This window comes from Thunnus maccoyii, chromosome 2 (genome assembly GCF_910596095.1).
Source record: "Thunnus maccoyii chromosome 2, fThuMac1.1, whole genome shotgun sequence".
Classification (NCBI taxonomy): Eukaryota; Metazoa; Chordata; class Actinopteri; order Scombriformes; family Scombridae; genus Thunnus; species Thunnus maccoyii.
The window spans coordinates 11603037-11868851 of record NC_056534.1 but is presented as its reverse complement, the minus strand read 5'-3'; the positions used below and the strand labels follow the sequence as shown (position 1 = coordinate 11868851).

Below are 265815 nucleotides of genomic sequence, written 5' to 3'. Positions count from 1 at the left end.
CATTTAAAACCATGTTCAGCCATTTCCAGCAACAGGAGCTGGAATAAACAAGATGCTCAAGACGGAAAATCTTGCATCCCAAAGAGATCCAAACTTTAGTTTTGCCAAGGAATCACATTCAATGAGTGGTATAAAAGATGAGATAGGGGCAAGTTTCAAGAATGGGGTATGAACAGTTATCTAAGTATCTTTGCTTTTTTTATTATACAGTCAAAGTCCATATTCCAGATTTTTAGGGCGTTCCTGGATAACTTTACTCAGCAAAGTTATCCAGATAACTCAGTAAACCTGTTTCTTGAAAGAGTCTCCAATAGGCAATTGTTTATTATTATAAGGCTACCAACTATAGATTATTAATTACATCCATGAATTGTTTAGTCTATAAATTGTTGGAAAAAAAAATTGTGAAAAAAAGCTCTATCAATATTTCCCAGAGCCCAAAACAGCATCTCCAAACTCTTATTTTATCCAACAGACATTCTCAACATAAGCTGGAGCCATTTACTATTTGGCATATTTGCTCAATAAATGAAATAAAGGATTCATTTTCTGTTGGTCAACTAATTGTTTTGGCATTATTTTACTAATATGTTACCCAGAAGCCCTTAATAAGCCATTAATGTGTTAAGACTATGTTGCTGTGATGCCAAACAAAGCTTAAAAATCACTTAAACACAAGCTTAAAAGCAGATTCATGTGGAAAGGCTGTTTTTCTTAAAACTAGTGTAACTTCTTAGTTTTAGTTCATATTATTAACCCCAATATGGAAACAAATATCTTCTGATTAATGCACTAATTAGACTTTTAGACATATGATGGTTTCCGTTGTTCTGTTGTTGTTGCTGTTTGTTTTGTTCATATATGGACCCTGATGAACCATACTTTGCTAAATTAATAACGTCTTTGCATCCTTTGGTAAAAGCATTAAAGTCCTGGCATGCTTTACTGATATAACATTTCATTTGCCAATGTTCAATCAACATTAATCACACATTAAAATTTTCAAATGGCTACAATATGCTTCTGTAATCCTCCAGATGTGAGATGTGATTGAAAAAGCAGCAACAACACAAGTATGAAAAACTTAATACTGCATCATTACAGTTACATATACATCCCAAAAAACAAAAAAACACACTGATATACTGTATCTCATTCAGTAAAGATTATATTACTGTACCAGTTGTTATGACGTTAAACGATACCACTGGTGGTAACAATATCACCAGTGGTCGGTGTTAATTGGTCAGACCTTAGTAAAAAATGTTATTATCAAATATGCCACGTCAAGTGAGCTATTTTTGAATATCATAAAACTACCTAGAGATGAGTCCCCACGTAGAGATGTACACTACAAGAGAATGTACAACATACAAGAGAAAAATACTAACACTTTGACATGGTTGCGAAACTTAATATGGTGGCATGTGACCCCTAAACTGTAAAAACAAAGCATTTAATATTAAACCTGGCTGGAGTTAAGTCCACACTGCTGTGAGAGGCAGTTATGGTTTGGGTTAAGGTTGAAAAAGTTAGACGTGGGCTCTTGTTGAAGGTTTAAAAAATGCAGCAATGATTTAAATAGGCTCTCCGCTTCATTTAACTAAATGAGAGTACTATAAAGGCTTATTCCCTTGCCAGAAAGCTGGAAAGAGGTTGATTGGATATGAACATTTTATTTCTCTAAAGGATGTCACTGCCATCAAAGTCAGAAATTCATCATATTTGTGTGTTTTTTGGGTGCTTGTGAGGTGTTAAATCAGCCATGAAATGGTCTCATGTCCAGAGTGGGGTGTTTTTTGTAGTTGAACCATTTCACATGAGCAGCTGGTTTTGTTATCTCCCTGCACTGCAGGTCTAATACAGTTGGGTTTCCAATCCAAATACTGCAGTGCTGACTTTGACACTGGACCTTAAAAATAATTATAAGTTTTAAAAAAGTGTATAAAATTAGTATTTCCTTAATTCAATATGCAGGAAATAGTAAGGTCAAATATGTCATACACTGACTAAATTATATGCTGATACAGTGTAACATGTTTATACTTCATGTCACATGTGCACTATTGATGTCAAGCTATGGCTCTTCTGTTTGTGCTTCTGTATACTGCTCATCTATGACGGAGGTATAGAAAGAGCCGTATGCAGAGACTTACAGTCACTTATAATGATGTTATGAGGTCATTACTGATTGTATAGGGATATTCATAAATAAATCATTATAAATGTTCCCACATGTTAGGCATTTATACAAAATATTGTGTACTAATACAGAATGGAGAAGGTAGAGAATAACATAATTGATCTTAGATGCGGGAACTCTAGAGCAGGACGCCAGGACATTTTTCTTTTTATTTAATGTGTGTTTGCATTGTTTGATGGTTCTCTAAAATGTTTTTGGTGTTTGAATGATGCTTTTACCGCTAAAGACGATCTTCCAGAATTCAACTGAACGAATCTTGACATATTGGTCTAGTAGTTATGAGAGGAGAAGCAAATTAATGTAAACACCTTCATAGGAAAAAATTTCTTCTTAAATAACAAAATCATAGCTACATACACTCCTACATAAGTGAGTCATGTTATGTTGAATGTCAGCAACATTTGTCAGCAATTACATACAAATACGAGCATTTTTCTTTTTCACTAAAAGAAATCATTGCCAGTTATCATCGTCACGAATGATCGAGCTCCAAAGGTTAAGGTATTTGTGCCTCCAGTTATTTAATACATCAAGAGGAACAGTCTGTAAAAAATCATTACAGCCCATGTAAAACACAGACAAACTGCATCGACAAAGAGGAATAGTGGAAAAGAGGAAATGTGACTCACAAACACATAAGGTTGACACGCATCATTGATTAGAATGACAGCAAGTGTAGCAGTGTTAGTAATCAGTTGACTTACTTTACAGTTGAAGGTGAGTCTTCAACACAAAACCAAATAAAAACTTCACCTTTCCACAAATTATTATTTGTTCACTATCTGTGACTGTGCAGCTCAGACATTTGTTGATTTACCAACTGTACAGACCCTGTCTTCCTCTTTATGTGTCTGTCTGCCTTTGGAGCGTCTCGACCTCAAACTGAAAGGCTGCTGACACTTACATACAGACAAAAACGCCGTCCTGTAGTTGTTATTCATCCACCCATACAGGATGGGATTGACGAATGTCGAGCACATAGCCACAATGTGGAACACAGTGAAAAGCAGCTTAAAGTCCTTCATATACAGAACACTGCTGTCAATGTCGACAGCCAACTGGAATGCGTGGAAAGGCAACCAACTGACAGCGAAGACCACCACCATGGTCAGTAGCATCTTGGTGGTTTTCTTTCTGCGCTGATGGTGGTCGTTTCGGCCTCCAGAAGTCATGTGGTTCTTCAGCTTATTCCAGATGCGGATGTAGGCAACAGAGTTGATGGCCAAAGGTAAACCGTATTGAACCAGAAGCATTGATATACTGTAGATACTTCCGTTCATGCTGCTTCCCGGCCACTTCTCTGTACACACCTGAATAGACTCATCCGGTGAGAGATCGAAGGTCCCGTACTCCCTAAAGATGGCGAGCGGGCTGGCCAGCAGGGCGCTGACGGCCCACGTGATGACAATGACCACAGTGCACATGTCTTTGGACATCTTGGTCTCCATGTGGTAGACGATGCTCCTGTGGCGGTCCAAGGCAATGATGTTCAAAGTGATGGTGGACACATGCACAGCTATGCCTTGAGCGCAGGGCAGCATGAAGCACAGCACCTGACCGAACTTCCACTCGCCGTAGAGAGTGTAGACCAGCGTGAAAGGTAAACACAGAGTGTTCACCAGCAAGTCTGCCACAGCCAAATTTACAATGAAGAAATTGGTAACAGTGCGTAGATTTTTAAACTTGTAGACGACATATATCACTAAGCAGTTTCCGATGACTCCGAACAGTATGATTGTGCTGTAAGCAAGAATGAGAATAACTTGAACTCCAAACAGCTTTGTGCTGTCCTCGAGCTTCAGAAAGTTCCCGTCATTGGTCGGGGTTGTAGATGAGCAGCAGTTGGAAGATTTAACCTCAAGTTGAGACTCTTCCACTTGAGTCATGTTCAGTTCATCTGAAGTATCCATGGCTAACAGCCCCCATAAGTCAATCTGTGAAAAGATGGACATCAATTTGAGCAATGCTTAATCACGCTGTGACCCAGACAAAGTGAGTTTCATTTTCTATGAATCAATAGACAGAAATCTGCCACAAGTTTTTCAATATTTCCTCACTTTGTGTCTATAAAATGAAACACAATTTCAGCAAATGAAAAGCAGCTTTTCAAAGTCAGTGTTTTAAATATACGTTGGGATTCTTATGGCATTTATTTCAATTATGAGTGAAAACTACTAAATAACTTGATTAACTATGACTTACAATATAAATGTCAAATCCACACATACAGAAACATAAGATGAGATGGGTGTATTGAATATATTTTATATATTTCATATTCCGCCAGAAACCAGAACCAACATTGTCACATCTTTAATGTTACAATTTGTAAATTTTACAAGTCTTGTTAAATTGAGCTGAACATCACAGAGACAGACTGCAGATCCTGCCTTCAGGAGACAAATCATGCAACTCCCCCACAGACAGTGAACAATAGCTTTGGACCCTCTCTGACCCTGACAGCATACATTATGATTTTACAACAATATTGGCACATTTTCCTATTCACGGCTGTGTCCATGTAAATGGAGTTGCCTTATGTCACAAAAAACTCTATCAGCAGCTCTAAAACTACAATTACTGCCACCTGATGACAATCATCAATTCATGTCTTGATGCTGTGTTTGCGACACTGCTGTTTGTGTTTTTAGATATTAAGTTCGACCATCACAATACACGTCCTTTTATACATGCACCCTTTAAAAAGCTTTTGGGAAAACACGGTGAATGCATGAACCACAGCCACATTTTCTCCTTGATTGCTAAACGCTGCAGTGATCCTTCGGGTCACACCAATATTTAATTGATTATCAAGAAACAGCAAACGTGCTAGACTTTGAAAATCTTACATTTGTAGCTATGTCTAAACTTAGAACTTAGAAGTTAAAGGCAAATCCTTCAATTCTTTGAACCTTAAATTCAGTTTTCTCTGAGTCCCAGCTTGTGATAATTATCTTATCAAGGATTTAACACATATGCAAGTAAAAAAAAAACATGTCATGGGTCCGTTTTCAGGGTGACAGTGCAACAGCAGGCTGCAGCTTTTTTTTACACACTAGAAAACTGTCCGGTTCAAAAGATCAAATGCAGATCAGCGGATCATGTCAAATTAATTTTCATAAAGCTTATTCCTCAGATTAAGATCCACTCACCTCAATCTGCAGAATGAGATGTTTTAGATTCCTCTCATTGTTTCTTCCTCCAGTAAAAAATTAACCATATATTTTAACGCGCGTCTTCTCGTCCCTGTGATATCCAGAAAAACAAAAGAATATAAATCATAGGATAATCTTTCTCAGGGAGGAACAGCGTGCGCGCAATATCGAAGCGCGCAACATTTGCCAGTGCGCACTGCAGCCTCCTGAGTTTGGCATTAAGGGCGCATTACCTGCCCTGTGAGACTCTGAGAGACCGACAGATGAGGCGGGTTAAGTAACAGGGAGGAAACGCGTCTTTCCCAGACCAACATTCTCAAACAGAGAATTTCTGATGCGCTTCATTCTGAGCGAGTACGCATCTACTCGACATCCACGCGTGCTGGAAAGGCAAATGTCATATTTTCGCCTCCCTGTGCCAACAGTGTTGCAGAAAGATGTGAAGCAAGGCTATATTGAGCATTTGTATTCAAATCTCATGTCCTACTGTGTGGGAACACCCTGCTCTCATGTCAAATTGAGAAATCTTTTCAACATAACCAAAAGTACTGAAATCAAAACAAGTACTAAAATGTTTTCTGTTGTTTTGCTCTGGTGTGCCTCTGCAGACAAATTCATCAGTTAGGAGCGCACAGAGCCTGACCAGTTGGGTCCTTTGTGTGCAGGATCAAGGGTTTGAACACAATTTTCAGCTGATTATAACAACACAAAACAACACAACTTCCTTCACATGTTAGGTTGGAATAAAAAAATGAGCCCAAGATGTTGAAATCACACTCTCATTGTAAGTTTAGCAATCCGCAGTGGACAGAGCAAACACAATGTGATCTGCAGAATACAATTGACTGCAGAGGAGGAGTTAAAAACTGTATACTTGTGTGCTCAAGGTTGCATTTGCTTTTTTACCACTTTTTGAGCACTGACTTGAAAATTACACACTGAAATAAAAACCACATAACTCAGCATACTTATAAGGTCAGCCTATGATATAAAAATTTATCAAAAGTGTGACCTTTAACATACAGGCACAGTAACTCTTACAAGATCTGTAAGAAATGTGCGAGTCTGCCGTCATCAACAATTTACAGCATCATCAATATGAATCAAAAGCAAAAACTGATTACAAGGTTATTCTACAGGAATGGTGAAGCATGATTTTGACACGATGCAGGTAAAATTCAGTCATCACCAACTGGAGCTCAGCAGGTTTAATCCTGATACCCAATGATCTACTCAAATGTCATTACTGGAGACTTTATGAAGTAAGCTAGACATTTTATAATAATGTCAATGACTCTGAGAGTTTGCACTTAAAAATGGTACAGGGTCACTAACCAGTATCAAACTGTTTAGCCTCTGGCTGATAATTGGGGTGATAATTTGATTACCAGTGTTATAAAGCACGACAGCATGTGGCCATTGGAAATTGAGTTACTTGCAGTCTCCTTGGCAAAAACCACTTTGTCCATAGTGCAACTAAACAGATGGTGAAGTAATGAGAAAAACCAGGAAACCCTGAATAGATGCGCATGTTAAGAGTTTCCCCTATAGGAGGTGGAGCAGCCTTTACTGAGATCCTTGTTATAACATGAATGTCAGCACAAGAAAGGTTTTGAGAGTATTTTAAGGTTTCAGCTCTTCCACTACAATGTATGTTTTCAAATGTATACTACATAATTTTTTGATGTATTTCTCCTTCCATTGCAGGCAGCTATTGTTTTGCATTCATGATCTTACCAAAGTATAGTGACTTTAATATAGACTCAACATTCACTGTGATGGATTACACAACTCAACTATGAAGAGTGATAACAGGTTTTCATACCATACCAAAGAAATGAATGGAAATCCAAAGTCTGGAATAGAAAAAGTACATTTTAAAATTCTCTTGTGCTGTCATTGGTATTTCAAGGGAATGTTAATTGTACGGTTTTACTGAGCATTACTGTTCTTTCTTTCTTTTTTCTCCTATTTTGTTGTTTGCATTTTGTTTTTGTTATTGTTGAAAAATGTTAGAGAACAAACGTTTTCATCTCATATATGCACCATCCAATTGTGCTTTGCCTGTATATTCATCAATAAAAAATCATTACAAAAAAATTCTTAACACACTGCAGCACAGTTTGCAAAATGGCTACCTGTGATGTAAAGTTTATGTAATTTGTAGTAAATGGGGTAAAACATTCAACTAGTAGCAACTGGCAACTGGTAGCCGGTGCTTAAAGAGCACAGAAGTCTTTCAACCTGCATTAATTGACTATTTTGGCCACTTAGGGGCAATGGAAACAAGTTGTAAACACAACATTGGCATATAACCACCTTTTAAGTTGATAAAGCGAACTTGTTAGCAAAGAGTCGTATATTTACACATTCATTCATTTGTTTGGAGTCTGTTTCTGCCCAACCTGGCAAATGTAAGTCAAATATTCACTCTCCTCTGTTATGACCTGGTTCAAGTGGCCACAACAAATAGGAGACACACCATATTCAAGAGTTGACAAAATATAATTCATTAAATCAAATTTAAAAAACTGACTAAATATTTACAATATGGGGCTGTGGATGTCACTGGGATCAGTGGTGTATGTGATGCATGGGTGGTGTGTGTGTAGGGGGATGTTGGAAGGTGCATAAAAGCGAAATAAATAACTAAGGCAGCATAACTAAATCAAACCAAAAATGTGGAGGGAAGAGCAGAGAGCTGCAGACAGCAGCAGCAGCAACAAGCAGTCGGAGGAGGGGGAGAGCACAGCCTCAGCTGCAGCCCGGTGTTAATAACCTGGCCACACCGTGGGCCCTCAGATGTGGCCAGCCGTCCTAACGAACACCTGCAGCAACAGAGCAGACAGGTAAATCACAAGGCCAAACAAAGATGACAGCAGGCGTCATCACACACACACAAACACACACACTCCTGGCCCCACGCTTAAGACGGGGTCCCAACAGGATCACCGCAAACCCAACTTAAACTAATCACATAATCACAAAGAAAGAAAGAAAACAAAGAAAAAACACATGACCCCCATCCTGCCCCTGGATTGCTACTTGCCCATCCTCAGCAACCCTGGTACCTGAGAGGAAAAAAAAAAAAAGACAACAGGTGAGGCATGAGCAATCCAAAAAAAAACCCAGGATGAAATGGCAAACTAAATCAAAACCCAAACAAATCACAAAATAAAACAGAAATGATTTACAAAAAAAACAACACTCCCTCATTTAATGCAGTGGGGCCGACTACCCAACCCCAACTGGAACAAAGAGTTTGACCAGCAGCTGGAGGGCCTGAGGCTTTATCAGCCGGTGATAGATCCCATCCTGCAGAGCTAAATAAGAATTGTTTAGCCTATCACATGTAACGGGAACATCAGGATCATTAGGTCCCTCTCACCATCCACACTCCCAACAGGACCCTCAGGATCGGCAAACACAAAGTGCAGGAGAAAGATTTTCCACATCAGCCTGTGTAACTTCCAAGTCTTTTCGTGCCACTTCACAATGAGAGATCCAATGCCCAGACAGCTGGCTAATGGTTGGAATGGGACAAGACAGAGCAGGTTCAATGAGCTGACTCGGTTCTTCAGCGAGCTTGCATGTATGCCACATCCTAGCATACTTGAATACATCACACTTTAACCAAGACCAAAAGAAACAGCACAGGACCACGCTCATCCAGCTCCCCAGACACTAGCGGTTTGGAAATAACCACAGGAGACTATGGCACATTGGTCCACACAGCACTACCAGCCAGGCTGTTGCCCAAAATCATAACATCATCAAGTGGCAACGCAGGGCACAACCTGACAGGAACAACACCCAGTATCAGCTCACAATCCAGCATAATATAATGGCACAGCACAGGAATTAAGCCCAACTCCATACGTCATCAGTTCTGTATTGTATTGTGACTCCACAATAAACAAGTGTTTAGCACTTGTGTCAAGCAACAGCTTAATCTGTACATGCTCCTCACTACCAACCAATGACAGCGTCAGCAATGAAGGGCTCAAAACCAGAACCAGTTTTGGGAAACAGACCTGAACCAGAACCAGTACTTAAATCCACACGAAACGGCCTCTGCTCCAAAACAGTAGAGGATCAAGGTGAAAATTTTGCACCACCACAAGAGTTCCCACCGTTTTCATCTCCACTTTTCCAATAACCCCAAGAGTGCATCTCTGAAGAACAACTCTTGCATCAAAACAAAAACACCAGCTAATTCAGCTGCTTTAAGTGCTGTGGAAGGCTTCTGCTCATTTACATAAGTGGCAATGCGTTGAGGGATAGCGTTTTTAAACTGTTCTAGCACAATCAGCTCACAAAGACTGTCAAGAGTATCAACTTTCGCAGCTGCGCACCAATGGTGAAATGGGATGCCAAATTTGTTTGCTTATCGCCCTTTATACAGCTGACTTCACCATATCATAATCCAAATCATCCTCAGCTGAATATGCATATAGCTGCATATAGCTGAATAAGCCTCCTGAGCTCTCCCAGTGAGGACACACTGAAGCATCAACACTCTGTCCAAATCTGGCCAATTTTTTGCATCTGCAACACATTCAGAAAGAGTGAAAAAAGCGTCAGGGTCTCGCTCATTAAACTTTGGCACCAAACACAGATTAGCAACAACATCAGCAACACCTGCTACAGAACCAACAGAAGCAGAATCCTCTGTACTAGACCCGCCTCCCCGAGGAAGCTTACCCTCTCTGATTAATTGTAACTTGGACTGCTCTCAATTTCGTTTTTCCAATTCTGAATTTTCTCCAATTCAAGCTGCTTTTCCACCTCAAGTTGCTTCTCTTTCTCTTTACCCATCTGCCAAAGTTTCTCCAGCTCAAGTTGCTTCTCCCTGTCCATTTCCTTATCCTCCATGTCCACGTTTAAGTGTAACTTCTCCTGCTCAAACTGCATAGCTAACAACTCTTTTTGCTGGCCAAAAGCCAAACTGCAGACGCAGACACCGGCACGGGCGCTGACTCTGCTGCATCCAGACAAAACTCACTCTTCTGTAACACACCTTGCTCAAACAAAAACAACAAAATCCCTTTTCTAATCTCATCTTTATCACTTTTCTCTACAACAACAATGCCATAATGGTCAGCTAGCTGATCCTTTTCAGCCATTTACAAATGCCACCACAGTTGCCCCAAAAAACCCTGAAGAGGCAATAATTAAATATTACTGGTACAGACTCTTTAGCGGCTAAATTCTCCAGTGTTCCCCAGCTAATTTCTAACTTTGTCCGTTTCAATGACACTGAGGAAAGCAGTGAGAGTGAACCAAAACATTAACATTGCGTCCATAAAACCCAAACAATGAGCTAAAAGACATTTAAACGGTCCATAGAGCAGACAACTGCAGAGTAGGGTGATAACTATCTGTGGATTCATCACTTGTGAGACTCCCTTCACATACAAGTAGTGACTAGTGATTGATTGTTAATAAAATAGAATATTTATCATAGCAGCTTGAAAGAGGATCCTCTAATTATTATGCGCAGTTACAAAGAGGATTCTGTAGATGTTCACACCCATTTTATGACATAGTTTTAGACACTGTGGAGTCTACCGAATTCTAGAGGACTGAATTATTTCAATAAACCTGAACATAAACATAGCTTCCTTTGATGTTTTTCCCGTTGTTAGTTATGTAAATGGTTTAAAGCTACTGATGAAATAGCAGGAGCCTTTAGCATAAATGTAACTTTTATCCAAATTAAAACATTTAGGTTAATTTTAACTTGTATCTCTGTTTTTTAAAAGAAGTTCAGAAATTACAGAACATTTCTGTGTTGTGTTGTGACCAGTTTATCATGATTAACTGATTCATGATTAATGAGAATTTCACCAGATTAACGTAGCAGAAAATGTGACTATCTAAATGTAATGAGAATGAAAAGTCTATTCTTCATAATCATTTCATTCTTGCACAATGTCCTTTTCACTGAAAAGTCAGTGCATGGAAGTCTGAATCTGTTTTCTAGTTTCATGCTTTATTGATCTTAATCATAGCAGGGTTATAGAATTCATTGTCTCAACTCATGTTCTATAAATTACGTAAAACTGCCCAGTCACTGCACTAAACAACAACATGCTCTGCACCCATAACTGAACATGACAGCACAGAGTAGTGACTGATTATTGATCTCCTCGAGCTAAATAGAATCGTTCTCCAGTGATATCTGAAATGACTGGAGCATACCTAAATACCTGCAAGAGTTTTCATGGCTCATACAAAGAGTCTGTAGAGGACGACAGCACATTCATCATTCTGAACAGCAGAGACATTCATATGCTAAGCTGCACAGAGCCCTTATGTCAGGGATACTTAATCATAGCCTATTAAATAAAATTATTGAGCAAATGTCCCCTGTTCTCTACAAAGCTGCAAACCACTGTCCATGTTACAAAGATGTTTACTCTATTTTTCACTGTGCAGTTATACTTTTTCTCCTGAGTTATATTAATCATGCAGATAAACATTCATTGAAAAGGCTTCCACAGGAATTCAGCTAAGGTTGAGGTTTTATTATGTACCTTAACAACATTTTTGGTAAACACTAAGGTGTCACTGCTAGTTTGCATCAGAATGAGGACATAATAACACAGTTGTCCTTAAAAATAATATTACTATACATCAAGACTGTAGAAGCTATTTATTGGTTTGTTTGTTGTTTGCCTTATTATTCTAGATATTTACTTTATTTAGACTCAATTTTGATAGTATTGTATTTTGCTAGTTATTTGTTTAGTTTGACTATTTGCTTGTTTAGCATATTTAGTTTTAGTTTACTAGTATATTTTATATTTTATGTTATTTTGTGAGGATTGGGTAATACTATGGGCACCTCAGGTTATATACAGTAGGTGGGTGGGAAGATATAGGATCAGCATGCATACTGTGAGGATCTGTAGTTTTTTACCAGGGCAATAGAGACAGCAGGAGCCATGATTTCTTCATTCTTTTGTTTGCTTGCTTGCAGTCGATAAATAAACTTCAAGAACAAGGACCTATATTTGCCTGCTGCGTACATCACATCCCATGGTGCATCAATGGTCCTTTGATTCTAAGTTTCATTGACTTTTGATTTAGATTATTGACAAATGGCCTCCACAAACATTTTCCAACAGTCAAATTAAAAACTTACTTACTTAAAGAGGCTTGTCTATTCAGATGTGAAGACATGTAACATCTATCTATGGAGACTGTGTATGGTCAGATCTTTTGCAGGTTTTTAATCAAGACACTAATTAGACCAGTTTCAGATACAATGAAAAGTGAAGGTATTCTCTATTCATATGAATGTGCAGTTTTCACTTAAAGGACGCCTCGTCGAGTGTGTACTTCAGTCTTTATCTGTTTATCTTCAGGGACAAGGAGTCTCTTATGAATGTGAATGAGGTGATCATGATTAAACTTTGGTCACAGCTGACGCAAATTTGCATGCAGATAACGATAAAGCATTGTCCTTCCTTCTCACATGCGCAGGGCTGCCAGTGTGTGTAGTCAAATTAGACGAGTATTACCACACTGCTCTCTCACAGCCAGAGCTAATAGTCTTTCTGCCTGCTGGTTGGCTACTTCTCTGCCTCAGTATTCATCATAATTAGTACAGACGCTGCTGTGCCATATTTATGGTTTGGGTTTAATAAAGCTGTGGAAAACAACTACTACACTTTCTCTGTTTGACATTTTGTAGATAGCTCATCTGCATGTAAGAATAGGCAGTGTTTGAGACAGTTTTTTTTTTCTTATTTTAAAAACATGAAACAACAAAAAGTAAAAATGACTAACTTAAATGCTGGGTAAACTGCTCTAAATACGGTTATGTGTGTATTCATGAAGCTGAATTCAATCTTGTCCCAGAATGCTGCTCAGAGGACTCTTGATTTTGAAAACTTCCTGACTGGTCACAATGACCTGAACATTTAATGTAATGAAGAAGCCTTAATATGAGGAAATATGTTAAGAGAATCATGAAACACATTTATTATATTCAGAACCAATATAGTGCTAATTTGGTTGTAAAGACTAAAGCAAGTTAAGTGTTCAAACATAGTCAATGTTTCAATCATGTATTCAACTTCTAAATTTGAGATTTTGGAGCAGTTTTAAAGGAGACATATCATGCTTTTTGCAATTTTCTGTTATTTTTATTCTCTTATGGTGTCAGATGTCTATGTTAAACATGGTCAAAATTCCAAAACTTGAGGTTAACATATGTAAAAATGCTCCCTGTGAGTCAAAAGCCCAGGCTTCAACCTGCTCAGAACGCTTAAGTTGCAAATTTATCTCTACTTTCTCCTCATGATGACGTCAGATTGTTCGTGCATGCCCACAAACAGCCGTCCAATCTGTAGTCTTTGTTGCTAAGGTTTTTGCTCAGTTTGTTCCACATCGTCCATTCACATATTTCAGATCGCATTTGGGCTCAAACACATACAGATATATTTGAGAAGCTTCCATTTTGAGTGAAGAACAACAAAAAGAAGTGAAATCCTACTACTAGAAGTCTGCTAAGGGGCAGCTTCCCAGATCTGGCCAATCAGAATAAAGTGGGCTCTTTGGGAGGGCGGCCTTAAAGAGACAGGAGCTAAAACTGCCTGTTTCAGCCAGAGGCTGAACTGAGGGGCTGCATAAAGAGCCAGCATAAGATAAATTGGCAATTTTTTGTAAATCAAATGTAAATCATGCAAAGTTATTCCAGTAGAGCTCCAGAATATAAATATAGACCTGGAGATATGAATGATGTGTCCCTTTTCCAGTCTAATTTGTATGTAGATATGAGTGTCATGCATATGCATAAATGAACACCATTGCTATGGAAGATTTTGCCAAAATGCAGCATATATAAATTATACAATCAACATTTTGGACATGATGCTTGTGAAACGTGGTAGTTTATCAGAGAGGACTGAATGAAGGCAGAGCATTTGCACTAAACTTGAACTGGTCATGTGGATTCTAACAATTGGGGGCTTTACACCAATTAGTCATCGCTCCTTCTCACCATGATGTAATGTAGTTTATGACTTGATTTAGAACGAACGGTAAGTATTATGTGACCAACTGCGTTTAACGCTGCCTTCAAAACAGAGAAAGATAACTGAGGGCAAATATTTGCATTGTTTACTATCAGTCACAGCGTGCTAAAAAAAAAAGGCCTGAACCTTGAAATGTTCAAAAGGACTTTTGCAGGGGAGATAATTATTTAACTACTTGCCTTTTAATCATGTGGGAACCATTTCACAGTTGGAATGTTTGGACTGTAATATCCCTCGAGGCTGTGGCGCGGGTGAAAAACCGTTGAAAATATAGACATAGTGACTTACTGCTCTGCTCAAACATCAGACACAAACAAAGTTGCAACTGTCAAATAATGAAATATCTCTCCAACCAGCATGTATTTCATATAATAAACATATATGTCAGGACTATAAGTACAATGATGGGGAAAAGGGGCCCTTAATGACCCTTATGAATGGTGGATATTGTAACCATGGTTATGCTTGCTCTAAGCATAAACATGGTCCCACTTTATCCTTGAGACAGAATGTTTGTTTGTGCTCTCACTATAGATTTCCCCCACTCTTTCCTTTCTACTTACAGAAACAGAAACTTGATTTTTAAACCAGGCATGTGATCCATGTTTGACGTATTCATGTGCAGCTAAATAAGGGAGACCCGTGTGGGAATATAGATATGAAAATCAGATTTCAGTCAGTAAATCCAGCCTAAAAGCTGAAAGCGCATCAATTTTAGAGGTGGCAAAACCTGGTTACTCTTCAATCTCAGTGGGGGCTGTGCACCTGCACTCCACTTAATAGAACTTGTGGGCTTCAGCCCACTACATCAGCCTCTCTTAAATCAATACATAGTGCTTCTCTGCAGGATTAGTGCCTCGATGTAATGGCAAGGCAATTATCGTTTCTTATGGTCTTTACCTGTGTTGCTCAGGTTCAAGGCACCGATAAATTGATGCGGAGTGATCACGGTGACTTATTACATCCTTAACATCTTGGATGTGGAGGGTACAGTTTGATGGAGGACATCCTGACATCAGTTTGATTTATCTGAGCTAAGGGAGAGAAACTCCTGAGAGTTCAATACAAATGTATGTGTTGACCATGTGGTTCACCTGACCTTGGAAATGGTAATTTGACAAAATTATGGTCCACTTATGAGCTTTATCTTCCTTGAGCTTTCAACTGCATCTCACAGTCTTGATCAGTCAATAAAGTGTGCACAGTTGTCATCATGTGACCTAAGTATGGAGCTATGATCACTTGGTAACATGCATCATGTATGGCAGTTATAAACCAGAAGATTGAACACTTGGGCTACAAGTTAAAGACATAGTAATGTGTTTTTAAAGGTGTCTTTACATGATGTGTTGATGTAATATGGTGTTGAGATATTATCATTACTTGTGTTTTCATATTTTAGTGAAACTAGTGAAAATTATTTTGTCAGTTCATAACATTGTATAATAATGTTATTGTATTCTGCTGAACAAACTGAAGTGCTTAAACTTTGATAAATTGTTTTACACCATCAGAGGATCTTCTATTTGTCCATGCTTAAACTGTATATGTTTTTCCTCGTACAAAGGTCTCTCTTGAGAGATTATGATCTCAATAAGACAACTAAGTTGAGGAATTAGAAAAATTGGCATGTTATTAAAGTGGAAAAGGTGAGAAGTGAAGTAGAGTGTGTGAAATGACTGCCTTTACACAAAGCCTTTCTTAACAGCCTATTAAGAGTTTTGCTTGTGATCATAGAACCATAGATACAGTGTCACTTGTAAACTTTTCAACAATTACCTAATGCATGACAGGTTTCACAAAAAAGAATCTAAAATGTATTTATTTGTTTATTTTATTTTATTTTTTCTATGTGGGGCACCATATCCAAAAATCAATATATGCCATGTCTGCAACAAGAGGGTACAGTGAGATCCTGCACAGACATGAGTACAGGACTTATTTTTACTTAACTGAGCAGCATGTTTATCACATCTTTGCCTTTGGCCAGAAGCAGAGTCAATCATTTACAACACTGGTCCTGAAATTTTTCAAATAATTACAAGATTGATAAGAAACCCAGAAATTGAATGTGTTACAGTGATCCCATCTCTGTCCAGCAGTGGCCTCTGTGTTCCTGCCTTTCCATATAACAGTTGTCACCTGCCAGCATACCTGCCGTTCTTTCCTCCAAATTGGCTATAGAATATACAGGATATATAGTACTTGCCCACAAACTAGTCCTCTGCCAGATCATCAAAGCTTTTGTCACTGTACTCCAGCCTGCTTTTCCTTTTCTGTCTGCCTGTTTTTGATTTGTCCCTGCCTGTTTGCCTTTTAGGCCTGTTTGCTCTTGCTGACTAAGAGCCCTTTGCCAACTTGTTTTCTGAACGCTCACTGAGTAAACCTCACTTTTATCTTACTGTGCTGCACAAGTGTTCAACTTTAAAGTCCAAACTGCACCTACCAGAATTGACAAAAGGGTTAATTCTCAACTTTTTAGGTCAGATTAAAGTCCTTTTCTTCCCTTCAAAAAGAAATAATAATAATAGCTTTCTAGACACATACCACCACCATAAAACTATAAAAACGTTTTAGTGATTTATCATTAATGATACCCCTTGCTCACCACTTAGTGTTTTCTCTGGATCATGAAATATTTCCCCTTGAACTAGAAGCAGGATTAATAATTTACAAATCTGACCCTCAGATTCTTGAAATAGTGAATCACCCAGAAATGGACTATTCCTTGGTCACCATTAAGTATCTTCTGTATTCAGTCCATTTATTTGAAAGACTATTTTGCGTGCTTGCTTTGATTTCTCAGGGGAAAAGCTAAAAGAGGGTTTAGGAACATTGTTCGGTGCATAATGCTATTCTTGTCACAATGACAGAGAGTCTGGCCACATTCTCTGCAGTAAAGGGCAAAATAAAATTCATCAGGCACAATCCAAGAATTGAACAAAACCTTTCAGTGCACCACAGAGGATATGATGATGATAGAAGTATTTGAGGTTTCACACAAGAAACACAACAGGAGGCAGGTAGAAATACATGTTTAATTGACTACCAAATACACTTTCATATGACATACGATATATCAGAACTATGTTCCATAACAAGACGAACTTATTGCACTTTGTCCGAGCCATCCGTTAAAGCTAGATCATTATGTCAGTGTAAAATCACACTGATGACCTTTTGCAGTTATCCACTATGACATTACTATAAATTTTGGCTGCATACATCATCACTGTAATATGTTTCAATAGGTCAGTCTCTTCTTTTTAATATCTCTGTTGAGCTTCATCCCAATCTTCAAGAGTTTGTCAGAGTTCATTTATAATCTATGAGCTGCTGTAAGATTAATGTTGAATATCAGTGCCTTGTGAAATTAATGATGAATAGCATACAAAATTAGAGTTCTAACTTAAAATAAAGCAAATAACAGCACCACAACTAGAAGAGCAAATTACTGCAAGATTCAGTTTTGTTCTCCTAAGACAATAAAATTAATAAATCAGGTGACATTTACAAAACAACAATTGCTCAAAGAATGTAAACAGTAAAATACGTACATTTTTATCCTAGTGATATAAACATATTTGGGGAGTGCCTTTAGTCACACAGCTAAAACCACAGGACTTCATTTCAGCAACCACCAGTGTGTTAAATTAGAGTCTTTTCTCACTGGAGCCCGTTAGGCTGCCATCCAGATGGTGAATGAGATGAGCAGGGTTGGTAAAACTGTCATCGGCGTCACACATCCCAAATACAGCATGGTTCCTATACCACACAGGGCGGTCAAATAGGCACTCATCCTGCTGAATACAATCTTCCGTACTGTTGTGCAGAACTGCGAGAGAGAGTGAGTGAGCATTAGACAATGATTCGAGGCGAAGTAAATGATAGATTAGTGGTGTAGTAGAGGTCTATTGTCAAGAGGAAAGTCTTCATTACCTCCAGAATGACAGTAATTTGGACAAAAAGTAACACTAGATGGAGCTAGTCACCTCATGAATAAGAGAAGTTAATTTTCAGCTCAGTGGACTGAAGCAAACAGCCCTTTGCAGTGACAATATCCTCCATATCACCACATGTCATTAAGTCTGAATTTCAGCAGTAAGGAAGCCAGTCATTGTGGAAAAAAAGAGTCTTTTCCTCAGTCACACACCTCCATAAGAACATTTAGATTAACACCATCTTACAGAGAGTGTTGCACGCAAACAATCCAATAATCTGTTTTTCTCTAAATCCTTGAAAGTAACTGAGAGCATCTCAAATGCCAACACGTGGAATGACCCTTAAACCTTTTTGCTTATACATGTGACCTTCCTCATGTGCCGAGATGCAGAGACAGAAACACTCGTGAGGATTTAAAAAGTTTAAAGAATTAAAGATGACTATAGAAAAACAAATCAGCCTTTCCATAAATCTGGCACTCATTGTTCAAAATAAATCATGCAAAGTAGTTTTTTGTAGAAAATCCATTCAACTGTGACATAAATATCCAGGAAACAGTTTGTAAACCACACCTCATAGACTAATTCAATCCTACAAGATGATCAGATATTAATATTTTAGCCAGTAACCCTACCTGGTATGTCTGGTAGCTGATAGCCATGCCGTATCTGCAGTACATGACATAGTGTTCACAGTTGTACCACAGTAAACTGTAGGTGACAGATCCCAGGAGTTTCTCAGCCCTTCTAGCCACTTCGTCCCCATCCAAGGGGTTCTGGCTGCACACTTTGTCCATGTTGTTGATCAGAATCTCTGAGCCGTATGCAAAATCTACCACAGAGTCCACTCTTACACTGGCAACCTTTGTGATAACCCCTAGAAGCAGACGGTTATTTGTCACCATCTTGGCGATTGCAGATTTATTCTTGGAGATCACGGGCAGGATGTCCGGAATGAGATGAGCCACCCGATTGTCACCCAAGTAAATACCAAAGTGGGTGAATAACGTCCTGGGGACTTCTAAAAGGTCACCACGCTTGTACAGAGACAGATCATATTTAGAGTCCTCCTCTTTGTTGGACGCTACAAAGAAAAAGTTGAATAGTTGGTAAAGAAACATGATTGTAGTGCGCAGCACAATGCTCGACACCTGAGCGTTTTATTTGTGTTGGAACTGGGAAGGACAGGCGTGGTTAGTAGGATTAGATATTGGTCAATATTTCAGTATGATTTTGAAAGAAACAAAGGAGCTTTCTCTAAGAACTCTACTGTGTGGTTGGATTTTGAAACTTGGGCCTTGTTTCTGGGATATTAAGGTCAAGGATCCTCATTAAAAAGGCTGACTTGGCAACAAGTTAAATCCTCATCTCAAAGGTCACAGATCTTGAACAATCACATCCAAATAAACAGCTTTTGTTTTTTTTAATAATACCACTGAAACTGTTTGTTTTTTTTGTTTCATCATTATTCAGCACTTTCTTTTATATTTGTAAATTCATAAAAATGGTCATATATCGCACAGTTGTAGAAATGTATGAAATGAAATGTCAAGTTAGCTAAATAAATCATAATATATTGCAAAATTCACACATAATCAAGTGGAAGGGAAATGAAAAGACAGTTTGATGGCACTGCTTTGATGCAATCTGAAATTGTGTCATTATTACTCAGCAATTTTTTTAGTGTATCTACACTGTACAGTAAAAACACCTTATTACTGATTTAATTCCTTAATAACAAAATTTATCATGACAAATCCCCCGAATTTAGTGCTCTGCTTTCTCTTTCATGTAGGTGGAGATGTTTGGAGTGTCACTCACACAAGGCACGCAAATAAAAATAAAATGTTTATTAAACATTTGTCATATTTACAACATTATATTAAGTATGCTACTATAAAATATCAACTTTACATACATGATAATACTCAAGATATAGTCAGTTATTGTCATTTCGCCACAGTATATTCACTTTTGTGGTAAGCATGAATGTTAGGAAAAATGAATCACAAACTATATTCTTATATAAAGAATTAACATATTTACCTCCAGTTTTATGAGCACACACTTATAAGGCACGTAGTAAACTATTAGTACATGTAACAAGACAAAACAGACAACATTCTCTACATAATAAAATGAAAGTACCAAGTATTTTCATAAGGCATCATAGACATGGAGTGCAGAGGAAACGCTATTCTGAGGAGGTTTCCGGTCAGTCTTTGCCGAGTAAAAGTACAATTCAGTTTGTTTGCAGGTCTTTGTGCTGAGCTCCTTTTTAACCAGCCATCCAGAGCGTGAAGGGAATAAGAACTGTGGGTAATGTAGTTGAAGGTGCCATGCCGAAACAGACAATGGAGATCATTCCGAGCAGTCCTGTAGCAATGACGCTGCGCTGGTCTCTGATGATTGATTTTAGGCACTCGCAAAACTGCAAGGAAAGAAAAACACTTATTACTTTATACTTGTTTAACATTTTCTGTGAAATAGCTCAATAAAGTTTAAAATTTTACATCAAAGCTGCAGAAAATGTATGATTGGCTGGAACCTGGCAAGAATTCATTTTGGGCTGCAAGGATTCATCGATTAGTCGATCAACAGAAAATTAATCAACAATTGTTTTGATAATCGATTAATCGTTTTGAGCCATTTTTAAAGAAAAAATATTGAAATCATCTCGAACTGAATATCTTTGGGTTGTGAACTGTTGCACCTTGGGCTCTGGGTAACAGTGACCGACAATCTTCACCGTTTTCTGACATTTTATAGACTAAACCACTAATTGATTAGTCAAGAAAATAATCAACAGATTAATTGATAATGAAAATAATTGTTAGTTGCAGCCCTATATTCCCTAAAACCAAACCAGTTACTATCAACAATACTTCTCAGTTAACCCTGAAGATGAAACAAAAACTAATCTGGCAAACTAGAGTGAATAAATAGCTTATTTGTTTCTGTGCTGATTAAGTATAAGCATGAGTTGAACTACACTGAGGGTTGTATCAACCAATCAGGACACCAAGGACAACAGTTAAATGAACATACAAAATGCAGAGAAATTAATTTTGCAGAGAAATTAATTTTAAGAAAACAGAAGGGGACCAGACAGCCTGAATTACTGTTTATCTATCCAGGGCTGTAACTACTGAGGACACTTAAGTCATGTCAAAAATAGATAAAAATAGATACAGAAATTTAACTACAGTACCAGAAGGACATGCAGTCTGAAAAATGCTTTGAAACTTTCAGTTGGAATATAAAACAGCTGCATAAATATGAAAAATCATCCAAGCTTTATTTCAAGGGTTTGGTCAAAATGTCTGAGGGAGGTAATGTGCTGTAGGGGCCTCATGGTCCCAGTATTTCTAAAATCCTTGCTACGTCCCTGCACCTATTGTAGGAATGCAGTAGGTTAAATGTGCAGATAGCCTATAACTAATAGCATACAGACATGCCATTTACAGAATCAGTCACTTAAATGACATTGGGTAGGCTACGCATTTATTCCAGCACTAGTTTAATCAAGAGTATGGTGCTACCTTCTCTGTTTGCCGACTCGCTGCAGATCCGTATCTGCAGTATGTCACAAAGTGTTCGCAGTTATTCCACAGCAGACTGTAGCGGATGGCACCGATGAGTTTCTCAGCTCTCTTGGCGACATCTTCATTGTTTAATGCTGGCTTCTTCATCATTTTGTCCACATGGTTAACCAGTATGTTGGAACCATAAGCAAAGTCCTCCAATGTGTCCACGCGCACTGTGGCGCACCTGTAGATGCAGCCGAGGATGAGTCTCTTGTTGGTTATGACAGAACTGATCAGCTTCGTGTCGTTTGTGAACACAGGGAGGATGTCTGGGATCAGGTGTGCGACTTTATTGTCACCTAAATAAATGCCGTAGTGGGTGAAAAGGGTTCTGGGGACCTCCAGCAGGTCTCCTCTCTGGAGGGGCCGCGGGGGGCCACGCTGCGCCGGGCACTCCTTCTCCTCAGCGTCCGACCAACTGGACTCAAAAAGTTTGAAGTTGGAGAGAAGAGAGAGCTTCTCCACCAGGAATGCCAACAGCTGCAGCATCGTGAGAGTTTCCCCGTGGAAAATATCCTAAAGTGCTTCAGTGAACGTGAGGTTTTTATCCTGACTGGCACGAGGAGGAGAAAACTGAGGAAATCCCGAGGACACGATTGGCCATGAGTGATCTTGTGCACGTGTGCATTCTCCTTCTTTCACCTCCTCAGCATCTTGCATTTTTTCTGCTGCGTGTTTTTCCAACTCTCAGAGATGTTTTGATCTCTACTAACACCAGATTAAACCCTTTCATTGGGTTCTCACCAGCTGCAGTAAAGCAGAGAAATAGCTGTATAGTCTTATTTAAAAGAAACATTTCTAGAGAAATAAAAGATAATAAAGGACAATAAAGCTGATACGGAGATAATTAATCAATCAGTGGCATAGATTTGAAAGCAAGGGTTGCATATAAAATTATCCAAAAGTTGGTCAGCTGTGTGCAGTATAGTTGCCAAATGCTGTTGTACTGTGTGTGTTTTGACTCTAGCTGCCATTCTTGAAGAAAATGGGCATAAAAGCATATTTTGGTGATATTTATATTATAGCAGCAGCATTTTATTGAAGAATTGAAAAAAAAAAAAGATTTAAAGAAAGACTGATGCAGTCACATCAAGAAGCTGTCACTTCACAACACCCCATATTCACTGTTGGTACTTTAAAGCTGCACTTATCAATATTTTCATATAAGTAATGACTATGTGTAATGTGAAAGGCATCGCTGATGAACTCATAGAGCATTACCACTCAACTCTTTGTACAACTTTAGCTTCTCTCAGTTCATTGTTTTGGTTTTGTGACCCACATCTTTACTGTTTTGGTTCATTCTTACAGCTCTCATCAGTATCATTTCCAGCCACAGTTGGCAGTTGTTTTCAGAGAAAAAACTCCATACAATTATCAGCACAATTTTTCAAGTCTGTCTTAAAACATCAGGTGCCCATATGAACATTTAAACAGGTTTTGCTCATTGTAATCATTCCTCCTGTACATACTGGACATTAGAGGATCTCCTCCAAATGTGCTTTCAGTGCATGTGATGTGATTTCTTAATGGTCAATATGAACAGAAAAAATGATTACAGCAAGAAAAACATGTGTCAGTGTTCATTGTGGCACCTGAATATTGTTTTAGAACAGACTTGAAAAGTTATGACCCTATCCTTTAAATGGAGCGTGTCAGGAGACAAGTACATGACTGATAACATGTCAACTTATCACTTAGAAAAAATGAAAAATGTTAGTCATTAAACTTACATTAGCTAGAGGGGAATACATTCGGTGTTTTTTGAGAAGCAGATGGAATTTGTGGATTTCTCTTTATCTTTACAGACTCAAAGCATATAGACTTCAAATTTGGGTTCAAATATGCAGCAGAGTGTGGAAAGTGCCAAATTGTTTGCTCATGTATGTCATTTACAAAGTGAAATGTCATTGGGGTCATGAAAAATTAAATACAATAAAAATATATCCTTTCAATCAAACTGTCATTTGAACATCTGTTTTGTTGAGAATCTTACAACCTTTGCTTATTGCCGTGTTGTTTGACTACCACTATAAAAATTCTAATTAGACTATTAAACTGATTACCCTCCAGACAATAAATGTGCAGGGGAGCTGGTGGGCGGTGGACTTTGTTGTCTCACAGTGGCCACTCTGTTCTGTCCCATCATCAACCCAGGATCAGACTTGGAGGGAAAAAAGCAGGCTGCGCTCGACGGCCTGCGCTTTCTCAGAGGAGGCATATGATGAGATAAAACATTCCTTTGACCAGATTACCTTAATCCTGTAGGCTTCAGTTACACGCTCATCTTCTAACCTAGAAAAAACCTTGAGAACTGCTTCACCCTTTTTGATCTTTTGTCCTTGAATTATTTGTTAGAGTACATGTGCTGACCTAGATACTATAAAATCCTTGCAAAAAGGGATAAATGATGGCTGGTATTTAACTTAGACCAGCCGCTTTTCCAGTCTTGGAGAAAGCTAATTTGACCCACAAAGCATGCCCTACTTTTGAGGAAGTGTGTGTGATTAATGAGTATACAGTACAACACTACAGTACAGCTCGAATCTTAAACTTCTTACCTGGAGAATTTACAAGTCAGAATTGATATAGTTACGTTCACTAATTATAAGCAAAAGCAGAGGTTCAACTCCCACTCTGTTTGTGTAGTGGTGCACTATCAACACTACCACTCAAACCTTAAATGATTTCACTTAAATAATATTCAAAGTCATTCAACAATGAATCCAATTTATGCTGTTCTGTTATTTTTATGACCAGTCAGTGATAAATTCAAACTTAACACAAATTCATCATCAGTTAAGCTTGTTTGTGAACATCTAAATTCTGACTATTTAGTTTGAAACAGGTTTGGTTTTTTTTACACACAAAGAACTATTTTTACTGCTACCTGTATGTAAATGTACAGGATTTAGTTTAGCAGTCCTTTAAACAAAATGAGCATTCATATCAGCGCCTAAAATAAAGATGTATTTTGTTTATATGTCCTTCACATACACTCCCCTCAATTCAGAGTCCTTTAGTTACTTAGTTGGTTGGTTGGTTGGTTGGCTCTATAAGTATAATTAAATTTAAACATATTGATTCTAAAAAATACCTGAATTAGCCTAAAAGGAAAATATGGTATAGCTATATGGTATAGCAGCTACAAGATGAAACATTAAAAATGCATGGACTTAATAAAAAGACTGCTGTGTTTTCATTGTAGAAGCTTCTTGAATTCCTCAAGAAAGCGTAATTTCAGAGCCTAAAATAAAGATGTTCACACATCATTCATGTGCATGTCTACTTCTAGACTCATAGAAATCTCAAAAAACCACTATAGTGAATAAAAACTCCAAATATGGGCTATCTGTATTCAGCCCAAAACAGCCATCAAACATCTACCTGAGGAATGAGACAATTTGGGGGGCCTAAGACATTAAATGCATCTGATATTTTTGTAGTCTTTAATCATTTGTTATCTTTGACAGGTTGGTTTGGAAGAAATTGTAATTTCTTTGATGGAACACCAAACGAAAACAACGTAAATCAACCAGGGCAAGGAGTAACAAGGTTAACATGAAAGGTAGGTCCCACATGATTGCATTGTAGCAGAACAAAATGAACCCACTCCAATCAGCTAACAGCAAATTAAACATGGAAGCAGAGCACAATATAATAAATCCATGCGTCAGTGATAATATTAGGAGTAACATAAGTCAACTCAGCAGATGCTCAGGGATACAAATATTGATTCTAATACAGTCACTGTCAAGACTGCAGCATCATATGGACGATGTTTCAAAGATTAACATTATCTATTTATTACACCAGTCATATACTGTATGTTGTATGGACAACAAAGTGTCAACCAGCTGCATGTTTTACCTTGGATCATACCATACTCAGCTGAGTCGACTTACCGTCTGTGACCACAGGTTGAACCCTGAGGTGGCATTACAACAAACCTTTGCCCTCTGTCCTGGGGAGATTTACACCATGGTCAAAAGGCTCCAGACTTATAGTTGTGGCCAATGGGGGACTCTAACAAGGCTCTTTAAATTTAATTCCTGGTCAGACCACCTGTGGACTATGCTCACTTTTAAGTTGATTACCGACGGATACATTTCTTATGTTTTCAGGAAAAAACAATGATTCAGCACTATGCTTGATTTACAGGGTAAACATTTGGCAGCAGCTAATAACTTTGTACTGCTTTTCTGTTGCTTTGCATCCAGTTAAAAGAACACATAATGTAAGCATGTCAGCTTGGCATCAGTGTCTGAATACATCAATAAAAACAACACTCCAAAACACATCTTAACATCCAGGACACAGTATTCAGAGAGAGTGCCCATGTGTTCATGGCACTTAGAGAAAGAAAGAGACACTTTCCATCTGGTGTTCCTACACAAAGAGGCCAGTTCAGCAAAAGTTCAGCACTGTTTAGGTTCATGGGCCTGGCAGTTCATTCTCAGGTCAGCGAGGCTTTATATCCGTCTTGGGCCTGTTTTTTCCCACATAATAAAACCAGGTCACACAGAGGTAGTTAAGGTAAGATTTATCATCTAATGTCAACAGGAGGCCCACAGATGAAGCTTTATTAAGCTCTATTTTGTCACATGTATCTTCACTGTTTGTTCTGATGTAATAAAAAAGAGGTGTGTTTGCCATGAGCGCCCTGAAGAATATCTAATCTGTATCAACAACTACTTCAATTTCCTACTGTACGTACAACATTCATACAACATATTGGAGCCCAGTGTAAAGTGCCTTGAACGGTATGAAGCTAACTGCAAACATTCCTCAGTCAAAAAGAAACATATGGTACTATACTCAGAGATATCACCATAACTCACCTTCCCCAGGCAGGGGTAAAACTTGCATATACAGTAATTTGTAATGTTGAAGTAATGGATCCATTACCCCACTGACTTTCTAACCTTAAAATCCACAGTGGGCAATTTTTTTTGAATGTGGGATTCTTGCCAAAAGAAGAGGCCTCAAAACTCATCTATCACATGAGAAGAGGTGTATTTCCATTAACTGTGACTCAAACAAGCAGCAACCACATGAAACCAGAGCAATGAGGCGAGATAAACATGACTGAAATAAGATGTGATCAGGCATTTTTAATATCCTGGAAATGTGAAATGAGATATGTAAATCTACCTTAATTTCCATACAATTTCTTGTCTTTACACATAGAACAGATCAGTATAGAGTGTTTTTTCCCTCTACATCAAAATGTAAAATTCTGAACATCACGGTGGTAATCACTCATATCATATTTGAAGGTCAACAACATCCGCCCTCTGAGGTCCAGCTCTTCCTCTCTGCCTCCTCCAGTCATCGACCCTCTGTCTGGGAGCTCACTGTCTCTACTGCGTTTAACTGGCATCAAGCAGAGCCACATTGAGGAAATCCTCAGATGAAACCCTGTACTTATGCCCTGGACCCCATTCCCACAGCTCTGCTCAATCATACTTACCTATTCTCACCCTAATTGTCAACCTCTCCCTTCAAACTGGTAGTGTCCCATCTGTTCTCAAGGTCGCAGTCGTCTGTACCCTCCTCAAGAAGCCTACCCTGGACCAAGAAGTTCTTGCCAGCTACAGACCTATCTCCAACCTCCCTTTCCTGTCCAAGGTGTTGGAGAAAGTGGTTGCTTCTGGGCTTCAGGACCACCTTAAACACAACAACCTATTTGAAAAATTTCAGTCAGGTTTTCATTCAGCACACAGCTCTGAAACAGCTCTGCTCAGGGTTGTGAATGACCTTCTGAGGGCAGCTGAGGCAGGGTTCTCTTCTCTCCTGATTCTCCTTGACCTGAGCGCTGCATTTGACACTGTTTATCACACTTTCCTCTTAGAGCACCTTCACACCACCATTGGACTGTCGGACTCTGCACTTAAGTGGTTTCAGTCCTGCCTTTCCAGTAGGACTGAGTAATTCTCACTGGGAGCATGCAGGTCTAGATCGCTCCTTGCCATCTGTGGTGTTCCACAAGGATCTGTTCTCGGTCTCATCCTGTTTACTCTCTACATGCTCCACCTTGGATGTGTCATCAGCAGATATGGGGTGTCTTTTTATTGTTATACTGATGATACCCAGCTGTACATCAAAACTGCCCAAGCCCTTCTACAGCTATGTCATGCCTCAGCAACTGTCTAAAGGAGATAAAGCACAAATTTCCTCCAGTTTGTGCTCAACCAGGCCTGGACTACTGCAATGCGCTCTTCACAGGGATCCCTGGCAGAACAGCACTGCCAGGATCCTGATGAAAGTGTAAAAACACGAACATATGCTACTCATATATAAGTCCATCCACGGACATGCACCTCTCTATCTACAGGAACTGATCACACCACAAATCTCCATCCGCACTCTCAGAGCTGCCAGCAGCTTGCTCCCCTGGGTGCCCAGTACTAAGCTCCGCACCATCATGGGGGATCAAGCCTTCTGCTCTGCTGCACCACACTTGTAGAACAGCCCTCCTGATTATCTGAGCTGCTTTTTTGTCACTGTATTGTGTGTCAGTGCAATCAGATTCAGGCAAATAATGCCTTTTGTATTCAGCTCTTTGTTAACAATTGATACTTGATTGTGTGTCTACTGATTCCCTGACCCTGGCCGCAGTCTGTGTCTCAGAAAAACTGAGGTTGTGAGTCCAGAGCCCCCCTAGAGTGGCTAAAAATTGTTAGCAACAATTGTTAGCCACTTGTTGCTGACAATTATATTGTGCCAAACATCTGTTAATTGGCACTAAACACAACGTACAGCTGACACTGATAGGATTGTTATTAGTTTTGCAGATATTTGCTTATAAACTAAACTATTGGACAAACTGACATTTTGACCTGATGATGGCGCCAGATAAAATGTTAAAGAATCACCATAATTATTACAATTCATGCTGACAGGGACATGAATGTTCATGGCAACGACTCTACCTCCATCACCACCATGTCGTTGAAAGTAATCATCATCATCATCATCATCATCATCATCATCCAGAGTAAGTTCATAAGTCGTATATAATTTTATATTGTCTAATACTTTGGGAAACCAATAACATTCACATCAACCTGGGCTGTGGTTTGTGTTTAGTCCTAATTATCAAGTGTTAGTATGCTAACATGATAAACTAAGGATCTAGAAAGGCTGTACTCACTTATTCTTGTTAATCTAAGGTCCATAATACTGTACTTTGTACTGTATGTGAGTGCAACGAGTAGTACAAAGTATGTATTGAGCTCTTTGTTGTCCTTAATTTAATGTTTTATTTTGACTTTATTGTTTCACTTTGACTGCTTGATTTTGAATGATTGATGGGCAACATTGCCAGGATTTTAGAAATAGTCCAAATAGTGATAAATCAAGTAAATTATTTGTATTTATTTATTCAACAGTTCAGTTATACTTTTTGTAAAAGGTATTCTTAATGGAAAATACTGAATCTTTTATTTATTTATTGACCTAAAAGTGGTCAAATTTAAATATATCTATTCAAAAACTCCAAGAATCAGCCTAAAAGTACACACCATAACTTATTTTTTAAATACTGTAGGATGTAAAATCTACAAAAAGTTACTAAAGCCCCAAAGTCCAACAAAAACACAGAGAGGATCTCCTCTGTGTTCAGTGTCCTCAGAGAGTTGTTGTGTTTAATTTTCCACTTCAGAGGCTTCTTGAATTTTGGCAAATATCATAAACCCTTGGAGAAAAATGCATTTGTAAGTACTGCTGATTAACATAATCCGCCTAATTAGATTATTGAGAGAGATGGATTGAGTGGAACAAAATGCTCATCTACATAAAAACACTAAAATACCACTTGGAATATAAACCACCATCAATTACAAACAAGGTGCTTGCCTGTTGTTAGTTGGTTGGGTTTCCACATATTTGAAATATAGAAACATGGATTTATTCAATTTTTCATCCAGCATGTTTAGGAGCTGATGAAGAAGATCATAATCAGGCATCATTGTCTGATATGTTTTTCATGTAAAATGGGGGAACACTGATGAAAATTCACTTTCTGTACTCTCTTTTATTGATCAACTGTCTTGCACCAGTGTGTTTGGCTCCAGTTCAGTCAACACTAGCTCAGCTGCACGTGTGCTCCTTACAAATTAAGCCTGAGAAAAAGCTGCTTTGTTTTCTCGGAAAAGTAAATCAGAAGATTTTTTTTTCCCAGAATATAAGAGGTAAATCATTAATGCTCCTCTGTTTATGAAATACAGAACTGCCCATTAACAGCAATTTTATAAAGGTGTAATATATTTATTTGAGACTACAAAGTCCGGTCCATCAGTGACATACTCTGTACTTTATGTTCCACAACAGCAACAGAGACACATCTACACACTTTTCTTACTTTATCAGTAATCAGTTGCAATCCAATTATGTTTCAGTATAGTTAAAAGTCAGATTTAGCTTCTTGAAGACACTTCTGGAAATATATTTTCCCACAGCATCTCACAGAAAATGTCATGGAAAACATTCAAGTTTATCTCAATTATTTTTCCTCATAATTGCACTAAAGTTTTCCCTCAACCAGAACTACAGTGTCGGAGAGGTAGCCTACAAACTTCTTTAGTAAATTAAATGCATTATTCTTAAAGTTTGTCATCTGAAGGTGTGCTCACTGATCACATAGTATGTTTGGTTTGTTGTGGTTCCACTCCCACTAGTGGTCTTACCTTCCAGTGCAGAGGTCAACACCTAGTGGTAGTCTAGTGCAGTGGTTCTCAAAGTAGGGTCCGGGGACCCCTAGGGGTCCTTAAAGGGGTTCCAGGGGGTCCCCAGCAAAAAGGGGAATAATTTATTTTCTCTGTAATTCTATCCATAAGTAAGACAATGACAGAATGTTTGACTATTTGGATCATGGGCACTTTCTGTAATAAAACATCTAAAAGCAAAAATCTTATCAGATGGGGACCCTGAAACAAAATCTTATCAAATTGGGGTCTGTGGTCTAATTTATGTCAGTTTAGGGGTCCTTGACATGAAAAAGTTTGAGAACCACTTGTGTAGTAGACACTTCAGGGAAAAAGTAAGAAAGTGTGAATAATATTGTATTTTATTTTTAGCTGAACTGTTGTGTCCTGTAAAGCCTGTTTCTTGACCTGAGTCAAGTTATTTTAATTTAATTTAAGTTAATTTAATATACACCTTTGAATTGCATGGTGATGGCCAATCCTCAAAGACAGGCTGTTAAAAAGCCTTTTTTAAAGTTTGTCTGTTGCCAGTTTCACCCATGGCTGGGTCCGTTTCACCAGCGACATCTTAATTAGTGGGTAATGTTGCTATGGTTACCTGCAGTTTGATATACTGTACTGTGCACTTTTATTTAGAATTGTATGTTGTATGGAGGCGCAATTCTGCCAGAGCAGATAAAAAACAGAGTTGGGAATGATAAAAAATAAAAATACTCGCGGTAACTCAAAGTTATGAGTCAAAACTGTCATTCACTTTATTATTATTAATAATAATACATTTTATGCATGGTTCCTAGATTTTCATCTTTTTTTCTCTTTTTTTCCTGGCGTAAACAGGCTTAAGTACAAACATACCAACATGTTCTCCAAATTAAACAACAAAATATATAATCTGTGATTGCTCTCCACATAGCCACACATAGAAGCGCTTTCTGATCTCAAGTCCCTATCAGCAGGACAGCTTCATTTGTTGGTGCCATCCAAATCATTGCTGCTAAAATAGTATTTCAAAAAGTAAAATGGCTGACTTAGAACATCATTGTATTGACTACCTCATATTTTTGATTTAACAAGTCAAACAAAATGACGTCATATATCATGTTTTGACTTCTATGACTATTTTTATTTTTGTCATTCTTGACATCTTCTGTTTTTTTTCACATTGGCATAAATGTTTGAGATGTCCTCTTAAAAGATTTTAACTAACACCTGCTAACTAATCCAAAACAAGTATTTTACATGGCTACTTTGTGTTGTGAACAATGTTAATATTTTACAGGGACATGTTATAATTACATTTTGTCTTTAAGGAATGACTCATACTGTCATTTGTCTTTGATTTTTATCTCATGGTGACCCAAGTCAATGTCATCAAGCACTGAATCATCATTTCTCTCAACTCTCTTTGTCATACTTACCGTCACTGAGTTAAATGCAAATATGGAGTGCATGGGAAAGTCACAAACAGCAGCCAGTTACTGACCCCCTCAAATCCCGGCAATGACCATTATTGGACATTTGAGTCACAGTTTTGTCTCAACACGGTGAGTGGGATGTTTGCATATGAACCTCTTATCAAATAGTGAACTGAGGACCTTGTTCAGATAAATATCCAACAAAGTCGAGCAGATCATCATTCTCCAAGAAGACAAGACCACAACTGGTGGCAAAAGCAACATGGCTTCATCACTTCTGGCAACGGCAGGAGGACTTCTGTTACTTTTCTCCTTCTCATCAGCAGTAAGTCACCAACTTTAGCTGAATATTATACTGATGCAGTTACGCTGAACAACAACCAACCAATAAGTTTTGTGTTGTTTTTTGTGCAGCAACCCAGAGGAGACAGCATTGCAGTATGCAACCCAAACGACGGCTTTGTAAGTATGCAGTTATAAACAGTGACCTGACATCTTTTTGCTGTGTGTACATCAGAGAAAACACTATAATTGATGTTTTTCATATGCTCTGTCTGTATTCAGGGAAAGTACTGTCCAACTACATGTGGAGTGGCTGATTACATGCAGAGATATATACCAGGAGTGAGTCGAGATTTGGACAAGATGCAAAAGGATTTGGAAACAATTGCCAATCTGACACAGGGGACAGAAGAAACAGTTACCTACATGAAAGATTCTACTACTTCAGCTCAAAAGAGTACCCAGCCAGGTAACAAATTCAATTTGATTTGATTGTGTTTTACTCATTATTAATATGGCTAGATAACTGCTTTAATTTTGTCTGTTAATTATTTACCAATTTATTTTTCTTTTAATGATCTGTAAAGCACTTTGATCAAAGTGCGTTGTTTTTAAATGTGCTCATGAATAAATTGACATAAGCACAGACTTTTGTTGCTATATTGAAAGTATTGTTAAACCAGGGGAAGTAACTTTGAAAACAACAAGTCCACCACTGAAACTGACTTTTTATTTCAGACCCGTACTTCAAAAGGTCATCGGGTATGCTGGAAGATGTCCTTCGATTTGAAAAGACCATCATTACACAGGAGCAGCAAATATTGTAAGTTACCATTAGCACTGAAATTATGCCGTTATAATGATTTGATTTTCATGACTTGGCCCCTTCATGTCCAGTGGTGGAAAGAAAATAAGCATATTTATTTAAGTATACTTGTGTAAGGTTTTGAGCTACAGGAGTATTTGCATTTTATGTTCTACTCTACATTTATTTGACAACTATAGTTACTAGTTGCTTTGCAGATTATATTTTCCACCCACAACATATGAACATTTTATAATTTGTGATAAATTGTTTTGGATTAGTGTGTAAAATATAAACTTGGCTCCACTTTGTCCAGCCTTAATGTGAAACATACTAAAATTATTCTTAATATAATATATAAAATAGCACTCTAAAAGAGGACAGTGAGTAATTTTACTTTTGATACTTCTTCCACCACTGTTCATATTTCTCTTTGCTCCTCCAACTGGCAACAGCCACCTACACCCTCAGATCAATGCACACCGCCATCTTCGCCTACACAGTTAGGACTGAACACAGATTATGGTGCTATTTGCCACCCACATATGTTTCCAGGACATTTCTTTTTTTTCTATTTTCTGTTTCTTTTTTTCCCCATCTCATTTTGTAAAATATCTCTGAGCTTTAGTATTTTGTGTAAAAAAAAATAAAACTAAAAATGAATGATAGGATACAGCTCATAATAATTTCCCTCTTTCCAGTGAACTTCAGAATTTAATTTCATCCAACGAGAGGCGAATGGCAGATTTGAAACAACTCTCCATTCAGCTGCAGCAGAGATGTAGTGAGCCCTGCAAAGACTCTGTTGAGATTCAGCCCACCAAAGGAGCAGGTAAAAAAAAAAAAAAAAAAAAAGCTGTGACCCTCAGGCCATTCCCTTTTCACAAGAAGTTTCTCAATCATGCCTCATCTGAACAACATTTGTCCTCGTTCAGTGTTTAGTTAGAGCCTAAAATCGATAGGCTGCAGCAACGAAAAGTAAACAGATTTATTCCAGCTGTAATTTGCTGTGACCTCATTTCACATGACTCTTTCCTAAACTTACCTTTTTCTTAAACTTTACAATTAAAAAAAAAGTGAACATAATTAAAAGAAACATAAATAAAACTAAAATCAGAAATATATCTGGTGATTTTTGTCAGAATTCATATAATATGAAATATTTTAATATTGTTGTACTTACCCTTTTCTTTTTCTCCTCTTTTTTTATTAGATTGCCAGGATATTGCTAACAAAGGTGCCACCGTCAGTGGTCTTTACTATGTGAAACCAGCGAAAGCTACTGAAGAGTTCCTGGTGTACTGTGAGATTGACAACTTTGGACGTGGTTTCACAGTAATACAGAGGGTATGCATCATTTTAACTGCCTGTTTAATGTTTTCATCTTACACTCATTGATTCCTGCAAAGTGTTTGTGTAAGAAGTAGATCACCATTCCTGAAAGCAAATAACTGGTAATACTGATTAGGGACTGTTCAAAAAAGATTACCTGATAAATTTGACAAAGGAAAGTTGACATAAAATATAGTCAGAGAAATGTAAAATACCCTCTCCTGCCCTGCTATCCCCCCCAAAAAACTCAGACTACCCTCCCTTCGATTAAAATAAAAAGACATGATTTCTGACCACCGTCCCCTACTAACAATTTTCATACAGTCCCTTAGCGAGCAACTCTTAAAATTGGAATTAAAATCTATTAGGATTTAAGAAATGTTTTGTTGACTAACGAACTGTTGAAAGAAGAATCAATCTCATTCTCTGCCTTGAGAAATTATGACTCTGATCACTTTTTCTGTGTCCACAGAGACGTGACGGCAGTGTGGACTTCCACAAGGACTGGACCCAGTACAAGGAGGGCTTTGGTTATCTCTCCCCAGATGACACCACAGAGTTCTGGCTCGGCAATGAGAAAATGCATCTGCTGACCACTGGTTCGACCATCCCGACTGTGCTGAGGATAGAGCTTGTTGACTGGGAAGGCAACAAAAGGTACAAACTTGCAGACACGATAACAGTTTATGTAAGCGCTGAGCAAAGGGACTCACTGACAAGGCAAACATGGCCCTGATGATGAGGTTACCTTTGAAGAAGAAAAAGATGACTCAGCAAAACTAACTCTAAATCCTCCTCTGTGGCCCCCTCTCTCCAGATATGCTGACTACACCATGTTCAGAGTCGGGCCAGAGGCCGACCAGTACCGTCTGACCTACGGCTACTACTTTGGCGGTGATGCTGGAGATGCTTTTGATGGTTTTGACTTTGGAGACGACCCCAGTGACAAGTTCTACACATCTCACAATGGCATGCAGTTCAGTACCCATGACAAGGACAACGACAAGTATGACGGCAACTGTGCAAGGCAGGATGGCTCCGGCTGGTGGATGAACAGATGTCATGCTGCCCACTTGAATGGCAAATACTACCAGGGTAAGACTTGACTAAAACTGGGGTTAAGCCCTTTAACTAATGTTTATTTGTATGATTGGTGCAAAATTAGCTCAGTTTAAAGTACCAAAATCATTGTCTTTATTAACTTATTACCATCAACCCACAAACCTAAAGAAAAAAGTGTTATTCATGCATGTACACATTAGTAAATATTTTCTGTTTTTGCTTCATCCAGGTGGAAGGTACACAGAGAAGGACGCTGGTGAATATGGCTTTGACAACGGCATCATTTGGGTCACATGGCACAACCGCTGGTACTCCTTGAAAGAAACCACAATGAAGCTCATTCCCCTGAGCCGCATCACAGCCGGTGGACAGCAGACTGGGGTGAAACAGTTTGGTGGACTTGGAGATGCTTAAAGAGTAACATGCTTGTGGTCTGTTTAGACTGCTGATGTCTGACTTCATGGTGTGTCTTGGTGTGATGTGAGCATGCTTTGCTAGTCCTTTTCTTCTTCAGTGTTGTTTTGACCACTAAAGAAATATTTTTTCTTTGCCAAATATGGTTTGTCAAACTTAATTGGCCGGTATTATTTTGCACCCAAAGGATATTAGCAACATGCTCTGGTACTTCCTCTAATGCGATATGGCCAGAATTTTTTTTTTTTTTTTTTTGTAATGTGCAGATGAAACAAAAGCACTTGGTACAAAGAAAAATATCAAGAAAGTAAATATGTGTATGAAAAAACTAGCGCTGAAATATTTTGTCACTGACACTGAGTGTCCAGAAATATAGAAAAACCTGTCTGTCCTTCAATAAATACTATGAAGTTCACTTTTAGTCGCCATTTCTACTGTGGTTGTTTGTGTGTTGACTCAATTACATAATATTGTGGTGGTGGTGTATACTGGATTGCATCATACTGAAAGGTTTTTCTACTATTTTGTCCACCTTATTTGAATATATGTAATATATTTAACATCTCAGTGACTCAATGTCAGCACTCATCAAAAATCATTAGTTCCAGTTTCACAAAGGTAGCATTTATTACAAAACAGTTATATTGGAATACATTGCAATCCATACAGGGTGTCTAGTTTGACTTATCACGTAACGTAATTTCTAGGACAGAACGTTATATTCTTATGGAGACACCCACAAATGTTTGCCTTTCTATAGATGTGAGGACACTCATTGACGCAATGCATTCCCTAGCCCCTTATCGTAACCTGAACCATCATAACTAAATGCCTAACCCTTACCCCTAACCCTAGCCTAAACCAAATTCTAACCTTAACCTTAAAAGTAAGTGTGAACCCTCAAACAGGTCTTTGAAGTTGTGAGGGATGGCGAAAATGTCCTCACAAGGCAGGAATGTCCTAACTACAGTGGTTTTGAACTAAAATTTGTCCACACAAAGATAGAGAGACAGGGTCACACACACACACACACACACACACACACACACATACACACACGTATTTACTTTATATTAAAATGAACAGCTTCTAGATTAATCTGTGATTTGGCTACACAGTGGACCTTTTAAACAAATTAAATGCCAGCATGGCAAACATTAATTTGTTTTATAAGCAACAAAGTGCAGTCCATCAATATTCTCTCCATAAAGTGACTACCAGTAATTGAACAATATGGTGATCCTCTACGCACTTCTAAAAGGCACTTGAACACATTCCAGTATGCATAAAAGAGTATGTTAATAAATAATAAAACTAAAAATTCTTTTCTTATAGACTCTTTTTTATTCAGTACCTTCATCTGGTGTAGAAAAAAAATACACTCTTCATTAAAGAAAGTACATGCTTTCCCTCAGGCCTTGATTGACCTCTGTCATTTATTTTTCAAACATTTGATTTAAATATCTCTTTTACACAAATGACCTTGACTGTAGCTGTAGTTGTTTGGTGATTTGTCAAGAGGGATTTGCAGTTAAAATATGTTTTTATTTTATTTTCCTCACCAATATCTCAGGGTTACACTGTATAGTTATACTTATTATATATTTAATAGAAAAGTTATTCACATTTAATAGACTGGCCCTGTGCCTGCTTTTGCAGAGATGACCAAGATTAAATGATCTCAGGTGGAGCTGTATTTTCTGACATCAAAACAGAGTTATCGTGGCAGAGTTCTTATCAGACCTTCACATTTATGTTTATTTTGATCCACATGTGGACAATTTATTTACTCCGTATCGTGCACTGGCACTAGTACTTGTCCCCATTTGTCTTTTCACTCACCTTGATAGCTGAGCCAAAATTACTGATGCCTGTGTATTGCCTAATATGAACCAATTGTGCAAGAGGCTGATCTCTAAAGTCCCTAAAGTCAATAAGTGTTTTTGGAACAAATAAGACTCAATAATTACAACAAAACATACAGGGAGAATGTTTGACCTGACCAGGATTATTGTTACAGGTTACTGTGCTACAGAATAGCAAACCAAACAACCCTTTTTTACTAGATAGACCACATCTTTTTGGCATTGAAGGATTGGATAACCATTAATCAATGTACTCCGTTAGTCAAACATGGTCTGGTACATGAGGCAGGAAACTTTGGCCTATGCTCAATGTTTAGCTCTAACAATACAATATTTTGCTACAATACAGAAGGCCACAATTGCAGCATAATTATTTATAATTATGTTCTTTGTATCAAAATACTGGGAATTATTATCTGTTAAAACAACAACAACAACAACAAAAAGATGTTAGATATTTTTGGAATCGCTTATCTTGCACATAAAGTTTTCAGGGGTTATAGGACAATTGTACAGAAGCCAAGGACAGCTGTGTTTGCAGTTATTTTTTTAGATGCTGTTATCTCAAGATCACATGTTAATTATTTAGTTATAAAAACAAGCTGTTATCTCAAGATAACGAGATAATCATCCCATTATCACAAGAAAACAAAAGGTTGTTTTCTCTCATTACTTATAATGTTTATCAGGGATCAGGGGTGCCATGTCAGCATTAGGGATGTGCAGAGAGTCCAGTATTTGTATTGGTATCTGTATTTGTTGAGGCAGCAAAATTATTTGTATTTGTGTTTGTATTCAAATAAAAGTGGAAAGAGGCTTAAAAATCCTGTTTTTGTTATTATGCATTTAATTTTAGAAAATTAAAGTGTTACAGTAAGTGTTCATGAATAAACTACATTACAAAGGAGGTCCCCACACCAGGTCTTGAACTGGAGTCTCCCAGATCATAGACGACTACACTGACTACTGAGCTAAAACTTGAATCATCGCCTCATTGCAGACAGACCTCTACCTATTTATACACCAATAACACAGAGAAAGCACACTGTGTAACGTGTAGGGAAGAATTTCAAAGGTGACTATTGCTTTGCACTTTTCATTTATTGCCTATTTTTACAATCTAACTTTGTGGAAAGGAAAAGGGGAACAGTCAGTAGCTCAGCTTTATCTCTGGGGATGTCCAAATTAGGAATGTGCGTCATGTAGCAGGTGGATGTGACTCCCCTCATTGAGACCTGCTGATAGACGTAACAGCAGAGCAGAGGAGAGAGACTGAGATAGCGATGTATTTGACATGTTTTTTTTTCTTCCTGAAAACAAATAATTTTAAAAATACTTTTATGAAATAAATATGCGTAAAAAATACACTATTTGTGCTTTGCCGAATAACGTATTTGTATTCAGGCACATCCCTAGCCAGCATGCATAGGTGGCATCTTGACAACCGTAACAACTGATTTAAGCTAAAAATGTCAGATCAAGGAGTACCCATTTTTATTAACAGCACCTTTATTAATGACATCTGTGTCACGGCCAAATGGTAGTTTGATTAACTCCTGGTCATAATATGATGATATGTTTCATGTAGAAGAAGTACCAAACAATACCTTTCAAGCATTTTCATTTCATTAGACTTAACGAGAAAAAGGACAGTGGGGTGGAGAGAGGGAATAAGAATCAACATATGACAGATTTGAACCCAAATCTGTCTTTAAGAGCCACCTGAAGGTGTCTTGTGCTTGATCTAAATAGTTGAGCTATCCATGTGAGGGAGACGTGGAGAGGAGAAGACAGGAAGGAACAAATGAGAATGATTTTGTTATAAATTATCTCATTTTCTCAAGAAATGGGCCTTTTGTTTTCTCGAGATAACGAGCTAAATTAGCTCATGATCTTGAGATAACAGCATAAAAAAAAATTAAAAATTGCAAACATGGCTGTTCTCGGCTTCCGTAGATTTGTATTATCTTATTCTTGATTTACTTTCTCAGAGGGTAAAATCATAGTTTGGAGGGAAATAATCAAACAATGGCAATAGCATTGGGATAGTGCAACAAACGGAAGACACTTACATGAAACACAAAATAAAAGAGTGGTAAGAAATAGTGTAATCAACAGGAAAGAACAAGTAATTATACATAGATTAAGTAATGGTCACAGCAACCTGAATTATACACTTTTTTATCACAGGAAAACACCCAACTGACCATTGTACTCAGTGTAGAGGACGCCCTGATTTCATGCGGGAAATAGGAAGAGGAAAGAAGGGCAATGCTTACAGGGCTACAGAGGCTAGGACGAGTGGAGGCCAGGGTTAAAGATCTGCTCAAGTGTGGAGACACGGTGGAGGGAAAAAAATGATATATAGATTTAGACTCTAGCAGATTTGGACAACAGTGGACGATTAAATCCAGAGGGAGGCAGTAATGCAACATAAAGGAAGCCAACTGCCGTAAAAACACAAAGAAGAGGAAGAAGAAACGCTCCGGGCCGATTTTTTTTTTCCTAGGATGGCGAAGTCATGACCCGCCGTACTCTGCCTCTGATTGGCTAGTACTCGTTCCCTCCGTTGGTTGGGAGGAGTGAGATTGGTTAGGATTAGGGTAAGAATATCAGGGTAAGCCAATCAGAGGTAGAGTAGGGCTGGTCATGACTTCGCCCTCCTAGGAAAAATAACCCAGCGCGGCCGGTAGGTGGCGCTGACAAAAAATCCAGCTACTTTTTAGTGTTGTTTACTTCCGAGGTGTCGGTTTGTCGCGGTGGTGGTCATGTTTCTAGACTTGTGATATATTTTCAAGTGCGACCAAGTTTTAATCGCTGTAGTTTCTTCATCTGCGGTGTTACATCAGTATATTTATCACCACAATGACGGAGGTAAGCCGAGATTTGACGTCTTTTCGTGGCTTCTCCTTTGCTCCCGCTCTCCTGCACTGTCGGGCCCGGCTAATTGCTGGAACGTCACGTTAACAATACTATTTTTCTTGTTCGTTAAGAGTAAACATAGAAAGCTTTGAGATGTGTGAGTTAGCTTGTAATTGTAGACACCACACAGGTTAAATACATTATCTGAAATATGTTTTGTTTTCTCAAGCAGGATGTGCAGAAACACTCAGTCCACACGCTGGTCTTCAGGTCTCTGAAAAGGACTCATGATATGTTTGTGTCCGACCATGCGAAATCTGTCCCACTGGATGAGCAAAGGTAAACTCTGATACTTTATTCACCTTGTTCTTATTTTACAAGTACTTTAAATGAGTTTTTCGGGCTATAATATTAATGATAATCTGGTTCAGGGTTGGCCTGTATAAGTACAGCAGTTTTATGGACAGTGAAATCGCCCTTTTTATTTGTTTCTACGATGATAACAAATGTTTCGCAAATCTTACTAAAGATCCCCTCCAGACATGTTTAAAGACGTATATAACATACTCTACTTTGAATAATAATTTGTGCCTGATATGTTTCCCTCCCCCAAAAAATTCAATTATCATGTTCAAGTCCTCAAAATTGCAGCTTTTCCTTCTTCCTCAGTAAAAATCTATGAATATGCAAATATATTTCATTTTAGAAGTTTAACTGCTGGACACATGATGTCTCCTAGTTCACTGTAAAGTAAATTCTCAATATTTGTGCACTGGAGGCTTCAAGTTTCCACATCACACTTGTGTAAGTTGAATATTGGACCAGGATTGACTTTTAAACTATTTGTGATGTCTCAAATCCGGCTAGGCCCACTTCTTAAAATCTGATTTTCAATTAGAACAGAGAAACTTTCCCTCTTCAGCAGATAAATGTGAAAACAGCCGTCTAGTATCAAACTCTGTATCAAACATCCAACTGAAAGAACAAGAAGAAAAGCACATTTTTCAGCGGAGATGGACTTTGAGCAGCTGTTTGATCATTTTGTGTAGCAAGCAAGTTAACTTCAGCCCTTGGCCTTTCCAAAAAAAGTTCTGTAGGTTTGCATCGATGTGATGAAGTACTTTGCACAACCCTAGTAAAATAATCTATCTATTGTTCAATTCTGTTAACTGTGTTTCATTGTTTTGCATTATATCAGACAAAACTCTTCGTATGTGAAACAACAACAACAAAAACTAATGTTTTGGCTAGTAAAATAATAACATGTAAATATCATATCATTAGTTTTTTTAAGTGTAAAATGATGCATCATTGTCCTCCTGTGTTTGCAGTCACAATGTGAAGATGACTGTGAAACTGAAAACGGAGTATGGTGCGGTGTTACACATGCCCGTCTTGAAAGAAGGGAAAGATCGAGTCTCAGTGCTTCCTGGCAGCATGCAAGGCCACCAGAGCTACACACAACCAGGTAATGATAAAATGAACACAACATGTTATCCTCAATGTGATAACAGTGGATTAATAGAAAGCATGAAGCGAAACATCCATGCAGAAATCTTATTTTTATGTCTCTAAAAAAGTCAAGTATTTAAGAATGTGTTGTAGTTTATTTGGACAAATTTTAACATCATTTCCTTGTTGTTTTTATGAGCACTGATGCTCTAAAACTAGCTCATTGAGTTTTTTTTCTCTGATGTGTTTCAGGAGATGACCCAGATTACCTGATCACCGGGACACATGCTTACCCCTCTGGACCTGGTAAATTATATGATATTAATTTAACTGAGCTGCATGCTTGTAATTCAGGGTATCTTCAAAAAAGGCCTTAGAATGTATTAAAAAGTCTTAAATTTAATTTACAAAAGCCTTAAATATTTCCTCTTGCCTGCTGTAGGCTGTAATGATAGTTATAATGTCAGAGGATTGTGTTGGTGGAGTTTCAGTCAGCACCATCAGACCTGAAGCAAACGCTGACACTCCTGCATCATTTTATATTCGTCAAGTGTCAATATTAGCAAAAGACTTAAATAATTCAGTATCGGTTCATCTTTCTGTCCATTTTCTGCCTCTAATCAGGGTCCAGGTTATGTTGATTGAATTAATTCAGGATTGAATTGCAGAAAATGTGATATTATAATAACAATAAATAATTCAAGGCCATATTGTCCCTACTGGTTTTCCATCATGCTCTCATACTTTGACCAGTACGATGGTGAAACAGGTATTTAAATTGTATTTTATGATATTAAAAAGGTCTGAAAAAGTCTTAAATTAACTCTGTGAACCCTGCAGAAACCCAATTGTTCACAGCCCATTTACTGTACTCTTACTCCAGTGTTTACACTTGTGATCTTCACTCAACAGGAGTCGCTTTGACTGCTGACACGAAGGTGCACAGGAATCCCAGTGAGGGAGGAATCCACTCCATGGCGCTGGCTTTGCCACCCTCACAAGCCAGGTGACGTTTCCCCCTTACAGTGTATAAATTATGGGTAATTGAGTTGAATCCATATTTTTCTGCTTTTCACACAAATTAATATGTAAACAATGTTCGCTTTTGTTGACCTTTAGGCAGGACATCAGCCGCACTGCAGCCAGTGTCGGTGACATCCATCGACATGCAGGCGGAGCAGAAAGATCTCAACCTCCATCGAGTGCTTTGGTATGTCGCAGTGTATTTCCACATTCACTAAATCGAATATCTTGTTTACCTTTGCCATAAAAACACCTAAAAGAAGTGCAGAACTGATGATGAATGTATTCGCTACAGTCGCTGATGGAAGGAGGCGGCACCAGAAATTCTGCCCTCATGAGGAAAGCACCAACGATGCCCAAACCTCAGTGGCATCCACCGTGGAAACTGTTTCGGGTGACTACAAATCATTTTAACTTCTCTCGTTTAGGCTGCTCTTCCTCTTGATTTGGGATATGTGCGTCGGTTTTATTTCTAACAGTAGCTTGTTTCTATGTGACAGGTCATCAGTGGTCATCTTGGCTGGGTGAGGTCCATCGCTGTGGAGCCTGGGAATCAGTGGTTTGTCACAGGATCAGCTGATAGAACCATAAAGGTGAGTTATGTTGCAAATAACGATAATTTTCTCTGTCAGTTATTTCTTTGATTAATTATTTTGTGTATAAAATGTCAAAAATAATAACAAATGTTAACCAGATGTTTATCCTTTGATTACCTTTATGTATAAATTAATACTTAAATATAAAAGAAAACTAATCTTAGTATTTTTGATTCAGTAGCTGCAATAATAAATAATAAATAAATAAATATTCTTCTAGTTCTTTGTTGTTCAGTATCTACGACCGCAGCTTTCATGACATCATCCCTCCTGCCAGCTCAAGGTGGCACATTGGAGACACTTGAATTGAATTTTCTATAATAAATGTTGTTTTTCTCGACAGATCTGGGATCTGGCCAGTGGGAAGCTGAAACTTTCTCTTACTGGACACATCAGTACAGTTCGTGGTGTGGCGGTCAGCAGTCGCAGCCCCTACCTCTTCTCCTGTGGAGAAGACAAGCAAGTCAAGTGTTGGGATCTGGAGTACAACAAGGTACGCTGTTACAATGAGAAGACGTTACTTTAAAAAAATTTTAAGTTTTAAAGGCCATAAAAAGACTTTTTATTTGTCTTGTGGTGTTTCTGAATTTTCTTTACATCATCAATCTTGTGCATTAGGTCATCAGACACTACCACGGACACCTGAGTGCTGTGTATGATTTGGATCTACATCCAACCATTGATGTGCTGGTGACGTGCAGCAGAGACGCCACAGCAAGGGTAAGCTCTTACTCGGAGAGAGTTTTGGGAACTTTTCGTGACATGAGACTCTCGCAAGGATTTACAAAAAACTGACGATTTAACCTCTGTGGACCCGAGCATGAGTCACTGCAGGCCATCAGATATCCACATCTCACCTTACACCTGTACAGCCCTTCATGGAACGATGGCTGAAGTCAAAAGAAACTTGATTGCTTCCAAAACATGAAGTTACTGAAAACATCAAATGCTGCTACGAGAGATTTAAGTGTATCTCTTACCCTTGTCTACTTGCACGTTCCATCACTTGGTTTTTCTATTTGTACTACTGCTTTCATCTGTATATACTCCATATTCATAACATCTAATATTTCTACTCTAACGCCTACCATTTAGCTATTTATTTATACACTTTATCTACTGTAAATTCCTTCTCTGTAGTAGTTCTTGTCTTTTTTTGAGCATTATTGGTGTTGACAGATTTTTCATTCAGACATATAAACCACACAGAAATCAATCCCCGAAACCCAACTTGACATGTGGGGTTTTCCTCTTGTTTTTGGGATTGTGTGCTGTTTGTAGGAAATGCAGTACTCACTGTAAACTGAACCTGTGTCTGATGTTTATTGAACAATTATGAATGTGGGAAAGTTCAGTCCTCCATATTTTATCAGGCAACACAGGATTTATTTCCCTTTCCAAAGCCTTCTTTATACAACTGACAGATACTGAATCCTTAGAAAAGAAATTCACAAATTTGGCAATAAGTTTCTTTCTCTCTGGAGAAAGAGAAAGCAACAAAACAGTGTGTCTCCCCTACAAGTGGACTCAAAATGGGGGATGTTTTCCCCTCACAAAGTGTCTAAGTTAGAAACAATGAGTGTGAGTTATGTTGTACTTAAAACATAATTGACTAAAAGATGTAAACTTGTCTTTGACGCACTGAAGCAAATGTATCATCCAGCAACACTGGAACAAAAGCGTGATTGTAGCAAAATGGCGTATATGTTGAAATAGCAGTGACTCTGTAGATATGATAAATTTGAGATTAGTGTTTCTTGTCTTTATTTTTGATGCTATTGTTGTTGTGTGGAATTACTTTATGTTACTGTCTTGAAACGAATTTTTAGCATTTTGTCGTACGGATGTTATTCAGCAAAAATTAGTTGAAGTTTTTGGTGTGCGAGTAATTAGGGTCTTTTTTTTTGTTGTTGTTGTTGTTGTTGTTGTTGTTAATTAATTGCACTGATTTGATTTGCTGGCTGTCTTTGCAGGTTTGGGACATCAGGACAAAAGCCAACGTGCACACACTAACCGGCCACACCAACACCGTGGCTACAGTCAGATGCCAGGCTGCAGAGCCACAAATCATCACCGGTAAATAAATATTTTGATTTCATTTAATTTTAACTTAATATGTGTCGGTGTAATCCCTCAGTGTCACTGTGTCTAGGTATAAGTGATTGGTTTGCTTTTCAGTATTGATCCCAGACTGATATATGATTGTTTTCTTGCAGGCAGCCACGATTCAACCATCAGACTGTGGGATTTGATTGCCGGGAAAACCAGAGCAACACTGACCAACCACAAGAAATCAGTCCGAACCATAGTGCTGCATCCCAGACAGTAAGCAAACACGCGCTGTTAAATAAATCAGTGCTGAGTGTAGAACTAAAACCACGAGTCAGTCAATCTATTAGCCAATCAAAAGAACATTTATCAACAATATTTATGATTTTAAGTCATTTATCAAGACAAAATGCCAAACCAAACCCGTTTGGTTTGGCATTTTGGTTTGCTTTTCTCAGTTTCTGAGGTTTTTTAAAATGTTTTTTCAAACAAAATAAGCAAATATAAGACTTTATATTGGAACATTGTGATGTTATATTTAAAATAATCAATAGTTTAACCTGTAATGAAATAATCATTAATTACAGCCCTTGTTGGACACCGTGGGACTTTTTACCTTTGTGATTATGATGTGCCAATAATTACCTGGCAAAATGCTTTAAAGCAGCTTTGATATGTTTATAATAACAACACATAAAATGACAGCTTTATGGTGCTTTAAAGTAAAATTTAGCTCATTGTTTAGCCGTCCAGCCACATCTTTTCTGTTTTGGTTCAATCTCGGCGCTTCCATTGTTTCGTTTTTGGCCACAGCAGGCAGCTGCACACTCTCTGCTCAGCACCAAACGGCAAATAGAGGCAGTCGCCAACTAGCTGGTGAAGATAATGGAGCATTTAGCAGCTAAAGAGCTAAATGAGAGATCAAAGTTAGAGCTCAAAGAGAATGAATATTGAGCTTAAATTCAACAGGTAGACAGAAACACAACTTCAGATTAATGTTAAAATGACCGTAACAAATTAAAAAGTGATGATATGTCATTGATGTGTTCACAGTTTGTTTCTGTTGCCCCCAAGTGGCCTAAAAAAATATTGCAGGTTTAAGAATTTGTAATTTGCTCATATCGTTGTCTTATTTCCTGTGTTTTACAGATACACCTTTGCCTCTGGTTCTGCTGATAACATCAAACAGTGGATGTTCCCAGATGGCAAATTCATCCAGAACCTGTCCGGCCACAACGCCATCATCAACACTCTGGCTGTTAACTCTGACGGCGTGTTGGTGTCTGGAGGTATTTTCTGTTTTTCATCTACAGATATTGTTTGACTTTTGATGCGTTTTTAGAAGTTAGCATTTTATTGGTACAGGCGATTACAAGTATCGCATGAGAAATACATAAATCTCAGACTCATCGTACACATTTCTGTTCTCTCTCTGTAGCCGACAACGGGACCATCCACATGTGGGATTGGAGGACAGGCTACAACTTCCAGCGGATCCACGCAGCTGTGCAGCCTGGATCTCTGGACAGCGAGTCGGGCATCTTTTCTTGCGTGTTCGACCACTCAGAAAGCAGACTGATCACCGCCGAGGCCGACAAGACCATTAAAGTGTACAAAGAGGACGACACCGCTGTAAGTTTTACAGTCATGTTTAAAGTCAGTTTCAGTTCTCAGTCAACAGTTATATAATTTGACAACTCTGTTTTCTTTCCTTCAGACGGAAGAAAGCCATCCGATCAACTGGAAACCAGAAATCCTCAAGAGAAAAAGATTCTAATGTTTTGTTTTGTTTTTTTATTTGATCTCGCCACTGTAACCATCTTGAAATGTATTACTACCAGACTTCCTGTTGTAGGTACACCCTTCAGTTTAGCTTGTTTGTGCTTTTTCATCAGGCAAACTTTTTCATAAACCAGAGCGACCAAATACGATTGTGTCCTGCATCATTCTAAAAACCATTTGCAGTCCTCGTTGTATGATGTTAGTCCAGTAAAGCGTCCATTTTGGACTGCCAGGAACCTCCCGGAGTGTTTGTTCTTGATGATGATAGCTCTCTGATGGCTCTGGTCTGTCTGGTCCACCAACAGCAGCCACTCTTCAGACACAGAAGGACTGGCCTCAGAGTGGACCTCGTCCCTGCTGGGGTCAAACCCTGTAGAGGGAAAGACGGTGTGTCCATCGTTTGAAAAAGATAATTTTGTATTGACTCAACAGAATTGCCGGTTGTACAGACGTGGAAACAAACAGTTCCCTTTTTCTAGCCTGCATTACGATGTTTATTTTGCTCCATTAATAATAAAAAACACATTTTTCACAGACTTGTTGTTGTTGTTATTCAGTAAAGCAGAGCCTCTGTACTCACCGAGGTATCTTTTGGTGACAACATTCCTGTAGTACTTACAGCCGTTGCCCTTAATCTCCTCCCAGTAACAATGATCACCAGGTGTCTGGTGGAGCTCCACTGTATGTCTGGTGTCACTATCAGGGTGGATTATCTGCTCACCTGTGAAATCAAGTCATTGTGCCAAAGAATGCATCACATTGTTTTCAACACAGATTTTTAAAAAGTCTTCATTGTTAACTCAGTTTAAGTTTACAAAGCTCAGGGTGCTACTCAGATTAAAGGTTAGATTCACCACAATGACAAAAAATATTTTGTATTAAGCGTTATACAGCCATGAAGATAGAAGATATCCTTTTAAGCATTCAACAGTAATTATGTCTTTCTACAAATAATATCACAATGAATCCGGATGATCCACAGACCTCACTGAACAGTTATCATGAGAACTTCTTCCTGCTACAAACAGTCCCTACAAAAACTGTTGACAATGTTAAAACAATGGGTTATCAATAGTAATTGGGACATTGTGTCTAAATGCTTGCTGTTGAATTTTTCAAATGTCAGTTTTCTGTACTTTGGACACCACAGATGAAATTACATTCACTTCCCTTGTATTTGGGTGGAGGCAGAAATGTAAGAGAAGGATCAGATCTCTTAAAACCTGAGCAATAAAACCAAACATGTCTGCATGACTAAATACCATCAGGCGCAGCGTCTGAGAACAGAAAGTCATGTCCTGGGTATTTTTTGGGGGACTTTACAGGTTTTAGGAACTTTGCTGGAGTTTACCTTTTATAGTTAAAAAAAGATATGCATAGTGTTATTATTGTCATTATTGAAACGGCTCAGCCAACCAGTTAAAGTCAAAGGATGTGTGTTTATCCTCCAGAGGACTTTTAAGCAGCAGTTAAACCTTTATTTTACTGTCTGTAGTTTCCAAAATATTTCTTAGAAAAACTAAAAAAGTAAAACCTCACACAACCTTTCAACCACTATGGGTCTGTCGAAATGTTGTCCATGCGAATTTAGGAACAATTTAGCAGTGTGTGGGTACTTTTTTATTCTTTTGTGTAGCTTTTGTGACCCAGCACCTGCAAAAATATTTTCTAATTATTTCTTAAATAACCTCCTGAAAAGAACTTCATAGTCTAGTTAAAGGGAACTAGTCAAAGCCCTGAGACTGTTTAGTAAGTTGAGTTCCTAAGCAGTTGTTAATTTCCGGAGGAAATGTTGTATTTGTGGACACCTGCTGTATATAAATACAACTTGCAGAAAACTATTACTGAACGGCTAACTCAATGAATGAAACAGAAACAGAAAGTTTTGGTGTCTGGTGGACCTCAGCATTTCTGGTAAGTGAGAGGTTTTGTTTGTTTCATATCCATTTCTACCTGACTCGTGGATGTAGAGATCGGAGACGGCATGACAAAAACGTCGGCCTCGTTTCTTCTTCAGGAAGTGTTTCGGGTTCTCTGGCTGATCCACCACCTCACTTTGATGTTCCTCTTCTGCCAGGAGGTGACCGGCGTTAAACATGATCTCCTCCTCCAGAGACCTGAGACACATCTCAAAGTGCTCCTCATCCTTTTCTGCATTTCTAGAGGACGAGAGCATTGACAGATGTAATTTAATGGTTGTTAGATGTTTGCATGATTGATTGAACTCAATTTTCAGCCTCTCAAATCTTTTAAAGTGGTGTTAAATGTGTCGCCTCTCCCCCCTGAAAGATCTCCTCACCTGAAGTCCACCCACAGCAGGCCTGCAGTGATCAGTCCCAGCCACTCACTGGCCTCCCAGTTATTGGCCAGCATGACCGGCACGATGATTACCTCCCTGGTGTCCGCGTAGTTGAGCTCCTTCTTACAGCTGCGGGACGCCTGGTAAGCTGGAGTCATGAAGGGACAAATCACCACAGCCTCCTCCACGCCTGCTGCCATCCTGAAAACACACACAGCTTCTGCTTAAAGAGACCAAATATATCCCAATTTCTGTAAAAACAACATGTGTCAAACAGTAATTTATCTTATCTGTGAGTGCCATGAAATTCCTTTATACTCACGCATCGTTAATGTTCCCCGTGACCCCTCCTTCAATATCCATCCACACTGGCAGCCCATCATCTTTGAGGCGGTCGTATATCTTTTTCACAAGAGCCTGGTCATCCCACTGGTAGGAGAGCATAATATGAGATGGCATTTTCTCCTTTATTCCACAAAAATGAGATGAGAAAAAACAATCCTGTATGAAGCTTCTGAGCTGGAGTTTTCACAGTTTTTCACACTTGTTGAACAACCTGTTGATCCAGACAAAGGGAGACTCGGTAGCTACGCAGCTTGTTTACTCAGGTATACAGCTCAGGTTACATCTGTTGCTTAGTTACAGCACTTGCTTGCGCCAGTGGGAGGCTGCATGCTGGGTACTGTACCCTGCAGGAGCCATGAAGAGTCCACAAGGTGATAATAGAGCTGTGACCCAACAGTGACTGTAAAGTGTTTCTCTATGGAGGCCTGGATTCTGTACAACTAACATGTTTTATTGTTCTGTGTTGGTAGTTTATTATCTTCTCTAACTGCCTACTTAAAAAAGTTTTTAAAAGTTAAGAGGATGCACACAGAAGAAAGAAGTAAATAAAATGATATATAAATGGGCAAAAAAAATGAAAATAAAGAAGTTTAAAGTAAAACTGTACAATAAAAGTCCAATCATGTCAAAATAATTTCATGGAGGATAAAATAGCATAAAATAACAACACTATGAAACAGTCACTAGAGGCACTGTAGCTGTAAGATAACAACAAGTAGATATCACACCAATCTCAGCTCCGTCCTAATATACAGCCATTTAAATCACTCTGTGTTTGTTCACATCTCCCCTCTCACAGATTTTAGAAATACATAAGTACAAATTCATCCTAAACTCCTCAGAAATGTTTCATACACACACGTGAAAAATATATGTAAATATATTCATTGAGGCGTTCAGTTAGATTTTCTGTAGATGTTATCTGCCTCCCTACATGACGGTCTACATGTTGTGTCAAAGATTTCTCCAAACTATCAGGAATATAATTCTGACAAAGAAACATTTTTCATTTTTAAGGACATTATATTTGATTCTTAATTTAATCAGAATAAATGTCTCCTTAAATTGTTAAAATCCCAGTTTTCCAGAAAGAATAGCGAGGACCTGACCTCTGTGTCTTCTTTACCTCTGAGGTCATCCAAACAAAACATGATGATGTGAGTCAGGCTCTGACCACCTTTAAACCGTGATTAATGTTCTCTGTGGCTTTAATTAATTTAACAATCTGCACTCTGCTTTATTTATTTGACTGTTTTAATCTTTATATGTTTGTTTGTCTTTATTTTCGTTTATACTTTTATCTATTATTCAGTACCTTTATGGCTCATATAAAGGAAATTATTTTGCATTCTTTTTTGCAGGATGTTTTGTTTTTTAATTTCATTTCATTTATTAATTATTTTTATCATTGTTTTGTGCAGAGTTGATTGCTCTCTGTCCCAGTTTTATTGTCTTTGGGCTCAAATAAGTGTCAGTAAGACTTTGAGCTTGTGAAATAATGTTCAGAAATAATTTCAAAGCCTGTGGTTGTGTATCACCTGTGGAGAAACTTAACAAATTCAAGTTTGTGAATGTGTTGGTAGTTGTAGAAAAAAAAAAAGATTTGTGCATCAGGTGCATCAGGTGCAGTAAACAGTCTCATAGTTTTTTTTCTCTTCCACTGTTAAAGTGCTTGTTTTTACCGATAGAGGGAGCCACTCACACACAACTAGGGACTTTGCTAAGACTGAAAGAGGACCTCGTTATATTCACTTTTCAACCTATTTACCAAATCGTGCGCACTAAATGAATTTATTTAAAGTCAACTTTATGACTGCAGTTCATTCTCCGTGCGTTTTATCTTTATTTCTTCTACTTTACAGCTCACTCTGTCACTTTCAACAGGTCAAATTTACTACATGTCTGCATGCGGCATGGTAAGTAATCTCTTGGCCTAATTAAATCTTAAGCAATCAGGGCCACAGATGGAGCCGATCAGATAGGGACGCGCCGCCTGGCAGGAGGGAGTGCTCAGTTCGCACAGTTGGTTCACCGTGGCCAGTCAGTGCCGTGATGTGTGGAGGATCCTAAAGGATTTCTATTCTCCAAAATCCCGCAAGAAGCTGCTGAATTATTGTAATGGAGAATAACTGTTTGCTGTTTTCTTGCGCGTAAAAATGCACCATGCGTTTACGCGTTTTTATTTGGAGAGGTGCTCTAAAACGTGAGTGAGGAGAGTGTTTTGATACGGAAATATGTAGCCTTCTTTTCACAACGTTAAAAAAAAATAATGTGTCAAGGAGGAATGGGTCGCCAAAATGTCTCAACTTTGCTCCTTCAGACTCTCGTCCTGTCGCTGCTTTGCGCGCAGTCGCTCGGACAGGTTTTCAACCTGACGCTCTCTGTTAAAGAGGGTTTGCCCGCTAAAACCATCGTTGGAGACCTGGGAGCGTTGTTAAGCAGGCCAAGCACTGGATTTTTCATCTCAGAGAGCAGAGACTCGTATGTGTTCAGAGACTTGGAAATAGACGCAGACACGGGGATCATCTCCACAGCTGTGATCCTGGACAGAGAGAGCAGAGATAAGTATGAATTTGTGGCCGCAACTCTTACAGGTGAGATGATCAGAGTGAAAATAGAGGTGAAAGATGTCAACGACCATTCACCCGTGTTTCCCTCCAAGGTGGTTCACTTGGAAATATCAGAACTGAGCCCCCCAGGGAGACGGTTTCAGCTTGAAGGAGCTAAAGACCAGGATGAGGGTGAGTTTGGTACCCAGGGATACAGAATCACAGAGAGCGAGATGGGGGAGTTGTTCCATCTGGAGTATCGTAGTGGATCTGAGAACCACCTCAGCCTGGATCTCATCCTCACAAGCAAACTAGACAGGGAATCACAGGACTTCTACTCCCTGACCATCGAGGCCTTCGATGGTGGGATCCCAGCCAGAACGGGGAGGTTTCAGGTGAACATCAACGTCCTGGATGAGAATGACAACCCTCCCGTGTTCAACCAGACTGAATATCACGCCTCGGTGCCTGAGAACGCTCCACTTATGTCTGCTGTGTGTCAGGTGCACGCCACAGACCTGGACCTAGGTGACAACAGCAGAATCACTTATGAGATCAACAGACGGCAGAGTGACCCAAATGAGGTTTTCTCCATCAACGAAACCACTGGTTTAGTCTACCTGAACAAGCCGCTTGATTTTGAGACTCAAGCTTTTCATGAGTTGATCATCAGCGCGAGAGACAACGGGGCTCAGCCGGAGTACAGCAGCACTTTTGTGGGTGTGAAGGTGCTCAATATCAACGATAACAGCCCCACCATCAGTGTGCTGTTCCTCAGTGAGACAGGAGATGCAGTGGTGTCAGAGGCAGCAGGGATCGGGGACTACGTTGCCCGAATTTCAGTGTCAGACCCCGATCTTGAGGAGGAGAGGATTACAGTCACCCTCGAGGGTGGTGATGGGAAATTCACCTTGAAGCAGACTGATGATTTCCTGTATGCTTTGTGTGTCAACGCAGAGCTCAACAGGGAAGAGAAGGATCTTTATGAGTTAAAGGTGCAAGCATCAGATTTCGGGAGCCCCCCTTTGAGCAGTGAGATGGTCCTTCTCATAAAGGTGTCCGACACTAATGACTGCCACCCAGTCTTTCAGAGGGACGTGTACATCATCAACATCACTGAGGATGCTCCTGTGGGGAGTTCCCTCATCCAGATGAAGGCCCAAGACGCGGATGAGGGCGTCAACTCAGATGTCAGGTTCTCCATCCTCAAGTCCAGCCACCAGGACGGCCTGATCAGCATCGACCCTGAGTCAGGGATGGTCACCACAGCCGCCGAGCTGGACAGAGAAAGACAGATGGAGGTGTGGTTCCTGGTGGTGGCGGTGGATGGAGGGGAGCCGGCTCTGTCGTCCACGGCTACAGTCACTGTGCTGGTGGAGGATGTCAATGACAACGAGCCGGTGTTCCAGCAGCAGCTGTACAACGTGTCCATCCCAGAGCACAGTGACATTGGAAGCTGCTTTTTACAAGTATGTTGGAGAATATTTAGCTTGAAAGGCCACAGATCAGCACATTTTCTCATTTTCTTGCCATGCAGGCAGTTTTGTTTAATTGTCAAGGTTCTGAGATATCCACCTCTGAGATTTGTGCCTCCACCTCAATGCAATTTAGGTTGATGGAATTTCAATTGTGGTGATCAAACCACTGAAAAAATACATTTTAGATGTTAAGCAGCAGCGTGTCTTTCCAGAAACTTTGTCCTGTTTGCTGTAAACTGTTTTCCTTGTGAATATTTCTTAAAAAGTCCCAATGAAAACTGTTGGCAGTGAGTTTTGTGGATTATCAAAAGAAACCAGGACAAAGTTTTTGGAAATAGATGTTGCTGTTGAATGTTTCATAATGTAACTTTCAACGCTGTGAGCATCTGCATGGAGGCAGATATCTCAAAACCTGAACAAAATGAATGAGTTAAATTGAATATTTCTTTTATTTAAGTGTCATACACCCAAAGGTCCCCAGCCCTCTTGGGCTTACAAGACACTACTTAACATTACCTATAGAGGCAAGAAGAACAGAACAAAAAGAAATCAAGCTAATACACGGTAGTACACATACATACATATGTATCAACACATTATATCAACTATAACTTAACAAATTAAACATACAACGCTCTCGTACATTGATAGTAAGCATCCAACAAAAGTAGAGCTAAGTCAAAGATCATGATCACTCTAAGATCAAAATAATAAGAAAATGAAATGCATTTCATTCTCAACCTCGTCCAAATCACATAAGTGACATTTTGTGTCCTCCTCTGGGACTAAACTATCTGCGTAGCTAGATACCACTAGAGGTAAATGTGTCATTGTTAATTAGATGAACCAAGCTCGATTCTGCAGATTCAACTCATTCATCTTAACAGTAAAATGTCAAGTCAATATTAAAATATCCTCTGCAAAAGTGGTTCTGAACCTGGGGGTCAGGAGCCCTTCAAGGGGCCAAGGGGTCATAAGATAAAGCTGAGGGGTCTTTAGGTGATCAACATTATCATAAGTTCAGCACAAAATTATATTAATTTTTTCTCCCCAACATTTCTCCTTTTTTCATGTGAAATGCTCTAAAAATTATTTAAATGAAACAATCCCAGAAAGGAAAATCATTCAGTGGAATTGCTCATAACTCATAAACATATGCAGTGTTACAGTTTTAAGGGTTTGAAGGTCAAAAAGGTTGGAAACTACTATACAACACAGTCCAGTGGATAGATTAGACGTGACAATGCTGTGTTATATGTAAATTAACTTTGGTTTTACAAAAAAAACAAAAAATGGACAGGGTAGTGTAACAGTCTCCTCTGTGGACTAGATATTTTATTCTCTGTCTTGCTGTCTCTTTCTTACGTCTCATAAGACAAAAGTAGCCTTCAGTCTGTATGCACAAAGGCATCAGTGTTCTTCCTAAACACACACAACACTCACACTTTTACCATTTCAGCACTGTGGCTTTGATATGACAAAAGCGATGCCTGGTACCACACTCCTGTAGCCTGACACAAGCTGAAGCCCATTACAAAAGAGGCCTTATTTACCAGAGTATTTGCTGTAAACATAAGCGATATATTGCATTCAATTCAATTAAATAGGTGCTAATAGGGTTTTTCATTGCAGTCTTTTTGCTGAACAGTGGTCTATCACCAGGCTTATAGCTTTAAGTGTGTGCTGTTTTGCTATGCTAATACCTCCATCTGTCGCTCTCTAACTATGTTAATGCAAAATACCTTCAAAAAAGTGAAGAAGACTGAGTGAAAATGCTAATATGAGAGAATCAAGAAGAAGGAAAAACTATTAAATTCACTGGTTATGATTCAGCATCTTATCACACAGGTGTTTGTTTATCAGTCAGAATCAGTTGCTCCATATACACGAATACTATGCAAAAAATGTGGATCTTAAGCAGGTCTGAGAATGTGAATTCCTCAGAAACTACTTGGCAGAGAAGTGAGATAAAAACAAGAAGCAAAAAGTGCTGCTTTCATTATCAATTAGTCTAAATGTTTTAATTTTTATAAGTTTAAATTTGTCAGATTAGGCATTTATTCTATAAAAGGTCAAAAAATAGCAACAGATGCCAAGGTAGTGTCTTCCATTGCTTGTTTTGTTTAAGGTCCAAAACCAAAAGATACGCAGTTTACAACAGAGTAAATCAGTAAATCCCAACAGCTGAGAAGAAGAAAACAGAGAACCACAGAGCTGCAACGATTAGCCTAATCAATAGTCAGAAAATTAATCGGCAACTGTTTTGATAATCGAATAATTGTTTTAGTCATTTTTCTAAGTAAAAATGACAAAAATGTGTTAGTTTCAACTTCTCAAACAAGATGAGTTCATGCTTTTCTTTTTCATATGTGATTGTAAACTGAATATCATCTGGTTATGGACTATTGGTCAGATGTTGTTCATTTTCTGACACGTTATAGACAAAATAATCGATTAATCAAGAAGATAATCGTCAGATTAATCGATAATCAAAATAATTATTTGCAACCCTAACCAACTAGCAATAGCAATAACAACTTAGCAATAACAACTGTATATTTATGACTTCCTCATATATTTTAACAGTATACAACTCGTTTATGGCTCACTTCTGCATGTGCAGTATTTAGCAGTTCACACTCAGTGGTTATATGTTAACTGTGTAACACAAATACAACAAGAAAACAGATGGAAAACATTTGACTGTGCATATTATTTTTCAAATATGTATCTCAATATAATATAAATGTATGGTGCACAGTATGTATGAGCACATCATGGACGTTCCCAGATCTAATGTTAGCTCAATGTTAGCACATCGGGTGTGTTACATATCTAAACAGACCTTGACCCATGTTCTTTAAACTTCCTGTGATCAGAGCTCATAAAGTCTGAGATGATATCACCTTTATGGCTGGAAAGTGAGAACTGCCTTTGTAAAATGTGTCTCTCTTGTCATGGGTACATTGAGATATGAAAGGAGCTCAGTGGATCAAAGACGTGTCCTTTGCACCGTCTGTTGTTTCCACTGCAGTGATACACCTCACCCTTTGATTGTGGGTGTTTTTTATGCTTTTATTATATTGACTGTCTTTAGCTGAACAAAGCCACTGTTATGATTCACGACTACTGCAGAGGTTCAATCTAAACACTGACAGATGACACTGATACTACACTTCTTTTAATGATAGATGTAGAGCTCAAGGTCTGCAGTACACATCAGTACAGCAAACTGTATAATATAGAATGAACTAGTGACAATGAGTGTGTAGAGTGTGCTGAAGAAGGCCATGAGATACACTCAAAAGCTCTAGAAAAGCTTCAGAATATTTCATCACAAAGACTTTTATAAACTTGGTCATTACTTTGAACTTGAAGAGATACCCTACATTACATTATTACACTACACACACCTGCTGCATATTTCATTACTGCCCCTCTGCTGTTAATACCTGCATCTCTCTTCTTTTTAGGTTGTTGCCACAGATGCAGACGGCCCCGAGTTCAGTACACTGTACTATTCTCTGTCTGATGGCTTTGACAAGCAGGACAAACACCCCCTCTTCCAAATCCACCCAGAGACCGGAGAGCTGTGTGTCTCCCAGGATATCGATCGAGATACAGGACAAACAGTTCACGACATCCTGGTCAAAGCTGAAGATCCAGTGAGTGGGCTTCATTTATGATTAATTAGTTTTGTATAACACCTATCATTTAATGAAGCAGATATAACTGACTCCAACGAACAGAAGAAGATCCAGGTGTATTTGACTTTTGAAGTAACTTCCTCTTTTCTTACTTTTCATTTGTCAGGGAGGTCTGAGCGCTCAAACCTACGTGCACATTGAGCTAGAAGACCTCAATGACAACACTCCAGTGTTCAACCCTGAAGAATACACCATGAGCATTAGCAGCCATGCACAGCCTGGCACAGAAATCCTCAATGTAATCGCTACTGACCGAGATTCTGGCAGGTTTGGTCAGGTCACCTACAATATCCTGCCAGGTGACCTGTCCAGCTTGTTTTCACTGGATAAACAAACAGGTAGGCAGGAATAACACACTGTATCTCTGTGTAACTTGTTTAATTCTCAAAGAAAGAACCTCTGTAAGATTGTGACACAACACAGATTTTTGTTGTGTTTTCAAGCAGAATGTTGTGAAAAAAGAAAATGCGCTGACCAAAGATATCAGACAGATGACAATTCATAAATCTGCAGTGCGTAGTGTCATCAATCTTTGAATAATTTGTGGGTCAAGAAACTTTTCGAGATTCATTTGTTCCCTTTATTTCTCCGTAACTCATCTAAGGCACTTCCTGTTTTGACTTGACTTGTTATGTTCAACAGCCAACAAACCTGTTGTACTCAAATCAGCTTCACACAGTATTAACACAAAGTAACACAATACTTAAACAGCATTTTGCTATTTAAGTAATTATACAGTTTAAGTGAGTTTTTAAACTGTATCTGAATGACTCCTCAAGCTTCAGTGACTTGTCAGCTACTACACATCCACTCACTAGTCTTTAAGTAACTGGTGTGACTGGCAGTCTCAGTATTCAGGGATAAACATCGACTTACTTTGTGTAAGTCCTGATGATATGATTGCCAGTGTCACCACACAGCGGGAGTGGAGCAGAAACCCAAAAGCTTTATATCCCAACATGGCTGAGTGTGAGATAGAACTTAAACTCAGCCACAATGTAGGACCAGATACAATGTTAAATAAGTAGAATATATTAACTATTTTTAAATGAGTGTGTTTGAAGTAGTTTTACCTGCACTTGAGTGATTTTCCAAACTGAATACAGTATCAGTAGTAGTGTTGATTATCTGGGGTTTCCAGAATAATGGTTGCTCATATGGATGGGATTAAAAGGTACATTTAGATGACAGAAATTAGTCCCGTTTCTGACCAATCTGTCATCATTAAATCGTCTGCCTACAAATGCAGTAAACAAAATGTTGACAAATGAGATTTATTAGCCCTGTTTAAACTTTGGCAATGAACAAAATCAGTTTAAAATAATTTGAAGAATATAACTCTCAGTCGTTGTTTTAGATTTATTTTGATTATTTCTGAAAATTCAAATACCTGTATGTGCATCTTAACTGGATATTGTTTGTGCAGCGTGTGCAGTCTATATTGTGTTTTTGCAAAATTGTTTTTACTGCTGCCTTCATGGCCACGTCTCTCTTGAAAACTATTTTTTAATCTCAATTATGGATGCAGCCAACAATCATTTTAATAATTAATCAGATTATTTTTGCAATCAATTGATTGTTTTGTTTATAAAATGTCAGAAATTAGTGAAAAATGCCTTGTAGCCTGGTTCAAGAAGTAGAGCAGATCATCCACTAACAGCAGGGTTGACGGTTTGATCCCCTGCTCTCCCTGTTCATGTGTCCAAGTGTCCTCGAGCAAGACACTGAACCCCAAGTTGTTCCTGATAGTCAGGCCAGCGCCTTGCATGGTGGCTCTGTTGCCCTCGGTGTGTGAGTGTGGGTGTGAATGGGTGAATGAGTGGCAAAAATTGTAAAGTGCTTTTTTCCGTTAATGTAGAAAAGCGTTATATAAGTGCCGTTCATTGACCATAACAGCCCAGAGCCCAACTTGACGCATTCAAATTACTTTTCAGTTCAGTTCAATTGTATGTATATAATGCCAAATCATAACAAAAGTTATCCCAGGGCACTTTTCTCATAGAGCAGGTCAAGACTCTTTAATTTACAGAGACCCAACTATTCCCCCATGAGCAAGCATTTGGTAACTTATTTTGTCTGACAGTCCAAAACCTTTTAATTTATAATGATATGAAACAGAAAATCAGCAAATTCTCACGTCTGGAACCAAAGAAAATTTGACATTTTTGCTTTCAAAATGATTTAAATGATTCATTGATTATCAAAATATTTGCAGATTTATTTTTTTGTCTCAACTTTAATCTCAATATGACTTCTATTTAGTTAAATAAAGGCAAAGTAAGAAATTACCTTAAATTAAAATGAAATAATAAATACTAAAATAATGCTCCAAAACAAGCTCTGTATTTATTATGTGATTTAACTGTGAAAGCCGACAGAACAAAACTTCACTTTATATTTGTGTCCCTGCAGGAATGCTCTACCTGACCTCCACTCTGACCCACCTGGGTGCAGCCAGTGTCAAACTCTTTATAACAGCGCAGGACGGTGAGGGCCTGACCGCAGTCAGACCCGCAGAGGTCACCATCAACGTTTTACGCAGCGCCCAGGCTCCAGCTGTGTTCCAGAGGTCACGCTACACCTTCACAGTGCCTGAGGACGCACCTCCAGGCACATCTGTGGGGACTGTGGAGGCCATCAGTCCAGCTGGTGAGTGTACAACTGCCCACATCATTTGTTTTTTAAACTGGTCTGAGAGCCGCTGGGTGAGAGGTGGGGGTTTATGAGAAGGTTAATTTTACCACTGTTGGGTAGGAGAGTAGGCAGATTACTGAACACAATTTTTAAAAACAGTAAAATGGTTAATCTCTCTGCAATTTCTACAGATAGTGATAATTACTGATAAAAGCAATAAAGGCAGAAATAAAGGCAAAGAAAGAAATTACCTTTAATTAATACATGATCCATAGTTCCACAATCGCCACGTTACGGAAATAAACCACCATTATCCTTTAAATACTGCTTCTTAGTCACTGTCTGTGTCCTTCACTTGTTCATTCATTCACTGCTTTCTATATAATGGACACACAAAAGTTAATAATAAGCAGTAAATTTAGATTTCAGACACTTAAAAATTGTTCATCATCCGTGACAGGTGTAGAATCGAACAACAGTAATGTTGCATCTTGTGGAAGTTTTTGAGAACATTATAGTTTATTTAGTTAGATTTAGTGCATAAAGTTGACACAAAATTCAAATAAAATGGCTGATGGAGTGATTTTTGGCAACTGTCATTGTAAAATTGTAACAATATTTAAATCCACTCACAAAATATAATTAAATTTTGCACAAGCCTGCAGAGAATATTTGGTGTATGAACGTCTCCACTTGTAGTTAAAAATTACAGCCTCATGTTACCTTAAACATAAAGAATTATATAATCAGTTCTACACAGTGAGATGTACGGATTTTAATTTAAAAATAAAAAAGAGCACATGTGTCAGATTTATACTCTATGAACTGATACCCAACTCACTTTGGAGAGAAAAAGTACAATCTATGCATCCCAAGACACTGTGCTACTAATTTAAAAAAGCAAGTTTAGTAATACGGATTAAAATTAAATTGGTTTGTTGCTTAAAAACAACTTCAAGGAAAGTTTAACAGTCTTTGAATGTGATGGTGACACAGCTGTAATCACTGTCACCTCTCCTGCACCGGTTTCCTTTCACAATCAAATTAAATGCAAGTTGGGTAACTTTGAAACTTTAAATTGTATGTTTGGATCAGCTCCAGCTAAGCGGTCGTAGAAAATGAAGCTAAAAGACAATTCTTAACACACCCAACACAGAAGAAGCTTGCTGATTTACATATATATATTTATGAGGAAGCAAACATACACTGGTTATTCGTTCTTGATCAGGACTAACACTGTAATGTACATTGTACCCTTTAAACAAAGGATTAGTCACTGGATTAGTCCTGACACATGATTGTGACAAAAACAACTGAGCGATCTTTGTTACTGCTCAAATCTGAGGTGTGAAGAGGCAAAAGGGAGGGCTGCAGTTTAATCTTTAATCCTCTTTAGCCACATGAACAGATGACAGATGATTAACAGTCAGTGGCAACTGCACACTATACTGTATCTATATTGTCAGGGGTTAAAGATAATGCTGTCATAAATGTACACCTATCATGGTGTAGGACTTTTTCTGTCACTGTTATTGGGATTGTAAATTAAAATATATCTGTTTAGTGTGGGCTCATTTAAAGGAAGTAGATAAATAAGGTTGAGTAGCGTATATTATAACCACAATTAATATTCTGAGAAGAGAAGATACTGCAGCAGTAAACAATATAATATTTAACATAGACTGGAGCCTCCTCTCTGTTGAGGGTTTTTGAGTTCCCCAGTTTTCCTGGATTATCCCTTCATAGTCCACTTGTTTTACATGCCACTAACCCCACTGAGTCCCTTCAACAACTAAACCACTCGACAACACTAGACAGTCATTTAAGGTTGTCTAATTAATTAACAGATTAACGCTTCAATTTAAAGTGGAAACAACAGAATTGGGCCTGTTTGACGGGGGTCGGCCAGCGTTAAGCTCCACCCTGAAGCTTAACTGTTTCCTGCTTGTTTCAGAGGTTTGTAGTTACTGTTGTTGTGCAACAAACACTTAAAGGGGATTAATGGGATCTCCTGAACTGTATTGTAATTACTTAACGTTGCTTACTGTGTGTGTGTGTGTGTGTGTGTGTGTGTGTGTGTGTGTGTGTGTGTGTGTGTGTGTGTGTGTGTGTGTGTGTGCTCTGCATTCATGTTCTTGTGCATGTCAAGCATGTTTGCATTACATAAAGTATGTTTTTTCACCATGTGGCCACATATTTATACCAAAACACACCAGAAACACTGTGCATGAAACCATTTATACTGTATATAAGGTTGGTTGGAGTCACTTGACCTGCACACTGAGGAATTCAACAGTAGCATCTTTTTCTAGAAATTGTGTCCCTGTTTGTCTGATTAATTCACATATCTTATTGTAAACAACTTTTATAGGAGCTACTTACTATCGTAAAAATGTTTCCTATGAAAGGAGTTTACTATGACCTGTGGATTATCCAGTGTAATGGAGGCACTTTTTCTAAAGAGAGATATTTACTGTGACCACCACATATGAAATCCCAGTAACATCTGTTTTACTGAGATGTAGGCAGATACCTCAAAATCTGGACAAATAAACCAAGTTTTACATGGCTTCTCCCAGTAAAGGTAAACAAGGGGAAAAAAGATTTCTATTTTTGCAAATAAATAATGTTTTTCTTTCAATAAAATAATCTTTGTCTTCACAGACTCTATGGAATCTGTATCGTACCGAATCTCTTCTGGCGACCCTCAGGGTTTGTTCTCAGTCCATCCAAAGTCCGGCCTGATCAGTAACATCAGACCTCTGGACCATGAGTCACAGCCGTATGCCCTGCTGGTTCTTCAGTCCTTCACTGACACTTCCCCTGTTTACAGCACCACACAAGTCAACATTACTATAGCTGATATTAACGACAACACCCCTCTCTTCCCGAAACTCACTGACACCATCACAGTGTCCCAAAACACTCTCCCAGGAACGGTGTTGTTCATCACTCATGCACATGACTATGACAGTGGAGCCAACGGGAGGGTGCATTATTACCGAAAAAGTAGCAGAAATGGTACGTTTGTTGTTGACCCCAACCTTGGGACAGTGACGTTAAATCAGAGCTTACAGGTGGATCATCAGCAGAGGTACAGTCTGGAAATTGTGGCAGAAGACGAAGGAGAACCCTCCCTGAGCTCCACACTGATCCTCACAGTCAATGTAGACCGAACAGCTGCCGAAGACAGTCTTGCCTTCGAGACATTAGTCTACCAGGTGGAGATAGGCGAGGGCTACCGGAAGGATTCACGGGTTATCCAGGTGAGGGCACACAGGAGCCGTGGAGCTCACACATCAAACTCAGGTCTCACTTACTCCTTGGAGGCAGAAGCGGGGTTTCCACCCGCTCCGTTTCGGGTTCACCCAAAGACGGGATGGTTGTATCTCTCTCACAACCTCGACTACGAGACAGAATCCATGTTTCGTTTCCGGGTGCTGGCCACGGCGAAGGAGGCCTCGCTGGCTAACACCACAGCTACAGCCTCGGTGATCGTACTGGTGCTGGACATCAATGACAACGCTCCAGTGTTCAGCAGTGAGGTGTACTACTTCACCGTGTCAGAGGGGTCGTCACCTCAAGGACTGGTGGGAACAGTTAAAGCTGTGGATGAGGATTCTGGGAAAAACGCCCAGCTGTCCTACATCCTCCTCTCAGATGGAAAGTTCTTCCGTATCAACGCTAAAACAGGTAGAACTTTTACACTAATAACTAATCATTTTTTGCTTTACCGTGCAGCCGTACAGTCCTCGCCCTTTATCTGTCTTCTCTGCGCGCTTCCAGGTGAAATCATCAACTGGGTGGCGTTGGACCGCGAGCAGCACAGCCAGCACAGTCTGAAGGTGATGGTGACAGACCAGGGCCACCCTCGTCTCAACGCCACCGCCACCGTTCACATCCTGGTCACTGACGTCAATGACAACGCACCACTGTTTACACACCTGCCTGCCAGCAAGGAGCTTAACGTTCAGGTAAACATGTTTGGATTTTACGTCCACATTGGACTTAGAGAGTCCGTCAGATCCAGGCAGAGTGAATCCTTCTTCAGATGCAAAGTTTTTTACAGAGATCTAAACCAAATTTCATACTAAGAATAACAAAATTATTTCCTTATAGATTATAGCACTTTTTAAGCACTTTTTAAAAACTTATTTTAGTGTTGAACAACACAGAAAACACTAATACAGATTTTTATGTCTTCCTCTGCTTTTACTTTTTCTTGGATATAAGTCTGACATTTAAAATTGCAGTCTTTTATTTTAGTGAGAGCAAAATGCTTAATATAATATTTATTTTTCTGTAGCATTGTTTATTTTTACTGAGGCAACTGCTCTATTGATATTTTGTATAATAACATTAATTATCTATAACAGGAGCTCCCTGTGGGCCTCCCCTTAGATAAAGCTTGGAAAAAGGCGCCCCCCTCAACCCCCCTTAGTTTACTTGCTTAATTTCACTCAATTGCTGAATGCCTGTGGGATCATGATTATGTTATTTGATCCCATAGAAACTCAACAATTTAGCCAAGATAGCCTAAAATTGCTGTTTGACATAACATCAGACTACACCGAATATATAAAAAAGTCTGTCCCAAGGCATTTATTACTTTCTGACTTCGGGTAAATAGGAAAAACAGTAAAATTCCCCCAAACCACTGTATCTCTGAACTATCTATTTAATCAAATCACACACATTTAAGCTATTCTATGTGATCTCCTTTTAATGTAATATTTTTTCACTTCCATTCACTGAGCCTCCCCTGGGGACGCCTGCCTCCCACTTTGAAAATCTCTGATCTATAATATTATATATTTGACTTCACTTTCTTAAAACAGTGTGTGAGCCTTTATGACTCATCCAGAGCATTAGGAATAATATTTCTGTTTAATTATATTATTCCAGTGGTTTTCTTAAGGCACTTTTTAAGACGATGTGTCATAAATCACTTGACTAAAACAGCAAAACCACAGAAGTGTGCAGTTTGGTTGATATGGTCACATATTGATATTCAACCTAATTCACACTGTACATCCTAATCTGTACATTGCAGATATGGGCTGGTCTACCAACAGGATCCTTGGTGACAAACATGTTTGCCAAAGACTTGGATGCAGGAGAAAATGGAACAGTTACCCTCTCGCTGGTCACAGGTGAGTTGTGAATGTCATGTACTGTTATTGTGTGTCTCTTTTATTCATGAGTTCCTCAGTATCACCACCTTGTGTTTCTCTCAGTTGATCTAGAAGATGAGGCTTTTAGACACTTTGAGATTGATGGTGAAACTGGAGACATCAGGACAACAGAGCTTTTCAACCAGAACGCTGAACGATATTACACTCTGCAAGTAACAGCCAGGGACGGCGGAGCCACACCTCTGGAAGACACCGCAGTCATTCATGTACAGGTACAGACTTTCCTCTGCTGAATACTGTGATTTATGTTTTTTTAAGTGAACTTCCTGCTACATTAATCTACTTTGTATATAGTTCATTCTAATTCAATTTCTGATCAGAGTCTTGAAGCATTGAATTAAGTAATGATTATATGATTCACCCTTTTATTGTATGTTACTGCATTACAGCTTAGCCAGAAACACTCCATTGAAAAAATGCAGTAAAATTATCAATTATTATCAGTTATAAAACATGAGGACCACACAAAAGTTTTCCAGATCAACAAAGTGTGGTTTGATCAGTTTGTATGTTTTGTTTCAAAGCATTCTGCCTTCTGTCTTTAATTATTTAAGCATAATCAGCAGATTATTTCTATCTGCTAGTGTCCATTCATTGTGAATTTACACTGATAACAGTTACTGTACAACTGAGTTTGTAGAGATGAGGCTGTGATTGTTGTTTATACCTCAAAGGGAAAAAGAGAGTCGACACATTGAATATTGCTGGCTCCAAAACATTCACATCCAGACCATCACAAACAGTATATACATGCAAAAAATTACAGCTCCACCAATGATGAGATCACATGATACAAAAAAAAAAACATGATCCCAAAATTGATCCGTTGTGTAGATAAAACTACACAGCAACTGTCATGAATCAGGCTGTAGCCTCTACAGGAGATGTGCAGAGAGAAAAGATATTTGGAAAAAAATCCATAACTAAGTTTGGCAGCAGAGGGAGACATTTATATATTTATAAGCACTCATGTAGACCATGAGGCGTTCAGCATGTAGATCCAGAAAGTTTCCCGTTTTTTTTTTTCCTTCAAATCTCCTCCCCCGGTAAATTTTACAACTCTTCAAAGGGGTCCAAACGATAAATCTCTCTCTCTTTTGGCCTCTTCCAGCACATCTGTTTGAAATATATGATTCTTTCTGTTTTTGCTATTTATAATTCTACTGCTTTTTACATTTTCTTTTCTTTTTTTGCAAATAAACAAATTACCAGTGTAATACTGTATGTATTTCACCTGCAGGTTCATGGAGTGGAGGCTCAGTTTGTCCACTCTGACCACCAAACAGTGAGACGTTTTTCGGTGAGAGAGGACATGGAGCCGGCGACTGTTATCGGCTCTGCCAGTGTTTCAGGTAAAGGGAAATTCCACTATTCTATCACTGAGGGCGACGGGAGTGTTCACTTCGGCATCGACAGCTCCTCTGGTGACATATACATAAACCAGCCACTGGACTATGAGTCTGCCATGCAGTACTTCCTCGTGGTTTGTGCTGAGGATGTAGGACTCGATCCTGCAGCGAACGTGTCAGTGCTGGTCAGCGTGATAGTGGAGGATGTAAACGACCACACGCCCTGGTTCCCTGATAAACTGGTGATGTTCGGTCTGCGGGAGGATGCTGCAGTTGGATCACTGGCGTTTGCTTTTCATGCCAGGGACGCTGATGGGACCTTTCCGAACAGCGCCCTCCGCTACTCCCTGACCTTTGACCCTGGACGCAGTGGGTTGTCTTCACGCTTCCCCTTTCAGATGAACCCTTACACAGGGAGCTTGACTGTAGTGGCACCTTTAGACCGTGAGACGACCCCCAGCTATGCCTTCACTGTAACAGCCACCGACCAGGCGAAGAGGAGGGACGAGCGTAAACAGACGTCAGTGACGGCTCAGGTCTTCCTGCTGGATGTGAACGATAACCGGCCGGTGTTTGTATCAGCGGACACAGTTCAGGTGATGGAGGACACAGATGTGGGGAGTCTGCTGCATCATTTTGTGGCCATAGATGGAGATCAAGGTGAAAATGGCGTTGTATCCTACGTCATCATGAGTGGAAACAAAAAAGAATTCTTCACACTGGAGGAGAAAACAGGTAATGGACAACTTTTGATTACATTTTCCAGTCAATTAAAAACTGAAAACTTTATTAAAGACGCAACAATCAAGGTTAAAGTAATACAAGCAAACATGGTTATAAATTAATAAACACTCAAACACTTATATCAGCAATATATCAGCAGTGTGACCAGATTTCCCGACCACATAAGAAAACAACAGAACAATATGAGCATGGAAATTCATTCTTGACCTTGGGATTAGTATGTGATAAAATAATCTCAACTCAAGGTCCATTTACTAGTTTTTTCAGAGCTTCAACCACACTACACAGTACTCATTAGCAAATGGCTCAGGTGTCATCATGCGACCTAAGTGTGGCATTGAACACATGATAGCAAGTGAGATGCAGTTTAAAGCTGTGACAAAGCAAGTGGAAGGCTTTCATTTCATAATAATGCCACTGCTACGCCTTGATTTTTAGAACTACTTTGTTTTTGCTAAGTACAGACTCCCCTTTTTTAGTAAAGGTATCGGTAGGGTGTAATAGGACATTAGCAGCAACTTGTCAGACAAAACTTTTACACCCCTGACGGTAGTATTTTTAAGAGATCTAGTTTGTTTGTTCAGTAAAATCACTAAAAAAGCAGTGAATATGCTAGCAAATACATGAAATCTTGATCCTCATGTGGACTTTGGTTTATTTTAGCAACCATAATAGGATGCAGACAGAATTAGTAAAAAAAAATATTAAATTTAACATCATTATGCTAATATTTAATTCCTGATGGCTAGAAATAATTCTCATTCTGTTAAATATTTTCCAGATTATGTAGATCAAAGAGGAGGGTATTTTTTGGGAGTGGTTTATCAAACCACATTGTACAGTTTTGAAGTGATTATTTTGAGAGGTATAACTGATGCATGATACGTGAGGTTTCACGACATTCCTGATATTAAATTGGAAAAAAGTCTCTGCATGCAAATAGAAAAAAAACTCCAGCACACACTCTCACTTACTGCTGGAATATTTACTCGTTTACGATGTTTCGCTATGTCCGAATTATTTCAGGTGTACCTGATGAAGGTCAGACAGACCAAAACATTGTAAACTAATAAACTTTTTCTCATTTTTATTCAAGATTGCTACATTAAAAAAATGATTCCTCCTTTTGTGTCCATCTTGGTTCATCTTCTCTAGGCCTCTTGTTTCTCTCCGCCCCTTTGGACTATGAGACACAGCGTTCCCACCGTCTGACTGTCCGTGTGGTGGATCACGGTCTACCCGTGCTTTCCTCGACCCAGACTCTGACAGTAGAGGTGGGGGATGTGAATGACCAGCTGCCCGTCTTCGATCAAGACATCTACAACGCCAGTGTGGCAGAGAACAGAGACCCTGGTGAACCGGTCACCAGGGTTTCTGCCACTGATAAGGATTCAGGTAATAATTATTAGCATTTTATATCCTCTTGTGAGTTTGATTATTTGTTAGTCATGACTAAGCTGCTTTTGTCAAATAACACTCTTCAACAAGATTATTTATAATCAAATATTGCAAACCATATTTGTGACAGAAAATTTCAACAGTGAATGGATTTTATTCTTAAGAAGTGCATCCAAATTCAGTTATTTCTAATCCAATGATTGCCCAAATATAAAAATATAGAACCAGGATGACCCAGCAGCATCAAAGCTATTTGTCTCTGAAGGCAGATTTGATCAGAGTGTGATGGATGCTTTAGTCCAGAGACAAACACAGAAGCATCTGCTCTGTACTTCTAGTCACTAACTCTGTCTACTCACCTGTCCTCTGTTGTTTGTACTGAGGGATTTCCCTTTTTTTTGGAGTGTTTTCTCATCTAAATTAAGGATCTGTGGATAGAGGGTGACATTTTTCATACAGATTGTAAAGCTCTCAGAGACAAGGTTTTTGGCTATTATAAATAAAAATGACAACAGAGGCCGTTAAGAAATAAATTTGCTGGACTGACTGGTCTCTAAAAATGTTTTGATGAGCTGCAGTTCTGATCTTGTATCATTCAGTTTAACCTGAAATAATCATCCTGTGGAAGAAATGGCAGTTTGCTTCCATGGTGCCTAGATGGCAGCACTAGCATGCGTCCATGAAGCCAAGCAGCCTCAAACGTATGCATTAAACCAAACAGTGACACATAAAAATGGAATAAAACTGAAGATATTAAAACATTCATGTAGGAGTTTTTTTCTTTTTCCGTGTCACTTCAACCTGTTATTACTTCATGAGTTAAATATTGAAAATAGGAAATTCCCCCACAGCTTTTCCTCTGTTTTTCTTCTGTTTAAAAGGTAACATAAAGCAAAGCACCACATGACAAAATCCAGTTGAGCAGCAGCTCACCCTTCCATGTTTTGGTTTAACTTCAGCAGCACAGTGAATCAAGGTTATCGTCTGTTTAGTTTCACTCCATTAGCCGTTTAATTGAAACCAACCTCTGCCCCTTTCCCTCATGTGTTGCTCCATTTGTGTCTTTTTCATATGCTACATACACTGTACATCCCACCAAATCTCATTCATCTGACCCCTAATCATATTCGCAAATCTACACATCAGCCCTGTTTATTTTAACACGTTGTGTGCGGGGCCTCCTAAATCCCATTTCGTCTCCTCGTGTTGACAGTACGAGTCCTTTTAAATACTGCTGGCACCCGGAGGTGGAGGGCATGTGGCAGGAGGATCTGTACAGGAGGGGTTTTGATGTGAACTAACATTCTTGGGGGTGAGAATTGTCCAAGAACAGCAAGCACACAGCTCCTCTGGGAGATTTGAAAGGTCCTCTCTCATGATGATTTCCATAATCCAAGCCATCTGTGCCAATAGGCCCCGTGTTTTCATCTGTCTCCTCAAATCGCCCCGTCTGGCAGCTCAGCCCGCTCTCCCACCAGTCTTATTTGATTATCATTTGTGCTGCTTTTTTCCTCAGCGCTCCCCAAAAATGACCATTGTTTTGTGCCTGTGTTGGTCTCTGTATCCAGTTTCGAGTGTGACAGCTAACCTGTGTAACGCTCTGCATGTCCTGGATTTCACTTTGTTCAGTAAATGTTTAAACGTTTGGAGGGAATAACTGTTCTGTCTTTGGGGTCACAAGGAGACAAATTTATTATTCATGGAGATGAATGTGATCCAATCGTACTTTTATGGTAAGATTTGATCACCACATCAGACTTACCGTGTACACATTCATTTGCATCAAGGAGTGCTAATTAACTCTTTGACTTTTTGACTCTTAACCCTCATAATTGTTTTCTAAATATAATCAAAAGTATGAAGAAATTGCGGTTTATGTTATGAACTCAGTCAACTGTGGCAGGAAAATCTGGTGAATGTTGAGCATAATCTTTTGTTCTGAGTAAAAATGAAGCCACACAGAAAGCTTAGATTAGGCGGCTTTATTAATCCCTTTTGTTATTTGTGTCTCTTTTGTTTTTTGCAATGACAAATAACAAAAGAATCATAGCAGATATTACGTATATATGCCTGTTTTGTCCGACCAACAAAAAACACAAAGAGATTCAATTTTCAATTACTTAAAACAGGAAAACACATGTGAGAAGCTGGAACCAGAAAATGTTTGATGTTTTTGCTTGAAGAAAAATTGAAACGATTAAATGACTATCAGAATAGTTGCCAATTAATTTTATATTGATCATTTAATCAAGTAATTGTTTCATCTCTATTCTATTAAGAGGAGTTAGTGTAATTAGTAATAAGTTCAGCTCCGAATCCTGCCGTTAACTATAAAAATGATGTAAGAAGTATTGCTCAATTAATAAAAAATAAATAAATAAAAGGCCAATCATTAAGCAATATATATGTAATTACTGTAAAAATGAAAAGTAAAGGAAAAAAATACAACCCATATCTCAGAAAACAAGCATCTTGGCATTCATAAATGGTCACTCATCACATTTTTTAAGACAGCTTTTTAAACACCTTTTCTAATGAATCAGGAGTCAGTCTGGTTATAGAAACATTGGCAGTAAAGTTATTACTCCAACCTACAAGAGCATGAACGCTTTGGTTTACTCAAATTACAAAGATAACAGATTTTCTCATTTAGCTCCAGTTGTATCCAGCCATGCAGATAGTTTTGGTTTTATTTGTCCAGATTCTGTCTTTGAGATTTCTGAGGTGAATAAACTATTGTTTGTGCTGAGAATTTAAAAGTGAGATACACTAAAATTCAAGCAACATCTCTGAGCTGAAACAGTGTCTGTGTTACTCTGAATAATCCACAGAACAAACTGTGACCAGTTTTTATAGTGACTAACTTGTACTGACAGTTTCTGCAGAGATCCTCCGAAACCGACACAATATAAAAAATACACCTTCTGTAGCTGCTACTGGACGCTGATAAGCTTCACTAACAGAGTTTGTGTGTAACTTAAATGCTAACTTTTATTCTTTTGGTTGATGTTTTGCTGCCAATAGAAGAACGTTCAAGAAACAGGGTCAGACTAGAGCAGCACAGTGTTCAGATAAGTCAGGTTTTTTGCCCACATTATGTTGTGTGATGCTTCTGTTTTCAATTTGGTGATCAGATAAGGCCTTCTTGAAATAGAAGCAGTCATAAATATAAACTCACCTGATGAGCTGCTAAACTGAATCTCTGGTTCGAAGAAAAATAAAACTATTTTATCGGTACTGATGGAAAACATGAATATCATAGGAAGGTAGGAGCTTGTTTTAGACTTGGAAAATTGATGATTTCACTAGTGTTTGCATTTCTTGTATTGATCGTTCCAAGGCTGAATATATTTGTAAGATATTTGGAATAAAAAGAAGATTAGACATTACATTCACACTTAAAATTATTTTTACACAGAACCATAAATGAAATATAATTTACAGAGAAGGCAGATCTTATCAACTGAGGTAGGCAGATGTTCAGTTAAAGTAGGATTTGATTTGCTTGTTTGAAGGTGATATGTTGTTGGCTTTTTAATGAGGAGATTTCTGTTTTAGCAGCTAATAGAGAGTACCTTGTATCTTTCATGATAGCACATTTCTGTCATGTAAATCTTCTGAGATGTTTTCTCTTTAAATTTATGGATTTGTACGGTATGTATGTATGTACCAGTTGCCCTTGATTCATCTCTTCTGGCTGTACAGTAAGATCTGCCATGTGCATCTGCTTTCTAGTGTCTAAGCTCACAGTCTGGGCACAGAAGGACTCAATTCAGTCACCATAACATTAATAACAGGACCTTAATTTTTCTTTTTTTTTTGTTTAGTTTAAGTAGTTTTCCTCACACTTTTTAAAATGAAGCTACATCAAGGCCCATAACAGTGTTTAGCCCAGCAGAGCATGTAAAACATTTGTATTTACCGCCTGTTTCTGTCCCTCAGAGGAGAACGCTGTGGTGTGGTACAGTCTGTTGCCGGGCCCCGGCTACGAGCTCTTCAGCATCAACCCTTACACCGGTCTGATCACCACTACCTCCTACCTGGACAGAGAGCAGCAGCAACATTTCACTCTCAGAGGTAGGACATTTGAGCAAGCACATGCTGCCAGATACACACATAAACACACACTGTTAAAACCTGCTACGCCAGAAGTGACAGAAATGTAAGCAGATGTAGGGCTCTGAAAAACCTCAAACTCTTGTTGTCAAGTAGTGACTCCAGTTTGGGTGATTTTCATGTTTCGTTTTCAGTTTGCTGCTTGTTTTTTTGGTAATTTAACAAAATTCTGAAACCTTTGTGCTTATGACGCCCTTTCTAAAACCCTGCTGGAGATAAAGTCAAAAACATATTGATGATATTAATGAAATAACACGGTTTCCCGTAGCATTTTATAGTGGAAGCAACCTGCCTCTCCTGCAAAAAAAAGCACATCCACCAGTGTCAGAAGAAATTCTTACACTTGACTTTTTGAGCTTTAGGAAAAAGGAGCAGTGACGCTACATCACATAGCAAAGACTACACATTTAATAAGTGAGGCGGTTGTTTAAACTGTGTTAGTAACTATATTGATAAGATGTAGCGAGATCTGATTCATCTCAGCAGGTGATAGTGATGGATTAATCTCATCATATATTCACTGCGACATATTTAATCAGAGCAGCATGTTGCAATGTTGGAAAAAACCCTCCAAGTTTCCAAGTTGGGAAACTAGTGACAAACAACTCAATCAGTCCCAGTTCGATGTTGATTTATGGGGAAAGAATTCACCCCTACAGTGACCAGTTGGACTGCATCAAGTTGAAGGTCAAGTTAGTACTGTAGACTCGTATCATCGATGGCTGCAATCAGATGGTGCAGTGGTGTGGGGGTTGGCAGCACTATCCTGCAAGAAATCCTGGATAAAATGGTATTTCAAAGATATCGCCTGACATTACCGTATGTGACCCTGAGGATATACACACATCCACAATCCGACTGTTTGAAAGACTGTGATTCTGTTGTTTGCTCAGTGTTCCTTTTTGGCATTTGAATCAATACTTGGCTTAAATCTTCCTCCTGAAGGGTTATAAAAACATCTAATGTCAATATTAAAACAAAAAAGAAAGTACATAAAGACATTTTCTCATTCCTTACGCCTCTCTGTTTCTCATTCTCTACTTTCTCTCTTGTCATGCTTCACAGCCAAAGTCATAAAGAACTTCAAGGTCCACCCCCACGTTATTCAGCAGATTGATTTATAAACAGTAGACGTTTAAAGAGATGTGGTACTGTACGTATATCTAACCTCTGCTGACTGCTGCTGCACCCTCAACCTTTTTGAAGTGTTTGCTTTCACTCTCTCATGGGGATACTCAGTAATTACATTTAAACTATTCAGCAGTGTTTAGTGATAAACTGCTTTCAGATGTTTTATCATAATATTTGTACAGTCAGCAGTATGGCGAACAATTACATCTAATAACGAAATATAATAACAGGAAAGTCTGAATGTCTTGAAGTTGTGCCAGAATCACACAGGGCTTATTGGGAAATACCGAAATATGCAGAGACAATTTTTTCTGGCTGCAGATGAATTTTGGAAAGAAATGAAATACCAAGTTCTTTTCAGCAAGTATTAAAATCTGTCGCAGTGCATTTTATGTTGACAGGATTTTTTTTCTCTTTCTAAGAGTCAGTGCTGCTATTAAAAATGTAATCTGGCTTCAGTCTTAGGTCAGCAGAAGTGATGCCAATAAGATTGTCTCATCGCTGTGCTTTTAGATTGAGAGTGTTGAGCAAAATTGTATATTTCCATACAATCTATTACATTTAACACTTGTCCCTTTCAGTTATTTACCAATAGCTATATTTATTCCTGTACATTTGGTTTGGAAGCACAACTTGTCTGTAGGTGGAGATTCTGTGTGGATTTAAGTCCAGAAAGTAAATAAGAACAATAAATCAGGGGACGTCATGGTGTTCTCACAACGTCCCCGCTTGAGTCATAGCCAGAGATATTTGTTGCATGTCATACCACTTTCTCTCTCTTACCTACTGTTTCCTGTATATCCACTGCAGCCTACTAATAAGGGCAAAATGTTAAATAATAGTAATAGAAACCACTAAAATGGGAACCCTGATGTTTTTTTCAAGCAGTAAAAATCAGTTGCTAAAAAAAAAATTCTAAATGTTGTGAAGCTTTAGGGGGGAAAAAATTGGATTACTGATTTTACATGACAGTCAAATTAAGTTTAAGTATCAAAATGACTTTAAAGATTTCTGCTGAAATATGTTGGAGAAGAGTCAGAGTTTGAATTCCTTTCGATTCCTGTCCTCAGTCCAGGCTCGCGACAGCAGCACGCGGCCTCTTTCAGGCACCGCTACAGTGTTGTGCTCCGTGCTGGATGACAATGACAACCCTCCAGAGTTCATGCAGTCATCCTTCCAGATCAGCCTGCCAGAAAACCTGTCCCCCGGGGTCATCCACACTGCTCAGGCCTCCGACCCAGACCACGGAGAGAATGGAACTATACACTACTCCATACTAGGTAAGGAACACAGATTATATACAGATCTCTAGGTTACCCAAAATTATTTGGAAGATAAAACAAAGACTAATGGTAAAATGATTATCCAAACTCTCTGTTTTAAGTCTCCATCGCAGTTTTAAGACCAACTTTCTGGTTTAATTTGGAGCTATCGTACATTTTACTGTACAATAAAGGATTATTAGCAACATTTCAGGTGCACTCAATTTCGGTTTTACCTTTAAAATACAGAGCTTTAAATTATCTGCTCATTTACAACCTCTCTGACTGCTCATGTCAAACTTTTTCACAGCTATCTTGTTGAATTTTTGAGATCTCAGCAATTACAGTGTGAACATAAGCAATAGACATAATTGCCAAATCCACCAAAATAAAACCCAAGTTGTAATAAACCAAAACTATCCTTTTATTTCTGTCCACTGTTGGTTGTGACTACAACTCTGATTGTCTTTAGGTGAGGACTACAGAGGTCGCTTCACTATCAACAGTCACACAGGTGCTGTCAGCACCACGCAGGTCCTTGACCGTGAAGAAAGTCAGAATTACACGCTCACCATACAGGCCCGCGACTATGGCCCCACTCCACTCAGCTCCTCTACCCAGCTCCAGCTGGTGCTGCTGGACCAGAACGATAACATCCCCTCCTTCACCCGTAAGAGCTACCACGCCTCCATCACGGAGGGCCTACCTGCCGGAGCTGAGGTCCTGCGTGTTATCGCCCTAGATCCTGACGAGGGGTCCAACGGGGACATAACCTACTCGCTGACAGAGGACAGCAGCCAGGGGGCCTTCTCAGTCGACGCCTCCACAGGTGTGATCCGCACCACCAGGTCTCTGGACAGGGAGAGCAGGGCCCAGTACACCCTCAGAGCTGTGGCTACTGACGGCTGCACTCAAGGACCGCTGAGCTCTGTGGCATCAGTGACCATACAGGTGGAGGATGTGAATGACAACGTGCCAGTTTGTGTCCAGAATCCCATCAGCGCCTGGGTTACCATGAGGACTCTTCCAAACCAGATAGTTACCACAGTGACAGCAACAGACAGTGACCAGGGTGACAATGGCACAGTGCAGTTTTTTTTGTCTGATGAGGAAAATCTGTTTGACGTCAACGGTGAGACAGGCGAGATTTCACTGAGGAGACGAGTGAGAGCAGGTTTCTCTGGGAGGAAGCTGCAGGTTGTGGTTTCAGACAGAGGACAACCTGCTTTAACCTCCACCTGCCTGGTGTTTATCCACCTGAAAGGAGAACATGAAGGTTTACAGTTCACAAACAAAGTGTACAACGGCACCGTCAAGGAGAACAGTAGAGCTGGTAGGTTGGACCACTTCTATTTCTGTTGTTTCTACTGATGACATTAAATACCTCATTAACATATTCACTCTGTGTTTGTAAAGGCACTTGGATTGCAAAAGTTGAGGCCAATGACCAAACCAACAGCAGACAAAGGATCACATACACCATATTTAGTGGCAACGAGAATCACGTTTTCTCCATTAACCGTCACACAGGTAAGAAACATGAGATTTTGCAAACAAAAACGTTTTTTTTGTTCTTTTTTTCTGTCCTTCCAAAGTTGTCGCAGTTCACGGTTATCACTCACAGATGGCATTCTAGTTACATTATGTATTTTGAAGGAAAGTCATGCATGCTTTTATCTTCATTTGAATTATGTAATAGCACAATTTCTCATTCACTCATCCATTTTATTTTTCCACTACGGTATCCAGAAAATATCTTTAATATCCAGTTTCCATTTTGCTTTGTTTCTTACCAGTGAACGTTAACAATCCAACCTCACTATTTTTAGTATCTTTCTACAAAATGCCCCTTCAACTTATCTTGTACATCTTGTTGTTTATATACAAGTACTTCCTAAAGAAGTATGATTGTTGCCAGCCTGATTTTATCATGTTCTAGCCCATGTCTGCAATTGCATAGATACAGTTGCACAACATTCAAATAACACCATTCTGTGTCAGAGAAGGATTGAATACTTTTGGCTTCTACAAAAACATGAACCTATGTTCAGTTGTGTTTTTCTTTCCTTTACTTCCTCTTTATTTTTCCCTGATCTGATTAAAAAATATATATAGGCATTACAATGCCAAAGTAGAAATATTATTATATATTATTCAGTTTTACATTTTATAATTTTGAATGTTTTATATTTTAAAATAAACTTTCCACTTTCACCTTGAATTAAAATGGGCTATAACACTCCTGAATGATGTTGTTTTATGCCGTTTTTTACCCTATTTTTAGGCGAGATCCGTGTTCAGAAAGATAACTCTCTGGACTTTGAGGTGAGCCCTCAGATTGAGCTGGTGGTGCTGGCTGACAACGGGCTGCAGACAGCTCACTGCAGGGTCTCCATCAGCCTACTGGACATCAATGACAACGCACCAGTGTTTGAATACAGCAGCTACAGAACAGCTGTCTGGGAGGGACAAGTGCACAATACCTACATTACGCAGGTAAAACTATGAATATTCAAGCCCTATGGTATATATTTTATTGTGTTAACTAGTGAGATGATCCATTTTAAGACTTATCTCCTCCCATATTTTCTCCAGGTGTTTGCGTCTGATGCTGACAGCGGGATAAACGGGCAGATTGAGTTTGCAATTGTGTCTGGTAACCATAACAACGCATTCATCTTGGACTCTGTTCGCGGGATCCTTGCCACTAATGTTTTACTGGACCGAGAGATCACCCCTTCATACAAGTACGCTGATGTAACACATTAAATAGTATTTCTGTACCCATTCGTAGCATGTATCATAGTCAAGACAAGATTTATATGCTTCTACTTAGGAAATAGAGAACAAAAGTCACATTTTCTGTCCTGGCGAGCCTCTGTACCACTAGCATCTGTGGGTTCTTTCATTGAAAGTGTCTTTCATTGGTTGTCTAAAAAGCTAAAACATGATACAGGAATTTATTGTCCATCTTCACAGTTAAATGTGTATCTACTACTGTACTGGAATTAAAAACTTGGTTTCAGCAACCACACATCCATCTAAAGACACATCCAGTCTTTGCCATGAGCACACTGTCAGAGACTCAGGCTCAGGAAAGATGCAGTTGTTGAATGTTAAAATAATCAGTTTTATCTTTGTTAGGAGAGGGGAATAAGACTTCTTTAAAGTAGTTTAAAAGGGAAAATAAACTCCTTTTGTGTGTGGTCTCAGTGAGTCAGTCAGTTTGTTACACTGCTCACATGCAGATTGTAAACAGTGGCAGCATTATAGTTCACTAATGAGTCACTTGCAAATTCCAGATACATATTTGAGTCCTACAAGCTCATGCACGGGTTACTATTTTAATAAGCGAAACGTCTCTACTGTAAATGAGCGAGAGGAAATTATCTCTGTATCTAATGCAAATCGCAGCTTGCATCTTGCAAATTTTATGAGACGGGGCCCTGATCATAATTTCGTTATGACTGTGCACTGCCTGTCTTTTCTTCATAAGACAGTTATCTGACAGATTTACTGACAAGGCAAAAGAGTTTCAAATCACACTGAAATGGAATATCCTCCTGATTCAGCGATAACAGCATAACTGAAAAATGTCACTCAGTACAAGAGTCAGAATCTGCTCAAGTGAAAGTAGAATGATTGATGTTAGAAGTACCTAATACCTAAAATAACTGCTCAGTTTTTCATTTTCAGCACCATACTTAATACATAAATTTCCAGCCTAGCGTTATACATCAATACGCTATACGCTTAAGTGCCATCATTTGTTTACTTCTCTTATTATATTGCAGGCTGGTTCTGCAGGCAGCAGACAGGGGGAACCCTCCGCTCAGCAGCACCGCCACCATCAGGGTGAAAGTTGTGGACGTCAATGACAACAGCCCTGCCATCCCCCCCATGGAGCCTGTGGTTATAGCAGAGAGTAAGACCTTCTCCCACTGCCCTGCTCTCTGACTTGATGTTGAGTGTTTGAAGTTATGATCTATATCCACTTATCCTCACATCTTTGGTTCTACTGCAGATCTGCCAGCAGGTCACATGGTTACCAAGGTGATCGCAAATGATGTGGACCTCAGCTCAACCATCACCTACAACTTTTCAGACAACAGTAGCACCAACAGCCCCTTTATTATCGACCGATACACTGGTGTGGTTACTCTGACTCGAGCCCTGGACTACGAGGAGCAGACAGAATACACTCTCACAGTCTGGGCGTCCGACTCCCTCCACCAGACCACCGGAGAGGTCAAAGTTCAAGTGCTTGATGTCAATGACAACGCTCCAGTCTTCAGCCAGGTCTCCTACCAGGTACAGATGATTTGTATCCATCAATGAAAAGATAAAGGTCACACATACAGCTGATTTGGGTCACCAAGCCATCAATAAGAAAGAAAATGCATACAATCACCACTGTAGCATAACTATAATCAACTTTTTAACAAGGCATGCTTTATTAAGGATTTATTACTTGTAATTAATATTATGCTTTCAATAAGGACAACTTGTAGGCAACCCTGTCGTCATTACCCTTTATTAATGACTTATTCATATTTGTGAGTGCAGACTTGACAGCGTATTACAAAGTCATTATTAATAAAGAGTCACAAGGTTCTCATTTTTATTAACCAATAATAAAGTCATTAGTTACAACTTGAAAACCCTTTATAAAGTATGGCTTATTAGAAAGTGTTATCTGACGAGCTATGCAGTATACATAATGATCTTGCTGGAGATATGACTCATTAGTTGTTCTTTCTTTAAGGTGGAGTTGTCAGAGTTGGTCTCAGCGGACACATTCGTTCTGTCTGTATCTGCTACTGACAGAGACTCTGGAGTCAATGGCGAGATCACCTACAGACTGCTCTCATCTCCTTTACAAGGCTTTTATATCCATCCAGACAATGGTAAGAACAGCTCAACTGATGGAAAAGACATCCTGCAATGACTCTGATATAAATGTCTCACTGACAATAAACTGTTACTGTGTGTATATATATATATATATATGTATAATATATAGAAAAAAGAGAGAGGTTAAGAAGTCACCAAAAGAAAAAAACCATTGAAATGTACTGCAGTTCTTCTGTAAAAGACATTACTTCATGGTGACAAGTTTCATGACTGTCTGGGTGTCTGATTTTCATATTTTCATATTCATATTCTTGTTCCCTCCATTAAAATAATTTTTTTCTGGCATAGTTAAAGGGGCACACTCCACAAGAGAGGGCACAGAGAAAGTCTTAACCTGGTTATGAGGAGCTCAGCAAACACTATCAGAGGTTACTGAGAGTTTAAACTGTGCCAGTAGCAGTATACTTCTCCACTGTTTTATATTTTTATAGTCTTGGATGTACAGTTAAGTTTCATGGACAGGGAAAGAGAGAGAGAGAGAACGGGTTGAGATTTAGCAGCAGTGAAGGCAATTAGAAGTCATTGAGATAAAGTGCTTCAGAGGAGCCATGCCTATCCCATTATCTCCCTTTTAGAAATCCTTAAACCCAAGAAAGAAGATAAATCCTACATAGCTGAAAGCAAACCAGCACTCCTCAGTGCTGGCTAGTCTTTTCCACTCAAGAGTGATTTATGGGCTTCTATCATGTTTAAACCCCAAAGTTTAATATCAGAGAAATGTATTTGCCCTGTTTTGCGGTGAGGAGCACTAATGGAAAGTGAAATTTGCATCAGTGTTGACTAAAGCTCTCTAAAACAAATCCAAAAAATTTAATATGGTTCTTTTTGTGGTAAAGTGCCTCTCAGTTTTTCCATGCTTATATATTTAGCAAACAATGAATGGTACCGCTTTAGAGGAGAGCTTCAGAATTAATAAAGTCATCCTGGAGAGAAGTTTAAGTGGCAGTGAAGTGGAATAATACAGTAAATTGGATGGGCAAACACTTCATTGTCATCCAAGAAGAAAATTTGGTCTTATAGTCTGCACATGGAATTCATAAAATAATAGTCACACAGGAAATCATGTTGCATTGCTGTATCTAATGACAAGGGCAATTATGATTTAACTTGCAATACATTGTCATCCAAGCAGACAGACTTTATAGATCTTATTCTGGAGAGAAACAAATGCAGGGACAATTTGTGTATTTGTTAAACCATCTGTTCAACCAACTGAAAAGAGTTTTATAGTTTTGTTGAGACCAGATGTCAGGTCATTCTTATAGTTTCTCTACTTTGCTTGTAAGATGAAATTGACATTATAGTATGTTTGAATGAGTGCTGGATGTCTGTCTGACTGACTGAAACACATTGTTTTGATACAGGTGTTAAATTTATTCTGCCTTTTACATTCCCAACATAAAGACCCAAACATCTGAATTTAATTTTAACAGAGAGCAATACTTTAAGGAAATGTATTTCGAAAGCATTTTAAGCTGTATTGATTGATTTCTTTTTTGGCCATTTGGGGGCAGCAGAACAAGCTTAAATCTATTATGTTGTCACCTTATTGAGTTGTTATGGCAAAGCAGTTGCCAATTTAGTGTCAACACAAGCATTCATTTAGAGTCGTGTTTCTGACCACCTAAAGAATGTAAGTCAAAAATGAAAAATTCTTCTTTTATATATCTCTGGTATCTGAGAAACATATGTGGCTCTTCTGCTAGCTAAATACTGCATTATGAGCTTTCTGGCTGAAAACAACCTCTTGCTACATCTGGAAGTGAAGTTCATGAGAGAGTAGTTTGCAGACCAGAAAACCAAAAGAGGGTGCTGAAAGATGCTAAAATGCTCTGTAGGGGAACTGAGTTGGGTGATGATTCTCTGTGGGCTCATCATGTTTCTGTCCACCTGCTGAATCAAAGTCTAATATTCACTCTCCTCTAGCTCTGTCTCTCAAATCCTGAGGGAAATCTGTCCCTTTAGCTGCTAAATACTCCACTATGCTCACCAGGTAGTTGCTAACTGTGTCTGTTTGCCGTTTGATGCTAGTGTCCAGTGAGATTTTTTGCCGAAAACAGCTGCCTGCTTTATAAATCTATCTCCTTAAAGCTGAGAGGAACTGCAATTCTCTGTAGGTTAATCACTATAAGCAGCGCCTCTGACATTATACATTATCATTTGATACACTGTTGTTATAAAAAATATCAATTATAGTAGTTTTAAAGAAATTAATTTACTCTTGAACACATTTTTTGTTTTGCAGGGTCTGTTTTCACTAACAAGCCCATAAAGGCCATCACAAACAGCAACCCAATCCATATTCTCGTTGAGGCCAGAGACGGAGGAGATCCAGTACGCTCCACTATCACCTCCATAGACGTGCTGATTCTGGACACCAACGACCATGCACCTTTGTTCCACCAGGACATCTACACTCTTACCATCCCAGAGGACACACCCACAGATACCACCCTACTGACACTCTCTGCAGAAGACCAAGACTGGAGCCCCGAAAATACCAATTTGGACTATGCCATCATCAGGGGAAATGAGGAGAAGCAATTTTGTCTGGAAGTAAAAAAGATTCAGGTTGAGAATCAGATGAAAAATGTAGGAAAACTTGTTCTGTGTAACCCTTTAGACCGCGAGACCACAGAGAGCTACGCGCTAACAGTGAGTGTGTCTGATCGAGGAATGCCTCCATTGAACAACTCTGCTGTCATTATGGTGACTGTGACAGACTGCAATGACAATGCGCCAATCTTTTCCAGCACAGAATACCATGCACAGGTGAGTGAAAACACCCAAGTCGGTACCAGTCTGATCCAGGTCAGCGCTCAGGATCCTGACTTGGGAACCAACGGCCTGCTGCATTATGACATTATCTCTGGGAACAGCAAAGGTCACCTCAAGCTGGACCCTCAGTCTGGCCTTTTGGTGGTGAACCACTCGCTCGACTATGAGGAAGACTCAAAATATACCCTCACCATCCAAGCAGCTGATGGCATTGAATCATCTGAAGACCGTAAAGTGGCTTTTACAGTCATCTTTATCACAGTGTTGGATGAGAATGACAACACTCCTTACTTCATGTTCCCTACTGTTAACTGTTCTGTACTGGAAAACCTACCAGCGTTTACCCACGCCTGTTCAGTCCACGCTGTTGACAACGACTTAGGCCCCTACGGGCAGCTTACGTACTCGATTCTGTCCTCCTGCTTCATGGACTATGGCAGTGGCAACCCTGAGAGAAAGGAGGCATTTGCCATTGACCCCTTCACAGGTGATATTCATACCAGACAGACTTTTGATTATGAACGTGAGAATGAGTACTGCTTTGTAGTGGAAGCCAGGGACAAAGGCGACAAAGCAGCTACAGTGAGAGTGCAGGTGGCCATCAAGGGAGTGGACGAGTTCAGTCCAGTCTTCACCCAGAAGCAGTACCGCTTCCTCCTGCCGGAAAACGCCAAGCTGGGAGAAACAGTCGGCTTTGTAATGGCGATGGACCATGATGGAGGAGTGGATGGGCTGGTGGAGTACTCCCTGGTGAACTCATCACCATTCTTCTCAATAAACAAAACAATTGGTTCTATCTATGTGTCAGGTCCTGTATTTCGTGGACGAGGCAGTCATGCCAATGATAATATGGTGGTGCTGGTTGTGTCTGCAAGTAGTCCCAGATTGGGCTCCAGGACCACCGCCTCCCTGGTTTCCATTGACATCTCCAGCTCAGCAGAGGCACTCACTGGGATGCCTCTCAATGCGCACATGCTTGCTCTGAGTGGCTCATTAATCATGTTCCTCCTTGTCCTCGTCATTTTTGTGAGCTTGGTTCTCAGGTTTAAAATCAAAGAAGCCGCCATCAAAAAGGCTGCTGCCATTGCCTCAAATTTGAACCATGACACAGGTTCATTTGGCAGAACCTGTGTCCAGTCACAGAGTGCCATCTCTTTGCAGGAGATGACACAGCCCAGCATCTTAATGAACAAGAGTGACATATCAAACCCTTATACTCAGTCAGACTCAAGCGGACGTGGATCAGCAGAGGGTGAGACAGCTGAGGACCAGGAGATCAAGTGGATCAATGAGTATCCTTGCCGTAAAAGAGTTGAACCTGTGCAAGGGAACCAGGCCTTGGAGATCTCAGACTCTGCCGTACCTGGGGACAATATTTCCTGCCACTCTATTGATGTAGGGCCGGAGCAACTTTTAACAGTTAGTAAATGTTTAATCTCAGGGATGGCCAGTACAGAAAGCCTCCACCACTTCAAAGAGGAGGGAGGAGGTGAGGGGCTACTTCCTGCAATACTTAGGGTGAGAGATTTGGAGGAGAGCCTGGAGTCAAAAGGGTACGCTCCCCTATCTGAAGCCCAGGCGTCTGCGGATTCTCTGTCGTCACTGTTGTGTCTAGACGAGCAGATGCAGGGCAGCTACAGCTGGGACTACCTCCTGGACTGGGAGCCACAATTCCAGGCTCTGGCCTCCGTCTTCACCGATATCGGGATGCTCCCTGATGAGGAGCTCCAAGGCGGCCGTGAGGACTTAGCAACAGAGTTGAACTGTCTCATATATCCACCGCCTCTTATAACAGGAGTGGCTCAGCCTGGCATTAGGACTGTGCCTCCACGAAACCCGGCTCGCATGCCAACCCTGAGCAGGAGGCCCTCTTACCCCAAATATGCCTATTCCCCTTTAGCCAGGAACACAGGACTCACCCCTTCAGCCATGACTCCCTCTTTCTCTCCATCGCTGTCCTCACTGACCATGAGGACCCCCAGTGCTTCACCAGTTGTGTCAGAGACAGGGGTTGGGGGTATCAGACTTGACTCAGGGCCCCTCACTGCAAGCCTATTGGAGGCAGAAATACAGGTGTAGACATGAACATTGACCAAACTGGTCTCTGACATTCAGTTCACTCTTTCTCCATCTGAAGGTATTTGATCCCCATGATCACCTCAGTATTTTAAGAGACTTCAAGGAATGCCTCACTGTTCAATTTTGATTTTGGTTTATTATCAACATTCTTCAATATTTATGAAATACAACATATAAAACTTTGTCAGGGATAAAATGATAAAGCCCTGGATTTATTTCAGTCGTTGTCCCCATTTTCTGGTTTTGGTTTTAGACTCATGGGTTTCATTACTTTAGACTCAAGAGGGGCGTGACCAGGCAAAGATGTCATGTGAACATAATATAGTAGTTTCATTACTTAGATTAAGGTTGATTTCATAACTCGCTTCTGTAATAAAAACTAATATTAGTGAAAGCCAGAATTCAGTTTTGCATTATATCCTTATATTGCAGCACTTTGAATAAGAGCAGATGTTTCAGTCAGCAATTAATTATTGAATGTTTTATTGTAAACATGTTTATATGTGCACAAAATGAAACACTTGCAGTTGGTTCCAGCTTTTAAATGGAAACTTTTTCATGGTTGATTTAACTTTAATAACCAAAGAAAGGCAACATTGTTATGTGGTTATGTCTATCTTCCTGGAATAATAAAAACCAGGGTTTTGAATTCAGACCCATTTTTTGCCTCATTCATCTTAAACATATTCTGCCAATAAAATCCTGTGACGAACAGAACTTATTTTATTAGTTCAATATAAGACAGTCCATAATTTCAATATTCAGCCTTTCAAAGCTGGAAAAGAATCAAGGTTTATTCAAGCATTATCCAATTATTCAAAAAAAAATCTGAGCATGCATTTTGTATGGATTCAGGATATAGGATTATATTGTCTTGCTGTCACTGGACAGTATGATGGCTGATTTTCATAAACCAGTCCAATGTTGTGGCTGTTACTTTTCTCCATGAATACAAATGGTCTGTTGTCTTTATCACTGTTTTGTGTGTGGTGACTGTAGACTATGGACACCATATTAATAAACAGCACATTATTGTATGACATGTATAATTTCCAAGGAATTGTATTGAGTTTTTAGATTAATATATTTACAAACAAATTTGCAACAAAAAAACTTTGTTCGGTATTTTGTTGGGTTTGGCATTTAAAACGTATGCTAGTGTGGTGCTGATTTTCTTTCATGGTGATTTTATATACATCATCAATGTTAAGTGTATAATGTTACAATATATTCAAAAACATGATCTCTTACTGTAAATGAGAATAAGTAAACATCTAATTTAAAATTAAGCTGTGCATCCCTAATAAAGACAATCTTCTTGTGGTGGGGATAACAAGGAAAATAATCAAATAAAACAAGGACAGTGTTTATCAGCTGTATTTTTACCACGCAGTACCTCAACAAGCATCTGAGGTGAAGCAAGAGTTACAATAAATTCTCTTTCACTATGTTAAAAGCACTATCTTAACCTCTTGAACCATGTTTCCCTTAAAAAGCTCCCGAAGTAGTTTTATGTGTTTTATGTGTACTGCCACATAAAAGAACTATACTTAATGCTTATATTGAGTGTATTAAGTATTAAGTATTAATTTTGAAGTCATATTCATTTTATAAATTTTCATTAACTGGACACTATTATGTATTTCCCTGTATCCATGTGCCAATGCAGCCAATTTTAATGTGAACTGTTTGATGCAGTGTGTGCTCCCCTCTACTTTCAGCTGCACTGGTGCTTGGGCAGTGTCTGTCCCAGCTTGTACAATTAAAAAGCTCTTACTGAATTTTTCAGTGCTTTGTTTGGCTTTAGACGAATCTCAATACTGATTAACTGTCTCCTGAAATTGGTCACACTATTGGAATCAAATCATCAATTGGCCTATGATGGAAAACAATGTCATATTCAAAGATTTTGTCCAGTTTACATACTACATTTTTTCAATAACCCAAAATTATTAAATTGTTTCTGCTCAGTGGTAAATCATTATTCATTAAATGTTCATCCAGCATTTACCTATTCATATATTTTCATCTTATTGACAAAAAGCTGAATATAGTCACAACAGCTTTAAGACGTTTGGAGCCAATTTCCCTTTCTTTGTCTACAACAGTGATCTGAACATCTCTGAATTTTGCTTCTCCAAGAAAAGCAAAGAAATACAAAGTAATTCAACATGGCTCCACTTGGTCTGCTGTTGAACCAAATGTGCTGCCCCTCAGGGAACATATGAGCTGAGGAAGCTGAGGAGCTAAAGTCTTTATCAGATAGTTTCATGAAAGATAATAAACAGTCAGGCCCCAAACCGTACCAGCCGAGTGTGTTCTGCATGTAGTCACTGATAGGTGCATAATTATTTATTGACTCAGTTCAGTCTCTCCTCCGCACCTCAGTGGGTTTTGACAAGCTCCATACTCTTCTGTATTTGTGATTTCAGCAGGTCCTTGGCCTCAGGATCACGGCGATGGAAGAGACCTCTCGCCATATCAGGTGATCTGGCCAAACAAGCTTCTGTGTCTCAGCACATAGCTCAACAGTCCCTACAACTGGAGTAAAGAGCTATTCAGTGGATCTTTATCAAAAACCACCTGTCACTCAGTCCTTAGAAAAGTGGCAAGACGCCTTGTCGCAATTTCTTTGCACATAAAGACAAATACCTTTGTGGATACACCTTTACATGTACAATATATGCTTGAGATATTTCACATTTTTATAAAGAAGACAACAAGAAACTGATGTTATCCCCAGCATGGTCAGATTAACCTGCTCGGAGGCCCCTGGGGCAAAAATGAGCTGCCGGGCCCCCATTAACCCCTTAATCCTCCCCCTCTCTGTCCAGTGTGTACGGTATTTATATGTTTGCCCCAGGTTTGCTCTACTGTAATTTGAATAAACCTAAATTAGAGTTAACACAAATTAGTTTAGAAAAGAGCAATGTGAAAGCACAATACTGAAATAATAAAGGTCTTAAAACTAGTTTTTGACACTGATAATCTGACTGAATTGCCATTTCAATTTCACTTATACACACATAATTACACATAATTGTTTTCTGTTTGGGTGGAGGGTTTATTTTGCCCTGACCAATCAGCAGAAACTAACTTGATTATTTTTCCAACCAAGAAAACAGCCACCAATGAGCATAACACCAGACTTGACTCACTGAAAAGACCAGCTGTTAGGCAGCAATTCAGAGGTCCGTAAACAACAATTTAGAGGTCTGGAAGCAGTGTAAGGCTGTGTTTAGACATTAACACCGCATGAAAAAATGCTGCCTCCTCATTCATTTCAATGAGGCCACTGAATTAATGCAGTACTGGTGCCATAGCAGAGGAATCCAAACACGAAATCAAAAACACAGGTTTGTCCTTAAAAAAAAGTTGAACCTTGCTCAACTTTTGCACCAAAGATGTTGCATTGCCTCAATGAAGGATATCATTATTGCTGCTCTTATAACTTTACAGAGTTGTGAAATTCATCCAAGTAGCCTTATAAACCACTGTGCACTTTTTTGGTGTCTGATAAGTCTTAAAACCTGACTGCATAAAAAAGATGGACATAGCGAGGTGTGACATCACCCTTTGGTTTACTTCGGAGTCGGTTTGAAGCCCAGAGTTGCAGCTTATGGTTGGGGCCGTCTTTTACGCTTGGAGCCAGGACCTTCCAAATCTGCTACCTGGACCGAAGCAAATGCTAGTTACTGGGAACACCAAACAGCGAACACTTTGGCTAACGTTAGCTACTTTAGCTAAATTGTGCTAATATTATTAAAATATTGCAGGGCAGCATCCATTGAGGGTCTTGTTAGTCTAACTCCTTAACCACAAACACAGCAGAACTACGTTTCTGGAGAAGAATCACTTTTAATTCTTTAAACAGAAGCTCCAAATGTCCAAGACAGCTCAAATCCAGGAGCCGAGGAGAGCAGCAGGTGAGCAAACTGTCAATCATCACCCACACAGCAGACATCAAAGTCTTCAAATCTGGATGATTCAAATCTGGATTAATGGAGCAATAATTTCCAAAATGACCACCAGCATACTGAGTAGAGGGCACAAAGTTTGAGACCATAATGACTTGATGAAAAAAACAATTAACTTAGTATTTAGAGAGAAGTTGACGCGTTTTGAATGGGAGTCAATTGGAGCCAGAGATTTTGATGAGTCAGCATTTAGCGGCCATCGGTGGCATTGCACTTTAAGGTACTTCAGCATTGGCTTCAGCCTCAAGCTGTTCCTTTGGCTTCAAACTCACAGTTCTATTAGGCAAACAGGCCTGTGCCTTGATGTCTGTTGATGTTTAATTTTCAGTTGCCCAAATTACCAGATAACATAGTGAAGCAGGGGCTCTTGGGAGCCCTTCAGAGGTGTGGTGCCTGAGAGCCTACTTTGCCAGGTTGATAATCCAGCCTTTGGTGGACACAGCGACATCAAAAAGAAACAGCCCAATCAAGACAAATAATGATCTCTTAAGTCTGAAATAATGCATAGTCATTTGTAATAGATCATCACTTGTCAGATCTAATCATGGGAGAGCTCACAACTCCATCCCCTCCCCCCAAACCCTCTTTCCAGCAGAACAAGAAGAAAAGAAAAGCATCTGATAGTCCAGTCTGATACTCACTTGGAAGAGGAGGCATGGTGACAAATAAAACCCAGCTGTGTTCTCATCCTGGCTTGGATTTCATATTTATCTCTATTTGCATTCTATTGAGATATGTACTGGCCTCTAAACAAGTTCTGCATTGTGGTTTCTGGCTTGTATCTCAGGGGACTTGAGGCTGTATGATGCTTTGTAGGAATTTAGGTTATATTCACTTGGCAGAGAAGCAGCGGGAAAGTGAAGTCAGGCAGCTGACAGCTGATTTTGTAATGAATTGTTGTTAAATTGTTTTCATATCCAGTGTTAAAGGTTTTGATGGATTGCTAAATGTTCCATTTGGCTCAACTGATGTACTGGAAGACGTAAAGAATGCACAATACGTAGACATATTTTTTGTGTTTGCTGAGTGTTACCTCACATAGACATTTATGTTTAGCTAAACTTGAAGTTTTAGCATCGACAAAAGTAAAATCTAATTAAATGTAATTGCAGCAGTCTGATCCTGGTCTGTAATGTTTGGTGCCAGAAGTACAGTGGTTTGTTAGACCTTTACCTAGCTAACAGTAAAAAAACAACCCTTGCTTATGTAGGTAATACAGATTTGTAGCATAAGATTTTCATTACAAATCCCACCTGTTGCAAGTAAAGCTAAAACAAGAGTGTCTATCGGACTTCTTCTGAAGTTCTTTTACATGAAAGATGGTGTAGATTATACTGACTGACCTCAGACTGGAAAATGAAAACAGCATAAGCATCTCATTCCAGCATACGCAACTGGCTCTCTGTGTTCAAAGACATTTTAATTGTGCTTTTTTATATATATACTGTATATGTTGGGGTTTTTCAAGTAAAAACATCCCATACCTACTTCCCTACAAACTGCTGCCTACTCTTTTAACATTTAATTTTATGACTTTTGCTCTGCAGGCATGAAGTACGCTGAGTATCAACCTAAATGCCTCATACCAGCCAAAATGTGTCCCTGGCACCAAGTATTGAAAACTGTATTGAGAAGTGTCAAAATCTGGCATCAAATGTCTGATCAGATTCAATCTTTTTCTTTGATCAGATAGTTCCTGATTTAAATAAAAAATATTGCCAATTTTAGATTATACTTTATAATAGTAAAGTCATTGTATGATTGATTGTGTCTAGACAACATTTAACATTTAAGAACATTTGCTTCTTTTGATAAATGAAAAAAAGATTTTGCAGAACAAAACTGGTAAATGCTAACATCAGCATGCTTACATGGTCACGATGGCGTGCTGTTTTTCAGCAGGTATTGGCTTTTACCTGATGATGGCAGTAGATGAAAAATCAGGAGATCACTAAAGTTTTTAAAATTCATCCTGAGGGCAACATAAATGTATGTGCAAATTTTCACATCAATCCATCCTATATACATATATATATATATATATATATAGTAATTATACGAGACTTCAGTCTGGACCAGAGTAATGGACCAACTGACTTTATATACTTTGACATTACCATCCATAAAGCCATGCAACAATAGCATGGTTAAAAACATATTTATATTTTTCAAAGTATGGTATCAAAAAAAATGTATTGTTTCTGCACTGTATTGAAAAATTACAGTTCAATACAATTAGAAGACCTACACCATGAAGTAATCAAGTCCATATTGTATTAATTTCTCAAATTTTTTATCCTTCATTCTGTCAATAACTTGCAGCTGGAAGACCTTGATCAGGAGATCATTACAGAATCTATGCCAATTTGTGTTTATGGAAGCAAATATCCAAGGATACTACTATAATTTGGATAATCTTGATTATAGAAGAAAAACTCTGAGTGGGGAGTAACTTTTATTGGACAGAGTTAAGTGACAAGAATGAATTTGGTTGGACAGCAGTTGGACCTGCTGTAAAACACAGATCACTAAACAGCTTTTATACGTGAGGACCGATGAAAGTTTAAATGAAATCATCCATGTTTTATTTATAAAATGAACACAGTTTTGTTTTTATCAGCGTGTAGAGTAAGTAGTGTCAGTGTTACAGGAGAATTATACTTGCACTGATGAAGCTTTCTCTATACGTTCTTGGTTTAGACAAAACCTCAGAATCTGTTTATGGTCTATCAGCAGGATTGTGGCAAAAACATAAATCATCATCTTCAGTATCATAAATCACCACTGGGCCCTTTGACTCCAGCATCAGCGTATGTGCAGAGTCTTGATATTTTTTCATAAATCTGTAAGTTCATCTACGCTGTGTCGCTGAAAGATTATATAAACATTGTCACACTGAAAGCATGCCTTATGCTTCATTTGCGAGCTGGAAACAATCCAAATGTTTTCTGTTTTCTCTTCCACCCATTTTCCCCCAAAACCAAAGGGGCACTTTTGACAACAGAATAAAGAAATGTTAACTATCATGATTTATTAATAATGGGGAACAATTTTAGTATTTATTTATAATACAGCCATTTTTCCCACAGACATTTGTGATCTTCAGAAATGGCTCACAATGCAGTTTACATAAAGAATTAATCACAGAACGGGAACGAGTAAACTGTGCTCGGTGACCATAGCTTACCTCTGTTTTTATCAGAACCATGTGGAACATCCTTTCTATGCTTTTCAGATGTTTGACAAGTGTGTGGGACGATATATGCCAGAGTGGGTTGCTGTGCCTGGACCTGATGGAAATTAATACAGACATGATGTGGGATAGCAGAGCAGAGCTGGGAACAAGGTTTGAAGTGGGGATGGTAACATGCAGCGTGTAAGAGCTGGCTTGTTGCTCAGAAGATTTTTTCCAGACTCTTATCGAGGCTCGTTTTTTATATCTTAAGCAACTGTGGACTTTCATTTCAAAATAATATGCAGGACTATTTCAGGGAAACAAACCTTCCATACCTCTTAAATATACATACATACGTCTATAGAAATTATTAACAGCAAGTAGTGGTGGAAACAAAGTTCTTTCTACTCAATACCATACTATTAGGAAATATTGTCTTCTTTGCTCCACTACATTTATTTGACAGCTAAAGTTACTAAGCACATTCATATTTTATCACCAAAACCTACATTTTTAAAATATGATGCACTGTTATAGATCAAATCACTTAAAGGTGCTGTGTGTAGAATTTAGTGGCATCTAGCTGTGAGTTTGCAGATTGCAACCAAATGAATATCGCGCTCCTCCCCTCCCTCTCCCCTTTCAAGCGTCTAGGAAAACCTGTGGTGGCCACGAAACTCGTAAAAAACGAACATGAAAGGCCCTCTCTACAGCCAGTGTTTGGTTTGTCCGTTCTGGGCTACTGTAGAAACATGGTGCAACATGGTGGCCTCCATGGAAGAGGACCCGCTCTCTATGTAGATATAAAGAGCTCATTCTAAGGTAACAAAAACACAACAATTATTATTTTCATGGGATTATACACTAATTAAAACATACTTATGAATATTATATTCCATTTCTGCCAAGTCTGTTCTGCTAGATGCCACTAAATTATACAAACTGCACCTTTAACAGTATGTAAAGTATTTAAAATTAGCTTAATTACTACTACATCTACAACTACCCTCTACAGGTTTTAAATGCTACTTACACATTAATGCATCAGTAATAATAAGCCAATAATAATATGTATAAAAATATAACACTGTGAAAGGGGTCATTCTGCATGATGAGATAATAAAAACACTTTTACTGTTGGTACTTAAGTACATTTTGATTTTAAAATTTCTGTACGTCTGTGACCCCAAGTGGCAATTAAGGGATAATGGTAAATGCTAAAACGTAGTGTAACAATGGACATTTAGAGTGAAAAATTCAGGGAACTAGAGAGACATTACATACCAATATCTACCATCTGTCTAAGGTTTGCTAACTATGGCTAGTATTAGCCACCATGAGCTACTGGACATATCAAAACAAGTTAGACAGTACCTGCAGAACACCTGAGTGTATTAAACTGAGCAAGGGTGTCTTTTATTGATCATGAATTCAACAAGAATGTGTTAGATGTGTTATATTTTCTTTCAAAAATTACATAGTCTTGTTTTAAAGCAGTTATAATCAACATTTTTATGTTAGAGCTCAAAGATTAGTCGATTAATCTATTTTGATAAAAAAACAATTGCCAGTCATTTCAGTCACTTTTCAAGCAAAAAAGCCAAATATTCTTTGGTATCATCTCCATAAATCTGAGGCGTTGCTGCTTTTATTTGTCATATAGGACAGTTATACAAATATTGTTGGGTTTTGGACTGTTGTTTGGAAAAAAAATAACAAATTTGAATGTCACCTTATACTCTGGTAAATTAAAAAAAGCATTTTTCCATTTTTTCTGACATCTTATAGACTAAGTGACTAATTGGTTAATTGAGAAAATAATCAGTAGATTAATCAATAATGAAAATAATAATATAATAGTATAAGAATAATAGTTGCAGCTCTATTTTATATTAACAATGGATCACGTGACTACTTATAGGTGAAAGAGAATTATCACAGGACTCCAAAGTTCCCTTCATCTCTTCAAATGTTTTAGTGTCTTTCGGCATATTGTTTTGGTTTTATGACCTGCACCTTTACTGTTTTGGTTCTCTCTCACCGCTCTCATTTCCAACAGCAGCAGACAGCTGTTCTCTGACAGACAAAGTTAGCGACTCACTGGTGAACATAGTGGAGCATTTTGCAGCTAAAGAGGCTTCAACCCTCTGGAGTTGGATAAGACCATAACAGAGTGGGAAAAAATTCAATAAATGCAGCTTTAAGATGCTTCATCGATTTATGTCCACCCTCTAATTACCAATTATATTTAAGTTTAATAACTTATTTTAGTATTATTATATCAATCAAAATGCATTACCAACAGACATGAGTGGAGGTCAATCTTTTCGATTTAAGAATGAACTGCTAAAAGTTGTTCAACAGGTGGACAGATGTGATACTAAATGTATTCTTTCACAGTTTGAAGTAGAATCCACCTAACAGCCTTAACATTATGGTAGAGACTTTAGCTCGGAGCCCAATAAGCTGAGACAAGACTCAACATTCCCACACACATATACACATGTAGTCGGGCCTGGAGTCCCTTGAACAGGACCAGTGGGAAGAGGGAAAAGGAGCTTTGTTGGTGGAGGGCAGGAGAAGGAGGGTCAAACAGGCTTTGGATGTATGAAGGAGCCTCAAGCATCACATTTGGGTCCAATCAAATCAGTAATGTTTTTTGGCCACAATATATAAAACAGATGGACCAAAAATGGGAGGAGTACAATTCTTTTGTATAAAAGCTGTTCAGAGTGGAAATGTAGCATTCTTCTTTTTATGGCGATCTTTGCAGCTCTCTTGTTTATTTTCTGAAATGTTGTTTGTTCATACTGTGGCATTTCTATAAACTTCTTATTTCTTTAAAACATTGTTTTGGTTGTTATTCTTAGCATATAATGTGTTTGCTCTGAAGCTTGTGTGGCCTTCTCAATCTTTGACCTGCCTGTAATATGAGATCAAATGGATTTAACCACTGACTTGAGTGTGAATGTCACCTTAAAAGAGTGTCTCTGAACATGCAAAGTTGTCTGACACCCTCAAGTGACCTCTAACCCCTCAGGAAAGCAGTGGGGGATGAAGTGGGCTCCGGGGTGTGGGGTTAGGGTTGGGGTTGTTTTAGCCACAAGGTGAAAACACGAGGGCAGGTGCTCACTAATGGGGCCTCCGCTCCCGGTATAAGGGGCCTGATTCGGCTGTGATGGATGGGTCTGGCTGAGATGCCAGGCCCCTTTGGGGCAGAGTCCACAGCAGGGGGGGCACCATCTGGGAACAGAATGTCAAGACCGGCCCAGGGTGTAGATTTATGTCCCAACCTCAGGTTCAAATGGCTGCGTCTGACACAGCGTAGATGAGGTGGCAATGACAGCTTTCCTCCCTTCTAGTCCAAAAAGAGTCCATCCATTTTTGTCTTTGACGACATCAGTTGGATGAGGGGGATCAGACAACTTTAGGGTCAAGTTTTTCCAACCTAACAGTCTTCCTTTTTTTCCTGGGTGTCCCTGAGTGTGTGTCATGAAGATAAACTTCAAGCATTACAGGTTGCAAATGACAGACACAAGTGTCAATCTCTCTGGTGCTGCCAGCATTGAGTTCTTTACCCTGCTCAACAAAGAAGAGCTGCTGTTGTGTATAGACAATTAAGTACAGACTGACTGAAAAAAATCAGACAGAGATATCCAAAACACTTTTTTTCTCCTTGTTTTCCTCAGGCCCCAGAAGAAGTAATTTTCTTTTCTTAACCACTCTACCATCCTCTTTGCACACACGCAATTCAGATACATCAACCATGTGCAGTAAACACAGGTGGCGAACGACATAAATTCATCCACTGACCAGTGAAATCTCCATCAGTTAGCTCACGGTAATAAGAATAGGAGGCCCCAGCAGCTTTTTGATGGGCCTATTAGTGCCTCGGCTGCACAGGGAGGTTGGAAGGGGAAAGGTATTAAATTAGGGCCATAGACACAGATGTGGAAGACAGAAGGAAAGGCTCAGTGTGTGTGTGTGTGTGTGTGTATGTTGGGGGTTCCCATGCCTATGAAAGTGGTCGTGCAGGACTATGCACAGTGTCCCATGTGGAGCTCATTTTATCCCTTCTCTTTGAGGATAATATGTGGAGTGTAGAAGCATAAAGCATGTGTGCATTTAAATTATTTAGTTTACTTGCATATAAAAGGAATGTGACTTTGTCTGTGCTTCTTAATGTACCTATATACAACTCAAAAACATAAAACATTTTATAGATGTTATATACAAAGAAAACCAGTATAGAAAAAGGCAGTGTAAAACAAACAGCCAAATAGACAGGACAAGTAGTTTTTATATTTTATATGTACAGGAGTGTATATATGGCAGTTTGGTCACCAGTTGTGGTGAATAAGTTCATTTAAAAAGACTGCAGCAGAGAAGTGAGTACATTTTAGTGTCAGGCACGTTATGTGTACCTACCACCCACAAGAAGTGATATATGAAAAGATATAATTTTACATCATGGGAAATAAATGTGTCTTCTTTCTTTTCAGGAATTGGATAATGAGATTGATACTATTGACCATGTCTATCTGTTAAGTTTTGACTGAGCTTATTAGCCTAGGTTAGCATAAAGTGTGGACGCAGGGGGAAACATCTAGCCTGGCTCTCTCCAAAGTTAAAAAACATCCCCCTACTACAGCCTCTTGGGGTAATGTAAAAATGAAATTTATGGTTTCACGGGGAGTTACATGCTGTAACTCTTTCTTGCTCGGGTGCAGTGACTTCCCTGACTCTTGTCGTCATGGTGACGTTGCCAGGCAACCAGTGGATGCACAGAAGCATTGGGCAGATGGATAAACTATTGTTCATTAAAAAAAAAAAATAGTTAGACCAGCTTTAGAGCTCTAGAGGCATATTGTTGAACTTTGGACAGAGGTAACTGTTTCCCCTGTTGATCTTTTCCTTTAAAGCAACAGTTCAACATTTTGGTGAACATTTACTTTCTTGCAGGGAGTTCCATGAAAAGATTGATACCAATCTCATGACTGTACAACATGTTGTATCTCATTTGTTTAATCCTTACAAAACCAAAGCATATAACGGCAAATTACATTTTACAGGGGGGTTACGTACCTTGAATTTTGGAGCACACCTACTGGAATAATTGATCACCAAGGCTTTTACTACAACAGGAATTTTAATTATTGTACATTATGCATTATACACTCATGACACCAATCCTAAAATATTTTTATATTTAAGGTCATCTAGAGGCAAGCATGATTTTTTCAGAATACAAAGCAGCTTTTAGTTTTATTATTTCTTATAAGCTGTGGGATATTTCATTGTTCTGCTCCTTCAGCAGAAGAACAGAAGCCAACATTTTTGTTCAAAAAATGAGGCAAACGAAACAGTCTCGTAATCTTGATGCTAAGTAAGTTTGTCACTTCATGCTTACAATTTCAGTTGTAATAGCAGGCTTAAAACCCAGACATCATGCATGGAATGGATTAGAATAAATATTATATTCAAGCTTGTATACACTGGATGTGTCATCTGATAGGGGATACGTAACTTCTGGCAGTACGAGGCAGAGCCAGGGCAACGTTTTGGTTGGAACGCTCTAACTCGATTTTGTGCCATCACCATTATTTTACCACGACTGTCAAGCAAAGATTTGGAGAATATTTAATTAAGCACCAGAGTGAAAGATAAGCATGGTCGTGTTTACTCTCTGGTGATGAGCAAAATTACCTTGTGGTGCAGTGATGATGCTCTAAAACACTTCCGCGTGCTTCTGTTTCATCTGTCTGCGACAAATACAACCAGGATGTCAAATGATTACAGCGGAGGCATTTCGGAGGAGGTCGTTTTGTCGGATGTTTGAGGTTGGAAAAGCCCTCGGCATTAAAGGGGAGCCATCATTTAGTTAAGGTGAGGCCAGTTTTTACGTGTGTGTGCAGTGATGTGTCTCCTGAATGAGTTTAGGGTAACTCTGGGTCTTTTCCTCCTCTTCTCAGCAGGACTCTGCAGGTTTAATATGCACCGCCTCAGGCTTGTTCCATCTGCCTCCACACACCATTAGCCAGAAACACACACACACACACACACACAAGGTAGTAACGCTACTGTAAGTCGGTGCAAATGTGCTCTCTTCTGGGTGTGTGAAAGAAAATAATAAACGGCTTGGTGATTCCTACTGACTGCATTCAGGCTACTTTCCCCAGTTACCACAGTAGGGGAAAAAGGTGCTTGGGGTTTTAATGTTGCTTTCTCCAAATGAAAACAACAGGAAAGTAATGATGACATGTTGGTGGGTCCATTAGACCACTGAATGTTAGTACTTGGCACTTTTACAAAAGTATTTCTTTACTGAGGAGAAAATGTGTACTTTTGGAAACTGGCTATAAAATAAACTCGCAGCCTAGTGAAACAAGAATGCCAGACATAATATGATGGAAAAGTTTTACTAGAATGAAAAGATGAAGCAGGACAGAGCACAGTTTCAGCAGTCGTAAGAAATACATCAGTGTGCTTAAAGCTGCTACAAGGAGTTTTTAACCGGTTGTGAAACAGTTTCAATTCAATACTGATGCCTCTAAATGACCTACATAAGCAAACAAGACCTCCATTGAGAAGACTGGCTATTTCTATATAGTTATAGATGACGCATATAGTTACAGATTTAGTTAAAATGATGCAGACCAGAAGAGCAGAGAAGAGAGAACCACGGAGGCAATGGTACTGCCAAATGGTTAGATTACCTTTTTTTTTTTTGTAATTAACGAAGCTAGTTATTTTTATATCTAAATGTGCTCAGGAGGTCACATAAATAAAAAACGTCAAATTAAAATGCACAATTTCAATAACCGGTTACATTTTAACATCACCACACTGATCAAACGACACATCATCAGGTAGAGACAAACGTGTTTTGCCACTGTTAGCTAGCTAGCTTTCTCTGTGGATCCTGCTTCAGGAAACATGGCTCTGTCCACTGGGTTGGAAAATGACCTGATTGAACTATCAGCAGACAGCAGCCTGAAGCTTCAGCTCACACAAGTTGACCTTGCGTCATTCTGGATACTGGCTGCCAGTCAATATCCCTCTTTGTCAAAACGGGCAATTAAATTTCTGTTGCCTTTCACCACCACCTATTTATGTGAGTCAGGGTTTTCCATTGTGACTGTCAAAAAATCAAAGGCAAGGAACAAACTGAAAGCAACTTTGAATGCTATTCTGCGTGTCAGCTTCTCACCCGTCCCTCCACGACTTGATCTCATTATTTCCCAGAAGCAAGTCCAAGTGTCTCAGCGAGGGTAAGCAGAGTATTTATTCTGGTCATTACAGCTGACAGTGGCATGACACATATTTACAGCCCAGTTTATTTTTTCTCCTTTTTTTTGCCATGTTATGTTTTTTTTCTCATTTATTTGGGAAATGATCCTTGGAATTTTTTTTTTACAATCAGAAGTAAGCCTTGAGTTACAAAAGGTTAAGAACCCCTGGTCTATGAAATAATGGCAGATAATTGTTAGCCAATTTAGTTTGTAAGGTTGAAATGAATGAATTAAAAATAAAAAGGAACCCCTATGCCTGCGGCTGATAGATTGCACCTTAGCATATAATGCACATGGCCGTGTACAGTCCATGGAGGTATAGGTCACAGTGGACATTACTGTAATACAACTGGCTCATAACGTAACATTTAATGGGGGCCTTGCTACCGAGCTATAGCTTGCTGTTGGCTTATTATTATGGAGACAAATGTAGGGAATGTTGATAACTTTAGCTTTCTCGACAAAAATACTATTACTGAGCAACCCAATCTATTAGTTGTAGGCTTACATGTAACCTAGGTGTATGAATGGTACTAAAACAAAGTTTACTTTGTTTCATCATGATTATATTACAATTATTAATCTTATATAGCCACAAGTAGATACATTACCTCATTGCTATGCATCCTGCAAAGTGTGTTTAAGAAAAATAATATTAAATAAGTTGTGTCTTTATTTCACTAGCTTCTAAAACAAATGCATGTGCTAGTCAAGATCTAGTGGTACAACAATCAACATAAATGAAAGCTCCTTGTAGTTGCTTTAAGGGCGCAGTATACTCCATCAGTACTGCTTGTCAGACGGTCAAATAGGTTTGGAAACCCCCTCCCCCCACACATTTCCCACGTCAGATTGGAGGGAGCTGTGTAAAGCCATTTCTGTAACTTTCCAAAATCGACAATCCAACGTTATTGATTGGTCAGCTCAGCGGAAGTGAGAAAGGAGCCGGGTTTTTCCCTTCTCTCTCTTTTGCTCTCTTTTTTCATTTCTGACAAAACTATTTCTGTCACTTTTCATGTGAACAACTGAGTGCAACACCATGAAAGCCGTCCAGGAAAGACTGTCTGAAAATGAGTGCCGTTATTCCCGTATTTAAACAATATCAACGTCTCCCCATCTCTATAACGGCTGACTTTTCATTACGCCTTCAAGTGCAGTCATTTGGAAATAATTATGAACACACATTGAGCATAAACCGACCCTTACAAAGAGCTGATGAGCTATTTCTCTAATACATCTTCTCCCAGATCAAGACTTCAGATCATTTGAGGCTAATTTTGTTATCTCGTCCAGCTTTTTTGAGTGGAGCTCCTTATCAAATGACTGGACTCAAGAAAAAACAGCAAAAAAGTATTAAACTGTCTAGAAACATCTGAAGGTCCCATTCTATAATCATATTTTAATTTTTTGTTGTTTGTTGCTGGCACAGTTAGCAGTTAAGCTTTGATGTACATCTAGGTTTGTTACACTGGTTGTTAACAACTGTTTAAATGCTAGCAATAAGCAGTGTAAGTTGCCATATTTTGGCAAAAAGATGTACTTGGAGGGGTGTCAAGTGTCAAGGTATTGTTGGGGTTTTAAAGCACATATTACATAAATGCAATGTCCCAGGTCGAGTCAGGCCAATGACGTGTTCTGTTATCAGAAGATTGGTGAACATACAAGTTCTGTCAGACGGTATTGACCATGATTCATTAGAAAGACGATGAGACAAAGAAAAAGAAACTCGATTGGAAACATACATTAGATGCCTTTCACTCTATGGCTTTTAATGTTCATATTTTATTAGCATTATGGTATAGATGGAGTGATAACATTTGAGGGTTGTGGGTACTTCACTTTATAATGGTTGTCCTGATTTCCGTGCAACAATTTCTTCCCTTCCGCATTTTGTATTTCTGTTATCTTGCTAATCTTGTTGGTCTGCTTGCTTGATTTATGCTCATGTCAGGTAATACGTGCTTTTTCCAGGCCTATATGTATTTTGAGCTAAATGTGTTTCTGTGTTTATCAGCATGACATAGAACAGATGTGCTTTTGGTCCCATTATGAGGTGTTGGATTCTCAAACATTTGCCCCGGTGACGTTAAAGACTGCGCATTTTGTTTTGCTGTAATAAGACCTAAGCGTGCAGAACCTTCTTCTCTTTTTATTTACTTTGCAAGATTAAGCGGTAAAATTTAATTCAAATATTATGAAGGTAAAAAAAAAGAAAGATTTAAAACAAACATAATTTAATGCACTGTTTCCCTTTTGTTCTTATCTAGTTGACTTGCATTCCACAGCACATTCAGATTTCCTTGAAAACTCTGTTTACTCATACATGCCTGTAGTTTTTGGCAGGTCAGCGGTATCTGGATGAAATTACCCTTAATTGCATTTACTTAAGTTGAATGGAGTTATCGGCATTACATGCTAACAGAAAATAAAACATTTTACAGTAAAGGAACAAAAAATCATATCACAGACATCTGGAAATTTTTAAAAAATGTCTTGGAGACCTGCTTTTTGTACTATGCAGGTTTTGTATGAGATAATTATATTTTGATGGTTTGATCTTCTCTTGAAACTGTAGAGAGTGACTACGGGTGAAATCTTGTTTCATGGTTCAGAGTGGCTGTTTTGAAGTTTCGAGGTTGAATCTGTGAACAGAGGTTGTTGAAAGTTTGTGTCGACGTGGTGCAAAGTCTGTTTCTGTTCAGTGGACTCACTGCTTCTAAACTTCTCCCTCCAAACAAAACGTGTCCTTGTTGTGGTGTCACAACTGTGAATGAATACCAAATCTTTATTTACACTTGAGCCTGTGTCTGGTATTCCAGGGGTCACTGTGGGTCACTTGCTAACCCGCTGCTACACTAAAATTAAGAGGGGGGGAGGAGGGGGTCTTCGTTTTTTTTTCCTTTCCAACCCCCAAATTCCTGTGATGAAGGTATGTGAGATTATATTTCACAACATAAACTGTCAAAAGGCAAATGATCCGTGACTTCTGGCAGAGTGGTAATTTGTTTGTGTCGCAGAGAACTTGTCTTTATGAAGTGAATGAATTTAAAGAGTTGACACTTTTTTATCTGCATTTACATTCTATAAACATGTAATTTCTTATTTTAAAATATTGTATATTTAAAAACTCATTTATATCTGTATGAAAACTAAAAAATACACTTTATTAAATCAACCTCATCAAATTCCAATAGAACCATAGTATTAAAAATGCAATATTTTTTTCCTTATACTTATTTAACACCCATTCACCTCCAGAAGATAAAGAGGAAAAAGAAAAACAGCTCAAACCTCGGCTGTAAATGTAACATAAATGTACGTTTATCCACCTGTTTTGGTCATGTGATCACATCCAGAAATTTTGGAAAGAGGTTCACTCTGTCATCCAAGATGTTTCTAGTAAACAGTTTTATCTATTAAACTGTATTTCACACCAAATCTCTGTTAACAATTATTTTATTTCCGGCTAAAAACATTTTTTTTCACTTTTATTTGAGCTCTTATTTGAGCTCTTAAGCTCTTACATTTTTTTAAGTCAGAAGAAATTGGATACATAAGTTTAATTCTTAAATTTGCAAGGACAAAAAAAGTGAAAAGTCTTGAAGAAATTGAACTGAAACCTCCCTAACAGAGCAGGAAACTCCCCTCACTGAAATAAAGGCATCTTTTAAAATTATGCATACTCTTTTTCTGATTTTCAATCACATATGATTCAGTATTGAGGAGAAAACAGCAACATCCCTTTTGTGAGGAATGTGTGAATGTGGAGAGGGGCAAGACTGTGGGTGCCCTTCTCCCTATGGGGCGGAGATCAGGTACAGGTCACTCAGAAAACACTTCTCTGACAGCAGAGCTGCTTGTACTTTGGTCTAAGTTGTAAAATATCCCCGAGAGCCATTCGCAGTGTGAGTCTTCCAGTTTCAGTATCGGTCAGGGGTTAAAGAGCAGGGCCCTACAGAAGGATCTGCTTGTCACAAAGACCCATGGACATCCTGCGAACATAAAACTGCCTGGCTCAGTGCTTTGTTTTATGGCACAATGACATTGTTTTCAGATCATCTAACTGCTATCTGGCTGAGGTTTTAAACAGCCTTCAAATATTGAAAAGTGCCTTGATTGTTCCTGAATACATATTCATCACATGGCGGCATGGTAGTCATCATCAGCCATGAAATGACTCATAAATGTCTGATCAATTAACATGAAATATCACTATTTGTGCTTTGTGACTGTTACATTGACTGATTACATTTTAATACAGAAAATATGTCCACTGCTATGTACAGCGCACGCATCTCTAATATGCATCTGGTGGTGCCAAAGCAACACATCCTCATAATGAAACAACCACATAGGTTCATTGTGCCCTCCAGAACAACTCATAAGAGCATTTCCAGAACGACCCATAGTTTTCTAATATGCCGCCTCTATTGGCAGTAATCGTAAAAAATAATTATGTTTTATGGTGTGACAACGCTGTGGTTAAGGTCTGGTTTGGTTTAGGCACAAAAACCACTTGGTTAGGGTTATTGAAAGATCATGGTTTGGGTGAAAATCATCACTTGGCCCGTTGTGTGGGTTTAAGTTACTACTTCCTTAAAGTTACGCAACCTTCGTCATCATGGCAACAGTGAACACCACGACAACAGCTGGAAACAGGTGGAAGGGGGAAGTGAAAAGCAGTCTCTTGCAGCTAAGTCCACTTTTAGCCACCTAATATGAAAATTTGTCACCTTATGTTGACGTCATCTGATCTGCGTCACTTCCCTGGCCGCTAAATGGCGTAAACGTAACTATAGCTCGTTTTTGCCGGCTGAATTTTCAACCTATACCATCGTTTTTCCTGTTAGGACGAGCTGGCTAAAGTCTGGTAGAGTCGTCCCACGGCTGCTCTAAAACCCCATACTGAGTCAATTAGACCTGTACAATAGGGACATCAATTACGCCAAGCAGGCATAATCTATATGACTCTGGAGCTCTAATGAGATTAATTCCTCTTGGATGGGATAAATTCTTTCCCAAATGTCAATGGAGAAGCAGTGATTGAAGTTAACAAGCTCATTAGTGCACTTCAGGACAATGTTCAGAGCTGTATAGTTGATTCTCAGTTGGCAGTCAAGGAGTTGTGGAAAGACTAGTGGATAGTGAAGCCTTGTGGATCTTTGTTATTGGAGGCTACTTAATGGCTACAAATTGATCTGTAACAATCCTTATTTCTAAAGGCAAATTAACAGATAACATCATTTTTGTTGTAGATCAAAACTAAGTCCAAAAGAAGTATTTTAATGCTGTTCACTAAAAATGGCAGTGACTCAGCACAGTTAAGTGCTGAGGATTTTAGACAAATTAAGTTACTGTAAAATATAATTTTCCTCTTCAAAGAATAGTTCTAAATTAAAATATTCTTACACACTTTTTTAGTAGCTGAGAAGATTATCACCACTCTCATTTCAGTATGATAAATATAAAGCTAATGATAGCGGCCGGTTTGTTTACCTTTACACAAAGACTGGAAACAAGAGGAAACAGCTAGCTTGGCTCTGTCCAAGGGAAACAAAATCTGCCTAACAACACTACTAAAGCTCACTAATTAAAACTTTATATCTTGTTCATTTAAATTTTACAAAAAGATAAATGCAAAAACAACAAGTTGCGGTTTTACAGGAATTATGTCACTGGGTCATATCTTGCCAGACAGCGTTGACTCCAGGAACATACTCCCCATAACACTATAAAATGTTGTTTTAACACTTCGTTTTTTATATGGTTTAAACTAACAAGATATAACGTGTTAATTAGTAGGCTTTAGAGGTGCTGGTAGACGGATTTTGTTACCTTTGGACGGGGCCAGGCTAACTGTCTCCAGACTGTGTGCTAAGCTAATCACACCAGCTGCTGGTGAGTGCTTAAAATAACATACAGACAAGAGAGTGGTATTAATTTTCTCATCTAATTTTCTTTCAGAATGCGAATAAGTGTACTTCCCAAAATGTTGAATTATTCCTTTAAATATAAGGCTGGCATTATTGGTTATTTTTCTTGCCAATAAATTCCATGAAAAGACAAAAAAAAACAAAACAAAAAACAAAAAAAAACAATCAATGCATTGGTCCATCTCTCAGTACTTTCTGACTTCCTTACTCTATCCGTGGCTCTCAGCCCCAAAACCATTTGTTCCTGCTGAAGACATAAATCTTTAAAAATAGATCACAAACTTTTTTTTTTTTTTTTTCATTTTTAAAGCATGTAAGTCATTTCCCAATATAACTTGGCATCATAGTTTTTCAAATTTTTCACAAACATTACTCATACAGGAGTAAATAGTACATTTGTTGGGGACTACTGTCAGCACCATTGTTCATCATGTTGAAGGAACATGTCCCCCAGTGCAGCAGTGTGTCTCATTCATGTGTTTTAGTTTTTGCACAACAATTGAGCTCTAATAATCTATGTCAGTTTTTGGCTACACAGACAGTACTAAATAATAGTTAACAGGATCAATTAATTGTTGGTTCTAGTCTTTTTATAGGATTTGTTGACAGTAACAAAACATATAGAGTAGCATCAGCCTTATATTCTAAACTATTCAGATCAGTTGTAATTTCATAATAAGGTTTGTGTAAAGCAAAGAAACTTAGCCCGAATCCCAAGATCCTACATGCGTTTGTGTGTATTAAAAATGGACTACTGGCAATCTGCTGAGAAACAGGACTTAAAAACAGGGCCTTGGTTTACATTACAGCATTGCTTTGATGCTCCTCACACTCAGCAGAGTCCTCATGAACATTCAATAAATTGATTCCTCAAACATTTCCACTGGGGTTTGGCGTTCTTTTGAACCTGCACCATACATTCTCTAATTGTTTTTGACAGTAGTCTAGCCCTTGGTTCTTTATTTTTTCAAAAAAGGAAGGAAAAGGGTGGAGTGTTGTGAAAAAAGAGAAAGAATGAAGGGTTACTGGGCTACAGATGGACCAGTAGGTCAGACAAGCTGTGTCTCATTTCCACACAGAGTTGTAATGAGAACCCGCTGGGGTCCCTTTAAGCACAGGCCTAGGATCAGCTTACCTCTATCCCGAGCCTCTAACCTTAACTGTCTGTGAAACGGTATTGTTAACAGAGACTGCATGGTATCTGTGTTTGGAATTGCAGTCTGTTCATCTTCTTTTGGTTCCTTTCCATCATATACAGCCTTTGTTTCTTTTCAACTCAAAAGGTGAACTTAAGTATCCAGGATGTATCACTTTGGATACTTTATCACATGTTTTACAGTCTGAGAGTGCATCATGAGTCTGTCAGCAGCTGATCATATTTAGTTGCTTAAGAAAGGTTAGCATGTGACCTGCCACACCACAGGTACAGTTTAGCAGGCTGACCTACTGCTTTTCTTATAGACTGCTCAGCTAAAGGGAGTCCAGTTGCAAGTTAACAGGGGGCTCTAGCACTTAAATGCCTGTATAAGTGTTTCTACAGAGACCCGAATAGAATTAACACACTTTGAAGGAAAGAAGATGAGGGAGGGAGAGTTGCCCTATAAAAGCAAGTTAAACTTTTGACACAGCCTGAAGAACCACTTAGGTCCCAGCTCTTGTGTTCTTAATCTTGATAGGCTTGGAAGACATTTTTGCTCTTTAAAACAGCTATAACCAATGTTTTTACAATAACAAAGGATCAAATGACTGAGTGTAATGTGAAATGTGTCACTCATACTGGCAAACTCACAGAGAATTATCAGCCAACTCTTCTGTTCCCCTAAGCGGTACAGATCTTTTTAGCACCTTTCAGCTAATTGTTTTGGTTTTTCGTCCCGCAACTTTTCTGTTTTCATTCACTCTAACGGCATCTCATAGCATCTTTTTCGACTGCAGCAGGCAGCTGTTTTCAAACATCTAAAAGTAGATTGTACCCTACCTGCCCAGCACCAAACAGCAGACAGAAAAGTTACAAACAGTTGGTGGAGAACAAAAACAGAGCTAAAAGGAGAATTAATATAGGACTTGCATTCTTCATTTGGGCAGGAACACGACTCAAAATGAATGATAATGTTGCTCTGTGTCTGCCAGATGTCTAAATAGGCAATGATTTACTAACAAGATCACCATATCAATTTAAAAGGTCTTTTTGCTGCAAGTTGGTAAGGGGCCAAAAAATCACATCATGCAGATTTAAAGAGTCAGTTCATCCAAATTACAGACATCCCTGTGGATATTCTTCATTCAAACTCATATGAGAAAACAGTCCTGAAATTGTTCATAGTACGTTCTGTGGATTACCCATTTCTGGTGTAACAATGACACGGTCTCTGGATAGATGAATATAGATGTTGGCATTGCTTTAAGCACCACAAATTCAATTAACCTCAAATTTAACTTTTATGGAGATATATGTCATAACCTCTGCAAACAAAATAAAACTATCTGCATGGCTAGATACAACCAAAGATAAATAAGAAAACCTTTTTTTTTATTTGAGTGAACTGACTTTAAATATAAAGAAAAATATTCAAGGTCATACTGGAGAGAAGTATCACTGTAGTACATCAGTCAACATGTGCCCACATTACTGTAGCTTTGCTCTAATTCGTTTCTGGAAATGGGCAATACATTCATCAATGTCACTAGTCAATAATGTGAATTCATGCATCACTATAAGGTATCTAATTCCATTCAGACTCCTTTGTTCAGGAGTTGGGAAACACTTATTATACCTTCAGAACCAAAATCCAACACCTAATTTACGGGAGCAGCACTTTATTCATAATATACTATTTACACATGTCAGGTTCACCAAATCATTTATAGGTTCTGTCTTGTTTTCATAGGGAAAGAAAAACAAGTGAAATGGGACCTCTTGCCAAAATATTGTCTTTGTTCAGTTCTGCTAAAAATTTTGGCACATGTAGAGCTATAAACTTTAATGACAGGTTTCATTCAGAGCAAATAATCTACAACTGTGTTTTCAGTTCAAATACTTAGTTAAAACAAGCGACTCATAACCTTTCTGAATGATTGAAGAAGCTGCTAAATGGGGAAGGTAGGAGGCTCTGACAGACTCAACAGTGACAATGCAGGAATCAGCATGTGGTATTTTGTTCACAAGATGAGTTTTGGGATGGATTAACACGCAACAATTCATAGCCTCTGGCAAAATATGCTGCTGCTGAGTTTTTCAAATTTTAGTTTTTGATGCTTTGAACATCACAAGCAGAAGGATGTCTCTGATATCTTAAAACTCTTAGTAAGTAAAACCAAAAATGCATGACTAGACACCACAAAGGGTAAGTGGGAAAATATGTCTTAGTCATTTGGGTGAACTGACCCTTTAAGCAAGAAACCCTAAAAGCATCACTTATTTCAACTTCTTCTGAAGAGAGGAAGAGGAAGGTCAAACCTGAGCAGAACCATTCTGCTGTGTGCAGACCAGACTGTAGCTCAAGGATGGGGGGTCTGAGAGTGGATAGGAGCCAGAGCTGCAGGGCAGGAGGAGTCAGATTTGGTTTCACCCCTGGGTGTGCTGAGTAGAGGTCTGCTTCTCACACCAGGGCAAACAGTATTTCACCATGTGGTATGAACCTGCAGACCTGCCCAGAGGATTTCACCACCATACTCCTAATGATGGAAAATTAACGCTCCACTGACCTGAGTTAAATGCCCCTACTGACATTTCCAAACTATTTACAGCATGAGTCTAAAAACAGCAAGTTAAGGGATCACTCAGGATATATTTCTGTTGATTCGGCGCGTAATGAGGAGAACCTGTCAGACAAGTTTTGTTATGATTTCCATGTAGGGAATGAGATGAAATAGAGGGGGAAATTGTTAAGAAAACGACTGGTGATAAAATACCGTGGGCTAAAATTAGAAATCAAACATGTCGGTCAGACCCAGAGGAGCAACAAGTGAGAATTCTTTGACCAAGGAGACAAATTTATCCACAAGGTTCACCTGATACAAGGAAACCAAGTGTGCTGAATGGAGAAGAAGTCTTTACGCACAATATACATAGACTCCTCCCAGACATGCCTGGAAGAAAACCTCTTGTTACAGTAGGAGCTGGCCACTGACAGAGGCTCCATCCACGCTGACTGATGCTCCAAAACATCTGAGTAACAGTCTATGTTCATATTTTGCGAGCTTTACGCATATCCAAAATGAGAGCCTTTATTTCGACAGTGACAGTGTTATGGGTGATAATACTACCCTGCATGGAAGCTATTCACGGATTGTACAGTTTTGGCCAGCATGAATTTTTCTACAAAAAGAATAACTGCAAACCCATTCCTGCAAACCTCCTATTGTGCCACGATATAGAGTACACGGAGATGCGCCTCCCGAACCTGCTCGGACACGAAACCATGAATGAAGTTCTGCAGCAAGCTTCGTCTTGGATCCCGCTGGTTCAGAAGCAATGTCATCCCGACACAAGAAAGTTCCTGTGCTCCCTTTTCGCTCCTGTCTGTCTGGACGATTTGGACGAGCCCATACAGCCGTGCAGGTCCCTGTGCGAAAGCGTTAAATACGGCTGCGCGCCCGTGATGTCCGCTTTCGGCTTTCCATGGCCAAAGATGTTAGACTGCGATCGTTTTCCACTCGACAATGACCTGTGCATACCACCTGCAGGCATCGATAACTTTGCACTAGTCACCAAAGAGGGTAAGATTTAATTGAACTGTATTTTAGTGGCAAATTTACCAAGAGTTGTGCGCAAATGCCAAATTCAGTTAGTGGCGCCTTAATTATAATAGAACATGTTTACTGCTTTATATGACATGCACATGTAAACAGCATGAATTTCTGATTCTGTTTAGAAACTTTGTGCATATGTATTATGTGCATATTTAGCACTGCACATATCATTTTGTAAAGTAGTCTATTATGGCAGAGCATGTATTATTTACAACATGTACATTATGTGTTCAGTCTGACAGGTTTCATCACTAGTATTCACTGTTTTGTTAACTGAGTCTTATTTCTGTTTCAGTGCCCAGAGTGTGTGATGCTTGCAAGGAAACGGATGAAAATGACAATGAAATTGTCGACAACTTGTGTAAAAATGACTTTGGTAAGTCTGCCCATTTATTTTATTAGACTAGGAGTGCCCAAGGTGAAGCTCAGGGCCCCAAAAGGTCATGAAGGGAGGTTCCAGGACATTTCAGGCAACATAAGGGGAAATTTCACTGTTAGATGTGTTTCTTTCACCAGAAAGTGCAATGAAAGAATGAGGATTGTGACCAGGATCACTCTCCTCACTTTTATCTTGCTTATTGAATGGGTTTTAGCATCAAAACATATGTAAATACATAAGCCTTAGGCTTCTAACATGGCTTTCATTAGGACAGCACTACGTCAAAAAGAAGGATCTGTATCCAGTATAATGTTTGCAACAACAATGCCATTTTCCATCCCTTACTCTCTCTTCTGCATGCAATAAGCTCTGAAGATCAAAGTCAAGGAGATCTCCTACATCAACGGTGACACCAAGATAGTGCCAGAGACCAAGAGCAAGACCATTTACAAGCTGAACGGTGTGACGGAGCGTGACCTGAGGAAGACGGTGCTGTGGCTGAAGGACGGCCTGCAGTGCATCTGTGAGGAGATGAATGACATCAATGCTGCCTACCTGGTCATGGGCCAGAAGATGGACGGCCATCTGGTCATCACCTCGCTGAGGCGTTGGCAGAAGGGACAGCGCGAGTTTAAGAGGATTTCCCGCAGTATCCGCAAGCTGCAGTGCTAGGAAGAAAGAAAAAGAAAAAGAAAAACTGCATGTGTGACTGTTGAAGTTTAGTCAAGCCCTTCCCTGTTGACATTTTCATAATCGGGTTTCACTAATAGATTCCTCTCTAGATTCTAGCAAAGTTTTCCTGGTCTTAGACACACATCTCCAGTTTGTCAATGGTTTATCAATACAAAAAAATGCCAAATATCCTAAAAAAAATTACACAAGATAGGCCATACATGAGGTTACAGAACAAAAAAAACTTACATTTATTTTATCTACAGCTGCAATTTTTATGGATTTTCAATTTCTGGAAGGTGCCAGGCCCCAATACACTCAAGCTACATTAATCAGTATTTTTAAAAGCCAACTTTGGGTAGCTAAAAAACACTAATTGGCCATGTCTTTTGAGCAGAACAGCCACAATTTTATCTGCTACAGACACAGAGACAAGTAAAAACAGAATGACAAGTCCTTATATTTCTGAGATTTTGTGCAGTTCATCTATTGACTCACCTTCATTTTGCACTTATGAGGCATTGAACTCCCCCTAGTGGCCACTTTTCATGTGGTTCGTCTTCTTGCAGGGGGGCCGTCTTTGCTGTCACCTCACTAATTGCAGTTAATTACACTCAGCTGGTGTGCCAGGTGTAGAGGAATTATTAATTACACGGTTGGAGCAAAAACTAACTCGGCATTAAATCAGGATTAAAAATGATTCACTCTAATAATCATTGGCAGATGTGGCCTAACTGTTAAATCCAGCAATGGAGGGAGAGATTATCACACTTTAAAACATCATTAAAATGAAAACTTTTTACTTTTATTAAAAACTTTAAACTTTTACAACATCCTTTTTTCTTCTGGTGTCACTAAAATATTCCTTGGGATGTACAGTACCAGTCAAAAGTTTGGACTCATCTTACCATTCCTTTGAATGAGAAAGTGTGTCCAAACTTTTGACTGGTACTGTACATCTGCTCAGATCTGTATCATAACCTAAAAATTAAAAAAAAAATCACGTGGGGGGGCTTCAAACAGGATTCAATCATCAGCATTTTGTTTAGTTGTGTCTGGACTCTATTCAAAACTCTCATAGGAGCAAATTACATTAGAGGAGTCAAAGGTCTTGACACCTTGAGATCAATACCCATGATTGAAGTATTAAGGTTAAATAAAAAGAGACATTTTTAGAGGTTAAAAGTCTTCCTAATAAGGTGTTTGCATCTGATAGACTGTCACTTCTGTCATAGTTCAACAGACACCATGACTTGACTTGACCTGACTGGACTTGACTCGACTTGACACCATCACAAAAGTGGATTAATAATGTTTGGTGCATATTGAGTGAAGCTGTGATCCCCGTGTGCGCTTGTGTGACGTTCAAAGACAAAATAATGTTTGTGCTTTTGTATTCCTCCCGTTTTCTCAAACAAAAATGAGAGATAGCTGGCTATATTCTCTTCCTGTTCAACATTTATTCTTAGCAGTCTTTTTATACTTGAGCCACTGCATACTTTTCTACCACAGTATGATAAAACTAATATTTTTCTACTCCAGACTTTCATATTTCATTTGAACTTTTATGTTAAGCTTTGGTTTGCATCTTCATCCTGTTGTTTGATGAGCTTCCTGCTTTTACTCATTAACTGTTTTTAATTACCTGGCTTTTAGGTATTAATATCTGAGTTTTGGCTGATATAGTGTTGATTTGATGAGCAGTACTTTTAACAAATAATCATGTGGTTGTGTGTATGTGCAATGTAAAGTATTTTTTTTTTGGAAGTATTACTTTGTAAATATCAAATAACGTCCTTTATTCTTGTATAAAGTTTTCAGCCATTAAAAGCTGCCAGCGACATGTTTGAAATGACTCAGCTTATTGTTGTTCCAACAGTCCATTAAAAGTAAAGGTCAAATATGACTGCATTCAGAAAACTGATACACTGAGGAATAACAGAGGGGTGTCAAAGTGCCATGTTATATGGTGGAAAGTAAACCCATGTTATGTACTATTGATCACACAGCACCATCTAGTGGAATTATCTAACAAATTCTTATCATAGGTCAAAGCTAGAATCATGAGAGACATTTGATGTTGTGTCTATCAATATAAGACATTTGTATTTAATTAGAGCAATGATTAGTTGATTCATCAATTAGTTAATTGACAGAAAATTAATTGCCTACTATTTTGATAATCAATTGATCATTCTGAGTCTTTTTTTTGTAAGAAAAAATGTCCAAGTTGAATATTTGGTCCTCTATGACTGTAAACTGAATATCTTTAGGCTGTGGACTGTCGGTCAGGACAAAAGAGAACATTCGAAGACGTCAAGTTGGGCTTTGGGAAACATTTTCTGACATCTTATGGACCAAACAACTAATGGATTAATCTAGAAAATAATCGATACATTAATATTTAACCAAATGAAACATTCTTCACTAACATGTTGCAACACTTCATTTTTTTCCCTATAAAATATTTGCACCAATAAATTTAGGTTTATGATGCAAAACTCATTTTGAGCTGTAAGTTATGTGACTGAAGCCAATCAAATGGGGAATTTCATTGAGGAAAAAGATACCAAAAAGCACACTTTGCTTGCTTTTGCTTTTGTCTTCAGTTATTCCACATTTATTTTTATTATGTTGTTTTTATGCCTGTTTGTTACTATCCTGCCTGTGAAGTGAAGCACTTTGTAATTTTTATTTTGACGAGTGCTCTATGAAATAATTCTTCACCATTTTATTTACTTAATACTGAAAGGCACCCTGTATCCCCAAACAATGACAGATTTGAAAACAAATGTGAGCTGCAAGTAAAAATTACATGTCTCTTTAGATTATTTTTTTAATTAACTGATAGCTCGATTCATCTATAAAATGTCAAAATAGTGAAAAATGTCCATCAGTTACCCAGATCCAAAGGTGAGGCCCTCACATTGCTTGTTTTATCCGACCAACAGTCTAAGACCCAAATGCATTCAAATGATTATGATGCAAAACAGAGAAAAGCAGAAAAAAGAGGAGAAGATGGAAAAAAGAGAAGACGGAGCCAGCAAATGTTTGCAGTTTTTGCTTGATAAATAACTTTTTAAACGGTGATTGAGTTGAATTTTAAGTCAATACGTTAATCAACTAATTGTTTCATGACTACATCAAAGTATTGTGCCTGGTTCTGTACAAGCTGGATGAAGGCCGTTGTACTGTCAGGCCAAAATAAAACTATCCACTGGACTGTAGGAGAAGAATTAAAGACGTTTCACAATGCGTTTAGTAGACTTGATCAGTTCTGCTCATTGGTGGGGAGTCCCAGACATTTCCACATCTCTGGGCTTATCACTCCGTGATGTCACATGGGCTGCAGACAGTTATCGTAGTCGCACGAATCAAGGTGTGAATTAGTGTGAAACCAAATGAGAGGGGGGTGTCAGGGCAGCTCTGTAGCCTACAGCCTAAAAGATTTACATAGTGTCCCATAAGGAAGGAACATCACACTCAGGCACATCACTGTCTTCTGAATGGCACCAAAAGTGAACTATAGCTATACCAACCTAAAGGATTTAACTAACAATCACTTACTTACTTAAAATGCCATGTTAACACCCCCTCCCACAAGGTTTTTACACTACTTCACACCTTGATTCATGTGACTGTCACATGACTCCCATGTGAACTTAATGACTCACCTTCACAACTCTCATGTGATATTATGGTGGGATTGACCCAGAAAGGCTTAAATATCTGGGACTCCCCGCAGGCCAGTTGAGATGATGAAGCCTCCTGAATGAGCGGCTTCAAGTCTTCTGTTCTACTCCCACAGTCTAGACAATAGTTTCATTTTGAACTAATAATGCATAAAAGTGCTCTGTTCTAGTAGTCCAGAGTCCAACCTGAAAGGAAATGGAGTTTTGCCAGGGTTTTAGTATATTAATTATTCATTTGTGGTCTATGCTTAGGGACTGGGCTGCAAATGATCTTCAGTTATACACCTGTTGCATTTTCCCTATGTAACCAGGTTTACCTTGTAAACTACAAATTGCAACATTGCCCTTACACAGTGGAGGAAGAAGTATTTAAATATTTTACTTAAGTATAAGTAGCAATACCACAGTGCAGAAATACTGTTACAAATAAAAGTTCTGTATTCAAAATGTTATTTAAGTAGAAGTACACAAGTATTGGCATCAAAGTGTGCTTACAGTACCAAAATTAAAAGTACTCATTATGCAGAAACGCCAATTTCAGAATACTACATATTATATGATTGGACTCTAATTATTGATAAATTATTGTGTGTGCATAATGCTGCAGCTAGTAAAGGTGGGGCTAATATCATAATTTATTAGTTGATTGTATTTGTTAATAACCTGAATCTGTAAAGTAACTAAAGCTGTCAAATAAATGGAGTTAAAAGTGCATCAAAATTGTACTTGAGTACAGTTCTTGAGTAAACATAGTTTTTTACATTCCACCACTGACCTCACACATGTTCGAATGATAATACTTTCCACAGTTAAATGCTTGCTTTGGATTGTATGTGGATTCATTTTTCAAATTAACATTTTATGATATGATATTTCAATAACTGTTTATTTCCCTTGTGAAACAATCTTCAAGGATACATACTTGCTTGCATTATGAGATGTACAAGCGGGTGTCAAATTGAAGGAAAAACCAACATAAAGTGTCTTAGTAAGGTGTTGGGCCTCCATGTGCTGCCAGAACAGCTTCAATGCACCTTGGCATTGATGTCTACAAGTCTCTGAACTCTTCTGGAGGGATTAACACTATTCTTCCAAAAGATATTCCCTTGTTTGGTGTTTTGATGATGGTGGTGGAGAGCGCTGTCGAACACGTCAGTCCAAAATCTTCCATAGGCGTTCAATCAGATTAAGATCTGGTGACTGTGAAGGCCATAGCATATGATGCACATCATTTTCATACTTATCAAACCATTCAGTGACCCCTCATGCCCTATGGATGGGGGAATTGTCATCCTGGAAGAGACCGCTCCCATCAGGATAGAAATGTTTCATCATAGGATAAAGGTGATGACTCAGAACAACTTTGTATTAATTTGCAGTGACCCTTCCCTCTAAGGGGACAAGTGGACCCAAACCATGTCAGCAAAATGCCCCCCTACAGCACAACACTGAATCCCCTCACTGTAGGGGTCAGATATTCAGACCTGTGCCAGTTTTTCCTTTAATTTGTGGCCCGTCTGTTTTACAAAATACATTAAAGTGGGAATAGCCTATGTGATGAAATTTAAGTATTGGTCAAGAGCAAAGTTTTTGTTCATTTATCTGTCAACTACTTTCTTTATTATGCGATACAAAACTAAAGAAATTAGTAAAAATGTCCATCATAGTAATCCATGAAATGTTTTTGTTTTGTTTGTTCAAGAGAAAGCAGTAAATTCTCACATTTAACAGGCCGGAGGCATTTTTGCATGAAAATTGGTTATTAAAAGAGTCGCCAATTGTTGCAGCTTAGTGTCCTGTTTCCAACATTTCGGAAAGCAAAAATACCCCACAGATCATTAAGACCCACTCAGTGGTCAGTCATGTATGAATCATGGAGCTTGAAGCTACAATATACAATATCTCTCTCACTCACTCACTCACTCACACACTCACACACACACACACACACACACACACACACACACACACACACACACACGGGTTTGGCCATAACTGCGCAATTCAGGCTACTTAACAGAGGAATTAAACATCATAATGAGAGAAACTCTCAATTATGATGCCTTCACAGTTATGGGAAAAATAATCTTTTTGGGGGAGATTAACAAACCAAATATGATGACTGTGGATTTATGGGGATTTTGCTATGACACTCCGACTTGCCTTTATATGACGTTTGGGGGGCGGGAAACGTAGATACCCAGTAAACTACCGTTGGGAAAATTAATACTTTTTGAATGTGTATTGTCTGTTACTCCATGCATAATATTAGCTAATACTGTGGGGAACTTTGTGTGATAGTTCTACATGTCATGCTAACTACTTCCTGTTATGTCTACAATGGCAACTTTTGGGTTGGATAAATAAAAGGTCAATTAGATGTATGATAGGGATGTTTTCTTCTTATTCACACTCCAGCTATGTGGCCTAATTTGTAAAACATAATAATACAAAAATACCTTTTTTACTGGAACACTTTTTGTTTGCTATTGCTAAGTATTTAGTGCATTGAAAATCGCACTTCTCGCCTAGAGGCTGAGTTTACGACGGCCGTGAAGGCAGCACCGGTATTTCTTTTTCAGCCGTTGGTGAGACCTAGCTTAAAATTTTTTAGCCTGTACCTAAGATTTGTGTGTCTGTGTTTCTTTACTTTTTGTGCCAAGAGGCTATAAAAACTTTACCTCCCAATGACGAGCGAGGGTGAATCTTTGAAAGCAGACAGGCTCAGTTTGACGAAGCACAAAAAAGTCCGAGGGGAAGTTCCCTAGGAAATCCCCTGTTCGGGGATATTATTGTCGACACTGATGCGCCAAAGCTCCGACACAATTGACCTCCCCAGTCCATTTCGAAAAACTCAAGGCTAGAAGCAGATGTGTCAAATACTGGATTATTATTAAGACTGCTCCTTCTGTCAAATCTACGAATCTTGCAATGGATAGCGTGAGTATGAACACGGATAACGACATGCTGAAAGACAAAAACAGGAGTTACAGCACGTTGAATACTCTGTATCATGAGACGCGGCAGGAGATCGACCTTCTCAACAAACAGATCTTCGTGAAGGACAACATCATAGCAGATTTAAAAACGAGGCTGGGGAGATATGAGAGGATTTATATGACTGTAGGAGATAAGGAGTCTGTGGTCATCGGGCCGTCCAAGTCCTTGTTGGAGAGTTTATGTAAAGAAGTATGCAAACTGAAACAGAAGAGGAATGAAGTAGAGTTCAAAGCGGCCAAACTAGCAGAGGTAAAATATGTTGGAAATTGTTTTTTTTAATAATTTTGCAGATGTCCTTTGTAGGTACATTAACCACAGATCTATTGGTACAGACATTAAAGCTGAAGAATATTTATAAAGTCCATATATTCATAAAGTGTGTTTTTATCATTACTCCCACAATGTTGTATTAGTTTTAAATTATTTCCTGAACCTCATAGATGCACATAGACCTGTGACCAAATGCATAAGATCTTAAAAGAAAATTGAAAACCTACAGTTATAATAATGAACTTTATTTATGTGGCACCTTTCACACGTAAAATGCAGCTCACTGCTTTACATAATAGCCAAAAAAATACAAATTAACATTGTACTAATTGATGTGATCATGCAATTAATCTCTCTGTCTTGTCCCCGCCCCCTGCACCCCCCCCCACCCCCCACCCCCTCCAGGAAATCAAGAGGTTGAATGGGCAGCTCAGAGAGAAGGAGCTGGAGCTGGAGAGCATCAGGTGTCAGCCGGACCACGAGAAGGACCAGGAGATCCAGAGGCTGCGGTTAGCCTTGGAGGACAGGGAGCGGTCAGAGGCCACCAGGGCCGTGCTGTGCAATTCCCTGGCGGAGGAGGCCGACCAGCTGCGCAACCAGCTAGGCGCGACCGTGAAGGTGTGCCAGGAGCTGCTGGCCAGGCTGGAGAAAGAGAAGAAAGGGGGAGGAGAAGTGGAGGAGATGGCTCAGCAGCAAAAGGCAAAGGAGGTGTGTGACGCCCCAGCTGTGTTGAAGTGTTTGTGTTAACTTTGGGCTTCATGGGGGCAACTGGTGCCTGTTACTCACTTGTGCATTGGACCATATGCTCAAAGTACCAGAAAGTGTTTCTATATGGCTCTCAAAATGCAAACTGCTTTTTTATTTTGATTTGAAGAGCCTGGTTGTAACTCTCCTTCCTCTATTTTCTACAGTTGACAGACTGCTCTGACAGGAGTAGTGTTAACACCCAAATCTGTCAACTTAAGGAGGAGAATCAGCAGCTAAAGCAGCGAGTGGCATATGTAAGTCTCAACTATAACAAGTTCACTAGTTATGCTCAATGATAATACTTTTATTTTTGACAAAACTTAAGTGTTATACAGAGCATAGTGCATGATTAGAGGGTCTAACCTTTGTTGTACTTGTTCCTTTTAGGTACAAGGTCTGAATTCTCAGTGGCAGAAGTATGATTCCAGCAGGGAGGATTATATCAGAGGCTTGTGTCAGAGGCTGAAGGAGACCACTGGGCAGGGCTTGATGCCTGGGCTGGGCTCTGTCAACACTGGATTGCTTCATCAGGAGATTTCCAGGCTCAACGGCTTACTGGAGGACAAAATGAGCGAGTGTGCGAGGCTGGGAAGAGAAGTGGAGGAAATAAGGAGACATGACCAAGAGCGCATCCAGACACTGGAGCAGCAGGTTGGTGCAACATTGTGGTCTCAGAGTGTTGAGTGGCATCTGATGTTTTTTCATACAATCATAAAAAAATTGATTTATAACAAAGCAGTAGAAATAGAGAGTAAAGGTTATTTCTTTCACTTCCTCAGGTCCTCATCTATACAGACGACTTTAAGTCGGAGCGTGCTGACAGAGAGCGAGCACAGAGCCAGATCCAAGACCTGAAAGATCAAGTTTATCAGTTGAAGCAGCAGCTACACAAACAGGTGAGACAACAAGGAGGATAAGTGCATCTAGCGGCGCATTCACTTCCTTTTTTTGGTGTTGGCTTGTGCTTGTGCAGTACTAACAGTGTGTGTACATCACTGTCTTTAGCAGGGAGCAAGTCGAGAGAGCAGAGAGGTGGTTCCCATGTGTCGCGTGCACATTGGACACAGGATCTCCTCGAGGCGACACAAGGACTCTGCAGAGCATCTGCTGAGGACAAACACTGAAGCGCAACAACAGCCTGCAGCTGCAACAGTGGCACCGAACCCTGTCTGGAATGAATACCCAGGCCTGTCAGAGTTACAATGCCCGCGCTGCCTCACCAAGTTCGATGACATGGATGCAGCAGAGTACCTGAACCATTGTGAAGAGTGTGCCAAACTATAAACGGAACAACACTCATTTGGAAAAGACACTTATCTCTTGCTGACAGTTACTGAACACTGAAAAGCAGCACTACATGGCTGAAAATAACCCGAGTGGAGTTTCCAATTCGGAAAGGCTTGACTACAAACGAAACAAGTGATTTAAGATGTTTTGTACATATTGAAGCAAAACTGTACAAACCAGAGTTCCCCTGTCACAAGAGAAATTAGTTCAAGTCTTTTTAAGCCTGCATGTAGTTTTGTAAAATCCAGGTTTTAAGTGTTCTCCTATGGGTGGGCAAGGGGTTATCGTGGTAGGGAAGTGGATTTATCAAATATCATATACCTCAACATGTCAAATTACAAACTTGTTGCACTTTCTTGACATTTAGCCAAAATAAATAATCGTTGGACCGTACGATTAAGAGATTTGTGATACATAAGCTTCTAATGTTAGATCTAGACATCTAGTTGATAATGTGGTGCTATATAAGTTGTTTATTTTTGATGGAACTTTACATATTTCTGTTCTGTAAATTATATATTCTTAACAGATTTAAAATATATAACTATTATATTTATATTTATTCTCTTTGCATAAATAATTGGAGGAGGCAAATCAATCTAGTGCAATGTTTTTAAAACAAAACAAAACATCATTTTGCCTTTTTTCCACCAAAGCCATGAGAGATTTTTTTCTGGTAAGTTTTTGGGATCAAAAATCTTAAAACACATTACAACTGGAAAAAAATGTTTAAGATCCAACTTCTTGTAAAGACCGAATCCCGACTGACAACTTTTTTTTTTTTTTTTTTTTTTTTTTTTTTTTAGAAATGGTGCTGTTTTTTCTTTGAGCTGGCACATTATTTTTGTAATAAAAGATTGTTTACCCACACTTTATCTTATGGTGATTTATATAGCTTTAAATATGTCTCATTATTGCGTGGTGTATTTTAATTCTTGACTGTCTGCAGCCTCGAGCTGTAACCACAGATCATAGCCCAACCACGAAAATGTTGGCGCTACTTAATCTAAGTGTGTGTGCATGTCTTTTAGTGTGTGTTTCCATCAGTGTCACGTGTGTGTGTGTGTGTGTGTATGTGTTTGTGTGCGGTGGAAAACCCCTTCCCAGTGTTGCCTGAATGGGCACGCTGTACTGTGACAGCCAGATTCCCAGCTGTTGTGTGGCTGAAGCAAACACTACAGGGGTACTGAGAAGACCAGTGGAGATGGTATCTCAAATTACATCCAAACCTTCAACAACTGCCTGCGGATCAGTTAGTGACTAAAACATGCAGTCAGTCGCTCTGAAGTATCATTTTGACACAAACAAGCCAGCAGTGCTATTTGGTGAATCAGTTGTCATGGGTTTGGTGCAGTAAGCACAGGAAGCTGGACATCCCCTCTTTAAAAAAGGAAGTAGGCTGTTGCAGAGTATAGAACATATGAAGCCAAACAACCCCTGTAGTTTTTGTTTGATTTTTGACTAGATATTAAATACAAAATCCAGACAATTGAACTGTAAGAAGACAAAACACACCCTTAAAACTGAAAAGCTGAATCCATGAACAATAAAACTCAATTCAGTACACTCAGGTTTTGTTTGTTACAGCCTCACTGGGTCTGGTATGACTAGTAGACTATAGTATGTTGGCTAATGTTACCAAACCTTGGATAGACAAGACAGGTTGATGACTCTTCATTGACCGGATAATGAGGAATGTGGAAGCAAAAGTTAAACAGTCTTGCTTTAAATGTGCAACATATTACCTTTTTAGGTCAAATAGAAACAAGGTAATTCTGGGTTTCTTATTACATTTTTAGTCCATCCTTTAAAGGAAAAGTTTGACATTTTGGAAAATACACTTGTTCGCCTTCTTACCAAGAGTTAGATGACAACATTGATATCACGCTCATGTCTGTATGATAAATATGAAGCTGCTGTGAGCAGCAAGTTAGCTTAGCTTAGCACGGACTGGAAAGAAGGGGAAACAGCTAGCCTGGCTTTGACCAATTTGCCAGGTAACCAGCTGAGATATTAACAGTCCAAGACAATAAATAATCCAGAATATAGCCTCTAATAAAACCGCTTTTGAGTTTTTGTACGGTTTAAACACATGAGATATGTGTTAATAAGTAAGTTTTGTATTTTGTAATTGTTGGACTGAGTAAGGCTAGCTGTTCCCACCTTTTTTATGCTAAGTTAAGCTAACCAGCCACTATCAGTAGTTTCATATTCACAATAGAGACATAAGTGGTATCAATCTTCTCATCTACAGACGGGTGACAAATTAAAGGAAAAACTAGTACAGGTCTGAATGCTTGACCCCTACAGTGAGGGGGTCTGGTGTTATGCTGTAGGGGGCATTTTGCTGATATGGTTCGGGTCCACTTGTCCCATTAGAGGGAAGGCTCACTGCAAATCAATACAAAATTGTTCTGAGGGTTAGGATCCATTGATGAAACATGTCTATCCTGATGGGAGTGGTCTCTGAATGGTTTGATGACTATGAAAACGATGTGACTCATATGCTATGCCCTTCGCAGTCACCAGATCTTAATCCAATTGAACACCTATGGAAGATTTTGGACTGACGTGTTAGACAGCGCTCTCCACCACAATTATCAAAACACCAAATGAGGGAATATCTTCTAGAAGAATGGTGTTCATCCCTCCAGAAGAGTTCAGAGATTTGTTCAGAGATCAATGCCAAGGCGCATTGATTCACCTTAGTATTACCAACACCTTTGTAACACCAACATAAACACCAATATAAAGTGTCTTAGTAAGGTGTTGGGCGCACATGGTGGCCCAACACCTTACTAAGACACTTTATATTGGTGTTTCCTTTAATTTGACACCCATCTGTAAGTCTCTGTCAAAAAACCTCAAAATACAAAAACTATTGCTTTAATACAAATTCAAAAAAATATAGAAATCTTTTTTACCAATAGTAGAATTAAGGTTATATTATGCCTTATTTAAGAATTAAGGCATAAAATAAGACTTGAAAAGGACTACTTCTAAAAATAAAACGAAAAAGTTTGAAAGTTGGTACATCACCAAAGTCCCTAAGTGATTAAATGACACTAAGCAGCATCACATGCTAACTTACTCATCAGCCAACTGGGGACGATATATGTGGCTGAATTACTTTCCAACACACTTATTTAATTTACATAACACATCAGCCTGGCTCCAGTTTATATACCCACAAAGAGATTGGTTACAATTTTGGTTTTTAAAGGGCAACTTTTAGTATCTCTATAAGTCAACCACATGCACGCTGGCAGAAAATACACACAGGCCCAAAAAGGCCACAACTGTCTTCTGGGGATTCTCCCCCGCCAGCACACACCTACGCGTTTTCAGTAGGGTCTATGAGTGACTGCACTTCCTCACACACAACCGCTCTACCCACCAATTTGAGAGTGGAAGAAAATAGGTCACAAGTCCCCACCTGAGTGTCTGGGAACTTTTCTAAGAAACAGAAGAATTAATAAGAAAAATCAGGTGACAGTGGTAGATCAATTCCTGTTGGAAACACGTTTCAAAGCACCAGGATGTGCGGGTGTAGCTGTCGTATACTTTTAACAGATAGGGAAAACTTCAGCCTGACACTTATCCAGACAAACACAGAATGGATAGATTCAGCCTTTAATCTTGTGTGTATCCTAAAAGAATGGGAATTTCCCGCCATCACGAGGGAATTCCCAAAAAAGCAGAGAAGTTTATTTGAAAAGCGGAGCACTGTCGACTTGAGCGGATCATTTTAAATTTCACATATGTTAGTTGAGGTAGCTGGTATTAATGCTGACCTGGGTATTTTTAGGTCTTTTTGGTTAGGAATTTCAAGGTTTTGGCCGTCAAAAGCAGCACTGTGGCAGATTGTAGCCAGGAAAGAAGGGGGGATTCCCTCTTTGGAAGTGCGGCCTGGTGTTCCAGGCAGTTGACAATGAAAAAAAAAAATCAGCATTCTGATTACAAGCTACAAGGCAGCTTTTGATCCCTTTTAATAATCCTTCTGGCGCTCGCCCCCGTCATTGTCAGACTGCTCTGAGTGCTCTTACAACTCTCTGGAACCATTGTTTTTCCTTCATCAACAAGGTCACTTTTTACAGCAGAGGATATACTTTTAAAAGAACACAATGTACAGTAAAATTCTTTTAAGTTATCATTGAAATCTCTTATTTCAAAACAGAGGAAAGGCTGAACTGAGTTGCAGTTATCTAGGCATCTATCAGAAAAAAAAAACAAATCTGTGCCATTTTAATATTTTATTTAGATCACTGCCTACACTATCCTCTCACATTTCACCTGGTGTTTTTGACTCGTCTACATTTGCGTAGTTTTGTGGGGCATTTGCCTCAACGTGGTACATCCAGTCCTTACATCATCAGTGACTGAGAGCAAAGCAGCCTCTACAGAACAGCCAGACACTCATTCATACCTGAAATAAATTATGAGTCATATCTGCTCTGTCTCATTCATCAAATTGTAACAGTGGTAATTTCTGACAGTGAAATCCCTTAGTTTTAAGAAATTGCTGCTCTTGGAAAAAGTAAGAGGAAGCAGTCATCGTGTAGCTCACTTCCTCTTCCACTTTATCCTTTTAGTTCTCTAAAGGGATTATACTTACATAATGTACTTTTACGACATTTATACATTTTTTAAAAAACAGTTCTGGTGTTCATTTTAAAGTAAGAATGAAAATATATGAATATTTGGCATCCTACAGGAAATGTTAGGTAACTCTTTACCCTTATGTCTTTATGAGGTTTTAGCAAATAAAATGAACTGAAATTGAAAGTCAGGTTCAGTTCCTTAGTATTCTTAAAACACCCAGCTACACATTAAGGTAAGTACATTTTCAACACTATATAGCATAAAGGGGAAAAGGACTACAAAAAGTTTACAAAAATGTCCTTATGCCCCTCTTTAATTTTAAATTTGAATCTTTTCACTGGTGGAAAAACACCAAGCAAGAGCTTTTACTACCTGACAGTAGTGATCAGTGAAAGGTATGTATTAACTCATCTACATCTAGATAAGCCAAAGCATGACCTCATTTCACGCTTACTTTACCCTGTGGGAATGTACTTGATTTCATAACTGCCTCAGACTAATTTTCCCTCAAGTTTCATAAGCATATATGAAAAAGAGCTGTGTAAATACCTGAAGTAGCCCAATGCCCGCTCCCCCCCCCCCCCCCCCCCCCCTCCCCCTCCCCCATTTTTTTTGTTTTAATGTACTTCACAAATGAAAATGAACCTTGGGATCTACTTGACTCATTTACAGTGGCCCTCTAGATGGACTATGACTGTCAATTTCTATGGCTGTTCATTTCCCAAAAGGAGCACGTATCTGAGGGTGTGACTCACATCGCAACCTTGTGTAGCTGCAGACATGCAGAGCAGCGACGATGATCAAATTCCTGCCATTGTAGAAGAAATATATTTGATTACCAGTCCCATATGGGCATGGTCACACTGACGAGAAGTGACCTTAAAAGGAACGATGATTTTCTCACTTAGGCTTGATTTTAATGTAAGTTATTTAAATGTATGTGTAGTTTTAAGTGTCCATGTCCTTTATTGACAATTTCCACTGCATGTAGGAAATAAGATTTGACACAAGACACATAATCCTGCCATACTACTGTATTCCATCTTTCAAAAAAGAAAGACAAGATTTAATATTACTTAACAATATGTTAAAAGTAGCCAGTTTGGCTTCAGTGTTAATACAATATACACTCTATAACAGACTGATAGTGTGAGTATTGTTCTTTTTCAATTTCATTCTGAAAGTATTCTGATACAAGCTGGCTACAGGTCAAAAAGAAAGAAAACAAAAACTGTAACTGGTACACTTTTACTCAACAGTTTGTTAAACAGAACCTAAAAACCAAAAAAAGAACATTGTCAAGTATTACGCCTTCCTCCTTTCTGTGAAACGGGGTGGAAAAGGGGGGGTTGGAGGGGGGAGCAGGGAGTGGAGACCAGCTGACCAAGCCCCCTTGTCAATCGTGGATGAGATGCCGTGCTAGGAGAACGGGAAACGATAGGATAGTAAGCCACAATATCTCAAATACAGCTTTTAATTCATTACATTTTTCATTTTTTTGTTGTTTCCATGTGTCTTTTTTTTTCAGAGGTAAACCATCCAGACATAGCAAGCATCTTTTGACTACAGGTAAGCCAATATAAGAAAATAATTTCAGACCATGGCTTCTTCAGTCAAGAGAAATGCCCAACTCAGACTAAAAGCACACAAGCACGCAAGGAAAATTAATCAGATGTGAAGTAGCATTTTGTGATTCTTTTTCATTTCATTTTTGTTTTAGTTCTGCGGGTGGATCAGTCCAGATGGGTCTGTGTTGGAACCACACAGCGACAAGAACAAAGCAAGGCAGCGTGGGTGTGATTTGGGCACAGCAGGAGAGAAGTTCTGGGAGGACAACAGTTGGATGGTGGTAAAGGGACAGAAGGGGTGGGGGGGGGGCGGGGGGGGGGAGACGTGTGGGTTGGTATAGCTGTTAAGGTACTGATTGTGTCCTGACAGTCACTCACTAACACCTTCAATGTGCAGCAAACGTAGCTTTCTTCAAACTAAAGTTTGACCAGTTGATGGAAAGCCGTTGACGGGTCTGCCGGGCAGAATCCAAGCAAAACCTGCAGAGACAAAAAATAAAAGAAAACACATTAAAAATATGTTTTAAATAGTAGTCATCTGTGACTGATATGGTTTTTTTAGAAAAGTTCAGTCGACTAGTTGCATAATTCACCATGATCGAATGTTCCAAATTAGTTGTGATGTCACAGAATCATGCTCGTAAGTGCACACCCTAAACTGAGGTTTGGGAAAAGGAGCGTAAAGAAACTTCCTCCTTCAGTAGATGAATGTGAAAACAAGCTTCTAGGGTCAAACTCAGTTCAGTGAATCTCAAAACATCCAAGTTAAGTATCAATAAGCAAAACACATTTTTCAGTGGGAGGGGACTTTAACCCTTTCAATTATTTTAGTTTTAAAAGTTAAAGGACAACAAGAGAGAAAGGATTTCAGAAACATCCAGTCGGTCATCCGAGTTTAATAAACACACCTTTTGAAATATTCCACCTCCCTCTCCGTCTCATCCATTTCAGTGCTATCCAGATCGATGTCTTTGGGCAGGAATACATCATCTAAAAAAGGAAAAAAAACATGTGATATTAGCTCCTACTTCAAATATATTTATTAAGTCATTTGCTTTTAATTATATTTATAGGTTTATTCAACATTGTCATGGCCTGAGCAGCACTCGTCCCAACCTGTCAGGACATCATACATTTCTAAAGTGATCCCGCCCACCTCAGACAACGTTTATCATTTGAGGTTACAGTTATTATATATAGTTATAGTATATCTTAATAAATCCAGGTCTTGATTATTCATTTGACTGATATCAGCAGTATATCTGTTGCCACACTCACGTAGTCTGCATATGCAAAATCAAATAAGACCCTTATATAAATGAATTGCCGTTATGAAAAAAAAAAACGGACGCATTACTGTACGTCCTTTCTGGTAATTTTCTTAAGATTCAACAACTACGCTTCCCATGACGTTTTAATACTCGTTATATTGTTAAAATGTCATGGTATTTAGATATTTTGGGCAAACATGGTAGGAGTTACCTATTTACATACAATGTACTGGTATCGATGATTTACATACACGATTTCCCCTTTAATGCTACCACCGGGGGGGGGGGGGGCACCGAAGTTGCACATTTTCAAATTCTACAAATATTGGCTTTAAAATTGTTGAAACTCAAACCTAAACAGATTAAGCAAGGATTTCAAAGAATATGATAATGGATTCTGATTGTATAAGATGTTATGAGGCACCGACCCTAATGACATCTCAGATCTCTCAGTTCTGGTCGAGCAAGTTAAAGAGACCAGCTGAGAAGTTGAGAAGAAGTGAAAGTGTTCAGAAGAGTATGAGATTTGGTTTTGGAACTGGTTCTGTTGCTGCAACTCGTCAGCAAAAATCACTTGTATGTAGCTACACTGTCAGAAAACAGGGCTGTAAAGGCGCAAGTGCAACACCAATTAAAGATTGATTACCTTAAGCGAACCTTGTACTGGCTGCTTATAGAAGTAAATGACAGCAGCAATCAGCAAACATTCACTAACTGCACTATGATGCCGTGTTCATACCAAAGAATACCAGCAAGACAAGTAAGGAAATAAATGTAAAGTTGGAAAGTGAAGCTGATCCTGGTCAGAGTGTTAGAGCACAGTTGGTATTTCTGTCACGTAAGAGAGGGTTATATTTCCCTCACTGAGCATGACGTCTGTAAAGCCACACCAGTAATTTAGACAACCTAATGGATGTGTACCATTTTTTTTTTTTTTTATAGTTGACATACAACTGAATCTTGAAATTGTAAACATCGTCGATCACAGAATACCAACCTATTGAGTTGTTCATCTTGTCCCCCTTCTTCTTCTTGTTCTTCTTGGTCTTGCCTTTGGGCTGTGGGGACTCTGCACTGGGAGGTTTACCGTTCTGCTGGGTCTGCTCAGACTGGGAAGTTGGAGGGGGAGACGGGGAGGGGTTTGACACAGGTGGACTTCTCCTGTCTTCCTTTATTTGGGTCAGGGGTTGCTGCTGCTGCGGCTGCTGCCTTTTTCCACTAGCACTTCTGTTGTTACACCTCTCCTCCCTCCTGGGTTCGGTAGTTGGGAGAGGAGACAAGGCCTCAACAGGCCTGATTCGCGTTGCTTTGGTGTCTGTTGTAGTGGTAGGAGCGATGCCATTAGCTAGCTTTGCTGGCACATCTGAGCTCTTGGGTAACTCTGGGGCCTTCTTAACGGGGGCCTCGCACATGAACACCTTAGCGGACTGCTTTGCTTTAACTTTACTGTTGACCTCAAGCTGAGATGTAGAAGTGCCGTTGTGGAGGGTGACTGGAGTGTGGGGGATGTTGGCCTTCTCACTGGTGCATTTTGGGCTGTGCTGTGTGTTGGGCTGGGGTACGGGGTCATATCTGGGTTCCTTCTGGTCGGGGAGTCGGATGAGGGTTTGAAGCAGCTGCGATTTTCCATTCTGAAGATTATCTAGGACGTTCTGAGCTGTCTGTTTAAGGGGCTGTGGGTTGTTTTGAGGGGGTGCGGTGTTTTCCTTTGCTTTCTCTTTCTTTTTCTTCTTGGCGGCGCGATGTTGCTGCAGTTCCTGCAGCCGAAGCAGTTCCTTTTGAAGAGCAGCCTCTTCCTCTTCCTGCCGCTGTCGTCGTTGCTGCTCCTCCAACAGCTGCTGCTCTTCCCTTTCACGGGCCTCTGCCTCCAGACGGGCCTTCTCCTCCATCTGAAACACATAAACATACACTATGAGCATTATGAAAAGCACCAAAAGGATTGGATTATTTAGTATCAGGGGTTCTGTATTTCCAATGGGTTTAGAGACCGCATGGATAGACAATTTTTAAATGAATTCTTTGTGACAGACAGTTACCTTCTTTTGTTTATGCCTGGCCCGTTTGGCTGCCTTAGAACTAGAAGCAGGTTTATTGTCAGCACTGTTGATGAACTGCAGCAGGTCCTCGACACGCCTGTGGTCCTCCACCCCTCCATCCCGTTCTATCACCGGCTGCTGTTCCTCACGCTTCGGCTGCTCCTCCTTACGTTTTGTCAGACGCAAGCGCAGCTTCTCCCGCATCTCTGCATAGTTTCGACTGGTAGGAGCTGCTGGGGGCTGGGAATAAAATACAAGATACAAGGGATAAGAATAGTCTTTGAAAAAAGTATTAACTCTAATAAACACTATTTTCCATTAGACTACATCTGTCATACGTCAGAACGTCATATGCTTTTTTTTTTTGCTTTATAATGCTTACAAACATTTTAGTTTGAAACTAACTACAGGCAGAACTGAAATTCAAGATTGTTTGAGAACATTCAAATAAGTACTTGTAATTAGCATCCTTGGAAATTTGTAAGAAAACAGGAACATGTTAATTTGAGGTGAACATGTTAATTTCAGTGAGTAATAACCATTTTGTGTCTTACCCCGCCATGCCCAAAGAACTCGCAGTAGCAGCAGTCACAGTACTTTCCTTCTTTCTGGTTGGTGGATGTGGAGGTGGAGGAGCTATGCTCAGAGCAGCTGTCCTCGTCCTGACTCTCCTCTCCATCATACGGCTGGTGCTCGTATGCCCCATTCCCCTCACAGCGATGGCCTTCACAGTCAGGATCACTGAAAAGGATGATGAATAAAACCAAATCCTATAAATACCTGCCTTCAATTTAGGGTATTTTCTTCTGCATCACTAACAACAACATCACCTTCCCCTTCATATGAGTCTCAGTTGGCTTACCTGCAGACACTGGGCGGGGCGCTGACGGGACCATCTGCTGAGGAGGCTGGAGGCTCGGCAGGCGGGAGGCACAAACCCTGGTGGGCCTCCACAAAGTCTGGGGCTGGAGCGGCCATCTTTGGAAAGGGCTGCGATCCCATTGTGGGAAGATGCGTGGTGGGTGCTGGGGGCAGGGCGGGACCAGAGAGCGGAGGGAGGGAGGTCAGTACTCCTGCGGAGCCGTTTCTAGGGGTGGCTGGAGCGGGTTGCCTATGGTCCTCTTTACCTAGATTGTGAAATACATCATCTAGAGGAGACAAAGATACACTGGATGAGAACACAGTTTTGTTCTCCAAACCAACGTGTTAAAGCATGCAGTTATTCACAGAGCTCCCATACAATGGAACAAGTTAATGACTAACAAAAAATTCAAGAAAATTAACTGGAACGCACATTTTCAGAAAAGAAAGAAATAACAAAAGCCACAGAAAATTTTGTCATACTTTTTTTGACTTGTATACTTATGTGGTCAAAGCTATAATTACCAAAAAGAGGAAGTTTAAGTTTTATACATATATGTTCTTTAGGTGTGTGCAGTTTTGGTTCCCCCTCCTTTCTATAATTCAGGACGAACACAACACTGAGTGTGTGAGAGCTGTCAATGCCTCAGCGGGTACTGAAATAACATGAACCAAAAGTATGATCCGTTGGGAATCAGTGTTAACATTAACATCCTATGCACTCAGAAAGTGGAAGCTAGTTAGCCTAGCTTGCTCGTTTCAACTTTCCAAGTGGAATACAAACTTTAAAACATGATCGTGTTCCCAAATTTTTTATCATTGTAAAAAGGACGAGCGTCTTAAACGGTACATGACCAATGCTTTATGTGCTTCTTGAAAAAGGGGAAAGAATACCAGTATTCAAAGGATTTACTGGGATAAAACGTGCTACAGTCAGTAGCACACCACAGAAGTTGACAGTTCATCTCCTAGCAACGCATGCCAACTCTCACTCTCAAATGTCAGTCAACCACTGTCAAAGGAAATACCCCCCACCCCACAGGCTTGAAGCTTTGACACTGTTACCACTGTACCACAGTTTTAACTTCTTTTGAAAAATGGAAAATTGTGTAAAATTGCTGCAGTGTCATTGAGAATTTCCAAATAGTGAGGAGCATTACAATTTCAGTTTGATTGTTGAGCAAGACTATGACTAACTACGCTTAGATCATTGCTTAATGTTGACTGTTATTTATGTAGTTTGATTATTGTGAATTGTGTTTTATTAATAGTATTGTTCATACTCAGTGGGATGAAACACAGTAGTCGTGGGCGCATCCACAAAACCTCAGTGGGGTAGGTGCTAGATACAAAAAACACCTTAGTTTACTCTGGTACTCGGTGGGCACACCAATAGTTCAATACCTTTAAATATATTTGGTATTTTTTCAAGGTTGTGCATTGTAATTAACTTGTGTTACAGCAATTATTAATGATTTATTTTTACCAAATTGATGTATTTTTCTTTAGTTTTGATTTGATTTAATTTGATTTTCATTTCTTTTCTTTTTCTTTTCTTTTTTTTTTACAGTGTCATCAGATGATTGTGAATTAATTATTAACTGTATGGATCCCAGGAAGATTTGCAACCACTACAGTGGCTGCTAATATGAAGTCTTGCATTCAAATCTACATACAGTAGCATCAAGTGCCCTATAAATGTAATTCTTTTTCCAAAGATACAGAAGCATCCCTCTCACATCCGATCCATATTTGGATTGAAAGGCTGTGGTGATCAATACTTAATAAGTTCTTATAAACTATTATCACAAAGATATTGACTGAATACCCTCGTGAGGCCTGTGAATAGCTAATAATGACCAGGTTCCTTGTTCCAGTGTGGGTGTGCATTCAATTTTTTAACGGACTAAGAAAAGCTAAAAAGCAAAACATTTTCCTTGACTGGTAAACAATCTCTGTCACCAGCAAGCTCTCTTACGAGTACTAACCTAACCACTGCTCCTACCTCCTATATTACCTAAAGAGTTGGGTCTTTTAGATGCTAGGTGGATAGGTGGGTTATTACTTGACTGGACAGTGGTGGCAGTGCAGGACACAGAGGACGTGGAGGCGGAGGTGGCCATCACTACTCGGTTGGTCTCCATGAAGGCATCCTGGAAATTGTAGAGACACTTCTTCTTGGCGCCACTCTTCTTCTGCTCTTTGGCTTCCGAAGAGGAGCATGACGACGAGGATGATGATGAGGACGAGGACGATGATGAGGAAGAGTTAGAGGAAGGGGGTAGAGGAGTGGGCAGCGAGGGGTGTTCCCCTTGGGGGCCGATAGATGTTGGGGGGAGGGGGACGTCAGCGAGGGGTGGTCCAAGCATGTCACCTGTTGATACATAATGTGAGAGGAGGCGTGATTTTGACTTGCTGAGTTCGTCCATTCACTCAATTTTTGATCATTTCTGTTTTGCCCGAGTGGCTCACCTGGTAGGGACTCAGGCAACAGCATAGAAGGATTCCAGCTCTTCATCACAGCGGCATCCCACAGGTTCTCAAACTTGAGCGAGAGGCACTGCAGTGAGCTGTTCCAGTCACCTGCTCCGCCCGCACCACCAAAGCAGTTCTGGTAGACGTGCTCTGGTAATGACGGGCTGAAGGCTGGCTGCTTGGCCGCTGAGTGGTTTGATGTAGGGTTTGGGGGCAGAGGCTTGAAAAAGAACAGAGAGGTCGAGTTAAGGTACAAGACAAATTGTCTCATTAGTTTGGGATTATGAGATGAACTGATTTGAGCAGACATACAATTCAGTTTTGGATCAGTTCCACTGTGACTGGGTACACTCTGACCCCTTGTGGTAGACAATTAAAATGACAGTGAAATTAAGTGAAACTAGAGTACAACTAAGCTTAGTATTGTTCCTGGAACCTTAAAAAAATCCCCAGTGATAAGGAAATGAATCAGTTTTCCCTGAAAGAAACTATCAGAGCTACAACTTAACACATCGAAACAAAAAAAGAAAAGAAAATAGTTTCTGTCAATCCTTATGGAACCTGCGGGGTCAAGAGTAATCCTCACCTTGTTGTGTGTGAGAGGAGGACTGGGAGGGTAGAGTGTAGGGTGCAGTAGGGGCCGGGAGAAGTTGTGTAGGGGCAGGTGGCCGTGGATGTGGGGGTAGAGGTGGAGGGCGGGGTGGGCAGGGGGAGCCTTGCTGTCTGTGAAGAACTGGTGTCCAACAGCGGGGGGAGGCGCGGCGTGGAGCCGACTAGGGGGCAGGCATGTGGCAGGGCCCAGGTTGGAGGAGCTGGGGTCCTGGTTGCACACGTGGCACTCGCAGGCATGCTGGACCTGTTCTACCTGAGGTGGTAACACAAATTCAAAACAGGTTGTCTACTTTTATTCTGGAGTGTGTTCCTCAACATAAGACAATTGCCCATGTGGGGGGAAAAGGTCTGGGTATTGTTTGAAAATGTTGTGCCAATAAAATACCTAAGTTTTGGTATCAGTGACAAATGATACTTTTTTCAGTACATTATTTTTGGGGAATACACGGTTTATCATTTAACAAAATTGGCGGAATTTCTTTGTGGCCGTCTAAAATTGGCAAAATTATGATTCAAATCAGTAAATATGTGATTTAAGCTTTCTATACTAAACAGTAGGATACTCTTATGCTACCGAAACATTTTGGTCAGTAACACACACACAAAAGAAAAGAACTGAAGTAAAACAGAAACAAAAAACCCAAGTCGAAAGAGCAACTCATCCCTAAACCAAAACCCTTTGTCTCCACTATGAAAAACAATCCTGTGAAATACCGTGATTGTCCTTCCTTCTTCTGTGTCTAAACACGTTTAAAAGTAATGACTGTATGTGCATCAGCTTCCCAGCATTCCCAAGCAATTATGATAAAGATGTCTCATTAGAAGTGTGGTAATACCTGCTGGTGGTTGTAAGAAGGTGGAGGACTGTTAGTCTTTCCTGAGGAAAGTTCCTCCTGTTGCCCTGGGGGCTCCCCACTGCCATCAGCTTCCTCCTCGTCACCCTCTGATGAGCTACTGCTGCTGGTAATGTGAGGAGACTGAGGTGGAAATGTGCAAATGGGACAAATGAAGATTCTATTAGGAAATGAGTGAGGAGCAGTACACAAAACACTTCCCGAACTACTGGTAACTCACTCATAATGAATATCAGTTTCATCATCCAGAAACTCAGCAGGGAAATTCACAACTAATCTTAGGCATTGTTCAAAGTATCAAATCAGTGTAGAGCTCACCCCTGCCTTCAGCGCCACGTTTTCACCCTCCCCATTGATCTCACTGTGGAGGCCGTTCACAGCAGCGCTCACAACACTGTTGTCCTCATAACCACTCATGGGGTAGATGTCCCCAAACTTACTGGACAACGGAGGCACTTCGTCATCATCACTAATACTAGAAGAAAGAGAAGTGAGAATCAAGAGAAATGAGTAGTCAGGTTAGGGGAAAGTGAAAGAGGGGGAAATGGCAGCTTCTTGGAAGAGGTGTGCAATTACTATATGATATAGACAAATGATGCCACACCACCTTTAATTAAAGTTTTCATTTTAAAATTGAATTTAAGGACAATATTAATCTTTAGGGTGAGTGAACAATGTACCACACACTCTAACCTGTGCCTATGACATGAACAACTATTTGACTGGGACTGGGACTAGCACTGGGATTGGTTGGTTGACTTACAAAGTGTTGGTGTCCCCTTCAGGCATAATAAGTCTTGGATGCTGCTGAATGGTGATGGGAGAACTAGAGTTGGAGCCGGACGCTGAACTGCCGGAGGAGAGGCTGGGAGGGTGCACCTCTGCCAGGTAGTCCCGTGGAGGTTCCCCTTGCAGAGGCAGTTTGATGTGGAGGTCCTCAGCAATGGGAGAGTCCATGATGCCACATGTCAAGATGTGGGAGAGACTGCAGTCATCACATGTGCACCTGTTGGGGTGTGCAATACGGACAAAATTAATCCGTATCACAGCATTATGTCAATAGTGATTTACTACTATATTCAACTTCTTATTGTATAAACTACAATTCATGTTCATCTCAGTAAGTTAAATGGTTTTCAGTGTTTTACTAAGAAAAAAAAAACTAATTTTGACAATAAATAAAGTCATGTTTAGGACTTAATGAAATGATGGATCTTGGTAAAATTTACCAACCATTCATTTTGACAGGATGACGTATGAGACTTTTGTCACTGTATGATTACTAAGCAATTATACTAAATCACTGCCAAGCCCCAAATGTTTGGGAATAACAGTCAAAAACTAATTCTCTGTTGCTGAAATCAAAGCCTCTAGCAGGTTTAGATAATATTCATTTTAATATAAATGAGAAATTCAACCATACATGTTGTGCAGATCAGATTCAAAATCTCACACTTTAGCTCACTCATTAGATGAAACAGGGGCGTACACTTTCAGAGTGGGAACAATTCCCTGACAACTCAAAGTCAGGGAATTAAATCTTTCATAAACTGACACGACAAGATGATAAATTGTTGAAAGATTAATAGGAAAATAAGAATAGATTTTCTTTCATTTGAAAATAAAGCTAGTCTCAACTATGTTTCACATCTACTGCAAGGCAGTGAATTGATCCCACGCCAGATAATGACATAACAGCTAATCCTCTAAACTCACCTTCTCCGATAATTACAGTTTGGACAGTCTGGAATACTCAGACGAGATGAGAGCATTCTCATAGTGTCTGTGAAGTTGTTGTCTCCGGTGGGCGACTTCTTACTGTTAGGTAACTAGAACAAAAAGAGAGGTAAAGAGAACAAAATAAAGAACTGCTCTGATTCAGAGAAATGCACATTATAATCTGCCATGATGGCTCCATATTCTTGTATCATACCTGTTCTTCTATATATCTTCTCTGCTTAAAGAACTCCCAGTCCTCCTTCAGCATTCGCTGCTTAGTCTTCAAAGTCTGGAAATTGGCAAATCATGAAAGAAACATAAACTTCTATACATCAAAGACTGGAAAAAAACATCTGTCTGTGTTCAGATATAATTTTAAAACGTCTTACATTTTTGCTAATCAAGGACTTGTGTGGCTCTGTTCTTTGGTTGGTGAGACTCTGACCCTCCACCTTAAAAAGCAGCTGCAAAAGAATCACATACAGTATTTAAACCATTAATAATTATTATCTTTATCCACCTTAAGTGCCACCTTTATATAAAAGTACTGTTACTTTCTGCATCAAATGCATTTGTGTTGTCTTGGATGTGTTTACCTGTTCATCTACATAGTCATCAATCCTCTTCTCACACTCCTGCCATTCAGCAGCCACTGAAGCCATCTCCTGCTGCAGCTGCTGGTAGCTCTCTAACAAGGTCCTGTACATATCTTCATTGTATGAATCATGGGAGGCTGTGCCATGTCTGAATGAGGGATGAAAAATAAGACATGTAATTTGTAGACACTTGCTGAATGGCTCAGGAAAGAAAGATGCAAAATTTAACAAGACTAAGAAGACTGGGAAGATGGGCATTAATTTATTTGGTCATAAACCAAAGTATTGGACAAATTATCATTTTGACCTGATGATGGTGCTAGATGAAAAGTCAGGGGATCAACAAGGATACATCCTCTGGGGACCATGAACGCCTGTACAAAACTTAATCTCAATCTGCCCAGTAGTTGTTGAGACATTTCCATCTGGGCCAAAATGGCAGACCCATTAACATAGCCAGTGTTTCCCCTAGGATGAGTGATTTGGCCTGCGAGGGGGGTGTTGTCGATTGGTTTTTTTGGGGGGGGGGGGTTAGTAGGCAGCTACACATTTCTCCGTTTTCTATTTATCTGTTTAGTGTCGTCAGACTAGACTAACCCATTGTTGCTAACTTTGGAGCTAACCCCTTCACAAACAACAGATGTGACTTTTCATGGTCTTGACAAGCTGCGGCATTTATTAACTGACACACTGTAGTCTGTACTGTACATTTACTGGCAGAATGACAACTTACTGCTAACCTTTTCCTCTGCTCCACTCGCAATCACCATTATTTTTCTGCCGCTCACTCTCTTGCTTAACCACTCACTCGCTTACGCTTTGCCCTATTCCTTAAAAGGAGACTGCTACCTGCAGTTTCCCAGGCAACAACATAGATGTTAACTCACGTTTCGAGACAGCGCTGCTCAGAGGCTCCCAAACGCTATTGATTTGCGAATGAATGGATATTTGGCGTTACTTTTGACATTTAAAAAAATATTTTTTGGCCTGGCGGGGGTTCTCGTTGACGGCCCGCCAGGCCTGTACTATTATAGTGGAAACACTGATAGCCATGCACAAGCATGGCTAAAAACATTTGTATGTGTGGAACAATAGTTTGGATCTGAAGTAGCAGATAAGTGATGAGTAACTTCTATCTTTCTTTAAACTAGTAAAACTATATCTTACTTCAGCTGTGCAACCAGTGCAGGTAAACTGCTGTGCAAGATGGGTTCAGAGAACACCAGATTCTCAAAAAGGTGCTTGTTGTGCAGCTCCCACGTCACCTGGAATTTCTGGAGGTGCTCATTCTCCTGAGGAAAAAACAGCTTGGATTATTGTTGATTCAAAAACAGTAACACCAGCTATGTCAAAACATAGCACTACATGCTGGATTCATTGTTGAAAAGGTAAAAACGTTGCCTTTGGTGCCACCTGCAGGACAGCTAACACAGTATCTCTAGCTTCACAAAGAGCAAACTGACCAGGGTGAGCAGGAAGCTGCTGATGGTGCGTGCAGCTTGACAGAGGGCGTTGTACTCCTCCAGCAGCAGGGAGATGAACTGGTGGGCTTGAGGAGGACCCTGGGCTGCAGCCACGGTCCCCACTGGTCCTGTAGTCTTGGAGCCTGCAGACAGGTGCTTCAGTAGCCGCACCTTCATTTCCAAGACATATTCACGGGCCTGCTGCTCCAACCGCTGGTACAGCTGGTAGGGGTCCTTCTCACAGAGTCTAAAAGAGGAAAATAGATCCTTTAACAATCAAAGAAACCAATACATTGAGACTGGACAAGTGGGTTTAAATAAAAACTCCCAACAAAAGACTTGTTGACCCTTCTATAGAATCAAACCGGGTTTCCCTACCAGCACATCATCGTGATTCAACAGGAATCAGTCATGTGAAGGAAGTAAAGATGCCATTTTATGCTGCCTTTAACCTGACCAATTACAGCAGAGAAGGAAATAGTTTCAGCTTGTTGACATCATTTCTTTCAAAGGCCTCTGATTGTTTTTACAGAAGCTTGTTTCCTGCATCCACAGAGACTTTGACAGTTCAATAGAGACCTCTAGTGGACACACACCCTAAAATAAAGACATATGACAGAAAGCAGTGAAACGGAGCTCTGCTTGCAGTTATTATACCTGTCCACCAGCTCCTTCATGCCCTCCTTGTCTCTCTCTAGGGGCTGGTCATGGTCATCTGCCAGTGGTGTTCCCGTCTGACGGTAGATACAACGCACCAGGTAGCGAACCTCCGACCAGTGGTTCTGCAGCTGCTGAGATTCCCTCTCTGACTCGGCGGAGATCTCCCTGTAATTCAAGGCACAAAATCATGAAGATCGCATCAACTTTTGAATAAAGATAATCGGTTGAAATTAAGATCACTTCAGAGGCAGTCGTTCCGAACTGACCGTCGCTCATTGCAGGCTTCACAGCTGCACACTGTATCAGCAGGCATTGGTGCGGTGAGGTCCGGGGCAGGGAGCATGGGTAGTGTAGGCGCAGCAGTGGTCAGTCTGTCCCCTGGGGCTGCTTCCTGGCCCAGGTTTCCATTACCCACAGGCATGTGCAAAAGAAAGTCCTGGCTCTGTGGGAAATACGAAAAATAACATACTTAGATACAGAACAATATTTAAACATTTCTCAAGACACAATTGCAATGTTTTAAAGACAATTCTAAATTATTGTGTTGTTTGCTGAATCATAAATACTATACAATAACGTGATGTTTATGATGTTTTGATGTCTAAAGTCCAAAAGACGCTGCAATGGCAAATCATATGACTAGCACACATTGGGAATGTCAACAGGAAAGTACAATAAGCCTGAAATAATGCATATAATGTGAATGTGGAGCAATTCTCTGTATTTAGGAGTATTTTATGTTTTTCAACAGTCATCGCACATAGCCTCAAAACACCACAAAATATTATATTTATAAAGCCAGAACCGTGGGTCACAGAGGTCTGAACACTGTTATGTCTCAGCGATACAGTTCTCCTTCCTTGTCCACTGTGGCAGCTACAAGGCCAAGGAAGAAGACATGCTATGACCTGCCAACAAAGGAAGTCAAGGTACAGCAGCTGGGATCAGCTAATTAAAGGAGCAAGTCTTGTGTCTGTGTCAGGACCTGATAATTGGGCACAATACCAACCATGTATCATACAGCAGGAATTGCATGGGACAGATGTTACTTACTCAGTAACTGTCTCCTGCAGATCCCAACAAATTCACCAACAGCTGCATCTTTTCATCCATTCCTCCCTTGCAATTTTAAAAAATTATAAACACGCACAATGTGCTGAAATAAGTAAGAATCTACATTTAGTAACAATTTCTAATCGAACCAATTTAGATAACAGAGTTAGACTAACCTCCCTAACCTCGGTGGCTAGGATAGGGGCCTCACTGATCTAATCGGTGCCAAACTGCTGGATTTACAGTATAATTATGTGTTAAAATTTCGTTAATGCAAATTTAACAATTTCTGCAGCTGCTTCACAGGAAAAGCTTCTCAGTGGTTTGGCTCTATAAGCCCATAATAATGTGAATCAGCATAGTAAGGCCCTGCTGTGAGGATGCAATGGAACAATACATTTATGAGGAAACCAAACCCAAGCTCAGCAGCCAAAGCCAAAGCACCCACACACACATACACAAAACTGAGGAGAGCAAATACCCCTGACATACAGTACCAGTCAAAAGTAAATTAAATAAAAGAAATTGTGTCCAAACTTCTGACTGGTTCTGTACCTGACAAGCTTTATTATAAAGCATGACCAAAAATATATGAACCAGCTCTTCTACGTAACCACGCACGACTACTAGAGGTAACAAAGAGGATTTTGAGTTATATTGTAATAGAGCTGCAACTAATCTCTTGATTATTTTCTTGATTAGTCGCTTGGTCTTTAAAATATCAGAAAATGGTGAAAATGTTGGTCACCGTTTCCCAAAGCCTAAGATACAACCTCAAATGTCTTGTTTCATGCCGACCAACAGTCCACAACCCAAAAATATTCAGTTAACTGTCATAGAAGACTAAAGAAACCAGAAAATATTCACACTTGAGAAGCTGGAACAAGAGCGAATTTTTGTGTTTTTATTTCTGACCATGCAACTTTGAATCATGGGGTCAGTAAGGCAGTGTGTCTCTGAGATCATGTCTTACTGTAGAAAATAAATCTCGCAGAAGTGGACACATCTAACTCATGTGAGTAATGCAATTTAAAAATTCTGCTACAATATGCAGATTTAGTAAGTTTCTGGGTTTGAATTTCCTAATCCAATAGCTGAGTAATGACAGGAATTTCCCTTAATTCAGATCTCCAATGTGCAAATAGCCAAATTAGCTAGAACTGTCTCTGTGTTAAAACATTAATGTGATTAGCAGAGGGGACTACACATTACTTCTAATTTAAAAGGAATGGTAGAAGATGAAACTACTTCTTGCAGTCTATATTACAAATAACAGATTTTCCTGCTAATTACGCCGCATTCTCACTCACTCTCCAGCAAAGTAGGCACAGGTAAAAAAAAACAACGCCCTGTAAAAAAATAAGGTTGAGTCGTTTCCTTTTTAAATTTTGTATGTGGTCAAAATTTGTTAATAGCCAATAGCCTTACAAATTACAACCAATAATAATCACACCCTTATAAACACAACCCAGACGAAGAAAAGTGACATTGTACTCCAGTGAAGAAAACGCTGGGTGGAATCACAAGATTTTCCCACTACTAAATTAGTGCTGTCCTTGCAAAGACACAAGCTGGGTGCATAGCATGGGCTGTCTAACATAAAGGGGCTCTTTATATGAAGAGGTATTAGCTTTAGACATCATGGCATCTATACAGCACAGGCCTGAGAGGATAATTGCAGTCACGCTCTGATGTGTAAAAGAAAAAGAAACATCTGACAGTGAGGAATATACTTCAGACGTACTGAAATCTTATCTTCATGTATGCATTATAGTTTAATGCATTGTAAGTATTTGATCCACTGCATTGTTCTTTGTTCGAAGAGCGTGACAGAGAATTTGCATATTTAAGCTAGATATTATTATCTAGCCATAGTTTAAGCCAAGTCGAAAAATTAAATGATAACATGTCCTTTATTTCATTCTCTACAGCAACAGCTGCTGCTTCTGACCACTGCATCTGTTTTAGCCTTTTTGGCAAAGAAGCAGAGGTCTCTGGTGAACACCCAGAGGCTACACCATGCACTGAAAGAATGACCACAGCTGTGCGAGTTAAATTGCAGATATCTGGCATCGGTGCAGAAACATAACATTCGGAAATGGTGAATCATGCAAAGAACTGGGGGACATGTAATACATTTTTTTCACTATATCCATAAACTTTTAGTGTCTGTCGTTTCTTTTTTATCCTCAGCAACATCCCACGACTTCAAATCATTTTCCTGTGATGTCATTCATACCCAGGTGACTTACCCCTAACGACTGCTCCAGAGCAGTGTGCCGGTCCTCCTTCTCCACTGTGCGCCTGCAGTCTGAGCACACCCACAGAGGCAGCTGGAGGGCACTGGGTGTCTTGGTGGGCTGCGCTGTACCGTTCTGGCCCGGGATCCCTGCCTCCGAAGGCACGGCGCTGTCTTTACGCTCACATCGGCATAAGAGGCAGCGGTCGCCAGCCGTGTAGGGAGCCCGCTGGTTCAAGCCGAACGTGAATGGGGTCTGTGAGAGAAGGTATGTAGTTACTGTCAGCGTGAGCGTTGTGGGTCACTCATCGTCTCCCGTTACTCCAGTAGTAATCTGACTGAACTGTTGCTGCACTCAAAGGCAGAGCAGTAAAACAATAATCGTGCCAAGTGCTTAAAGCTTTTTTCTTAATCGTTTGCCTCCATCAAAAACTTTATAGTTTCATTCAATCCAATATGACGGTGTCAAAATCCAAAATTACGCAAATAATCTATGAAAATAAACAAATAATGTATGATTCTTATATTTACAGTTTCAATGTAATGCAACATTCAATTCTGTATTTTTGAGACGTCGTAATGAAACAACTGAGTTTTGCCTGACCCATTTAGACCAATTTCTCAGCATCATAAACAATCAGTGTTTACAGTATAACAAATACAACAGAAAGTAGCTCGGCTAAACACACACATTTTGAACAAGCCTGGAGTGGACTGTTTGATTCATCATGTGTATTAAATCAAAAGGTGTGTGCTGAACAATATACAAAACAAGACACTGTTACAGCCATATTGATTATTTACGATGGTGTATGTAAACAGGACAATATGTTGCATCATATTCCATGGTGCACTAATGAATACTTTTGTGGGAATCATCAGTCAGATCAATTTCGTTAGAGGGGAAACTTTGCCGGATGCAACTGTAGCTTAGACACTATAGCAAGATCCATAATGATGCTACTGGGATACTTTTCTTACTTTTTCTTTTCTTATTCAGAGCAGTAAGATCTACATTCCTATAAAACGTGTTTGTAAAATAATAATTCGAACAAAGGTTATTTGAGCCGAGAAATTCAGTCAGAGCGAATGGACCAGCTCCAAATGTGACATGTGATGACATCATCGATGTCTTGGTGATGTGCTTTCCAGTTTAGCCGGTTGTCTGTGGTTGTAGATATTGATTTTACTGCCCAAACTCATTAGAATAGCAAAATATTCCAAAATTCAAGGCAGATCTTTCCTCTAAAGAAACGCTTTGATTAGAGTCCCTTGAAATGTGGATAAATGCCAACACAAGGCTGCTTCTGAGGTGTCAGCACTATGACACTGGTGTAAAAAAAAGTGCTGCAAAACAGAAATTAGTGTTGTAATTGTTCATTCGAGGTGGAGAGTCACAACACAACTGGACTGGCGCCCATCACTGGTCCTAGTGTGTAGTCCGAACACAAATGTTGGAGCATCTTGACGCCCTGCTGTGGCTGAGCACACAAGTGTGTTTGGAGAATCAAATATGCTTTATATTTATGATAATTTGGCCATTGTGTCACTTTGGATATGTTTTGATTTTTGTATGTAAAGGCTATTAAAAAAAAGGTGTCAGATAAAAAATCTTCAGCCGATGGACTTCTGATGTAAATAGTTACATTAAATGGAAACATCTCATGTGAATTTACCTGAAGGACTCCGGAGAAGTCAGCATTCACTGGTCCTTCCGTAAACTGTGGTGTAACACTGTTGTTCACTTTGACCTGAGGAATAAAAACAACCCCATGTTTACATACAGCCACCCACTTAATAGCGACAAGCACATGATTAATTCTTTCTGTGGAAAGTTTTCTTAACACAGCCTAGAAGAGTGAATCACTTTTAGTGGGACGCTTATTGTAACATCACATTTTAAAATCAATGTTTAGAGTAGAGAACTGAAGTAGAGACATTTCTCCAAGTCTCCAAGCTAGCTGTGTGTGTGGTGCACATGCAAGGCAGAAAATTGTCAAGCAATGTAGTCAGGTCTTCTGAAGTTTCTAGGCAGGTATACTACTATATACATACTATATAAACATAAATGTGTGCACAAATGATAATCAGACATATATCATGAAGTGCCAGATCTCAATGGAAAGATGGCTGGTGCCCACGACAGAGATAATTGATAGATAATGTGTAATTAATAGATAACGTGAAGCAGCAGCACCTGTGTGTGTGTGTATTATAAACATATACATATTTGCTACATGAAGGATTTGTTTTAACTATGCTGCTACATCAGTACATTAAATATACCTCAAGAAACAGAACATAATTTGTGAGTTGAACTACCAAATATAAGTCAGGTGTAATGAAACTAAAATTTTCTTTATGAAGTCAATGCAACACTTACTTACCGTTTTAGTGCCAATTTAAGCCAACCTGAATAGCTACAATAAGTTTGATGGTTTAGCTCATGTCCTGGCAGGTATAACCCAGTTAAACTCAGGAAAAAAAACTTTATAAGCCGGAAAGATTGGAAGGTCAGCTTGTAAAAACACATCCAAGGCCCGACGGGACTCAAGTTGTTAGCATTAGCTAGCATTCATGTTTATCTGTGTAAAAGCAGTCTGTGTTTAACCTAATGTTACTCTTGAATAATCGTGTCTTCGCCAGTGTAAGCTCAACCTACCTGCACTGTATTAGCTCAAAATAAAGCTTTGAGGTGTTTAAATTGTTGTCGATTCTGCTACGGTCTCTGAACTTCAGCTAACGATGGTAGTCACAGCCTTAACAGATAAGTAGCCTGATGTTTACGGCAGTTTGTAACAACATAATAAGGCCACTTTAACAATATGGTTATAACTTACGGCTTGTTAGCTGGCACGGTAGTCCACATAGCATAACAACAAGCATTAGCGTTAATTAAGCCAATTTATATCTAGATTTGTTGCATAGGTTAGTCAGCTAGCTGCCTTCCTCGCATCAGTGTCGGGCCCTGATCAGATTTGTGTCGTTGATAACGCTGCTAGCTAGTCGCCCCCGTTTTGACATCCACCGGTTAACATTGTGTGTCACTCTTACCTCTCCGTTTATGCCCGTGATGGACCCCATATTCCCATTGCCTGCGCTGCCAGGTGTTAAAAAGCTGACGACAGAGGCAGGTGTTGCTGTTCCCGCACAGCCTAGGGCCGAGGCAACCCCGGCCTTGCCACCGCTGGTGTTGCAGACAGCACTGCAGCTACTGCCACCGCCCCGCTTGTTCTTCCTGCGTTTAGCCCCTCGTTTAGCATCGGTTGGACTCATTTTTTTCCACAAAAGAAGCGAGACAACTTGCCGTCCAGTCTTGGCAGGGTCTCAAGTGGAATGCCTGGCACAATCACTCGGGTATAAATCCGGGATAGCGATTTAGATACTCCCAAAACGACAGACACTCAGTTCCATCAAAGTGCAAGGCGACTTCATAGATTCCAATATGGCTTCTGACTGGACTGCCTCAGCCTGGCTTCAGATTGCGTTGCAACGTAACTACGCGTCCCGCATCCCGGGGCTGATGGGAAATGGAGTTGTTGTCGTGTAATATCAAGTCGTGAGCAAACTGGGGAGAAAGTAGTTGCGATAAACATTAACGATGTAAGGCTAGACCAGCACATTAACCTGTACACTGTCGCGTTTTACATAAAAATTGGTTTATATGTTTTAAATTGGTTTAAAAATGAAATTAACTAATTTTAGACACTGGATACAAACTGCAGGCGGCAGATTTTAACAGCAGGGGGAGAGCGCATTCAACAGATGATGTGTTCTGCTCCAGATGACAGCCGAGGGCCCGCACAGCCGATCAGTCTTTCCGGGGTTCAAACAGCAAGTCGGGTGTGCTTGCTGAGAGTCAAGGGACGCCGATGATAATTTGATAGTTACTATATATCTGTGCAGCGTTTGCATCAACAGCAGGCAACACTGCCTTTCAAGAAAACGCCCGGCGCGGCACGACACCAAGGATTTCATTTAAGTAACGTTACTAACTTACAACGGCTAACCGTTAACAGCTAAATAGTTAGCCACGGCCGCAGACAGGTAATGTTAACTAGTTTTCATTATCGCCATTCCCTTAGGGCGTTGAGGTGCATATCTAGCAAATTAGTTATGGTAACGTGAACTATTTTGACGTGCTTTCACTGAAGTTTATTGTGCGCTATCTGTCAGGTTAGCTAGGTGTAGCTAACAACACGTCAACGAGTCTGATACATTCAAGTTTATTCAGCTTAGTAGACAGCTGCATGCTAACTAAAGCTACAGGAAGGTCTTAACATTGCATTTACAGCATGTCTGCATAGCCTTATTCATGCAATTTAACAAGTACACTATATAATGTAAATGTGTCGTTTTTAGCACTAAAAAGTTTTTTTAATCACTTTTGGACACCGTACCTAGTCACGTGACTGTATGCTATACAGATTGTTGCAACAGGTAGTTAATCTCACTCGGCCAAAAGTTACAGCCAGTTCCGGTTTGTGATGTTATATGCAGAGAAAGAGCCTATTTAACTTTGTAACAACAGCTGTAATGTTTAGAGATCAAATGCAGAAGGAAGGAATAATCTTATTACTGGTTTTATAATGTTATTTCCCCTGGTGTGTCACAAAGTATCAAACCTGATTTGGATACCATGATATAAATAGGGTGTAACTTCCTGCAGAGCTGAAAACCTGGAAATGCACAACTTAATATTGTCTCTCCAGCAGTTAGCACACATCTGGTCATCTGTATACAAGGCAAGGATTGCTCTAGTGTTTTATGCGACTGCTGATATTTACTTTCTTTTTTCTGTGTTATTGATAAAGGCTTGAAATCATCACGTTTAGGTAATAGAACAGTATGCAGCTCAAGCTTGAATTTGGTCTGGATAATGCACACAGAGAGGAAACAAAAGTCCAACTTGGGGACAATAAAGTCTGACTATAAAAAAGTTTATTGATTTAGATGTTCATACACAACAACGCTTTTATGTTTTTCTTGTGGTGTAAAAAATGAGCACATGATGTGAGATGTTTCTGCTGTCGTAAAAAAGGTTATAAAATAATTTTGTCCTGCAGCGCAAATATTCTTTATCCAAATGGTTAGAAGAGTCTGGGGATTCTGGAAAATGCCTTCAAAACCACAGAAAGTGTTCGAAACAACCTTGTGGGATTTACAAATATCGTCAGGAGTTTATTTTTGAGAAAAACTGATGTATGATTCTGTGACGAAGTGAGGCTTGGTTAGTCATGCACTGCACTAGTGCAATATGAGCAGTCAGCCAGCTCGGTAGGACCTATTCATACCCTTCTATATGTCTGTTTTCAGGTATGTCTGAAGTTAGTCTTGAGGCTGAATCGGGGAAGACCTCAGCCGAGGACCCTCAGATGGATTATAAGGAGGCTGACGAAGCAGAGGAGAGTTTGAGTGAGGGTGTGAAACAGGAGAGTGTAGACACAAGTAGGGGAAAGGATGATAGAGATGAGGTGCTGTACGACATTGATATTAACAGTGCTGAAGAACATTCAGAAAACAGTGACAAGGATGTTCAGAAAGAAGATGAGGGCATTCAGAGTGAGAGTGTGGTGACGTGCAGTGACGGCGCTGCTGCTGCACACGTGTCTGGCAGTGTAGACAATGGGGGACACGAGACAAATCATCATGTTGAAACAGCTGAAACGCCAGAGGAGAGTGGAGATTCTCACACTGAAACAAAGGTGATATTTACCTTCACTTTGGGCAATCAACCTCTTCTAGTACTTCCTTACTGTGCTCCTGCTCATGTTGCTGTTTTGATCTTGATTTGCTGTGGTGGTGGTGGTGGTGGTGGTTGTCTCTTTCCTATCATTACATTTTCAATTTTAGATCAAATTTATCGGTAATCAACAACATGAACATGAGTTATAGCTTTCAATTGATTGGGTTTGTTCCTCCCTTTTACGATAGTATGTTGTGTTTCAGATTTCATTCTGCTTTGCTGGAGGTTTTAGAAATATAGCTGGTGTAAGTGTTGCTTTTGGTGCACTTTGTGGCTTTCTTGCTAATTATAGGTGTGATGTCTCTGTCTGTGTAGTGTCTCTGCTTTGTATGAATACTGACTGATCTCAAGGTGATTGTTGAGATGGATTCAACTTTGGTGTTTTATTATTATGTAATATATGTGTATATTATGATATATTTTAGTATTCATGCTCCATCCTGTCAGTAAGTACACTTCTCTACGCCTATTTTTACCTTCTTCGGTTCAACGCTGACTCTGTGAGTGAACGTGTGCATGATGTGTAAATTACAGAGTTTCCTCACAATGTTTCCCTGTACGTAAGTTGGGTAAAGCAGAGCTCTTGAATTCTACACGCTGTCAGTCACATGGCTGGGTAAGTGAGACGGATTTGGACTCCTGACTGCACATTCTCAGGCAGTCCCACTTTTCTAGTGGAATGTGCAACTCCTCGGGCTGTTGAATCACGTTCTGCTTTGGGCCGACTGCCAGTGTTACATGTCAGATTCCATGAATTTGAAAGCAAAAATCCTTCCTCATTAAGTCCCCCCCCGAACGCGTCACAGTCGTCACCCAGAATTTTGACTATGAGGAACATTTTCCATCCTTTTGCAGCTTGAACGCGACATTGTGCAGCACGATTGTGTCACGTTGTAGTTTGAGAGGCAAGACCGTGACTCTTTCCTCCTCGGCTGACGCAGCTAATTGAACAATTAGTTCATTGTTGTTATCCATCCCTCCCACATCATGTTAGCTTGTATCCTGGATACTGAACTGTTGGAAACAGCAAACCATGACTTGCCATACCTTGTCCCTTGGCATGCCTAATTAATTCCCAGCCACTATTTTACTATCTCTAGTTCAGTAGGGTGACACTATTAGCAAGTCTTCCTGTAAAATGTTTGCAGATGGTGGGTGGGATCATTTTGGCTCTTAGACCTCTGATCCATTGTTAAATTAGTCCCAGTACATTTTGCAATATAGTAAGAAGACTATTAAATCAGGATTCATGGATAGTTCTGGTACAACTGCAGCTAAATGGGGGGAAAAAAAAGAAACAAAACACTGCTGGTCAGCAAATTTTGTTACAATCACTCCTCATTTACACCCTCTTTTTAAATACATGTAATCAGAGACATGCCCTTGCCAGACAGCCAGTTGGAACTTTGTGTCAGAGAGGATTATCAGACAGGAGTCACTCTTATCTGCAGAAGGTGGTTAGACAGGCCTACCAGTGCATATTTCTGCTGCCCGCCTGCCTGCCTGCCTGCCTGCCTGCATGCGTGCGGGCGGGCATCATATGGCCTTTAAGTATTTATGTGTGTGTCACATGAGTGACACAACACTCAAAGTGATTCACTTTAGTCTTTTTTTAAATATGTTATATTCTGGTTGAGCATATCAAATCTATGGTTACGGGTTTTTGCTTTAAAGGAAGATGTTTTGACTCCCAGAGAGCCAAACAGCTTCTTTACATCCAGCCTTCCTTGCTGGGACATGTTTTAACCCTTTATACTCCTTTATAAACACCCAGACAGTACGGTATGAGATGTGTGATTAAATCCAAAAAACATGTCCACATATATGCAAAGTATTTGAGTATGTTATGAAATAAATGACCCACCCTTTTAGTATCTTAAGACTATAGTTAATACTAGTTTTGTAGAAGCTATTATTATGTTTATATTATTTAATCTATTTTTGCTATCCATATATTTGGGGTCACTAAATCTTCTTAAGGGCTTTGTGCTGCTTATCATTGTTGGGACAAGCTGCAGTCCCCACATACAGGTTGTGTTTTGTGTTTGTTTATTTGTTGGTGAGGTTTTAAGTGTACTAACAGTATTTCTTTAATTCACTAAATTGTACTAAAATCAGATTCTGTATGTTTACTCAGTACTGCAAGTAGTTGTACCTGGTGGTCAGTAAAAACATAACTTACTAAATGAATTAAAACTGCACATGCTTGCTTTGATATTATAAAGTATTGTTCATATAAACCTCAGGATTTAAACTCACTTTTTGCTCACACAGTGAAACCAGTCAGTCCGATTAGAGCTGACCCAGATCTTGTTACCTGGTGATCTGGTAGCCATTTGCATTATTTAGACACTGATCAAGGTCCACAGTTGAAGGATCATCTCTAAGAGGTCAATTGAGATTTATTGATTGCAATTTATTTCAGTGCTGATGCACTTGATCAGGTGTATAGCTAATCCACATTTATCAGCTTTACACTGTTAGGCCTCACAGAGCCACTATGCAGAGCTTTATAGTCGTTAGGTAAGTGTCCTAGTTCCCAAGTCCACAGTGTTTAGGCCACAAAAAATTGTACCAAAACTAGTGCAGATGTATCTTAAGCCTGCAACTAAGGGCAGTCAGTTCATTGTAGCCTAAACAAAACTGATGTTGCCACAAACTGTTGTCTCCACCCTTTGGTTTGCTATGAGCCAACAGAAAATTTACTGCTAAGCAAGGCACTGTGTCACTGTGTCATTTTAACCCACAGGCACATGCGTTTAAGATGAACAGTGATTTGTATGTTTTCATAAAGATCATAACAGGTCTTTCCATGTGATTAATTATGTTAATTATGTTTAAGGATAAGGAAAAATTTTGTTCCATGGATGTTCCTGCATCACAAGACTTTCCAAGTTGGACCACAAAATGACTAGTTATAAATGTGGTCTGAAATAGTGAATGTCAGTATGAAACAAAGTCTTGTATTTCCTAGGATACACTAACAGGAACGTACACAGCGAATGTTGTCTGTCACTGCCATAGAGAACAACAGATCTTACAGATAACTGGTCCCATTTTTTGCATAGCTTGATGGGTGGGAGCATTTAGCACTAAACATTTACAACACACGTAATATAAGACAGCCTTCACAATATAACCAGTGATTTATAACCAGTAATTTATGTATGTAAAGAGTGAGGGTAGTGACATCCTCTTACAAATATATTACATCCTGGTTTGTTAAGTTATTGAATAGAAACAGTTTTGCAAAATAGGAGAGTGTTGAAATAGGTGTCAGTGGTTGCACAAGAGTGTCGTATCCTGGTGATGACTGTAATGCTGCAACATAACTGACTTAAAGTTCACAAAGCTCTTCATCCTGTCCAGGAATTAGTGAAAGGAATCATAGAAGGACGGCAGATTGACCAGTATTAAGGCATATTTTTGCAGTAATTTGCTTGAATTGGACATGAATTGGGTGAAATCAGTGTTACATATACATTTTTTAATATATACATCTTAATCTGTAACCCATTTTAATTATCAGTTAATCTCTCAATCATTTTCTTGATTAATCGATTAGATGTTTGGTCTATAAAATGTCAGAAAATAGAGGAAACGGTTGATTACTGTTTCCAGAAGCCTAAGATGCAACTTCAAATATCTTGTTTTTTTCCCGTCCAACAGTCCAGAATCTAAAGATATTTAGTTTACTGTCATAGAGGACTAAAGAAACCACAACATATTCACATATAAGAAGCTGGAACCAGAGAGGTTGTTTGTTTTTTTCTTTAAAAAACGACTCAAAATGAATCATTGATTATCAATATAATTGGCATTTAATTTTCTGTCAATCAACTAATCATTGCAGCTCTACAGTGCATATTACATAATGTTTTGGGTATTCTCATGCTGAGTAATCAAAATTGGGTTAATTGGATCATGTGAAACGTTCAAATTGTTCCCATTAATGTACTGTCTAGGTCAGAGTTGTTCATGTCATCACTTTGATTCCACTGAGCAGCTACAGTATCATTATCAGTATTGAACCCTGGCACAGGCCGATAATTCACATATGTAGCAGCGTCCACAAGATGGCAGCCCACAACTACTGTGTCCTCCAAGTAAATCCTGAATCCTCTTTCTCTTTATTAAGTTGGCAAGGAAAGCTTTAAGCAATAACCTGCTTCATTCACCTTCCTCATTATAGGAAAGCACAATGGCTGAGGAGTCCCAGAGAAGCTCAGCCGCTGAGATCCCAGTCACCAGCAACGGAGAACTGGATCAGAGCCCGGAGACAGTATTCCAGAGGGTAAGGGTTTGTTTAAAGAGGGAGAGAGAGATAAAAATGCCTCTCAAAACTGTATAATTGTCTGAGACAGTGCATAGTTACTGGCTTCTAAATCAAAACCTTGACTAGGTCGTCAAGGTCGTTCATTTGAAAGATGGCATCCTAAACAACAACACTACCCACCTGTTTATGTATTTCACTGATACATCAAGCATAATATATTTCATCAAATTGACTCAGCATTAAAAAATTCCTCTCCTGGATGAGAGGAATTGTTTGTACAAAGAGGAAATGTACACAAAATAGGTTTAATTTTCCGTAGCAATGACGTACTCAGGCGAGGCGAGATCCTGCTGCAGTGAAGTCATTCTGATGGAGACCTCAGGGTGCCCTCTCTTTCTCATCCGTCTGACTGTGAGTTGGCAGAGCTTCCAGATGGCCTGCTGATTACTCCTCATAGCTCACAGTCACACTGTCAGTCTGTAGCAGGGACAACGTGGCAACAATAAGCGTGTATGCAGCTTTAAAAGGTTTAATCTTAATAAAATTGGATCGGACGGGGACTGATTTTGTTCACAATCGGTGAACCTTACTTTGAACGTTACAGTGACTTAAATCTTATGAAATGTTTTCCTCTATAAAATCATCCATCCTCCTCAATCAACAGTTCATAACAATACACCAGCACAGCCCACTCCATTCGTATGACTCAGTTATTTAAATTTAGTCACATCTTCTCTACTCGGTATCCTGGTGATCTGCGTCTCTCCTCTCTGCTCTATCATTTTTCTGCCCATCTCAACCTTCAGTTTAAGATGTTGAAGGGAAATTAACACACAAGTGCTCCTTAATAACAGCAGAAAGCAGGTGTGTGGAGAGAAATAGCATGTTTTATATAAAACTTAAGTTTGCATTTCATGTAGCTTAAATTTTATTTTTTTATTGTCAAGCAACTTCAGGACGGATTGACCTAAGCAGTCACTGATTGTCACTGGGGTAGTTTAGCTTAGCTTAAAACTTAACAAAAGTTAAAACTTGGTCTGAATTCATATTTCTATATTTTTTAGTTTTTATGTAGGTGGATCACTTTCACCAGGCGAGCTGGTTAGATATAGATTTGTGGGTTTCTGTGCGTCCATGGCGTCTGCAGCTGTCCGTGTAAACGTCCGCTCAGTAGTATATCTGTGGCTTTATGGGTTTACCTGTCATTCTGCCTGTCTGTTAGGTACCACTAAACCTGTTAATATAATTTCTGTTTGATTTTTTTTTTTCCATAGGACCCTTACTCTGGTGGACCTGGGGCCCTAAACCTCTCAGAGTCTTGTGTAACCTCCAGCAACTTTGCCTCAACAACAGAGGGCATTATTGAATCAGGACCATACAAAGGTAAAACACTCCTCTCCCATTTTCTGCTGTTGTTCTCTTTTTTTAATGTTTCTACTTATTCCTAACTGATCACAGAGTTCGGTGATGCAGCAGCTTATTAGGATTTATCAGAACTTTAAAAACAAACTTTGTCCAGCTCGTTGCATTATTTAATTTTTTTTTTTTTGCATCCTGTTGTGTTTACAAATCGTTTTTCTCTCCATGTATTCTCAGAGGTCCACTTCTGGGTTGTAATCTCTGTGAAATATGAAAAGCAGACATTTGAATTTGTAAAGGTGGACATCCAATTGAATTTAATTAGTTTCTTCTGATCTCCACGCGGTAACCCTCCTTTCCTTTTCATCATCATGCCCATGTTACAAATGCAAATAAAAATCTCCCCATGGAGGGACGAGCTGATGTTGCCATGGCTATTTTTCATGTTATTTACTCTGGATGAGGTAGGCTTTTGTTCAGTAACACATTCATCCTTCAACATGGGGAGAGCCACCCTAATTAAAAATACACACAGGAAATCAGCATAAATGAGAAATTCCCCCTTGCACTCCTGTAGGTGGGGCGGTGACATACTAATGAATCATAACTCTGAATATCTCCCAGGGTCAGCAAGCCTGCCCACATCTCCCGTGACACCTGTAGCTCCCAGCTCAGCTGTTGCTAGCCGCCTGGCGCGCTCTTCCAGCGATAGTCAGGCCGAGAAAGGTACCAGCTGTGATGGAGTATGAACAAGATGATACTGAATCGTCATCATTTACAGTCTACACAAAATTAACCACAATCTACTGTACCTTTTCTTCGTCTTAATTACTTTCTTACCCTCTCCTCGTTCCCACAGGCTGTGCTCCATTCAGAATCAAACCTTTCTTCTTCTCCTCTCTCAACTTGCAGAACTGTTTATTGGTTCTCCACCCTTTACCTCTGCACAAGTCTGGGCTTAATGAAGTAGTGATCTGCTTTGCAATGGTTAATGATGAGCCTTTCCTCCGTAGGGTAATTTTCCTAAGATCTAGATCTGAAGATTTCTAGATCTCATGCAACCTCTTGATGCCGAAAGCATTTGCTTGGCTTGGAAAGAAAACTGCTTTCACATTTAATCTCAGTGGGTTTTTTCCTGCTTGCAACCTTTGTCCTTGCAAAAGTTGGCACCCATAGTCTCTCTTTATGGAGTCCCGAAACTAACAAAATGTAGTAAAAGATTATCAGACAAGTCAAAAGTAAATAAATTAATACATCAATAAATAATATTGTCAGTTAGATAATATAGTAGTATATAGTGTAAAAAGAAATATACTTTTCTTTTAACCTCCAATCAGTTGGTGAAAAAAGTAAAAAAAGATCCCCCAGCAAAATTGAATATCTCATTTAAGACAACGTAAACAAACTGCTGTAAGTACAAGTCATGGACAGACAGCGTGTCACTAACAGAGATTTTGAAGAGCGACCACCAAACCAGAATCTAACGAGTCCGTAGTGACATCTGCAAGTATGTTTACATGCTGTTTACTGTGAGCAGCTAATTAAAAATATTTAAAAATATGTAGCTGCTAACTGACATTAGCAGTGCACTTTTCCCTGGTGAATATATATATATGTATATGTATATATATGTATATATGTGTGTGTGTGTGTGTATGTGTATGTGTATGTGTATATACACATACACACACACACACATATATATATATATATATATATATATATATATATATATATATATATATATATATATATATATATATACACATATACATATACACATATATGTTTTTGGTTTTTTTTATTTTTTTGCTGATGCGGAAAATGATCAGATCAGTGACTCAAATCCGTGATACGATCGAACCATGAGATTTGTGATCCTTTGCACCCCTAATCTCAGACAGATACTGTAGCATCTGGGTATAAACTTGTGATATTAAGCATTTTAGCTGGCAAGCAAACACTAAGAAAGTTAGCTAGCTAATGCTACTTAGAAGTTTTTGTTTAGTTTGTTTGACATTTTAAGAAAATTACATTAAATCACATCTTCATAATATTGAGGATGACACAATAAAGTCCAAGACCTATTTCTACTGTGGTCCTTAATGGAGACAAGAGTTATAAAGATGGAAGCATGTTGCCTGTGAACTTTCAAGTAGCTTTAGCTAGCTAGCTTTGTTAGCATTAGCTTGTTGGCTAAAATTTTAAAGCTTTATATTTCTTTTTTACACTCTATTTTAAGTATTTAACTAACAGTATTAATTTCTTGGTGTATTCAGCTATTTTCGTCACTTGTCTGGTCCACTTAAACTACATTTTGTCACTTTTGGGGCTCCATATGTTTCAGCATTTCCCCTCTATGCCCAAAACACAATGAAGCACTTCACATCGCTTTTACTGTGACTGTTAGCATTTTAAAAGTGATACATCATGACTAATTGTATTTTAATGTTCATTTTGATTTGAATAATCATAGATGTCATCAGCTTCCCCTAATGCCTTCAATTTAGTATTTGGTCTGTAGAGAAGCTTCAATGTTGACAATGTCATTACACTGTTTGATAATTATTACACTTGAATTGTACCTCCCTAATTTTCACCATAGCTCTATAGACTGCAAATCCAATAACTCAATCACTCACTAAGTGAATGACTTTTAATTGTCCAGGCGCTATGAACGCACAACCAAAGAGTGGAGCAGTGGTCCTTTCAGATGACTTAAAGAACCCAGCCATGGAAAAACTGGACCTAGTGAGAAAGTGGAGCATCAACACATATAAAGTAATCCTCTCTGTCCTTGATTTATTATGTCTCCCTCTACTCTGCTACTTCTCTGAGCCTTAGTCCAACTCGTTAATTAGGATTTTGGAAGAAAAGAGAACTATATCCCAAACTGACAACCACAATAACTGGTATCTTTTCTTTCTTTAGACTTTTTATTTTGGCTCCTCTCTTTCTCTCTGTCTTTTTCATAATTTCTCTCCTCTTTGTCCTCTTACACAAGTGTCAGCCTCAGTATTTTAAAATGCACTTTTAACTCTTATCAGTATGCGCTGTTATTAAGCTAGCTGTTCTCTGCAGTGCACCAGACAGATCCTGTCAGAGAAGCTGGGTCGGGGCTCAAGGACTGTGGACCTAGAGCTGGAGGCCCAAATCGAAGTCCTCCGTGACAACAAGAGGAAGTACCAGAATGTGATCAAGCTGGCTCAGACGCTGGCCAGTCAACTGTCCCAGATGATGCAGACACAGAGGCAGCTGGGCGACGCCTTTGCCGACCTCAGCCTCAAGTCACCAGAGCTCCATGTGAGTCTATATATTTAGACACATTGAAATCAATCAGATTAGGTCATGTTTTTATCTTTACTTAGTGTCCTAGCAGAGAGTCATAAAATAATGCAGAGTATGTATTGGTTTGAGGGCCACCTGCTGGGAAGTTTCATGTTTCCTCACACTCTCTTATCCTTTAGATTACAGTTTATTGTTGCTGTTGTTTGCTGTGTATGTTTATTTAATTTTATGGAAGCATTACATGACATTACATGATGTGCACATTCTGTAAACTAGGAAGTTGATAGCTTACAAGGCAGCTCCTTTACTTCCTGTTAATCCTCCAGCTGTGTTAATAAGTTCCTTTTTTTTGCGTGAGTAAATAAATATACTGTACAGTTATATCATGAAAATAAATGTAGCATTTTATATCTCAGATGTGAATGTTCTTTAGTGAATGCTGTGCTGTAAATATATTGTTGTACTTGATCCTTTATTATGTCTTACATGGTCTGCCAATTTAGTATTGCACTTCCAAAAAGTCGAGGAACACAAGAGACAGATTTTAAAAAATAAATTATAAATAATGTTTTCTTTTTGTTCCAAATGTGGGTCTTGCTAAAAAAAAAACACTGGATCCTACATTTCCCATAATGCAACTAGATAATGTCTTTTTATAGACCTTCCCTGCCTTGTAAATGCCCACGCCATTTAAACTCCAAGCCCCCAGTTTACTTTCTGTTAAAAATTTGTTTTCTATGAAAAAAGTAACACCTCCACACTTACTCTAAGCCGCACAATGTAATCAGGTCAACAAGAATGTTTGTAAAAATGAGAAACACACCCATATTCATACATCTATACACACACTGTCACAATTTCGATTCTAAATCGAAAATCGATCGAAATGAGCATTTGGTTTCGACCTTCGAAATCAAAAGTAGGTTTCTTTTTTTTTTCTCCACCCTCGCCTACTTGGACGTGTTCAGCGCAAGTCCGAAGGAAACAAAATAACGTTTCAAAGACACCACAGCGTAGCTTACCGGTAGCCTGCAGCTGCATTACTTTTCGGGACACCATGGCCACTTTCAGAGTCGGAGAGCCACCAGGATTAATTCAAGCTGTTGTTGTAAAGTACCCTTCTGCCATCTAGTGGCTCTTCTTTTTGTATTTAACAGTTTGTTCCCAATTGACTGGTGAAATAAGCTATTGTTATTACATTTTAACTGAATTATTTAAATTTGACCATATGGTCCAAGTGTGGTACACTGGCGGCTATATCCCACTTGACACCCTGTAGCCTATCTTTTAAAAGAGGAATTTTAAAAGGTAAATGACAGTTGTCAGGGCATAAAATCAATGATCTGTTGATCTTTACAAATCAAGACTCGGTTTAGCAATGGCATAGCCGTCAGTGCTGAAAATAAAATGTTTAAATCGAAAGTCAAATCAAATCGTGGATTTGGAAAATCATGACACCCATAACGACAGGTGTGGTCAACCATCCAACCCGCCCAGGGTGATAAACATCTCAAAGCAATTAATAATTCATAAAACACATCAAAAAGAACAGGAATACAAAGGCCATACTTCAAAAACAATATGTCAAAAATATCACAAATATCAAAACATATACAGTATCTATATATAAACATTACGTCAGATTCATCATCACATATGTTCAAAAATATATAAGTAGTAAGCTAGAGTAAAGGAAACCTTGAATTCTTGTATAAAAGGGGGGCTTAACACCCTTCCATAAAATATTAACTAGATCAAATAACATTAAGGAAACTGACATTATATTTACAAATTTTAACATTTTCAAATGTGTGTGTCGGGATCTAGAAATATTAAGCCATCAAAAAGCTGCAAACATTTTTTATACTTTTTAGAGAAAATGTTTAATTTCGTAATCTTGATTCTGACCTCGAAGTGTAAAAGTCTGAAGAGTGAAAATATAAAAACCTACTCTTTGGAGTAGGAGGGTATTTAAATCACCTCCTCTTCTCAGAGATCTAACGTGTTCAATCCGAGTTGGGCAGAGAGTTAGAGGAATTTACGTTAATAACACTAGGGTCAGTATGCTTACAAGGTGCATTTATTGAGCTTCCACTACAAACATTATCGCATGAAAAATAAACTGTCTTAAGTTTCAGAGGGGTCACAGTGTGTGGGGGGGACAGATGTAAGACCCTTAAATAAGACAGATTCTAATTCTGGGGATATTTGTTTGTCTGATAAATTCACAAAGCTAATGAAAGTGCCCCTTTTTAAGATGTATTGAACATGTTGTTTTATTTATACAGTCTTAATAACTATTAATACTCCTTTATACTGTAGCTGATGAATCCTCAACAGTACCTAATGAGATCACTGAAATTTGTTTAACTCTGTTCTTCAGGAGGAGTTTGGTTACAACGCTGACACCCAAAAGCTGTTGTCCAAAAATGGAGAGACTCTGCTGGGTGCCATCAACTTCTTCATCTCCAGTGTGAACACGCTTGTGGACAAAACAATCGAAGACACCATGCTCAATATAAAACAGTATGAAATCGCCAGGTAATGCGTAAAATATGTGTTTGTCCTCTTTGCACGACAACTCAAATCTTCAATCCACACTTTTTTTTTTTTAACCATTTAGAGAAAACATTCGGCTGGATCTTTGTCACATCAACACCTCCAAAGAAACTCTGCTGTCATCGTCTAAATGTCTTCCTGCAAATTACTTTTTTATTTTAATCAGTTTAAATGCCTCACAAATTCCCAATTGTTTTGGTCCAAATTGCTTGTTTTTGTCTGAACAGCAAAGATATTCAATGGACAACAGTAAACAAGCATCAAATCAACACATTTGAGTAGGTGAAAGCAACAAATGTTTGGCATTTCTGTATAAAAACCTCTTAAATGAATACTTGATTAATTAATAATAATTGTTTTTCTGGCCGAATGATCGACAAATTGTTTCAGCACTAATGTCTTCTATTGGTGGTTCAATTAAACATGGATTTGGAGTTCAGGGTCACTATCATCACACTTTGCATGAATGTATAATGACACTCCTCTGCTACGTGTCACATATCGTAGTGCTTGCACACATATTACATATTTCTGATGCTTTTTCGTTAATAACACACTCGTAGGGTTGAGTATGATGCGTACCGTACGGATTTGGAGGAGTTGAATCTGGGTCCACGCGACGCCGTCACCATGCCCAAGATCGAGCAGTCACAGCAGCAGTTCCAGATCCACCGTGAGAAGTTCGAGAGGATGCGAAACGACGTCTCCGTCAAGCTGAAGTTCCTGGAAGAGAACAAGGTTGGCTCTTCCACATACCAGCGCCGACGTACTGTATTGACTCTCAGTTCAAGCGTTCTCATCATCTCTCTATTTTTCCTTTTGTTTGCTCCCAAACAGGTGAAGGTATTGCATAACCAGCTCATCCTGTTCCACAATGCCATAGCTGCCTACTACGCTGGAAACCAACAGCAGCTGGAAGAGACTCTCAAGCAGTTCCACATCAAGTTGAAAATGCCAGGTGGGAACAGTCCATCTTGGCTGGAAGAGCACTAATCAATCCTTTCTTTCCTTTTCACTCATTTAGTGGCTCAGTTTGTTTTGACAGGAAATGTCAAATTCTACAGAAACTACAGGAACCTCCCTCCTCCCTTCAACTCCGCTGTTAACTACTTTTCAAACTTTCAGAACTGTAAATCTTTTAAGGAAATACAAGAAAAGGAAAAAAAAAAACGCCCACAATCCGTTTTACTCTTGCTGTTATACTTAATCATTCTTTTCATCTCTGCAGTTGTTTGAAATCATAGGAAATGCACTTTTGTACTGTTTGACCAGTCCGTTAAACAGGTGCTGCAGTAAACACATTTGGAAACTGTAAATGGCCTTTTGTACTCCAGCATATGAATGTTGTATCCCAGCACGGCAGACATGTCGGGCTCTGTGAGGGCAACTACGGGGGATCAAAAACGACTGCCAGTTTTTCACCTTATTTGCATTTCTGTTATCAGCTGACTGAAATTGAGATGAACTTTGCTTTATGAGAGTCTGATCACGAAGAGACCGGAGACGGCTTTTAACATTCAACATGATTCTCTCATGATTTGACTTTGACACCTGTGGTGATGAACGAGGCCAGTGTTTCCCTGAGGCTGTCTGCTCTGGGGCGGTGCTGGGAGGCGGGGCTTGAGGGGGTTGCTGAGCCATACACGGGAGAGACTCAGCAGGCCAGGCATTTCTCCGCTGTATGTTTAGGAGCGGCTGAGTTTGACACTAAAATGAGAATAGCTGGTCCACTTTAAAGGTCAGTCCACCTTAAGTGAGCCTGGTCAGGTTAGGGCTAACCCGTTGCCGTTAATTTTGGGCTAGCCTTCACTTTTCCAGCAGTTGGGGAAACAACAGACAAAACTTTTCTTTCTCTTGAGAAGCTGCAGCATTTGTTAACTTACACACTGTAGCCTGTACTGTATATTTACTGCCAGATTGACAACTTACTGCTAACCTTTTCCTCTGCTCCGCTCGCATTCACCGCTCGCTCTGTCCACTTGCTCAACCACACACTCGCTGCGTACACACACATTACACACTGCCCTAAAGGAGCTACGCTACTCTTATAACAGTACCTTTCATGTAGAGATCCTTTGAAGAACGAGGAAAGGAAGGATTCTGGGATTTGATGCACTAGTCGATGACTCAAAACAATTCCACGATAACGTAGGGTGTTATTGTGCTCGCACAGTGTGCGAATGAAAATCATAATAGCCCATTGATATTAATGATTGTGTGAAATTTTAGCAGCAGGGATCATAAGAATGAATATGGGAGAAACACTGGGGGCAAAACAGCATTCAGATTTCTGGATCATGCAAATGCAAATTGACCTCTGATTTAAAGAGTCGTATTGAATTGACTTTTTTTGCTGAGACTTAGATGAGAAGGTGGATACCTCTCTCATGTCTGTCGGTCTGTTAAATATGAAGCTACAGCCAGTTAGTTCATGTCAGTATAAAGACCAGAAACAGCTAGCATGGTTCTGTCCAAAGCTAACAAAATCTACCCACCAGCACCTGTAAAGCTCATTAATTAACACTTTATATTTTGTTTCTTTAATCTGTACAGCAACCAAAGTGTAAAAATAACAATATGTGGTGTTACAGGAGATGAATGTGCCTTTGGACAGAGTTATACTAGATGTTTCCCCCTGATTCCAGTCTTTATGCTAAGCTAAGCTAACTAGCTTCTGGCTCCAGCTTCATATTGAACAGACAGACATGAGAATGGTATTGCTTTTCTCATCGAATTCACAAGAAATTTAATAAGATTATATCCCAAAATGTCAAAACTATCCCTTTAAATAGATATTTAAAAGTCATATTGATTGCTGTTCACAACAAATTCCACATGTTGTGATGCAGTAACGTTGACTTAACGTTACTTTAATCAATATTACCCTCAGTTTTTCATTAGAATTTCCCTATTTTGTCTACATTCATGGCATGTGACTGAATGGGTTTAAGTGTTGATTCTCTTCAATTCCAGAGAAAATGAAGGACCAGCCTTATGTGACTAAATGTGCCTTGATTTCTTGAATTAGTTCTTCTCTTCCCCTTCGTGCTACCTGGTCTTTTTATCGAAAACAGGCGCTCTCACTACCAATTTTTGGGATCAACTCTTAATGAAGAGAACGGACCAAACACACCACACATACACATACATGCACACACACACCCAGAGGAAGTACGGTTAAAGCCTGTACCATGTTATAACACTCCACACGACACCGCAAAGGAAACTCCAGTAACTTCAGAAAGTCTGTTTGAAGACATGCTGTTCTCAAAGATATTTATCCATATTGCACATAAGCACATTTATGCATTTGAGACTAATTACAAAAAACTTGTAAGAACTGTATGATATGTAAGGTGTAAACCAAAATGCGATTAACTTGACAAACTTTTTTTTTTTGTAAATTTAAAAGACCAGCATCCTCTGCCTCAGCTGCTAACAGTTTCTTTCACTGAGCTATATAAAAGTATATTTTTCAAAGAGGACATACTGGACACTAGTTTGTATAACCAGCTGTCATGTCCTCAGTTTGTTGATTTGTACTTTTCCTATGGCTTACTACAGCGGTTTGAGAGTGTGAATCTTGTAAAACAATCTATTGTTTTCTTGAAATAGATGGATATATATTTGTAATTTTCTCTATTTTACCCTGAGTATGTAGTTTATGACCAATGCTGCCGTTTGGCTTTGTGTTTTTCCTGAAGACCTAAAGAATGATATGCTAGTACCAGCATGTACTAGTGCATCTATACCTTTGTAATAATGAAACATTAACAAATGTTGAGTTGAAAAGGATTACGGATGTTGTGTAACCTCTTTGGGGGAAAATAAACGTTTCTTTTCTTTAAGTGTGTACAGAGATTTTTTTTTGGATCAGGATTTGTGGTTGAAACATGTTTGAAAAGTCACCACCAGGGGCCAACAAAGAAATATGAAGCACAGTAAAACCATAGAGTTCATTTGGCTGATTGCTTCCAAAGGGCTGCAGCAAAAAAAACATGTCCTACGAGAATTTACACCTGATCTGTCGTCCTGTTTTTTTCTAGTTCCTTTTGAGATAGACAGCAGTGATTTATTGCATAGTCTCTTATATTCTGTTTACATATGGATTCAAATTGCTGTAGTCGACTGAGGGACTCTTCTTTACTCGAGTCCAGGTGCTTTTGGGGTTTTCATAATCATAAAGCCACCACACCCGCAGGTATACATTTTACAGGATCAGGTTAATCTTCAGAAAAGCCTCGAGGATGTTAATCACAGCCTCAGTGATGCCTTTTATCTGTAGGTACATTGTCAGTTAAATGTCGCGCTTAAGAACACGACACTGAAGGAAAAACTTATCATATGTATAGCGGCAGGTTTATGGTTTTTCAGTGGAAAGGAGTGAAGACGAATTTGGTTCCGACATGACAAGGTAAGTTTATATAGCACAATATACACGCTTATCAAAGCTTCTTACATACCTGAAATTATTTAAAAAGAATTAAAAACTAAAAAATGCAGATAGATGCACTAAGACAATTAAAAATGAAGAGAAATTATGGTGCAATTTAATTTTGTAACTCAGCAGTTTTTCCAAAAATTGTAGAGATGTATGAACATTCTCATAACTGAGAATTTTCATATAAATTGGATGTGAGGAAAATACATCCAAATACAGTTTAAAGTTTTATTTGTCACACTGTAGACCTAAATGTGCAAGTGAGTGCAATAAAAAGCTAATTGTCTTTTGCACTTTCAATCTAGTTTGTGTTATACCCTCACAGTGGTGATAGAAATAGTTTAATCTTAAAGTAGCAAAGGGCAACAAACAATAGCACAGTGTGAAAAGTAAAAGTCCTGCATCCAGATTTTACTACAGCAGAAGTTGTAAGTTTATTTTTTGCTGTTTTATCTCCAGTTTTCTGGATTTTCACAATTTCTAAACAGTTAAAGACAGAGGACAGGATGAAATTAATGATTAAATGAAAAGAAAGGACAGAATTTAGGAAAATGGTAAGAAAGCATGGCTAGAGGAAGACTGAGAGGAAAAGAAAAGGAAAAAAATGTAAACCTCTTATAATAATGAAATGCATTATGTCATCAAGCTGCAACAACGCTGTTTTTAACATTTATTTTATGTAATACAAAGTCATTGCAAAACATGACAGAAAAGATCAGGAAGCAGATGTAACACAATACATGTGGCACAATCATTCTAATATCCTGAATAAAAAAAGAATACATTCAAAAGTAATGTATCTAAAAGACAGGAAGTAAGCAGAGATAAAAGAAAAAGAAATGGCCAGAGGTGTGTTTTGATGCGGCCAACAATGAATCTGGTCTATAAAGAAATGTCATTCTGACTTTCTCTGCCAGATAGTTTTATAAATCTTTCCAGAAGTTCTCATGATGTGAGCAGTTAAAGGACGGGTTTACAATCAGGTGCTCAAATTGAAACAGATTTTTCTTGGAATCATTCCTCCTGTTCATACTGACCATTAGAAAATCTCTTCATAATGCACATATATTGTAAGTGGTGGGGGGCAAAATCCACAAGCCTCCTTCTGTGCACAAATTTAAAAGTTTATCTGAAGCTAATACGAAGCTTCAGCAGTCCATGAGTCAAATCAAGTAGATATCTTTCAATTTTACAGTCTTTTTAGTGCCAAAATCCCACTTTTTGTTGCTATACTTCCAGCGCAGCTCAACAAGGAAACACAAAGAGCAAATTTTATGCTAAAAAGACTGTAAATGTGGCAGATATCCACTTGATATGACTGACTCAGACTGCTGAAGCCTCATATAAGCTTCACATCAACTTTTAAATGCATTTTTGCACAAAATGACTGTGTGGACACACTGTGGATTTTGGCCCCCATCACTTACATTGAAAGCACATTTAAAGGGGATCTTTTTAACAACCAGTATGAAGAGGAGGAATGACTACAGCAAGAAAACCCTCTTTTAGTTTTAATATGAGCACCTGACTGTTGTACCTAATCGTGAACCTATCCTGTTATATGAACTCCGTTTCAATATTACAAAAAAGCTACAAAATACCTGAAAAACCGATTAAATAGTTACATGAAGCCACCTGACTGAGCCACCTCATCACTGGTTGCAGCCTTGTGATTGCACCAGTGGTCACAAGCTGGGTGGAGGGCGCGCGCAAGAGAGAGGCGTGAACGCGCCTGCTCCACCTGGCCCAATCACGTACGAGGAAGCTCACAACACCGCCGTCTGCCGCTGCTGCTGCTGGTGCAGCTGTGTGTCTCTGCTCTGCGCTGCTGGTGCTGCGGCTCACCTGAGCGGCTCCTAACCTGACACACAACACAGATTTTCTCCTCTGAAAAGTATCTCCTACTAACTCCAACGGTGTCGGAGCGGATTACGTGTCCCGACGAGCCCTCTCATCCCTCCGGTAAGTCAGGCAGGACGCCGCATCATGGTGTGTGTGTATGTGTGTGTGTGGATGGATGTGTGTGTGTGCGCGCGTGCAATATGTAACGACCTGTACTGTAACTCTGCTGTGAAAAGTCACCGTACCGTGAGAGTGGAGGCTTTATGCACATTTTAGCAAAGCAGAGAGCGTTTAACCTTCCTCCTGCTTTTTTTTTTTCTTTTTCTCTTTGAGCCTTAAGGTGACAACAGAAGGTGTCCTGCAATGCAGTTAAGGTCCGAAATTACATCATTATAAAGATTTAATGTAGTTTGAGGCCTGAATCTGTTGCTCTGCTGTATGTTGGCATTGTAAACACCATGGCAACATCGGGCTTGTCCTCAGTGTTTTAATGGTCCCCCTGCAGAACATGACTATCAATTGAATGTTGTTACTAGAGAGCTCAAAATGTAAGTTATTACACATTAATTAAGGATTTTGTGCGCTAAGGTGCCAAAATATATTAAAGCTTCAGAGACTTACATTTCATTCAAGTAATCAGTTTATACTCATGTGAGAGATGTCAACATTGCAATAGTTATTTCATGTTGGAGTTCATTTGTGTCATACATACTAGCTTTATTGTCACCTCCAAACAAGAATCTCCTCAATTGTATGAGTTTAGATCAGTTTGTAGTTTACCTACTTGCAGGATCCATAAATATTGCATTAGGGCTGCGTATCTTTAAACATTTTCAATGCTCGTACTGAATCTTGGCTATCTATTCAAATAGTAGATACTTACTTTTAGAAACCAATTTTTCTGCAATACTCTTCTTTCGTTTAACAAAGTTCTCATATTACAAGCAGCCGCACAAAAACTTTGGCTAAATAGTTAGAACTGGCAAACTCTAGTTTTAAATCAATAACTGACTGATTATATAAACAAAACTATGAATCTGAGCAGGCATTTGATGCCAACTTTCAGTACTTGACAGTTTTCGATGTTTGGTGTGCTGAGTAAATAAGGACATATTTTGTGTTTTGGTGGATTATACTGGACATTTTTATTAACATCAGTCTCCTGTTTCTTGGAGTGATTACTGCAGTAAGAAGCAATGTTTTGGTGGTTGTTGTGGATTCCTAACAGAATTTACCGCCCCAACAGCAACACTTTGGTTTAGCATGTATAGATTTATAACTCCGGTCCCTGTTGGTTTTGTTCTGAACGTCGGACCCCGGCTTCCTTGGCTTTTGTACACTATCACACATGCTGAGATGAATTAGAGGGCGATCCATTCAAGTGTGAGGAACAATACCCCCGTGGAAAAAAAGAGTTTCTCCCCGGGTCAGGTCAAGGGGGAGGGTGGTGTCACCCCTGGTTGCTGTGGAGGCCGAGAGTAACATGGAAAACTCAATTCTCTGACGTCATCCAGAGGAGGAAGATATTAGGGTGGGTGGAGGGGGGGGTGGGGGGCTTGATTTATTTGTGTGGGAGCAGGGAGGGGCTGAATAGTCGTTGCCAACTCGGGTCAACTCAAGTGTTCTTTATTGCCTGAAAATCTGTCCTTGTCTTATAAAATCAATTTTAGTCTGCAGTGAAAAACGGTTAAAAAAAAAAAAAGTAGGAACAAAAGAAGAAAGAAAGAAAGCGTCCTCGGATGCATGTCTTTCTCTTATGTCTCCCCTCAAAGCCCACCCACCCCTGTTACCACCCAAATCTCTCAGCAATAAACTGTCTTATAAAGAAAAGAAGCCCCCCCCACTCCCTACGAAACCTCTACGAAAAGACGAGGCAAAGCTGGTTGACTAAGCAGTACCTGACAACTTACACCACTTCTTTTAGTGTTATTTTAATGGGGTTTTTTGCAAGAAAAAAAAGAAGATTCATGACAAATGTAGATCAATATTGTTTGGGGGATTTATGAACATTTCTCAGTGGCTACTGTTGTGTTTTAGTCTGTAATGTGATCCGTATGCATGCGCTGCCTGTAAGTAGTGTTTCGCTGGTATTAAAATATATTCCAGTGAAGCCTGCTGTGTCTCTGTGCCCTTGGGCAAACACTTTTCCCCACTGCCATGTAAACATGTTTGCATTCCCTCCCCGTTTCCCTGCTGTTGTCTCTATGGTGACCTGGACACCTGCTTTATTTGCCAGCTTTTGAATATCATCATAATAACCCGCAGCTCATTCAGCTTCTGTTTGTTTAAGCCAGTTGTTAAGCCACTGAATCATACAGTACATTTGTTATTTTACTCAAAATGCTGTGTTTAATCTGTAGGCTTCTGTGGCTAACACTGCTTTAAAACCACACAAGGCGAGACTGTGAAGCCAAGAGGTACAGCGTGATTTGCCTGAAGCTAATCTTGGCACCGGGCTCAGATTGCTGAAGCAACAATTGGAGCCCAGAGCCAGAGGTGGAACAGACGCAGTGGTCTGCTGCAGGCCAGACACTGATCACCTGTCAACAAAAGAACAAACAGGAGAAGATTCAAAGCTCCGTTTTGATCCGTAGCCTCGCAGACGGTGTAGCCTGTCCCATCTCATCCCTCCTTCTTGTCATTACCTTGCCTGAGTGGGTTTCGTTACACCTTTGTATTTTTTATCAGGAGATTCAGTGTGTGTTTTGCAATCTGATGTGTAATGTGTGTGTGTGTGTGTGTGTGTGTGGGATTGTATCATTCCTATTAGAAGTGGACAACGTGGATAAAATTCTCCATGACACATGTACGCAGTTTTATAGTTGTAATATCAATAAATATAGTGATGTACTGTGCAAGTCTTTGGAAAATCAGAGGAGAAATTGATAAATTACTCAGTAACGTCTGTTTTCATAAATCAAAGTACGTCATCACAGTGATAAAAAATACAATATGGCCATAAAAATGCTCCTCTTCATTGATTTGCTGCATTACATAATACCTAATGCAACCAGAGATATTAAGATATACACAGCTGCTTGTTTTATTAGGTCTATATAGCTAAAACTAGTTCAGTCTATTACAACTTCCCTGTAATAACTTATGACCTTCATTAAAAAAAAAGGTGTTCAACAGGTATTGACATTTATGGTCATTTTGGAAGCTATAGTTTGTGGTGCTGTTGAATTATTATACTGCCAGGTGTTTCTAGTCTACCTTTGTTGATATGAATAAGGTGGAGAAAATATTAGAAACACCTCTCAGTATTACACAAGTATAACTTATAAACTGGCTACTGAGTGTAAAAACCCTGATATAGCAAAATGTCTGCCCACTGACACATTTATGCCATCTCATTGTATATATTATCATGCCAAAATCCCATGCCAGTTTCTTTTTAGGGTTGCAACTAGATGATTATTTCATTATCAATTAACTTTTTTCGCATTATTTTTGATTCGTTGATTGATTGTTTAGTGTTATCAAATAACTTGCTGGTCTCGTGCTTGTCTCAATGTGTTACAGGAGCGTTGGAAGGCAGCACATCTTAAAGGACAGGTTCACAATTTTTCAAGTTTGTCTTAAAACAACAGTCAGGTGTCCATAAGAACAATGAAAGAGGTTTTCCTCGCTGTAATCATTCCTTCTGTTCATACTGGTTTTCAATGTAAGTGATGAGGACCAAAATCATTTGAGCAAAAATGGGTTTAAAAGTTGATCTGAAGCTTATATGAGGCTCCAGCAGTCTGAGTTAGTCATATCAAGTGGATATCTGCCACATTTAGAGTCGTTTTAGCAACAAATTCCCTCTTTGTGTTTCCTTGTTGAGCTGTGGTAGAAGTATAATAACAAAAAGAGGGACTTTGGTACTATAAAGACTGTAATGTTGAAAGACATTTACTTGATTTAACTCATTTGTATGGCAGAAGCTTCATATTAGCTTCAGATAAACTTTTAAATATGTTTTTGCCCAGAAGGAGGCTTGTGGATTTTTTCCCCCATCACTTACATTGAAAGTGCATTATGAAGGGATCTTCTAATGGTCAGTATGAACAGGAAGAATGATTATAGCAAGATAAACCTGTTTTAATGTTCACGTGGGCTCCTGACTGTTGTTTTAAGACAGACTTTGAACAAGTGTTACTCACCAAAACACATTATGAGGTCTAACAAAAGTACTAAATGCATTTTCTTCCTCATAAAACATCTGCAGAGCTGATTTTAATTATTAGTATTTTAAAATCCTGCGTTGTTTACATCCCTGTTTACTAGCTTTCAGTCTTCTTCTTCTCTGCCTTTGCTGACAAATTGATAAGTTTCTTGGTGCATTACAGCCACCTGTAGATCATTGGAATAGTGTGAAACCACTGGCAGAACTGTGTATCACCTCACTTGTGTGCACGTGCATGTGCGTCCTCTTGCATATGCACAAGACAAACAAAACAAGGACCCACTCATAAAAAAACTGCTCCATAGCGCTATTAGAGGTCAGAATACCCACATGGTACCTTTAAATAAAAGTGAAAAATCTCTTGTGCACAGTCTCACTTACTGCTGGTAAATTTATACACACACATTTTAGTCTAATGAAGTTTGTGTAGACTGAAGTGAGACACTGTGTGTGAGAGTTTGTTTAAAATGAGCTGAAGATGAGATCAAGATTTGAGAAGATGGAACCAGCAAATGTTTAGCCTCTTTGACTAATAAATGGCAAAAATGATCCATCAATTATATAAATATAGTATCATTCATATCTCCTATATAATATATAGTTCTAAATTATCTGCTGCTCATGAACATGATCTTAACATGTGAGGCGTTAAAGGTATACTATGCAGGATTTTCCTTAAAAAAACACTGTATTGACTGATACAAAAATAATCCCAGTCAATCATCACTTATGACCCACTAGAAATGTGTGGCGGTGTCTGTATCTGCAGAGACTCTGCCCTCTGCCTGTATTTTCTTATTATTTTGCTGTGTTCGGGATGTTTCTGGGCATCAACCTTCGGACAGTGGGTGTGTAGCCAATAAGAACACCCAAGGTGTGAGGGTGGGACTCTATAAATAAGTAGGAAGCTACAAAAATGGCGGACACATCGTGGATGTTCTGCTTGTGCAACTGTTGATTGATAAATCGCTCGTACTGTTTCCCTTACTGCTGGAATTTGTTGCACTTATGGCAGCGTGTATGTGTGTGTGTGTGTGTGTGTGTGTGTACTTCAGCCCCGCCCTCACACATACAGGCGGAGGGCAGAGGAGAGTCGGGCAGGAGGGGCCAACTTTGAATGTTGTGTTTACAAACAGCAACCGACAAATCCTGCATAGTATACCTTTAAAAACAGTTTCTGCTTCGTCAGCTGTTAAGAGGATAATCACAGATTCCATGAATCAGATTTGCGGAGGTTTTGCTGTCGGTTGTATGATTAGAAGAATTCCTCCTCAGTTACAGGTTAGCTGACGCGCATGATATAACCTGTGTTACAGGTGAAATAGTCATTCATATTAGTCTTAGCTGAACCCGTCTGAAGTTTGTTTAAACAGTCATTGACAGAGCAGGCTCGCGTGCTCTGCAAACTGGCAGCTTTAATCTTTAAAATCTGAAAACCTCATTTCAGACACAGGCTGTTATTAGCAGATTTATGCTAAGCTTGGGGGATATGTGGTGTTGGGGGCTACTGTATCTGCACACAGTCTTTACAAAATCCTCAGTTCTCTGACTCTGCAGGTGTTTGTGTCACAGTGAGAAGCACATGAACAGAGAAGTTTTGGAGTTTGAAAGATTTTTTTAGTTTAGTTTAATTTTTGAGAAGCTGCATCTACAATACATTGTTGTCCAGGTAGTTCTTGCTAATATGAGAACAGTATTTATTATATGCTGTTATTCTCTAACCCTATGATTTAGAGCTGATGTAAGCTATAATATGATTCACGGCAATGTTGGCAATCCTTGTGTTTTGGCAATCTCCAGCTTTTAAATCTGTATGTCCCATATCATCAATAATTTCCTCATACTGTCAGCAGAAAGTAATGATGTGCTTGCAAGGCTACCTACAAGAAATGCCTGGTTAGACATAATTTCTGCCTCAGCAGTCTGAAGGATGTCTTGCCCTGTTTCTGTGTGCGAAACAGAGTTTTAATGTGCTGCGGTTGGAATGACAGATCCTTTTTGTATAGATTTCTATGATAGATCTGTTTGAGATAAATGTGTTAATAATTACACAGGAGATTTTCTCATTAACTGTTGCTGTTGGTAACGTAAATAAAATATTAGTCAGACAAGGACAGTTAGAAGAGCACATTCACTGCATATCTTAAAACTACTATAATCAATGTTATTATATAAACAATGAATCAGATGACTACATGTATTGTGACCCACAGGGAATTCTTATCCAACTCTGCAGCTCACCTCAGCGCTATGCAGCATTTTAGCATCTTTTAACTGTTTTGGTTTTATAGCCCACAAACTGAACTGTTTGGTTCAGTCTCATCACTCTCATCAGGGTCGTTTTTGGCCGCAGCAGGCAGCTGTTGTCAGCAAAAAGGAAAAAAGGCTCTAAAAACACACTTTATGCTACCTGCCCAGCACCAAACAGCAGACAGACAAAGTTAGCGACTGGCTGGTGAACAGAGTGGAGCATTTAGCAGCTTGGTGGAGACCAAAACAAAGATAAAAGAGTTGTTGGACTTATATTGGTGGCCAGAAACATGACACTAAATGAATGCTAATGTTGCTCAGTATGTGCTTGATATGTAAATTAGCAACTGTTTGCTAACACATTTGCTATATCATTTATATAAGGTGATAGATAAAAGGTTGGTGTTGGTGTCTCTCCATCATACACTCTGTATCACCATTATTCCACCTCCAAGATTCTCATGTAAATATATAAAATTTACTTTTATAATTTTGGTAATATATAATTGATAGTATTATTCCCAGAGAAAGAGTCTCACTCATTGGTTAATAGCATCTAATGCTATCATTGAATGAGTAGGCGAATCATTTTCATGACTCATTAAACAGGACTGAAAGTACAGCAATAGAAAACAATGCCATAATTATTTGATGTAATCCTTGATCAGAATTTTAAAAGCCCCAAATAGCCTACTTAGTGTTTTGTCCTTTCCAGACAGCACTACATAACCCAGAAACCCACATTTTTTTATCAGAAGTACTTAAGGATAAATCTCTGGTTCAGTCACACGGATGTCACAAGCTAACCACAGACACTTCTCTTTTTTCCAACTGAAGTTTTCACAGTTTCTGCCAACTTGTTAAAAAAAATATACCCAATAATCCAAGACCTACTGAGTAATAGTAACTTACTTTAAACACTATTAATAAGTGTAGAGAATGAAAATGTGACACATGAATCCTCCGGTATGCCTCGCTCAACTACAGAAAAATAGATAATTGGGGTGGGGAGGCTAATAATTGAGCTGCTTACAGAGTTTATGAATCAGGCACTAATGTCACATCCAGCTGACAGCTTTCCTCTCACACTGAATGGGACTTTGATGCAAAGAGATGGGAGAGAGAGACTGACTATTTATAGTAACGTTTATGAATCGTGGGCCCATTTTAAGTCACAGCAGAGCAACACTGGGGACAGTTTTTAGGTAAATTGCCATGCTCGAGATCCCTAAAGAATGGAGAGAGACACTGAAATGAGTCGAGCAGGACTTTGTTTTTTAGATTTCTTTATACTGAGAGGACTTAAAAAAGATGCTTTTTGCAGCAGCTTTTGAAGAAGTCAGAAAATGTAAATCAAAACGTAACATCTTAATGTATCTATATATCATGATAAGAAACATACTGTACGTTTGTTTCCTGCTTTTTACTTTCTGCAAAGTTGCACAACTGGACGTTGAGAAGGTGCAATGAGAAGATTAACCTATGGTGACCGGCAAGGCAGACGATCCTCAGCTAACCTTTTGAAGATAACCCTGTGATGCAAAGATCCATGTTTGTCAGTACCGAAGGTTTAGTTTCACATGGCATGAGGTGCCGTGTACTGTACCTTGGCCTCCTGAGGAATCCATTCCTCGCTCCCAGACGAATAACACCATGTAATAATCTCCTCAAAACCGATTTTGCAGATTTGAGAGTGAAGAAACTGTTGAGTTCTATTAGAGCCACGTTAATCCTCCACGCAGAACTTACTGTAGCACACATGGCTGTTTGTTTGGAGGTTGTTCGTCTGTTCGTGCAGCAGTAAATTCACTGTAAATTCAGATGTAACCTAACTCCTTTTTCAATATAATTTCAAAGTTACATGTCAAATACAGCACTGTTTTAATCAGAATTCCCTCTTCTTGCTGTCATGATGGATTGGATCAGAGATAGTTAAGATAAAAAAGCCTGAGAGGAGCATTACTATGTCTTCAGACAACCTTTGAACAATAGTTTAAAGACAGGAAGAGAGGTTGGAGTGAGTAGAGGAAATAAATGAGACTCATATGATGAGGATTATCTGATTTGACAGCTTGTGGACAGAGTACTGACATGTTCATTGATTTGCTCGCTCACCCAGAGTCCACATCTTGATCGCTTTGTGTCAAGGGAGTGAGGCTGGAAGCTTGAGCGTTTTTACTCATTGATCCTGCAAAGGTGATTATCACAGGAGCTAATTTAGCAAGATTAAAGTGCAAAACTAAGAGCTAATTTAATTGTTTTGTCTGAAATATTCACGTAGCAGACAAGCTGCCAACTTTCTAGAGATAAAGTACGTAAGTCAAGACCATTTTTTTTTTTCTGTGCTTTCTGAATATTTCACTAAACCATAAGTTTCCACAGGTGAATTGCCTCTGGGTTGGCATCACTGAGCTCAGGACAGCAGCAGTTGGGTTTGAAGAGAGGTTACTTTATTCATGGGGACATGAATAATTTACTCAGTCAGGTTCTGCAAGGGGTCACTCAGAAAATACAGACATGAAGGTACCAAGTGCTTAATCTTTCAAAATATTTGATAAATCCTGGATTTCCTGGATAATGGGTTTCTTGTTCCTTGTCCTTGGTAGTTAATTTGTGTGTTACACAACCAGCATTATGAGATGATAAGTGGACTGCAGTTCAGCACATATTTAGTTTGTAACTTAAGCACATGTTGTCTGGTGTCAAAAGATATTGTCAGCAAACTTTTTACATTGAGGTTTTGACATGCACTTTATTTGACTAAGGTGCATTTTGTTTTAGGATGAGGGTGGAGGCTTAATGTGATTTATGAGGCAGACCAGATTTATACAGCTTGAATACATTAGTGATCCTGCTGCAGTCTGTCACCTTCTGCGACATCTGAATGATGAACTGCAGTCTCTCTGCTGTCGCCAAGGACGGCTGTACTGTAAACGTTTGTCTCTGTTTGCTACACGCTCCTAAAAGATGTCATTTCATATCCTCTTTTATGTGAAAAGAGAATTTCTGGCGACACAACTCTTTTGTCTGTGTGTCTGTCTGTGTGTCTGTGTGTGTGTTTGTGTTGTGTTGTTGGTGAGAATATGCTCAACTCAAAGTCTATTGTTTGTCTTCTCCATTGTAAAGGGTGCTGTTTTTTTTTCATCCACACTGAGCTGCCGAACAATACAGAAACAGATGATCCAAGTGGTGAGCAACAGACAGTGTGTGCATATTTTATACAGTTATAGTTTAATCAATTCAATTAATTTATAAGTGTAAAACCCTTTAAATAGTAGCCCTTTGGAAATCCCCTTCGGGAGTTGTAAAGAGGGCCTTGACATTGGTGTTGGTGGGGTGAAGCAGCATTTTGACTGCAATGACATAAGAGACAAAACAGGTAGTTTAGGTATCCTTCAGCCTGGATTATCATTGGTTGATAGGAAAGTCCTCAAACAAGTCTCAAGAGGTGGAGCCTCAGTTTGATGACAAAATTTGAGTAATACCTGTTTTCTACTTGAACTTGAGCTAAAAGCTTTAGTTCATTGACAGAAAATGTCAGATGTCATACAGTTCTTTGTACCTGGAAAGAGGACATACACATACACACAAGAGTATGCTGTACAGACTCTAAAGCCTCTTGAGGCAAATTTGTGAAAAGTGATTTGGGCTACATAAATAAATTTGACTCGACTTGAGGCAAAACTCAAGGACATTATTCACACAGTAGGAGACAAACTGCTTTTTCGGTTTTGGGCTGTTTTCACATTGGGCTCGACTTGAGATGGACATTTCTTTACCCCTTTTGATATATTTAGACTAAATGATTGACAAAAATAATGTGTAGATTGATCAACAATAAAATGACCATTAGTTGTAGTCTTAGCTTGCAGAATTTGTTTTACAGACATGAGTATAAAAAATAGTCCTCAGTGCCACTAAAATCCCGTCATGGCCTGCCCTCTCACCACCGTTTGGGCAAGCAGAGATCAAGGTGGTCGAACGGATCAAAAACAAACAGGTCCGACAGCGACACCCCACTGAGCTCTACGCAGAACTGCTCTCTGCTAACGAGCGTTCCCATGGTGATGTTGATGGAGCAGGATTGGCCAAACCCCTTGTGAACGCGCCTCTTTGCCCCTACAGTGTGAGTGAAAGACCTCAGCTCTGCAGGGGGCTCACTGACCCTCAGGAAATTGAACTGGAAGTTAGCAACAGGGGATTATTATAGCAGGCAGCGGTGCCTTGACCTTCAGCATCACACTTCTGTGAGTGAGAGCAGATTTTATTTGTTTTGGACTTGGCGGTTCCCTGGATTCCTGTTGACAGTCACGACAAGTTAAAAACCTTTTCAGTTGTGCAGGTTGGGTTTTTATGGAACAGGAAAGCAGTCAGAGGTCTCTGCATCACTTTTTGTATATTATGAAACTACAGGTGGGTGACAAATTAAACAAAGAACCAACATAAAGTGTCTTAATCAAGTGCTGGGCAAGATTCTCCAAGTCTGCTGAAAAGATAAACACCATTCTTCCAAAATTTGGTGTTTTGATGGTGGTGGTGGAGAGCTCTGTTTAACATGTCCCTCTATAATCTCCAATAGGTGTTTAACTGGGTTGAGATCTGGTGACTTTGAAGGTCATAGCGCATGATTCACATCATTTTCATAGTCGTAAAACCAGCGATACCTTTGTTTCCTGCATGGAAGCATCTGCATTCATTTCTCTCACTCATTTGTTTCCAGGTTCAATAAGAGTGATTTTTTTCCCTTCCGATTGTTTTAATGATTTAGTCATTTTCCCAGATTCAGGTTGTGTATTCCAGTTTTGAGCAGGTCTGTTACAGGTCTGTTTCAAGTCAGTCCAAAATTTTGCAGGGATGCACCGATCCGACTCACTGGATCAATATTGGCACTGATACTGACCTGATTAAGCATATCAGATATCAGCCATAATATGACTGATCCACTTTCAACCGTCAGTTTCTCTGTTGATGTCATTTAGTGGTCAGTGTTTCGGCTATCCATTACATTCATTCAGTCATAGCAGGCCGCCAACTCAGTTTTTTAGTGCCACAGCACCCCTGACCTCATGTTACCTTTCATAAAAATCATTCCAATAAATCTATGCAGTGAGGGATCCAGATTTTGCAGTGAGAGATCTAGGAAAAATTGGCAAAATGACAGAATAGGTATAGGATCAGTTCTTGGTATCAGCAGATATCTTGAGTTGTTGGAATTAATACAAGTCGAGTCATTTTTAAAACAAGTGACCGCATCTGAAAGGGCCCCAAGAGATGAAAGGATAATTAAACCTGATAAACAATGTGGCTAACCTGAACAACTCCAGCTCTTTTCTCATCTTTATCAGCAATTTGTATAAAAGATGAAGAAAGAAGAGCTGTTGTTACATTTGGTTTCACCTACTTTGTGCTCTTTTCTGTCCCTTTTCTGTCAACTTCTTCCTCAAGATGTCAAAGAAACCCTCCATTTTCCTGCACTTCACAGTTCACAGTCTCCATCTCACCTCAAAAAAACACATTTTTCTCTTGCAATGATTATTACGCACCAGTATCAGGTATTAGACATATTGACACACAGACTCGAGACCCGTGGAGATAGAACGGGACCCCACACAATTAGACTGAATATAATTTGTACTCAGGGCATCTTGAGCTTCTTGCGACCTCTTGGGAGGGGCCCACTTCTTTCTTCATGTTAACTTTGACCTCTGTTGTGTTACCCATCAGACACTAATGATAGAGGGTGGGGTGTTCCTTGTCACTAATAAAGACTGATAGCAGTGGGAATGCCTCGGGGTCGACAACAGGTGTACCCACAATCTGTCACGGCAACAGGTGGATGATGTGTGAAATCTGGAAACGGTCTCTCTGCTTTCTCTCCCCCAGGGCTCCTCTGTATAGTGTTACTGACAGGTGTGTTTCCTCCTCAGTAAATCATGTTAGGCAAATGATGTCGGTTACAGCCTTGTTGGCTGGTTGTTGTCTCATCATGCAGTTTGAGATGTAATGTAATGAGAAGGAAATACCACTTATCAATCACAGTCACAGAGCTGATTTCTTTGGAGAGGCAGGATTAATGTACCGCATGTAACACAACTCAGATGTCTGTTTCACTAGAGTTAGAGAGCAGACCGGAAAACTGCAGGGTGTCTCCAAGTGTGTGTTCAGCTTTAAAGGAACAGTTTGACATTTTGGGAATGTTATGTTTCTTTAGTTTAATTCATACATAAACTCAGGCATTAAAACAACAATTTGCAGTTTTAGGCATTTCCCCCTGCTTCCAGTCTTTATGCTAAGCTAACTGTCTTCTGGTTGTATCTTCATGTTTAAAGGAATAGTTGGACCTTTCTCCTTTTGGGGGGGAGAAAAAGGCTTATTGCTTTTTTGCTGAGAGTTAGATAAGAAGATTGATCTCATGTTTGTCTATCAAATCTAAAGTTAGAGCCAGGACATGGTTAGCTTAGCTGAACCACAAAGACTATGGGGCAAGCTAGCTTAGCTTTGTCCAAAGTTAAAACGTCCACTTTCCAGCACCTCTAAACCTCACTTATTAACATTATAATGTATATCTGGTTTAATCTGTACAAACTTATTATCTAAAAACAACTACTTGTGGTTTTGTGGGGGCTATGTGCTAGACTTGCTGGTTGGGAGCAGTGACTTCCTGGAGTCCCAAGATGCCAGTTTTTGAACAGATTAAGCAAACGAGATATAACCTTTTAGTTAATTGCTGAATTTAGGTGTTGGTGAACAGATTTCTTTGACCTTTGACAGAGACAGGCAAGCTGTTTTTATCTGTTTCTAGTCTTTATGCTAAGTTAAACATCTCGTGGCTCCAGCTGCATATTTATTGAACAAACATGAGGGATCAATATTCTCATCTAAATCTCAGCAAGAAAGCGAATAAATGTATTTCCCAAAATGTTGAACTCTGCTTTTATAGCAGCTGACTGTAGCAAAGATGACAATGTGCAGAATAAACAATAAAGTACAATAAAAACATTAATCAAGGTGGCAGACAGTTTAACCCTTCCCGTTCCCTTTCTGTTTTCCATTGCATCTTTTAGTACAGCCATGTTTTTAGCTCCACATAAGGAGATGACTCGGTGTGAGGTCAGTTGTTCTCACAGTCTCATGAATTAGACATGAGTGATGCTGTGGTCCGGCTCTGAAGAAGGGACAGCTGAGCACGCCGGCTGATGTTGGCAACATGAGGCCATTTGTGACGTCTGCTTTATTAATTAGTAAAGATCCCTCTGGTATCAGGTGGACAAGGCTGCTGACTAATGGGAGATTACCCCTAAGATGTACTTGAAAGGTTGTATAAGAGGCAGCAAGTAGATTATAGAAATCACCAGAAAGTAGCCACGTGTTTGATAACAATTATTTATTATTATGTTTATGAGCAAATGCAAAAGATAGAAAACGTGCTGACTTATCTTGGTTCCAATTGTTTGCCTTGAAATCAAATTCTTTCTGTTAAGTCAATTTTAAGGTGCTGAAAGCAACACACTATCACCCCCATCACCACTGTGCCTCCGATTCATCTCCTGTTTTTGTCAGAACTTCTATTCATTTCTTAGTTTAGACCGAGAGGAGAGTATCAGATCACTGTAGCCATGTCAACTGTGAGTGATGTGTTGTCCTGAAACAGGACCAGTTTCCCTCCAACTGAGAGCAACAGTGCAGCTGATAATTTGAATAAGAAGCAAGGAGGGAGGGGGGGGGGCTCAAGTACTTCCCTCCTTTCTGGTCTATGAGGTGGTTGAGTTTTCCAGTACTCCTTTACCACTCAATGACCACTTCCTGTCTTCAGTAAATTCTCTTCTGAAACACTGTGCTGTTTCTAGAGGTTGTTTCAAATTGTAATAGTCTATGTTTAAATAATGTTTTCCATGACCTGTAAATTTTATTAATTTAAAATCATCTTTCTCTACTGTATGTGCATGTTTTACCTTATGCTGCTGTAACCTTTACATTAATGTGACAGCATTCAATTCAGTGCCGTTTTACAATACACAGTATTACTAAGGAAATGTGACTTTTATGTAAAAGACATGAGACCGACATGCTATTTACATAACAAGGTGCATGTTTGCAATGGGGGGCTTAGACTCAACACAACTGTGTGTTTTTTCAACAGTGATTGTGTGGAATAGAAGCAAATTCCCACTGTGTTAACCAGTAACCACCCCTTTAATTTGATAGCGCTCTCTTACAGGCCAAGGAGCTCGAATAAAACTCAGTGTCATGTTGTTTTATGGTTCCAGTTAGAGCTGCAACTAACGATTTTTTTCATTATCAATTATTCTGATGATTATTTTCTCGATTAATTGTATGCTCTCTAAATGTCAGAAAATAATGAAAAATGTCCATCACAGTTCCCTGAATCCCAAGGTGACTTCTTCAAACTAGCAATCCAGAATCCAAAGATATTCAGTTTATTATCACAGCAAATCCTCACAAATAAGAAGCTGAAACTTGAGACTATCTGACATCTTTGCTTCCGATTTTAGTTTTACATCATCATCATAATTTTGTTGTATTACCTGTAGATAATCACTGTATGAGAATCCTATTAGCCGCAGGCGTGCAGAGGAAAACGGAAGCTGGGGAGACGACATGTCCACATTGCTGTGGGAGAGAGACCGTGCAAACTCACACACACACACACACACACACAAACTCTCACACACACACACGCTTTCACACACACACAGATCCTATTAGCTCAGGGTCCCTGACTCATGTTCTCCCACAGTGAGCTGTCAGCTGAGGTGGAAATTTAGAGTTTTTCAGGTGTTATAATGCAATGGAAGAGTTTTCCTTCAAATCTACTATATGATTAAATTTAAAGTCCTCACAGGTGTAATGCAGTTTCTAGACTGAGATAAAAAAAACTAAAAAAATAACTATTATTAGACTATTCTGCAAGTTTGTGGATGTGTCTGTTTTTGGGCCTAATAACATGGAATAAATGTCTTCTTCAGTTGTTTCAGTTAAAATTTTTTGTTGTTGCAGGGTGAACCTACAAATTGATCTGACCAAATTCGCTTTTTTATGGCACACTGTGCTGTTTTGTGATTGTTCGTTGCTATGCGACAGGCTCTTCCCTATGGCAACAGATGATGCTGATTGGAATACATGAGAGACCGCCGGTTGTTTTCCATAAAGCTACTATCAGTACTGGATGCTGATTGGCCACCAACCTGAGGAAGTTTGTCTGACTGGATTTTAGTAATTGTTGCTTTTCATTTTACCAGAGTTCATCCCATACCGTCTTTTTAAGTAATTAATTAAAGGAATGGAATTAATTAGATTAAAACTGAAGAGTCAACAGCAATAAATAATTGACAGGTACAGCAGTTTTAGTGAGAATTAATTCAAGGCATCGAGGTGTCGCTTTGAGGTCAAACCAGATCATCACACTACCACAAGACATGACTTTATTAAAAGGAAATTATTTGTGGAAATCACATTATTGCGTTAACCTGCAATTACTTTAGTTATCTTTAGCGGCCCGCTACATGAGAGCTGTTTTAGAATGAAAATGACACCAAACTGTGTTACAGAAGCTAAGCTTTGTGTGTAATGTCTCTGACCATTTTACACCCCAGAGCCTGACTTCAAAGCCCTTCAAAAATAGAAAAAATAGGATTTGCCATTTCCCTCATTGTGAGCCCCTTTGACTGAGTACCCCTTCCCTTTTGATCTGTCGCACCCCTTAATTTCCCCTAATTTCAGATTGCCCATGACAACATGCATGACTACCTCTGTATAATCCTGTCCTATGTTGTTTTTGTTGCCTCTGTAGCTCCATGGCTGTTGCCGCCCTCCGCCCTCTTCCCCTGGGAGGTAACGTTCAAAGGCTCTGCTCAGCTCGATGGATGACCAGCTGAATGATGGAGATGGACACAATCAAAGGACATACTCCCTTCATTGTGACTAGATGAAGGGACAGCTACCTTCCTCCACCACTGAGGGGACGTACACTGCAGCATTTTGATGTTCCTCAGGGTGAACTGAAGCTCCTCAAAGAATTAGTTGTTTACAAAGAGAAAATACAGATTTTTTTTTCAGTTTGCGAAAGACACTCAGAGCATCGAGCTCATATGTTGACAGTTTATCCCTGTGATGCTTGTTATGAGTTGTCCAACCTCAACCAATGAGCCAGAGAGCTGCAGCAGCGAGGGCAGCAGCTGCATCACTTCCTCCATCACCACCTCTGAGCCATCCTCTATGTCTGGACACACTCACTCCACCCTACCTTCCCTCAGTGACACCCGGAACACCCAGCATGAAGCTCCCCCTCCACCTCCCCTGCCACCCCCGCCTCCCGGGGCTCCTCCGCCTCTGCCGCCCCCGGCGACCACGTCCACCAGCCACAACACGAGGAAGAAGCGCCGTGTACGCAGCTTCTTCTGGAAGCCGATCCCGGAGGAGAAGGTCCGCGGGAAGCCCAACATCTGGACGCTGGCAGTGCGGCAGCAGCAGTACCAGATCGACGTCCGCTCTGTGGAGGAGCTGTTCGGGCAGCAGGAGGAGGCAATGACAGGCATACGTGGGGGGACGCCGGCCACTGGAACATCAGCCCGTATCTCCCGGACCCGGTCCTTCAAAGAGAGCAGCAAAGATGAGGTGAGTGTTCATCAGTGTGTCCAAACACGATGATGTAGTTTCTGATTGAGGGTAATATATTCAACCCATCGGACCTGCATAAATTGCCATCTTTTAAATCCAATCTTATATGTTCTACTATAAGGAATGAGATCATTTCTACTATTGATTGATTGTTTATAAGATCCAAAAGTTATTCACATTGTATGTCACTGTTTTCGCAGCTTTTTAAATGTTTTACCTCAAGAAAAAGTTTGGACAAATTTAGAGTTCATCGGTATATTTTTTAGATTTTACTTTAAAAATCTATTCTGGCCTTTGTTAGACCAAAAACTTTATAAACTGAGAAGAAACCTGAAATCCGGCACACTGTTGGTCGCTAATCAATCAAGATTCAGGCCTGAATCTTATCTGATGAACTATGAAAGTGAGTACAAATGATTGACAGTGGAAAGGATTTCTGGTTTCTTCTGAAGGTGCGGACAAACCAGTGGTAAGTAAGCGGTTAGTGGTGAAAAGCAGACAGAACTAACATGTTGTACAAAGTTGTAAATTATACCACTTATCATCGAATACTAAAATGTCATTAACCTCCATCACAGTCCTTGCTCTCACTGCAGTCAAGCGGCATCCCTCCTTCTCTGCGTTTTAGATTATTTTTGCCATGCAGATATAAAACAAGAATATAAACAATCAATATTTTATGTAGCAGAAGTCAGTGTCACTGCCTCTATCAAACTGGCTGAACATTTAAGAGTCTTGTGATTTCATGATCAAACTCTGAGCCAAGCAAATGAAGCGAGTAAATTAAAATATGCTGCTGCTCTCGTTACAAAGCTCAGTTTCAGAAAATACACAGTGGAGTCATGTCACTTACAAATTCTTACATCCACAACCACCACCCTTGTTTTTGCAAACATGTGCAAGACATGCTGGTTACCTCAAGTCCTAAACACACCACCGATGGGATTAGAGAGTCCCAGATTCATAACCATACAAAGCTTCAGTCCATAACTCTACACTGCTCCTTCTGTATTAAGATATCCCTGCAGGGACAAGTTAGGTAATGGTGCTAAGTTACAGCTTTTCTTTAAGTGTAGAAAATGATTTGTGTTCATAATCAGCACAAAAGCGGGCTTGCGTCATTGTGGACTCCTGGAAAGTATGTAACAGGTGAACTGTAAAATAAAACCCACGTGAGGCGTAAGGAGATGTCACAGATAATTCCCCTCTGTGTCCCCACAATGAACTGAGCGCAGCTGGACAAACCTCAAAGTGTGAGCAGTTTGCAGGGAACAGTTGTTACTCAACACTCCTTCGGGAGTTTCAAATAAAGCCACAGTCAGTGCACATAGACGCATATCTCTAATGCTGTCTATTAGCTAGTCTATCATATATTATTATTGACTAATTGATTAATCAATTCAGCATAGTTTGTGGAAGGAAACTTTAAATGTTTTTTTTTTACTTTTCTGCCTCTGTCTTTAACTGAAGCCACAGATGTGTCTAACTGCTGTTTAAAAGCTTTAATTAGGCCTTGTGAGGGAGACTTTTTAAAAATGTACATACTGTACAGTCACCTGTTAAAGGAAGGCAGTACAAGCTATTGTTAATGGAGGAGGTGTGAACCACACGTGTGGCCCGGTGGAATTTCAGTGTCCCATAGGGAGAGTAAGGGTGGTGGTGGGGGGATGCAAGTAACACGAGCAGCAACTATAAGGAGTAGTTGGGAGTAGGCAGGGGTATATATGTGTATTTCTGTTTCATTGTTCAACTGTTTAAAGGCTGCTTCTGACTAAAACTACAACATCTTTTTCAGATCAGTATCCTTGACTCCAAGAGGGGGATGAATGTGGGCATTTTCCTCAAGCAGTTCAAAAAGTAAGTCTTCCACCTGCTTCACCGCCTGAGGGAAGATCAGCTTATATAAAGACCAGGGGAGCATGAATATCGTGACAAATTAAAGGATCCTGATGGAGAGCGCTGCCTAACATCTTCCATAGTGTTCAGCTGGGTTGAGATCTGGTGACTATGAAGGCAAAAGCATATGATTCTCATCATTTACACACTCATCAAACCTTTCAGTGACCCCTCATGACCTGTATATAAGCATCTGAATTTGTTATGTTTCTCCCCTCGATATGTCACTCCTCTGATTGTGTAACATGTTGTGATATTCCTGTGGGAGAAATGTAATGAAATCCAGGATGGATGCGTCACAGGTTTAGAAATGTTGGTCGTAAAAGTCCAGAACATGAAGCCATAACTAAGACATACAGGTACAGAGTGTATAGAGGGAAGGAGGATGATGAATTTATATACAATTTGGCCGGCGCTTCAGTGCCACAAGCTAACTGCACGAGTACTGAGAAAAGAAAGATATTTTGGCCATTACAAGGAGGCAGTGAGCTATCTGGAGACTTTTTTTATCCTTCTTCAAATCCCATATTTGAGTATAATGTGTTTACCTGTTCACACTGTTTTCCAAGAGATACACTGAGTCCAAACACTGATGGTATCTTAAGACCACAGACATGCTAGCGGCTTTGTACTTTGGCACAGTGGTACTTTGAGCTAAATGCTAACATTGACATGCTAACATGCTCAAAATGACAATGCTAACATGCTGAGCTGATGTTTAGCAGTTATAATGTTTACCATGTCCAACATCTTAGTTTAGCGTGTTAGCATGCAGACATTTGCTAAGAAGCACACAACACAAAGTAAAGCTGAAGCTGATGGGAATGTCACTAGTTTTGCAGGTATTTGGTCATAAATCAAAGTGACTTGATGGTGGCAATAAAGGAAAAGTCAGGGGATCATTAGTCATTAGGATTCATCATGTGGGAACCATGAACGTGTAAATTTGGTAGCAATCCATCAAGCAGGTGTTGAGATATTTCACTGGATAAGGGAAAACTTTGACCTGCTGATGGCGCTAGAGGAAGGTTTAGGCAATCCATCCAATTGTTGTCAAGATATTTCACTAAAAGCCAAAACAGTCAGCCTGCTGGGAGCGCTAGAGAAAAAGCAGAGGATTCAAAATCATTAGGATTTATCCTCTGGGGACCATGAATGTCTTCACAAAGTTTCATGACAATCCATCCAGTAGTTGTTGAGATATTTCAGTCTCAACCTGGATCAAAGTGATGGACAGACAGACCGACATGCCCATCCCCAGAGCCATATGCCGCTAGCATGGCAACATTGTCAGTTTCAGTTTGTGTTTGAGGGTTGAACAGAGGAAAAATCCATTATAAACCTTTATAAACGTGGAAGATTAGGGTCAAAATCTGTGTCAGTTATTTTAATAGGCTTTCTTTGCGCTCCATTGTTTATAATTAATTGGATCAGGAAATCTCGAGGTGTGTTTGACCAGACTCAGCGTTGTACTTCGTGTTTGGAGTAGAGTACAAAAAGTGTGTCAGGTGTCTGTTTGCATGACAGTGTATTTGCATGGCTCCCCACTATATTTTAATGACATTTGACTGTCCTAGGAGCCATGCTGCACTCTGTCTGAGTGTGGCCAATGACCTCATCGCTGTCAATGTTTATTCTTGTTTGTTCATTTTACTTCAACACAAGTATGTGTTTATCTTTTATCCGCTATGTACAGTTGACTCAGAAAGAGTTCAGACTCCTTCACTTTTTGAACAATTTATTTTATTTTTGCCAATCAGTCTACACTCAACAACCCATAATGACAAAGCGAAAACATGTTTTCAGAATCTTTTGCAAATCTATTAAAAATCAAAAACATTTACACAAGTTTAAAAAGTAAAAGTGGACTTTCTGAATCTGAATCTTTCTGAATATTGAAGATGTTGAAACAGTTACCAATTTTGGCAGTTTACTGTGTATTGATAGCTGTTTCAACAATATCTTCAATGTTCCTCAATATAGAAATGCTACTCTCTCAGACCCACCAATCAGAGTGTTTTGCAGATTCACGTTTTTATCAAAAACTGCACCATAGTTGCTAAATTTAATCTAAAACTGACTCTGAATCAGAAAGTGAACTGTTTCTTTTAAAATCATAATTTGCAAAATAAATACAAGCAATAGAAGGAGCAGGATACCAAACAGAGCAAACACCCAGAAAAACAGGGAAGAGAAAAGAGAATGGAAAAAACGTTCCCTAATTTTAACACAGAGGTTGTGTGAAGTGGACAAATTCAGTTAAACTACTGAATGTATTATCAAGTTTATACAAAGTGTGATATTTAACTTTCCTTCACTCTTAACAATGCAGGCAACAGAATTTTAATCTTGGAGATCGGATGTTTCTCACTAAAATTATGCTTGAAAGTTGCAGTTGATTTCTCTCATCACATTTTTATATATAAAGGCTCGTACCTTTTATGTTTTCTATCAAAGAACCAGATATGTTCAAACACAGTTGTTCATCTTTTGTGCTAATAATTCAACCAAGAGAGTTTTATGTCTTTTCAAGCCTTGAAAGTGCTCCATCTGTAAGTCAACTGAGATTGCCTCTGCAGAAAACAAACAGAAGTAAAAGTCATGTTCACTTTCTTCATGAACGATGTTGGGTGACCGGCAGTTAGAGCACTTCTGAGGCTGCGATCGGCGTGAAACTCTCCAAACAAATATCATATAACATAATATAATATAAACTTTATTCATTCAGCACTTTTCAAAACTAAGTTACAAACTGTTCTAAACTGTTGAACCAGGATGGAAACATTTCAGGACTGCAATAAGGCAAATAAAATCAGATAGTTAAAAATAATACAAAATACTGTAAAATACCCAACAATGTAAAATAATCTTCTCCTCCATCATCCAGGAGCAGAACTCGTCATGTAGCAACACACAAATTTAAGCTCAAAAATCAGGTAGAGCACAAAACTTATGTTACTGTTACCATGACCATGACCAGGGCTCCTCACAATACATTTTGATCCAAGAGTTGAGTAAACATGTAACTGACACCGTCTCAGCAAAAGTGGAATATTATGAGCTTCATAAAAGTGGCATTTATTGCAGCGTGCATGTATCAGGTTGCATCATATTGTAAGGTATCTGCTTACTGGAAATCATCCATGAAGGATATCTAATAGTCTTTTATATAGCAGTGATGTAATTAGAGTAGATATTGTGTTGCAGCGCCACAGACCAGGATGATGTCATGAATGAATTTTACTAGAAGTAACCAGACATGATTGAGAATACACGTTGAACTGGTGAAGTGAATTTAACTGCACGTTTAATACTCACATGTACAGTCAAGGGTACAAAAATGCATCCAAGCACGTTGATACTCAGTTGTGAAAGCTGGACAAAGCAGCAAACTTTAAAAAGATCTGGATCCCCTAGAAAAGCATTTTATCTTTATCAACAGAGCAAATCCTTTAATTGTTGGTGCCATTATTCTGTTTTACATGTCAATAAAGCTCCACCAGACCATGACAACTTTCTGTCTGAGGAAAAGTTTGATCAAGTCCCTTTGTAATCATCGAGGGAGCATTTAAACTGAGCACCTGTGCTATTTATTGACCTTAACTGAAATGAGATCTTTGACTTCCAGGTCCAACCGCTCCATTGTGGAAGACATACGACAAGGAGAAGGAAAGATTTACGGAGCAGAGCTGCTCAAAGACCTGCTGAAGCTCCTGCCTGACATAGAGGAGGTGTGTGTTTATGCATGTCTGTGTGGCTTTTAACTAATTATGAATAGCATAAAGTATTTGAATTAAAGACCAAAACTGATGATAAAAGACAGTAGAACCCGCTGAACTTCTTCCTTCTCTATTTTCTCCACAGATCAAGAAGCTGCAGGCGTTTAAAGGAGATCCAGACAAGCTGACGCTCGTTGATTCCTTTATGTACCTCTTGATCCAGGTGCCACGGTACGTTGATTTCAATGGCTGAGTGCGTAGTTTATTCAGTCAAAGAGAAATGTGTTATTTGTTTGACATTCAGTGAAAGGAGAAAAGGATTACACTGTTCAGACTTTAATACATTTGTGAGGATAGATTTGTATTTTGTGGGGACTTTCCAACTAACTCGTACTGCTCTCCTGATTTATACGTGTTCTTATAAAGTTGTTGCATTCGTTTGTATTTATTTTTCAGGGACAGTGCACATAAAATGACAATTTAAAATGTAACAGTTAGCCAAGATTGAAGAATTGTTATCTGCAGTCTCTTCCAAAAGTGTAAATAATCAATTTGAAAGTAAAAGTTAAAGGTTTTTTTAAATAATCGATTAATCTGCTAATTACAGGTATTTCTTTTGATGAATCGATTAATTGATATGTCTATAAAATGTTGAAAAATAGTGAAAAATTTCCCAGAGTCAAGGAAACGTCTTCATATGTCTTGTTTTGTCCAATCAAAACCCAAATATAATCAGTTTACTATCATGTATGACAAAGAAAAGCATTAAATCATCACGTTTGAGGATCTCAGACCAGCTACAATTCTGCTTATAAAATCATTGAAATGATTATTTGATTATTGATTGAATAGCCGATTGACTAATAATTGCAGCTCTAAATAATTGCCCTACCAGCAAAGTCTCAGATATTGTGGACATTTTCTGGAAAATGTTCTTATCTTTTTTCCAAAGTTTCTTCTCTGCAACAACACTGGGTGATATCACATTACAGTAGTATTAGTGTAATGGAGATGGTGTGTGGGGGGAGCAGATGTAAAACAATGTTTGGAAAAAAAAAATTCTACTCTCTGTGAGTATTAAATGAAGTACCATTAATTTTTAAATGAGTATTGAGCATCTGGAGGCACTAAAAGCTCTATTAGCTCGCATGGCCACTCAAGATAGAGATACTGTATGTTCAGTTATGTCCCACTAACTGTAATGTAAGAAAAAAAAAAAACTATCCCTCCTGTTTCCTCATATCTCATCCTGACCATTTGAAAATAATGTTTATGCTTCACCACACCCATGTCTACATTAATCTCCTGTCGTTCACTACACATCACAGATTCAATCCCTCTATGTGTTGCACTCTGACAGGTTCGAGGTTCGGATCGAGGCCATGGTCCTACGGGAAGAGTTCTTCCCTTCCTGTGCGTTGATGAGCCATGAGATCGATGTCGTCCGCGTCGCCACTAAAGGTAATGACACATCCTTCTCGTACACACAGTCACAGGCGCTCAGACAGGTGACCCAGATATTTGAGCTGTCAGCAGCGGCGTACAAAAAGGTTAGAATGTGTCATCTGTTATACAGCGGTGTGGAAAGACAAGACTGTTTCATCTTTTTCCTTTTTAAAAGTATTGTATTTTAGATTTTTCATATGTAAATTTATACATTTTATGAATCATAAAATGCATTTTTAATGATTGCAAAAAATTCCACCATAGCTGTATATAGTTGCTGGGCATTTTAAGGGGTAAAAAAAACCTTAAAATGGACCAAAACCCATGAGTACCACCCCCGAAGTGTAACAAGACTGAGGGTCTACAGCCATGCTAGCAGCTCTGTGAGGCTGCATTAGGCACAGTGGTGCTAAATGCTAAATGCTTCTGTCTGCATGCTCATATTAACAATGTTAACATGCTATTGTATACTATGTTCACCATCTAATGTGTGTTAGCATGTTAACATTTGCTAATTAGCACTAAACACAAAGTACAGGTAATGCTGAAAGGGAATGTCATTAGTTTTGCAGGTATTTGGACATAAACCAAGTATTAGACAAATTAAAAGCTTAATGATGGTGCCGGATTAAAAGTCAGGGGATCACTAAACTTCACACAGTTCATCCTGAGGGAGACATATATGTGTCTACCAAATTTCATGGCAATTCATCCAAGATATTTCAGTCTGGACTGACCAACAGATATTGCCATCCGTACAGCCACGTCGCTAGAATGGCTAAAAAATGCCATGTGCTACTGAATTTGACATATTCTTGGGATTATAAACTGACCAAGACCTTGTGAGCAATATTAAACAGTGATTACTGCGCATCTTTTGAGCCTCTGTGTCATTTTAGCTGAGTCACACTGTCTTGCCTCTCTGTGCCTTATTGGATTTTTCTTAAAACCCTCCTCTACAGTACAGTGACCTTTCCACCGCATTGCAGGGCTATCAGTTAAACACTGCATGGGACAAATTAAGTCTAACTTTTATGACACCATTTAATTAAAACTATCTGCAGTACCCTTATTTACTCTTACTATTACTATTATTATATACCGATGGTCAAAATGCAAAAAAGAGATGTAATTTAAGCACTACTACGTTTGAAACAGATCATTATTACTGCTGCAAGTTGTCCTGACTGATGCTGGTAAATCAAAGTGGAATAAGTGTGTAATGGGTTGCTGTGATCTGCTCTGGATTCACTAATTGCGTTTGTATTGATCCTTTCCTATAGAGCTGATGAACTGCGAGGAGCTTCATGCCATTCTGCATCTGGTGTTGCAGGCCGGAAACATTATGAATGCTGTAAGTCTGCAAGTCATGTTCACTTTATATTACACAGACACTACACTCCAGTCTGTCTGATTTACTAAAGCGAGTGTTATTCTATGTTCTTCTTATTGTCAACAAATCCCATGAAAAAACAAAAAGCCTATAATGTGTCAGTCCATCTCTATACTTTGTGACTTCCTTTCCTTATGTCGTACTCAAGACATAAATCTTTTAAATGGGTGAAAATATATAATAGAAGACTTAAAAAGGCTTACAAAATTTCATAAAATGGCTGGACACTGTCGGTTTTACCAAAAGTAATTCAAACAAGAGTAAATATGTGTAAAGTGCATTTGTTGGGGATTATTTTCAGCTGTGAATTAATCCTCATTTGGTACTTGGTAGTGAGTATTTACAACAGTATGTGAGATTGACTCCAAATGAACTTAAGTGTCTGTGTTCATGGTGATAAAGGAACATGTCAGCCAGTGCAACAGTGAAAATATGCTTATTTGCTTTCTTGCCAAGAGTTAGATGAGAAAATTGCTACCACTCCCATATCTGTCCATTAAATATGAAGAGCCAGGAGACGGTTAGCTTAGTTTTGCATAAAGACTGGAAGCAGGAGGAAGCAGCTAGCCTGGTATAAAGACTTTTCTTAAAAAAATCAGCCTAGACTGGACTTTACTGGTTGGTCCTCTCTCCCCCTGTCTCTTACAGATCGCATTAACTCGGTAAAAAAGAATGTATTGCCCAAGTTTCTCTTTCAATCTTCCCTCCCAAGTCCTTTTTCAAAACCTTAGACCAAGCCATTCTTCCTTTATATGGAATAAAGGCCCTGTTAGGATACAAAAGATGCTCTTACAGATGCCAAAAGCATCAGGGGGTCTTGCCCTTCCAAACTTCCAAGTATATTATTGGGCAGCAAATATACAAAGCATCCTGCACTGGTCCCATTGTCATTACTGCCTTAGCGACTGGGTCCCTACCTGGGTCAGGACGTGTCATGCAGACCAATGTCTTTTACGGCACTGGCTTGCGCCCCACTATCTAAGTCTCCCTCTAATCTAAATTATAGCCCTGTAGTGAGTCAATCACTGCAAATATTGACTCTATTTCTAAAGTATTAAAAACAACCACCGACCCTTCCCCACTCCTCGCTCTCCTCGGCCTCTCATCCAAATATACTCCTCTCTAAAATCCCCAGAAGGATGCCCTGGTCTTCCCGTAGATCAATTCATTGTTGGTTTTAGTCTTTTAATGGGATTTGTGGACAGTAAGAAAATTATATAATATTGCCAGCTGTGTCTTTTAACATCTCTCTACGTTGCTGTGAGATCATTCTTTTGTTCCTCCGTGGTTCTTCAGGGAGGCTACGCAGGCAACGCCGTGGGCTTCAAGCTGTCATCCCTCCTCTCATTGGCTGACACCAAGGCCAACAAGCCCGGGATGAACCTGCTGCATTTTGTCGCCATGGTGAGTGACGGCTTCAGTTATACAATATCAGGGACACTATTGAAACCTGTAGTAGCTTATGTAATTCAATACAGCACTGTAACATAATTACCATGGCGTCAAATCCTTTGATGTCAACAAAAACTGAATGTTAACAGCAGTGCAGTTTGTTGCAGGGCTACATATTTGGGTTACCTCAGATCAGTGGTAGGCAAATAGCGGCCCATGGGCCAAATCTGGCCCTCCAGCAAAAACATCTGGCCCCTGAAGAAAGCTGAACTTTTCACTTTGATAGTTTACAGCAAAACTTTTTTTTTTCACATTTTAACTATGAGTAGATAGCAAATCTACTACAGTGTAGTGTAGTGCAACACAGAGGAAACATTTTCATATTCAAGTCATTTTTGCCAAATTTATATTAATGTACGTTGCTCTTATTCTGTTGTTCCTTAGGTACTAATGGAAAAAAATACATTTGCTGTTGGATATAGTCCTAAAAAACAGTTTCATCTATCAATTATATTCTTAAATTAATTAATAGGAATAAAAAAACAAAATATTGGAAAAATGCAGCGTCCCCCTTACATAGTTTCATACAATAAATAAGAATGATATAAGGTTCTCTTCTGTTTTTGAAGCCATTAATGTGGATGTTAAGCAATGTGTTTCACCCAGATAAAGTTCATTTATTGAACATGCTCATCTAAGAAAAACACAATTTGAAGTATTTTACTACAATATGGTAACTATGGTAACTATTTTAGAAGACAATGCATTTCATCCAGTTCATTTTTCATATAGGAAAATCTCTTGTCTATGCTGATTTGTGCAGTTAACCCACATAAAACTTCATATGTGTAAAATTAAATTCAAAATAGTATGGTCCAGTGTGCAGTTAGAGACAGTTATTTGTCAGCCGGAAAGAATTAGTTTTATGTAAATCTTTCACAGCAAACAGCGTCCAAACACCATGATTACAAGAGGGCGGCAGGTGGACAGCAGATGGTGACAGGAAACAGAAAAGAGCCAAGTGTGGCTGGCCAAGCACTTACGTAACCAAACAAAGGCTACAAGCACAGTAGTCCATCACACAGCAGTGATGCCTCTTTATCATGTACAATAACAAACATTTCATGATGTGTCTCTACATGTAGGAGGCAAAGAAGAAAGATGAGAAGCTGCTCAAGTTTCCAGATAAACTTCACGATGTCCAGAGTGCAGCCAGGTAAACAGAGAGATTGTTTCCTTTTTTGACAATGTTGTTATAATTAATACCTTCCAGTAAGTTTGATACCTGACAAGCCTGTTCTCAACATTGCATCAATGAAAAAGTCATACCTGCATACAGACTCCAAACCACAAATTTATTTTAAGTTCATATAATCAATATTTTTATATCAACAATGAATCAAATGACCTGCAGAGAATTATCACCCGACTCTGCAGTTTCCCTCAGCTCTATGTTTTTCCGGCCCCCAACTTAACTGTTCTGGTTCACTCTCACTGCTCTCATCAGCCTCGTTTCCTGATGCAGCAGGCAGCTGTTTTCAGCTAAAAAGCTCTAAAACCCCCACTGTACACTTCCTGCTCGCCACTTAACGGCAGACAGACAAAGATAGTGACCAGCTGATGAAGAAATTGCAGCATTTAGCAGCTAAAGAGCCGGAGAGCCAAACGAAGCTTAAAGGAGAGTCAATATTGGACACAAACAAACATGACTTCAAATGAATGCTAATGTTGCTTAGTGTCCGTCTGATGTGTAAATAGGTAACTATTTGCTAACATGTTTGCTTTATCAACTCTCTAAGGTGGTAATGTGTCAATGTTGTGCTTAGCTTGTTGTGCTGCCCCTATGTGGCCAAAAAAGTCCAATTAATTAAGACTTACATAGACAGCATTTTAGTCTCAATCACATCTTAAAGGATGGGTTCACAATTTTTCAAGTCTGTCTTAAAACAACAGTCAGGTGCCCAAATGAACACTGAAAGAGGTTTTCCTTGCTGCAATCATTCCTCATGTTCATACTCGCCATTAAAAGATCCCCTTTAAATGTGCCTTCAATGTAAATGATGGGGGCCAAAATCCACAGTGTGTCCACACACACAACAATGCATTTAAAAGTTTATCTGAAGTTTATATGAGGCTTCAGCAGTCTGAGTTAGTCATATCAAGTGGATATCTGTCACAATTACAGTCTTTTTAGCATTAAATTCCCTCTTTGTGTTTCCTTGTTGAGCTGTGGTGGAAGTATAATAACAAAAAAAGGGACTTTGGCACTAAAAAGACTGTAACGCTGAAAAATATCTACTTGATTTGACTCATTTGGACGAAGCTCCATATTAGTTTCAGATAAACTTTTAAATACATTTGTGTATAGGAGGAGGACTGTGGACTTTGTCACTTGAAAGTGCATTATGCAGGGATCTAATGGCCAGTATGAACAGGATGAATGATTACGGCGAGAAAAACCTGTTTCAGTGTTCATTTGGGTACCTGACTGTTGTTTTATGACAGACTTGAAAAACTGTGAACCCATCCTTTTATTAAAACAATGACAAATTATGCCTCCTGAAGATGATCTGATTGGGACTGAAGCATTGTCTGTTTAGATACATTTGTGGTTTTGAGTCAGTGTGCAGCCAGAACATCATTCAGACATGTAGTGTCAATGGTGAATAGTGTCTCATGAATTATGGCTGCTGATAAACTACACAGGCATAAATTGATTCCCAGAATGTGTCATTCAACAATTTGAACAAAACAGACGTTTTTACATTTTTATTTATCGCTGAATTGAAAACCAAGTCCAGCCTCATCACTCAAGCTGACATCTAACTTAAGAGCAGTACTTTGAGAGTCCTGTTCAGAACGCCGTGTGATGCTGGTGGCTGTCAGGCTCTGTCAGCTTCACAAGGTCATCTCTTTGTGGCAACAAGCCCAGATTACTCCTCCCTCCCGCGGGATATGCGAACACATTTCTCCCTGTCTTCACCTTTACTGTATGACAGTCTGACAGTGCACTCAGTAAAATGTTGTCAAATATTGTCACGCTATCAACTTTAAGGAGAATTTTCAGTCAGCCGTGTGATTATAATACATGTAAAACAAACCAAAATTGTCTATAAGGAGGAAATTTCCTGATCTTCATGCTGTAATTTTTCTCATATAGAATATCAGTGGAGAACATCGAGGTGGAGTTCTCCTCCTTATATGTCCGGATCAAATCCCTGGAGGAAAAGGTTCAAGGAGACCCGGAGCTACTGCAGCAGCTGGAGCCCTTCCTGCAGGTGGGGCAGGAGTAGTTACATAATACATTATATACACAGACACATGTACAGAAAGCCACTCTACATTTCTGGTGCTATAGATAATGACATCCATGAAAGTGTATAACATTTTATGAATTAAAAATGTGTGCATGTTTGATGTCCTGTCTCAGAGTTCAGCACGGACACTTCAGGACCTGAAGAGACGCAGGCTGGATCTGCGTAAAGAGGGAAACACTCTCATTGATTTCTTTTGTGAAGACAAGGACACCTTCAAGCTGGACGAGTGCTTCCGCATCTTTCAAGACTTCTGCATCAAGTTCAAGAAAGCTGTTAAGGTCGGTGTGCTTTAAAGAATACTTTGAGTTTTTCCAACTTTTTGTAGTTTTGGACATGATTCTCATTGGTTATGAGATCTGGGAACATGGCGACATTGCTGAAAAGAACACAAGCCGTCAAACGACTATGCAGGTTTTAAACGAACTTCCAGGTTAAATCGCTGGCTAGTTTACAACCTGTTTGTTTTTCTTGCCAAGTCGGACTTCATTGTAACACCATGTTCCAAATCTTCAGCCATTAGTTTGGTGAGTCTCTATATTGTGTTCCTGTCTACCTGCCTCTCAACGTTTCTCCTCCTTCTGCTTTCTCTCAGGACAACATGGACCGCGAGTTGAAGGAGGCGGCGAGGCAGCGTCGGCTCAGAGAATTGGAGGAAAAGCGCTTTGCGTGGTCCAGTGCAGATCAGAGCGGGGGATTCGGTCGGAGCAGCAGCGAGAACGACGTGGAGATGCTTACCAAGGAAGGCCTACTAGACTTCTTCCAGCAGAGGTCTCAGAGTCCACACAGTCCGCTGGGACGTTCTGCCAGTGCTCGCCGTCACCGTCACACCATGACCTCGATAGCAGACCGCGAACTCCAAGGGTACCTGGAGCTATTTGGAGGCACTGGGAATCCCACTGACTATTCCAAGTTTAACAGTCTACCTCGGTCGGGTCGCCCCATCCAGCGGAAGACGACCCCCTGGATCTTAGCCCAGGACGACAATCGTGAGCTGGGGTGCGACAGACAGGTGACATCTCCGCGTGCAGAAACTGAACCTATCAGCCCGCTGGCCCGGTTTTCCTCCTCTGGGTTTAACGCTAACGAGGACCCATACAACAACAATAATTACTCATCTGTGTCCGAGGGCAGCGTTCTGCCTCATTCCTTTTATGTCTTTCAGAAGTCCAACCCAACAATTACCAGCCACATGAATTTTAGTGTGGAGAAGCATACTTTAGTTAGAGGTCCTCAAGCCTTTGAACTACCTAGTCCAAACAATAACAGCAATCATATGCACTTTGTCAACCAGGGGGATGTTGTGGTGACTGATATGGAAAAGGAGAGACGGTCACCTCCCAAGACTCTGGACAATCTTCCAGGAGTTTTAGAAAGAAGGCTGGATCTCAAGTCAGCGTGGCAAGGGAAAATAGATCCTCCAACACAGACTGGGATCTCTCCTGAGGGAGAGAAAGAAGAAGAAGAGAACAGCACAGTTTCATCAACAACCTGTGATACTCCCCTCCCGTTAGATACCTCTGTATCCAATAAGAAGCCAGTGTTTTATATACTAGACTGCACAGAAACAGACTGCTCCGTTACCCTGGATTACTCTGAGGGTGAAAGTTCATCTCTAACGAAAGAGGGACTTAATTTCAGAACGAGCGACTGCAGCAAAGATCAGGAGAGCCAGCAAGATCCGAGCTCCCTGTCCTCTAATCTGGAGTCCCTGTCTCCCAATGACCAGTCGGTTTCAACCAATGAGCTCTCAGCACCAAAATCTGTGGACGCAGCTTCCATGACTCCGTCTGCTACCACAGAGGAATGGGACACAGAGAGCTGTGACACTGCTGAGGGAAAACAAAGTGTGGAGAAAGATGCACAGAGTAGCAGCAGAAAACCAGTGCATGCAAAGAGCAAAGCTATCAAAGCGACCAAGGGCAGCGGAGGACGTGGCGTGCGAACGCTGACCAGCAGCGAGACCCAGGGCATGCGGAAAGTCGTGCCCATTAGCAAGCTTGCCAGAGCAGGTAGCAGCAAGCGAGCAGAGAGAACCTTGGCGCATGAGGGTGGAGAATCACGTCGGCCTCTGCGTGACCAGAGCACACCAGCCAGAGGACAGAGCGAGAAGACAACGAGACCGCCTCGACACTCCAGTCTGCCTCCAGATGACTCCAAAGCTCAGAGGAGCCTCACAGGCAGCCTTTCCAGATGGGCGCGTGATTCTACCCCAAGAAAGGCCTCCATTCACAAGCCGAGCGCCAAACCTCTGAGGAACATCCCCAAGCCTGCACCCGAGGAGAAGATGTGCCGCTCCACCATGAGAGCCCTCGCACAGGCTCAAGCTCAAGCTCAAGCTCAAGCTCAAGCTCAAGCTCAAGCCCAGTGTGCAGCTTCCTCTGAGAACAGCAGCTCACACACACTAGGCCCCAAGAACAGCTCCGATGTTCCCAGCTTTGCCCGCAACACCGTAGCGTCGACTTCCAGGACCAAGAAAGAGATGGCCACCCCGTCCGTCCCCTCCACCCCATCTCGCAGCGCCTCGCTCACGGGTCGACAAACCTCTGTGAAGCAGAACAGGTTATCACCCACAGTTCACGCCAGCGAGGAGCGGCCGCAAGGGACAAACCTGCGACGGGTGCAAAGCATGAAGGCGGCCAGTCGCAGTGCGTACCGCAGCGAGACTCCCCCTCCACCTCCAACACGTGAAGATATTCGGAAGACTAACAGCTTTTCTGAAAAGTCTGTCCAGTCTCGAGACTCGGCCACATCCAGCAGAAGCTTGAAGCCAAGCTGGAAATAAAACTGAAAGCAGAGGAAAGTGACTGAATAAAGACAAGTAGATAGAGGCAACTTTTCCCCCCTGTTTGATGTAAATTGATATTTGCTCTCCGTCCCCATTTACAGACTTTAAAACTCCGATCATATCATGCAAAAGACAGGAATCTGAAAACAAAAAAACCTTAAGCTTTCTCACCTTGTAAGATTCCTTCAGTAGCTGACATCAGGGTTATAAATTGCAAAGAGCAAGATGCAATGAACTCCACGTGTTTTTGTTTTGTTTGTACAAAGACTGTTTTCACAGGTTCCTTTTTTGGGGGAGGGGGGGGGGCCATTAACTAAACTGACAAACGGCGAATTAGTGTTTTTTCACCGGAGCCTTTTTGCCTGCTTAGCTGCGTATGTACCATATGTGCTGGTGTCTGTGATGATGTTGATGTACAGTAAGTAAACACTACTGACTATATAATGCTGCTAATTAGCTCTGACAATTTGAGACTGAGTTTCAGTGTCTTTTTCATTCAGGGTCACAAGATTTGTTGTACCTTACCTTGCTGCTGTTATAGTGTCTTCTAGTTGTGTTGCATCCTCCTGTAGAGCACCGCTCTGTTTGCTTTTCGGTTCTTTTGCTTGATACCTCAGAAAGATCGCAGTGGCCTTTTACCAGCAGAAGAAATAGAATATGTTCATTTGGTTCTGCATGACAAAGATGTAGACGAGATCTGATCAGTTACTGCAATGTCACTTTTTACAAAAGCCCTGATATATTAATATTACTACAATATATAAAGTCACAGATTATACACCAGTATATCCAAACTGTGGTACTTCTCGTACCTTGTGTATGTATTTGTCAGTAGTTTGTAAATGTTTTAGAACTCCTCCATAATATCATGGAGTAGATGTGCATGTAGGAAATGTTTCCTATGTACAGTAGGCTAGTACACGATCAACACTAATGCTGTGAAAGAAAAGCATTGAACGCACCTGAAACAACACTGAAAATATCACCTTCTACATGTGATTATTTTGACAGTCTGATCTAATTTTTTCTACTGTGAATGTAGTCATCTCATATCAAAGGCCTGCACCTTTCTTGACAAGGTTAAATTGCAACAAAAACCCAAACTTGTCATAATCCAGCCTGGTTCCAGTTTGTGCCTCTCATGTATTGCTATTACATTCAAAGCACAGAGATGAACATCTGTTTTTCCATAAATACCTGGTGATCTTTGAAAGACCCAGAAGGTCATTACACAGCAGTTACTGATGCTCTGAAGTGAAGTAGGGCTGCAACTAACAATTATTTTCATTATTAACTAATCTGCTGATTATTTTCTAGATTAATCGATTAGTCGTTTGGTCTATAAAATGTCAAAAGATCGCTGTTTCCCAGAGAGACAAGCTGATGTCCTCAAATGTCTTCATTTGTCCCAAAGAACAGCCCTAAACCCAAAGTCTTAGAGGACCAAAGACATCAGAAAATATTCACAGAGAAAATTTGAGAGATTTTTTCTTATCAATTCTAATCAATTAATTGGTAGTTAATTGGTGGTTGCAGCTCTACTCCAAAGGTATTTCCAAGATCCTCAAAGACTTTTCTAACTATCTGGATGAAAAAATATTCCTCCAGCTACATAAAAAAAGAAAAATATTTAACCCATCTCTCAAGTTGTGCTTCTTTTCTCTAATCCAAACAAAGACTGTCTGTGCTCAGTTTATACGATGTGGAACAAAATGAAAAAAGTTTTATTATCAGTTTTAGTGTATTTGTCCATATTGATGTTACATTGTATTATTTTGTATATTCATACAAATGACATGTTGATATATTTCTTGTGTCATACAAAATGAGCAAGAAGATTTGTATCTTTAGTTTACCTGGATAGGTTATAATTTCAAAAAGGTTCTTGCACATCATTAAGTCTTAATAGGATCAAAAACTCTTGACTCTTTGAAAAGAATCCTGCACACTGTCCATCACTTGAACTCACTCGATTAACACAATGTTTTGGTCCTCATACAGACAAACGTCTGTCTGTATGTGTTTGTATTTGATGAAGGTCTCAAGAGTGAAACGTTGAGTTCAAGTGATAGACAGTGCGTGGGATTCTTTGGTTTTCTTTTCGAGTTTAACTGAATAAGAAAAGTAGCCACAAGAATCTTTATTATTGTGCATTAGACAGAACATTTATCCATCCAGATGATAAGAAACATCTTTAAATATTGTGTGAATGCCTTCAGATCAGCAGTAAGTGTTGTTTAATGACATTCTGTGCTTTTCAAAGACCGTCTGTTATCTAATTTTTTAAAGGATGCTTAGCTCTGTGACTGGACTCTAATAGTTATACATGAGAGGCACAGATTCATCCCTGTTGACCATTTCACACCACTTGCCTTTCAAACTGCATTGTGCCTCGATGGCAACTACACACATAACAGTGCATTGCCTTAAAGCTTAATGTAGCCGATCCATCACCAGTAGAAGCTCCTTGATTGTAAAACAAGAGTAGAAATCTTTCCTACATTCCATCACGCTGAACTGAAACAGTGACTCAACTGGTTAGTGATTCACTTTGTAAATAATGTAAAGACATAGTATTTTTCTGACTATCAACATGTTTACATAGCATTGAAAAAAAAAGGAGGGTAAAAGAGTGAAGTATATGTTTGAGCACAGATATTTAAAAAACGGTCAAAGCGTCCATATCTTCCGTCAGATGTTGAGAGCCCTGGCCTGCAGTGTGTTGACATGCTGTGCGTGTCTTCCTGTTCCCTGTGATGCAAATGAAGTTGATGATCCGATGACACAAAAGGCCCCAGTATGACATGTGACTGTGTGTGTGTGGCCTGCATGTAGCCTAAATTTAGATCCACTTTCACATAGTAAAGTAATGTAGAACTGGAAGTAATGATTACTTTCATGAATGATTGATCTGACTTATTTTCTTGATCGTTTGGTCTATAAAATTTCAGAAATTTGTGAAAAATGCTCATTACAAAGCCCATCCTAAAGCCCCCAACTTTTCTTTTCTTTTTTTTTTTGTCTGTCCAACTGTCCGTACCCAAAGATATTCAGTTGCCATTCACAGAAGATTTTTGTTGGTTATAAAACATTTGAGAAGCTGGAAACAAAGAATTTTTGTCATTTTTGCTTAAAAAAAATTACTCGCATGATTATTCAATTAACCACTTTGTTGCTGATTATTTTTCTGGCGATCGATTAATCAACTAATTGTTTCAGCTCTAAAGAAATTACATTTCAAATTAGTAATGAGCTTGTGCCTGGGTGTGCCGCAGCTCGTCAGCTTCCACTGCCATTCAGCCTTAGATTAAGATATCTTAAACTGAGCGACTTTGATTTTGACTTTGGAAACAGCAGCCTGACGTGGTTGAAAGCTCTGGAAAAAGCTCTCAATGGATATTGTGTTAGTATTTGTCAAACCTACTCCAGATCTTTTAAAGTACAACCTCTTGTAAACGCCGGTCAAAAATCACAGATTGTTGAATATAATCTACAATTTTAACAATTTATAACTTTTACACCTAACAGCAACAAATTTGTTCATCTGAATTAAGTTTTGTGTACATTTGGATTATGGATCAGGCGGTTTTAAAAAGAGGACACACCAACTATTATTCTACTTCCAGAGCTGTGGAGCTGCTGTTCTCCTCACATGGACACAATTTACACAATAAGTCGCAGTCTTCAGCCTTTTATCGTCCTCCTTTGTGTATCCCACAATGCACCCTGGTGACACCTTTTTAACAGCCCCGGGCATTACAATGGGTGCCCTTTACATTACATCTGACTGGCTTACAGCAGCAGAGCTGGTGTGGAATTTGCATACTTACTTACCCTTTTCATCACTTCCTTGTTACAGGGATGGTTACCATAGTAACTCACCCCAAACATTAATTACCATTGCTGACTAAAAGCCCCGCAAGAAGGTCAGAAATGTTGTTATAAATCCCCAGAAAAGACAAAATTGCATTGTCTAATATCATTTTACGTAAAGCTGCTCACAAATGGGACTTTATATTATTTAGAGTGAATCTTTATTTGGCTCTTAAATAATTTCCTGCACAATTGCTGATTCTGTAGTTGTACTATCGTATTCCCTGATGATTAAATGTGTCTTGTTTTTGGCATAAATTTCCCCAAGGATGTCTTTAGTACACTGGAAAGGAATGACTAGTTACAATAGGGTGTTTTTTTTTACTCTGATGTGATTCTTTGTGATGAGAGTCTTGACGCGTCGGCTGTAGTTTTCACTCCTGAGTCAAATAAATGCTCTGCTGTTCTGCTTGGTCTGTTACAATCTCACGATGACAAAGAAAAGATTGATCACAACATGGAGCAAATGATGATATCTGATCACTGTAGACCACAGGGCTGCAAATTGTGATGTTACTCTACTGCAGTTTCTATTTTCTGATGATGACATCAAAGAAATAAATAAAATCACATGTTGCTGTGTAAACTGATCACTTGTTGGGTGTCTTTTTTTAAAACTGGGAAAAAACAGCTGAGCAAGCTGACTAACTGGAAGAATCTTCTTTATTTCACCAACATGTTTTGGTGCAGGGCATCCATCAAGGTGATTTACAGAATGTCTAAAAAAAACTTTACTTACTTAACTTACTTAAAGCCTGTAGCTCTACTTTGAGCATAGGCCACCAACAGAGGCTCTCCAGGCATCCCGGTCCTCGGCCAATTTCTCCAGCTGTCCAAAGTCGACAAGATGACTGAATCTTTATCAATTATCCAATGAGAGCAGGACACACTGACGGCCAGCCTTTAAATTATATTACACCTCTACACAGTAAACAGCATATTGAAACATAAACAGTAAAAAAAAAAACATCCTGAAATATCATCACACAAATAAGGACAGAATTTAAAACCTGCATGAATTTTTTAAAATTGTCAATACAGCTGAAAACAACAAAACCATATCAAATAATTGTGAAAAAGATGATAAAAACTAAAATTATTGTCTCATTGATCATAAATCCAGAAAACTTTCCCTTTGATGTCTGACCCCCCCCCCCCCCCCCCCCCCCCCCAGAATACCAAATTAATCTTATCAATACCAATATAAATAATTTTATCAATGACTCTATCAACAGCTGAACAGTCTTTCTATTTGAGAATAGACCCTGCTGTGAATCATGAACTTAGTTTCACTGTTTTAAAATAACTGGTTTACTGAGCAGTTTTGAAGTAAATCATAAGTTGTTTACATTGTATAAATTCAAATCCTTGCCGATTAAACACACATATTGGTTTTGACATGCATAAATATTTACCTCAGCTGTGATTTAAAATAAAACACATCTGTTTGAAACACATCTGTGGTTTAGAGGCAGAGGTGCCGTTTAACCACTAGAGTGCAGCAGAGTATCTTAAGTTTCAGCAGCAAGTGTCAAGACATCCATCCGTTACCTCATCTTACCATAACACTAAAATCACAGCATCCTCTGCCTTCATTGTTTCAGTATCATTACAACTTCTCAGAAGAGTTCCACAACATTAGAAAATCTACAACAAAACTACACAACATTGTATAAAGATGTATTCTCCAGAAAAATAGAGAGAGAACAGGTTGATGATCACAGTATTACTTCACTAAACCTTGCACACACAAAAAAAACAGTTCATCCAATCTGAACAGCCAACAGTGTGAGAGGATGAACTCTGGAGTTTTACATTAACTGTATTTTTGGTCAAATAAAAATCTTTTCAGGCAGCTTTGTTACAGTAACTCAAAGGAGAGTTAACAACTGAACGAAGAATACTGGAAAAAATCAGTTTAGAAATATAGACTACTCTAACATCCATTATGATTTCTGATATTTCAGCCCCTGTGGTTCTTCATAATATTGCAGGTAGATGCACAATTTATCAGTATTTTGGTGTTTTCTATTGTCAACTATATTATGTGCTCAAGGGCCAGTGAGTGATTTAATTTAGTCTTTATTTTTTTAGAGGGAGCAACAGCACCAAAAACACTCCTGTAGATGCTATAATATATATTTGATGTTATAAAAGGTTATTAAGCTCCTTCAGGTACTGAAACAGTGCTTGAAGTGAAATTTATAAAAGTAGCAGTAGCAGAGTTACAGTTGCCAGTGTCGACAGATAATAGAAGCCATGAGAAAGAAAAAGTCAGAGAATGTAAACAACAATGGTTTTGTAGTCAAAAAAAGGCTTTTATAATAATTTCAGTCCACAATAATGAACATTTGATCACTCAGAGAATAAATGTCCATTTTTGTTCACTCAACTGATTATAAAAGCAATTATATTATGAAAGTTTGATACAATAATATATACTAACTTTTGAAATAATGAACATTTGATCACTCAGTAGAGTAATAGATTCACAGCTTCAGATACCACAGACACATAGTATGATATGTAGTACAGGAGTGACTGCTCAACACAACGTACTGCAGTATACGCAGTATAGCATGAGATGTCAAACAGCTCGTGACTTGGCACGTTTATCTTTAGATCAAAGTTGCTGTAGCCATGTGCGAGGGATTATGCTCCTCTCAATCCCTCCTTATCCCTCCCAGCTCAACCTAACACCGGGAAGAGTGGGATCCTTACTTTCACCCAGGTGCTGCTGGAGGTAGAGATAGGTCCTCTCACTATTACATGTCAGCCACGGATACTGAGGAGTTTTTGCACTTCTGGTGGATAAGGCGGAAGTTTAACTGGTTTTTAATCATGGATGTTCTTTGCTGGTCAAGTAAGACATGAAGCAGATGATTGGGATCAGAAACAACAACAACAACAACAACAATGTTCCTACAGGAAGAAGGTCGTAGCAATGATCCCTAGAAAGAGTGAGTCGCACTTTATGTCTGTTTTCTCACCACATCTTCACTATAGAAGTGGTTTCTAGAGGTTATAAAGTTAGAAATTCTTGTGATTTTCATATCTTCCATCCCTAAATGATTGGAGACATGCAGCCAATTTTCACTCACATGAAGCATCCATAAAATTGTGGAATAATAATACCCCCAAACTGATGCTGTGTGACCTTTTCACCATGTAGTTTTGGGTTCATAAAGGCTCATTCTTCAGAGATCCTTTGCTTTTTAACACCAGGTGACAGTCTATGCAGAATTGTACTACAGTGTCCCTGTCATGACCTTACTCCCTGTCACTTTAAAGGACACAGTGTCGCTGCTGATTCTTCTCAGAGCATCATTTTAACCTTTAACAAACGTACGCACATAAATGTTTGCGACACACCTCCACAACTGCATTAACATTAACGTGACAGGATTTCCTGGACTCATTCTACTACAGTCACAGGGATTATCAGTGAGATATCAACAGCAGACCGCTGAGATTAGCAGCCGATCTGAATGCAACAGCTGTCCAAGTATCAGTAAAAGACTACAGTGAAAAAAAAAAAAATTCAACATAAAAGCACCCAGGATGTCTTTTGATGTCAGTTCAAGGACTTAAAATGTCATTACCTGTCAGTGTGTGAGAGAGGAGCTTTTGAGTGACAGCATGGCTGATGACGTCCACTTCTTCCTTCTGTCTCCAGATCTGTACGACAGGAACACGCGGTGAGAGTCGAGCGCCTGAACTGACCCCACAGAGGCAGAGAGACGACCCTGCAGAGAAAACTGGTGGAAACAGACATGGGGTGAGGCTCATATTTTAATAATAATGGGAGAAACGTTAGACATTGCGTTTCATGATTTGAGTTACAGTTGAATGTTGTGAACTGTCCTTCTGTCTTCATTTAGCTTTGTTATGTACTCCACATATGGCTCAAGATGGTTTCTTTTTTTTGAGGGGGGGGGGATTCAAGTTGCACTAACTGCATCAAAAGTGGTTTCTGCAAGCACTTTATTGTACTGACATCCAAGCTCAACCCCTGCTGAGAGCCGGCACTGAGTCTGAATGTTTTCTGCTAAATTTATACAGTTCATTTCATGCAGCTGTTTTTTTTTCATAGAAAACATATAAAGCCCTTGTGTTGAATTCTTATCCTTAAAGGGGAGGAAAGCTCTATATTAGGCAATTTAGTTGATAAAATTATGGAAAATAGTGAAAAATGTTCATCACAATCTCCCAGAGCCCAATATAGCATGTTCAAATCTGATTTTCAACAGTCGAAAAGACAAAAATATTTAGTTTACAAGACAGAAATGCAGCAAATCTTCACACAGAAGCCCTACTCTGATAGATAGATAGATAGATAGATAGATAGATAGATAGATAGATAGATAGATAGATAGATAGCCACTTAACATAAATCACAAAAACAATGAGGTAGGTAATAAACTAATGCAATTAAATGCTGTCAAAAGTCAAAAGTATATACAATAACTAACTGTATATATTAGTGCATTCAAGGATTTCTCCCTATTTTCCCTTCTGCTTCTGAAATCCAGCATCAGTGACTAGAGAAGTTCATACAGTAGATCATACAATATATTCAGCAACAGACTTCACTTAAGAAAAAAAACTCATAATTACCATTTTCACATCAAATTTTTATTACAGTTTGGTCCTCAACACATGTTCAATCAAAACAGCATGAAAGAGACAAAAGAAGTTGTTAAATTATTCAGCAGCCATTCACAGAGCGTTCTGCTAATCCCGCCATGCTCTACTGAACTAATGACAGCAGGTGCGGGCGGCTGTAGGACGAGAGGAAATTATGGTCATTGTTCGGGTACATATTCTGGTTTTATCATTAAATATGTGGGGTAGATTTCCAAAAAAGAAACAGCTTGGTTGACAAGAGACATATTGACTGTTTACATGCAGCTTGTTTGATGCCTCACTCTTGATCTGCATCCCTCAAAGCAAAAAGACATGATTGATTTTTTTTCCCCCAGATATTAAAAGTTTCATAATGAGCATTGGGTTTTTACAGCCAGTTTCATTCTTTTGTGTTTCACTCATAAAACTATTACACACCTCTATTGTGCATCTGTACTGTGTGCTGCTCTTAATGGAATAACAGGAATTACTGTAGGCCTACTTAGTTACCAGAAAAAAAGAGGTGAGATGCTCAAATTAACTGAAATCTTTGCACTGAGGCAGCGATTGTGCACTGAATGCTAAGCAGGTGTCTTTTGATTGTGACATACACACACACTAACACACACACACACACACACACACACACTTAAACACAGTGCATTAGTTTTCTAAAATAGTTGTGAGGCCTTCAGATGCATCAAGATCAACCCCTCCCCCACCTCCTCCTCCTCGTCAGATATACACACTACACAATAAACCTCATACCGCCTTTTTTTCTATCACACAAAATCATTAATGGAAAAGGAATGCAAATAACTTGTTTCTGTCTTTCTTTCTTTCTTTCTTTCTTTCTTTTTTAATCTGAAAAGAGTCTTTCATGGGCTGCTGCATAATGTAGTGTTGCCATGGTGACAGCCTCCCTTATATAAGAAGGGAGGGGTTTGCATGGAAACCACAGTTGCAACTGGTGCTGGGATGTCCCACCAGAAGAGGGTCTGCTGTTGGTTACACACCTAAAAACCACAAGTGATTTTAAACACATTTTTTATTTTATGCGTGTCACATTGTTCATAATATATGCTCCTGATGTAACTTAATTGTAGTTTTCAAGGTTACCGTATCTGTTCTTGTACTACTTTTTCTGGTGTAACACTTCAGTTTTCTTGTGTGGGATCAATACATTTTATCTTCTCTGTAAGGAATGGTTTGACATTTTGGGAAATAAGCTTGTTCTTTCTTGCTGTGAGTGATGAGAAGATAAAAACCACTTTAATGTCTGTCAGTTAAATATGAAGCTACAGTCAGGAGAGCATTAGCTTAGCTTGGCTTACAGTATATATACACCATACACTTTTGTGACTTTGTTTATTAAAAAAAAACCACAGTATGTAGTGTGTTCTTAAATTAATGGTTTGATATGTTGGGAATTATAAGCTCACTCACTTTCTTGCTAAGAGTTAGCTAAGAAGATCAATATCACTTTCACAGCTCAACGTTAAATATAAGCTACAGCCAGCAGCTAGTTAGCTTAGCTTAGAATGAAGACTGGAAACAGGTGGAAACAGCTAGCCTGGCTCTGACCAAAAGTACAAAAATCCACATACCAGTGCAGAGAATATGCTTATTTGCTTTCTAGATGAATGTTAGATGAGAAGCTAAATACCACTCTCAAGCTAAAGCCAATAGCTTGTAAGCTTAGCTTAGCATAAAGACTTGAAACAGGGGGAAATAGTTAGCCAGGCTCTGTCTTTAAAAGTAAAAAGAAAACACACCTCTAGAGCTCACTAATAAACACATTATATCTTGTTTATTTAAAAATGTACAAAAACCAGAGTGTAAAACAGTTTGTGGTTTTCTTGGCTGGATTGAGTGACTTTGCGGAGTTTTCGCTGGTTGCCTGGCAACCTCAAAGTCATGACAAGGCTTCAGGAAGTCACTGCACCAGGCCAAAAAATAGCTAATAAACTCTGCAAAACCACAACTTGTCATTTTTACACTTTGGTTTGTGTTGGATTTCAACAAATATAGATGTGTTCATTAGTGAGCTTTAGAGGTGATGGTAGGCAGATTTTTGTACTTTTGGACAGAGCCGGGCTAGCTGTTTCCCCTTGTTTCCAGTCTTCGTGCTAAGCTAACCTGCTGCTGGCTGTAGCTTCATATTTAACTACAACCATTAAGGTGATATTAATATTCTCATCTAAGTTTTGGCAAGAAAGCAAAATAAGATTAAATATTATTACTTTATTTTTGATTTAAGAACATGTTTGCTAGTTTGCTAAAAAAAAAAAAAAAAAAAAAATACACTTCTCACCAGGAGACAAGCGTGTATAGTTTATTTAAAATGCAATTTTAAAAGCCATTAAATGGTTAAATATTAAAAAAGAAGAAAAAAGCTACATAAAGGATGTCGTCAACTATACATATAAATATTTTTCCTCGGTAAATCACACATGACACACAAAATGCCTGAGTAACTATCACAGAGAAAAACAGAAATAATACATGGGGGCTATTTTTACACGTGAATGCAATATTAATGAACTTTTTTTCTTAGTGGATTAACCCTAACTGCATCCGGCTGCGATCGCCTTTCCCTTTTATTGTCGGCGGATCCCTTTAATAAGTGAGGTGGAAGTGAAGTGAAGCAGCTTTCAGCTCAGCTGTAGTTTGTTCGTGCAGAGCTGCAGACAGGACGGTGGATGCAGAGCGACCATCTGACCGGTTGAACAGGGAAAAAGTCCAGTAAGGATCATCGCTTGTCGTCATCTGATACATCCTCATGCGTCATTGTAGTTTTCACACCGGCAGATAAGATAACCTTTAGGTGAGTGAAACGGAACTTTCTGTACGGATTTCTTCTGGAAAACAAGCTGGGATTGAATGAATATCCTCTTTCTTCCTCTTGTCTAACCGTCGATTATATTTGAGACTTTTGCTTTGATGCAACACTCAGAATAAGCTTTAAGATGCAGAATTATATTTAATTGCAGCTTGAACATTACGCACGCATCTAATCATTTAAAGTGCAAGTGTCCAGACGGTTATAGCAATACTGCCTGCCTGTGTCCTCAGGGTGCTGTATATATTTAATATGTTTGAGTGTGGACCACTTAAGTAATCCATTTACAGCAGACGAACGTGCAGCAGGCTGATGTTTGTGTCAGCATCTTAAATCTGTAAAAACATGAATGAACCTCTGTGGCTGCTGATGCAAAAACTGAGTGATGAGTCATACCAGATCTTATGTATCACATGGCTGGTTTTATATTTTTTATTTACACAGTTTTATGTGGATAGACCCCAGATTAATGTTTAGGTTTACTTTGAGATGCAGAAAGAAGCTGCTGAATGCTTTTAGTTCTTTTTGAGTGTTTTTTAAATATTATTTTGAGTTGAATTTGACCTGTACAAGTGATAGCAGTGAGACTGCTGGAGTAAAATTAAATAGACTTTCAGTCATAATCTCAAAGATTTTCATTGAAATAAATGTCTGTTAAGTCTTTATCTATCGCCAGATGAGGTAACACAATGGTGATTGAGCTTATGGTCCACTGATGAAAGCTCTTGCATTTGCAGTATTACGAACTGGGTGCCGGTGGCGACATTCCCGCGAAAAATCACAAGCGGCGCACAATTGGTGACACGTTTTTCATCACCCAGCAGTGGTTGGTCCACCAGAGAGGGTAGCCAGTGCTAACGCAACAGACTTGCTCTTCAACCGAGCCTCCAGGAAGTGCGCCAGACTTTGATGCCAATTTGACATAGTGGCCAAACCATGTAATTACAGCTTCCAGGTCCATCACCTGATGCCATTGGGCTATTGGGTCTGCACACAATAACGGGAAAAGGAGCAGCTCTAAAATGGTGGATAAATTTTTTTGAGCGTCACAACCCCTTCGAAATGACAGTATTTGGTCCATTTGGTCCGATAACATTCTTAAAGTCTAGAAGAGCCACAGAGTGCTAAACTGAAAGTTAGCCGGCTCAGCTGGTGGAAGTCTAGTTGTTATGTGGTTGAGAGGCGGTGTTCAAGGAAACGCTAGTGTGTTTCCTTTAACATAATTTTTCCTAGTTTCCTTTAACTATCCCCCTAAAGGGATAGTTTGGATTTTTTGAAGTGGGGTTGTCGAGGTGCTTATCCATAGTCAGTTTATTACCTGCAGTAGATTTGGGCTGGCAAGCTCCCAGTTTGGAGAAGCAGACAGGAGCACTGGCACAGAAACTAAGCAATGTACTGCTGTGGATGGGGAAGGCAGCAAAACTTGTTTTAGCCACCTAAAAGTGCCGACCCAAATCTACTGCGGATAATACACTGACTATGGATAATTACCTCATACAACCACACTTCAAAAAATCTGAACTATCCCTTTTTAATACATCCACGTGTGTTGAAAAACACACCTGCAGTTACTGCTTGTCACCATAGGTGTCGCCAAAGAGAACGAAACAAAGCTCTTTGAGATTGTTACTTTAAGCACAGGTGAAACTATTAAGATCTTAAATTGCTGTGCTGCATTTCCGTAATTGTGGAACAGAGGCTTCATTAATGCCATTGGGTATCTGTGCTTTTCCTGCTGAAATGCGTGTGAATCTGATTTATTTTGGGGAAAGATGGCGAAGCAAGAGTGCTCTGACGCTAACAGGTCAGTTGTTGCTAAACAAGAAAGCAACATGACAAGTAAAGTATAAGATGAACAGATTTTTGACAGAGATCAAAAGAAAAACAGGAGAAGTATGAAACCAAACAAGTCAGTTAAATGCAAAAATATAGAAAAGCCAATCTTGCTCTTGAGTTTACTGTCAAAGTAGCAGGAGAGTCTTGGATTTGTTGTTTGTAAAAAAATCTGGCAGTTAAACTTTCATTTTTCTTTCAAACATCAGAAAGTAATGAAAAACATTCATAACATTCAGAGGTTAAAATGCAATTTGCGCATGAAGGAGGGATGGAAATGTTTTTGCATTTTTATATTTCTTTCTTTTTTTTTTTTCTTTTTTGTTTGGCAGACAGAAAAATGAACCAGAGCTTTACAAACTGTTTAAATGAAGCAGACATTTTGGGAGATATACAAATTCACTTTCTTGCCAAGAGTAACACGAGAATATTGATACCACACTAGTCTGTTTGTCAAGAAACCACAAATTGTCATTTTTACGTAATGTTTGTGTACAGATTGAACAAATGAGATATAAAGTGTTGTTTAGTGAACATCAGAGGTGCTAGTAGGTGGATTTAGTTACCTCTGGACAGAGTCAGGCTAGATGTTCCCTCTTGATTTCAGTCTTTATGCTAAGCTAAGCTAAGCTAAGCTAAGCTAATCAACTCCTGAGTCTAGCTCTGTACTTAATGCACAGACATGAGAGTAGTATCAATCTGCTCATCTAACTCTCAACAAGAAAGTGAATAAACATATTCCCCAAAATGTCAATGTATTTCTTTACTTTTATACTTGAACACTATTCTACTTGAATACTATAATTGATCAAATAACTGTTGAAATTATTTCAGTAAAAATGCCAAACATTTCACTGGTTCCAGCTTCCCAAATATGAATATTTTATGGTTTTCATACTCCTCTATAAACGGATTGGTCAGATGAAACAAGATATTTTGAAGAGAAACTGGCCTCTGGGAACTTGGGATGGACATTTTTCACCATTTCAACATTTTACGGACCGCACAAATAACCAATTAATTGAGAAAATAATCGGTAGATAAATCAATAATGAAAATAATGTTAGTTGCAACCTTCAACATGAACAGATCTAGCAAAGACAAAACCAAATAGTTTGGGACTTTTTAAAGTGTATTATTATTGATATAATAAGTGATACATTCAATAAGAATGATGTTTAATTGCAGTATTTAGTACTATCATGTTGTCTTTACATAACACTGAGAATAGTATAGGCCCATCACTAAGCCACATTCATGTCATTAGACAACTCCATTCTTCTTCATAGATAAACTAAGTGGAGTAAAGACTCATCACATTTGCTTCCTCTCTCTGTCAGCCTCCCTCTATCTCTCTCTTTCACTCTCCTCTCTCTCTTCTGTGTGTGTGAAAGTGTGAGAGTGTCTTTTATGTCTGACGTGTAGTTGTTCTACTAGCAGCTGTTGTTTCAGTCATTGTGACATTAGAGGTGCTTGAATGCAGTAAGTGATTCTGGGAACAGGAAGCGGAGAGTGATGCAGTGAAGGCTGCATAAACTCTCCCACCACTGCAGTACAGCGTGCTGCAGCTGTAGCAGTGGATCTGTGGCAGTGTTTTCATGCTCATCACGGAATAAATAAACCAGCCAAAAAGATGACTCAGAGTACGGAGGTACACGCAAAAGTACGCTTAACCTCACTGAAACTTAAAATAGTTGGACAACTTGTCAGAGGGAATTAAACATCATGCGTCAAGGCTGCTCTTTGATGAGGACGGACTGCTTTTACAGTAATTCCTCACTGATGCATATCAGTTTATTAGGTACACAAAATACAACGCAAAACAAAAGCCAATAAATCTATGATACTTTCCTAAATATTAGAAACACCTTTCCAGTTTAATATAACATCACCAGTTGGAATTATATCAAGACTTTACTGAAGAACAGTCGTGTCAACAAACTCTACACGTTATAAATGTCACAAAGGTCAGATTAGAGCTGCTATTGAACCAAACTGTCAAGTACCATTACTGTCAGTTTAAGTCATAATTTTGCCAATTACGGGAGATCAAATGTATAAATGAATAAGTATAAAAATTTGAAAAACTGTAATAATAATAATTTTACTGTATCTCCTGGAATTCAGCAGATATTTTGTGGTGTTTGTACAGTAAGTTGAGCATCTTTAAGATAACGACTGATCTTTTTCCATGACATGTTTGACTGGTGGTATTGATGTATGTTGTTCAGCTTGTACACTGTCACGAAAGGCCCTGAAGGCTTAATTTTCTGAACTGTCGCCCAGTGACATTTGACCCCCCCCAGGATCAATGGGCCCGGTGCTGTGAGCTCTGCACAGCGACGTCTGTCTGATTAAAGCTAATTGAGTAACATTGGACACCGGCCAGCTCAGTGACTCTCAACCGAGTTGTAGTTCTGAGTGTCTGAGTGTGAAGGTTTATAACTTCTACTGTAAACCAACTTAAACGAGAGCTACTGGGTCTGTATCACTAACTGCTACGTAGCATTCATGTGAGAAGGAGCTAGCATTGTATTTCCCATAATAAGGTTTATTTTCTTGTTTTAATTTTGTGTTTTTTGCGATTTCATGCTGCTTGAAATATAAACACTACAGCTTCAAGTGATGATTATTTTCATTATCAATTGATCTGTGCATTATAGTTTGATTTATTCATTTTCTTTTAAAGAAGTAGATCAGATAGTGGCCGAGGGGTTAAAGGTCTGACCATGAACTGCGACATTCCCATTTTGACTGTGGTTTGGGAATTTTTGTTGCATTTCATTCTCTATTTTCTCTCTCTACCCTTCATTTCCTGTCATCTGTCTGAAGTTTTGGCATTTTATCCCTTTATTAGATGCCAAAGTATATATATATTATTTTAAAAAAAGAAATAGTTCAGAATGTTTGTTTCTATACACAAACACAAATGTTGCTGTATTTGCTGTTCCTTTATTCTAAAAAAAAAAAAGTAAAAACAAATACTGGAAAATGCCCATCACAAGTTTCCAGGGCCCATAATAACATTTTCCAATAGCCCCAAAACCAAAAATATAAAACAAACAATGATATAAAACAGAGAAAAGCAGCAAGTTTTCTCTGATAACTTAAAGGCCTCTGCTCACTCATACAAGTGTTTTCAGTTATCAGGATGATGGGAATTAAAATCTCCATGGAGCAGTTAGAATAACAGCAGCTGTCCCTCGCTAACAGACGCAACAAAGCGAACAGGAGAGTCGGGGAAACGTCAATCAAACTCGCATCAAATCTGCAGACTTACAAAAAGTCCTGAGAGGAGCTCTTCTCAGGTTGATTAAGTAAAAACACCTGTGTGTGTGTGTGTGTGTGTGTGTGTGTGTGTGTGTGTGTGTGTGTGTGTGTGTGTGTGTGTGTGTGTGTGTGTGTGTGTGTGTGTGTGTGTGTGTGTGTGTGTGTGTGTGTGTGTGTGTGTGTGTGTGTGGACCATCACCTTGTAGAGCCTTTAAACAGTTTGGCAATCATCAAAATTGTTGTAAAATTCATTTTCTGCTAATAAATGAATGAATCAATCAAATAATTATTTCAGCACTAGCTAATGCTGTAAAATCCAGCTATCACCATTAATCAATTAAAAAATTCATTCCCAACTATTTTGATAATCGATGAATCAATTTGAGTAATGTTCTAAGAAAAAATATCCAAATTCTCTGATTCCAGCCTCTCAAATGTGAATATTTTCTATTTTTTGTAGTCTTCTCTGATAGTAAATTGAATAAATTTGGGTTGTGGAAAGTTTGTCGGGACAAAACAAGATATTTGAAGACGTCACCTTAGGCTTTGTCAAGCAGTGATCGACATTATTCACCATATTCTGACTAAACAACTAATCGATTTATCAAGAAAATCATCAGCAGATTCAATAATGAAAATAATCATGAGTTGCAGCCCTAATATAATGTCTGGGACTGAGTTCTAATAAATCAGAATAAAATAAATAAATAATAAATCCAACCTCCATTGTCTGTAGCTGCAAATACTTCCTGTGCTCACCAACATGTACAGGATTCAGATCCGTATTGTTATTGTGAGTCACGCTGCAGCCAGCAGGGGATATCAGTGTTGCACAAATAGAGCATGACTCACCCAAAAAAATTACCATAAACATAACAATGGACTGATGATGTTTCTGGAAGTCATTCAGTCACCCATCAGCACTGTTAGTCAAGCAATTCCAATCTGTTCTATGTTAAATGAAGGAAATGCCACATATACAGTAAATTGTACATTAGTCCATAATTATGTCGTTATTTGATGTCTCAGCTCATTGGTCTCATTCGACAGTGATGAGGAGGTAGAAGTAAAGACATAATTAAAGAAGGTAGTTCAGAGAAAGCATAACTGTATGTACTTGGTGATTGTGTGTCCCACAATCACCTCTCTTTGTCATTCAAGCCGACTGTTTGCGTTTCAGATTATCCGTGTTTTCTCTCTTGCTTTCTGTTCTTTTACATCTAGGTCGAGTCATTTGTCTTTGTTTTCTTTGCTCAAGGGAAAGAAGGAGGTAACATTCAAAATCTGATATTCCTGTTTTACCTTTTCTGGGTCTCATTTGCGACACAGGGCGCTGCAGTTAATCATTAGACTCCCTTTAATTATCTTTTGACACATGAGAGCCAAATTGGTACTTAGCCAGCCAAGGTACACCGTGTCCTCCTGATCAACTGGTTTGTTAGTTTCAGTATCAAATGTCATCAGCAACTGTAGAAATGATGAAACACGGGTGGAAATTTTCTCATCTTCCTCTTTTTTGTCCATCTTTTCATGCTCCTACAAACACACAGAGATGACAGTCGTACTTTAAGTTTAGTTTAACACTAAACACTAATCATATTCTGCTTTACTCAGAAGGTAGTTTTATTTTATTATTTAAGACATACAGTGTTTTAAGCTGATTTTTATATAAATGAGACCACCGCATTATATCGAGCTAAGATAAAAAATAATTAAATTTAAGTATTCCTGTTTCCGTATGGATCCATTTTCTATGAAATAAGTAATCCGGTTAAGTGGGGGTGGATGCACAGGAGGAAAACAGATGCATTTGTGTAATTACTTCAAACATTGTTTGAGGCCTGCCAATAAGATTAAAGCTCTCACGAAATGGGGAAAGCTCAGAGGCCCACATGTCTGTGTGATGTGCTGTGTTTGTGTGTGGTCTGTACAGACAGTATGAGTGATTCTGTTATTGTGGAAAGGCCGATGTCTCTCTGCCAAGATGGAAGTATGAAATATGCGGTAACAATGAGGGGAAGGCTGCCCTCTTGGCAGCAGACAAGCCAAGTCTGAACAGGATGGTCGTTAGTTTTAATAGCAAGGTCTACAAAATGTTTGTAAAGTAATGCTAAACACCGCACACACACACATAGAGACAAAGATGTACAGTACAGACTGCAAATAAGGCCAAGACCTCAATATTTTTTGGTATAAAACAAAATACTGTACGTTTGTAGTATCAAGTAACAAAAGCTGACATCAAATGATGGATCAGATTTGTAATTTTATTTACTTTTTCCTTGATGAGATGCTGTGGTTCCAGCTTTGAATCATTATTTTGCAAGTTGAGAAAACAATTTCACCATGAAGTCCATTTTGCTGTTCTGGAGCTGTTGATCATATCACATGATCTTCATCACTAGGTGGAGTTTGCCCAGTCATCACAGAATCGTAGATGTTCAAATTTCCATATTTTTGTGCACTTTTTTCCTCTTTTTACTTTCAGAAGTCTTCTAAAGTGATCAAAAGAAAAAAGGAAATTTGAACATCTTATGTTACAACTCCAAAATCTACCGATGGAGATCATGTAATATGACTGAAAGCTCCAGAACAGCTACTAAATGGACCTTGCAGTGGTCAAAATGACAAAATAAAACAACAGAAAACTGGAAAGACTTTGAGGTTTAAAGGTTCAACGTTCTTGTGCAGCTGACTTTTAGACAACATTTAAAATTTGAGAACTTTTGTGTCTTTTGTTAAATTTTTAAAAAGGGTTTTATTGGAAAAACATGTTGTATTTCTCAGAGTAAGATATCAAAAAGATATCATTACCCAAACTCAAACTTTTAAAACAAAACCCAAAAATACTGCAAATCTTGAAAATGAAATGTTCTCAATCTCAAATTGTGTTTATTAGAATTACAACACAAACCGAGGAGACACATTTCATACACAAGGAAATACAAAGTGATTTACATAATGCAAAAGAATATAAGAACAGGAATAAGATAAAAAACCAGACTAAATGATAAGAATCACGAAGTTAATTAAAAGCCATGCAGAACCAATCTGATGATGTTTTCGCTGGTTCGGTTGCATCATCTCTCTCTTGTTTACCAGCTTTGGTTCAGTGCACTGAGTCCCCCGCGGGCAAACATGGACAGATAGTAACGTGCTTGTGTGGCTGGTGAATAACTGCAGTGTCACCCTTTTCAACTGTCATGTACTGTTTTGACTGCACTGCGATCATTATTCAGAGGATTGTTACGGCCATTGTGACTATTTCGTTTCTATTACTGCGGCCTCGGCCAGCTGTCACTAAAAAAAACTGTATTGGTTTTAAAAGCACAGATAGATGTTCAACTCATGAGACGTTATGTTTCTGACCCTGAACTTATATCCAGCTTACTGAAGAGACAAGTGGAGCTTGAGTGAACTTGGGGCCTTTCTGGGAAATGGAGATAAGTTTCTGCACAGGGAAGCAGGGTTCAACTTTACCCACTTAGATGATACTAATGTAATATTTCCAGGTAAAAAACAAAACAAAACGTCATCTTATTCCGAGATATACAACATTTTGCAGTACCTGTTTTACTGGGGAAAGAGCCTGGGCAATAATTTTGCTTCTGTTGACATGTTTGGTTTCTCTTTCTGTCAGATCCTCCATCCTCTGTCACTCCTTATCTTGCCTTTTTTTTCTCTCTGTCATGCCTCTGGCCCTCGCTGAAGTTAAAGAACAACACAAGCTTGAAGCCCAACCCCCTCCCAGCTTCACTAAACCCTCTGATTGGTCCCTGCTTTCCCTCTACACCAGCGGCAGCCACCCCACCCCCCCACCACCCCCCACCTCCGTCTCCGCTCGCCCTGTAGCTCCCTGTCAGTCTGTTTGGATTATTGTAACAGCAGCTCAGGCCTTTCGCATGTGTTCCCCTCTCTACCCGCTGCGCACACTACAGTATATTAGAGATGAGAAGGATTAGGTGACAGAGAGCGGCGTTTGTTTTCACCCCGGAGGAGAGGAGAGAGGAGAGCAGCCATGGAGTTGAAGTAAGTGGGGGTGTTTTGGTATTTAAAGATGGAGAGGAGGACTGGAAAGAGTGAGTAACAGCTGGAAGAAGGAGAATAGGAAATATTTCTAATTCAAGGAAGGAAGGGAGAAACTGTAACACAACGCTGCTTTGGCAAAGTCATTATGCATATACTGCGTGACTATCAGTTTGTCTGTCTGCAGATTTGTTTGGCTTCTGTAACAGGAAAAGATTATCATGAAAACATACTTCTGTAGCTCCAGGTTATTACCCTGGAAGTCTAGATAGTCTAGATACTAGAAATACAGGTTCCCGCTACAGTTCTCAGGTGTTTACATGCTGTAGTGGTTTACGTAGTGTTTACTCTCAGCAGATGTGTCTTTAAGTGGCTTTTCTGTGCAGGTAAACACTGTAAACTCACCAGAGAATTATTACTGTACTCTCATTTCCTTTTCCTGTTTGTCATGCTCAGTGGTTTCAACTCGTCTGTTTTGATGTCATGCAGGTGCACTCAGTCTGTTTGTTGAGAAAAAGTCTATTTATTTATTTATTTATTTATATAGCTCACAGTCATTTGTCTGTCTCAGATGGCTTCATAATCTGTGAAACATGTTACTGTCTATCTTTGCACCCTCAATTTGGATCAAAAGTACTTATTTGAGCCATTATATTGAATCAAAAGTGTTAGTTTAAGTTTAGTCTGCTGCATGATTATATCCACAGATAGTAAATAATACTTAGGCAAGCTGCTGTGGTGATGAAATACGATCATCATTAACATCATCATCATCATCATCATCATCATGAAACTCTGTCTTGGCATTAAGTTCAGTTGCAGCTATCATACTGTAACACTGCTTTCTCTTTAAGTCTAACTAGTTAATGCATCACAGCTGCAGTATTGAAGCTGTGATGCAGCTTCTCTAGAGCTCGGTCCACTTTAATGACAGCAGCAAAAGTTGGATAACAGCAGTCTGACAACAAACGCAGCGCATCACTTCTCACTCACGTCATACAGTATCACTCCACCAGGCTAAACAGTTACTAACACTATAGTCATTCAGTGTTTTGTTGTGCAGCTCCCACCCAAACACAACAATAAGGACATTTTAAACTCTAGGTAATCTGCCAAACAAGGAAGTTAATCTTTATATGACATGTTGTTTGTTTTTTATGGTTGGTTTAATAGTCAATCTAACATCTGGCCAAAGGACAACAGTTGAAAATGAGCTTTTTGACTAATAATGGCACATTTACAGTTGATTAATGTGCATTGTTCCTGTCAAAAACTATATATACATAACTAATATCCACAAAAATCAAACTCATCTTACAGTATGATACAGCATATTGCATCGCACATGCTTTATCAGTTTTGCAAATTGCAATTTATCGGTTAAAATATGATCTGTACATAGATTTCATACACTTTTGTCAACGTCCTCTGCTGATATGACTTTGTTAAATGCTACGCAAGGGGATTTAAGGATAACACTTTCCTCTTTTACCAGAGAGGTACATTTTGTCCAGACAGTGAGCCACAATGTTTTAGCTTCATTTAATTCTGGCTGACAGATTTGCAGCATGGACAGTTTCCAATGGCCCTACGCTAGCACATCTGTGGGCCTTTAATTTAGGGTCAGTAGATAACAAACATGCATTTACACACACAGACACACAACATTGTCTTATCTTGTGTCCCCAGACTGCATGGCTGGTTGATATAAAGCTTTGTGACGCACTGACATGAGGTTTCCTTATTCACTCAGAGCGCAGCCTTTTTCTCCGAAGCATGTAAATGAGATCTGAGGAGCCTTTGTATTTTTCTACAGGAATGGTGTACAAGTTAAAAACAGGAAATCACATGTTGACAGACAGCCAAAAAATGTAATTTTCCTTTTACAGTTAATTATCCAAATATTTTCAAACTGGTGTTAACTAGAATGTTATAAAATATTTTTTTACTTCCAAGGTTTGAAACGCCAGTACACTTTGATCAGTGGTTTTGAAAGATGCTGCTGCTGCTGGTTAGACCGTTCAAAAGGGGGAGGGTGGACGTACAGTTGGACGAGGGGATGTTGAGGCTGAAGGCGTGCTCTGTCGTTGTAATCTCTCATCATCCTGTCCTCAGTGGATGCTTTAGATTAGCATGAGAGTGTTCTTATAATTCAGGGGTGGGGCCTTTTCATTCAAGGCATGCAAAGGCCCCGATTCCACTCAAACAGAAAGCTGGACAGGTTATATAAAAGGTTCAGTTTTTAATTATTTTGGAGCAACTTCCCAGAGCCTCTGCCAAATAATTATAGCAGCTGGAGTCTCTTAATTTAAGTATTTTATTATGAAACTGAAAAAGGCAAATAAACAAACAAAAAAGATTTTTAAAAAAAGATGTTACAATTTTAAAACAGACTCTGAGAAGCACGAAGAGCACATTTAATTTCATTGAACTGTGTTGTGATTCGATCTGTTGCAGCATTACCAGGGTCACTATGGATATAAGCCTTAAAGGCAGACCATCTGGCTTTAGGTGCTGACAGGATTTAAAATTCAATAAAAACAAACTCTCAGCTTAAACATGATCATCAGCAATAATGATAATAAAGTGTTTTATCGTCTGTAAAGTCAACACAGCGAGTATGTTATTCAGTCCATGTTGTTCTCTCCTGATCATGGTGATTTTAGGCGTATTGATCATGTGAGAGCTGTTGCGTGATAGCTAAGTGGGTGGCTATTTGTGGCTTTTCTACCAGTATCAGTCGTTATGGTCATGTAAGGCCATGATGGATGAGGTGATGTGAGTCTGCAGTCTGTCGAAACTGTCAGGTCTCTTTTTTTATTCTGAAAGGTTTATGTGACTGTGATGTGGATGTGTTTTTATATGTCCATCCTAGCTTGGAGTTCACGCAAATGACTGGAAAAGTCATTTGTGTCCACTGAATGCAGATATACAGCCAAGTGACACATTGACATGGGGTTTCCTTATTCACTTAAGAGTACAGCCCTTTTCTCCGAAGCATGTAAATGTGATTAGACAAACCTTAAACAATGGTAGAATATTTTTTTAGCTGTGTGACTTAAAACTTAATTTTAATTCAGTCTGTTAATTGACATTGGAGAATAATGAAATCAAAATTGTGCAAATAACCTTTTTTTTGGGTTCTAAGTAGACCTCAGTGCACCTGCAGTGTAGATGAAACACTGAATGTGAAAAACTGCAGCTATTTCTTCATTATGTCTGATGTGATACATTTTTACTATCTTGTTGTTTGGTTAACTTGTGTGATTTGTTACGTACGTGAAACAGTGTACGCCTTGGGAGGTAAAACACATTTAGAAAAAATATTCTAAATATAAAGTGAAATCAAATCAAATTTTTGACCTTTGCAGAATTGAGAACCAATTTATGTAGCTGTAGATGCTTCACCACAGTACTGTACTGCAAGAGCATTAGCATATAAGGAATAATTTGACAGAATGGGGAAAAGTAGTTATTTTGCTTTCTTCCCGAGAGTTGGCAGAGAAGATTGTTACCACTCTCGTCCATTAAGTATGGAACTACAGCCATGAGGTAAATTAGCCTAGCTTAGCATAAAGACTGGAAGCAGAGGGAAACGGCGCGTAACTCTCCGTAAACCACAAATTGTATTTTTTTTTATCATTACTGTTTGTATGTATTAACACATGTTAATTCATGAGCTTTAGAGGAATTGGTATGCTGACTTTTAACTTCTGAGAGTGCCAGGCTAGCTGTTTCTCCCTACTTCCAGTGTCTTCGTGTTAAACTAAGCTAATCTGCTTCTGGGCCTTTCTTTGTATTTAAAGCACAGACATGAGAACGGTATGGATCTTCCCATCTATCTTGAATAAACATATTTCCCAAAAAGTCAAACTATTGTTTTAGGTGTATCATTCTTTGTCTGTAACCAGTATCGTGGTACCTTTACATCGCAGTTAACATGACAAACATAGCAACTCTCCGATCTGAGAATATTCCTCTCTTCAAGACATTTAAGATAGTTTATCATTCATGAAACTTGTGCAAAGGAGAACAAAATATTTACTCTGGTACTCAGGTGTGTGCAACATAACAATATCTATAAAAATGCAATAAAACGATACAAAAAGCACATACACAATAATAAAACCTGACGTCAGAAGTGTTAAAGAGCAACAATAAACTGTCCTGTGGCTCTACTCACACAGTTAGCCCAACATGCTAACATAACAGTGAACCTGCATGTGACGGAACTGTTTGACTTCTGACCTAACAAACTAATGAGTCTTACATCATAAAACATAATAAAACCATCAATAATGTGCAGGTAAAGTGAGAAACAAAATCAGTGCTGTCCAACAGAAACACCTCAGTATCTAAATGAACACTAAAAGAGAGCTTTGTACTGTACGTCTCCCTGTACAAATTCACCCGTTTGTCTTCACCCTGGTTGTTTACATTTTGAAAGTGGTCATTGTGCACAATGACATGGCATTTAGTGTGTTTAGAAACAGAGAGAGATGGTGAAAACAGCTGAGGTCAGTGCTCTAGAAAGAGCTGTGGGATGGAGACCCGAGGGGAAACCCAGAGTAACATGTCAGACCACTGCAGCCAGCATTCAAACCTAAACCTACAAAAATACTTCAAAGAACTGCATGAAAACAGTCTCCTCTTCATACTGGTGAGTGGATATGAGCTGGTTTAAAATTACAGCTTGGCCTAGATTCTCACTGTATAAAAGTTAAACTTATTTTTTGGACAAAGAGCTAGTAGAAAAAAAAACAAGAACTGCTGCTAAGTCAGCTGGAAATGCTGTTTTTGTCTTTACTTCTGTCTAAATGCATCGAGGGTGATGATGTGGGTGTGACCAGTGAAGCAACTGAAACAGGTTAAGTGATGTGTTTACTCCTCTGTGCGTGTTATGTGTCTGTGTCCCTGAGCTGTTAGTGTCTCTACTTTATGTTGGCTTACAGGCTCTCCAGTGATGTAATGGTCATGCTGACTTCTTTGAAAGCGACAGACTTAAAGCCCCAACCTGTCATTTTTTTTTAGTACATTTATATACATAATTGAAGACTTTGACTTGCAGATGATAAATCAGGAGTTTACTACTACTCTAATCAAATTTTAAAGAGGACATATTAATGCACATTTCCAGGTCTATATTTATATTCTGCGGCTCTACTGGAACATCTTTGCATCATTTACAGTTCAAAAAACTGCTTATTTATTTTATATTGACCCTGTATGCAGCCTCTCAGTTCAGCCTTTTTAGCCGTTTTAGCTCCTGTCTCTTTAAGGCCCCCCCTCCTGTTGAGCCCACTCTGTTCTGATTGGTCAGCTTCTGGAAACTGCGTCTCCAGCAGACTTCCCCCAGCTCCAAAAGCTACGTAAACAAACAGTAGTAGTTGGATTTCATTTTCTCATTCAAGTGACTGAGTGTACCCAAAAGTGGATCCAAACTTTTGACTGGTACTGTACATCAGTATCGTACAGTACCAGTACAATTCAAACCTTTATCAAAAGTTTTAAGTTAGTCAATTTTTGTTGATATGTTCCTTTAAATTCAGTTCTAAAGTTTAACCTTTTTCTATCTTATTTACTAATTCAAAATTTCCTAAAGGGCCCACTCACTCAAACATACTCTCTCTGCAACCATATAAATAAAATAGTGTCCTTTTAACCAAAAACAAAATGAGGCAGGCCTGAGTCGTTGCTTGGGGGGGTGTAGTGACCTAAAACAAACGGCCATTTCACTTGCTAGTGCAAGCTACTGGGCGATGCATGACGAGGGGAAGGATGAGTGGGGTTACAGGCTGGCTTGCGGCAACAGTCACTTTACTCATCCCAAAGCTTCTTTACTTCTCATGCCAAATTTGTTTTAGCTTTAGACTAGCCGAAAACATTAACACATACTAGCAACATACAGTAACATTAGCTGTCTATTTGTCGTGTCACGTCTCACTAGTTTGTGACTTCACTCTACGGGGTTGGCTTTACATCCCACCCTTCTTCCTTTCTGATTGGGCTGACAAGTTGGTGACAACCAATCATGGATGTATAATAAGACATCAGAGGCAGAGTAGAGCAGGTGTCTCTGATTGGCAGGTACAGGTGGGGAAAAAAAAAAAGTGCGCTAACCACGCTATCCTGCATTATTTTATTCCCACCCGCATCCCGCAAAGAACCGCCCTACTCTGCCTCTGATTGGATGCTATGTGTGCAGTGGCAAATGCACAATCCTAAAATAAACTGCTACGCTCGCCTGCCGTATGCTAACACACATTACATGAATGCTGCGCAGTAGATAACCTTACTGGTGATAAGAGTTGCCTATGAAAAGTATTTTTTTTTATTAATCTCTTCATTAAAGTGTCTTCAAATTAAACATTTAACCTGCTCCAATGTAGAGCAGCACTCTAACTGATCACTAATTCTGTGATAGAAATTAAAGCTAGAATGATGATGAGGATGCTGAGATTTTATTCATTCAGTGTTTATTTGGAGACCTCCAAGCACTTCACATAGAATGATTTAAACAAACTTCTATATTAAGACACAGAAGTAGTCTTGAAAATTAAAAAATATTGGAAAAGGCAAGTCTATAAAAACATGTCTTCAGTTGAGATGTTAACTACAACAGCATTCACTTTGTGTAGGTTTGTAAGGGGAACTGTAGACATTAATGACGGATTTGTACAAACAATCATAGGCAACAACATTGCCGCTGTGTATAGGTTTGTAAAAGGAACTATATACAATTAATTATATACAACAACTATGGAAAAGGGGAAGGTGAGGGGCACGGTGGTGGAGTGTCCAGCCTCTTTGGAGAGAGGAAAAGGGGGACGGTGTGGGGTGCAGTGGTGGAGCATTAATTATTTTGGATTGCTGTGACACACCTCTACTGTTTGGGACAAGGTGTGAGTGCCAGACTTCACTCCTTTTGGATAGCTGTAGCGATGGTCCATGGTTGCAACATTTTTCGTCAGCCTCCCCGCAGCAGGTCGGCGTCTACCCCCGACCTTGACCTTTCGGCGGGCAACAGAGTTGGGCTGTGAGGTGATACCTGGCCCAGCACGGTTAGCGGCCCGCTGGAGAGCTTGTGCTCGCTGTGATGCCAGGCTGTTGGTATCATAGCGGCCAAACATGTGCATTGCTGACTGCAGCATGGAGGGGTTCCCCTTCAGTCTGTGGAAGGCCTTCATGAAGGCTGATGCTGCTCCTTGAAATCCTTCATTATTCTGCACCATGGCCGAAAACTCCTTGATCATGGAGTCCCACTCCTCACTGTCTTGAACAGCTGAAAAAAAAGAAGAGCTTTGATGTCCTTAAAAGGCAATGGATTATCTTGTATTTAGTCAGTAGTGTATATATTTATATGCATCATGAACACATGTCCTTATACTTAAACTGACCCTCAGGTGTTTCAGTATCATCAAGCTCCTCAATGGCTGCAATAGTTGATCTGGACCATGATTGATCAGCTGTGGAGTGAGAAAAAGAATAACGCTTACCTTGTATTTAATCAGTACTGTACATCTTTATATGCATCATTATGAAAACATGTTCTGATTAAACTGACCCTCTTGTGCTTCAGCACCCTCAAGCACAGCATCAGCCACATGTATGTTGTGATTGTGAATATTACTGATATCCACAAGTGTCGGGTAGTCCGGTATGTGAGGATCAGTGCTCCTGGAGGGAAAAGGGGAAAAAGGGTAGAGTTAAACAGATATGTATAGACATACATTAAAACAAGAATTGCTTTGGAAATGAAGTGGGGTTTGTGTGTTAGACCTGCTCCGTTGCCCATGGGAGACCTCAGTGCGCACAAGGGTGACTTTAAGTTTAGCAGGACAATCTGTATTTTTGGACACCCTGCCAGCCTTTGGTACTGTTTCCCTGGGCTTGGTGTTATGCTGGCACCGGTAGTCTGCCTGCAGTATTAGGACAAAGAAAACATTATTTATTATAGAGGTCATTTATTATAGATGTTGCTTTGTCATGAACACAAGTGACCATCATCCATGGCTTCATCCATTAGTCTGAAAACAAAATGATCAAAATGTTATCCATAATTACAACAAAGAATTGTGCAATGGCTTTCTATATTTGGAAATATGAAATAAAAGAGTCAAATATGATCTCTGTGTCAGGAGTCATGAGTAGCCACCATAACTGTTGGAGACTACGGATACAGAGTTTTAAGGAGTCATAAATAACCTTTCAACTAAACATATTGGAAATTAAATCACTACCCGGGAATGATGCCACAATACCAACTCTGTAAAAAAACAACCTACTTTGAAGATGATCTTCTGGCCTTTAGTGGGCCTGGTGTAGGCCACTCTCCATGTGACTGCCATGGACTTCAGCCACACCAGGATGTCCTCTTTGGATTGAAGGGACATCCGTACTGTGGCCTCAAAACTGATATGGTCACTGCCGGATTGGTTCACAGCTTTGTACCTACATACATGGTACTGATAATCCTTCGGTAAGAAGTCCTTCAACACAAAGGCAACAAAATGTTATTTTAAAAGACCAAACGAAATATACTGTCTTCTCGTTGAATACTAACATTTAAGAGTTTGTATAGATGGTAACCACTATGGATAATGGGACAATATTTTGTTTTCAGATGAGCCGCAGCTTAAAGCTAGGAAAAAAGTAAACAAGCTTAGTGAATTTGAAGCAAGACATTGATGTATTGGGGTTTATTGTAGGACAACCCAAAGCACTTACCATCAATTCACGGTGTTGGTCCATATTTATGGATGGGGCGGTGCAGGGAAACCGCTCAGCATTGCTGAGGCGCGTTTTCAGATTTCCTGATCTGTTTGAAATTAAATGATAAATGGTAAATGGACTGCACTTATATAGCACTTTTCTACCTTACTGGACAAAACACTTTACAATTTTTGCCTCTCATTCACCCATTGACACACTCACACCGATGGCGGCAAAGCCGCCATGCAAGGCGCTGGCCTGGTGATCGGGAGCAACTTTGGGTTCAGTGTCTTGCTCAAGGGCACTTGGGGGCACACCTTTGTTTCTCCATATCAGCAATAATGTTATCTATTAGGCTAATCACTAATGTTAAGGGCGAAACGCTTTACAGCTTGACAGCTTTAATGAAAAAACTAATAAAAAGATGCAACGTTTACCTGTCTTTCTCCATATCAACAATAAGATTATCTATTAATCACTTAAGCAGCTGCTGTGTGTGTAATATTAATGCCAATTTACCTCAGGATTGCGCATTTTCATGCTGCACACATAGCATCCAATCACAAGACGCCTGGAAGGCAACGAGTACTAGCCAATCAGAGGCAGAGTAGGGCGGGTCTTTGCCGAATGTGGGTGGGGAAAAAAAAAAAACGCTGCCACTCTTATGTGTACAGTAAACAAACTATTTGAATTTCCATAAACTTTATTAACACAATGACAAAGATTTGTGTATCAGCCTACAGCAATTCACTATGAGTGACAGTTAAGCCTATTTATTCGTCTCCATTTATTTACATGTTTATTTGTCTGAAATGAAATATTTCTTATATAACAAAAATATAGAATAACACTGGCCTTTAAAGTGTTGAATCCAAGTCAGTGCTTGGGAAAGTGAATGTGTCTTGCATGTTAATGCTACACACACACACACACACACACACACAGTCTTTGAAAATAACAGAGAGAGTTACAGAAGTTTTTCTCTCTCTGAAACACCTCTAAATGACCGACTGAGCTCATGAATTTGGCAGAAGCTGAGATGAGATCATTGGAACAGCCTTGGAGCTGCCAGGAATAATGAAATGTGTGAAAAAGCCTTGTCACGATTAACTGATGTGATTTTGAACGACTGAAACGGTACAAACTCTAAAGAGGAATTTAAGACCCCCCCTGATGTTATTCTGTTATATAATTTACCGACAATGGAAGGCAGGAATATCCACAAACGGAGAAGCTCCTTTAAAAAAAATAAGCAACAAATCCTGACCCAGAAACTAGATACGTCTTGGAAGATATGGACAAAATTCCTATTTAATGCCATTATTTTAAAATGTCAAGATTAAGATACATTTTTTGGCATTAGGGAGTCACCGATGAAGGATAAACTGCAGTAAAGTGGAAATCAGCTGTGCAGTGGAATGTTTTGATCACCTTTCCTCAAGCAGACAGATTGATCTTGCACTGACTTCAAAGAATTTTTGTTTTTATTTGAAGATAACAGAGATCACATTTTCATTCTCAGCAGAGCAATTTCTTGAATGCTGTGGCGTCTTCCATAAAAGGAATTACTCCAACATGATTGCTGTTATTAGTCTTTGGAGCCCTTTCTAAACAAACTACTGTAAGTTCGGGGCGAAGTTAAATGTCACCCAGTGCAACAGTACGGCTCATTAACGTGTTTTTAATAGTTTTTGAACAACAACAGAGGTCTAAGGCACAGAGGAATACAAAATATCAGGGTTTGGATACACATACAATACTTCTAAGTAGGGTCATCATTCATTGTTTGGCTCTGCACATGAGATTTCTGGACAATTTAAGAAAAATATAAAGAATTTCCAGCCTTATCCTTTTAAAGCTTTGCTTCACATCCAGAAGAGATAAGTCAAGGACACCTGGACATTCTTGAGATGCTTCGCTTCTCATCAAAAAGGTTTCTTAGAACTCAATTTCTTGTTGGATATACCATGACCTGGATATCTGAGAATCTTCACAAAAACTTTGCTTCATGATTTAGGCTTTACAGAGTCCAGCTGATCACACAAACAGCAGATCAGTGCAGTGACTGAAGTCTCTGCCTCTGAAATCACATTTGTCCTATTGGTGGCCTTTTCATCTTATGTAAAAAAAAAAAAAAACATAAATTGTTTCCACATCTTTATGTCAAAAGACTTTAATATACAACAAACACACAATATGAAGTGTGAAGTGAAGTATTGACCCACATAAATATCCACAAATGTGTTCTGGTTTATGCATGTCATACCTCACAATGACACAGCTAACAGGGATAATGGACTCTAATGTGGGACTTTGATCAGAATGGGGGTAATGCTGAACTGAGTAGTCAGATGATCACTGCAGCTCAATGTTGATGCTGGTGAATTGAATGCTGTGTGTGTGCGTGTGTGTAGTTATATGAAGGAATGTGTGCATGCACATACATGAGTGTCTCTGGTTTTGGCAGATTTGAAATGAACTCCTCTCATACTTTAATTCCCTCATGCTTGATGACCTTTATTTTCTTTCATCTTCCTTCCTTTTCTTCATAGTTTGCCTCTTACTTTCCTTCTCAGTTTTTTGTCTCTGCATGTACAGTGACTCAGCAGCGTGCACACACCCGCGTACATATGCACTTTGAAAAGATCCCCTTGGCTTTGCCTATATTGGCCGTGGAGGGGACCCATAACTGCTGTCCCTTTTTTCCCCCCCGTTTGTTAGATCACCAGCCGTCAGCCAATACTAGATCACATACTCCTGATGCTGCACACGCTCACTGCAGTGCAGTGAGCCAGCATTTACTTCCGACACAGAGAGAGAGAGAGAGACAGAGAGAGAGAGAGAGAGACAGAGAGACAGAGAGAGAGAGGGAGAGAGGAAGGTAGGAGGGAGATGAATGGATGAGACAGACCGAGCAAAGAATGTAAGTGATGGGAGGAGAGGAAGTGCTTGAGGGAGGGAGGGAGGGGAAGAGATGATGTAAAAACTGAAACACAATCTGGCCAAATCGCCCCTCCTCAACTTTGCTCACGTGTGTGTGCATGCCCATAAACACTCGGAGGAGCTGTCTCACTCACACACACACACATACAGACAGACACACACACACACACACACACACATACATACATCCTGTCGCCTCCTGTTTTCCTGTTTGGCTCGTCGCTGTTACCTGGACGGAAGCATCATTTAATGACAGTACTGGCAAGATATGAAGGGGCAGATTAAGAGGGATTTCAGGTTAAAGAGTCTGCCTGTTTGACTCAAATTTAGCCTGTGATTGCGTCTGTGTGCTGGAGTGGATGACGCCTGTTGATCGGTCCATAGATGCAGCACTGTAAGTCCTATTAATGATGTTATGGTTGTACTGAGCCACTTGGAGTAGCTGCTGTTGTTTTCATGAGTATTTTTCTCATGGAGTCATTACACGCAATAAGGTAACAAGTTTGAATTTCTCCAGTAATATATTTCCCTTTATCATTTGTACCCTTCGCTGCGTATTAGATGACAGCTCAATCCAGCAGGAATTATTCCGCTTAGCTGGTGCGGATCTGATTATGTAAGAGCGGAGTGTTGTGTGGCTGCTGCGACCTTGTGCACCGTCAGCACTGGGCTTCTGTTGTCTTGTTGTGGCTGTCTGTGGGATTTAGGAATTTTACTTTTCATAATCAGTGGCATATTTGATGCTCTGCTCATCTGTTTAATCTACTCCGTGGGGCGGGTAAATTATTAACAAAGCCTGAGATTAGAGATTTGTGTTGTGTGTGTGTGTGTGTGTGTGCATGGCTGTGCTGGTGTATTGTATATGTATTGTCATTCAGATCTCACTGATGCAAGTGGTTGTGTTCCCTTTTTTGTGCACATTTATGAATAAAATCCAGCTGTTTTTAGCTGATAACTTGTCAGTTCAGATGTTGAACAACTTGTTGTGATTATGTAAGTCATGCAGTAACTTGCTGTTTCTTTTTCAACTTGAACAGCTTTGTGAAGCTGGACTGAGCTGTTTAACATATGGTGTTCTGGCAGCTGATAGTTAACAAATTACATTACATACCAGCCTCCTAACATATTGGAAATGTTGGTAATAAAACCACTAAAAGCATGACAGTGTTGTTATGATAGTCATTTAAAGGGAAACTTAGGTATTTTTCAACGTGGACCATATTTTCCCATCTTTTTGTGTCTAAGTGACTAAAGTTCTTGTTTTTGCCACTGACAAGCTCAGATTGTTATTATAAGAAATTAAACAACTCATTTCTCAGGAGATTTCAGAATGAGACTTGGTTAGACACAATAACAAACAGACCGGATCAAGCGAAAGGTAAAGAAAAATGTTTTATTTCTCTGTAGGAAACCTTTCTATTATATTGTCAGACACTCATAATAACGATCTCAAACCGTCAGTGGCAAAAACAAGCACTTTTAGTGGACGTTCATCGTCGGCACACTGTTGCCCCGTCAAAGTACATTGCAGCCTGTTTCGGCTCCTGGCTGAAGCACTCTTGCTCAATACTGAACCAGTTTCAAAAACTGTTGTTCCTATTCGTCACTTAGACACAAAAAAATGGGAAAATAGGGTCCAAGTTGAAAAATACCAAAGTTTCCCTTTAAAGGAGCAGTGTGTAGGAGGTAGTGGCATCTAGTGGTGAGGTTGCAAATTGCAACCAAATGAATACGCCTTCCCTCCCCTTCCAAGCGTGTGGGAGAACCTACGGTGGCTGCAAAACTCGCGAAAAACACGAAAAAGCCCTCTCTAGAGCCAGTGTTTGGTTTGTCTGTTCTGGGCTACTGTAGAAACACGGTGGTGCAACATGGTGGGCTCCATGGAAGAGGACCTGCTCCCTATGTAGATATAAAGGGCTTATTCTAAGGTAACAAAAACACAGTGATTCTTAGTATCAGGTGATTATACACTAATTAAAACATACTTATGAATATTATATTCCATTTCTGCCAAGTCCGTTCCACTAGATGCCACTAAATTCTACACACTGCACCTTTAAACCGCCACTCTCCATTTCAGGCTTACCGAATCACCATATTGTGGTTCCAGGCTCTGCTTTCACATAGAGGGAACAAGAGAAGGAGATGTGAATAAGAGAGAGATTAAGTTAAAATAGAATAGAGAAGAGGAGAGGAGAAAGAGAGCGTACACCGTAGGAAGAGCTAGAGTCCCCGAGGGTTTTCTCTCAGCAGCAGAGGTGGCCTGTTTCTGTGCCTGTCTTGAATGTGAAGAGACAATAAAAGCACTGACACACTTTCCATGTCTAAGTTAGCTGCCAGATAACATAACAGAAAAGTCAAAAGGATGCAGTAAGAAGATGCTTCAGATGAAATTTGAGAGCTGAGTGAAGGTGGACTTCTGAAGAATCGGTATAAATATTGTGGATTGTAGTGCTTATTATTATAATGTGTAGTGCTTATTTTGATAGGTTGTGTTCTCTCTCTCACTCAAGTGTGTGCTGAACACAGAGTGCCTTACTTTCACTTTATAATCAAATATTCATTACTCAAAGTGCCTTTTATGACAAACACCCAGCACGGCTGCAGCTCATACACCAACCCTGCTCTCACAGTTCTCTACTGCAGTGGTTCTCAACCTGGTCACAAGATAAATATAAAGGATCATGAAGATGATTAAGGAAATAGAAGATGACACAACATTAGATCTGCAACGACAGAAAGTTAATTGACAACTGTTCTGATAATAGATCAATTGTTCAAGTCTGTTCTTAAGCAAAAATGCCAAACATTTGATGGTTTTACCTTCTCCAATTTGAGAATTTTCTGCTTTTACTTGTCTTAACATCATAGTAAATAATATCTTTGGGTTTTAGAATAATGGTTTGGGAAAACAACAGATCTGATAACATAACATTGGACTGTAATGGGCAGGTTTCAGTTTTCACCAAGCAAATCAATTCATTGAGAAAATAATCTGCAGATTAACTGATAATGAAAATGAAAAACTTTTTCCTCTTCAGGCCTCTAAAAACTATCAAATGAAACAATCTGATGAAGGAACATCACTGTTTGTTCACTCACTACCTCTCTGACAACAAGGAGTAAACATAAGGAGTAAACATTGCTTTGCTTTAAAACCATTGTTCTGCTGCATTTTCTGTCTCTGCACTTCAGGTGCAACTAACATAAATAATTATCCATTAACTGTCTTTTTTATATAGGTGATTCATTTTTTTCAATGAAATGTCAAAAAATTGTGAAAAATGAAAATCATGAGATCTGAAAACCTGATTTAATGGCTTCAAATGTCATGCTTTTTCCAACTAACAGTCCAGATTTAAAATGTTATTAAGGAAAAGAGAAAAGCAGCAAATCTTCACATTTGAAGAGTTTGCAGCAGCCAAAGTTTGACTTTTTATCTTAATTATCAACTTAATTAATCAGTTATCAACACTGTTGCTGATGAATTTCTTACTGACTGACAAATTGATGAATCAACTGATTAACTCTACCCTGGGCACAATAATTTCAAAAATGAGATAAACTATCATCTTTGCTAAAACTAGAGCAGTGAACTCTTTAACAAACATGATGTTGGGGCCGTGACCCCAGTTCGACCTCTCAAGCTGCTCACAGCCTCTAAGATTGTGTGTCTGATCCCAAACAGTTAGTGCCATTGACTTAATGATTAGAAATAGTAATTATGTGTTAATTTGTTTATTCCACTGACCAATAGGAATGAGATCTTGATTGAGGGAATGTTTACAGGTAAAGTTTTTAATCTTAATATTTGGGTGTTTATAGGTTTGAGTTAAAGCTTGTAGCCTCAGGCGCTGATTGGTGTCTATTTGTGCATTTGGTATTTCCTCTCAGTGAGTGGATGGAAGGAAGAAACTTTGATCTTTATAACCCACAGATTTCCACTCACTTCCATGAGGTCATCACTGTGTTTGATCATATGTGTTGTCATTTTGCCATGTCCTTACCCATCTTCTCCTCCCCTATGTGTCACTCTGCAGGGTGCAGGGTAAGAGGAAGAGGGGCTCCTATGTTAGAGTTTTAGGATGGCCAGTGAAGGCGCCACTATTCCCAGCCCCGTCGTCCGCCAGATTGACAAGCAGTTCTTGATCTGCAGCATATGTCTGGACCGCTACGAAAACCCCAAAGTTCTGCCCTGCCTGCACACCTTCTGTGAGAGGTGAGTGGTGTCGCCATGTTGTTCAAATGTAGGAATTCAGCATGTCTATCCTGTTAAGTGTGTACACTGAACTAAAGTGTGTGTGAGTGTTGAGCTTTAAATGTGCAAATGAAGATTGGTAAAAGTGGGCAAATGGAGCATGCTGCAGAAATCTTCAATGCAGTAATACTACTTATATTAATCCTTAACTAATTCTGCATTTATGGTGTAAATATGAGCATTGTCTCACGAGAGATGGTGCTGCATCACTGCTGTTGACTTTGGTCTGTTGGTCTCATCCTCTCTGTTAACTAGCCTTTGTTTCTGAAACAACAGAGAGATTGTTGTCTGTCCCTTTGCTCTAGTTGCTTCTGGAGAGTCAGTCAGCTGTTACATTTAACAGTGTATGTATTTTCTCTCACGGTGTATCTACTTCTCACACATATCTATGGTACATATCGTAAGTAACTACTTTTTATGAGGCAAATAATTAAAATCTTCACATTGTGATTCATTGGATATGATCAGATCAAATTTGTTTTGAGGTGAAAGTTGAAATTTTAAAGTATTGTGCATCTTTCTTCTGGCCCAAGATTTATTTTCCCTTATATGCCAGATAACAGATACCTCAAACTATATTTAACCATCATTTATGACTGTAAAATACGACTTAAATGAATGTTTAATATAACAGTAAAACCTCTGTAGCAGAGAGGCATTATCACACTGACCTTTACGGGTTGAAAGCCTGTTGTCTGATGTATTTCTGACCACATGATGAAGGTCAGATGGTCAGATGTCTGAGTTGTGCATTCGTGGCTGCACTCATCAGTGATGTCATAATGCTCAGTCATCATTTTATAAAGTACACACATATAATCTGGTGCAATGCAATGCCCATGTGATAGATGGTGCTTACTTTATTTTTTTATTTTATTTTTGTCTCAATACAGTTTATAGTTACTATTTATGTTGGCATATATTTAGTACCTTTATTTTAGTTTTTTCATGCATCATTTTGTGTATAGTAGATGCTCATAATGTAGTATGTTGGTTATTTAAACTTATCTATACTATGCATCTGTTCTTGTATTTATGCTGCTGTTACACTTTAATTCCCCTGCATGGGATCAATAAATGAAACTTATCTATATCACTGTTGAGTATCAAAGTTTCTGCCACTAGATGGCAGCAAAGGGATGATTTTTTTTTTTTTTTTTTTTTTTTTTTTTTTTTGTTGAAAAGATTTTATGGTCAATTTACTGGTACTAAAATAGGTGATTAAATGTAATTAGATTTGATTGTTTTTTATTTAAAGTGTTTGTGTTTAAAGTGCAGTGGTGTGAAAACAGACCATAAATTAGATGCTATTTTTGCCAGGTCTCTCTTGTGAAAGAGATTTTAATTCAATAGACTTTCTGGTTAAACCAATAAAAAAGTCATAACTGCATATCTATCTATATACAGTATGATGGAAACTTCCTACAAACACAAACACACGTTACCACCACTACACCACCCACTCTTTTCTCCAGACGGTTTCTTCAACACTTCTTTTAACAGTTTGTTCCCACTGCTCTCCTCCTCCAGGTGCCTGCAGAACTACATCCCGGCCCACAGCCTCACATTGTCGTGCCCCGTGTGCCGCCAGACCTCGATCCTGCCGGAGAAGGGTGTGGCGGCATTGCAGAATAACTTCTTCATCACCAACCTGATGGACGTGCTGCAGCGGGCGCCGAATAGCTGCAGCCAGGAGGCCGCTGCTCTCAACAACATCACCACCGTGGCAGCAGGCCAGCTGCTCTCCTGCCCCAACCATGGAGGCAACGTAAGGAGCCAACTGTCTGTCTGGTTCTGTCTTTACTTTGACCTCTTCTCTCATCACACACACACACTGAACAAAAAATATAGGCAAGTTTATATATGTCTAGTAAGCTGAGAGCTAATAAGGCCGTTATGTATGTTAGTTAGACCTTCACATCAAGTTTAGATCTAAAAGCCACCACATCTGGACATCCTTTTCTTCTTTGTCTGGTTCACGGATTTATAGGTTAATGTAGTTTCCAGAAGAGCATAAATTATTATCTATCTTCTTCGACTGGAGTTCAGTTTACACACACTAATACACCATTTCCTTGTATGCAGCATTGATAATGAATAATCATTATCTAACTAATCTGATTAAGATTTGATAATGGACAGATTAGAAGTCTAGCTCACTGGTCACTGGTTCAGGTTTGGCTGATTCTTTTAAAGGTTCACTGTCAGCCTAACATACACGGTTTTAGAGGAAACTTAATAGTGTTTTCTTTTGTCATTTATGACTTAAACAACACTAAGACTCTACAGCCATGCTAGCAGCTCTGTGACGCTGCATGAAGGTACAGTGCTTTGAGCTAAATGTTAACGTCAGCATGCTAACATGCGGGTATAATGTTTACTATGTTCACCATTTTGGTTTAGTGTGTTAGCATGCTAATTAGCACTAAACACCAAGTACAGCTGATGTTTATGTGAGTGTTTATGAGATTATGAGACCCGATAATGGCATTAAATGAAAAATTAAGGGATCACAAACAGCGTTGGGCAAGTTACTGAAAATTAGCAATTAGTTAGTTACTTCTCTTACAAAGTAATTGAATTACTTTACCAATTACTGCATATAAAAAGTAATTAGTTACTAGGGAAAGTTACCTTTGCGTTACTTTTAAAGCAAAAGTGTAACACGTCCCACAGTCTCAGAGTTCAGTCCACTTGGTAAAGGGTCCATTTTGTTTTCCCCACAACCCCAAATCAGTTCACAAACATACAGGAAAGACAACTCAAAAGTCCGCTCCAGGTTTTACCGCAGATCCACAACTCAGACCAGGAATAGCAGCTGCATTTAAGTAACAGGTATTAGTTACAATTATTATTTACGTTATAACTCCAGAGACTAGGCTTATGTTTTACCACGAGTTGGCTACAATGACGTGGACTCTACAACGTGGCTCTGAGACACGGTAATGTCAGATGATGTTGTGTTTGTGTTGTGTGTGTGTTTTTTTCTGCTTTCCTCTGCAGCTGTCCACTATATTCACGTAAGACAAAAGTAACGAGCCCATTTAAATTCCAGTAATTGTAACTGTTATTTAATTTGAAAAAGTAATTAGTTACATTACTAGTTACTGCCAAAAGTAGTGGAATTACAGTAACACTGATCACCACAGTTATTAGAATTCACCCTGAGGGGAACATGAATGTTTGTACCAAATGTTTTGCCAATTAATTGAATAAATATTGAGATATTTCACTTGATAAGTGAAAACTTTGCCCTGCTGGTGGTTCTAGACGAAGAGTCAGAGGGTCATGAAAGTTATTTGAATTCATCCTCTGGGGATCATGAATGTTTGTACAAAATGTCATGGCAATCCATCCAAATGTTGTTGAGATATTTTAGTTTGGACTAAAGGGGTCAACAAACATCACTGTCCCTAGAGGTTCACCACCAGCGTGGCTAAAAAATTTTGGTGTATAACTCTGTCAACCCCATTTTTAAGTCTAATCTCTTCTTTTCGTGTTGTTTAGGTCATGGAGTTTTATTGTCCTCCTTGTGAGACAGCCATGTGTCAGGAGTGTACAAGTGGTGAACATGGAGAACACCCGACTGTGCCTCTCAAAGACGTAGTGGAACAACACAAGGCCTCATTACAGGACCAGCTGGATGCTGTCAAGAAGAGGTACAACAGCAGCTTTATGTACATATAATTTGTTACACTACAGACTTCATGCATATTACTCTTAAGTAATGACTATGATGGCATGAATGAAGTAAACAGAATCTTCCTTTATGTGTGTGCTCCATCATATGACTGATGACTCGATATATGAAAAATTTCTCTTCACTTTCTCCGGTTCTCCCAGGTTACCAGAGATCGACTCAGCCCTGCAGACGCTGTCAGAGATCCTGCAGCAGCTGACCAATCAGAAGAGCTCCATTGAGGATGACATCCATACTACCTTTGATGAGCTGCAGAAGACCCTCAATGTCCGCAAAAGCGTTTTGCTTATGGAGCTGGAGGTCAACTACGGCCTCAAGCAGAAGGTGAAGTAACCTGGTCTGAAACACAGTACGCTAAATCAGCTTAAACGTGCTTGGATGTTTGGTTTGTTACACTCAGACTTTGGTCTGAACTGGCTGTGGTCCCAATCATGATACGTATTGTTTGAGTTTATTTAATCAGGGTAAAGCACTTAGCAGTTATTATCTACCTCTTCCATTACTGTATTAACTGGAGGCTCTGATTTGTTTTTGTGAGGAGTTTTTTTTTTTTAAGAATGTAACAGGAGAAGGAAATTACACAGAAATAAATTGATGTAACAACAAAATGAACACCACATTGACCTCCATAATTATTTTTGGGAAGCATTTAACCTATCACAGACTACTCATCAGGCTGTTTTTGCTGATCTATGTGTCAGGGGCTCAGCTGGTCTGATAGGCGATTAACAGGCAGAAAAAGGGGGGCCAGAGAGCCTGGTGCACCACCCCAATCCAGACAACCAATCACCCGGTCTGGTGAAGAGAGCCTGCTGCCGCCCCCTCAGGGAGCTTCATCACATGAGTTGCTAATGATTTACAATTGACAGGCTGGTGTGCGTACACGGTCAAAACACTGGAGCCCGGGGGGGGGGAGAGTCAGATATGCAAGTTTCAGCTGTGTTGCTGCTTGTAGCTAGATGGAGCCAGTGTGCTGTGTGTGCACTTGAGTTGATTTGGGTGTGTCATGTGCAGTGAGGGAATACAGTACAGTGCAGCTTTGCTCTTCATGCTGCAATCACTTTATCCTCGGGTAGCGTGATCACTATTCTTGCCGCATATGGAGACAATATCTCAGTTTTCAGAGCTTCAGAGTGAGAATTAGTGGACAGGAAATGAGAGTAGAAGGTGTTTAGATGAAACATTTGACTCCAGTGTGAGATAGATGGCTCAATGGCCTCTGCTGTTGGACAAGAAGAGGAGTATGATGGCCAGATGCGGGTGAGTCTGTCTTGGCCCTTTCATGAGGGTGTGGTGAACGTAAGAACGTATGTTTAAGGTACATTAGGAATTCAGACTTTTTCTTTTGTATCTTAAAGTTGATTCATGATATTACAGCAACACTTGCAGTGCAGCATATTGGGAGGTTTCATAATCTAAAAGTCAGACTTGTGTTAGCTCATTTATAGCTATAACTCATGTGTTGTCATTGTCACATGAGGATGTAATTTATGGATGCTGTCAGGAGCTGTAACAGATAACCGATGACTAATTTCACAAGCAGACCTTTGTGAGTGAACGTGATAATATTACGACACTTGACACATTTCCTTTTATATTAATGGTCAGTTACTGGAGTAAACTTGTGGCTGTACTTCTGTGGAATCACCAGAAAATGTTCTTATCTCAACATGTGCTTGAGTTGAGCTGACAAGTCACAGTTCATGCTTTATTTTTACACAGATACTGATCAACAGTGGAGCTGCTTGAGTTTTATATGGGCATTACTTAGTGTTTTCCAACCTAGGGTCTTGGACCCTTCAAAGGATCAAGATAAATTTGTTCAACTGTGAGATGAATAACATAGTAAAAAGGAAAAATACATTTTTGCTGCATAATTATGTTTATATCTTCATATTTGTGTCCAATCTTTGTATTTTTCTTGTAAGATACTGCAAAATTTTACCTCCTCTAGCCTCTTTAATGTATTCAAAAGTATACATAACTGTAAGATATGAAAATTATTCTTTGGTTGACCTGCTGAAGGGGGTACAAGAAGATGCTGCTTTTTAAAAGGGAGTTACAAGCCAAAAGGTCTGTCTAACCACAAAGTAACCCTGCTGCCCCCTGGTGTATGTATGTGTAGGTGCTCCAAGCCCAGCTAGACACCCTGCTGCAGGGCCAGGAGGGCATCAACAGCAGCTGTAACTTCACGGAACAGGCTCTGAGCCACGGCACCGAGGCCGAGGTGCTGCTGGTGAAAAAGCAGATGAGCGAACGTCTCATCGAGCTGGCCGGCCAGGAACTTCCTCTGCAGCCCGGGGAGAACGACCAACTGGACTTCCTCGTGGAGACAGAGGGCTTAAAGAAGTCCATCCACAACCTGGGTACCATAGTAACGACTAACGCTGTTGCCTCTGAGACTGTGGCTACTGGCGAAGGGCTGAGGCACTGTGTGATGGGTGTGCCCACGTCCATCACCATAACCACTAAGGACAAAGATGGAGAGCTGTGCAAGATGGGCAACGCAGTCATCACTGCTGAAATCTTCTCACCTGATGGTAGCAAAGGTGAAGGAGAGATACAGGACAACAAGAATGGCACTTATGAGTACCTGTTCACAGCTCCTAAAGAAGGGACCTTTAATTTATCGCTGCGTTTATATGACCAACATATCAAAGGAAGCCCCTTTAAGATAAAGGCCACCAAGTCTTTAGATGTTTCGTCGACTTCAGACGGCATCAAGAAGAGGCTGAAGTCACCAGGCAGCGGGCACATCAAGCAGAAGGCCATCAAGAGGCCGGCCAGTATGTACAGCACAGGGAGGAGGAAAGAAAACCCCATCGAAGACGACCTCATCTTCAGAATCGGTAAGAAATATGCTGCTCTAAGCAGCACAGCTCCTTGTAAACCTGTCGAGTGTGGTTAATGTCAAATGTGCCCTTGTAACTTCTGTAAATATGTGTTTAAAAGCAGTTTCCAGTATGTTACTGCTGAAATGGGTTGATTAATAAATATATCAACAACAATCAAAGTCATTTATCAAGGAAAAATGTCAAACATTGGTCATTTTTTCCCAGCTTCTATTTTTCTCTGTTTTATATCACTGTTAACTGAGGTTTTGGACTGTTTAGACAAAAAAACATCTTGAAAATATAACTTTATGCTCTGGAATTGTGTATGGGCATTTTCTTTACTATTTTCTGCCATTTGTTGACTAAACTTATATCAATTAGCTGTAAAAATAATCAGAAGATTACAGTAATCAATAATGGAAATAATCCTTAGTTGCAGCTCTGCATTATATAAAAACATGTATTGATTTTGTAAGTATCGATTATGCACAAAGACGTAGCTGGCTGTTCACATATGACACATTAAATTAGCCAGATACTTGGAGAAAAAACCTGGGAGAAGAGAAAAAAAATCCCTATTTCAGGAAAATCTGTAGATATGTAACTTCTTTTCTGTGAACAGTTCATTTTGATTGTTTTTTCTTTTCTTTTTTCCACATGCTTTTGAATATAAATTAGCAGAAAATGCATGTTTTGTAAAATAACAGTGTCTTGTAATCCCATCTAAATAAAAAGTAAACTAAAACTGAAACTAAACTATATATTTCTGTAATATATAAATGTTTTTTCATATTCTTTACAGTGCAACATAAACTTGAGCAATGAGATGCAATGCAGATAAGATACATGTCAGATTCACTTTAATGTAACTGCACAGTACAAGAATGAACAATGAAAAGAACTGTCACCTCTTTACACTGCACTTCACACAAAAAAAAGGCTAAAAATAAGAACAGCAACAACAACAAAAAAAAACTAGTTACGTCGTCTGTCTTCTAACATGAATATGGCTGTGTTCATGTTTTCCAGGCACTAAAGGAAGAAACAAAGGGGAGTTCACTAATCTGCAGGGAGTGGCTGCCTCCTCTCTGGGAAAAGTACTGATAGCAGACAGCAACAACCAGTGTGTTCAGGTAAAAATAACTTCCTGCTCTCAAGATGCTGCTCTCAGCCTGGTGAAATAGTGGAGGTCGGGGGTTGTAATGAGACATTATTGGTAGAGAACTATGACTTGTCATTGTTCGGTTACTTTGCACAAAGCTGCCTCTGCATTTTACTGTTTCCATGGTAACTTGTGAGACTTGTTGTTCAAGCAATTGCACACCAAACAGTATTGTCAATTCAAACATGTAATTTTATGTTTTTTTAGATTTTCTCCAATGACGGCCAGTTCAAAAGTCGTTTTGGTGTCCGCGGCAGGACTCCAGGTCAGCTGCAGCGGCCGACAGGTGTGGCCGTCCACCCCAACGGCGACATCATCATCGCTGACTATGACAACAAATGGGTCAGCATCTTTTCAAGTGAAGGCAAGTTTAAGGTGAGTCATGTGATGTAATGTTTTATCTATATGTGATACTGAAAGTGGTCAAATCTAAGATATACAGTTAGAAGAGTGAAATAAGATGTGCTCAACTCATCATGTTGGTGTTGGCTGACATAAAAACTGTCTTTTTAAATGTTGTAGTAGTATATTGTCCCTATATTTTTTAAAATGATGGAGTCTTTTTAGTATCACTTTTTAAAAAATAGCTACATCAAACAGAAAACCAGCTGCATTGTGTGCCCTTCCCTGATAAACATCTGTAAGTCATTTGCATTTTTTTTTACACCTCCTTCACTACTTACTGAAGTGTAAAAAGATTCATATTTTCACTTCCCTCTCAAAGTTCATTTCAGAGGTGAATTACAAAAGAAAATGCTGCTTTTACAGCAGGATTTCAATGGTGAAATGTAAGACGTGTTCCTTTCAGAGCAGCCTGTGGCTTTTCACTGAATGGAACCACAATGACAAAACTATTTGCCACAATATTTATCTCTGCCTGTCTGTAAATGAGCACATGCATGGGATGTTTTTTATTTTGCCCTTTTTTATTTAACTGGAAGTCCCACATAAGACACAGTAGAACAAAGGGACACAGTTTTTGGTTTGCTTGAAAATGGGAACAGCAATCTGGTGAGCATATTGCTGCAATAAAATCAACACTATGTTGTAACAAAAACTGCCCCAGCAAAGCAAAACCAGTCCATGATTTTTTCTTGTATGAAGACTGAGCTTGTGAAATGTAGTCTGGCCTCGCAAAGACCAATCTTCTCTTTGGGATAATTTACTGAGCATTTACTCTGACCTGACTACATTACTCATAAAAAGAGCCTGACCACTAAATTGGCCAAGCCGGTATATTGGCCAATATTAGCTCATTGCTGATACATTTGTATCGGCATATATGTCAGGAGATAAATGATGAGACATTGGGGTACAGAAATGCCAAAGATATGTTTTGAAACGTCACTATTCTGTAGTTTGTCCTCTAGAGAGCAGTGATGAGTTTATGCTCAGTACATTTTAGTCACAATTATCCAAAAAAAACAGCTGATATATAATTTAAACTATCAGCATCAGCCCCCAAAAAATCATGTACATGCACCACATGATGGAAAACTTCCAGAGCCGCTGAAATATAACAGATATTTAAAATGTTTTGCTTCTCCAGAACAAGATCGGCTCAGGGAAGCTGATGGGCCCTAAAGGCGTGTCGGTGGACAGAAACGGCCACATCATTGTGGTCGACAACAAGTCCTGCTGCGTCTTCATCTTTCAACTCAACGGCAAGCTGGTCACCAAGTTTGGTAGTCGTGGCAACGGTGACAGGCAGTTTGCAGGTACACTCAATGGTAATATGTGCACTGCCCCCCTACAGTCTTTCTCCGACCAGCTCACACCTGCATGTGGAATGAAGACGTTTGCCAAACCAGCGACCATCACTACCTCATCATCCTTTGACTTCGGAGGGTTTTTTTTTTTTGTTTCAAGAGTTTATAGATAAGATTTTAAATACACCTGTAAGTTAGACACAGCTTGTTTCACTGATATCAATAAAACCAATGCTAGAACAAACATACATCCTCATTAATTAAATACAAGTGTCCTTCAAACAGCATGTTGTACCATTGATCATGCTATGACTGACAATCTTGATTTTGAATTTTCTCCAATCAAACTTGAGTTATTTTGTTTTTCTTTTACATTAAATGCATTTTGGTTACTTATTAATTTGCATGTTTGCCAAAAGCTGTTTCTGTTGTGTCATTTATAAGAAATTAATTTGACAAACGGCGAATATCTTGAATATCTTGTTATCTGAATTATTTTTTTTAATTCAGGTCCTCACTTTGCTGCTGTCAACAACAACAATGAAATCATTGTAACAGATTTCCACAACCACTCGGTCAAGGTAAGTGAAACATCAGAGTGGTGGAAGTGTATTACAGGTATTAACAGTACAAAAATAATAATAAGTCTGTATTTTAGAACTAATATGATGTCTTTTTTCTCTTTTTATCTTTCTATTGTAAGTTATATTGTAGTTTTTACTCTATAAACCTTTAATAATCAAACTCTCATAAACAAAACTATTCTGTAGTTGATGTGTTACTTTGTGTATTTTGTTTACTGTTCTGGCACACCAGTGGCTCACTGTTTTTGGTAATTTTAGATGTTATTTCTATGCTATTACCTCCCTGAAAACCTAAATGTAGGTATTCAACACAGAAGGGGAATTCTTACTGAAGTTTGGTTCTAACGGCGAGGGCAACGGCCAGTTCAACGCCCCTACAGGAGTAGCAGTGGATGTCAATGGAAACATCATAGTAGCAGACTGGGGCAACAGCCGGATACAGGTCAGTGCTGCACGATTAATCCAAACAGGATCACAGTGACAATGATTCTGCATCGTTTGTATTGGTGGGGACATCCGTCGCATCAAAACAAACACACATAAAATCTCCCTAAGCTGTATCAAGATTTGACAAGTCTGCATTACAAACTATGCACAGGAAGAGAGGGCAGGACAATAAATCTAACATGTAGAGCTGCAATGATTGGTCGATTAACCGATTAGTTGATAGACAGAACATTATTCAGCAACTATTTTGATAATCGCATTGTTTTAGTCTTTTTTTAAGCAAATATGCCAAAAAATTTGCTGGTTTTAGCTTCTCAATTGTGATGATTAAAGACATTTAAAAACGTAACTATTGACTCTGGGAAATTAGAACAGCATTTTCACTGTTTTCTGACATCTTATAGACAAAACGATTCATCGAGAAAAGAATCCGTAGATTAATCAAAAATGAAAATAATAGTTAGTTGCAGCCCTGCTAACGTGTGTTAGCAGGGCTGAGAAGCTGAGAAGCAAAATGGGGTGAAAGAAAAAACTTCTTGAAACAACAAAAATGTGTCACAGTCACGGGAACCCGGCAATTCGTGGGAGAAAACCATGATCATAATTCTGAGTGGAATCAACCAGAATCGTGCCGCCCTAAAGCGAAGTACAAAAAGTCTCACCTCAACAAGTCTAAAGGAAAGTAGACGCAGACTTTTATCTAGTGCTCCACTCACAGTTGTTTGGATTACTTTGTATGTCTTTATGACTCATTTTCACACCTTTTAGACCTACTGTCGTACAAATTAGTTTCTCTCTGTCTCTCTCAGGTGTTTGATGGCAGCGGTTCGTTCCTCTCCTACATCAACACATCAGCAGACCCGCTGTACGGCCCTCAGGGTCTCGCTCTCACCTCTGACGGACACGTTGTGGTCGCCGATTCTGGCAACCACTGCTTCAAAGTCTACCGTTACCTGCAGTAGCCCCTCAACCTCAACGCACAAACTGTACAGTGTATGTATATATATCTCTCTATATATATACACACACACGACACACACACACACTTTCACACACTAGTACGGAGCGACCGGCGGATTTGCACTCACCCATTCATCTTTGATTCATGCTGTCGTTGTGCCATCTGTTTGACTGTTCTCCACGTGGCCGCCCTGCCTGACGCTGAAGAAAAAGAGAGAATTTGTGGCGTGAATGAAGTGAAAGGAACTATGATCTTCACAGACGGCTGACCGGCGCTGCGAGGAGTCACTCATAACCTTGTTCACATTCCATCTTAACTTTGCTGAATTGAAAATTAAAACTTAAGTATTGTACATATGTTAGACCTTTTGAGTTGTAGTGACATGGCAATTGTATTCAAGTGCAAGAAAACTGGAAAATAATGCTGTTGTACTTGTTTCTGAAAATACTGGTTGGACACTGTGTTAAGTTAGACTTAAATCAAAGTAAAGAAATAACTTAGTCACCTGAAAGATAATTATAGTAACAATAATTGCAGCTTCCTTACATCACGTTTTGCCTGTTTACCTTTAAAAGAAATATTGCATCTATGTAGGTAGCAGGGTATTTTTGAGCATGATTAGGCGTCTCAGTGCATGCAGTTTTTACTAATAAACACCAGACAAGCTACTGTGCACAATATAGAAAGTAATTATGTTCCAGGCTGATACTTAAAAACATCACCGAAAGAAACTTTGAATCAAAGCACCGTTAAATTATGATACTTGTGTCTATATGTGAAAATGACTTGTCGATGTTATGTCATCCATCCAAAATTAAGCCACACATATGCTTATTAAATAACTTCAACTGATTTGGTTTTACAATACAATAGTGTGTTTGTGTGTGTGTGTGTGTGTGTGTTAGTGTGAAAGACAAGTGTGTGTGTTGTGATCAATTAAGGTACCAAACATAAGCCACTTGATAATGTTACTGTGTGTGTTTAGGCACTTGTGTGTTTGGGTGTGTATGAAGCCTCTTGACATCTTGACTTAAAATCTGCAGTGATTACGTGCAAACATCATAGAATTTGTTGCAGAATTTAAGGAAATTGCTAAAAAAAAAAAAAATAATAATTTGCAGAAGGTGCACTGATCTTTGTTTATCTTGCTGCAATGTAGGTTTGATCAAACATCAGAGCTGCGTTCACCTTCACTCCTTTCTATGTGCTCTTATGTCTTTCAAAAAAAATAAATCTGTAGAACTACTAAGAAGTTGTATTTTAGTAAAACAGTTCGTCTATGCTCACAAAAACGATGCAAGATATAGTTTAACAGTTGTTGTTAAATGCACTGTGCTACCATTATGATTAAAAAACTGTTTCAAGCACACAGTTTTAATTATTCTGATTTTGGCTATCCATTTTCTACACAATCGTGTTTAAATTATTTGTTTTCCATTGTCTTGTTTATATTTGTAATGCCAAATGGAATTAAAGTGCCCATAGGAAAGAACATTGTGTTTGTATTTGCTTTTGTGTAACAAATAGGTAACTACATTAAACTGTTTTGACAAATAACTACATAGCTGCTAAATACAGTGTGTTATGACTGTATAAATTAAATTCATCATCATGTAAAAAATTACCATTGCATGATCATGATTTTAACAATCTGTTTAAGATTAGAGTGGAGTTGCAACACTTAGTCGATTAATTGATTAGTGGATCATCAGGAAATTAGTCTGCAACTACTTTGACTTTACTTTAGTCACTTTTTATGGAAAAACGCTAAAGAATTTGCTGGTTGTAGCTTCTCCAAGTTCTTCTGTGTCACACATGATTGTAAACTGAATATTTTTAGATTTTGAACTGTTGATGAGATAAAACAAGACATTTGAAGATGTCACCGTGAGAGAAATTATAACTGGCATTTTCACTATTTTCTGTAATTTTATAGGCAAAATAATTAATTGATTAATGGATAAAATAATTAGTTAGTCACACCCCTAGATCACAGGTTATTATTTTTCCTCACAGTGATAATTGACCTGTGTTTCCAGTGCCATTACAGGTAAAAGGAAGTCTGCACAGCACCATATAACTTAATATGTCCTTTTAACATTACTGAGTCTCTCTGTACATGCAGCAGACTTACAGTAGTCTTTATGTTTGACAGTCCTAGCTTGTCTCCATTTGTGTTTTTCAGACAGCAGAGGGCGTCAGAAAATCATGAGGTAAAGTTGAACAACATAGCGCCTTCACGTGCAGTCGGAAAAATCACAACTAGAGCACACAAACGACCTGAAACGGTCGCAAATTTCAGATTTTTGTAAAGTTCAGGGATGCGACGTGTAGAGAGAATATGAATATGAAGTGTTAATGTTAACCGTTTGTTATTGGTTGACAGACTGAACCCCCCCTCAAAAGTCACATATTTTAACAGAATTTTTGATACACGTTTTCTGCAGCACAATTAATGTGCCCAGTAGCTTCTATAATGAACAAACATCAGAATAATTATTATAAATAATTTGCATAGTTTGTTTACACAGTTTATGACACATCCACATAGTCAGCAAGTCTGCCGCAAATATCACCAGAAGAAGAGCACATAGTCAGCAAAAGTGTAAATGGAGTTTACGAGCAGCAGTGAAGGTAGCGTAAACCCGTGACACGCTTCCGCGGGAAATTCAGGAGCTGCAACCCGATTGTTTTCTAGTTTGGATTACAAACAGAACAACGCTAATTTAAAACGCTAATGTTAGCAGACTTTGCCGGTACAGCCTACACAGCAAAATGGTAAGCAGATATTCACTTTTACCTACGATGTTTGTGCTAGTACTGTAGAGACTACCAACGTTATTTTACAGTCTGGCAATACAACCGTTAAGCTAGCTTCTAGCTTTAACGGACAGTAACTTATCAAGTTATCAAAACACACACACGATTTTTGGAGTTAACGTAAAACTTAGCAATGTAGATCCAACTTACGTGTCACTAGGTCTGTATTATCCTTAATTCAGGACCGTGATACTACTGTAGTAATGCTGCTATATTACTCTACTAGTGATCCATCCATTTCCAGTATTCAGTGCTCCAGAAGTTCTTTAACGGACGACAGATTAACACAGGAACACACCAGAGGAAAGATGAACTTTTCTATTAACTGTCTGGAGAATAACAGTTGTCATCGGGCAAGTGTAGAATCACAAAAACACGATTTATCCGGGTGGAGTGCGGCTATTTTCCTTTAGCCTGCTAAAACATAATCCAAGATGGCCCCGTACTGAAGTGGGTCGTGTCTACATGGTAACCCTAGATTTACGTAAACTCTCGCGAGATCTGTAAAGAAATAGCAACTTTTACACACAGCACCTTTCAAGTGATCATAACCCAAACGTTTATCTTTCCTACCGATGACCAAGTTGTTTTTGTGCCTAAACCTAACCAGATCTTAACTTTAGCGGTGTCACATGATAAAACAGCGAGACAAGAATATTTTGAAGAGGCTCGCGAGAGTTTCGCAAATCTAGGGTTACCGTGTAGACATGACCCCATTGCTGCCTCAGTGCTGCCTCTGGTGGATGGAAGTTATATTACAACAACACTGATGCAGTGATGGCCTGCATGACACGCATATTTCAAAGTGTAGGCTGTACATATGTCTTGTTGTATGTTCATATATTGTTCCTTCTTACATGCAAATACCAGGAGTTCATCATTAGACAGAAATCTAATCAATCAATTCCTCATATTGCCCCAAACATGTTATTACTTTGTAATAAAGTAGCATAAGACTTTATTGACCCCCAGAGGGGAATTTGCATTTTACAGCACAGATAAAAATTAGGAGTAATAAATACAAACAAAATAAGAAATCAAATAAATGGGATTCAATTTATATACATTATAAACATTACAATACTTAGGCTATATACATGACCTGACTTGTGGATTGTAAAAGTTAAGTTGTTCAGAATATGCGCAGAAGTAATAGCTCTAATAGGTGTAGCTGTAGTTATATATTTATATGTTATAAAGGTGAAGTATTAAATACAAAATATAAATAAAATATGCAGTAGTGTTATCTACACAGGCCTGCTATATTTTTATGGATTGTAGTCTGTCTGCAATAGTCAGTTTGTGTGCAATAGTGGAGTCCAGAGTTCTGGAGGATGGAGGAGTGTGATGGCCCTTCACAGCTGTTTTATCCTGTTGTCACAGTTCTTGTTGTACAGTCTGATGGCAGTGGGCACAAAAGAGTGCCTGAAATGCTCTGTCTTCCTGCAAAGAGCAAGTCATTTGTGCCCACTGCCATCAGCTGTTATTATAAGCCATTCACTGAACTTATTCAGGTTTTATGTCACATCAAACTTTCTGTTTCAGTCAAAGAAGAAAGGACTGAGTTTGGAGGAGAAGAGAACCCGCATGATGGAGATTTTCTTTGAAACGGTAAGTTTCCCCCCTGCAGGTGATCACACGATGGTCAAATCAGGAATAATCTAATCAATTTAAAACTTAATCACATGACTTATTGCTCAATAGGTTTCTCCAATATATTTCTATCAACACAATCTGAAACGGGAGAGCAGAGAGAGTTAATGTTACTAACATATGTTGCTGCCTACAGTTTGTGAAGGAAATAAAGGCTTTGAACATAGACTAATTATATAAACTAGAAATCAAAATTTTATAAATGACATATCTTTGTAGGTTCTTTGTGGTGTGTTGTATGCTGACAGTGATGACGACCACAAGCTGAAATGTGTTGGTCTAATAATAAAGTTGTGATTTTATACTGTAAGTGTTGCTGGAGTTTTGACCCCTTCAGAAATGCCTTATCTGAAACTTTATGAATCAAATCAGAAATGACAAAGAAATTGTTTCTGCACTGCACAGAAAGTGATTTTAATTAGTTAATAAAACACTTGAGTAATGATTGTTATCGTTGTTTAAATACACTCAGTCTACTGAAAAAGGAGAACCTTCAATACAAATACCTGGAAAGACAAAGTGTTGTGTTGTTATTATAAGTAATAATGAATACAAATCCATAAATATGTTGGTCATATTAATCTCCAAAAAGCCCAAATAATGTGAAATAGTTGTGTTTATATGATACTGTGGTACTGTGTTAAATATGAAAACATGTTTTCCTGCTTTTTTTCCAGAAAGATGTGTTTCAGCTTAAAGACATTGAGAAAATCGCTCCTAAGACAAAAGGAATAAGTGAGTAATGATTCATCAATTAACACATTATCAACTGTTTCACCAGAGAAATGTCATGAACACTGACATTTTAAAAATAATAATATTCCACACTGTGTTTCTAACTAAATGATGAACTAAAACTTAGTAACTAACTTTGGATTTTGGACTTTTGATCTGTCAAAGACGTCACCATGGGCTCTAAGAAATTAGAACAGGCATTGTTCATTATTTGGACATTTTATAGACAAAATGATAATCGATTAAAAGATAAAATAATTGCTAATCTCATTAATAACACAAATTCATTATATTAGTCGATAGTGACTTGATGGCTAGTTTCAGCATTAGTACAGAGATCACTCTAAAATCATAAATATGGAAGCTGAGCATGGATGAGACGCTCGGGTGCTTTCTAGGGGAAAAACAATACATGGCACTAAAGTTTCACATCTACCATGTCAAATACTTTCATAGGCTTATTTTTATTTTCATTTTCATGTTCTAACCCATCTACTATCACACCACCGTCATACTTCATACACTACTCTTTGTACCTGTTTGATGCGTTCTACTTTTCATGTAGCCGTTTGAATGGAACAACATAAAAAAACCTTTCTAACCGACAGCGAACGTCCTTCTCAAGTTCATTTCTGTCAGTTGCTATTTGTTGCTCTTATCACACTCTGAACTGTCAACCACAGTAAACAACTTGAGCGTGTGAATACATGACTGGCAAAAAAAAAAAAAAAAAAAAAAAAGATAGCTCATCAAGAAAATACTGTTGTGAAACGTATTTTCATTTATATTCCCACACATTAATGTAAGCAAGAACTTTCCAGTAAGCTTTATTACTTTACTCATGAATATTCACACATATAAAAAATGTGATCTGTTTTAGAAAATGATAAGTGGAACTGTAAAGAGCAGTAAACAGGATGAAACATAACCCTAAACACCAATTATGGTCTTTTAAGTAGATTATTCTTTCCAGGGACTATACAGTCAGTCATTGCACCCTCATGCATTCTTTAAAACATTGTGGTGACATGTTGGCAAAATCACCATGGCAACCAGCAAAAGGTAGTGCCATCTTAACTGTATTTAGTCTGCATAAGCAACAGCAGTCCTATCAATGGCAGTAATCTCACATTGCAGAGTGCTGTTGAAAGGTTTTGGTTTTTTAAAGAAAAGCATATTTCGTCAACGTCAACACGGAGTCTTACATTACGAGCGTTGAGGGAACGGTTTTAAAAATACAAGCGTGGCTTTTTTTTTTTTTTAAGTTCAAGGCCGTGCAGAGAAACAGAGCTGTGTTGTATATGTGTGTGTGTGTCTGTGTGTTTGGGTGAACTGAGGAGGGATTTCTTTTTAAAGTGGACATAACATTAATCTGGAGAAAGTGGATCGTGTTGCTCGAGACTGATTAGAAGCACATGTTTTTGACCCCCTTACTTGGGCATGATGTAGTTACTGTTGAGTGATGGGGGTGGGGGGAGAAGGGGGCAACAAGAGATCTGAGTTACGGGTGCATTTTCCTGTAGAAGGACAGAGAAAGTGAGGAAAGGGAATGTTTTTGGTTTTTTTTAAGCAACTTGAATCACAGAAATACAGAAAAGAGACCATAGAAGAAAACACAGTTTCTGAAGTCATGCTCGCAGAGAGTTCAGTTAATCCGTGAAGAGTGTTTTTTTACATTTTCAATTCCTTGTTTTTTCATTTTCGATGCTGTTCAACATCCTCAACCTCACTCAGCACAGCTCAGCCCTTTTTACGCAGCAGATAAGCTCTTTCATTTTCACAGTGGGCCGGCTGAGAGAACGTGTGGGAGTCTCACATTTCACCGCTGACACTGTTCAAGATGTAATTCCTGCTCTAATACATCCTCTCATGCAATGTTCTCTCAGATATGTATAAAAACGGCCAGATTGGCTGCAGATGTGTGGGTTTTTTAGTTTTGAGAACATTTGAATAGTATAACTTTCCAACAGTAATAAAAAAATGAGATCTACTGCTGATTTTGTCTTTTTAAAATCCTCAAATGCAATAATATAACACGCATCAGATACATTTTATAACGCCAAACTGGACTAAAGTCTTCCAAGCTTGTACCGACCACACCTCCCATATAAATCAGTCATACACAAATCAAATCAACAATCCCCAAATAGCATCAACTCTGCTGGGAAGGCAGTGTAATGATGGAAAATGAAAATGGACCGTGTGACCAGTAACACAGAAGGTGTGCTTTTCTCTCTCTGCCGCGTTAAGCTCCCATGTCTGTGAAGGAAGTGCTGCAGAGCCTGGTGGACGACAACATGGTGGACTGCGAGAGAGTCGGTACGTCCAACTACTACTGGGCCTTCCCCAGCAAGGCCTTGCACGCTCGCAAGCACAAACTGGAGGAACTGCAGACACAGGTGAGGAGACTGTGTTGACCATGATGAACTCACTTTTCCCAAAGGTGCAGCGTGTCGTTTACAGCTTGGAGACAGTATGCAGTAGGTATCAGTTTCACGCCAGTTTGTTGAGTAATTCACACACATGCTGATATTTTCTCTCCAGAATTCCTAGTTTTTATAAAAAGATCAATTTTAACACCCGGATTTGATGGCCCTAGAGGTTGTTATGGTTTCTGTTTTTAAGGATAGACTGCTCAGTGTAGTCTACAGTAAATGAGGTCAACAATGACAAGCACAGCTCAGAAAATGATGATAGAAAGTAAAGAGAAAACCAGAAACAAAATGAGCTACTTGTCACCGGCGAATGACTCTGAGTACGTGTTGTTGTTTTTTTTTAAAGCCATCAACAAATGCTTAAACACCAGGCAGATTAAACAGATTTTCAAATATCACATTTTTTTTTATTATTCAGAATAAACAGATGAATCCCACCATTTTTTTTTTTTTTTTTTTTAAAAAAGACTGACAGATGGTGTAGCGGTGGTGACTCCTCAGAGAACGTTGGCCACCAGATTTCTGGGTCAGAAGTTAAATGTTGTAAAGCAGCAATCTGTCACAGAATAATAACGTGTGATTATACCATAAGCATGACAATATAGCGGTTAGTGAGATACCGCAGCATTTGGTCACAATGTGGAATGTGACTGTCATCATCTATTTAACACAGCAATGTAAATTTACGCTGTATGCTCCATGTTGGTACCAAAAAGATGAGAAATAAGGATCCGTCGCCTTTTTGTAAAGCACGTAAGAAAAAGTTGGTGTAATTTACAAAAAAATTACAACACAGCTTCCACTCTTACTGTTAAATTAATTACAGAGTGTGCTTTAACAATACAATTTACAGCACTGTAATTAGTAAGTGATGCCAATAAATTATTAGTATTAAGATTTTAAAGGTGTTTTAATTGCAATCAAAATATTACAATTATTGAGACCAACCAATACTTTCCTGAAAGGCAAGAAATCAATACACCAGTGCACTTGTAAGTTCAGGTAACTATGTCATGAATAGTAGTTTAGTTTAATCGTCTCCATATTTTACCTCAGTAGTAGTTTGTTGTTAATTTTGACTAATGTGAGACTCTTTCAATCTAAAGATTTCTGATGCAAAGCAGCGGAAAATGTCTCTACAGAAGGCGGTGGAAAAAGCGAAAGTAGGACGTCAAGATACAGTAAGAATAATTTCCTCTCATTTCCCACATTATACCGAGAAATACATTAAATCTGTTTTAAAAATAAAACTTAAAATTAATGTTATATGCTAAGATGCTGAATAAATGAGATGGAAGAAGAAGAAATACAAGATGTTTGTGTGTGTAGAAAGAGAGAAGCTCTCTGCTGAAGGAGTTGCAAGCTCTGAGAGAAGAACGAACGCAGCTGCAGGCCGAGTTGGAGAAGTATCGAGAATGTGACCCAGAAGTGGTTGAAGAGATGAGTGAGTACAGACGCAACCTGTCTGCTTTTTTTTTTTCTTTCAAAAAAGTTTGTTTTAAGCTTGGCGTCAATCAGATCATCTTCACCCACTCACCAGAGAAATCTAGACGCCTGAAACACAATCCTGTACTGTAGCCTTGTAATAAACACTCTCTGTACGAGAAAAGAAATGTTTGAGACCGTTTCAGGTTGGTGGTGATTAAACTAGGGCTGCAACTAATGATTCATTTTGCCATTGATTAATCTGCTCATTATTTTCTCAATTAATCACTTAGTCTGTAAAATGTCAGAAAAATCACTATTCCTCTAAATCTAATATAAAATATTCAAGGGCGTCATTTTATTTAACCAAAATCCAAAAATATTCAGTTTATTTTCATATATGACAAATAAAAACATCAAATAGTCACAATTGACAGTGAAATTGTTGGCATTTGATTATTATTTGATTATTAAAATAGTTGCCGATTCATTTTCTTCCAACTGATTAATCGATTAATTGTTTCCTCTCTAGATTAAACTCTATTGTCATTTGTATGGACCAGTATAAGATTTTATTATATCAAATATTTTATTACAAGCTTTAAAAAGGTGGTAATTATTGCAACGCTGCTAGATTTAATTTCCGTCTACAAAGGTTTCCTGTTACTGAGAGTATATATTTGTCATATTACTGACAGTCTATTTATATAGCACTCAAACTACAAAGGGAACATCAGCAAAGTGTTTGTTCGGTGATCTGCTGATTGTCTAATAAAGTTGAATAGGTTGTTATTTATGTCCAGAGTTAAAACTCTTTTAGCAACACTGAGCTCAAAACAGGATGTCATCTGTGTGAAGTTATTACTGACAACTGAATAATCATTTGATAACTTCTAGTTTGTGTACAGTTGAGCTACTGTGGCTGAAAGCTGTGAGGGATGTAGTATAGGTATAAGATGGAGCTCTGGATTGCAACATCGAGTGGCAAAAGGGTGCAGTTAATACGTGTCAAACAACTCAGGACAAGATTTTGAAATGTGCACTGCGGTACTCTTTACTGTTCTGCTGGGAACAAACATGTATTGTGTCTGTTCAGCAGCAGTTTCCCACAGTTAGACTCAAATGTGAGTGAGGAAGTGAAAACTGATAACAAGCGGTCACTCAAAATGCGCCCTAAGTATAGGCAGTTTGAACCACGAACTGGTTATATTTTGATACAAGACAGTAGATGTGAACCTTCCTGCTGAAGCATCTTGTAACCTCTGACCTCTCAGCTCAGAGGGTTGGGGTTAAAATCCTTTTTACAACACGAAGGCAGGTCCTCAGGGTGTTACACACCTCTTCTATGGTATGAGCATAAGTTTTTAAGTGGTATTACAAAAATCTTATACTGCTGTGTGTTCATGTTACAGCTGACCTGTTGTATAGGCGGCATGTTACTTTATGTAGCCACGTGACATGTGTGGTGTCATAAAAATATCTGGCCTGTTTACCTGCCCCTCCCCAACGTTACATCAGGCACGCATTAAGACTGTGCACAGTTCTGCTGTTTTTTTCCACTCACACATAATATGACCATGTTGTCTCTGTATACTGACCACTTCTTGTCCAAATGAGACTGATGTGTTGAGATTATTTGAAATTAAGCCAATTTTAGGGTTTAGGCATGTGGCCAGTTGAGATAAAAATTTAGAGCAATCTTGCAATTAAGCTCATTACATTCACTCAAGGAAACATGAGGATTGTCAGTCATTTAGCTCATATACTTCTATGTGAGTACTGTGTTAAAAGAAGCTGGACTTATAAGTAATTCTAGATAAGACTAAAATTATCAATTTAGATTTCCAAGGAGCGTTATCAACGGGCGCAGATCAAAATGCCTCTGGACGCAGTTGGATAGTCCTACAACCAGTCAGAGCAACGAAACATGAGACGTAGCGCCGAGTGATGGAAAAATGTAAACGGACTACAGCGTATAGAGATGGTGTGATGGCGTAGCATTGATTTGTGTGTTGTTTGTTCTTCTGTTAGAGAAAATATACAGTCCAGTTTGTTTAATACTGGCGCTATAGCAGATTCAACAGACCGTTCCACATCAGTGACCATCTCGCTCCTCTGCACCGTCATTGTATCAAACCCGCCCAATATTAGATAAACAGTTGTGATTGGGCCGACTCGCGCCAGGTCGGCTGGAAATCTGTCTGAATGGGAGGGGGACCAGATCTGCCAGAGCAAATAAAACATGAGCTCGCAGATTCGTCTGGTTCCCAGCCTAATTCTTTTGCAATTAAGGCTCTTAATTTAGATGTAAGTGTTAATGGAAAGTGCGCTAAAGTAACCAAGAACAGAGGAAAAGGCAACATGAATGCCAAAAAAAGTGTTTATTTTTCAGTTTGGTTATTATAAGTGACTCTCAACTGATATTTTTAATAGCCATGCTTTAGGAATGGCAATGTCTGTCAGTCGGTCAACCACTTTAGTCCAGAAAAACTGAAATATCTCAACAACTATTCGATTGATTGCCATGAAATTTTATATAAACATTCATGGTCCTCAGAGGATGAATCGTACTGACTTTGGCGATCCCCTCACTTTCCATCTAGTGCTACCAGCAGGCCAAAGTTTACATTTATCTGGTGAAAAATCGTCTATCGTCATCTACCAGATAGATTTGCACAAAATTTGGAAGACATTAATGTTCTGATTTAAGACCAAATAACTGCAAAACTAATATCATTCCCATCAGTCTCAGCTGTACTTTGTGTTTAATGCTTATTAGCAAATGTTAGCTAACATGCTAAACTAAGACGGTGACCATGATAGACATTATACCTGCAAAACATAAGCATGTTAGCATTGTTGTTGTGAGCATATTAGCATGCTGACGTTAGCATTTAGCTCAAAGCACTGCTGTGCCAAAGTACTGTCTTACAGAGCCGCTAGCATGGCTGTAGACTATTAGTCTTGTTAGTCTTGTTTTACTCCCATTTGAGTCTTGTAACTACAGTACATGATGCAGTAACTACTGAACCTTAGATGTCGCTCATGTTCGCACTAATCTGGGCAGAACTGGTTTCAGGTACTATGCACCATTCAAATGTAATGAACTGCAAACTGCCATCAAACTAGAGTCTTTCATTCCTCTTTAAGATCTTAAACCTTTACTATCTGATGTTTTTTATGACTCTCGTAACTGTTTTTATTAATTCTCTGTTGATTGTGGCTGTCTGGCCTTAGATGTGTTGTTTCTATTTGCTGATTGTTTGCTTGACTGATTACGGATGTCTCTTGTTCTCAGATCTCTCTTGAAAAAGAGATGTCAATCTCAATGAGACTACCTGATTAAATAAAATATTTTTTAAAAATGTCACATACTGTACAGGCTAAATTTTAGAATTCAAAACGTTAATATCTTCTTTAATATTGTTGCATTGGGTCCCAGTGGAATAACTCCATAATCACATTGTTAAACCTTTTTACCGAATGTCTGCCTCCACTTCTTGTGATAAAGTCACTGTCAAATTTAATCATGGCAACTGCTGTTGGACGCCAATCACTGGAGACGTCAGGGTTTTTTCAGCTATATGAAGTGTAACTCTGATTTGTGGCAGGGATTTTCGTTGATATAGTGAAAGTTGATGCCGCCACCCCCCCCCCACCCCCCCTCCCCTCTTTCTGGATTTGGCCCTCCTCATGAAAGCTGAGGCTATGGCAAAACATCAAGTCTCTCAACTCTGCATCTGTTCTGCTCAGGCTTGTTGTACCTGTATGACAGACAGTGAAAGTCATTTAACATAAAGCAGATAAATATAAAAGAAATAAACATGACACACCCAGATTCAATAGATAAACTAATTAGTGTTCCAGGGAGAGGACAAACTTTCTCTAACCGTCAATAGAGAGTCTCTTGTGCTTTGTTTTCATACTTCTTGCTGTCTCGGCTTGCCTACAGGTTTTCTTATTTTCCTCTTTCCCTAAAGCTTTTTGAACTGCCAGGTACACCACATGCACACAGAGCTCTGTTACAGATAACCATCTCCCCTCAGTGAACCATGATTTGTATCCTGAGAGCTGTGTGCAGCTATGCAGAGAGCGTAAGACATCATGCTGTATACACAGCTGAGGGGTTTGGACTGAACTTGCAGAATGGGCTCAGGCCTGTTCATACATATAGGATAACTGTTGACATCATGTTCACGACATCGCAAATGTCCGTTGAGACTCTTGGGCACAATAACATGATAACAAATATTTAACCTTCAATGTTTTTGGCTGTTTTGGGGATTTTTAGAAAAGGATTGTGAAAGCATGACTTACTTCCTTAACTTTACCTCTCTTCACATGAAACCAGACCCACACTGCTATTTGTTATACTAATTTTTTAGTATACATTTGCATATTGGATTTCTTTTAGATGTCTTTTGCCTTGAGTATGTTTGACAATGGTTACCACACCCATGGATACTGTTAAGATGTTGTGGTAACCACCAAACACTTGGACAAATCCAATCGAAACCAAAATTTGTCTCTTAATATTTAAATAAATTAGTGGATTGGAGTCTGAGTGTAAGTGTTTTTAGATCAGACCAAAGTATGAATAAAATTCTCTTTGTATTCTATTTGTATTACCGCAGAGAATACTAGAAGAAGTGCCAACGAGAGAGTGGACAGACAGTGTTTTAGTTGGATTCCTCAATGTTTGACAGTGGTTACCTCACTCATAGATACCAATAAGCTGTTGTAGTAACAGGTGGGTTTTTAAAAACCACCAAACATGGAAATGGCAAATCACAGCCATGAGCTCGGCAGGAACGACATTACGTGAGGAGACAAGCAAGTTAAAAAGCTGCACATGTATTCAACCATTTTATTTACAAACATATTGAAGTGAAACCATAAAAGTACACAGAGTCATTCATGGTTTTTGGATTTCAAAAAAAAAAAAGATATCTAAAATGACTTGTTTACCAAACACAAACTTGTTTTTTAGTCTTTTTTCTTTTCCATTTATTCTGACTCAATATGGGTTGTATTGAACTACCATGTCTTATATTGTGGCATAATTTATCAGTGTGCATTGTATTTATTATGGGACTTTTTTAACATCTGACCAGGGACAAGATAAAAATGAGCCTTTTAGGCCTTTTAGCTCCAATTTATTCACAATTCCTTCTTTCAGTTGATCAGTGAACAATGTCCCTGTCAAATAAATTAATAAAAGAGGAGGTAAGCAAACCAAAACCAAAAGTCAAAGCTCAGCAGGCAGGTCTCTGTGGTGGTGGGTAAAAAGTCAATGATTGTGTTTTGTTTGGCTTCAAAATTGTTGGCCATAAGTATCTAAAATAACAACATCTCCAGCTCCATGAGTCACAAGTTATTCACTTCAATCCCTCCTACTTGCAGCTGCTATTTATCTTTGTGAAAATACATTTTTGGTTTTATTTTGTCATTATTAAAGGGAAAACTCACTGCTGTGAATATGATGATTTCTTGAAACTAGGTCACCTATACAGTAGAAATGCGCAATTTATTTTTGAAATTGGTGCCTTATGACTAGAGAAAACTGAGAAAAAGGCTGTAGATTTCCTATATCGCTCTCCAAGGGGAATCCTACAACAACCAGAATGTTTTTCCTCATCGAGTCTGGATATATCGTACCAGTGTGCAAGGATCATAAAACAAACACTGGAGTTAGTTATGTGGATCAATGCAAACTTACTGAGAGTTGCACACAAGCCAGAGCTGCCAGAGCTGCAGGTGGGCAGCCTGCTGTCTTCATTTCAGCTCGATTTGGGAAAGTATCATGGACGAAGAGGTGAAAAACTGGGAGCAGAAACAGTTTTTTTTTGTTTGTTTGTTTGCCTATTTTGGATGACAAGGAACTGGGACTTAAGTGCTCAAGCTGAATGCAGCCGCATAAGTTACGGGTTACACAGTCGCTGTGGTTCGGTTCTGTATTCAGAGTTGGCAAAGTTCGATATAACAGTCTGTCAGAAAACAAAGTCAGGTTTACCAAAACACTGAGAAGTTTGTTGCAGCACAGAGCTTTCAGTTCTGTCTCCATTCACCTCACCGGTCGATACTGCAGCACCTCTCTTTCTTACAGCTGCCGTAGTCACTTCTTCCTCCACACTCTGTTGTGTCTGATTCCACAGCGCTATATTCGGCCTCATAAGTTGTAATAGTAGCGCCACATCTCTGCTCCAACATTATATTGTAAAGCTAGTTGTTTGTTTGTGTTAGATTCAACTTTTCTGTCCACCTGAGGCTCAAAATTCTCTGGTTGGTTGTCGGTGGAATCACAGAGAAACTCAGCAGCTGAAGTTTGTGTATCAGGCTGCCGTTGGTGGTCGCTTATTCAGCCTTGAATAATGAAACTGGTTTTCTTCCAAATATGTTGATGTTTTAAAGTAGTTAGTATGATACTTTAGTGTCTGCTTTTCACTATTGCTATCATAACGTGGTTGATGGAGTGTTTTGGGAGACTCACCTTTGACCGTCTTTGAAGGCACCACTACAGAAAATCAGAGGCGGAGACTGGAAAACCAAGCTGAAACAGCCGTAGCTTTTCCTTGTCCCAAACTACGTCACTGTACACATGAAATGACAGCGCCGGTGCCGAAAGAACAACAGATTTTGCAGCTGCGCCCCAGAGACACAGAAAACATTAACAACAACTGTTTTTTTTCACACTATGTCCCTAGTTCGAATAGGATTGAAAACCACCATACAGGCGGTGTGGAGAAAATGTCATCTCGAGGCTCATGCAACAACCCTACCGGATATTTTTTGCTGAGCACTGATATTGATCAAGTCCTTGGACTAGCTGCCTCCTGTGATTTTTCATGAAGGACAAATCGAGGAGAAATCTGCCAAACCTGCTGTAAATTGAGCCTGGCCCTAAAATAGTTTGTATTGGCTGGATTTTATGATGCCGCAGCCCAACCCAGCAGCCAAAGAAGTGTCTGTGGACAGTTTATATGAATTCAGCAAAAGGATATTTTTAACTACTGGTATAAAGGTAAAGTGATTATTCCAGGTGCTTAGCAACTTAATGATGTTAGCTGCTGTTGTTTTGAGTGTTCAGTTTTACAGGTCACCAAATATGTCACTCAAAACCCTAGAGCTATCCAGTTAGAGCACATTATTCAGCTCTATTTCAGGTTTCTAGACAAGCTTTTTTCAGCTACAGCTGCGAGGGGATGTGTAGGCTGAACTGTCCACTTTAATTTAATAGTAAACCACCAAATGTTCATACAGTATACTTAAGCCAGTCATTGTTTGCTGCCAGACCTTCATTCATGTCCACACTGCCTGTTTTGTTTCTGTCTTATGTTTAGTTTTGTTTTTATTTATGTACTGAACTCACATTAGTTGCAGAAAACCTTTTTCTTCTCTAAAGACAACACACTCATCTGGTCTTCTACATTAAGCATTTGTTTGGCCTATTTTACATATGTACAGTATGTGAGTCTCGCTCATAAACATGAGTCACAAACCAAACAAAGCTTAGTAAATGGGTCACGCTGTATGGATTTGCAACACAAAATGGATGATGATGTTCTGTTTCTCTTGTCTGTAACTTAACACTTTGTCATCTTTTCACACGGCATTAATAAGTGTAACTCATCGTCTCACTGATAGTCTTTTCATAAAGGAAATAATGCTGATGCTTTGTTCTGAGCAACATGTGCAAAACTGACAACTAAATGGAATAGTTTTGCATTTGAAAGAATCTACTGGCCCAATAAAATGAAACTTTCTTACATGATTCATAAATTATTATAGTTCGCTCTTTGTACACTGTGTATTTTTATGTTACCAGGAAAACCTCAGTGAGATTAAAAAATCTCTTTCGCAAGAATGTCCTGGCCAAGACATGCAGCAACATAAAGTTTCAAACGACATAAAAACAAGTGAGACAGAGAGATCTATCACAGCCACGCGTTAGTCAGTATAAATTAATAAAATGATGAATAAAATTACAATCAACGAGATAATAAAAATACAACCTTAAAACTAGAATTGAACTGAAAAACGGCAGCAATTTGAAATGAAAAAACATTAAAAACCTCCTAGCAAGCACCCTGACATTGACAGATAGATGATGATGTGTTCTGCAGCAAAGCTGTAAATCTGACATGAATTTTGTTTTGCAGGAAAATCAAATGTGGTAGCAAAAGACGCAGTTTCCAGATGGACAGGTAAGTTATCTTTTTTTTTTTTTAAATACACACACACATACTACGTCTGAATTCAAATATTTGGCTCATAAAATATCTAAAAATCACTGTGGCAGGGCTTATTCCATAGATTACTCTCTAAAGCAGTCAAAGTGAAATACACTTGAAAGTGAATGCTGTGAGGGCACTTTGTGTTTAGCATGTCACTTCCTGGTAGTCAGCACGTAGGCTCTCTGTGTGCATTCGTTGACCTGAGCTGTAACCTTGGAGACAGCTGACATTAGGGGATCATGGTAACAAGCAAGGCCTCTGGTGTTTTGGCTCTTCGGGTCAACATAGCCTGTAACTGGTCTGGTCGGCATATTTTTGTTTTACTTGTATAGAATTATACTAATTTTAAGAAACAATGAGTCATATTTGCTCCATGACTTGTATTTCCCTCATCTGGAGTGGACGGTACTAAACAGACACGCCTTAGTTAGCATTGAGCATAAAAGTGTTTTGTCTATAACGGCTGTCTGAGAACAAGCTAAATTAAAGTTTTTACTACAAAATGTGATGTTTTCATATCAGCTTTTATGTTACAACTACCAGTATTAGTTTGCTCTGTTTACAGCATTAGTTATTTTCTCCTTGGAAACGTTGTATGTCTACTTTTTCCAGGCTTGCTGGAAAAAGTGGCTGCATTTTCCCTTTTTAAACAAAACATTAAATATGGACTGCTGTTGATTTTCCTGCTACTGTATGTAGCTGGCATTACTTCAGTGTACCAAAACACTGTTTCTGTCTAGTCTAGCAGGTCACAACAAAAAACCCCTGCAGGTTTTAAATAACAACCCTGTTTGATGTCTTGAATTTTCCTGTATCCCGCATTTTGTTCTGTGAAAACTTAACTTTCAAATATGTTGTGTGGCTTTAATCTGTAGCTTCGTCACAATGATGGACCCACACGTAAAGACACACCGGCGTACAAGCCCTGACACAGTTAATCACCAGCGCTTCAACTACATATTTAAGTTATCCTAAAAGGACTGAAGTGAAAGGCATTACTAATAGCGTGATTCAGAGTATATTGACTTTAGCTCTTGATAAGACAGGCATTTATCCACAGGAAGCCATTTGATTTAGTCATAAGGTGTGTGACACATCAACAGTTTTCAACACGTCTCACGAATCCCCCTCAAAAAAGCACTTCCCTTAAATTCATAGCAACTGGTTTTAGACTATGAAATAAACCGCAATAAAACGTACGTACGTGGTAATTAGTACCATGTTGAACATTATTTTGGCTATAACTTTTTTCCACAGATGACTTTTTTTTTTGCACAGAGAGTAGACAAAGCACAGGTGTAAATAATAAAATGAATGATGACTGAATTCCATTTAGCTGCTTCAGTTTCAGGGTCCTGGTATTTGCATGTTGGCTCACTGTCACACTGTCATGGTTTACTGGGACACTTAAAAAGAACGGAGCCGTCATTATTAGTAACAGCTGCGCTTTTTCTTAGAATAACAAGTCAAAA

The 265815-nt window shown here is 39.1% G+C and overlaps 15 protein-coding genes and 1 long non-coding RNA gene across 27 annotated transcripts in view; 9 read left to right on the top strand and 7 right to left on the bottom strand.

Annotated features, from left to right (window-relative positions):
- Positions 1 to 2822: 2822 nt before the first annotated feature.
- On the bottom strand, positions 2823 to 5462 carry npy2r (neuropeptide Y receptor Y2). Its single transcript, XM_042394268.1, has 2 exons — positions 5356 to 5462; positions 2823 to 4137 (listed from the first exon to the last, which is right to left on the bottom strand). Exon 2 carries the CDS (start codon positions 4111 to 4113, stop codon positions 3001 to 3003), a length of 1113 nt encoding a protein of 370 aa, XP_042250202.1. The 5' UTR covers positions 4114 to 4137; positions 5356 to 5462; the 3' UTR covers positions 2823 to 3000.
- A 12622-nt stretch (positions 5463 to 18084) lies between these two features.
- Positions 18085 to 19467, bottom strand: si:dkey-30k22.5 (lecithin retinol acyltransferase family protein). The gene is made up of 2 exons (XM_042396528.1): positions 18982 to 19467; positions 18085 to 18240 (listed from the first exon to the last, which is right to left on the bottom strand). Exons 1-2 carry the CDS (start codon positions 19465 to 19467, stop codon positions 18085 to 18087), a joined length of 642 nt encoding a protein of 213 aa, XP_042252462.1.
- Positions 19468 to 20224: 757 nt separating this feature from the next.
- On the bottom strand, positions 20225 to 22952 carry lrata (lecithin retinol acyltransferase a). Its single transcript, XM_042391763.1, has 2 exons — positions 21889 to 22952; positions 20225 to 20777 (listed from the first exon to the last, which is right to left on the bottom strand). Exons 1-2 carry the CDS (start codon positions 22420 to 22422, stop codon positions 20625 to 20627), a joined length of 687 nt encoding a protein of 228 aa, XP_042247697.1. The 5' UTR covers positions 22423 to 22952; the 3' UTR covers positions 20225 to 20624.
- Positions 22953 to 32318: 9366 nt separating this feature from the next.
- Positions 32319 to 36194, top strand: fgg (fibrinogen gamma chain). Its single transcript, XM_042393664.1, has 9 exons — positions 32319 to 32381; positions 32471 to 32518; positions 32621 to 32807; positions 33077 to 33161; positions 33845 to 33975; positions 34357 to 34490; positions 34948 to 35132; positions 35293 to 35570; positions 35767 to 36194. Exons 1-9 carry the CDS (start codon positions 32319 to 32321, stop codon positions 35949 to 35951), a joined length of 1296 nt encoding a protein of 431 aa, XP_042249598.1. The 3' UTR covers positions 35952 to 36194.
- A 4336-nt stretch (positions 36195 to 40530) lies between these two features.
- On the top strand, positions 40531 to 48116 carry plrg1 (pleiotropic regulator 1). Of its 2 annotated transcripts, none has more exons than XM_042423056.1 (15): positions 40531 to 40690; positions 40908 to 41017; positions 42010 to 42146; positions 42383 to 42436; positions 43043 to 43136; positions 43250 to 43340; positions 43449 to 43547; positions 43654 to 43746; positions 44093 to 44242; positions 44368 to 44469; positions 45723 to 45825; positions 45966 to 46074; positions 46948 to 47087; positions 47237 to 47430; positions 47516 to 48116. In XM_042423056.1, the coding sequence occupies exons 1-15, from the start codon at positions 40682 to 40684 to the stop codon at positions 47573 to 47575; spliced, it is 1545 nt and encodes a 514-aa protein (XP_042278990.1). In that variant the 5' UTR covers positions 40531 to 40681; the 3' UTR covers positions 47576 to 48116. The 2 variants fall into 2 exon arrangements, with proteins under 2 accessions (XP_042278990.1, XP_042278999.1); XM_042423065.1 differs by having other exon boundaries at positions 40532 to 40690; positions 40911 to 41017.
- LOC121905110 lies at positions 48062 to 76577 on the bottom strand. The gene is made up of 6 exons (XM_042423103.1): positions 76494 to 76577; positions 73201 to 73318; positions 50202 to 50308; positions 49880 to 50080; positions 49534 to 49739; positions 48062 to 48301 (listed from the first exon to the last, which is right to left on the bottom strand). Exons 3-6 carry the CDS (start codon positions 50240 to 50242, stop codon positions 48075 to 48077), a joined length of 675 nt encoding a protein of 224 aa, XP_042279037.1. The 5' UTR covers positions 50243 to 50308; positions 73201 to 73318; positions 76494 to 76577; the 3' UTR covers positions 48062 to 48074.
- On the top strand, positions 51928 to 86211 carry dchs2 (dachsous cadherin-related 2). The gene is made up of 20 exons (XM_042423044.1): positions 51928 to 54242; positions 57725 to 57916; positions 58065 to 58296; positions 60371 to 60607; positions 63257 to 64285; positions 64379 to 64566; positions 65646 to 65745; positions 65830 to 65999; positions 67028 to 67871; positions 69036 to 69275; positions 73221 to 73355; positions 75596 to 75805; positions 76260 to 77120; positions 77204 to 77317; positions 78072 to 78283; positions 78383 to 78534; positions 79582 to 79712; positions 79812 to 80098; positions 80553 to 80694; positions 82947 to 86211. Exons 1-20 carry the CDS (start codon positions 52494 to 52496, stop codon positions 85556 to 85558), a joined length of 9837 nt encoding a protein of 3278 aa, XP_042278978.1. The 5' UTR covers positions 51928 to 52493; the 3' UTR covers positions 85559 to 86211.
- On the bottom strand, positions 76958 to 118198 carry LOC121905114. The gene is made up of 4 exons (XR_006098349.1): positions 118112 to 118198; positions 111622 to 111734; positions 85399 to 85531; positions 76958 to 77044 (listed from the first exon to the last, which is right to left on the bottom strand). It is a non-coding gene; the product is annotated as an uncharacterized LOC121905114 (long non-coding RNA).
- On the top strand, positions 109869 to 113811 carry sfrp2 (secreted frizzled-related protein 2). Its single transcript, XM_042423092.1, has 3 exons — positions 109869 to 110654; positions 110983 to 111063; positions 111434 to 113811. The coding sequence occupies exons 1-3, from the start codon at positions 110153 to 110155 to the stop codon at positions 111736 to 111738; spliced, it is 888 nt and encodes a 295-aa protein (XP_042279026.1). The 5' UTR covers positions 109869 to 110152; the 3' UTR covers positions 111739 to 113811.
- Positions 117956 to 121624, top strand: tnip2 (TNFAIP3 interacting protein 2). 2 transcript variants are annotated; one of them, XM_042423083.1, is made up of 6 exons: positions 117956 to 118679; positions 119106 to 119408; positions 119612 to 119701; positions 119835 to 120098; positions 120227 to 120343; positions 120456 to 121624. In XM_042423083.1, the coding sequence occupies exons 1-6, from the start codon at positions 118362 to 118364 to the stop codon at positions 120729 to 120731; spliced, it is 1368 nt and encodes a 455-aa protein (XP_042279017.1). In that variant the 5' UTR covers positions 117956 to 118361; the 3' UTR covers positions 120732 to 121624. The 2 variants fall into 2 exon arrangements, with proteins under 2 accessions (XP_042279017.1, XP_042279011.1); XM_042423077.1 differs by having other exon boundaries at positions 117958 to 118679; positions 120453 to 121624.
- Positions 121625 to 126470: 4846 nt separating this feature from the next.
- fam193a (family with sequence similarity 193 member A) lies at positions 126471 to 146193 on the bottom strand. Of its 4 annotated transcripts, none has more exons than XM_042427847.1 (24): positions 145798 to 146193; positions 144420 to 144494; positions 142757 to 142999; positions 139718 to 139893; positions 139449 to 139616; positions 138792 to 139038; positions 138496 to 138620; positions 137329 to 137476; positions 137122 to 137196; positions 136947 to 137021; positions 136730 to 136842; positions 135777 to 136019; positions 135332 to 135488; positions 134996 to 135136; positions 134134 to 134412; positions 133545 to 133767; positions 133090 to 133446; positions 131074 to 131359; positions 130766 to 130952; positions 130212 to 130451; positions 129173 to 130064; positions 127813 to 127894; positions 127283 to 127384; positions 126471 to 126755 (listed from the first exon to the last, which is right to left on the bottom strand). In XM_042427847.1, exons 1-23 carry the CDS (start codon positions 146017 to 146019, stop codon positions 127291 to 127293), a joined length of 4848 nt encoding a protein of 1615 aa, XP_042283781.1. In that variant the 5' UTR covers positions 146020 to 146193; the 3' UTR covers positions 126471 to 126755; positions 127283 to 127290. The 4 variants fall into 4 exon arrangements, with proteins under 4 accessions (XP_042283781.1, XP_042283774.1, XP_042283765.1 ...); XM_042427840.1 differs by having other exon boundaries at positions 127289 to 127384; XM_042427831.1 differs by having other exon boundaries at positions 126471 to 127384.
- Positions 146194 to 146462: 269 nt separating this feature from the next.
- On the top strand, positions 146463 to 161223 carry arfip1 (ADP-ribosylation factor interacting protein 1 (arfaptin 1)). Of its 3 annotated transcripts, XM_042427870.1 has the most exons (10): positions 146463 to 146790; positions 148060 to 148448; positions 152682 to 152783; positions 154040 to 154148; positions 154749 to 154850; positions 156793 to 156905; positions 157206 to 157427; positions 159796 to 159953; positions 160535 to 160709; positions 160809 to 161223. In XM_042427870.1, exons 2-10 carry the CDS (start codon positions 148062 to 148064, stop codon positions 160962 to 160964), a joined length of 1524 nt encoding a protein of 507 aa, XP_042283804.1. In that variant the 5' UTR covers positions 146463 to 146790; positions 148060 to 148061; the 3' UTR covers positions 160965 to 161223. The 3 variants fall into 3 exon arrangements, with proteins under 3 accessions (XP_042283804.1, XP_042283815.1, XP_042283824.1); XM_042427881.1 differs by lacking the exon at positions 154749 to 154850 and having other exon boundaries at positions 146475 to 146790; XM_042427890.1 differs by lacking the exon at positions 148060 to 148448 and having other exon boundaries at positions 146486 to 146790.
- A 4964-nt stretch (positions 161224 to 166187) lies between these two features.
- Positions 166188 to 203724, top strand: fhdc1 (FH2 domain containing 1). The gene is made up of 12 exons (XM_042398433.1): positions 166188 to 166374; positions 182487 to 183310; positions 185109 to 185170; positions 188838 to 188940; positions 189074 to 189159; positions 190289 to 190389; positions 191658 to 191728; positions 193064 to 193171; positions 194305 to 194375; positions 196320 to 196437; positions 196590 to 196754; positions 197069 to 203724. Exons 2-12 carry the CDS (start codon positions 182807 to 182809, stop codon positions 199256 to 199258), a joined length of 3579 nt encoding a protein of 1192 aa, XP_042254367.1. The 5' UTR covers positions 166188 to 166374; positions 182487 to 182806; the 3' UTR covers positions 199259 to 203724.
- A 6439-nt stretch (positions 203725 to 210163) lies between these two features.
- Positions 210164 to 248533, top strand: trim2a (tripartite motif containing 2a). 5 transcript variants are annotated; one of them, XM_042428826.1, is made up of 12 exons: positions 210164 to 210587; positions 235427 to 235605; positions 237175 to 237412; positions 239152 to 239303; positions 239488 to 239668; positions 241470 to 242193; positions 243208 to 243311; positions 243548 to 243715; positions 244890 to 245058; positions 245560 to 245630; positions 245935 to 246075; positions 246890 to 248533. In XM_042428826.1, the coding sequence occupies exons 2-12, from the start codon at positions 235472 to 235474 to the stop codon at positions 247040 to 247042; spliced, it is 2235 nt and encodes a 744-aa protein (XP_042284760.1). In that variant the 5' UTR covers positions 210164 to 210587; positions 235427 to 235471; the 3' UTR covers positions 247043 to 248533. The 5 variants fall into 5 exon arrangements, with proteins under 5 accessions (XP_042284760.1, XP_042284735.1, XP_042284743.1 ...); XM_042428801.1 differs by having other exon boundaries at positions 244890 to 245070; XM_042428809.1 differs by lacking the exon at positions 210164 to 210587 and adding an exon at positions 219556 to 219734 and having other exon boundaries at positions 244890 to 245070.
- Positions 226191 to 249213, bottom strand: LOC121908650. Its single transcript, XM_042428850.1, has 8 exons — positions 249176 to 249213; positions 247169 to 247241; positions 228459 to 228549; positions 228017 to 228220; positions 227511 to 227650; positions 227296 to 227408; positions 227117 to 227197; positions 226191 to 227013 (listed from the first exon to the last, which is right to left on the bottom strand). The coding sequence occupies exons 2-8, from the start codon at positions 247201 to 247203 to the stop codon at positions 226589 to 226591; spliced, it is 1089 nt and encodes a 362-aa protein (XP_042284784.1). The 5' UTR covers positions 247204 to 247241; positions 249176 to 249213; the 3' UTR covers positions 226191 to 226588.
- Positions 249214 to 249669: 456 nt separating this feature from the next.
- mnd1 (meiotic nuclear divisions 1 homolog (S. cerevisiae)) overlaps positions 249670 to 265815 on the top strand; it is an 18854-nt gene continuing 2708 nt past the window's right edge. The window contains exons 1-7 of the mRNA XM_042428862.1: positions 249670 to 249819; positions 251407 to 251472; positions 252192 to 252249; positions 254500 to 254648; positions 255791 to 255865; positions 256014 to 256128; positions 264269 to 264313. Of these exons, the coding sequence (XP_042284796.1) occupies positions 249817 to 249819; positions 251407 to 251472; positions 252192 to 252249; positions 254500 to 254648; positions 255791 to 255865; positions 256014 to 256128; positions 264269 to 264313 (511 nt within the window). The 5' untranslated portion in view covers positions 249670 to 249816. The remainder of the gene's footprint in view (positions 249820 to 251406; positions 251473 to 252191; positions 252250 to 254499; positions 254649 to 255790; positions 255866 to 256013; positions 256129 to 264268; positions 264314 to 265815) is intronic.

Coding starts and splice junctions, on each gene's coding strand:
- npy2r (XM_042394268.1), bottom strand. CDS start 4,113: ATGGATACTTCAGATGAACTGAACATGACTCAAGTGGAAGAGTCTCAA.
- dchs2 (XM_042423044.1), top strand. CDS start 52,494: ATGTGTCAAGGAGGAATGGGTCGCCAAAATGTCTCAACTTTGCTCCTT. Junction 58,297..60,370: donor TTCACTGGATAAACAAACAG/GTAGGCAGGAAT, acceptor GTGTCCCTGCAG/GAATGCTCTACCTGACCTCC. Junction 73,356..75,595: donor GCAACATTTCACTCTCAGAG/GTAGGACATTTG, acceptor TCCTGTCCTCAG/TCCAGGCTCGCGACAGCAGC.
- LOC121905110 (XM_042423103.1), bottom strand. CDS start 50,242: ATGGATATTGAAGGAGGGGTCACGGGGAACATTAACGATGC. Junction 50,081..50,201: donor ACGGGGAACATTAACGATGC/GTGAGTATAAAG, acceptor GTGTGTTTTCAG/GATGGCAGCAGGCGTGGAGG. Junction 48,302..49,533: donor TCTCTACATCCACGAGTCAG/GTAGAAATGGAT, acceptor TTGATTTCACAG/GTGAGCAGATAATCCACCCT.
- si:dkey-30k22.5 (XM_042396528.1), bottom strand. CDS start 19,467: ATGTTTCTTTACCAACTATTCAACTTTTTCTTTGTAGCGTCCAACAAA. Junction 18,241..18,981: donor TCAGCTACCAGACATACCAG/GTAGGGTTACTG, acceptor TCTCTCTCGCAG/TTCTGCACAACAGTACGGAA.
- fhdc1 (XM_042398433.1), top strand. CDS start 182,807: ATGCTTGTTATGAGTTGTCCAACCTCAACCAATGAGCCAGAGAGCTGC. Junction 193,172..194,304: donor TGCTGCATTTTGTCGCCATG/GTGAGTGACGGC, acceptor CTCTACATGTAG/GAGGCAAAGAAGAAAGATGA. Junction 196,755..197,068: donor AGTTCAAGAAAGCTGTTAAG/GTCGGTGTGCTT, acceptor GCTTTCTCTCAG/GACAACATGGACCGCGAGTT.
- lrata (XM_042391763.1), bottom strand. CDS start 22,422: ATGCTGCAGCTGTTGGCATTCCTGGTGGAGAAGCTCTCTCTTCTCTCC. Junction 20,778..21,888: donor CGAGTCGGCAAACAGAGAAG/GTAGCACCATAC, acceptor CTTTCCTTGCAG/TTTTGCGAGTGCCTAAAATC.
- arfip1 (XM_042427870.1), top strand. CDS start 148,062: ATGTCTGAAGTTAGTCTTGAGGCTGAATCGGGGAAGACCTCAGCCGAG. Junction 154,851..156,792: donor CGATAGTCAGGCCGAGAAAG/GTACCAGCTGTG, acceptor TTAATTGTCCAG/GCGCTATGAACGCACAACCA. Junction 159,954..160,534: donor AAACAGTATGAAATCGCCAG/GTAATGCGTAAA, acceptor ACACACTCGTAG/GGTTGAGTATGATGCGTACC.
- fam193a (XM_042427831.1), bottom strand. CDS start 146,019: ATGAGTCCAACCGATGCTAAACGAGGGGCTAAACGCAGGAAGAACAAG. Junction 143,000..144,419: donor ACTTCTCCGGAGTCCTTCAG/GTAAATTCACAT, acceptor CTTCTCTCACAG/ACCCCATTCACGTTCGGCTT. Junction 137,022..137,121: donor AGTCCTTGATTAGCAAAAAT/GTAAGACGTTTT, acceptor GCCAATTTCCAG/ACTTTGAAGACTAAGCAGCG.
- sfrp2 (XM_042423092.1), top strand. CDS start 110,153: ATGAGAGCCTTTATTTCGACAGTGACAGTGTTATGGGTGATAATACTA. Junction 110,655..110,982: donor TGCACTAGTCACCAAAGAGG/GTAAGATTTAAT, acceptor TTTCTGTTTCAG/TGCCCAGAGTGTGTGATGCT. Junction 111,064..111,433: donor CTTGTGTAAAAATGACTTTG/GTAAGTCTGCCC, acceptor GCATGCAATAAG/CTCTGAAGATCAAAGTCAAG.
- plrg1 (XM_042423056.1), top strand. Junction 42,147..42,382: donor CCAGAGCTACACACAACCAG/GTAATGATAAAA, acceptor GATGTGTTTCAG/GAGATGACCCAGATTACCTG. Junction 43,341..43,448: donor AACCTCCATCGAGTGCTTTG/GTATGTCGCAGT, acceptor TATTCGCTACAG/TCGCTGATGGAAGGAGGCGG.
- trim2a (XM_042428801.1), top strand. CDS start 235,472: ATGGCCAGTGAAGGCGCCACTATTCCCAGCCCCGTCGTCCGCCAGATT. Junction 235,606..237,174: donor CTGCACACCTTCTGTGAGAG/GTGAGTGGTGTC, acceptor CTCCTCCTCCAG/GTGCCTGCAGAACTACATCC. Junction 245,631..245,934: donor TCCACAACCACTCGGTCAAG/GTAAGTGAAACA, acceptor ACCTAAATGTAG/GTATTCAACACAGAAGGGGA.
- tnip2 (XM_042423077.1), top strand. CDS start 118,362: ATGGATAGCGTGAGTATGAACACGGATAACGACATGCTGAAAGACAAA. Junction 118,680..119,105: donor AAGCGGCCAAACTAGCAGAG/GTAAAATATGTT, acceptor CACCCCCTCCAG/GAAATCAAGAGGTTGAATGG. Junction 119,702..119,834: donor TAAAGCAGCGAGTGGCATAT/GTAAGTCTCAAC, acceptor TGTTCCTTTTAG/GTACAAGGTCTGAATTCTCA.
- LOC121908650 (XM_042428850.1), bottom strand. CDS start 247,203: ATGGCACAACGACAGCATGAATCAAAGATGAATGG. Junction 227,651..228,016: donor GCCAGAAGATCATCTTCAAA/GTAGGTTGTTTT, acceptor CTAATACTGCAG/GCAGACTACCGGTGCCAGCA. Junction 227,014..227,116: donor ACCTGAGGGTCAGTTTAAGT/ATAAGGACATGT, acceptor CTTTTTTTTCAG/CTGTTCAAGACAGTGAGGAG.
- fgg (XM_042393664.1), top strand. CDS start 32,319: ATGGCTTCATCACTTCTGGCAACGGCAGGAGGACTTCTGTTACTTTTC. Junction 32,382..32,470: donor TTTTCTCCTTCTCATCAGCA/GTAAGTCACCAA, acceptor TTTTTTGTGCAG/CAACCCAGAGGAGACAGCAT. Junction 35,571..35,766: donor GAATGGCAAATACTACCAGG/GTAAGACTTGAC, acceptor TGCTTCATCCAG/GTGGAAGGTACACAGAGAAG.